General features: G+C 41.2%; 4 protein-coding genes and 1 non-coding gene across 8 annotated transcripts in view; 1 reads left to right on the top strand and 4 right to left on the bottom strand.

Annotated features, from left to right (window-relative positions):
• shoc2 (SHOC2 leucine rich repeat scaffold protein) overlaps window positions 1-43,525 on the bottom strand; it is an 80,383-nt gene extending 36,858 nt beyond the window's left edge. The window contains exons 1-3 of one of the 4 annotated variants that reach the window (XM_052027562.1): window positions 43,448-43,487; window positions 42,708-42,854; window positions 10,693-11,644 (exon numbers count right to left, since the gene is read on the bottom strand). In XM_052027562.1, coding sequence (XP_051883522.1) covers window positions 10,693-11,392 — 700 coding nt within the window. In that variant the 5' untranslated portion in view covers window positions 11,393-11,644; window positions 42,708-42,854; window positions 43,448-43,487. Of the gene's footprint in view, window positions 1-10,692; window positions 11,645-42,707; window positions 42,993-43,091 lie in introns of those variants that run through there. The other 3 variants (XM_052027561.1, XM_052027559.1, XM_052027560.1) reach the window with 3 other exon arrangements.
• Window positions 43,526-63,592: 20,067 nt separating this feature from the next.
• Window positions 63,593-64,339, top strand: bbip1 (BBSome interacting protein 1). The gene is made up of 2 exons (XM_052027720.1): window positions 63,593-63,598; window positions 64,086-64,339. Exons 1-2 carry the CDS (start codon window positions 63,593-63,595, stop codon window positions 64,239-64,241), a joined length of 162 nt encoding a protein of 53 aa, XP_051883680.1. The 3' UTR covers window positions 64,242-64,339.
• A 951-nt stretch (window positions 64,340-65,290) lies between these two features.
• pdcd4b (programmed cell death 4b) lies at window positions 65,291-92,466 on the bottom strand. Its single transcript, XM_052027430.1, has 11 exons — window positions 91,980-92,466; window positions 86,643-86,939; window positions 82,695-82,789; window positions 80,089-80,202; window positions 75,609-75,830; window positions 72,567-72,664; window positions 72,241-72,355; window positions 69,479-69,586; window positions 67,643-67,750; window positions 66,380-66,519; window positions 65,291-65,904 (listed from the first exon to the last, which is right to left on the bottom strand). Exons 1-11 carry the CDS (start codon window positions 92,017-92,019, stop codon window positions 65,856-65,858), a joined length of 1,386 nt encoding a protein of 461 aa, XP_051883390.1. The 5' UTR covers window positions 92,020-92,466; the 3' UTR covers window positions 65,291-65,855.
• A 16,335-nt stretch (window positions 92,467-108,801) lies between these two features.
• rbm20 (RNA binding motif protein 20) lies at window positions 108,802-278,509 on the bottom strand. The gene is made up of 12 exons (XM_052027719.1): window positions 278,379-278,509; window positions 155,580-156,780; window positions 151,137-151,198; window positions 145,800-145,806; window positions 142,527-142,673; window positions 141,919-142,050; window positions 137,026-137,105; window positions 133,939-134,617; window positions 121,671-122,316; window positions 118,142-118,261; window positions 116,968-117,089; window positions 108,802-108,924 (listed from the first exon to the last, which is right to left on the bottom strand). Exons 1-12 carry the CDS (start codon window positions 278,507-278,509, stop codon window positions 108,802-108,804), a joined length of 3,450 nt encoding a protein of 1,149 aa, XP_051883679.1.
• Window positions 205,855-205,927, bottom strand: trnaa-ugc (transfer RNA alanine (anticodon UGC)). Its single transcript has one exon. It is a non-coding gene; the product is annotated as a tRNA-Ala (tRNA).
• Window positions 278,510-288,358: the final 9,849 nt, after the last annotated feature.

Below are 288,358 nucleotides of genomic sequence, written 5' to 3'. Positions count from 1 at the left end.
TGTACGCATTTGGACAGACGCGATGGGTTTGGTTATGTGGAGATAACAAGTGGGTCAAGGGTGCCAGCAGTTCGTACTTGTATTGGGTTTATAGCATGACATTATTGCAATTCAGTAACAGATACAGATCTCTACAAGTAGGAAATTAAGGCAAGTGATTAGAGGCGTTGCTGTAGGGATAATTATAGACCGACCCGATGCAGCAGATGGGTTATGAACCCCCAAATATAAGGGGCCATTAACAAGATTAAGAAATTAATTTGCTCTTTATTTTATGTTGCACTTACAATAGCATGTTGAATTTTAGTTAATAGATAAATGCAGAAAAATCCATGCCCTCTTCAAAGAGGCTTTTGCTTCCCTGGCCTTAATCCAGAAGCCCTCCACCAAGTCCCAGCTCAAAAACATCATTCTAAATTAACAAATTAATAATCTTGAAAATTTCAAGATTTAGTTGGAGACTTTTCTATTCTGAAACCTTGCATTTCTTCAACTTGTGCCAGTGGTTATACTGCCAAAGTTAGAACATTAAGTTGAGATGTGATAATGCAGCTGGAATATGGTGTATATTTTTAAATGACATTTCAAATTTGTAGGTCAAAACTAGTCAAGACAGAAGGTACATTGTAAATTCACCATAAATCTGTTATAAAGAAATAAAAATAAGGATTTTTAAAGCTAGCAATTAAGGCGACCTCAAATCAAGCTGCTCAAAAAGTAAGATTAGGAACAGAGTGAACTGAAGGCAATGTTTCAAGTGATTTTCTAAATGATGGGATGTGCAACTGGAAGAGATTTTCAACAGAAAACAAGATAAATATTTTTTATCTTCATGTACAGAACAGAACAAACAGAACCTAAAGGTTGAGAGACAGTGAACTGTGCATCCAAAGATAGTTCCTGATGCAGACATCATATTTAGGATCTGGACAGTAAAAACACCTACGTTAGACTATTGTTTATTGACTACAGCCCCATCTTCAATACTATAATTCCAAGCAAACTCATCTCTAAACTCACTGACCTTGGACTCAACACCTCCCTTTGCAAATAGATCCTTGACTTACTGACCAACAGACCACAATCAGCAAGGATAGGCACAACACCTCCGCCACGATTATTCTCAGCACTGGTGTCCCACAAGGCTGCATCCTCAGCCCCTTACTCTACTCCCTTTACATTGATAACCGTGTGGCCAGATTCTGCTCTAACTCCATCTACAAGTTTGCAGATGACACCACAGTAGTGGGTCAAATCTCATATAACAATGTTGGAGTACAGGAAGGAGGTAGAGAGCCTAATGACATTGTGTCATGACAACCTTTCCCCTCAGTGTCAGAACAAAAGTGCTGGTCATTGACTTCAGGAGTGGGGGCAGTGCACATGCTCCTGTTTACATCAACAGTGCTGAGGTTAAGAGGGTTGAAAGCTTCAAGTTCCTAGGAGTGAACATCAACAGCCTGTCGTGATCCAACCACGGAGATGTCACGGCCAAGAAAGCTCACCAGCTCCTCTACTCCCTCAGGAGGTTAAAAAAAAATTTGGTATGCCCCCTTTGACCCTCACCAAATGTTATTGATACAGCATAGAAAGTATCCTATCCAGATGCATCGCGGCTTGGTACAGCAACTGTTCTGCCCGTGACTGCAAGAAACAGCAGAGAATTATAGATACAGCTCAGCACATCACAGAAATCAACCTCCCCTCGATGGACTATCTACACTTCTCACCGTCTCAGTAAAGCAGCCAACGATAAAGACCCCGCCCACCCTGGACATTCTCCTCTTCTTCTGCCCGATTGGGGGTGGGGTGGTGGTGGTGGGAGAGATTAAAAAAAGCCTGAAAGCATATACCACCAGGCTCATGGACAACTTCTGTACTACTGTTATAAGGCTATTGAATGACCCTCTAATACGGTAAGATGGACTCTTAACTTCACAATCTACCTTGTTAAGGCCTTGCACCTTACCGTCTGCCTGCACTTTCTCTGTAACTGTAACATTATTCTACATTCTGCTATTGTATTCCCTTGTACTACCTCAATGCACTGTTGTAATAAAATGATCTGTATGGATGGCATGCGAAACAAAGTTTTTCCACTGTACCTTGGTACATGTGACAATAATAAACCAATTTACCAATACTGAAGTTTTAGGATGACAAGAAATGGAAGAGGCAACTGAACATTACGACATTAGGTCTATTCTTCACGAGAATAATTATAATCACACATTGATGTTACTGTTCTTATAGTGCTTAAGGCCACTTTTTTTTAAGTGAATCTCTTTGAAAAGACAAAATTGCTGCCCCATTTCCCAGCCTCACTGCCAGTTGCACACCTACTTACATCAGTATGGTTAGAGAGAGTTATTTTGAATCTAATCAATAAGGTAATCATTTACAGAATGATTGGACATTGGAAGTGGGGAAATTGAAACATTAATCCTCAAGGTATTGTCATTTAAAATTGTGATAAAACAATTATTAAAATGCAAGTGAATGTTATCATCAACAAAAATGATACTACAGGCGATGTTATGGGGGCGGGGGGGGGGGGGGGTTGAGTTCCTAGAAAACTGTCTGTATCACGAATTTTCATAAAGCCATACCATTTACGCATGCATCAAGAGACAAAAAGAATTATATTTACCCCCCCCCCAACACAACAAATTTCGCAAGTGCAACTAGTATTCAGAATCTCAAATTTGGAGGACACAAGAAACTGCAGATGCTGGAATCTGGAGCAACGATCTGCTGGAGGAATTCAGTGGGTCGAGCTGCATCTGTGGGAGGAACCCTGCATCAGGACAGTGTAGAGGTGAGATGGCCAGTACAAAGAGAAGGGGAGTGGTGAGACAGGAATCTGAGGTGATGGGTGGACTGAGGAGGTGGGGGATGCAGAAGTTGACAGGCAGGTAGCACCAGGTAAGGGAGGATTCAAATTTCTGGGTAGTGATTCTGAATTCTGCAACAGCGAATTTCGCTCGGCCAAACTACCAGAACGCAGGCGTCACTGTATTACAGAAGACCTTTTTAATCTAGCTGATGATAGACTTTGAAAGCATAATATTTTTTCAAGAATTCAAATATGCTTTCACCTTGCACAACATTCCTACTGATCTCTTACATAATCAATTGTCAAGTGACATGGGGTGCTTGTCATATGTTCCCCTTCTACCTTAATGTTTTTGGGATCCAAATCTTTAACAAACATCATCACATCTACAGCACTATTTGAAATAATCAAGATGCTGTACTTTAATCCTGCTCAATATTCTGAAAGTACATTTTGATGCTGTATATTTTCAGGCAGAATTTAAATCAGACTAAAACTGAGGAATACAACTAAGCTTTGTGCATGAACAACTGTGTTTAAGACCTGAGGAGTGGTACCGTTGATCCTTCGCCTAAATTTGAGGAAGTTTGGAGTCCATTTATTCAATATTTTCACATGATATAGATCCCTTTGTAATATCCTTTTAACTTAGAGGAATGGAGTTGACGACATAATATTGCTCTGCTTCTACTGAGAAATTTTAGTCCAGTTTTTTTTTCCTGTTTGTTTTTTTTGAATTTTTTTTCCCCTTAGCTTAGTTTGATATACTGTTTATAAATTTTCTTATTGTTTTGTGGATTTTTTTTATATTTTATAATAAATTTCTTTCCTTTCTTTTATATTATATTCATTCACTAAGAAATCATTGGATCCACAGATTTTTTTTATATACTTTGTTTTTTATGATTATCCATGCCACGATTGTTCTCCCGATCTCTTTGTATTACATGTACAAACATTGATGTTATATTAATCTGTATTAATTTGAAAACTAATAAAAAGATTGAAGAAAGAAAGAACTAATAATCTAAAAATTATGCAATTTGCTCCATTTCAGTAGAGTAATAGAAAAAAAAGCAAATAGATTGTCAGTACTTAATCTGTAATCACTTAATTCACCTATCAGTTAATAGGTATGGTCCTATATATATTAGACAGAATTTGAGATTATTTCATACAAAAGACTAAGTATCCCTGTTGCTTAAGGATACAAAAAAAAAGTCAGACCAGTTGCATATAGTCTGACAATAATACAGTTCTTTCTTTTAAAGAAGAAATGAAAATTACTTTGCCCAGGATTTATAATGCTAAATCTTCCAGTTTCTGCAACTCAAATGAGGACAATTGTAGCAAGGAAATATTAGGATAAATGATAGGTGATGAGAAAAGTACAATGTACATTTGTATAGGAGAGGGCAAAACTGCTATTCCTCACCAGTTTCTGGAGCTTACTCATCTAAAATATCAGCACCTCAATGTGTCATTTTCACATGAGATCTCACCATCTTCCAAAAGCAAATCTCAATGCATTAAAACTTTTTCCCACTTTCATTAATGCCCCCAGTACTACATGCCAGTTCACACTTTACCCCCTACTTCATATTCAATGGGATAATCTTCACACAACTTGGCAGCATACTGTAGAACTCCATGGGCAGATCATACTTGACCTGATCTGCTGCTCATACTCTCATCCTGTGCCAATGACTGCAGTTACCTGCAGATGTATCATGGTTCAATTGTACAACAGGCCTCCATAAGCCAAAAATAGACAGCAAGTGGTGAATAGGTCTCAGGTAGCAGATCCCAAGACCAGATAACGAGGGAGGACCTGACCATCTTTATCAGCTCATTGCTGGTGAAAACACATCCCACTATCTTTTTTTTCAAAAAAACGTCTCCAATTCAGTGAAAATCTGAGAAAATAACAAATTTGATGAAACATGGGTCTTTCTGTCCACCAAGTCTGCTCCACTATTCAATTCAATCATGGCTGATTCTCTGTCTCAATACCATACAGCTTGATACTTTGTGTGTCCAGATATTGCTTAAACATATTGAATACGTTAGTCTCCACAGCCTTCTGTGGTAGAGAATTCCACAAACTGACTACCTCCAAAGTAAAAAAACAATTTTCATCTTGGCCCTTAACACCTTGCCCCAGAGCATGGCCTGGTTCTAAACTACACAGCTGAAGCAAACATCCTCCCTACATCCTGCTTGTCGATCCTGTCAAAATTTAATATATTCCTCTGATGCAATGGGCTGCTATACAAATTTATAGAAAAACAAAATTAAATAAAACTGAACTTGAACTTGCCCTTCTAATGAAGGCAAGCCATGGTGCACCAAAATGAATGAGGCACCCATCTGTATACCAGCCATGGATGGCATAAAGTTGATGCAAATATGAACCACTGGAGCCGAATCCAGCCCAATCTTCTCCACTTCAGTTGCAAGGAGAGATTGATAGGCTGGGATTATTCTCACTGGAGCACAGGAGCTGAGGAAGCAACCTTATGGGAGACTTACAAACAACTTTTGCAACTCCACACAACTTTTTCCAAGGGTAGAGGAGTCTAGAACTAGAGGACATGGGTCTAAGGTCTGAAAATAAATACTGACTGACAGGAGATCTGAGAGGCAAGATTTTCCACAGAGAGGATGGTGGGTATATGGAACAGGCTGTCAGAGGTGGTTGGAGAGGCAGCATTTAAAAAGCATTTGGACAGGTACAGTATATGGATAGGAGAAGAATAGAGGAATATGGGCCAAATGCAGGAAGATGAATTAGTGCAGATTAGCATCTCGGTCAATGTGGAAGAGTAGGACTGAAGGGCTTGTTTCTATCTGTACAATTCTTTGACCTCTTTCAGCCCATCTTCAAACCCTCCCCATGTACATCTTACGAGCCATGCCTTCTGCCACCTGTTATTTATGCTTGCTGTTCATTTTCTCTTCCGCCTTTGAGAATTCTAAACAACTCAATCTTGGAAACGTTGCTGAAGTTCAGCAGTTAAACTCTACACTGTATACCAGTATAATAAGCCTGCTGCTAGTTAATTTAAATCCTTATACACTAAACAGTCATTGTTTTCCTGTATTAACAGTCAGATGCTTAACTTTGAATTATTTCCGCAGTCCTCACAGTTAAATAATGTCTATAAAGGCAGTTCTACTTATTGGATCATGTCACCTAACTGCCTTTGTCAGTTATTGCGGGCAGCAAAAGTGTTAATTGGTAACACCTGTCTGGGTATATCTAACTAACATCAGCATAGTAGCACCAAAGTATCAATGAACAAATGAATTGTCCACATTTACTTGAATGAGGAAAATGTGAAATATACCAAAATTCTATTCTTATAATTAACACAAATTTCATTCTAAACTGTAAGCTCAGATTTCCACCAAAACAAATCTTCCCAAATGGTTGATATCAAGTTAAAAAAATTCACAAACACAATATGCTCTCTTTTGCCTAAACCACACGTATGCTGAAATACTAAAGTCTCAGAAGGAAATAAAAGGGTGAAATGCTTAAATTCTATTGGCTCACATGTTTCTAGACCAAGACAAATTTCTTGCATAATCACAGCAATGATCAGCAAACTGAGTAGTGATAATGGCAACCAACTATTCCAAGGAAGGAATCATTGCTCGATCTGGTTCAGAGAACCAGATGTCATTCAGGTAACATTTCAGGACCAGTTTTCACAGTAATATAATGATTAGATTGGATAATTAAAAAGGAAGCAGCAATCTGGAGTGGAAGTTGATTGAACAAGCACCTTATTTCAGTGGTATGAGGGGTTAATTGGAACCTATGAGTGGTAGTCAAAACTGTAATAGAACAAAAAGGAACATTTCAAGAGAAGACTGTTGGGAAACAATCTAGGCATGTTCCCATTAAGGTCAAGACTGCGCATCCCAAGATGTAGGGTGACTCGATGCCAAATTTGGTCAAATGTTACCATGATGTTAAGGCAGTACCTCTCCCCTCAACCTTGGAGGTCAGCTCAGGACTGCAGTGGACATTTCAGAAATGATCCTCTGATGATTAGGTAGGTAACAAGGTGGTATTGGTGAGAGAACTGCAACCACAGGTTGGGCCGGGGGAGGGGGGGGGGGGTGGAGGGCAGCAAGACATGATTGGGTAAGAAAAAAGTCCCTATGGATGGAAAGTTAACAGGGCACCCATCCGTATGAACCTCAGAGCTTTGTAAGTGCCCCAGGTAAGGGAAGGTTCTTTAAAATCAAAGCAGGCATTAATCCTGTGATTGACAAGCTTCACATGTGCAGTAATTTTGTCTGAAAGTTCAAATTAGCATTGTGTGATGTTTAACATCACTCCAATGTGCCCAGCTGCATGAATGCACTAGCACATCATGTGCAGAATTTCATCTGGCAAAATGCTCCTATATGAAATTGGGCCTGCAATCACAAAAGCAGAGGACACCCATTCTAAACTGGGGACAATACAAACCAAGATTCTACAATGTAATCTTTTAGACACTAGTATCTGGTTTGAGGTTACCTATTCAGAATGAGGTGAAGACCAATCAAAATTTCTTTTAATGACTTGGAGTCCAAGTCTGTAGTGAAATGGTTTAATAGTCCATACGCACAAATCAACATTTTGGACAAGTCCATAGTGGCAATAGAATGTTGGCCTTTTTCTTAAAGTGTTGAGAAAGCAAAAATACTTCAGTTGTATAAAAAGGCACCAGACTACAACTAGAATTCAAAATTAGTTTTAGCAATGGGCATCAAATTTCTAGAATGATGTTCTGGCCTTAAAGGAGGTACAGCAGATTCAGATAGGAACACAAAATTAACAACCTACTATTGTTCTCTCTCCAACTGCCCACAATATTTACAAAGGAAAGTTTGAGCTAAAGAGTGCTTAATACAATGTGTGAAATACAATGTGTGTTTGAACTTAGAGCACATATTGAAAGATTGGAGACACAAGAAGCTGCAAGTGCTGAAAACCTGGAGCAACACACAAAGGCACTGGAGGAACTCAGCAGGTCAGGCATCATCTATGAAGGGAAGTGGACAGTTGACGTTTCAGGTCGAGATGAAGAGTCTTGACCCGAAATGTCGACTGCCCATTTCCCTCCACAGATGATGCCTGACCCACTGAGTTCCTCCAGTGCTTTGTGTTTGCTCATTGAAAGACTGGAGTGGGTTTTGAACCAGATGAATGAGCAGCAACCAGTAGTAAAATTTCTGCGAAGATGTAAAGTTTATTTATGTACAAAATTCTATACACCGTGTCTGCTTACAGATAAAAAAATCATTAAGGCCCTCTCTTCTGTACCCCAAATAAATGTAAATATGCCCCATAATGTTCTAAAAGCATTAATACATATTAAAGAACACATTAAATTGTTAACTACCTTAAAAGGAATCAATACCAGCTAACAAACAACTTCCAGTGAAACTCACAAGCAGCGATTGGGTTTTGAAATTACAAGGTACAGCTGGTTTAACAAACACTGCCCTTTTAGAGCAACACACAGCAGGGAGCCACTTGACACAAGTGGTCTAGAAACTGATCATTTCATTCATGCAACCAATGAGTGGTTCCTCAATAAGTGTATAGGTATATTTGCTCAAGAAAAAAAATTGAGATGGGACCTGGAACCAATCTTGCAACAACTGTGTACTCACCATCAGGTTAAACTTGATAAATAGTTCACTGCTCTTGGCATCTGCATTCTTGCAGACACAGATCAAGTCTTCATTCTTACATGCAATCCTCAAGCTCTGTAAATCTTTCTTCCAATTGCTTAATCTCCCAACCCAGATAAAGGTCACTCAATCAATATATTTGGTCTTTAACATAGTGCACTAGCTCGTGGTCAGAAATGGCATGTCCTTTTAAAATCCCAGTGACCTCTGAGCTCCACCCAAGTCAGCACCACATGGTAATTCAGACATTGTTTAGCATCATCTTCCTCAGATCATTCGCATCCAACACTATCCCATTCTTCATGCATACTGTACCTCTGACCTTGCAAACAATTCCTTGTAAATCTTTGTTTCAACTAACTTAATGACCATACAGATCTGATTTCATAAAACACATCACTGCATAGAAAAGTCACTTTCACTTTGAGGTAGGTATATATCACTCAGTTCTGTAGCACCTCCTTAGGTATAAAAACACAATCCTTTTAAGTTAGCAAGCACCAGCAAATGTATGATTTACATATCAGTTATACAATTCTAATCATAAAGCCTGATGGCAAAGTTCGTTGAGGGGTAATCAACTTAGACAAGCTTCCCATCATTATACAGCGACTCACAAAAATTCAAGATGGTTTGCTCACTAATGTAACATGCACACTTAACACAACCCTCCCAGAAGGTATATAGTCAATTAAGCATCATCTGAAACTCCCAGTGCTGAATGAAATATGGCTCTTTTGAAAGGTCATGGACCTCAAATATTAACTTTGTCACAGATGCTACTTGACCTGCTGAATACTTCCAGCATCCTTTTTTTTAAATTTGGAGTTCAGCAAATTATTGTAAACCACCATAACTTTTAAGTATTCAATAACAACTGATAAGTGGCAACTTGTGATGCAATAACAGATTAGAAAATAAAGCACCTTTCAAGAGGCTAAAATACATAAAAATGACATTTCCTTGAATTATTAACAGAGGTTTAATACCCTAACATTGACAATTTTTGCTCATGTACACAAGGTGAGAGTGGGAAAGTTCAAAGGAGATGTGCAGGGCAAGCTTCCCCACCACACACACACACACACACACACACACACACAGAGTGGTGGGTGCCTGGAATATTCTGCTAGGGATGATGATGAAGGCAGATACAATAGAGGTGTTTCAGAGGTTCTTGGATAGGCACAAGAATATGCAGATAATGGAGGAATATGGACCATGTGCAGGCGGAAGGTTTTAGTTTAATTAGATGTCATTAGTTTGGCAAAATACTGTGGGCTGAAGGGCCTATTCCTGTGCTGTACTGTTGAATGCCCTAAGTAATCACCTTAACATGCTGTGCAGTAATCAAATAAATCCCACTACAAAGATTCAAGAAAGATATCACAACCTGATAATCACAAATAAAATTGGTCATTCTACTATGTGGGCATGGTAGGGTTAAAGTGGGGATTAACTGTTCTACAAATCCCATTTCCCCATTGTCTGTGAATCTATTAAAATTCCCCAGCCTGTTTTCAATGCAATGGGTAAAATTAAAGAATCTTGCTGGTGTTACTCTTTCCTTTCTCACAACAATTTTGAAAATGCATATGCCTACAGCACTGAATGAATGGGACATTAAGTAACCCCATCACAAAATTTCAGTGGTCTCAAAAGCTTTAGTTTCATTACAGAAGCAAAGGCAAAATAATATTGGACATCTGGCATGGATTTACAAGTATTTATCTATTGTTGGGATCCAGGTGATGAATGACTCAGACTTTATTCTTACATTTAGGATGTCATCTAAAGATTTACTACCTTGTGGTCAACTACCAGCCTTACAGCATTCTTTGTAGTCAGAGAATTGTACTAGAGTTTGTACAATTTTGCAGAATTTGGTACATTTGAAATCAGAAGTTCATTGCGATATTGCTACACCATATCTCTTTGAACATGATGGCAAGTGAAAATATGAAACTGCATATAGTTTGAGATATTTCTCTAAAATGTAAAGCTACAGTAAGTGCAATCTACACATAAGATAAATAAACAATGAAGTAGACAAACCACTGCTGCAATCAGTTATGTCACCGATATTTTCAGTGAACCTTCAAGGAAAGGGATGCTCAATGGTACTGAATGTGCATTAAGACATTGAATATGCTTACCTATTTCTGCAGGGAGCTGTTTAATTTTGTTCTCACGGATACTCAGCATTGTAAGTTTGGATAAATTTTTGATATCCTTCTCCACAGTAGTTATACGATTAAACCGTAAGTAAAGAGTGGTAAGGGAGATCAGCTTGTACACTACTGCAGGGATTTCTCGAAGTTTGTTATGCCGTAAATCAAGCATTCGCAGTTTCTTCAAGTTATCAAGAGAGTCAGGCAAACTTGTAAGCGAATTTTCACTCAGTGCCAGGGTGACCAAGTTCACAAGGCATCCCAGTTCTACTGGCAAACACTGCAATTTGTTACTATACAAATAAAGCTCAGTTAATTGGGTCAATTCTTTGACTGACGTTGGAAGAACATGAATCGATCTTTTAGCCAAGTCCAAACGCATTGCATTCTCCTCACGGCACTTGTTTAACTCTTTAACCACTTCAGCATTACTAGATTTTTTACGTCCCGGTGCAGGATTTGGCCGTTTTATTGTATTGTCCACTTGGAATTGCACACCTGGTTGTACCCCACTGGATTCCTTTTTTCCTTCTTTGGCATCTTTCCCTTTGGTTTTGGATTCTCTCTCTTTACCATCTTTTCCAAAGCCACCAGAAGCTTTTGCATCCCTTTCCCTGTCCTTTCCCAAAGAAACTTTAGGGTCCTTTTCTTTGCAGTCCTTTTCTTTTCCTAATGTACTACTCATAATGGCTGCAAAATCAGTAGCCAAGTCGATTATGTTTTAGAAAGCACACAATAGAACAATTTCTTTTTGTCGAAGGTTGAAAGGGTTCTTATTTAAAATGTTCCAGGATACAATGTAAAATGAAGTCTGATATGGCACCAAACTGCACATCTGTCATTAAAAGACATATCCAGTTTTAATCTGGAATAGAGCTGCAGTCCCCTTGTTGAACATCCTCACTCTGCTGTATCACTTATATCAGCAGAAATATTCCTGCAACAAAAAAGAAAATATTGTTAAAGTAACTTGCACTAAAGCAACTGCTTATCAAGCAATTTCTTAAATCCAATTAGGAATACCCAAATTTAAAATAAGAATATTTTCATGCTAGTTACAAATCAGGATTCAAAGACAACAATTGCTCAATAACCAACTAAAGGCCTAATGTTTTATGTTTAATAAAGCAACCACCTGCAATGAACTAGCTCAAGTTACTGTGAATGAATAGGTGAAAGTGAGTAGAGAAGGTGGGATGGGGGTTGGAGGTGCAAGGAAAAAAAAACTTGAGGTAGCTGCAGCACAATTTTTCCCTACTTACTGTGTTATGAAATAAAACTACCTTTAAATGAGACCTTGGATCAAGAGCAAAGTTAATACAATCACCTAAATGTAGTGGGGAGGAATAAGTTTGATGGATTGGTCACCCAAGGTTGAATTTAATAGTGTTTGACATTGTTGCAGAAACAAAAAGAAAATCAAGATCTTTGTCACTGTAGACCTAAACAATCCAACTTTGCTTTAGTGCAAGACTAATTTTTAAAAAGTGCTAGAAATGTATAGTCAGAATATAGTTAGAAATGAAAAGTCAGAATGGTTTAGCAGGTAATCATATACAGGAATGATAAAGATGACAACTGAAGTATTGATTCCTCAAACACCAGAAAAAGGCTCACAAATTTACATTCAAAACATATTTTGGGTACCAAAAAGATTTCCCGATTTCAACCAGCCAATACCAGAACCAAACTGAGCAGCTGGATTAAAACAGTATTTCATTAGTTTCTTTAAAAGCAACCACTAGTTCTTAGAGTTTTCATATAAAAGGTCAAAAATAGCCAAGGCTGGAAAATAATATCTGGGCGGAAGGGCTTGGGCTTTATATTGGAATAGTAAGGCGGTGTGCGACTGTTGTAATGGAAACTAATTGACTTTTCGATCAGTACAACCAGTTGTTTAATCAACAAATGCAGAGTCAAATCTGTTTACAGCACAATATTATGGGCACACATTTTTGCTATGAACTTCCTCCATATTTGCAAGAGGAGTAATTATCCTTGAGCTGGGTTAGAGGTTTGCTTTCTGAGATGTTTTTCTGATTCCTAGCTAGAAGTGATGCATTAAAAAAAAAATGACATCTATTTTTGGCAACTGAAACAGTAGTGGTGTGCAACATCACTTTTTGTTTTACAATTCAAAACTTCACCATGGTAATAATCATGGGTGATCCTATTGCATCAATCTATATTACAGTACACATTCCAAAAAGACGAAAAACACAGCTTACCACATTCTGATTTGGTATAAAAAGATAGAAAAGCATTGCTAACATACCCATTTCAAAAGCAAAAATAAATGCACTTAAACTGCTGAGTATAATAGTTTAATACAGCATTGGCCTTTTCCTTCTCAGGATTCATTAATCTTAATATTTTAAGAGATGGTTGATTTTACCTCACACAAATCCAACCTGTACAAGTTATTTCATGCACAAAGCAGCTTACCTTTTCTAACTTCCAGCTCTAGCAGAAACCAGCCTGACCATATGCACATACAGGATCCGCAACTACAATTTTTAACACTGCAAATTTTGATTTCTTTACAGATTATGATTAGTTCCACCACTTAGCCGTGTATTGCTGTGGACAAAGTTTGCCATTTCGAGAGGCATTCCTTCCCCCACTTCCCTCCCCCAGCTTTGGGGATAATTACATCATATACAAAAAGAGAAAATGAACACTTGGGATGTCATTGAAGTAATGAACACCCAACGGAATTTACAAATACTACAAAAATAAAAATCCAAATCCTGCAGATTTTGCTTGCCATCATTAAAAAAGCAAATCAGGATCCACTGAAACAAATTTATAATATGTACCCATCTTGGTGAAGATGCTTACTTTATGAGAAAGAGCAGCAGTTTTATCTTCTGAATGGTAAAGCTGTTGGCCACTTAATCCATGTCCCTACCATAGGTTCAGTTACACAATATTAAATCAACTGAATGCACTGCCCTCGTCAAATCAAATGCATGACGATTTCACACTTCCAGCACAAAGGAAAAATCATTTGTCACTCAGTTGCCTGGAGAATGAAATGTCAGCAGCAGCTAACTCCAGCTGTTAGTCTTTCATATCTGTCAGGTAGATTAGGAGAGTGCAACTGTGGACACCAATATAAATTTTGCTCAGTGCAAAATAGTTTAAAGTTTCTGCTTAAAAGCACCACAGCCACTTTTGTATAGCTGTGTCCCCCAGCAAATCCTGTATTAAAAATACTGCCATGTCATTTTATTTTTGAAACTAAGATTGAAAGCAAGGGGGTGGGTGACAGAAACAAAGACTAGACAAGACGGAGCAAGTTTTGGGGATGAAGGGGAAATTGGGAGAAGGGGGAAGAAGGTGACAAGAAGAGAAGGGAAAAGAATGCACCCTCCCCATTAGGTCACAAGGTTGGGGTTCCCAGGGATTGCAGGCAGGGATGGAGGAAGAGAGAGAAGAAACTAAGTGCTTTCACAACTGCACTGCCAACTCACTTTTTGAAGGGCAGTGTTCTTACCAAATCTCATTTCAGGTAAAACAAAACAGCAGTAATGACTTAAAAAGTAGATTCATTGAAAATTATTGAAGGTTGAGCATATCTAATGGAAGATTTAAGATACCAGCTAGCTACTTACAATTAAAACATGAAAATAAAATGTACTACATTGCTTCCTTTATTAAGTTATAATTTATCTGCATAGACAATTACATTACAAGATTATTCTATGTGCATTATTTGCTGGTGAACAATGGGAGCATGCACAGTAAAAAAAAATCAGGTTCTTTAATAATAATATTCAGTGGAATCACTAGGATTTTAATAAAGCACGAATATGTCCATAAACTCAAAAATAGCTAACAAGCTATAAACATTTTCCATCCAACCAAGATTACTCCTGGGCAGCATGGATATGGCAGATCAGCTGACCAAAAAGTTTGTTTCCAATAAACAAATCAATTGCATTAAATTTTATTTCTAATGTTTTAAATTTGAGGTACACTAACTTCAGAATTATACTTATTTTAACATGCAAAAATGCTCCTTTGATGCTAGTTTTCATTATAGTACCTTACTAGTGATTGGATAGTACAATAAATTAGCATGTTGCACTTTTACTTCTGGAAAATGGGTTGATGTTCTGATACAAACTGGAATGTGTGGTCATCTGATATCACTGAATTCAATGTTGAGTCTAGATAGAAATGAGATCCCATTTCCTTGTGCTTCCATTGGGATCAGATGGAACAGTAAGAGGCTAAAAACAAGAGAGGTCAGTGGGATGAAGAAATAAAAAGTGACAGGCAAGCAAAGTTCAGGTACACTCTTGCAGACTGAACAGGTATTCTGCAACATAACTTCTGCAGCGTAAAGCAGATCACATTGAGAGTATCAAATGCAATGCACTAAACTGAAAGTAGGACTTATACTATGAATAGTAGGGCACTAGGGAGCGTAATGGAATAGAGGGAGCTAGGAGTACAAGTGCATAGTTCATTGAAAGCAGTGTCACAGGTGGACAGGGTGGTGAAAAAGATGTTTAGCAAACTGGCCTTCATCAGCCAGGGTATCAAGTGTAGGAGTTCGGACATTATGCCACAGTTGTACAAGTCATTGGTGAGGCTGCATTTGGAGTACTGTTTGGAGTTTTGGTCACTCTGTTCTCGGAAAGATGTGATTAAATTGGAAAGAGTGCAGAAAAGATTTATGAGGATGTTGCCAGGACTAGAGGGCTTGAGTTACAGGGACAAGTTGGCCAGGCTACCTCTTTATTCCTTGGAGGATGGGAGAATGACAGGCAACCGTAGAGAAATATTTAAAATTATAAGGTGGATGGTAACAGTCTTTTCCCCAAGGTAGGGAGTCCAAAACTAAGCAGCATAGATTTAGGGTGGGGGGGGAGATTTCATGCAGAAGGTGGTGAGTATATGGAAACAACTGCCAGAGGAAGTAGTTGAGGCAGGTATAACTGTATCATTCAAACACTTGGATAGGTACATGGAGGGACAGGGCTGAGAGGGATAATGGGCTGAACACAGGAAATTGGGACTAGCTGGATGGGCACCATGGTCTGCATGGACTCATTGGGCCAAAGGGCCTGTATCCATACTGTATTGCTCTGACTCTATGACATCCATCTGCACCTGAATTTGAGAAACTTGCCACAATTTCATTCATGACGTCTGATATAGAAACTAGAACAAAACGCAATAGACCAGCAAGGCTGTAATAATGATTTTTAGAACACTTCAAGACTTTATGCAATGAATTTTTATTGGACTCCCAAAATTGAACCACCAATTAATGTTTCCTTTGCATGGTACAAGTTGAGGGAGGACATCAAGAGGTCCCTGTGCTGAAGTAGTTTGGAATCAATAATATTCTCCTGGGTCAGTATTCCTTGAAATTTAGAAATATGACCTTATTCAAACACATACAGTATGGTCCTAAGGAGGCTTGACAGGGTAGATGTTGAGATGCTTTCACTAGCGAGAGTGTCACAAATAAGGGGATATAGTTACAAAACAAGGGGCCAGTCATTTAAAACCAAGGGTAGATTTTTTTTCTGAGCTAGTGAATCTCTGGAATTCTCTGCCCCTAAGGGTGGGAGACACCAGATCATTAGATGTATTTAAGGTAGAAATAGATAAATTTGAAAGATTGAGGATTTGAAGGCTATGGGGAACTGGCACAGAAGAGGAGATGAGATGAGGCCAGCATAGATCAGCCGTGATCATATTGAATGATGGGGCAGGCTTGAGGGGCCTGGAAGCCTACTCCTGCCCCCATTTTTTTGTGTTCTTGCGTTCCGAACTATCAAAGCCAACATAGCAACTGCTCTCCTCCTCTTCAGAGGAATGGCCTCCTGCCCAAAAATCCAACACTTGAAATGTCGAACAAAATTATGGTCAAATATGGGTCTCAAAATTTGACCAGCTGAGACCAGCTATACTCCATCTTTTATGCATATGCTTAATGCAAAGGCAAGGTTCATATTTAATACTCATCCCCAATTTCACCTAATGTGGTGTGAGCCATCTTGCTAAATTGCTGTAGTCCTTGAGATGAAGACCTGGTAGAAAATCCCTAACCTAAGCATTAACAGTTAACCTTAATCATTCCTAAACTAACAGGTAAATCATAGCTATTGTTAAACACAAAACCTCTACAAGCAGTAAAACACCAGAAACAAATATTCAATGACCCAAACAGACTTCCATGTTCCCTTTTAAGTTATCCATTCACTTCCCCCCCCCATTCAAAATGAAACCTAGTTTTAAATAGAATGCAGAGTCATTCTCTCAAAATCATACGACTTTTTTTAAACATATCTTAGGCATAATCCAAAGCTTATGAAAGATTTGAAACAAGTTTTAAAAGAGAATTAACAATGTGTTTTAAGTAAAATGCAATATTTAACAAAAAATGCCTCAAATAAAGTTACACTACAATAGGAATCTGATAGGTCTTCAGGTACCAGAGCTTTAAACGGTATTCTATTTTCTGATAGCCAGAAGGGAAAACCATAATTAAAAATGCTCCAGCTATTTAATATCAAAAATGGCAAAATCCCTTATAGTACTTGCTATGCTTTGCTGGGTGTTTCAGTTATTTATAAGCCTATGGCCGGGTTTAAGAGTATTCAGTTATTGAAAAACAATATGCTTGACACCACATCAGAACAGTTAAAGGTTATTACCACAGAGCTCCACTTTCCCAGCATTCTTCAAAGCTTTGAATGCCCAGAGGCATTCAGAAGCCACCAGCTAGACAGGTTATATCAATACAATCACAGCAGTCACTGTGTTATACTTTTTAATTAAGTACAATATTTTAATTTACATTTTAAGCTTCTAAAATACACCAACTACTTAAAATACATTCTTCACAAAAAAAAGCTCCTTCAAACTATTAATGCTTTGACAGATCAGAAGTAGGTTTGATGTTACAATCTTTAAAGGCGATATTTCCATTTAAGCCTGGGTCCATTTTTAGGATTACCTTGTTTGTCGAGGCAGCAATTAGCAATTCTCTATTACTTAAAATATTTACATAACCACTACCATAAACCAAAGTAGTAAAAGCAATAAATGGCTCCTGAATAACGTGGTGAAAAAACATTGCATTGGGGGAGTAAAACCTTTTGAATTGATGCAGTCATTCAAATACCAAAAACAAGCACTTACAGTAATATGGCTCAAGATAACATTAGATTTCATAATCCTGTCTGTCTGCAAAGTCAAGATGCAAATGCATGAGCTTTTATCTGGAAATGTTTACTTAAGTAAATCCCAAGTGCGAAACTAGAACAGAAATTTAACAATAATGCTATTTTTCTGCAAAACAATTAGGATTTTCTCTAGATTTGAGCAAACTAAAATGCATTAGCACAACAGAAAGACATTGAAGTGCTATGACATTTTTATTTGTGCATGAAAGACTGGAACCAGCACTGGTCAAGATACAAAGAGGAAAATTTCTTGATCATTTTGATCAGAGGCTTTCAAAGCACAGCATGCTGCTTGAGTTTGGTGATGGCCCCCAACTGAAAACTTAAGGTCTCAGCCTCTGAGCAACTCTGCATGTGCAGCTGTTTGTATTGCCACTGGTATTCTAAATTACATCCCCCAACATAAAACGAGGAAATCAAGAGCACTGGACAACATTTTAATCTCAGACCTTATTGTTCTTTCTGCACACAAGCTTACAAGATTGACACCACCATTAATCAGATCCAAGACCCATCTAGTTATCACAGGTTATGCAAGGAATTGTTTCCATGCGATGCAATGCTCTAAAGAGCAAATTAAATACACGTAAACAAAGAGCTGAATTTTACAGTCAGTTTCTATGTTGCACATTCAATTTGATTCCATGCACGGCTTTCCTCCTGCAAAGTTCAGCAAATTTACTGCATACAGACCGGATGAGCAAAAGTTGGTATCTCCAGTCAAAAAAAAAGTTCACCTGCTCACAAAATGTCAATGAACATACACAGATCTATTGTTTTTAAAAAAAGGTTCAAGTCCACAAACACTGATTTACAAGCTGCAAGATCCTTTCCTTCTATCACTGAATCTCAAGATTTTCCATGTTTAAAGAATATGTTCAAAATCCATATAGTTATATTGAGCATCAGGCATAATGCAGACAGGATTATTTTCTCCCCCATTTACTTTCCAATTCAAGCCAAGAAACAGTTGAAAGTTTGAAGTCATGGAAAATTATAAACACCTGAAGGCATTAACGTGCCCAATCATTGGAAAAGACCAGAGCTTGAACACAGTACAAACCTTTAGGAATGTCTTTTTCCACACAATTACTTCTACCTTTGACAACTGAATCCAATAGATTGGGCACATTAGTGATTGAGACAAGTACCTAGTAAGACACCAAGGTATCTTTTAAAGTATGACAAAGCTGGCATGTAAACAATGAAAATATTTTCTATATAGGGCAAAGATGCAAGGTTGTTTGACCTTACAAAAACAAGCATTAAAAACTTTAAAACCTGCAAGATACTCAAGTGCATGTATTAAAAATTTGTCATAAATGACCTTCTAGTAGAGATTAGGAAGAAAGTTTGAAGAACAGGACTAAATGTGAATGAGCATACCAGGCACAGAAGATTTGTCACAATTCCCCTTCATTTCCAAGTACACTACTTTATACTCAATTGATTTCAATAACATTGTGTCTCACTCCATGGAAAATTGTGGATACTAGGTAACATCCGGCAGAAGCCCCATTTGATTAGTTATTCAGCTTAGTGGAAGGACCGATGTAGGGCAGCAAGTAATGTAACAGCTTTCAATGCACCAATGCCACATTCCAGCATCACTCGCCAGAGGTTAATTTGCCACAATCGGGCTACAAGGAGGAGCCAACGAGTGCCAGGGTGCCAGAAAGCTAATGTGTTAGCCACAAATCTCCCTATAGTTCCCCCTTTTTGCTAATATATTTTCTCAAGGCTCTCAAGCAAAAATAAACTCTCCTGTCAAGTACCTTGAGTACAGTACCATATAAATTTAATGGACTTTCATATCATAAATTTCTGAAATGGCACTTTGAATCAAATCTTCTCAGCAAGCAGCAAAAAAGCTCAATGTGGTGTTACCATTTTGTCATGTGTTCACATACATGGCAAGTTATTTCTAAGAGGTATCCACAGTTTGATCACAATTGTCAAAGTTGCTGACAATCCAAAGCAGCACATTCTCTGCCACACAAGCTGCGATGGTTCACACCACCATTTTTTTTAAAAAAGGATTCAGCATTTTCTTAAGACAACAGAAAACGAACAGAAAGGAGGGAGCTCAAGACATTTACACCTGCCAAATATAACCAACATAAACTTCCCCTCTCTTCTCCCCCCCCCCACCCCAAATAAAAGTGAAAATGGAGTATGTGTTAAGAGATGAGGGTGGGTGAGATGAGTAGAGGGTGTGGTATTTACAAAAATCACACCAAGTTCAGTGTAGTTGTGGAAAAAGGACACAAAATGTGAAAATACTCTATTAAGAGAGGATGAATTTCAGTGCAGGAAGAAGATGTGACACAGGAATCAAAAGCTAACACAGTAAACAAGTTAGTACAGAAACAGATGCTCTGGCCTACCACAAAGCTAACCAAATATCTATCCATACTAATTCCATTTACCAGCACTTGGTCTGTAGCCTTTTGTGCCTTGACAATTTAAATGCTTGTCTAGATTGTTGAGAGCAAGGGAAGGCCTCAAAAGACCGTTCTGATGCAGATTTCTGCAAAAGCGGGGCTCCTCAAATGGCAAAACATTGACAAAATGAAACAGGAAAAGCCAGCTTATGATAACTGTTAGAGAAGCATTAGAAGACTTAGAGGATAAAGTCAGACAAGTACAGCAGCAAACTGAAAAAAGGAATAACAAAAATAATAATAAATCAAGTTAAAAGTGCCAAAGTGTCCCTTAAGCATCTTACAAATAGGGAAAGGTTAAAGGAAGGGTGGGAATTTTTTTTTTAGTAGCAAAAAAATGATATGGAGGCAGATGCCATGGCTGAGATACTATCTTTAATAAAATGATGCTGCTAATGTGATAATAAAAGATGATAGCAGAGAAACTGGATAGAATAAGGAGATAAATAGAAACTATATAAAGATTCACAGCACTTGAAGTTACCCATTCACACTTGGTGCATCCAGTTAGAGAACGAGATGGCACAGATAACTGACTTTCTGGCCACAGTGTTCCAATCCCCCTCAGATGTCAGAGGCTGGAACGGGGACACAACTGCTCAAAACAGAGGAAAGAGGGCAAACCCAGCAACCACAAACCAGACAGCTTAAAGTTTGCGTTAAATAAAAGACAGCGTTGAATTTGCCAACGGGAAAAATATGGACTAATGATAGTCACCATGGTTTTATTAAAGGGAAAACATGTTTGATTAATGAGAGTTCTATTTAGTATGAAAGCAGGCTGACAAATGTACCAGTGGTGTGTGTGTGCACTTAAAAACATTTAAAGAGCCACATATTACACTTAATAGCAAAATTGAAGCACATGGTACTAACAGAGTAGGAGTAGCATGGACCTGAAATTGGCCAAGAAACAGTTCAGGTGAGAACTGTTACTTTCCAGACTACAAGTATATCCTGGTGCTCCTGAGATGTTGGTATTGGCATCACCACTCTTGGATGTGTGTAACACAGGGAATAATTTCAAGGTTTACAATACATTAAACTCAAACAAAAATGGACAGTAATAATCAGTAATAGACAGTAATAAGATGGTATAATGGAGATATACAAGGCAGATCCAGTTTAATGTAGAGAAGTGAGATGCGATCCATTCACGTTAAGAATGAAAACAAGCAATCTTATTAGGCAGCCTCCCAGGTTCAAGAATGATTGATTTTCACTACAACTGTATGCATTCTGAGGTGACTGATACGTCCTTTGTAGAACTCACAGACTGCCACATGTGGGTCAGATGGCAGAAATACTTCTGAATGGCTCAATATTACAGTAGGTACAGGAGGGAAGAGAGTCAAGAGTGAAAACACACAAATTTATGAAGTTGGCAGCACAGTTCGAAAAACAAAAGCACCAAGGGAACATTGTCTCATTTACAAAGCCATGTAGCACAAAAGCAAGGAAGTTAAGCTAAAGTTTTTTTAAAATAAATACAACAGTAAAGCTGCAGCTGGATTATTGTGTCCATTTCTGGGCACCACACTATAGGAAGGATGTCAAGGCCTTTACAAGGTGTAGAGAAAGTTTTCTAGCATAGTACCACGGAAGCATGATTTCAGTTCCATGGAGCCCCCAGAGAAGATGAAAATGTCAGCACAGTTCAGTAAAATATTACAGGAAGATTTGATATCTGTACATTTTAAAGGACTAATAATGGATATATTAAAGCAGTTCCTCAATAATCTACATTTGGATTTTAACATGCCTTAAATCCATCATTCAAAATGTATTTCCAATTGAATTGGTGTAGCTTCCCAGTGCCTACATTAGGAATTCCCACGGTTCCAATAGCAATTAGTACTAAGTTCTAAATAAATTGTCAACTCAAAACCCAAATCATTAATTTCTAGAAAAGCACCTGGCCCACCAGTGAAGTTCCAAGAATGTTACTCACCCAGCTTGTACAGGCAAGGTCCTTTCACATGCTCAGTGCTAGAATACCATATGGCAACAATTTACTGTTCTTCCCGACTGTCAGCATGTGAAGTGACTCATTGAAAAACAGTGTGAAATAATTCGGACTGCAGGAGCAACTTACCCCATACATCATTGTAACAAAAAGGTTACAAGAAAATTGACAAGACAGATTTTGGCTTTTTTTTAATTCATTTTTCGGATCTGGATGTCAAGCCAAAGCCAGCATTTATTGCACATTCTTATTTGTCTTTGGAGGTCTTGAACCACTTCTACCCTTCTGATTAAGACTTTTCCATTGCTTTTGGGCAAGTAGTTCCAGGACAAAGACTCTGTTACAATGAAGGACCGGCAAAATAGTTCCAAGTCAGATTGACATGTGTATTGGAGGGGATGTGCAGGTGGGCAGTGTTCCCACATGCTTGCTGCCCTTAAACTTCTTGGTGGTAGAGATCACAGGTTTGAGAGGTATATGCATAAGAACCTACATGAATAACTGCAGTGCATTTGTAGAAGGTAAACACTGCAACCACTGTGCATCAATAGAGGAGGAAATGGATGTTTAGGGTTGTATACAAATCCTGCAGGCTGCTTTGTTCTGGAATTTCAACCTTTGAGTGTTGATCGAGCTGCACTTGGTAAGAGAAGCAGAGAGTATTCCATCACACTGATGCCTTGTAAATAGTGGAAAGCTTCGGTCAGCAGATTAAGTTACTCACTGCAGCATACCTAGCCTCTGATGTGCCCTTGTTGTCACAATATTTACGTGGCTCGTCCAGTCCGAGTGCTTTAAAGCATCGGGTAGAGAAGAAAGGGCATCAATTAACTGAAAAATTATGATGGTGAAATAAGCAGTTTAAGGAATGTTGAAATCTCTGATTGCATCACTCAATTCTTTACCCAATCTAATGGCATAATTGCATTCAGTTATGCTTTATCACAATGTGATTCCATACAACTGGTCTCCTTAGTTCAAGGATGCAATCACATTGGAGAGAGTGCACAGGAGATTTACCAGGATGTTGCCTAGATTGAAGGACTTCAGTAATAAGGAGATATAGACTTGGTTTGTTTTCCACGGAGCAAGGAAGGCTGAGGGTAACTTAACAGAGGTATATAAAAATGACAGTCATACATAGTTTAGTCAGTCAGGATCTCTTCCCCCCCCCCCCCCCCCCCGCCTCCCGGTAAGGGTAACAAAAACAAGAGGGCATAGGTTTATGAGGGGAAGGAATTTAAACAAATTCAAGGGGAATTTTTTTTTGTAAGACAGTGATTGATATCTCAAACACAGTGCCAAAAGAAAGGGCGGTACTAAATACAATGTGTTTAAGAGGCAATTAGACAGACATTTGAATAATGAATAGAAGGATACATACTTCATATAGGCAAATGGGATTAGTATAGATGTGCAGAGCTGCCAGTATTGACGTGGTGAGCCAAAGTACAACTATAACTCTCTCTCTCTCTCTATATATATATATATAAATAAAAACAATTAACATACAAAATCCATTACGAGGGGTGTACATGATGTCAAATAAAATAGCAGAACCCAAATGTCAAAGCCAGCTGACTACAAGAGTCGAGTTAAAAGCTGAGCTAGCCTGATCCCTCACAACCACTCACCTTAGCTGTCCCTGTGCAACTGCAGAATTAGATTTACTAGGTTTTGTTTGTAATTAATGTATTGTGGAAAACTCCTTTGCTCAATACCAACAGAAATAACATGCATAGCAAATTGCAACTAACTGTGACATTATGCACTTATGCAAATCTTTGGAAGCTGAGCAAAGTTACTGTAAGGCAAAATTGTAGGGAATACTACAAATTGGCCAAAGTAAAATTCATTTTTTTTTAGGCTTCCAAAAGAAGGCCATAATTTAAAATAATGAAGCAGCAAATATACTCTCAAAATCAAATATTTATGAAGCCAGGGCAAATGCTTTGTATTAGGAATCCTAAATAAACTGGATGCCACTTCCATCCTGAACTAGAGGGTTTGCACTTATTTGGTGCAGAAAATAGCATACCAGTAGGACCAACAACTTACTGGCAATATTTCAACTATTTAAAACCTATTTATAATTTAATGTTAACATGGCAAAATCCCCAGGAATTACAAAAATGCAAACTTTACAGACTATCTCCAGGTAACAAATGGATTCAGTTTTTACAAATGTCGATAAATAGAAAAATACACAAAAATCACTCGTTATGGTAACCACACTGCCAGTATTGTAATGAATGACATCAAAAACACATTAAACTGATAAGAAATGTTACTAAAACTGGAGAAAGGAAACTAGTTCTACCATTGATAGGAACGAACGCATGTCAGACTTTTGAATTTGATAATATTATGGGAGCTCGTTTGTATTAGTCGAGTAGTCATAACTCGAGACGGCCTGCGCTTGCGATTCTTGGCTTTTACAAAACTACGTCACCTAAGTTTCTACCAACCTTATAGAAAATTTAGATATTAAACTAAACAAAATGTCTCAACTAACATCATGCACAGAATATTCATTAAATAAAATCACCCTCCTTCAGAGTTAATCAATTTGATATTCTGATGGCAGGCCCTCTTTAATTTTCTTATTATTAGGCACAAGCATCACGAACCTGGCCAGCTATCTGAACTCTAACAACAGTCCCCATTTAGTTACGTTTATTTTTTCTGGATGACATGGCTGAAAAAGTTGACCTGCCCCACACAAAAAAAAGTGTTCACAGGCTGTCAGAAGCTACAAAGGGCTTTTTAGCGGTTTTTGAAAACACCTCTGCAGTCAGATACAGTAAAAAATAAAAATAATTAAAACAAAGCCCATTAAAAACAACAAAAATTCTAAACATTAAGGTAGTTTCAAATAAGTCTGCAACACCATTCAAATGAATAGGGTCGCTGTCCCTACACCAGTCTACCCAGGTGTAAAGCTGAAGCCAAACCCTCTGTTCAATAGGTCACTGCTCAGCCATTGGGCTCATCAGCAAGTCTAGCAATGAAGCACAGACAACTCTGATGCAATTGATCTTCACAATCTCTCAACTTTGCACATTTGTAAATCAGCATCCTCTGGCAAATGAACACATCAAGCATTGAAGTTATCATTCAACTCCTTGAACTGGTCATATCTTTTGGATGCTTAACTCCAGATTCCCAAAAGAAGCCTTTTTCTCCAAGCTTTGTTACAGGGAATCCAAAATTTGGAGGTGCAAGGGGCTACCAGCTTACTATTGCAATAACATTGGTTCCAGTATCACATAAAATGCATTGTTCAAGATTTCAATGCTGCCTACAACATAATGTCAGGATCAACATTTAAAATCACAGCTGTGTTGGCTACATATCAAATCAGCATTTGCTGGTACTTTGCCATGTATGTAGCAAAATCTGAAATTTACATAAACAAGGATCAACCCTACTTATATCAATGAAAACATAATAAAATCTACTTTAACAATTTGACTTTCTTGAGCAAACATTCACTGAAGCCACGCAAATTAGGACACCAGACTTAGATATACATTTTGTTCTTGATCTAAGTAAATTCAATAAATTTGATATCTACTTAGCTCTATATCATGACCCCAATTGAACATTTAAGTCATCCAGGGTCAGAGGTAAAGTTATCTAATATGTAATTCACTGCAATCAATCACGACAAATTCAACTGCTTCTGGACTGGAAAAATCTGCCATTATTGATGTGCAGCAGTGGCAAGATATGGTGGTCAGCAAGAATTTGAAATTGAAGTTGACATTCTTTATCGAACCACAGCAAATGATCAGGCTTTTCACTAATGGATCGAGATTTATTTTAACATTTTGAATGAAAAAGATGGAAATCGCCTTTAACCACGTCTTGCCTTATGGATTAATACTTTTTTTTAAAAAATCACATTTCCCATCAAAATAGTAATTTTCCAAGTTTTTTTTAAGAACAGATTTTTTTAAAAAGTGAACAGTTACCAATTTATGTTTTTACAACAACCTTAATATTATACAAATTTATAAATATTTTTTCTGAAATGTAAAATGGATATGCTGTGCTTCAAGCTGAAACAATTTGCATCATCAAAAGTTGTTTTGCCTACTGAAGCACAATGTAGAACAAATTTTAAATACTCTTTTCTTAAACCTGTTTTGCTAATTAAGGCCCAACCCAAAATGTGATTTTGCAGAAATTGCAGATTTTACAACATCAGGTTTCTAACACACTTTTTGGCCCAGGCCATCAGCGGTGGGGCCCACCCTGATTGTTTCATCACACACTAAATCTCACTGTTCCAGCAGCTGGGTGCAGAAGGGTGAGCAAAAGAATAGAAAATACAGCAGTGGTGGCAGCAGCAGCTATACGCACCATGAACGTGGGACCAGGTCAGGGGTCAGTAACCATCAGATATGGGGAAAACTATGGATCCAATGGTTTGCCTGCAGTGGTTGAGATGTTGGCCCACCCTCCAGTCAGTGAGATATTCATTGCATCGATAGGACCTGCACTTAGAACCTGAATGTTAGGGCTACACTTTGCCCAGACAGGAAGAGGAAGAAATGCAACCCACACGTCTCCAAGCCTAATGCAAAATGCCAACCAACTCACTCCATCCTGGAAGATGGACGACTGAAAGATGAGGGAGGACTGAAGCTCTCTCTCAGAAGCCACAAGACATCATTCTTAGAAAGTATAAAACTATTTTAAAATATAAAAGTACTGATGTAGTTTAAACTGCTTACCGCCCCCCCCAAAGCAAATACCTGATGACTATTAACGTCAATATTATTTTTCCGCAATTTCGTCTCCTCCACAATAAAATTCAGCCTACAATTTATGTACGGCCTTGTTAATTATGCTATTAATATCCAATGTCCTAAATTTAGTGCTCACCTTAAGACAAACTGCTTTAGATTTGCACTTAGAACAGAGCCATTGATTAACTGGGCCCAAAAATTTTGTTGGGATACCTTGACAAGCTTGTGCTACTTTCAACAATGGGAGGGGGGAAAAAAAAACTCAGGTATTTATGAACAAACAGTAGGTAAACAGTATGCAAAAAAACTCTTATAGACTACCATGAATATATTATCTAGACAACAAAGTAACACAGCAATTTATTTTATCAAAATAAGCATGCAGCCTCTCTATAAGCAAGTACTTAAAGTTAACAGCTTATCTGTAAGAGTTGCTTTTTTTAAAATAATTTATTTTTATCATTCACAGGATATGGGTGTCAGTGGCTAAGCCAGCATTTATTGCCTATCTCTAAATGCCCCTGAATAATGTGCCCTGCTAAGCCACATCAGAATCAATCACATTGCTGCGGTTCCACGTCACAAATAGGTTCGACTGGTAACAGACAGGCAATCCCCTTCCCTCAATAATATTAGGAATGAGATGGACTTAGTGATTTTTGGGTTCCTCTCCCCGCCCCCCCCCCCCCCCCCAGCTTCAAGATTTAATTAACCAAATTTAAATTCCCAGCTACTGCACTGGGATTTGAACTCTGGCCTCTAGATCATTTACTACTCTCAGTTCTTACTGTAACTCCTCATTGCTGACAATGATTGCCTCCCAAAGAATTTTACCTGTAGATCTGAAGAAGGCTAATGAAATTGATCAGGGTTTGTAGACTTCACTAAGCTTGGGCACACATTCCCAAATGGAATATTCATCTAGTCTACAACCTGCTGTTTTGCCGTCACTGCTTTGCCTCTTCCTGTTGCCATTGTTTGGTTTCAGTGTGCCTAGACCCTTACAGTAGGCTTTCAGTCTATTTTGCACAACAGGCACCCACAAGGTGGCTTCAATGTTGACGTTTTAGTTATGTTCTGAGGAAGTCCTTGAAATGCTTTCTTTGCCTTCCTGGAACACTTGCTTTCACAAAGCTTGGAGGAAAAGGCTCGCCTTGGGAATCTGGGAGTTAGGTAGAAGACATAACCAATTCAAAGTTGTTGAATGATCACTTCTTCAATGCTCATTGTGTTTACTGGCAGAGGATGCTGATGTTGGTTCATTCTGTTGCGCTCCATGATTTTTTCACGCAGCATTACTGATACTATCCAGTGTCTTGAGGTGCTTCTTATATGTCACCCACATCACAGGCCCATGGCTTGGGCCTCCCTCCAGAATTCTGGATTACCAATTTAGGAACATCAGCTTACTGAACTGCTAATGACATCTTGAGTTGTAAACAAGGCTAAAAAAATCAAAAAGTTTATTTAATTTATTTTTTTTATTAATGGAGACATTATTGGAAACAACATTTTTGCTGCATTGTAAATCTAATAACCACTAATGCCTGAAACGTCTTCCTCCACATTTAATCCAGTTACACAAATTGCATTCTAAGTCAATCTCAGTGAAAGACATTCAAATCAAATGAGTTCCTAGATTTTTTAAAAATAAATTCATTCAAGACCAGCTTTGAAAATACAAGTCTACTGAGTTTACTTTTTGAACCGCAGCAGTCCTTGTGGGAAAAGTACTCCCAAATGGTGTCAGAAAGATGGAGTTCCAGGAATTTACAACAGCAACAATTTAGCAGCAATAATGTTCCAACCTAGGATGGTCTGAGATTATGCAAGAAATTTGGAATAGCACTCCCATGAAACTGCCTCCCTTGTACATCTAGGTAACAGAAAATGTAGCTTTAGAAAGTACAGCTGAAGCAGCTTTGTCAAGTTGCTTCAATGTTTCTTGCCAGGGCACATCAGCGAATAGTTAAAGGTGCTGGCTGGGATTCCAAAATATCAGGCTGCTTTGTCTTACTTAGTGACAAGTTTCTTGTTGGAGCTGCACTCAGAGGTAACTGGAGTTATGGAAAGGTTTTTTGAAGATTTACTTGCTGCAGAAGACCCAGTCTCTGATCTGCTCTTACTGCTTCAATATGTGGTTCTTCCATTTTTTTAAAAAACTAAAAATCACCTTCTTCCTCCCCCACCCCATCCAAACATCTCCAGGGTTTTAAGGTACTGGGTTAGACAGTGATAATGTCACTGAACATTAAGGTAATAGGATTCCATTAAAAATTATTGCAGAGGGATTTGTGAATTACTTACCTTTCTTTTATCACCCCACTCCTACTTGTTACCTAGATTATGCTGCACAAAGGCTCCATGTACTGAAGAATTTCATTAGGTACTACGCACCATTTCTAACTTCTTGATGAGCTTAGTTGGGTTTAGGACGTTGACCAATGCCTGAAGCAATACCCTGGGACCGAGATGATTGGCTTCCAACAACCAATTGAACCATATCCCCTTGAGCAAGACATGACAGCCTGTAATGCTGTTTTGTCCATTTTAAAAGACAATATATCCCATAAAAGTATAAACAAGTTGGTTGCAAAATGCAGAATACAAGGACACAAATTACATGCCCATGCCAGAAATTCCAGTATATAAAAAAATGAAAATGGAATGGACTAGATGACATTTAAAGTGAAAACTGCAACTAATATCAAAGGAACTATCATGCCTTCAAACAGAAAACTACCCTTTTAAGCACATGGATGCAAGCTTAAGTGCACTGTCATATTTTACAGTGACACTAGTTTAACTATTCCAGCTAATCTGGAAGGGCAGCAATTTTCAGAATTGTGAATAGAGGAGCTTGACAAAAATACTGGCACTCCAGGAATAACAGTTCTTTCATTGGTATATCATGAATATAAAGATTAATGGGCATCTGATGGGAATCAGCCAGTGCTCTTGCGCATTTCTTTAAATAATCAACTTGCTTTATTCACATCCACACAAAAGTGTTCAAGTGGATTAAAGGTAGTAGTCTAGATTCATGGCTCAATCCAAACTAAACTGTCTAATACAGCAGGTATGTACCACCGTAAAACAGAAAAACCAAAAGGTTGGAGATGGTGGGGGGGGGGGGGTGGAGGGGGGGGTGAGAGGAGTGGAAAAAAGGTGAAACTTTTCTGGCTTCTGATCATCATACAACAACAACTACATGTGCTTGGTGCATTTTACTTTAGAAACACTTAACATTCTGTTGAAGCAACTTGGGATATTTTAAATTAAATTTGATACAGAACCACGCCATGGATGTTCTAACAGGTATTCAAAAACTTGGTCAAAAAGGCAGTTATAAGAAACATCTTAAAAGGAGGGAAGGGAAATACAGAGTAAAGAGGTTTAGGGAAGGAATTCCAAATCACAGGATATTTTTAGAGGCAAAGCTGCTTGTGATAGAAAAATTAAATTTGGTGTTGATCAAAAAGCCAGAAATGAAGCACGGATACTCAGGAAGGCTACATAGGTGCAGGAGCATAAAGAGTGAGGGACCACAGACATGAATAAGGGTCAAAATTTTAAAGTCAAGACGTTTCTCAAGCAGGAACAAAATATAGGTCTCCAAATACAGGCATGATGGGTGAATGGGAAAGTGCAAGTTAGGGCATGAGCCACATAGTTTTGCACAACCTCAAGCACAAGGATGGGAGTGGAGGCCAGCCAAGGGTGCATCAGAATACAAGTGCATTAAAATGAAGGTAAAATGTAGGAGGAGCATTTTTGTAAATGTGCTGAGCCAGAGGAGAGTAAGGAGACATTAGGAAGGCACGTCTTGTATCTTACAAGGATGTGTAGTCTGAAGCTCTCCTCATAAGATACTTTCATCTGACAACACCTTAAAATCAAATGTTTCATTATTTGTATCCTTGCCATGCTTAAATTGGCTGCCAAGCATGCTGCATCACACCAATATGCAAACTAAGTTGTTGACAATAAAATACTTCTGAAACGTTGAAGGCTATCAACACAAAATTCCTTTCAGTATGCATATATGCTACACTTCTGTAGCAAGTAGCAAACATCTCCAAGTGTGAAAGGAGGAAGATACTGCCAGTAGTTCACAAAAAAAATCTATGCCAAGGCATAACTGAGGTCAAGGAAGAAAGAGTTGTCTCCAAATACAACTTAATTTCCACTTTACTTATGTTTCAACAATTGCAGAGAGATTTCCATGATCATACATATATACTGATTTCCTGCCAGGCTGACAAAAAACAGCTGCAAATCAACAGTTCTGGGCAAATTCATGATACAATCTTTTTAGGCCTTCCCAGTTAAAGCATTTGAGGTCAAATGCAAAATTATCTAGCATAACTCTACTGCTAAATAGGTGTTGAGACTAACATCAGCATGTCAGCAGATAACATTTCATAAAGAACGGTTTTAGCTGCACAGTGCAAGGCATTCATCATTAAACTGAAGCCCCAAGGTTAAAGCAGCAAAAGGATAGTTAGCAATTATTAGCAGGACCAGGTATTACAAATACTAGCATCCAGCGATACAAATGTTTTTAAATTGTAGTGTGAGGATTGTTTCTCTGGCACATGCCATTTACCCCAATTACAGCAGCTTTATCTGAGAAATTAGGCTTACACATCACAAGACAAAGGAGCAGAAGTAGGCCATTCCGCCCATCGAGTCTACTCCATGAGCTAAACTAATACTATTCCTATCTAGCCCCAATTTCCAGCCTTATCCCCATATCCCTTGATACCTTGACTAATTAGATACACGTTAATCTCCTCCTTAAATGCCCCCAATGATTGGGCCTCCACAGCTGTACGTGGCAAAGAATTCCATAGTTTCACTACCCTCTGGCTAAAGAAATTTCTCCTCATTTCTGCTTTAAACCTGTACCCTTTAATTCTAAGATTGTGCCCTCTAGTCCCGGACTCACCCACTAGGGAAAACAGCTTACTCACATCTACTCTGTCCAGTCCTTGCAACATTCTAAATGTTTCTATGAGGCCCCCTCTCATTATTCATTGGAGTTCAGAAGACAGTCCAAGAGCCGACAAACACTCATCATAAATAAGCCCTTTCATTCCGGGAATCATCCTCGTAAATCTTTTCTGAACCCTCTCCAACATCAGTATGTCCTTCCTAAGATAAGGGGCCCAAAACTGTGCACAGTACTCCAAATGAGGCCTCACTAGTGCCCCATAGATCCTCATCAACACTTCCTTACTTTTATACTTTATATCTCTTGAAATGAATGCTAACATAGCATTCACTTTCTTTACCGCCAATCCGACCTGGTGGTTAACCTTTAGGGTATCCTGCACAAGTACCCCCCAAGTTCCTTTGTACTTCTGTACTTTGAATTTTCTCCCCTTCTAGATAATAATCTGCCATTTATTTCTTTTTCCAAAGTGTAAAACAACACATTTCTCAACATTGAATCTCAGCTGCCATTTCTTTGCCCATTCTCCTAAACTATCCAAGTCTTTCTGCAACCTTCCTGCATCTTCAACACTCCCTACTCCTCCACATATCTTGGCGTTGTCTGCAAACTTAGCCACAAAACCACTTACTCCATAGCCCAAATCATTAATGTACAAAGTAAAAAGAAGCGGCCCCAACACTGACCCCTGTGGAACACTACTCGTAACCGGTAGCCAACCAGAACAGGATCCCTTTATTCCCACCCTTTGCTTTCTGCCTACCAGCCAATGCTCCAACCATTCCAATATCCTACCTGTAATTCCATGGGCTCTCATCTTAATCAGCCTCTTGTGCAGCACCTTGTCAAAGGCCTTTTGAAAGTCCAAATACACAACATCCACAGCCTCTCCCTTATCTACCCTACCTGAGATTTCCTCAAAAAACTCCAATAGGTTGGTCAGGCAGGATCTTCCCTTCACGAAACCATGCTGGCTTGGGCCTATCTTGCCTTGCACCTCTTGGTATTCCATAGCCTCATCCTTGAAGATCGATTCCAATAATTTTCCCACCACCGATGTCAGACTAAGAGGTCTATAATTTCCTTTATGCTGCCTCCCACCCTTCTTATACAACGGAATTACATTTGCAACTTTCCAGTCCTCTGGAACCATGCCAGTCTATAAATTCCTGGAAAATTATCACCAATGCCTCCGTAATCTCTGAAGCCACCTCCTTCAGAACCTGGGGGGGGGGGGGGGGGGGGGGGGGGGGGGGGGGGGGGGGCGCCTCATCCAGTCCGGGAGACTTATCTGTCTTTAGTCCATTTAGCTTCCCGAGCACCTTCTCTATAGTAATCTTAACTGAATTCAGTTCTATCCCGAGACCCCTGACTATCCGGTATATTGATGCAAAATACTCATTTAGTTCCTCTGCCATCTCTTTACCGTCCATTATAATCTCTCCCACACCGTTTTCAATTGGTCCTATATCAACCCGTGTCTCTTTTACTCTTCATATTTAAAGAAACTCTTGGTATCTTTCTGAATGTTATCTGCCAACTTCCTTTCATAATTCATCTTTTCTTTCCTAATGACCTTCTTAGTTTCTTCCTGTAAGTTTTTAAAAGTTTCCCAGTCTTCTGTTTTCTCATTAATTTTTGCTTCCTTGTATGCCCTCCAAATATCTTTTGCATTATCTAAAATAGGGAGGTAGGTCAAATGGCAGCACAGCCAAAATCAGCCAACTCAAAAACAACCAGACATAGCAGTGGGGTTTGAGACCACAATTAAGACAGCATTATACATTTGTCTTCAGTCAACAAAAAAAGTGAACTTGCACTTACAACCATAGTCCCTAATGCTTCACTACCAATTTACACAGTAAGATCACTGCAAAACAGATAATTTTTACGTCTGTCCAATACACATTGAGGAACAAATGATAATCAAAATACCAGAACTCCGTTTTTCATGATGACCATCTGAGTTTAAAATTAAGATGACACACGTGACAGTGCATCCACTGGCATCAGTTTTGAAAATGGGCTGAAGTCTTCAGAGTAAAGCTTTAAACACGTGATCCAATTCAAAGAGCACCTAACACTAACCAATGATATGCCTGTACTCTTAAAATAAATAAGATAAAAAGTTAATCACCTATTGATTCTCTGAAAAGAATTTTTCCTTGTGGACTTTGTATATGAACCAAATATTGCTGGACTTTTGTACTAACATGCTCTGAGAAAAGTGCATCCAAACCAATAAATTTTAGTGTTGTGCCAATACACTTACTGGATGATCCTCAACTCTGCACCTGATTATTCCTACCATAAACAATAGATCTGCACTTCATCCCAGTGCAAGTAATGCAACTCAAGACAATGCAGCTGTTCAGATATAGCAGAATAGAAAATTGTACTGCTGGGTGGTTTTCACATTTCAAATGGACAGGATAAACATTTCACACACCTACCATTACAGTTCACTGAAATCCTAACATGGAAAAGCACTTTCAACCTGCAATTATGTTTTAAATGTTTAGAGCATTAGCACATTACTGAAAACTCAATCTGTGCAATACATTAAGCTGCAGCTTGCAGCTCAAAAGCTTTAAGTTGAAAATGATTAAGTTAAATCAGCACACCTCCAGTATACCACATTTTCCATCAAGGTACAATCAGATAATGAACTGCATTTTACTTTTGAACCATTTTAAAACATCCCCTGCTACATGCTAAATTTCTACCAACGTGGTGTTGAAGTAGAAAATGTAGTTTTGTATACCGTCTTTTCACCTCAGATCAGAAATATGAACAGCCCAAACCGCCAAGACTACTGGACTTCTTTAAAAACCTCACTGTTCCAACCCAATTCTTACACAACCTGAGAATGCAATACTCTAATTTATTTCAAGTAGCAATCTCAACCGACCAAGGGCAGTGTAACAGATGGTGCGAGCAGAGAGAAAAAGATCAGAGACGGATCTTCTGCATTTGATATGAACATACCAATGCATGGCAACAAAAAGAAAAGTAGACTTTGCTCTGAAATCAGTTATGTTGAACACAATCTACATGTAATTGACTGCTGGCACTAAACTGAAAAAGTGCTCCACTCCTCAAGGCTGATAACACTCAATTAAAAAAAAAGCACCCAATGTTTTTTTTAAAATGAGGTAGACAAAATGTTTTGATGAACATCTCAGGAGCATACTATATTGGAGGGAAAAGACAGTAGGTCCTGATTTATTGCAGTCAATTCCTTTTAAACTTCTGTGCTGACAAACAATTCATTAATATCATGCAATAAATGCACCTGCTTACAACAACAATCCTTGCATTACATGCATATTAACCATGTTTTTGTTAATAAGCCCAAACACACAATAGGTATTTCAGTTATAGAACTGAGTTTGTAGAGATGCTGTTTAATATTGCAGAAAAAAGCAAACAGACCCTTAACTTGATTGACAATGTATTTAAAAGTGCTTGGCCTAAATTTCCAGAAGATGTTCAGAACCAACATCTTTTGTACTAAAAACTGAACCAAACAAGTTGAATTAATCCAACACAATGAAGTGGAGGGGAAAAAAGCCAAAAATCTGAATTGGCAATTTTAAAATAGTTTACATATTCAACACCAAAATTTCCAGAGTTACTTCTTATAATCTGATTAAATTCTAAAATACCAACTAGCCTCAGGTTTATACATAGATCTTGCTCCAAACTGTTCTATTTAAGATAATTATGCTAATTATGGAAACAGCAAGTTTGCTAGTACTTATCTGCACCAAATAACAACTTGATAATGTAAACGATACGGAGCAAAAAGTCAGATTATTCAGTTCATGCAAATTTTGCTCACAAAATGGCCCAAAGTAACTCAAAGCTGAACCCAATTGCGAATAAGTTATGCAAGAACTGACAAAGGAAGTCAAACGAATGGTTTAAAAAAATGAAGAATGTTTCAACTCTTTTTTTTCAGCATATAAGCATGTCATTTATTTAAGCAAGATTCGCATCCTATGGATTGACAGATCAGACTGAAATTTTGCAGTGCTACCACATCTAGTCATGAATGATGGACAATTAACCAGTCACTAGGAGGGAGCTCCAAGAATATCCCCATCCTCGATGTTGGAACCGAGCATCTGACTGCTAAAGACACAGCTGAAGCACTTACAACCACATTCAGACAGCGGAACAGGTGACAAGTGTTGGCTTCCTCCTTAGAATCATACCACCACAAAGAAGCTCTTCTCCAGCCAATACAATTCACTTTGCCTGAAGTTAACAAACAGCTGAGTGCACTGCATGCAGCAAAGACTATGGATCCATACACCATCCCAGATGTAGCACTGAATACCTGTGCTCCAGAAGTAGCTGTACCTCCAGTCTAGCTGTTACAGCAGAGTTTCGGCATGGGTATCTGTCTAACAATGTGGAAAATTACCCAGGTATGTCCTATTCATAACTACTGCCCAATCATCAAAGTGATAGAAACACTACTGACAACAGCTGCCAAGTGACACTTAACAATAACCTAATGACCAATGTCCAGTTTAGGTTTCACCAGGACCACTTCAATCAAAACCTCACCACAGCTTTGTTCCAAACCTGGATCAAACCGCTGAACTCTTAAGGCAAGGAGAGAGGGACTGCCCTGAACATCAGGGCAACATTTGACCAAGTGAACATCAAGGCACCCTGGTAAAACCACAGTTAATGGGCAGCAAAAGAGAAAACACTTCCGTGGTTGGAGTCATATGTAATACTAAGGAAGATGGCTGTAGCTACTGGAAGTCAACTGCCCCAGCTTAAGGCCATCAATGCAGAAGCTCCTCAGGGCAGTGTCTTCCTTCCATCAAGGTAAGAAGTGGGGTCATTCACTGCTGATTGCACAACGTTCAACCGCATTTGTAACTCCTTAGCCTATACCTGCATGAAGCAAGATCTAAACAGCATCCAGGCTGATAAATGACAAGTAAAATGTATGCCAAAGAAGTGCCAATGACCATCAACAACATAGAGTCTATCCACCCGTCCTTGACATTCGATGTCCCACACCATCAGCATCCTTGGAGTTAACACTGGCTCGGAGCTTAAATAAAGCAGATACATAAATATCTTGGCTAAATAAGGTCAGAAGCAGATATCCTACAGCAAGTGACTTATCACCCGAATCCCAAGATCTATCTACCATCATCGAGGGAGGAGATGGAATATTCTCCTTTTGCCTGGATGAGTGCAGCTCTAACAAGTCTCAAGAAGCTCGATATCATCTAGGACAAAGCAGCCTACTTCATTCATGCCTCATCCACCTTAATAAAGACTAGTTTTTCCCACCATTGACACACAGTGACTGTAAAACATATCATCCACATAATGTATGGCAGTTACATGCCTAGCTACACTTACAGCATCTCACAAACCTACAGTCTCCATCACAAAGGACAAGGGCATGGCAACATCACCACCTGCAGGTTCACCTCCAGGTCACACACCATTAGGCTTTCTTCAGCATTTGGTCCAAATCCTGGAATCATCAACCCAACATGGAGTACTTATACCAGAAGGAATGCAATGATTCAAGATAGTGGCTCATCACCTTCAAGGACAACGAGGGACGAGTAATAAATACTAGCCTTACCACCCAAATCCTAGCAATGAATAATTAAAAACTTCTGATTAAAAACTTCTTTTTTGTAAGTCAAAGCCAGAGATCCCTAATTATTGCAAATCAACACATTTACCTCCAATTAATTCTCAAATACATCTTGCCATGAAAAGTTGGTGACATAACAAAGAGGATCAAAGTAAACCGTTTAACATTCCGCTGTAGACATGAAATATTTCTTCTTTAACTCAACTGAGCAATTCCCTAAAACAATATCAGCCATCTAGTTATCCCTCTCCATCTGCATCTTTAAGGAGGACCAGTGTAGATTCTTAATTGACTGCAAATTCAAGTAACAGTGGTGATATTCTGAATAGGGCGTTTGATGTCCTTTTGTATCATTTTGGCTACCAAACAGATATTGAGCTTTCAAGCATCAACCACAGGGGGAAAGCAATTTCAGAGTTACTTAAATACAAGACTTCACATACATATATTTGGAACATTTTACATCATGAACAGCTGACATTTCAGAGGAATGAACAGACAAGTGGTCACTGGAGAGGTACCCAAATATTGGTTAAAGTGCTGGCTTTTAAGCAGTGTCTTAAAGAAAAGGAATGCAAGAGGTGCTTGGTTTAGGAAAGGAATTCCAAAGTATTACATCAGGTTGCCTGATGGAATTACCATCAACAGCCAGCAGAGTACAAAGACTGAAGGAAGTTACAGGGACAGGAAGGGGCAAGTTATGGAACAAGTCAAACAGATGAGAATTTCAATTCTTGAGTGTGCTGAATTATCTGCCTAAAGAGATCAGCAAGAACAGATGCAATGGGTGATAAGCTAGTTTGAAGGCAGAGGCTTAAAAATCAGAGGATGGGAAATTTATCAATAGAACAATAGAAACCAACCAGATCTGAAGGCAACAATGCATGGGTCTCAATTTTAGCAGCACTGTTGCAATGTGGAAGTGAGTGTTCTTTACATGGGTTTGGAATCCCCCAGGTCCTGGTCACAATGGAGACCACAAACCCAAAATTTGGTTCAGCAAAACTAGTCGGGGAAGGTGGGGGAGGAGGGGTTGCGGAACAAAAATTATACCCAAGTCAACCACTTAACATGCTGGAAAGAAACTGCAGCCCTTCTATGACAGGGTAATGAACAGTTAGGCATTGTAGAGATACTGATCAGATCAAGAGGACAACAGAACTGAAAGTCAACAGCATACATGCACAAGTTCCAAAGACAAGAGAAGCCCCAGATCATCTGGCAAAACTAACAGGAATGGAATCAAGGACAATCCCATTCAGCTGGCCAGCACAAGTGGTGGAAAACAATAGTTTGGTCAATCATGATAAAGCCCTTTTTCAGTTCCCTTATACAATGAGATGGACTATGACCTCACGATCTACCTTGCTGTGACCTCGCACCTTATTGCGCTGCACTCTCTGTAGCTGACACACCTTACTCTGTACTGTTATTGTTTTTACCTGTACTACATCAATGCACTCTGTACTGACTCAATGTAACTGCACTGTGTAATGAATTGACCTGTACGATCAGTTTGTAAGACAAGCTTTTCACTGTACCTCGGTACAAGTGACAATAATAAACCAATACCCAAAAAATCAGAAATATCTAGCACAATATTATGCCCTGACAGCCCACCTCATCCATGCCAACACTGATGTCAATCTACACTAATCCCTTTTGCCTGCATTAGACCCATATCCCTCTATACCTTTCCTATCCAAGTACCTGTCGAAATGCCTTTTACGTATTGCAAATGCATCTGCCTCCACTATTCACCACCAAATATTCACCACCCTCTGAAAAACTTACTCCTCAGGTCTCCTTTAAATTTCTCCCTTCCCACCTTAAAACCAGTAACCTCTAGTTCTAGACTCCCCTACCCTAGGAAAACCAATTCTGACCCCTCAGTTTTGTAAACCTCAACCTACTATATTCCAGTGATAAAAACAAAACAGCCTATCCACTCTCCATACAACTACAGCCCTCCATTCCAGGCAAAGTCCTGGTGAATCTCTGCTGCACTCTATTACTACAACTAACTTGTGGTGTGGCAACTAGAACTGTGCACAATACAGTCTAACCAACGTTCTGTACAACTGCAATATGACATGCCAACTCAATGCCTCAGCCTATGAAGGTAAGCATATCAAATGCCTTTTTCACTACTATATCCACCTGTGTCATCACTTTCAGGGAACTATGGACTTACACCCCCAGATCCCTCTGTACATCAACACTCCTAAGGTCACTGCCATTTACTCTATGTCCTAATAGAATCTGACCTCCCAAAGTGCACTGCCTCACACTTGTCTGGATTAAATTCCATCTGCCACCATTCCATCCAATTTTCTAGCTGATCTACGTTCCACTGTATCTTTAAACAACCTTCTTTATCTAATGTTTGTGTAACCTGAAACTTACTAATCACATCCCCTATATTCTCATCCAAGTCATTTATATACAGTATATTATAAACAAAGGTCCCAGCACCAAACTCTGCAATACACTGTTTGTTACAGATTACCAGTCAGGAAAAACACCCAACCACCACTACACTCTGCCTTTCACCCAGCCAATTTTGGATGCCTCAGATACCTTGTGCCTTCTGCACCAACTTAGCTTGTCAAAAGCCTTTCTACAGTCCATATGGGCCACATCTACATCCCTGCCTTCATCAATCTCCTTAGTTACCTCCTCAAAACAACTCATGGTCATCGAGCTACAACCACGGATACATAGATCCTGTTTAAGACTTTGGACAGGGCCATTTGCGTGCTGTGGCAGAAACAGAAATCTAATTGGACTGGCTCAAACATGCAGTTGTAGGGGAAAAAAAACAATTTGAGATACCACTTGTTCAAGGACTGCTGGCAACAACTTTAAGAGATGCGTTGAGAAAGACCCTGAAATCAAGGAGAGTTTTGGCAAGAGTGCAAGACTTGATGAGTTTGATGTAGACCAGACAGATCTGGTGACAGATGGTTAAACCTGCTGTGCACCGGATATGCTTGAAGCTTCACTACATTCAATAAGAGGGAAGATGGGGATAATGCCAGGGGAATTAACAGGACAGAAAAGTAAAAATCTCATTGAAGATATCAAAGGCAAGGCAATGGAGATCAACGGCTGTAGAAATAACACGGCAAATGGAAGGTGAAGGACAAAGTAGGTTGCACGTTTTAAAAAAATGCAATCATAATTGATTTCAGGATGAGTTATTTTCCAGTACATGTTACACAAGTTAAGATTTGAAGGAGGACCGGCAGAGGTGAGAGATGAGGGATACAAGGAAGAAATGAAAGGTGTAATTGAGACCATGGGAGTGTAAAGACTGTCGTTTGACAAAACTGAGAATTGTTTCTGAGTATGAATACTGGAGTTTATAGGAAAGTAGTTCAAAGGTAACAGCAGCAGTGAAACCAGAGGGAAGAGGGCAAGGCAAATTGAGACTGAAATTACAATGGATAAGAAATGAAAAAGTTGAAAGACTCGGATATAGCAGACAGAAGAAATAGAGCAGGGCAGAAGTCTGCAAAAACAAAAACAGGAGATGAGTGGAAAAAGGCAGGTTGCTTGAAACAGAACATGTAAAAGCAGTAAATGCTGGAGAAGATTGTTGGGAGAAGGGTGGGTAGGAATACTAATGGTGTAATTTGGCAATATGCGGACTAAATTTCTTTCTCAGTGATGATGTCAATCCAATCATCCAGAATAAGGCTATAGATGACAAGGGTATTGTTTGCCATGGCTTTCTGTAGGGAAATGCAATAAGTGGCCGTCAATCTACTGCAGAGCCCATGGAAGAGTCATGGATGGACTGAATGAAGGATGGAAAAATTGGGAGATTGGATTACTATTTCCCAACCTATTACAGTTTTCAACAAGTGACATGAAGTATTCTGATGGCAAAAGTCCGCAATGACCAGCCACAGCACAAACAAAACTAAACTGCATGACCCCAAAATTTTATGTCCGAGGGCACACACTTTCAAAGTTTCACTCAACGTTCAAATAATTAAAATGGAATTTTGTGCTCTTCCAGTTTATAATATCAAATTGAAATTTTTGTAAGCTTACCAAATATCTGATATAAATAAACTATAGCATACCTTTCCTAATCTCTAAAATTTCATATAAAGCACATTGCAATTTGTAAGTAAAATTAATTCTGGCACATTACAAACCCTGAACCCTGCAGGTATTTTTTTTTCTGTCCTTGAATGCACCAAGATCATGTGAAGTCAGTTAGAACCACTTGGATTCCTACAATCAGTCCCTGAACTGAAAACACTCACCAGGTCAGACAACATCTCTGCAGAAAGGAACAGAGTTATTGCCTCTTCAAAATCATTCTGATGAAAGATCATACAGGAGAACTGTTAACACTGTTTCTCTCTCCACAGATGCTGTGCTGGCTTACCCAAGTATATCCTGTATTTACTGTTATTTCAAGCTTAATTTGCTAATGTAGATCTTAAAACAATTGTTTTTGAAAAACAGCACCAGTTCAATATCAGGATATTCCACCCCCCCCCCACCGCAATATTGCCATGATGTGCTAAGCAACAAGGACAGATTAAGTTACAACATTATGGCACTTTCCAAATACAAAACATCTTAAAACATAAATGCTTTGGTGTTACAAACTGCATTTCAATCTGCCTTATTATTACATACCATTAAAATAATTTTACATTATTAGTGCCATTTTATTAAAAAAATGCAATTCTACCAGCCTGCAAGAGCTTGACAACTGTATAGAAATAAACATATTTCCCTTGCAAACACTTCTCATGGTATGACAAAACATTCAACATTTCTATCCATCCAAGTCTGCAGCTATAGCAAGACATTAGTCACATATTTAAATGGTTTAGGGTTGTAAGAAGTGTGGCACAATTTGCAGTGCCATCGGTACGTTCAGGTTAACAAAGTGAATCAAGTTTGCTGTCTAGTATTTTGGAAAAAAAACTAAAATCCTAACCCCCTCCACAACCAAATGCAACTCGCAGACGCCACTCTTAAACAATACTTACACATTAATATTAAAGAGTCTTATTCTTTACAAAAACGGTTATCAGACTCTTAAAAATAAGTCTTCAAAAATAGTCTCACTTCTTTCGTCGTCCAGGGTTGGGAAGGAGTCTTATTTCTTCTTTCTCCCCCGCCCCCTTTTCCTTTTGCTGCTGAATAAACACATTAAAAAGCCCTGCCAAACGAGTCACCTCAGTGTATGCAGAATCCGACACGAAAAGGGAAATCAGTCGCATTTTTTAAAAATAAATGTATATTACAACAATGTGCATTTCCGCTTTTATCGGTTCCCACAACAGAAACTCGCCCTCACACCAAACAACGCCCATCCAAGCCAGCCAGCCAGCTGGCCGGCCAGCCGCAGTGGGTGCACTCGCTGCCTTTACCTGTGCTCCAGTGTGTGAGCGGCGAGCCTCTCCCGGGCAGCTCGCCGGCCAGAGCAACGCGCTTCTTGCCTCTTCCCCCCCCCCCCCCCAAACCGCCGTCCCTCTCGGCCGCTCAGTCCGCGTCCTCTCGTCTCCCCCGAAGGCCCAGGCCCCACTGACAGCCCGGTCAGCCGTAGGGCAGCAACGGCCCGATCAGCCTCCCACCGCTGCCACCCCAGCTCCCTTCTCGCCTGCCACTGCCCGGCCCCGCCTGCCCTGCCCGCCGCAAGAGCCTCGGGTTCGGCGGCCGCCTGGAAGCAGGAGACTTATTTATTTATTTTTAACCCGAGGCCTGGCGAAGGTAATGCCCTACCTACCGCCAGCCCTCCGCTGCCTCTCGCACTGACTGAGCTCAGGGCGACGCTGCGCCTCCCAGGCACCAGCCCTTCTCCCCCGGACCGACGTGACTGCGTCACCGCCCCGATTAGCTCATCGCGTACCCAAGCTTGAGTTCGCTCCCGTCTCCCAGAGCGCGCCTGCCGGGGCCGCGCGTTAGCTGGCTTTCCTGTGCTGGCGTGCACCACGTCCTAAAGTGGTGCATGGCCGATGAAGTGGTTTTAATTGCTTTCAGGTTCATTTAGTGAATGTGGAAAGGGCAGCATTTAGCAAGGGCAGGAGCCTGAATGCACATACACCAGGATTACGGACAGCTTCTATCCCACTGTGATAAAACTATTGAACGGTTCCCTTGTATTATGAGACGGACTCTGACCTCACGATCTACCTTGTTGTGACCTTGCACCTTATTGCACGGCACTTTCTCTGTAGCTGTGACACTTTACTCTGTACTGTTGTTGTTTTTACCTGTACTACCTCAATGCACTCTGTACTAACTCAATGTAACTGCACTGTGTAATGAATTGACCCGTACGATCGGTATGCAAGACAAGTTTTTCACTGTACCTCAGTTACAATAATAAACCAATACCAATTTATTACCCATCCATAATTGTCCTTGAGAAAGTATTGCTGAGCTGACTTTCTGAACTGTTATAGATTCAAAGTGTTATACTATAAAACTTTGATCCAACTCATCTATGCCAACTAAGATGCCCATCTAAGCTAATCCCATTTGCCGATGTGTGGTCCATATCCCTCTAAGCCTTTCCTATCCATGTACCTGCCCAAACGTCTTTTACACATTGTAATTGTAGCTGCCTCTACCACTTTCTCTGGCAGCTTGTTCCATATATTCACCACCCTGTGAAAAGCATGTCCATCAGCTTCCCTTCCCTTCTCTTAAACTTGTGCCCTCTAGTTTTAGAATCCCTACCCCAAGAAAAAGACTATCTGCCCTATCTATGTGCCAATAATTTTATGAACCTGAAAAACACGATGATGCTGGAGGAACTCAGCAGGCCAGGCAGCATCCGTGGAGAAAAGTAGGTGGTCAATGTTTTGGGTCAGGACCCTTCCTCAGGTCTGAAGATAGGAAAAGGGGAAGCCCAATATATAGGAGAGAAAAGCATGCTTCCTGCTGAGTTCCTCCGGCATCATTGGGTTTTTCATCTAGATTCCAGCATCTGCAATCCTTTGTTTCTCTAATTTTATAAACCTCTAAAAGTTCACGACCTCAGCCTCCTTCGCTCTAGAGAAAACAATCCCAGATTCCACATGATGTTGTAAGAGAGGATGTTTCAGGATTTAGATAAGAGATCAGGCAAGGCTACCGCTCCAGCAACCCAGGTTCAATCCTGACCTCCAGCACTGACTCTATGAAGTATGTATGTTCTACCTATGGCTTCAGCCAGGTGCTCGAATTTCCTCCCATATGCCTAAGGTGTGCTGGTTGGTAGGTTAATTGGCCACTGTAAATTGATTAGTTCTTAGTTTTCATGGGCATACCAATTTATTCAAAGTATTGTAAATGTTTAGAATTCTCAAAATGGACAGTTGTGAATGATCAGTCAAAAAGTATATTTAATGCTGTGGGGATCAGACAGGAAAGTGGACTTGAGATAAACAGCTATGATCTTATTAAATGGTGGAGAAGATGGCAGAATATTGTCTACTCCTATTTCTTTAGTTCTTTGTTCTTAGAGGTTGTTGCTGGTGAATTTTTGACATTACGGTCTGCCACCTGGGCAAGTCTCCATTCAAAAGACAAAAAGAAAGCTGCAGGAAGTCCTATAAGCCTTGTGATACGGACAACTGAATAGTTTCAATTTCAAATCCAGAATTTCAAATCTAGAAAATACATTATTGTAGCTCTTATGATTTTATTAAATCTAAAGGTTGCTATGCTGGAAAGGATATTAGAAATATTTCTGAGCAAACAAGTTGTCAAATAAGAATATTTGCACTCTTATTTACTACTTACCTATTGGTAGTTTGCCGTTTCTTTAATTTTAGCTATTTGTAATAGCTTTTGAGTAGCTGTTTTTATCTCTTCCTCTACCATTCCTATCCATACATGATATGTTTCTGGATCTGAAATTTGACCTAACTGGATTTAAGTGTGGCACAATAATTTGCTTTTTTGAAGTGTAATTGTCAGAGGTCTCTGGTAAGTGCTGAACTGTGACATATATTGACCAATTAATGCTGTAATATTCTCAAAGTCAACCAGATATTAAGCTTTTTCAAATGAATACAGCATTCTTTCATTATACTGTCAAGTATATCCCTATAAAGTGCAATGTTTGGTAACTGCAAAACTTAGCATGTTGAATTTCATTGATTTTGGAGAATGAAGTTTGCAAATTGTCAGTTATTTATAAATTTCAGTCTTCAACATTCTGTCAACCATGGAAATTAATCTGTAATTGCAAAATTCTCACCACTCTTCTTTGTTTTTGTCTTGCTTTTACTGCTTTCAAAAGTGTTAACATTATAGACAAATTACAAAAACAAAGCTCATAGCTGCATCGTAGGAAGTATTGGACACTAAAGCAAGTTTTTCTCTAAAAATGGGAAGTTTCATGTGAACTGTTATCCTAACGAAAGTTGTCATGGAAATGTATTCTCCACCCATCATTCTGTGAACTCAGTGGAGTCGGAAAGAGGAAGATGGAATGCTGCCTCACCTACTGAGTATCTCCAGTTTTACTGTTTTTATCTCAGTGTCTGCACTTTTTGCTTTTAAATAGTTTGGATTAGATTTGCTCTCATTCATCCTCAATAATCTGTTCAGTGATATTTAAATATTCCTCTGATTTGCAGAGTGACTGAAGAACATTCGCCAGGGACCTTTAAAACTGTGATTACAAGGTATAAATCACAGGTTTTCCTCTCGCCCAAACCTCTCACTGAATTTTCTACCTCGAAGAGGTGTGAATTCTCAGCTGTTAACTGTATTCAAGGTGGAGATGGATGAATCGTTGGACTGTAAAGGAATCATGTGATGCAGCGATCAAGATGGGAAGTGGACTTAGAGAGATACAGGACGGAAACAGGTTCTTCAGTCCACTGAGTCCGTGCCAACCATCAACCACCACCTTGCGTTAATCCTATTTTGTTCTCTGCAGATTCTCATCAACTCCTCCCAGGACTCTATCACCCACCTACACAATAGCGGCAATTAACCTACCAACCTTCTCCCCTTCGGAACATGGGAGGAAATTGGAACACCCAGAGGAAACCCACGTGGTCACAGGAAGAATGTACAAATCCCACATAGACAGGACCTGAGGTCAGGATTGAACTTGTGTCTCTGGCACTGTGAGGCAGTGGCAGGATCAGCTGTGACCTTATCGAGTGACAGAGCAGGTTCAAAGGACTGGATGGTCTATTTCTTTCCCTTATGTTTATACGTTCTTATAAAAAGAGGAAGGGTTGAGACAATGGAATGATTTAAATGTAAACATGAAAATGTTAAACTTAAGAATTTAGGAGAGTGGTGTTGGGACAAAAGAAACTGATGAGCATAGTTTTAGATAATCTATTATTTGCAATAAATGGTGACAGAGGGTCAAGCAAGACACCTCTAAAATAAAAGCAGAAAATGCTGGAAACACTCAGTAGGTCAGGCAGAATCTGTGGAAAGAGAAACCGAGTTGAGCCTCCATTTAAATCGTTCTCTGCTCTTGGCCTCAAATATGCTTTGAGGCAGTAAATTCAACATTCTACTTACTCTTTTGTTTAATTCCTTTCAAATTATTAGTGACCATCTCATATTTGTGACCCTAATTGGAAACAACTTCTCTACACTACCCTGTCAATTCTTTACTAATCTTAAAGACCATTATATGGTCACCCCTTAGTCTGCCCTTTTCTTCAGAAATGAACCCCTGTCTGTTTGACATTTCTTGAGAGATACAACCTCTCAGCTTTGGTATATCTCAGTTGCAGATTCTTCAGGGTGTTTCTTTCCTAACTAGCAAAGTACAGAGAGGACAGTTTTCTACTACAGTCTCACAATCCACAAGTAATAGTTAAAACTTTTGTTAAAATGCCTCCTGTTTAGTTTTCTTATTCGTCATGCATATTGTGTGTCAATGTAGAAATTTAAAATTAACATTGCATAGAAATAGGGAAGGAACAGTGACTACAATTTATTTGGACTAGTTCTTCAATCTTTTCTAACCAGTATAATCTGCTAACAAGGGTAAATATGTCATCAGTAAAACAATGCCCTGATAAATGAAATTTCAAACATGCCATGGAAGTAAGGCAGACATTAATATTAGCAATCCTCCAGTTGCTGTTTGACAAAAATATCCAACTTTCATGGTTTTTACTAGAAGCTTGAAGGCATGTGTGAAATGATGGACATCTTCAGCAACCCTTTGGCTAAGCTACTTAGTTGGAATTCTCTTTATGCTTGTCAAGGTCTTGTGAGATTGACTTGCCCATGCGTGCAGTGACCAAGGGTACATCAGAGAAAGGAAAATATACTGCTTAGTATTCTTTCTGTTGGTAGGAACATTAGAAGCTCTGAGCATTAGAAACTCAAGAAACTATTTGTAAATACCTTTCTTCTTCTCCTCCTCCTTTCTCTTCAGCAGTCCCTTGGGATCAAAGACAATTTTCTTTCACTCAAGTTATGTGGTACTAAGGTGGTTAATGAGGCCAATGTGGGAACTGAAGACTCTTCCAAAGGTAGGGCAGGTAGTGGCTAATGGGGTGGGCAGGGGTTAGTTTGTGAGGTGACCTGCTTCTTCTGCTGCCTACACAGACCCTCTGCATGTTCCTGATGCACACCTTCAAGGTTCTCAATACCATCCTGAATGCTTTCTTCCCCACTTTGAGTGGTCGTGGGCCAGAGATTCCCAGAAATCAGTGAGAATGTTGTATTTCTTCAAAGAGACTTTGAGCACACTCCTGAATTTTTTCCTCTGTCCACTTGGTAATTCTTCCCATTCCAGAGTTTGGAAGACAGTGCCTGTTTCAGGAATCTGGTGTCGGGCTTGTCAACAGCAAGGCCTGGCCAACTTAGCTGACTGGATGTAAGTAGGGCCTCGATACTGGGGGGAGATTGACCTGGGAGAGGACACTGACCTTGGTTCACTTGTCCTCCCAGTGAATTTAGAGAACTTTGTAGAGGCAATATTGGTGGTTTTCTTCCAGTGCCTTGAGATGCCTCTAGGTAAGCCAGGTCTCAGAAGCAAATAGTAGAGAAGGATCACTGCTGCCCAGTCTACCCAGAATGGCAAATTTCCTCTTTGATGTCTGCTTTCGCCAAGAGGTTACTCCCTAGATACCGGAAGTCCACATGTTCCGGGATCTCGCCATTACCTCTTATTGTCAGAGGACTGTGTAGTGCAGTAGGGGCAGGTTGGTAGAGGACATTTGTTCTGCATCTGTTGAGTGTAAAGCCCATTCCTGTCATTTGCTTCAGTAAAGGTGTCAACAGTAGCTTAGAGTGCGGCCTCTGAGCATTTGCAAATGCACGCATCATCTGCATATTGCAGCTTGACTATTGAGGTTTGGATAATCTTGGTTCTGTAATGTAGTTGCTGTAGGTTGAATGGTTTCCTGTTAGTTTTGAAGATCAGCTTCCACTCCCATGGAAGGTTTGTTTGAGGTGAAGTGCAACAGCAGTGAGAAAGATAGAGAAGAGTATTGGGGCATGACACAGCTTTATATGACATCATATAAATGCTCACTAAATAATCACTGAGAATGGTTCTTTTGTAGACCCATTGGTTAATATCACAGTTTGCAATACTGCACTTTAAAATGTCTACATTCTAAAGAAATATTGAAGAAAAAACAAGATGCTGGAGGAACTCAGCAGGCCAGGCAGCATCCGTGGAGAAAAGCAGGCGGTCAACATTTCGGGTCAGGACCCTTCTTTCAGGACTGAAGATAGGAAAAGGGGAAGCCCAATATATAGTGGGGGAAAGCCGGGAGAAGTCCAAACGCAGACCGGAGGAACAACACCTCGTTTTCCGTCTTGGAACCTTACGGCCTAATGGCGTGAACATCGAATTCGCCCACTTTAAGTAAACCAAACCACTCCCCCCACCCACCTTGCCTCTTTTCTTCCCTTTCCTAGCCTCTCCCTCTTTTTTCTCCTTGTCATTTTTTTTCTTCTCTCCTTTTTCTCTCTTCCCCTCCCCCCTTGCCGCCTGCCTCCACACCTTTGGCCCATCCCCCGGAGTATCTGCTCTCCCCTCCTCCCCCGCACCTGCCTATCACTATCTCTTACCTGCATCTACCTACCACCACCTTGTGCCACCCCACCTCCCCTCTTTTGTCCACCTATCACTGCTCTGTTCTTCCCCCCTATACATTGGGCTTCCCCTTTTCCTATCTTCGGTCCTGAAAGAAGGGTCCTGACCCGAAACGTTGACCGTCCGCTTTTCTCCACGGATGCTGCCTGACCTGCTGAGTTCCTCCAGCATCTTGTTGTTTTTTTCATCTAGGTTCCAGTATCTGCAGTCCTTTGTTTCTCTGAAGTAATATTGAACACTTATTTGGAGAATGCATGCATTTCGGTAAGCACTTCTGAATGTAACTGCTTCCTTTGTGAGTTCTGACATTAAGCACTTACAATAGGTTCATGGGAAGATGTGTTGTATGCATTGGTACCAAATCTTACAAACCAAAAAGGTATCATAGTCTGTCTCATGTATGCCAACCTAGTAAAAGGTGATCAACTGCTTTAGAAAAAAAGGGCTGGCAATGATCCATACAAGCCAATAATTCAAGGACTTCCCTGACTGTAAACCTGTCCATGTAAAAACAAGTAGTGATTGGATTTTGTAGGTTAAGCTGCAAGTGGAAGGTCACTGGTGAAAACAACATTCGTACACAAAGGTCCACAGGAGGAAATCCAAACCATGAAAGCACAAAGTTCCAGTAGAATCTGGGGATATTTCCAAAAAGGATCTTTTTTAATGTTAAAAATGATGTATTCTCATGAACTTTATGCATTTGTGCTCCTCATGATGGTTTCTTGTTAAGATTAAAAAAACAAAGTAAATTTTGGATTTTCAGAAGGCCATCATTTCACAGAAAAATGCCTCAACGGTCGAAGTCTCACCCAAAGCTGCTCCCCTTCTCCATTTCCAAGAGACGTCTGACATGCACAGTGGTGCAGCAGCTAGCGTTGCTGCCTCACTGCCCCAGGGTCCTGGGTCCAACCTTGACCTTGGGCGCTCTTATCTGTGGAGTTTGCATGTTCTGTCCGTGACAGTGTGGGTTTCTGCTGGGTGCTCTGGTTTCATCTCTCGTCCTAAAGACGTGCTGGAAGGTTAATTGGCTACCATAAATTACCCTATAGCCTAGGTGAGTGGTAAAAGAATAAAAAGGTGAGTTGATGGGCATATGGGAGGGAATGAGAAGTGGAGCAGTGGGATTGTTCTGCTGGAAGCCAGAATGCACCCAATGTGCCAGACGTCATATTAAGTAAGTAACACATAGGGTGGTGAATATCTGGAGCTCCCAGAAGAGGCGGTCGAGGCAGATTCAGTTATAATGTTTGAAAGGTGTTGGACCGGTACTTAGGTAGAAAAGGTGTAGAGGGAAACAGGCCTAATGTAGACAAATGGGATTAGCGTGGATAGGCATCATGGTCAGCATGGACAAGATGGGCCAAAAGGGCCCATTTCTGTGCTGTACGATTTTACGTTGCTATGATAAAAACCCCATGACTTCAAGACATTTTATTTTCTCCCAGCAACCCCTGCTCCTACACACCCCACCCCCCCTCCACCCCCCACCACACATCCCCTCAGATTGGAATGCTTCCCCCTCCTCCAATCTCTCCTTCCAATATCCATCCGCATCCTACAACTACCCACTGCCACCAGCCAGTGTCCCCACCCTCACCTTTAATTCAACCTGGCACCCATTCCTTTAATGTGGCATTCTTCCTGCCGTAATTCAGGCGGGAACACTTTCCACCCCCACGTCCACCCTCCTTTGAGATTCAAGAAGATACTGCAACTCCCCCCCCCCACCCCGGTGTCATTCTCAGAATTTTAACCCCCATTGCGTTCAGATGCCGCCAACTATATTTGCACATTGTGTCACATCAACAATAACGATCTCCCTTCTCAGGCACAAACCAGGGTGTGGACAGACATGCTCAGGTGATGCAAATGAGTTAAATCTGCAGACAGAGAGCAAATAATAGCCCATTTCTATTTGAGTCTGGTTTACACCCACCACTAACCATTTAGGTTTAAACTACACCAAGAAGGAAAACTCTCTGACTGTCTGGGTTCACAAGTAAACAAAGTCATTCTGACAGAGTGCCAGAGCGGTGCTTTACGTGGAACTCCAAATGAAAAGAAACTCGGAAAGGAAAAAGCAAACAAGGTTGGAGAAAAAGACATGCAATGTTCAACTCAGCTAATGACTCCCAAATAAATCCAATTTTAAAAATTACTTCTATTATAATTTAAACTTAACCTCACTTTGTCAACTAAGTTTCTTTTTGTAGTTACCTATCTGTAGTGAACAAATACAATAAACTTTACTATTGGATGCAATCATATGTGTAACAGGTATTCTCTTTTCTGCTTGGAATATATACATAACTGATAGCCCACTATTCCATTGCAGTGAGGGTTGACAACAGTCCCATATGATAAGGGATACCCCTTAAGTTTGGTTGTGTGCTTTCGGCAGCCTTTATCTCTTACAGAGAGAAAGGAAGGCAGAAGGGCCACTGTTCCCAATGCCAGTAGTTTGAAACAATTGAATAACAGAGAGAAGGAGAATTTTGAAATCCCCTGAAATTTTACACTGTAATTGAGTGGAGAGCAGACATAATTAGATGAGAAACAGAATGGAGTTATACAATAAATGGGAAAAGAGCAAAGGTGGGCCGGAAGAGTTGGACAGTCAGAGACTTTTTCCCAGGGCGACAATGGCTAACACGAGGGGACATAATTTTAAGGTGATTGGAGGAAGGTATAAGGGGGATGTCAGGGGTAAGTTTTCTTTTACACAGAGAGTGGCGGGTGCGTGGAACGCACTGCCGGCAGAGGGTGTGGGGGCAGATACATTAGGGACATTTAAGAGACTCTTAGGTAGACACATGAATGATAGAGAAATGGAGGGCTATGTGGGAGCGAAGGATTAGATAGACCTTAGAGCAGGATAAAATGTCGGCACAACATTGTGGGCCGAAGGGCCTGTACTGTGCTGTAGTGTTCTATGTTCTATGTTCTAATATATGTACAAATGACAGCCACTGCCTGTTAAATGTCACCCCGCTCCATTACATTCCCAAAAATATTCAACACAAGTTTTCTTGTTTGTAACATCCACCTCACTTTAGATAACATCAATACTACAGTTTGCTACTTTCAATAATAATGCAAAAGAAAACCAATAACATCAGGAGGAAGGGCGGGGTGTACGCTGAGAAAAAATGTCCTTTATCTTTGAGTTACAGTGTTGATATCACTTTTAGTTGTCTTATTCTCTCTCCAAAATCCCCATGTTGGCAACCATTGGCAAGGAGTTAAGAACTTCTCATTTAAGAAAAATAAGTTAAGAAAAATATTCTCATTTATGATTTTTTTTAAACATACCATTCCTCTTGTTCCTATTTTGAAATGACTTAGTGACAGGTACACAACCTATATGCCATCAACTAGAGGATAAGGACAACATATGTAGCTATGGCTCAGCTCAGCTCAGCTCAGTTATCTGCAGCATTGTGGAGCTAATAGCAGCTGGAACGATTCTGTTTGAAATTCCGATGTTAAAATATTTCATTTATAAAGTGCTTCTTGTATTAATTGTTTGTAATATGATAATATTAACTGCTAACTGCCAATTATGCCAAAACCTATATGTACTTTCATAAAGATAGAAAATGCTGAAGAAAATAATTAGCATTAATGTTTCAAGTTAATAAACTTTTTACTAGAAGAGGAAATAAATAATGCTGCAATAGTTATCAGACAAGTACAGGAGGAGGGAAAAGTTGAATGGAGACAGAAAACTAAAGGTTTACAACTGAGTGGAAGGCGGGAATGATTAAATACCAAAGTGGAGGGAGATGAGAAAGGGTGATTGATAGGTCAAGCAAAGAAACAAAGTAAGGGTCTGCAATAGCTGTAAATGCCACCACAAGAAACATTACCAAGTTCAAGTTCAAATTCACTTACCACTGCTGTCCCAAAGGCTTCTATAAAATCCATTCCTCAGCAATTGGGCGGCACGGTAGCGTAGCGGTTAGCGCGATGCTATTACAGCGCCAGCGATCGGGGTTCAATTCCCGTTGCTGTCTGTAAGGAGTTTGTACATTCTCCCCGTGTCTGTGTGGGTTTCCTCCGGGTGCTCCGGTTTCCTCCCACATTGCAAAGACGTACGGGTAGGTTAATTTGGGTTTAAAATGGGCGGCGCAGACTCGTTGGGACGGATGGGCCTGTTACCACGCTGTAAATAAAATTTAAAATTTAATTTAATTTAAATAGCATCATTTTGTGGGCCCAGGAGAGTTTCTTCAGAAGTTTACAAAACTGAGATACTTTTGCACTGAAAGGAGGTCAGGAGCTCCCCCTGCAGGTAGGTATCCTGCTTGGCAATGACACTTTGCAGCATTATGCTCTGGGAGGAATAGTTTCGATATTGTTAAAGTTGAGTTTCATTTCAATGCTGAGAATGTGCAAGCACAACCTTCTGCCAATATTTTAAAAATGAGTGCCAAAAATGGGTCAAATGGACAAAACTAAGCAGCACTTGGTAGATTATCTAAATATTATTTTAGAACTGTGTATCTTCATTGCAGCTAAGCTAAAGAGTTTGTAGGTTACGATAAACAACAAAAATGCCACGACAAAGCTTAAGTCTTCCTCACTTCCATCAGATGTTTTTTTTACATGCTTATGCAATTATTAATATAATAAAACATCTAAAAGAGAAACTTAACCTTAATATGTTTATTAAGCATTCCAATTCTTCATTCTTCACAGCTGACAAATTACTTCTGACCTGCAGTCACTTTTTAGGGGCAAACAACTTGCACACAAGGTCCCTGTGATAGCAAAGAAATATCTGACCAAATAATCCTTTATTATTTGAGGTATTGCCTGAGAATAAATGTTGACAAAGAAAATCATTCTGTTCTTATTTACATATTTCCATGGAGTCTTGTAATGGCAAGACAGCTGGGAGCTTTGTTTAATGTCTCTTCTGAAAGAAAACATTTTTGACAATTTAGAGCCCCTTCAGTACCTTACTGAAATTACTCAATACTCTACTTTCAAAGCCTGAAACAAAGGTTGAATATTAGCCAGTGAAGGCAGGATTTAGTTACCTGAAAGCTCAGTTTCAACATAGTCAGTGAGATGTGCGCAGTGAATCAGACAAGGCAAAGATGGTCTTGTTAAGGGACATGGCTGTGACAAGGCAATACTTGAAGCAGAATTCAGACAATTTATATGCAGCACCAGTTGAAGCTTTATAGGAAACTGAAGATGTCAACAACTTGATGAGGTCAGGGTGGTGGTGGACAATTAGTGTTGAAAACCAGAAGCCAGCTTATCCATTCTGCTGAGTTCTCTCAGGTTGGAAGATCTGGAAAGTAACATCTATAAACAGGTAAGTCTCTTATGCAAGGAGAATTGCATGGTGGCTATAACAGCTGCTGGAGTTAAACAGTGATGCATTCAGCAATTCAGCAAAGCTAAGGCTGAGTGGAGTGAGCTGCAGTGTGGAGTAATATTGATCCCATTGCTTCTCTAGTTAAGAAATCAAAGGGTTAATGCCGCACAATTCTAGTAGTAAAAAAAAAGTTGTTGATGGAACAGCCAAACTGGCAACAAGACTGATAAAATAAACAGTGATTATGGGAACCTATGTGGTTGAACAGGTCCTCCTATTCATGGACTGGACTGGCTCTGGCTTGTACTTTTAAAATAGCTGTCTTTAAAAACACATTGACATAGTCACACAGGATTCCAACGCAGGATGCTCCTGTGGGACCATGCCAGAACGTGCCTGAAAGCTCGGTTTCAGCATAGACAGGGACAGGCTGTGGGAGAGAGGGTGGGAAGGAGGGAGTGGGGAGAAACAGTGAAGATGGGAGAGGCTCTGGGAGGGATGAGGAGGATGGAGGGGGAGGAAGGAGTGGCGAAGGGCATTAAAGTTTAATGTGCACCTTATCAGTGTGTAAATTGTCCAAAAATTTGTGACGAGAAAAAGATATACCGTCATTTGCAAAACACCACTGCCTATACTATCTCAAGAGGAACAGCTCCTACTCAACCTCCCTGTGCATTCCAAGAACATGCTGTACGTGCATTCTCTATTACACTCTTGCCAAAAATTAGACTTGGTAACTAACAGTGTAAGGAGACTTTAAATGAAGAGACATATGTTCCCAGAGTACTATCAGCTTCTCTGACCCAGGAATTGATGTGTGGAATTTCATCTCCAAAGATAATAAACTAATTTTAGAGTGTCTAAAAAGATAACACTTCAGTGTTTTCATTTTTTCTTCTTTCTCATAGTAATACAACACAGGAGGCCATTCAGCCCATCAAATCCCAGCAGAGAAATCCCATCCTTTCCTTATTTCCCTGTAAACTACTCTCTCCCACGTGCTCATCAACCCTTCCCTGCTTCTCCTGCCGCCCACCTGCTCTAGGGTAGTTTACTGTAGCCAATCAATCCGCCAGCACGTCATTGGGATGTGGAAGGAAACCGGAGCACCCGGGGGAAGCCCACATGGTCATTGGGAAAACATATAAATTACACACACACACACACACACACACACACAGGATCAAACCCATCACTGGAACTGTGGTGCGTCACCATTAACTGCTGTGTCACTGTGTCGCTCTGCATTTCCTTTGTTTATTCTTTCGGCTCAGTTCAGCTTTTCTTTCCCTGCTTTTATTTCTTTCTATTCGTGGATTTACTCTAATTCAGCTCATTCCCTTACTTATCAATCCTCTTTCTTTCTCAGTCCTTAAATCCCATTGGTCGAGGAGATAAACATCTGTTGTTGACCAAGATCCCAGAAACCTCACTGACCTCAGCAAGCTATTAATATCTGGACCCATCTTCTGCAATTTGCAGCAGAAATATTTTTGGTGTGGGAGCTTAAATAATGGGACAAGGCACAAACTCCAGCAGAGTCTGGACCATTGCGGCAGCCGGTTCATCTGTAGGGATATTTCTCACATTCGGTTAAAGGTTATGTGCTTCTCAAACTGCAACACACCAATCCTCAGGGCTATCGAAGATATTTCTGAGGGAATATGCAGAATAAATTGTGCATTGACAGATTTATTTTTCATTGTAGATTCATAGAAATTTAGGTGCAGAAGGAAGCTATTTGGTTATCTTATCCTTGTTGGACAAAAGTGGGCTTCTATAGTACAGTTACATCCACTTCCCAACTTTTGGTCCAAAGGTTTATTCAGGCACTTTTTAAATCCTGCCTCCACCGCACCTTCAGGAAGCAAGTTCAAGATCCCCTTTACTCCCATTGAGTAAAACAAATCTCTCCTCTACAACCAACTTAAATTTGTAGTCCCTGGTTAGTGTCCTATGTTAGAGAACATAGTTTTCTTCTTGTTCATTCTTAAAAGACTGCTTATAACAGTTGGATATCCCTGCATTCTCCATTATTCTAAAGAGAACAAACCGTGGCCGAGCCAGCCTTTCCTCACGACTATTATTCTTAAGGCTTGGCAATGTTCTCTGCATTCTCTTCATTGCTATTACATATTTCCTATAGGATAGTGACTAGAACCATACACTGTAGTCCAGGAGTGACCTAAAAAGTAATACAGTTCCAGCGTGACCTCCCTGCTCTTTATTCCATGCCCCCACCAATAAGGGCAAGCATTACATTTGCGTTCTTAACTACCTAACCTACCACTTACTTCAAGTGAGATGATTAATACAGGCAATAAACACCCAGGCAACACACTGTACTCTGAGGCAGAAGATAAGAACAACATTTATACCAGAGAGCAGGCTTCATGCCCTGCTCTTCTCTCAACCCTGTTCTTATTGGTATGGAATGGACAGTTCGGCTACTTTGTAGTTACGAATTTGAAATCCGAAACTGCACAATGAATATAAAACAGCCATTGTAAAGATAAAGCAATGATAAAGTCGCTCAAAGGAAAGTGTGCATTAAAACTAAACTAGTAAATGATTAGCCTATGCTTGTGGGTCCAGTGTTTCACCATTCTGCACTGAGGTTTATTTGTTTTTTATGAATTAATTTAGGGATTGCAGGTGCTAGGTATGGTTCCCCAGACTGTGCCCCCGCGGAGCTGCCACTGGCGCAGACGCCAGGACCAGCCCGCAGGCTGCAGCCCCGGATCACCTCGCCGACCTGGGAACAGGGGCGGAGCCCGGAGCACCGGCCCCGGCTGACGTCAGGGCCCGCCCGTGACGTCATTTATGACGCGTCCTTTGACGTTACGCAAGGCAGAGCGCCTGCGCGCTAGGGTCTCGGTCTACGCAGCGCTGGGGGTCTGGGCCGGTTGACGTTGGGGGTCAGTGCGGGATTCACTCCGGGGGACCGGGGGACCGGGGGAGGAGGGGAGGAGGGGGAGGAGGGGGAGGAAGGAGGGGGAGGGAAGGGGGGAGGGAGGAGGGGGAGGGAAGGGGGGAGGGAGGAGGGGGAGGGAAGGGGGGAGGGAAGGGAGGAGGGGAGGGGGTGGGGGGAAGGGGAGGTGGAGGGAGAGGGGAGGGGGGGTGGGGGGGAAGGGGAAGGGAAGGATAGGGAGGAGGGGGTGGGGGGAAGGGGAGGTGGAGGGAGGGGGGAGGGGGTGGGGGGAAGGGGAGGTGGAGGGAGAGGGGAGGGGGTGGAGGGAGAGGGGAGGGGGTGGGGGGAAGGGGAGGTGGAGGGAAAGGGGAGAGGGGAGGGGGTGGGGGAAGGGGAAGGGAAGGATAGGGAGGAGGGGAGGGGGTGGGGGGAAGGGGAGGTGGAGGGAGGGGGGAGGTGGGGGGGAGGGGGTGGGGGGAAGGGGAGGTGGGGGGAGGGGGTGGGGGGAAGGGGAGGTGGGGGGAGGGGGGTGGGGGGAAGGGGAGGTGGAGGGAAAGGGGAGAGGGGAGGGGGGTGGGGGGAAGGGGAAGAGAGAGGGAAGGGAGAGAGGGGAATAGGGAGAACAGGGAGAGAGCTGGAGGGAGGAGGGGGAATGGGGAGGGACAGAGGGGTGGATGGGTTAGGAGGGGAAGGGGATGGATAGGGGAGGGGGAGGCGAGGAGGACGGGGAAGGGGATGGATGGGGAGGAGGGGAAGGGGATGGATGGGGAGGAGGGGAAGGGGATGGATAGGGGAGGAGAGGAGGGACAGGGGAAGGGGTGGATGGGGGGTGGGGAGGGATTACCTGCAGAGACCGCCCATACTTGGGGCAGTTTGAGATGCCACACATCCCTCCTGTGCTCCCAGAGCCTACCCAGCACTTGTGGGTAGAACAGTGGAGGCAACCCTGTGATTGCTGTTGTGTGGTGTTGTACCTCTTTTTGTACTATTTATTTATTTTTGTAACTTATAGTAATTTTTATGTCTTGCGCTCTACTGCTGCCGCAAAACAACAAATTTCATGACATATGTCAGTGATAATAAACCTGATTCTGATTCTGGCGATCACTTGCAGTCTCACCGGAGACACTGGAGTGATCCTGTGAGGAACAAACAGGGTGCTGGAGGAACTTGCTGCCCGTCCACTGACTTCCTCCAGCACCTTGTTTGTTGCTCCATTTCTGGACCCTCCATGGCCACACCTTCCATCCCCACAGCTTCTTCCCTACCCACATCATGTCTCCCCTCATTCTTCTCTCCCCTCCCCACATCATAGAGTCATACAGCATGGAAACAGGTCCTTCAGCCCAACTGGTCCATGCTGACCAAGATTCTCATCTAAGCTAGTCCTTTGACTGCAGATGCTGGAATCTCAATGAAAAACACTGATGCTGGAGGAACTCAGCAGGCCAGGCAGCATCTGTGGAGAAAAGCAGATGGTCAATGTTTTGGGTCAGGACCCTTCAGGACCAAAGATAGGGAAAAGGGAAGCCCAATATATAGGGGGGAGGAAGCTGAGCAGTGATAGGTGGACAGAAGAGGGGAGGTGGGGTGGGCATAAGGTAGTGATAGATAGATGCAGATAAGAGATAGTGATAGGTGTGGGGGAGGAGGGGAGAGCAGATCCACCAGCGGATGGATCAAAGGTAAGGAGGAAAAAAGGGGGGTAGAAAAAAAGAGAGGTAGGCTAGGAAAGGGAAAAGAAAAGGCATGGTCGTGGGGGGGGGGGGCGGGGTGGTTTGGGGATTACTTAAAAGTGGGAGAATTCAATGTTCATGCAGTTAGGCTGCAAGGTTCCAAGATGGAAAATGAGGTGCTGTTCCTCCAGTTTGCACTTGGAATTCTCCCTGCAGTGGAGGAGGCCGAGGACTGACATATCAGTGTGGGAGGGGGAGTTGAAATGACTGGCAACGGGGAGATGCAGATCGCAGTTACGGACGGAGCGCAGGTGTTCTGTGAAACGGTCACCTAGTCTGCGTTTGATGTCGTCAATGTAGAGGAGGCCACACTTGGAGCACCGAATGCAGTAGATATTAAGGGAGGTGCAGGTGAATCTCTGTCTCACCTGAAAGGACTGTTTGGGTCCCTGGATGGAGGTGATGGAAGTGGTGTAGGGGCAGGTGTTACACCTATGGTGGGGGCATTGGAAAGTTCCCGGGGTGGGAGTGGGATGGGTTGGGGGGGGGGGGGGCGGGGAGGAGTGAACTAGGGAGTCGCGGAGAGAGTGGTCCCTGAGAAAGGCAGAAAGGGGTGTGGAGGGGAAGATGTGCTTGGTGGTGGGGTCCCATTGGAGGTGGCGGAGAATGATGTGTTGGATGCGTAGGCTGGTAGGATGAAATGTAAGGACAAGGGGGACCCTCTCCCTGTTGGGTCTGGAAGGGTAGGGGTGAGAGCAGAGGTATGGGAAATGGCAGAGATACGGGTGCAAGTTCTCTCAATCACAGTAGGGGCAAGCCACAGTTAGTAAGAAGTTGGACATCTCAGATGTCCTGGCATGGAAAGCCTCATCATGGGAGCAGATGTGGTGAAAGAGGAGAAATTGAGAAAAAGGGATCGTGTCCTTGCAAGAGATGGTGGGAGGAGCTGTAATCGAGGTAGCTGTGTGCATCTGTGGGTTTGTAGATGCCAGTGGATAAGGAATCTCCTAAGATGGAGATGGAAAGATCAAGGAAGGAAAGAGAGATGTCAGAGAGAGTCCAAGTGAATTGGAGAGCAGGGTGAAAATTTGTGGCGAAATTTATGAAACTGTCGAGTTCCTCACGGGTTCAAGAGTTGGCACCAATGCAGTCATCGATATAGCGGAGAAAGAGTTGAGGAATGGGGCCAGAGTAGGCTTGGAACAGAGACTGTTCAACATGGCCAACAAAGAGGCAGGCATAGCTGGGGCCCATGCGAGTGCCCATGACTACACCCTTGGTCTGTAGAAAGTGAGAGGAATTGAAAGTGAAGTTGTTTAGGGTGAGGACAGGTTCAGCCAGGCGGAGGAGAGTGTTAGTGGAAGGGGACTGGTTCTGTCTCTGGTCAAGAAAGAAGCGGAGGGCGGTGAGGCTGTCGTGATGGGGAATAGAGGTATATACGGACTGGACATCCATGGTGAAGATGAGGTTGTGCGTGCTGGAGAACTTAAAGCTATGGAAGAGTTGAAGAGTGTGTGATGTGTCACGGACGTAGGTGGGAAGGGATTGTACCAGGGAGGACAGGATAGTGTCCACGTACGAGGATACAAGCTCCATGGGGCAAGAGCATGCGGAGACAATAGGTCTGCTGGAACAGTCTTTCCTGTGGATGTTGTGGAGAATGTGGAAGTGGACAGTCCTAGGTTGCAGAACTATGATGTTGGTAGCTGCGGGGGCAGGGGGAAATCTCCTGAGGTATGAGGTCAGTGATAGTGCAGGAGATAATGTCCTAGTGGTGCTTGGTGGGGTCATGGTTCAGGGGTAGGTAGGAGGAAGTGTCCGAGAGTTGGTGTCCCATTTGCCAGCTTTTGGCCCACATCCCTCTAAACCTTTCCTATCCATGTACCTGTCCAAGTAACTTATGAAATGTTGTTAATGTACCTGTCACAACCATTTCCTCTGGCAGCTCATTCCATAAACTGACCACCCTTTGGGTAAAAAGTTGCCCCTCAGGTTCCTATTAAATCTCTCCCGCCTCACCTTAAACATATGCCCTCTCGTTCTTGATTCCCCAACCCTGTGGAAAAGGTGCACATTGACCCCATCTATGCCCTTCCATGATTTTATACACCTCACCCTTCATTCTCCTATGCTCCGATGAAGAAAGTCCCAACCTGCCTCAATTTTCTTTCCATAACTCAGTTGCTCAAGTCCAAGCAACACCCTCGTAAATCTCCTCTGCACTCTTTCCAGCTTTCATGTCTTCCCTCCCCATATTGTCTCCCCGTTCTCCTCTGCCCTCCCACATCATGTCTTCTCACAGCCTCTCCCCTCTCTACCTTCCACAGCCCCACATTCTCTGCATCTCCGTGCACTCACATTCTTCATGTTCCAGAGGCAATTTAAGCTGGACAGTAAACAGGACTTCAATAATATAAGTATTTTTTCTTTCATTTTATAAAATTGATTTAAACATTGTTTGTTTCAAATCCATGATTATAGAAATTATTTTTCAGGAAATTAAACATATTGTAAATAAATTGTGAACGTGGTTAAAAATGCCAGAAGTAAAGTCCATGTTTCGAGAAGTCCTTCCTAAGCAAGGTATGTTTTGTTTAGCCTTACTGTGCACTGGTTTTGAATTGATACTTTGTTATTTGAAAATCCACAGAACTACAACTCCCATCTTAAGATCAAAAGCTTCAGGGATCATAATAGATCTGATGTTTTTTTAAATGCAAAATTTGAGTCGTAAATTAACTTGGAAAAAAATCCTAAATATGTTTTAACAGACAGGGTAATCACTTAAGCCTGGATCTTAAATATGTCTACCAGTTGGAACTAACTTTAGTGTTGCAGTGATTCAGTTTATAATAATGTTGGGAATTGCTGGCTTGGATGGTGTATAGAACATCAAAATATCTTTTCTAAATGGTCTGTTTGTATTGATAATTTTTCTAGGACTTATAACATGATGCTTCATCCCTGATTTTTCATGAAGGGATGTACTGGGTTGCATGTGGAATCAGGAATCCTTGTGTGAGGGAATAGAATTCTGCTTGTCTAGTGGCTCTGTAGATTGTGTAGAGTGAGTTTAAGCAATGTGGATTCAATTCTGTACTAGGTTCTCCAGAACACTAAATTATCAATCATTTGTATGATATAGTTGTCCAGGGATAGGGAAGGGCAAGATATTTTCTGACATGGAAATTATAGGGCAAATGTAAAGGAAACCATATGACCTGGAAGTTGGAAGCAATCTTGGCTTTTAATATCAGGTTCTGCCCAATTATCAACTTACTATAATCCAAGCTAAATTATATAATATCCTATTATGAAATTTGTGTAATAACCTCAAATCAGTTTGGATTATCTATTGCATTACTGTCGTTCTCATCATAAGGGAGCAGTCTCCATTTGTAGATTCTTGTGATTCTTGAAGTTCACATTTCACTTCAAGATCAGCTTCTGACATCGTTTGTTTGTACAAGAAACAACCAGCAGGAAATTGTGGTCAAAGCACAGACCACAAAATGGGCTGAATTTTGAATTGAGAGTTGTAAAACTATTACTGACGATAAATCATCTTTTTAAAAGCTCTTGTTAAAGTTTAATGAATGTGCCCATCTCAAACCAAATGGATATCACCAAGCTCAAATAATCTGTTAAACCTTTAGAAGCTGCAAATCTTAAGAAAATCTACAAGTATGATTGCAAGCATTCTTAATTCCTTTGGTAGATATCTGTTCTGTAGCTGAAAAACACTGATGCTGGAGGAACTCAGCAGGCCAGGCAGCATCCGTGGAGAAAAGCAGGCAGTCAATGTTTCGGGTCAGGACTGAAGATAGGAAAAGGGAAAGCCTAATATATAGGTGGGGAAAGCAGAGCAGTGATAGGTGGACAGAAGAGGGGAGGTGGGGTGGGCACAAGGTGGTGATAGGTAGATGCAGGTAAGAGGTATCTGGAATGAAACACTCAAACTAGCATAACAGGTGTAAGCAACAAGGCAGTATTTTCAGACAAGTTCACAATATGGATTTACTAATGACCTAGTAACATACGCAATAACAACTTATTTTACCCTGCTGTAGATGCAGGAAGGTCTTCAGGTAGTGCTGAGTTTATTATTCCCAGCCAGATCAGAGCTGGGCATAGGGAATGCACTGATATGGCACAAAATAATTGGTACAATAGGCCCAAGTGTAAAGGACCCAATTTATAATAATAGTGAAGAAACTGGGATTGTTCTCCTCAGGAGGTGATTCCCATTGGTGGAGAATCGGAAAACAGATTTAATGTGATTGCAAAATGAACTGAGGTGACATCTGGAAAAGTTTAAAACTCAGCAAATAGCAAAAGATCGCAGGTTGCTGATTCAGTTGAATGTAAAGTGACAGGAATTTCCCAGTTTTGTAATCCCTGATTCATTCATATCAGGTCAAACTCTCCTTCGAGGATGTTCCCACAATGGTACTCTGCAAACCAAAACTACTGCCACTTAAATCAGTAACACTCGAAAAGATGGAGAAAATGCAAAGGGAAGCAGAGGCAACCATACGGCAACAGGAATTGGCACAAAGAGAACAACAGTAAGATCACTTTACACATAGCACTGGATTGTATCTGTAAAACCAACCTCAAGACATTCCAAATAAAGCTGCAGCAATATTGTAATGTTTCTTAAAATCAAATGAATTCCTCTTTTTAAAAAAACTTTGGTATTGGGATCAATTGTACTTTTAAAAAAAATGTCAAGGGTCTTTGTTATTCACAACCAATTTTAAAACTGGCCTGCTGTAAGGCCTTGGGTGATGCACATGGCAAAGCAGATTGTGAGCTCTGGAATTAGATTGTGTATCATAATGGCACAAGCTAAATAGTTCAAAGGTATATGGGAAAAATTTACCTGAGCTACAAACTCAAGCCAAAAGCAGTATAGTGTAGTCCTGTAATTTGGATTAATGCTGACGTACAGGATAAAGAACCTCCATATTGCTTATGCAGATAACAATAGAATTGAAGTATTAAAAAGAAAATGACTGAGTAAAATAGTGTGCTTACTATTATTTAGATAAAATTAAAAAAGGTACTTTTAGCTCACAGAATGATATCAGGGTTTAACTCCTACATTTGTTCAAATGGTGTACCTGGCGTTCTCAGTTGAGTCAGTAGGTTATGGATTAGAGTTTCAGTTCAGGACTGCGGCATGAATTCAATATTTAGAGGACATGCTGCATTGCCCACAAAGCTTTTCCTTTTGTGATAGTTCAGATTGACATTTAGTTTTGCCAATAAATAGCCAAACAATCCTGGCATTCGTCACAACAGATGAACTGGTCATTTATCTAAATGATACTGTTGGGATGATTCTATGTAGATTTGTCATAATTTGCCCACATTACATCTTCACATTCAACAGGGCTTTGAGGTTATTACTGTTCTTTAAATCCAAGCCCCTTGTTAGAAATATCTTAGAACTATGGTGCCTTCAATTTTCAAATTATTTCCAAATTTGTAAATAAACTCAAAAGCACTTTATTGGGGAAAAAATAGTGCTGGCAGGGGAAGATGGAAAATTGCATTCAAAAAAAACTTATTGATTTTTATATTCTGCAAAGAAGAAAACTACATCCACTGCCATATTCCATCTTCAGAATCAATTTTTAATGCAAGTCAAAGGGACATTTTATACATTCTGCTGGAACTTGTACAGAAATAAGGTAGAGTCCAGCTTTGAAACCGCTTGAAGCACATACTTTTAGCATTAGCAGCCAAGAAGAGATCTATTACACACAGCATGTGTAACCCATTCATACAGATTTCAGTACTTAAACCAGTCCTTTTGAAGACCATAGTATTCGAAAAGGTGTGGCAGTGATGTTTGTACAAGACTATGGAATGATCAGATTACTTCAACCCTTAAGTAGCTTATTTTCAATTACCACAAGCACGTGGCACTTGTTAATTCAATTCCAATGCCACCCCCATTCCTGGAAATAGAAAATCTATACCCTACATATTAAGTGCTTTTTGGTTCAATTTTCGCAGTGAATGCACTCGAAAATATTTAATGAGGTTTAACCCATCCCCAAAGCTCACATGTAATGTGAACTATGTGGACTGAAAAGCTATAATCAAAAATATGACTGCACAAAAACAAAAATAAAAAAAATGCAGGAACATGTGCCCATTCATTTGACAACTGTTTCACTTGAAGCGTCCACCATCTCCTTCACTTACAAAGCGTTTGCGTCCCCTGAGAAAAAAAATTAAATAAAATTAATATGTTACCTAGTTCTGGTAATGTAAAGAGAATTGTGACATTAGCGCACAAATGGGCTTGAATTAGATTTGTGGCAGAGTGTGATATGTATCAAAACGGGTGTGGGAAAAAGTAGTACGACTTAGATTACCATTAAGAGCAAAAGCATGCATTTTATGCAAATTTACAGTTTTATAATAAATGGGAGAGAAGAAATCACTAAAATCTTGCCTGAGGCATAGAAGACATGTAATAAATACTATACTTTCAGGAGGTTGCATGTTTAGCTGCTGAAAGGGTTTTAAAAATTACAGTTTTTCTGCACACAACCATCTTTTCAAAATCTTTTTGCTGCAGTTCTGATGCTAGTGTACCATCCTAGTACACTCACTAACTCAAGAGATATGAAATGCCATTTACATTTACTCGGTGACCTGGGTGATGAGCGATCCACTACAATGTTACTCACCTAGACGGACAAAGATCTCTCAGTTCTTTCACTATGATCCCCATTTGATGGCACTGTTCCACAAACTGTTCCATTACTGTGTAAGCCTGTGGCACATCTAAATGGATATCTGGAATTTCCTTGTATACTCGCTCAAAACCCTACAATTTGAGAAGCCAAGTTTTAAAATTAAATTGTACCTTTTCCTTTCAAAGCAAGAGAATCTCTTTCACCATGTTTTCTACTAAAAATGCCATTAGACAGGCTTCACTATCCATGCCAAGGATGGAAAATGCATTTAGAAAACAATTAGACAATCCAAAACCAAAGAAAGATGACCATAAAACTTAACTGAGCAATATTTCATTTCTCCCCAACATTCCAATTTTTACTCAATATTGCTGTGCTACAACTCTTTCCTCATCCAACCCCTGCTAAAGTATACTTGGTTCAAAATAAACACACCAATAGCTTTATCAAAGTGCAGGATAAATAGTGGAGAGGATTAAAAACATCTCCTCCAGCCAGATCAGTTACCATCTAAGATCTGGGACAAACTGAAGCAGTGGGTATCACGCACACATTATGGACCACTTATTAATAAATAGGTAACCATGATGAAAAAAGGGCAAATATTCTAATAATTTAGGGAATGAAAAGCCAAAAGTAACTGCAGATTCAGAAAATATGAAATAAAAAGAGTGATCAAAATACTCAGCAGGTCAGTCTGAAACAAACTTTCTCTCTCTACAAATGCCACCTGATCTATGTATTTACAGGATTTCCTACTTTTATAAAAAAGGTCTAAAGAACTGTACAGCATAGAATTAAGCCATGTCATTGTTCATATTCTGTACAAGTCTCCTCCCACTGGTCCTCATCTAGCCCTCTTTTCGAAAAATCAAAATACTGCAGATGCCAAAAATCTGAAATAAAAACAGAAAACACTCAGCAGACCACATATCATCCATGGAAAGAGAAAGTTTCAGATCAAAGACCCATTCATGAGTATATTCCCCTCAAAGCATTGGCTCTGTTCATGTTTCTCTTTCCGAAGATGTGTTTTCTGTTTCTATTAACTCTCTATTCTCCCTCACATGCTACTTTGCCTTTCCTATATCGAATATTTAGAAAAGGGGTTGCAAAATTCATTTTCTGACATCCTGTGTTCAGCCAGTCTTATGAAACTTGAAGCACAATAATTAATCTGAGTGAGCGAGAATGGTGAGGGTTTCAGCATCAAAGCATACAATAATAGTCTTGCCCAGTAGATGGCACACTTACTCTGTTCATTTGGTCCACAGTGATGATAGATTCCCACAAGGATTTCAGCAGCTTTAGTAGCATTTGGAAAGTAGTTTCCCCAGTTGATTCCAGAACCATCACTATAGCCTAAACAGGTTGAAAACCAAATCAGCAATGAACAAGCACCAAGAGTAAATTACTTAACCATTACAATATCACCTAATAGTTATTTCTTTCCAACCCAAAATGCAAACAGCTGCTGTGAATGTCATTAATTGTGAAAATGTTTATATAATAGCAGGCCTAGCTTTCAGTACTCCTGAAAGAGGCTGATTATTCACAGTTGAAAACTTTGAAGTATGCAATGTAAAAGTGAATTTTTGGCACCGTTTATTCAGGAGGACTGTGGAGACTCAGTCAATTGACAGATATTACTTTGGATATTAGGGAAGTCAAAGGGCAAGAGGTTAACAGGAAAGTGATAGGCAAGCTTCAAGATCAGCCTTGATCTTATTCGAATGGCTGAGCAGGCACAAGGGCCTGAATAGCCTATTCTTGTTTCTACTTATGTTCTTAAGCAACAAAATATGTTCAGGTATCCTCAAAACATAGACTTACTGATGATCCCAAATAATTTTGTGTTTGAAACACATTTAAATTATGAATTAATTAATTTACAGCTTACAACTAGACGTGCAGCTGAGTGAAAAGCAGCAGCAAGTGATTAAAAGCCTCAGGTGATGGCAACTGCTTTACTCAGTAGCGGATAAATAGAACTATCTTGGGAAAGCTGGTGCTCTGCTGCTAAGGACTCGTGTAATGGAGAAATCATTACCCAAAGTTGGGAACTGGTAGTAGGTAGATGGTGGGCTGAGGGGACTCTAGAATTCTGGAAGGGCAGGTTGGGGTAAAGAGCTGAAAGGAAGGCTTTCCCCCTTTCCCTGTTTCCAGTTTCACCTCATTGCTAACGTGGTGTTTGGAATTCATCAAATAATTGTTGTCGGTGCAAAACCATCCACAGGAGACCCAAATGTTAAAAAGGTAAATAAATCCATTAGTAATTGGGGATGGAAATTGGTTAGAACATGTGATCAAGACTTCGAGAAAGCAACCACAAGAGCTGACAACATGACATCAGCCCCGCAGAGTAACAGCTTGCAGTTGGTATGTTCATGAATGCAATCTGCACAGGCACCTAGACTGCAACTTGCTTTGAATGATTACTGCTTGTTTGATTAAGAATTGTACAACTTGTCAAGACCACTAAAGCCATTTATGTAAAATGTGTCTTCTTCCATCAATTGTGCTGGAATCCCTATTGTTAAGCAGATGAGTAATGGCCGTCACTGCTAAACACAAGCACCATATTGCCCATACTCTTCTTAAAAGCATTCAGAATCTAAATGCTCTCAAAATGTATTCCCTTTTGTTTCATTGAAGTGCATCTTCAAATCAGCATATACCCTCACACTGAAATATAATTATTTCATCTTAATTGTTTTCCCCCTCTCCCAGCTCATTCATGCTGTTCACATACTTAGTAAATGTGCCTTTCCTTGCCCTCAATTTCTCCCGTATAACTTAACCCATCCATCGTGTCGCATTAGTGTTCTTTTTCTGAGTAACTATTTTCCCCAGGCTCAGTTGTGCTGTTAAATGTTTCCCTCTGCTCTTCTAGATCATTTATCAGTATTACTGTCAACTTTATTTTCTCCCAGTTCTACTTTCATCTCCTTAAAAAAAAAATCAGCTTTTCTTTATTACCCTGACCTTTGTTATGCTCATGTCCATCTCAATCCTTAGCCTAAACCCTCTTATGTTGTGATCACTGCTGCCCTATTTGTATAATGTTTGGAGGACTTCATTTATTGTTACCCTGTACACAAGCTCATGGTGAAAGTGTGGCACTTCAAGTTCCCGCAGGCAACGTTCAGCTTCTCCTACGTCTCCAGACACTTGGTATTCCTTCAGCAACATGTCAATCTGTCAAAGGAAATAGCTACTGTAAAACACACTACTGCAACAAATGCAATTGGTTAATCAGTGCAATCAGCTCTCAAATACTATCTATTTGGTCAATGCTACTAAATTTACAGATTAACAACTAGATTTTCAGTCATTAGATTTGACTTTCTAATCTGTGAACAACCCCAGTTATCCACCCAATAGTAACTGATCATTCTAAAAGCATTTTAATAAATTTCATCTGTACCTATCCGAACTTCTCACATGCTCCGTAAAGTCTGGTGTCCAAAACTGGAAACAATATTCTGTCATTTTCTAATGTTTTGACTTTCCTGTCCATTGCCTCTAGTTATAAAGTCCTGTTTCCCTTTATTTTAGTAATGGCTTAGTTAGCTGCCCACTTTAAAAAAAAACACTATGCATGAACATCTCAGACATTTGTTCTTCCATCCACGCGAGAAGTAAACATGAGAATGTATTTGGTGCGTTATAACTGGAGGAAAAAAAACTGCGTGTTTTTTTATATTCCGGCTGGATAGTCTACAACCCAATGGAATGAACATTTAACTTTTCTATTTCAGGTAATCTGCATCCCCCTGCTCCTTTCTCTCTCCTCCTTATCTACTCGCACCCCCTTTTTCCCCCGACCCCCATCATCAAGTTTCATTCCCCTCCCCCATCTGGTTCCATCTGCCAATCACCCACACATTTAACCTACTGGGTCTCCCATCCCCTTCCCCCATCTGCCCATTATCCTCCCTTATCTGGTTCCACTTATCACCTTTCCTACTCATCAGATTCCAGCATTGGCAGACTCCTGCATCTCCACTTATCACCCTTTGTCTCCATCTCTACCCTCTCCTCCCCCACCTGGCTCCTTCTGCCCCTCATTTTTTTCTCTCCTTATCTACCTCTATTTATCACTTACCAGCCACTCTCTCCCAACTTTACTCCCTATTCTCCCACCTGGCTCTATCTGCCCATCAGCTACCTCCGCAACTGGTTCCACCTATTGCCTGCCAGCTCCTGCCTCAACCCTTCTTTTCACCTCTTTATATCTACCCTCTACACTTTTGGTCCTGATGCAGGGTCTTGACCCAAAACATCAACCATCCCTGTGCCACCACAGATGTTGCTCGACCTGCTGAGTTCCTCCAGCAGTCTGCCTTTTGCTCCAGATTACAGCATCAGCAGTTTCTTCTGTCTTCATTTATCAAAGAGAGTAATTCAACTGAGGATCACATAAACAAAAGCCAGGAGTCATTCTTAGTGGTACAGATCTGATTATCTCTATCCATTTCTTTGATGTATTTTATTTGGGATAGTGCCAAGAGAGATCAACCTTTACTTGGCTCCTCCATGACACAGGAAACAGCTAACCAAATATCTACTTGAAGTATAGGCACTAAAAATCATATTTTACAATAGAGTTCTCCAAGCCAGAAATAGGTCATACCATTCAACAGAATACTAACAACAATCTAAAAGCATTAACAACCTGTATTTTTATTGTGCTTTTAATGTAGTAAAGCACCCAAGGAGCTCACCAGTAGGTCACCAAACAAAATTCAACACTGAGAAGATATTTGGGCAGATGACTAAGAGTTTGGTGTAGAGTTAGATTTCAAGGCACAGGCTTAAAGTAGGAAATAGAAAATGAGGTGGACAGGGTTAGTTTGGGAATTGCAAAGCACAGAGCCATAGCAGCTAAAGGCACTGTCCACAATGCTAAAGAGATTAAAATTGGGGATTTTTAAAAGACCAAGTAGGTGGGGCACAGCCACTTGGAAGACTGTAGGACTGGAAGAGATTACAGAAAAAGGGAATGCTACTGCCTTAGAGAGATTTGAAAACAAAGTGAAAATTTTAATCACTCCAGGTGTCACATAACTAGGTATCAATGAGCAGGGGGGCAATGGGTGAATGGGATCTGGTGCGAGTTGCACATAGTCGGCAGGTTTTGTCAATAAATGGTGCGAGGCCAGCTAGGACCAAGATAAACTAAATGGAATCTAACGGCAAAGATGGAAGTTGCAACAAAAAAAACCTGCTTAATATTGGGTTTATATTTAAATTCCACATTGATCTCATCATAAATCACACAAGCTTCCTCCAGACTGTCCTGTTTCTTCCCACATCCCAGAGACACATGGAGCGGTAGGCTAACTGACCACTGTAAATTGCCTCTCGTGTAGGTGGGTGCTAGAACTGATGGGAATGTGGGAGAATAGGTTACAGGGAAAATTAGTGGGGGGAATATGATTGGTCTGATCTGGCATAGACTCTAAGGGCGGAATAGTTTCCTTCTAATGATGCGAGGAAATACAGAAAAATCTTATACAGAAAACTTTGTTGAAAGAGTCACAGAAAACTTACTTGTTTAACAAATCCACTGTATACATTGTGTTTTCCAAAATACCTAGCTTCAAGAGCTTAGACAATGACTCAAGTGGCACACAGTACCCTTTCTCCTTAAATCTCAAGAGAGCAACATTGAGGAAGTAGTTTTTAAAAAAACAATTTTTTTTTACTATTTGAATTGACCACGATCTACTTTAGGGTGTAAAAAAAAACTAATCACAGTTTTGTAAATGTCATTACAAAGGCAATCACACTTTTATCTGAATTACACACTGTATCCACCAAAACAAAAAAAAGACACCCTAATATACCTCTTGGACAAGTTGTTCAACAGGCCTTTGTCCACCTCCTGTTCCCCATACGTTGTCCAAACGCAGACCGCCCCTCTTCATACTGAGCAGCACAGCTGCTCTACCCAAAGCAGCTCTGTAGAAAGGGAATAAAAGGTGCTGTTAAACTCAATCAATTCTGGCCAATTATCAGATAGATTACCTTTAAATCACAGTACAAGTAAAACTATTGTCAGAGATTTTAATTATTATTATTGAGCTCAATTATGCATTTTATATTAAAAACATGCATCTCTGTATTCTGATGATGGATCCCAAGTGCACACTTTGTCTTCTGTGATACCTACCTTGCATTCTCACAGTCCACCTTCCCTTTATAACTTTCAATATAACTTTTTGACAGGATTTCATCTGCCACAGCTCTTGCGATGAACTGGCCTACCAGCTGGAAAAACAAAAAAACAAATTGCATTACTTTATTATTTAACTGCAAGGCACACAAAAACAAGTTTAAAAAAATTAAATGTTGATTTCAGTACAATGGAGATGGAGAGAATAAGTAAAGCAGCAACAAAATTCCTAAAGTTCCTACAGTGTACTTTGGCTTGAAGTCAGGATCAACCTACAGAACAAACATTTGAAATAAAGACTGTTTTTCTAATGCTAAGTTGCAAGACAATTGAGATAAAATTGGATCACAAAATCAATTTTATAGCATACATAACAATTCTTCATCCATCACAAAGGATATTCAACTGAAGTGAATAATTAACCCAGGTATTTGACCTACTGAAAGGGGACGTTCAATTCAATAGGGGAAATAGCAACATATCAAAATCTTTGTGGTCATTTTCTTTTCATTTGACTATATCATTGAAAAGCAATGACAAGTGAAAATAGAATTGCAGCCTGCTAGACATCAAGTCTTCATAATAGCATTGTAAAGTGTCCCATCTCCCCCTGCCATTCTAGATAGTCTCTGGGAATACTTGATAACAGGTGACAAAGAAGCCAAGGTGACAAAGAACCAAGAAGACAAGAAGCCAGTTGACAAAGCCAAGCCATTCCACGCAGCAAGTTTTACAACAGGGAATAAACAAAGGAAATTGCAAGAGTAGTATTTGACTCCTCGTGTCTTCTTCCCCCATCCAATGAGATCTTGGTTGACCTTTTGCCCAAATACTACTTTCCTCCAATAATGCCATGTCCCTCAATCCCCTTAATAACCAAAAATCCATTGATCTTCATTACATTCAGCAATCTGCATTCACAGCCCTCTTGGATAGAAAAATTTCGAAGACTTGCTACCGTCTGGGTGAACAAATTTTTTCGTATCTCTGAGATGACAGGTCAATCCATTACTATGAACTATGATCCTTGGTTCTTGACACCACAGTCAGAGGAATTATCCCTGCATCTACTCTTCAAACCCTATAAGGATATTGTAAACTTCAAGGAGATCACCACTTCTTCTAAACTCAAGTGCAAAACCCAGACCGGTTAACCTCTCCTTACACAACAAATTTACTAACCCAGGAATCATTCTGATAAATGCTCACTCTGTGAGTATTTCTGCTGCAAGCACGTCCTCCCTTAGGAAGATTAGACCTGGATACAATAATCCAGATACTGTCTTCTCGTGAATCATGTCTAGGACTGTTATTTTTCACCTCCCCAAAAGGCTACAATTGCAATAAATGTGCTTTATTTAGTATCAGAGGCAAATCTCACCTTAATTATCCCCCATACAATTATGCATTTTATTAGTCTTGCTGGCAGTTGCCATGTTAAGGTGTGAGACATTGCTGCAGAAGCAAAGAGGTTCAAAAAAAAATATTGGCTTTACTACCTTTAACTTACTATATTAAAGGTTGGATTCAGTTTTCTTTACCTTGCTTTCTAGTTAGTGGGATGGGGGTGGGGGTAAAGAGACAAAGTGACTTGGTGTAGGGAGCAAAATCATTGAGCTCTAGTCCACCCCACAACAAACTATAACATAAACACAAATGGGCTGCAAATGATGAGTTGGTTCATCCAAATGCTCCTTCCTAATGATGCTCCTGAACAATAGAATAGATTCTTTGACAGGAACTATCAAAAATGGTTATATTACAACGGATCCATTAAATCAAATCAAGATAGCACAGGTTTCTGTTAGAACCTCCAAATGAAAGAAGAAAAGGAAAAAAAAATACAGGTTGTGCTTGTAGTTCCTTTAGCACCATAAAATGTTAGCAAATAAAAGAAAACGTGACACAGAGCCAAGAAACCAACACACAAGACTGATTGTAAAGGACATTTTACAAGAGAGGGGTGTGGTGAGGTTTTAGGAGGGAATTCCAAAGTTCATCCACTTCTTTTAATCTCTTCCTACAATGCAATACAATGAAGACAAATTCTTCTCCGACAATGCAACATAGAATCAAAATAACTGCTTCTGAATTTCCGCCTTCATCCACTGATACATGGAAATGACAGAATTGACAGTGCTTTTTTAGTCACCTTTATTCTGTGGCAAGGTTTATCCAATCTGACTGCATAAAAGGGAATGCTAATCAGATTCAATTGAAATATAGCCTTACTGCTGCAGAAGCATAGAGACAGGGTGGGGCAAGGGTGCAGAAAGCAAATCATCGTATTGAGACCAGATATTAGTAAATAAAGCTAAGGTCCAAGGGAAAAAAAAACAAGTCAGACAAAGTCTGAATGTGGGAAGGTTTTATAATAAACAAACAAACTGAGAACCAGTATTCATGGAGCACAGACACGGAAGAAAACAAAATAAATACTGCAGTGCGAGTTATTTTGCAAGTTCAACAGTTCTGAAGAACTTCAATTCAGAAATCACAGGAAAATAGATACCATTTACTATTAAAGATGTTAACTTTGTAGCTCGGCTTTTTTTTAAACCAACTGTTTAACATCCACACCAAAAAAAATCAAAATACAATGCAGATGGGACAACTTTCTTTGAAATGAACAAATATTTTTGAATTAAGGTGCAGAGAAACCTACTGACTTAAAGTTAGTACATTAATCCCAGGTTTTGGAGATGAAATCCATGACACTCTGGGAAACCCTATGAGCAGCCATCATTAATATTTCAATCGATTACAGCAAAGACTAGCTCTAATACACCAATTGCTAAAATGTCACTCAGGCCTGAAGATGACTAGTGTACGAAATCAAAAATAAAATGTTATACTGGTGCAGCTGTAAATACTCTGCAACTTGAAGCCGAGGAATATTGCTGCAATGAAGTAGGGAGCTTTACTTTGCTGCACCTATTTTCCACGTGCATGAAGTGCTTGCAAAGGAAAATGATGCATTCCCAGCAGTAAATGTAAAGAGAAACACAAACAAGCTCGTTTAGTATTTCATGCACTAACGTGTGGTGCTCCAGGAGTGTCTAAGGCTAGTTCTGGCAACTCCTTCAGCAGCATATCGAACGATTTTTCCACATCATTTGTGGTAAGCACTTTCCCACACAATTCAGACAAAAGTCTGGAGGTGAGCTCTCGGTGGCTGGCCTTCCCCTCCAAAGCCAACGATACTGCTAACACTGGCACTGTACATTTCATTTCTCCAAGATTCAAGTTCTTCAGCAGTTCCTACAAAAAAAATAAAGCAGTAAGTTTTAATCAGAAAAGTAGTTCCAATTTGAGACAAAGTAAACTTTAGATCACTGCAAAGGTAAGTGAACAAATAAATAATCTGAAGTTGCTGGGGGGCTGTGGTTGGTCATGAATGTATCGATAATATCTCAGTTGTCAAATTCACACAGAACTAGACATGAAAGAGTCAATTTTGCAGAATACCAGAGTTCTCCAGGCATCTGGTGCTATGTTGCTATGATCAGGGAGCTAAAAGTTGTTCTATATTCCTGACCCTTCCAACCAGAGCTAATAAGGAATGCTGGTGGAACCAGCCTCAAAACAGAAAGGGGCAAAGAAAACAACTAACTAGAGTAGAGTTTGTAAAAGGGTTAAGCTTTACTTTTAATACTGCTAACAATTTTGAAACAGAAATATTGCTCTGATAGCAATGTGCCGATTGTTTTGCAACAAGCAGCATGCTTGTCACAGGTTTAACAGGCACAAGATCACAACTTAAAATTTACCTTGCTCAGCTATATGAAGGGCAGAATTTGATGAAATGGGTCCAATAAGTATGGTCAAATAAGATTCCACAAAGGCAAGGAATGGCTATGCCGAATTTGTTTTGCTTTGTCTCTTTAATGTTGCTTTGGTTTTACCCAATTCCCTTTAGGTTGTATTCAAACATTTTGTTTTTCTCTCTGGTTGACATTAGATCTGCTGGGAAATGAGGAAAAGAGCCCAAAGAATTTCTGCCACATCAGGATAATCTCACTTGACTCTGCCTCAAGTATTATTATTAATGCTGTAAAGTAGGATTTATGAAAGGGATTACATGTGCACAAATGAACGTTCTGAGTTGGCTTCACTGAATTCAACCCAAAGGCTGGAATGACATGCATCCATACTTGAGAGATCATAATGGACTTAACCTCAAACAATTAAATTTACATGAACGGTTTATTTTACAAAGCAAAATTTTCAGAGAAGCAGGGAGCAGCATCTGTTCCTTAACCAATCCCAAAACAATTAAAAGATTTTTTCTTGTTTCTGTCTATAAGACATTGCTATGTACTAATTAGCTATTTTGCATGTTTACATAGTGACTTTGGCTGTAAATTTCAAATTCATTGGTTGTGAAATGCTGAGGGATTGAGGATGTGGAATATTTCTATATTGCAGTTACATATTCCATAGTGTTTTATAGGAGTGCTTCTATAAAAAATTGAAACAAGGAGATTTTGGGGTATGTCTCATAGTCAAGGAAGCTGCGTTAAGGAGCATATTAAGAATATTAAGTAGTAGAAGTTCAGGAGGGAATTACAAAACTCAGGATAGAGACAGCTGAGGAATCGTCACCAACAGTAAGATAACAAAAATCTTGGATGTACCAGACGTCAGAGATAGAGAGATGTAAAGCTGGAGGAAGCAGCAGGAGATAGGAAAGGAGGAATTTATGGGGAGCTTTGAACACTAGACTCACAATTTTGAATACAAGGCTTTACCAAGCTGAAGAATCAATGCAAGCTGAAAAACACAATGAGCAAAAGGGACTTGATAAAAGTTAGAAAATGGGCTGTAGAGTTTTGGCTGATCTGAAGTTTACAGATGACAGAAGGCAAGCGATTGGTCAAATGTGCATCAATAGCTATGGGCTGATTCATGCCACAGCGTAAGAAATATCTACAGTACAACAAATAAGTTATCAGTAAAGGTAAAGACAATGAAAATGTGAAATTCAAAAGATAAATAACCTTTAATATTTTGTCTTGTTCTCCTAACTCCCATTTGATAGAAAATTTAAAAGTTTAATAATACTTCTGATCTGTACAGAATTGAACTGAAGTAAAATTTCATGTAGTGACTCATGAACAGTTTGAGTGTTTTACTCTTCAAAGCAGTCAACTGAAGAAAACCATAAATTCCTACTTAAACTTCAGAAGATTGAAAATTTATTAAAATCCCATTTGATGCAAGATGTGTAGCAACAAAGTCAAATATTATTGTCTTCTGTGAACAATCCTTAAAAGATACAAGCCACCAAATACTGCTAGTGGGTTGGGGGGAGGGGGAGGAAGAGATGGGATATATCCTATACATCTCTGAGACTAATAGTTTGGTCATGAAGGACATCTTCAACCTCTCACTGCTGAGTCGGAGGTTCCCACCTGCTTCAAAAGGGCATCAATCATACCAGTGCCCAACAGTAGGGCGAGCTGCCTCAACAACTATCGCCCAGTAGCACTCACATCTACTGTGAAGTGCTTTGAGAGGTTGGTCATGGCTAGAATTAACTCCTGCCTGAGCAAGGACCTGGACCCACTGCAATTTGCCTACTGCCACAACAGGTCTACAGCGTACGCAATGTCACCGGCTTTCCATTCGGCTTTGGAGCACCTAGACAACAGCAAAACATACGTCAGGATGTTGTTTATCGATTACAGCTCAGCATTCAACACCATCATCCCCTCAGTTCTAATCAACAAGCATCAAAACCTGGGCCTCTGTACTTCCCTCTGCAGCTGGATTCTCAACTTCCTTATTGGCAGACCACAGTCGGTGCGAATCAGTAGTAACATCTTCTCACTGACAACCAACACAGGTGCTCCTCAAGGATGCGTGCTTAAGCCCACTGCTCTACTCTCTCTACACTCATGACTGTGTAGCTAGGCACAGCTCAAACACCATCTATAAATTCGCCAATGACACCACTGTTGTTGGCAGAATCTCAGATGGCAATGAAGAGGCGTACAGGAGTGAGATAGTTTGGCTGGTTGAGTGGTGTCACAACAACTTCGCACTCAACATCAGCAAGACCAAGGAACTGATTGTGGACTTCAGGAAGAGGAGGTCGGGAAAACACACACCACTATTCATTGAGGGGTCAGCGGTGGAAAGAGTGAGCAACTTCAAGATCCCAAGCATCAACATCTCAGGAAATCTATTTTGGGCCCAACACATTGATGCAATCAAGAAGGCGGCACGCATTAGGAGTCTGAGGAGATTTGGTATGTCACCAAGGACTCTTGCAAATTTCTACAGATGTACGTGGAGAGCATTCTGACTGGTTGTATTACCGCCTGGTATGAAAGCTCCAATGCACAGGATCAAAAGAGGCTACAGAGGGTTGTAGAATCAGCCAGCTCCACCACGGGCACAACCCTCTCCTCCATTGAGGACATCTTCGAGAGGCAGTGCCTCAAGAAGGCGGCATCCATCATTAAAGAACCTCACCATCCAGGACATGCCCCCTTCATGTTACTACTGTCAGGGAGAAGGTACAGGAGCCTGAAGACCCACACTCAACATTTCAGGAACAGCTTCTTTCACTCCGCCATCAGAACATTCCATGAACACTACCTCATTATTCCTCTTTTGCACTATTTATTTTTGTAACGTAGTAATTTTTAATGTCTTGCACTGTACTGCTACCACAAAACAAAAATTTCATGACATATGTCAGTGATAATAAACCTGATCCTGCACCTACAATTGTCATCTTCAGTTTATGAGAGATAATGGTTACTTGTAAGATTTTGAAATCTACATGTGACTTATGTATTAATGTATCCTATTTAGAATACAAAATTAAAAGTTAGTTAGGTATGAACAAGCTAATTTTATCAATCAAAAAGATCACTGCATACTTTTCAGTTTTTGAAAGCAAATATGGACTGAGGCAAATGCTTTAAGTGAGGAAGTATAATGAAAGACATAGCAAATTCATTAAGCAGAGAGTCAATCTCTTGTGCTCCCACCCTAAAAATTTACTACGCAAACCTCTGTGGAAGTCAGTCCGCGCCGTAATAAAGTAGACAACAGCAGAACCAAGGAGCGTACAATAAGTGCTTTACTATTTAACACTAGCGGGAGTGAGAGATACAGAGAAAGAGTAAACAGTGTAACCCGAGCTCTGTACTGATCCCCACTCAAAGATTTACATGTTTGTGTCCCTCCTTTTATACTTAATCTAAAGATGCCTATGTGTGGAGTTGCACATACTTGGGCAGTTGCTTACAGCAAACTTTTAGCAAAACATGATATTCCTTAGGCACTCCCAAGCACCTGCACATCTTGCAGTCATAACTATTGTCACACCATGGTTGAAGCAATAACAGCTGTACATTATTAACCCTTACATATCCAGTTACTTTTACACTTCTTTCAAAAAAGATAAAATATATTAATCCATCATTAAAAAAATCTTTTTAAATAAATCTTAACAATTACAAATAGCCACACATTTTAGATTAAATAATACTTTAATACATACCATAACCTCATTAGTGTCACCATGTTCAAAGTATTCTTGTACAATTGGAGTCACAGTTTTCTGAAAAACCCCTTCATCTAAAGGTAGAACCACTGTTTCATATACACAGTTCTCCTGTTGGGACACACAAAAACATTAAGTTCTTACTTTGCACTTGTATTGTAAACTGAAACATGCTTACTAAATCAAAATGTTTCTGTGTAATGTGTTGAATATAGAGGGACTAAGTGACCTGCTGATTAAAGAAGCATGAACAGGCATTAGTCACAGAACTAAACGGGTTGCTTTTAATTGATGGTACCTCTTTGAATGTTTAGGTTGTTCCTCCTCATCTCTTGAAGGAAGTGACATGTAGAAATAGTTCTCCCAGAAATTTGTCTCCATTCTACACGATGGCATGCAAGCCATGATTTTTAAAGGGTTGACCATAGACCCAATCCCAGTGCAAAATAGGATCAAGGCAGTGTCATCATTCCCACAGTTTTCTCAATCTTCTCACTGCAATATTTGACCTCATCTCCACCAAACTTCCCTTTAGAGTGGAGATGATTTACAGGCACAAAAGTCACTCCATCTTCAGGCACCAAGCTGCAGTACACAGACAGCACTTGTGTACGCACATATTCAGAGGCCAAGCTTCAAGATACTAATATGTTCAACAAAAAGAACACTGGAAGAACTCAACAAGTCAAGCAGCATCTGTGGAGGCAAAAGGTGCAAGTCGACTTTTTGGGTCAAGACCCTGCATTGGGACCTTTAGCCTCCACTGATGCCGCTTGACCCATTGAGTTCTTCAAGCATGTTATTTATTGTTCCAGATTCCAGCATCTGCAGTCTCTTTGGCTACCATCAACAGATTTACAGAAGTGCATGAGAGATGGACCTTACAGCAAACACCAAAAACAAAGATACTCTACCAACTTATCCCACTGCATATCACCACACACCTCCTCCCAACAATAAAGGTCCACAATGAAACCCTGGTAATCATGGAGCTATCTCGCAGTGAAAGACGAGACGGTGATGATTTTCACCATCCATCTATACTGCACAAACAGAGCCTTTTGTCATATCGGGAAAAGTGTGTTCAAAGATGAGGAGCTCAAACCCAGTACAAAGCTCAGAGTATGGGATGCCAGTGGCCTCAAAGCAGTGCTGAGCTTCCACCAGCACCATCTTTACAAAATCCTCTAAACCTAATGGCAGATAAGCAAACCACTGTTGGTGTTTTCTCCCAGGTCAACATCTCGAGCACAGCGACTCTAATTTTATTCAACCACTTCAATGGCTGGGGTGGGGGTTGGGGGTGGAAATAGAGAGAGGAGTACATCGTTCACAAGCCCATCACGAAACTCCCAAAACAGGAATGCCACTCCAAGCTCGGTCATGGGAAGAACCTACCAGGAGCTCAGCAGAAACAATTCAAGAACATCCTCAAAGCCTCCTTAAAAGAAATTAATATCCTCACCAACTTGTGGGAATCCCTGGTTCATGAACACTCAACTTGAAAGGTGCACTCAAGATGGCACAAAAAAATCTCAAATTTCTTCATCAGGAGTACAGAGAAAGAACCCACCACACCCCAAACTACCCACCTGTCTTTATGTCTGTAGGTCATACATTGATCTCATCAGCCATCTCAGAACACACAGAACTGGAGTGAAAACAAGTCATCCTCAACCCTAAGGGAATGCCCAAGACAACAGTTTCATGTACATTGAAACCCTTTAAATTTTTTGTCCATATGAGTATTTCTCATTCATGTGACCTACTTTATAAGAAAGAGAGAGAGAGAATAAAAGTCACAATTGATGCCATCTTGTGGATTTTGAATTCAAAGATTTTGTGAGCACTGTTCTAGAAGTAGGAAATCTTCCTTTAGTCCTGACCACGAGTCTTTACTCCACCAATACCTCTGGGGGGGAAAAAAAAATGGACATGCAAGTTCCAGCTTTTTGGGAGAGTGCATAGACTGCATGACTTTTGCACAGAAATTGTGACAACACTATAATGCAATTCACTGCATGCAAAAAAAAAATTTCTGGGGACATTAAAACTTATAACTGCAAGTCTTTTCGCTCCTGCAAGAATCAGTCAAAAATAATACCTGGGGCACCAAGACCTATTAAAGTGACCCACCACTGTTAACTTCTGCAAATTGCTTTGACACAGAGTAGGGAACTGCATAGCTCAGTAATGTTCGCTTTCACTTAAGTTATTGGAGAGGTCAAAAGAAGTGAGTTAAAGACAGATTAAACAAAGCAATGACATTTAGTATCCTAATAAATAAGTTAAATATAAACCGCCACAGTTTTTGAAGAGTCACACATTAACCATCATTTGAATAGATACAGAAAAAATATTTTGTTATGGGAAAAGTACTGATATTAACACATTTTCTGAGAAAGATGTGTTTTTAAAGATCTACTTCAATCCGACCAATCACAGTAAGCTCTATTCATTGCTGTACAAAATACATTATTTCTTTTGTTCACCATTAAAAAATAAAAAAAGGCTGTAAACAAGATGAAGCAATATAATTTTTTAAAAACCATTCTACAATCAAAAAAGCTTAAGTTAAAATCTGATGCGCATCACTCACTCACCTGATCTTCATCATAATTGGGATCTCGGACATCCACTTCTTCCAGATCATACACCTCACCAGGTGTCCCCCAGACACCTTTACCGCCTGCTCCACCTACCAATGGAATTGTATAATTTAAAATAAGAACAAATTTATTAATTTCTTAAAACCATATCGCAACTTTATTCAAATCTTCTGGGGGAAAAAATAGAGAAAATGACCACTTTTCAGAATGCAAAGTAGTTTTAAAAAATTCTGATCCAAGAAACTATAGAGTGCAAAGTCAAATTACATTTAATATCTAACAGTTCTTAGTAGCTGCCAGCCAATCTGAACATACTACCCTAACCCTTAACTCTACACAACTACAAAAATTGGAAAATAACCATTTTTTTTATTCCAAATTGCACTTTTTTTATTAAAAAAAAATCAAGACAATGTGACAATATCACTACTCAAGTGTTTATAAATGTATTTCTGTTCATGTTCACTTCACACGAAATCATAATCAACATGATTCCTTTCGCACTGTGTTAAATCTCCTCATTGATTGGTACTGCCCTGACAAATCACTTTTACCAATTTGTTATCTTCCTGATATTTTCTGGACACCTGTAGTAAGGATGTACTTTTTTTTAAAAAGCATCAATTCTTTGTCCATTCAATTTCTCACCATAATTAAAACCAATCCAATACTTGCTCAACAACAAATTCTAGAATGCATCAATTCATCTCCTGTTCAAACTTTTATTTCACCTTTACAAACAACTAATTTCTACTCATTCCCTCAAATGAAAAACTGATGCAAATCAAGTAAATGATTCCACATACTTTTTCTTTCATCATAGCCCCTGCCCCCCTCAACATGTCAAGTGGACTGTCAGTGGAAAATTATTGCCACCCATAATCCTAACAAAATACACGAGCTACATCAAAGTTCTGAATGGGTTTAAAAACAATACATTTTGATTTATTAATTTATTAAGTAGTAAATTACAAAAATGACAAATGTAATCTAGACAGGACTCACTGGTGTGAAAAACAACATTCTAGGGTTAAAATTAAGAACATCACAGTTTAGTCAGAGTAAATAACTAATAGCACACTATAGATAACCAGAGTACAAGATGGGTAGTCCATCAGAAAACACTGGAAATACAACAGGTCAGGGACCATTTGTAGAGAAGGAGAAAAAAGTCAGATTTTGATGAAAGGTCATTGACCAAGAGGCTTTAACTCTGTTCCTCAATCCACAGTATTTCCAGCATTTCTGTTATTTCAGTGACAAATTTACAGTATAACCAATTTAGATTAAAATAACTGTCCAAGGGAGAAGCACCATGATGTAATTGAGGTGGTGCAAATACTTTCAGAAACAGAACACCATGTCCAGCATTGCTAAAAGTGAACCTTATCTGGATGGGTAAGCCACTAATCTTACCAGAAGCAGGGCAAATTCATAGCTGCCTGTATTAGCTAAGAATAACAGTTCTCTAGATCTGGGGAATGAGAATAGTAAAATTACAACTTTGGCTCAATCCACTATGCACCATAAAATGAATCCAATAAAATTCAATGGGAGGTTTCTACAGTGGGGCAACATTGATTACCAGATACCCTTAATGCCATAAAGCTGTGATATTAATCTTTTATCCAACTGTTCCAGTACAACCAAAATCTGAAAGACATTAAAAAACATGGGATGATTTGTTTTTTTTAAACCAAAGCTATTTCCAAAGCAAACTGTTCCCCAATGCTTTAACAAAAAGTATTACAAAATTTCACAATTTCCTGTAGATACAATCCCTGCCAGATTCCAACAATGACATCAGTTCTAGCCAGCCATATTATAGCAGGCCAAGGAAAGCCATTGATCACAGCATGTAATCAGCTGGGAATTCCTCCAAGATAAGCTGAATTAAAAGTCATCTTTATAAAGTGTTCTGTAATTGGTTGCAGTATTGAATCCTTAAATGATGAAGGTCACATCCAGGGTCAGTTAATGCAGTGCTTTCCTTCCCTTGTCCACATATTAACTCACTCTCCCTTACCATCTCAAGCTTTGCCAACTTTCATTTGTCTCCTATTCCCCATGCTTTGATTTCAAAGTCTCTTTGCTCTGTGGCCATATTCATCCTACACAGATGTCTCACAATCACAATTACTCTATGGTTTCCTACGAAAGAGGTTAAGTAGTGCTCTGCGTACCTAGATTTAAAACACAGCTATGAAAGAAACTAGGACAGTTCCAATTTATTTAATGATTTAAGAACACACTAAGCAAGGCCAACATTTATTGCCAGCATCATTTTAGAAGGTGGACTTGAAAATTGGTTGTGCCATTGATGAGAGAAGGGTAGTCTTAGGCTACGGGGTGATTTTGATCATTTTGTATGTTGGAGAGCAATGGCAGGTGACATTTAATCATTATAAGTATAATAATAAGTATAAGGACCAATAAGGCTATGACATAATAAATGGTATCCCACAGAGATTATTGAGGAACAAGGGACCTTGCTGTGCAGGTCCAAGGATCTTTGAAGGTGGCAGCACTGGTTAAAAAAAAAGGTGATTAAGGTGGCATTCAGGATGCTTACCTTCATTAGCTGGGACACAGAATACAAGAGGAGGAGGTTATGGTATGACTACATAAAACATTGATTAGGTCATAGCCTGAATATTGTGTGTAGCTCTGGTCACCATACTACAAGGAAGGATGTGATTGCATTGGCGAGGGTGCAGAGGAGATCGACCAGGATGTTGCCTAACTGGAGCATTTCGGTACTGAGGAGAGCCTGTAAAGGCTGGGCTTGTTTTCCTTGGAGTGGAAAAGGCTGAGAGGGAAACTGAGGTGTATAAAATTATGGGGTGCACAGCTGGGTGCATAGCGCAAAACACTTTTCCTTAGCAGAGATTCCCAATTCTGGAGAATGTAGGAGCAAGAGGCTTAAAAGGAATCAGAGGAAGAATTCCCCCCAATGCCCAGAGGGTGGTTGGAATCTGAAATGGACTGCCTTAGGGAGTGGTTGGAGAAAGAGACTCTCACAATATGCAAGAGGTATCCAGATGAGCATCTGAATCACAAAGGTATCTGAGACCATGGTGCAAATGCATGAAAGTGGGATTAATACTTGATCACCATGGACAAGGTGAGCAAAAGTGCCCGTTTCTGTGCAATATGACTATGACTGTTAGAGACACACTTTCTCCATCAAGCAAGTACTGCAAAAGCTAAAGAAAAACATTTCTGAACACTATATCCCATTAATCAAGAGATAATTTCTATGAATGAAGCTGTATTTTGACTCAAATACGTCATAGAATTAAAGAAGCCAATACTAATCTAAACATTGGAGAAACATGCCTTGTTCTACAATCATCACCCCACTACTTGAATTTTATAAAATAGTAAATAGCAAAGGAATAGAATACAGCATTACAGAGTTTATATTTTCAGTGTATGAAATGCTACATGAGACATTTACCTAACATATAGGATGTAATCTATCCACTGAGAAGATATTTTGCCTTCAACATGCTTCAAACATGTCATCAAGACAATAGTTAAAGATATCTTTCAAAAAGCTGAAGGTAATGAAATTTTCAAGGTAATGATTGTTCAAAATAGCTGGCCCACACAAGTTATTCACTGTAATGTTAGTCTTAAATAGCAAGTTAAAACAAGTTAGAGAAGAAGTCATGCAAAACTAAGGTAACAGAATCTTGGTTACCAATGAAATGCATTGAACAAATAACAAATAAAGGAGTGCAGACTGCAAGATATCATGGTATCAAAAGACACCACTAGGCTTAACAGCCTGTTAAGCTCCTTAAAATTATTGTTCCTCAGAAATATATTGCAAGACTTTACCTGCTTTCCCCTCACATGTTCCTCCTCAAAATGTTCTCTACAGAAAGTACATCCATGAAAGTTATTTAGTTCCACAGAAAAACCTCAAGTACTTACCTTTCTTAGGCAGTCCTCTTCCTTTCCCCATCCGTGACTTTCTGTCCAACATTTTTCCCTTCGGGCTAGTGGGAACAACATTTCGACTACTCTCCCCATTATCACTGAGAGAATCTCCTCGGCCAGAATCCCGAGACGAGTTCTTCCTCAAACGTCTCTTGGCTTTGGCTTTGAGCCGAGCTTCATGAATGGACGTCTCTCGTGATATCCAGTTCCCATTGATTTCATTTGGCAGCATAATGGCTTCAGTTTGATCTTCATCTCCAGACAACATGTTACTAGTACTGTTGTCAAGTTCTGAAAGAGCAAGTTGAGCCATTAAGTCAACAATGGTGTTCAACAATTCGTAAAAGTACAATATAGAGTGTACTTTTTAAGGTGGAAACTAGCAACAGAAAGACAATTAACATCAGTATCGGCTGACAATTTCACCTGCAACATCTGTGACAACAGTGGTGAATCTCAACATGGAAAAATAACACACCCTACTTTTACTGGCCTGCATATACAGATCTCTTTAAAGCTACATCATAAATACATAGCTACTCTCTACAAAGTGTACAAGCTGGTCACCTTCTCTCAGTCTAAAGAAGAAATTACAAAGCAGCTAGAAGGGAAAAACGTACCCAAAAACAATGTGCAGGCTGCTTAAACTGCACAATATTATTCTTAGTTAAAAAATTTATCAATGTCTGTGAATGTGCATTATCTACAAATAGTACTTAGAACCACACTAAGTACTAGATTATAATTTTGGCCCCCCCGAAAGATCTTGAATCATTCATCCTTTCATTTTAAGCAGGAATATGCACCAGTGTTTTATAAACTTTGCTGATCTTCAGCACGCTTGACCTCTCCTCAGCTCTCAGACAGCTTGTAACTTACCTCCAACTAGTTTACTCGCCCTCTTTTGTACAACACTTCTCCAAAGGGCCATGTGATATATTCCTATATCAAAGAAACTAAATACAGGTTTTCTTTTTGGTACATACCTTTCCTCTTAAAGAAGAACTGTTAATAATGATGAGGTAGCTTAATACTGAAGGCAAGTACAGCAATCTATCATAAGCCCTCTCTGTATCTCACTGCTAATGGAGCTACTTTTTTAAAATATATAATTCAGTGTTTTTTTTCCCCCCCATAGTCTGTATGCACAATCTTTTACCATAAAAATCCATTTTCTGATAGGCAACTCTTGCACTTACAACCACTCCATCAGGACTTTTCATAATGTTGTTACTACACTCAACTCTTGTCACTCTTCTCTCATTATTTTTATAATTCAATTTAGCTACCCTTACTTCATCTCCATGCATGCTTACTCTGTTAAAAAGAAACTCATCACACAATCTATCCTTTCATTCACCATAGAAAAGCCTTAAAGTAAAACTTACCTCTGTCATTCCTCCTTCCAACAACATTGTATTCTATTAACTTAGGACCTACTCACTCCAGTCTTGGTGGCATTCCAAAGTGCTTTTAACCTTTTACTTTGGTTTTTCTAATGAAAACACACCAGCAATAGCCAATGCAAGATGGAAATATAAGTAAATATTTCATCTATAATTTGGTTCCAACGGATAACTTGGTATACATACAGGTTTATCTGCTCCAGATACATTACAGTTAAACCAACAGTATGAATACATTCAATAGAGATATTTTCAACTAGTTTAATGTTGTACCTTTCAAAAAACATATGAAGCTTTGCTCAATGACTTTTGATGATATTCCTAATGGCAGAAACAATCCTGTACTCTGTTAAACATTTTACTTCAAAATTTCCAGTATTAAGAGAATAAACTGCATAACATTGCTATGACAAACACCAAGTGTGTGTTCCAACTACACCAGTAAAGCTTTGGCAAGTTTTAAACTGGCTAAATGAGATCTGAGCCACCACAACTAATAAAAGGTAGAAGAAACAAAGGTCAACAAGCACCATCATAATAACTGAAAAGATAGGAAGTCAGCATAATACTATTGTTTTAATAATTTAAGAAAATGGTGGTGTACACAATTGCTTCAGGGAAGGGATAAAGAAGAAGCAAAAGGTGAAAGGCTAAGGAGCCAACACAATGACAAGAAAGCTAACTTAAAAATAAGACACATGCAGTGAATGAGAAGGCACCACAGAGATTTGCTAACGATTTATAGCTCCATTCAATTTCTTATTCAAAACAGTAAGATACATCCACACATTAGCACAACTTTGCTCCATTTTAAAAGAAAACATTTTATATACATTAAAACTGCTCGACTTGAATATTCATTAACATATTTATGGAGAACTTGATCCTGGAATTAGGTCTGCTGCCAATCACCAAGGCATTGGAACAGCAAGACAGAATTGGAAAAGACCATGTTAACCAAAACTCTGAAATCAACTTATTTGAAAAATGACAGAAGTGAGAGTCTTCGATTGAATGCTGTTACCAACTGAGCAATGAATCACAAATCATGAAGGTCAGGTCACAATAAGCCCATTTTTGTTCATGAATGTCAGTGCTAAGCACCATGCAAATTGACTTCAATAAAACTCCATATCATGATCTCAGCTTGCAGCACAATTACAGAATGACCCTTTCTATTGCTATGAGGAGGGGGCGAGGTGGAAAGGTGGAAAGGATGAGAGCGAGTGGGTGGATAACTGGTTTCACACTTCTGTGATCTCCATAGGAGGAAATGAAACAAAAAGGCTGCGTTGTTTCTCCCACTACAGTAGACGTTCTGGAATGCAACATGACGATATGTTAACTGATGATCTAGCTCAATGTACAGAAAAAAATGGAACTACCTCAGAATTCAGTCTTAAAGTAGTGAGAAAAAGATCCACTATTTTAGAAATAAAACTGAAGTTTAAAACACTCCCATGATTGACTTAAATCACTTTTAAACTATTTCAGTAATATTTAGAATCACACCATAAAAAGACCTATTCCTTAATAAACTAAATAAAACACAATTCCTCAAATTTAATTTAATTAAAACCAAAGGTTTTTTTTAAAACCAAGTCATTAGATCGATTCATTACTATTTTATGGTGGAATTGTAATAACTGCCAATTGGGAACCAAGCCGAGTTCTTATTTGAACAAGTCAGGATACTGGTAAATTATGCAGTATGACTCATGTGTAACAGCCAATCGGAATATAGAAAATACCAAAAAGAATTAGTAAAATTTTGGATGTTATTTTAATCTGAACATCAACACCACCAAGTTCTCAATAAAAGGCTACTGAAAATTCAAAGTCAAGTGAGGACAGGAATCAACTGCATTTTAGATGATCTTCCAACACAATTATATAATCAAAATAATGTGTTTCTTGAACAGATGTCAATGAAACCCTTGGGAATGGCAGTGATCGAGTGAAAGCTCATGTTTGTTGCTCCACTGAAGTTTGAAACTGGAGGAAAATAGTGGCCTATTTGGATAAGAAAATTTTCTTGTTAATTAATAGTTTTTCAAGCTTTGACATGTCACAGGCTAAGTGCTTATTTGAAATCTCTAGATCAATCATGAGAGATCTGGCCAACAACTGGGAGGTGATGAAGTAGCTTGATTCACTGGCTACGACAAGAAAGCCACATGTCTATTTTTATTACAAAAATATTTAATGGTGCTTCAAATATAAATGTTCACTTAGATTGGGTGAATCATGAATTATGCTGCTGATTGGCAGAAAAGTCTTCATTAACAAAGTTATAAAATTGAAAGCGAGAAGAAATTAAACAAGTGAAACATAAAAGGCTACACAATGATTGCCTCCAATTTCTTGAGACACCCACAGAAACTCATGTCCCCAGGAGGATTTCAGGATCACAACAGATAAGGAAAACTTTCACATGACGAAAAAAATACAACCTGGCAGTGATAAGTGAAAGGCATGTTTACTTCCCCCACAGGATGACTTCTAACATTTACTTTTGACCTATCATGAGGTTTGAGAAATATGGTTTGATTGGAATAAACCGACATGGAAGTTACTAAGTTAGGAAGTTGCGAAATCGTGGGCTCCAACTGCATCTGTATCTCTGCTGGAGCTTGTGAGAAAGCAGGAACAGTCAAGAGGAATGCCTTCAAAATTATTTGCTAGAATAAGAATCAAATGACCTTTAAAGCTTTGGTCTGTCCTACATTTAAAAAAAATGGCTGTAAGTTCAACCCTCAACCCCTGTTAGTCCCAGTTTTTCTTCAGTAATGTCACTATCATATGATTGCTGAAAACAAGGACTGCAGGTACACATCATAGATACGGTCATGCACACCTAACCACATCAAAAATGTTACAACACCAGGCATTTTACTTTTCTTCTAGAGAATTCTACTTAATAGAATCACAGTTCAATTATACCACCAGTAGTCTGGTTTAGACAGGTTCTTGAGCTCAGTTCCAAGGCGTAGTCTAACAATTGCTGCACCCTTGGAAGCAAGTCACAGGGATGTTTAGTTTATTCAGTCAAGGTTCAGTTTACCTTTTTCCATAGTTCAGATGTGTAAAAGCTCCCATGGGTTTATCTGAAAAATATCCCATGGCCGAGAGAGCAATCTTCTCTCAAGCAACACCAAACACTATTTTAAAAAAATCTGGTTTACCCATTACTGTTTGTACAAAGTAGTTATTGCATTCATTTAATTAATAATCAAAGACTAAAGTAATAAATTGTTAACATCTTACTGACAGATGTAAGATAATACTGCTGGATGCAAATACAAAATGTTTACAACCCCAGACAGTAAATGAACAGTTTCTTAGGATACATAAAATTCCGAGATTACCTGGAGAGAATAATTAAGGTGTCTTTATTTTTAAAAAAAAGCTTTTAAAAAAAGCTTAAAATAAAGCTGAGTGAGTGATTGTGGTAAGAAACCACTAGCTTGTTATAATTTAAATCATTCCCACTAGTTTAACTAAAAACAGAAGGCATTGGAAAGGAAGCACATCAACACAGATCATTAAATGTCAGAGCAAATCCCAGCAAATTTAGAAAACAAAACATTCTTCATAGCATGCTTGGTGAAGGAAGAAAGTCAAATTAGCCCAATGGTTCTCCCGCAGCACGTGGTGTTGCAAACTGCTGCCTTTAAAACTTCTTCAACTGAAAGTACTTTACTTTTGAAGACAGCAACATGTCAAAAATCTTTTAATTAACGGAAGATGCATGTAGAAAAGGGAATACAGGATAAAGATCCTGCACCAGGAGTTTACCTTGCACGTACTGAACATTATTCCACATTTTATATGTAGTTTATGTAATCAAACTCTTGCACACAAACCACTGAGGGAGTCACCACTGGCACATTTTCACACACACACACACACACACACACAGTACCTGTTGGAGGGTTGATTTTCGACTCTGCCTCTGTTGCCATGTTTGCGAAGATACCGGGACTGGCTGGCAGGGCTGCTTACTCTGCCCTGGGGTAATTTGCTGCCGCCTCTCTCCCCGTGTTCTCCTGCCTCCTGCCCCCCTGCCCCTCCACCCCCGGCGCCTCGAACTTAAATGAAAACAAATCCGTTCCTCTCAGACCCAGCTCTGGGAGCAGGGGGTCTCCAGGAATCAGCACGGCGGCCTTCCCGTGTATTTAGAGGGGAGAGTTATTAGAGGTTGTGGGTGCCCCCCCCCCCTATTCCTTGCTGTAAGGGGCTTTGATTTCATTCACGGCGCTCCCTCTCCCTCAGTCACTCCGAACCCCCTCTCGCCGCCTTAACGCCTTCCAGTCGCTTCTGTTTGTTTTCCTCCCGCGACCTCGTGTCACGTGGGTAGCAACAGCATTGTTCATTCGTCACCTCCACCACGAACCGGACCAATGGCAGCCGGCGGGCTGGACCGAAGTTGAGCCTTCACCCACCAACATCCCCCGCCCCGCCCTCCCGACCAATCAGCGCCCGTCGCCGTCAATCAAAAGCGAAGACGTCTCTCATTTGCCTCGACTGCAAGGCGGGAGACGGGGGGCGGGGTTTCCAGGCCCGGGCCGCTCACTGCTGCCACCTAGGCTGGAGGAGTGGCCAACCACGTCCCACATGAAGGTGGGAGGACAAATTGATGGTGACGTTACTGGGCTTTAAATGTCGAGCATAGTCATACTAAAACTTTGATGGCTTCCTTCCAGCTTTTATTGGTTCCTCTGCTCTTTTTTTTAAATACCTCATATCGAGTTTATTGTCATGTGCAGGTACAATGAAAAACAACAGCATCACAGGCACTTAGGTTAAGACAACGCACAGGACATAAATATACATGAAGTATACCAGACAGTGGAAAAAAAGTCTCTGCAAAACAAGCAATTAGTGTAAAAAAGCACAATCCATGGTAGTGCAAGAGGCGGTCGGTAGTGTTCCGTTGCTGAGATGGGATTAGGATCATGCAGATCGGTTCAAGAACAACAAACCATTTTGTTGGAGGAATTCAGCAGGTCGTGCAGCATCCGAGGGATGAAAGGGACTGTCGATGATTTGGGGCTTCACCTCAACATTTCCTTTCCTCCCACAGATGCTGCCCAACCCTCTGAGTTCCTCAAGCAGATTGTTTGTTGCTCCAGATTCCAGCATCTGCATTCTTGTGTCTCGGTTCAAGAACCTGATGGTTGTAGGAAAGTAGTTCCTGAACTTTGTGGTGTGAGACCTCAGGCTTCTGTACTTCTGGTAGCAGCAAAAAGAGGACATGACCTGGATGGTGGGGATCCTTGATGATTGATGTACTTTCTTGAGACAGCGCCTTCTGTAGATGCTTTCAGGGGTGGGAGGGATGTGCCCATGATGGACCAGGCTGTGTCCACTACCCTCTGCAGCCTCTTGCATTCCTGTGCATTGGAATTGCCATCCTAGGCCAGGATATTTTCAAGTTCATTAGAGTACTTGGTGACATGCCAAACCTCCTTAAGCTTCTAAGAAAGTAGAGGCACTGGTGCACCTTCTTCATGATTGCATCCATCTGCTGGGCCCAGGACAGGTCATCTGCGATGTTAATTTTTTTTTAGATTTTTCTTTATTTACAGCGTGGTAACAGGCCCTTCCGGCCCAACAAGTCCGCGCCGCCCATTTTAAACCCAAATTAACCTGCCCGTATGTCTTTTGGAATGTGGGAGGAAACTGGAGCACCCAGAGGAAACCCATGCAGACACGAGAGAACGTACAAACTCCTTACAGACAGCAACGGGAATCGAACCCCGATCGCTGGCACTGTAATAGTGTCGTTCTAACTGCTACGCTACTGTGCCGCCCCTATTTAATGCCCAGGAATTTGAAGCTGAATCTGAAGTAAAACTACAGAGCTTTGAGGAAAGTGAAAATATGGGATAAATTGAATAACTCTACCTAAGAGCTGGCACTAGAATGATGGGCTCAATGGTCTCTTTCTGTAGTGCATTATTCCATGACACATTCTGGCTTATACTGTATATATCATTTGTTGTTTTAAAAATGTGCGATATTGAAAATAAGTGTTCCATTTCGAGGCAATACTTCAAACTGTATTGAGGTGGATACTTGGGACAATGGGATCAAACAACATTCTTCATTGGAATGTATCTTGTAAAATTATTCTTCAAAATAATTGGATGGGTCACAACTAATGAGGCTGATTTCGGAACCACAGACTCTTCCATACATGAGGAGAAGATGCTTGTCAGGGGCAGGCAGGTGTCTAGTTTGCAAGGCGGTGTGTATCTTCTGCTGTTTGCTTTACGCTCTTGATGCTCAAGGTGCTCAATGTCATCTGGAATTCTTTCCACTTTGAGCAGTCATGGTCTAGGGGTCAGTTGTGCTTTTTCAGAAAGGATTTGACCACATCCTTGAACATTTTCCTCTGTCCTTCTGATAATCTCTTTCGGTGATAGCTCAGAATAGAATGTCTGTTTTGGGAGTCTGGAGCTATGTGGCCAGTAATGAATTTGAAGGCTGTAGTGAATTTGGAGGTTTCTGTGAAGATAGTGTCGTTGTATCTTTGCAGTATCTTGAGGTTTCTGCTACAGGTGATCCAGGTCTCAGAAGCATACAGGAGGCAGGTATCTCTTTTTCCTATAGAATCAGGGGTTTTGTGCCAGGTATGAGGGGACAGTATTCAATATTCAGCTTCTCACAGAGGCTGGTAATTCTCTGGCATTCTCTATTCCAAGTGGTCATGGAGGCTAGATTATTGGCAGTATTTAAAGATAAATCTTTGAAAGATCATGGAAATGAGGGCTATGGGGAACTGGCACAGATGAGGAAATGAGACCTGGGTAGATCGGCCGTGATTAATTTGAGGGGCCCAGTAGCCTACTCTTTGGGAAGAATGTTAAGTGGGTTCAAGAGAGATGCCACCAGGCTTGAGAGATTTCAGATGTGTGAAGAAGCCAAGTATGTTAGGTGAAGAAGTTATTAGGAGATTTAAAGGACATTTTCAAAATTCTGAATAACTTTGATGGTGTAAACAAGGCTGAACTGTTTCTAGTGGCGGAAGGGTTAATAATCACAGATTTAAGTTCCTCGGCAATAGAGCTGGAGGCAGAATGAGGAAACACAGTGAGTCATTGATATTTGGAATGCACTACTCGAAAGTGTGATTAGAGCAGATTCAACAGAAAAATTCAACAGCAGATTGGTTAAATAGAAAGAAAGACTAGCATTTATATAGTGGCCTTCATATCCCTTTCAGAATGTCCCAAAATGAACTAGTTTTGGAGCATTATCACGGTTGTAATTCAGAAAATATACAGCCAGAATTGGCTCCCACATGCAACAACAACCAGACAATTTCTTTCCCGTGTTGGTGGAGAAAATATTGTCCAGGGTACGGAATATTTCATCTGCTTTTTTTTGAAATACTGAAGTAAATCTACAGGGCTTAGAGAAAAATGAAGAGGTGGGATAAATTGAATAACTCCACTAAAGTGCTAGTACTGTAATGGTGGACAGCTGTCTCTCTCTTTGGTGCATCATTCCATAACACACTATAGCTTGTATAAAATAGTAATTTGTTGTTTTAGAGATGACTCCACCATAGTGGGCCAAATATCAGATAACAATGAGTTGGAGTACAGGAAGAAGATAGAGAACCTAGTGCACTGGTTTCACAACAACCACCTTTCCCTCAGTGTCAGCAAAATAAAAAGAGATGGTCATTGACTTCAGGAAGGGGATGCTGCACATGCTTCTGTTTACATCAATAGTGCTGTGGTCGAGAGGGTTGAGAGCTTCAAGTTCCTAGGCTGTCCTGGTCCAACCATATGGACGCCATGGCCAAGAGAGTGCACCTGCGCCTCTACTTCCTCAGGAGGCTAAAGAAATTTGGCATTCCCCCATTGGCCTTCACCAATTTTTATAAATGCACCATAGAAAGCATCCTATCCAGATGCATCACAGCTTGGTATGGCAACTACTCTGCCCGAGACTGCAAGAAACTGCAGAGAGTTGTGGGCACAGCTCAGCACATCACAAAAACCAGCCTCCCCTCCTTGGACTCTGTCTTTACCTCTCGTTGTCTTGGTGTAGCAGCCAGCATAATCAAAGATCCCACCCACCCGGGACACTCTCTCTTCTCTCCTCTTCTATCGGGTAGAAGATACAGGAGCCTGAGGGCATGTACCACCAGGCTTAAGGACAGCTTCTATACTACTGTGATAAGACTATTGAACGGTTCCCTTATACGATGAGATGGACTCTGACCTCACGATCTACCTTGTTGTGACCTTGCACCTTATTGCACTGCACTTTCTCTGTAGCTGTGACACTTTACTCTGTACTGTTATTGTTTTTACCTGTACTACTTCAATGCACTCTGTACTAACTCAATGTAACTGCACTGTGTAATGAATTGACCTGTACGATCAGTTTGTAAGACAAGCTTTTCACTGTACCTCAGTACAAGTGACAATAATAAACCAATGCCAATACCACTGTCTCCGTAAAGCAGCCAACATAATAAAAGATCCCACCCACACCAAACAGTCTCTCTTCCCCATCCCATTGGACAGAAGATACAAAAGCCTTAAGACACATAACACCAGGCTCAAGGACAGCTTCTATTCAGCTGGTAGAAGACTATTGATGTATGGTCAGATGGACTCTTGACCTCACAATCTACCTTGTCATGGCCTTGCACCTTATTGTCTGCCTGCACTGCACTTTCTCTGTAACTGTAACACTATATTCTGCATTCTATCATTGCTTTTCCATTGTACTACCTCAGTGTACTGATGTGATGAAATGATCTGTGTGGATGGCATGCAAAACAAAGTTTTTCACTGTGCCTCGGTACATGTGACAGTAATAAACCAATTTACCAATTTAATTATTTTGCCAATAACTGTTGCACTTTGAGTCGGTACTTCAAAGTGTAATGGGGAGGTAGATATATGGAAAATGGGATCAAGCAGCATTTTTCATTGGATTGTATCTTGTGAAATGTCTTCTTCAAAGTAATTGGTCATAAAATAGATTTTAACAAATGCCTGTACTAATTTACTTCCATGTAGAGAATATAAATTCTCCTGTTAAGATGACATTTGAAGACTTGTTGGTGAAAACGTCACAGTCCCAAACAATGAAGAGAAGTCATCCTTCAAAGCTAGATTGAGGAGGGCTAGGTAAATCCTGAAATGCAACCCCAATTCATTTCCAATATACCCATGTCTTATTATGATAAAATTATGTTGGAGGCAATGACTAACCCACTTTCCAAATACAGGTCCACTTAAATATTTTATTCATGTTCCCCACTGGAGATTGGAGAGAATTGAAGCTTCAAATTTAATCATAGTTTTACTTTTAACCCCTGTAAGCTTGGATTCCCAGGGCTCAGGCAACCCAAACCAAAAGAAGTGCAGTAAATGCTTTTACAGTGCTGATGGTGAGCCAGGAGGAGTAAGAGTGCTACTCCAACTCCCAATTGTCTGGTCTCCCAAACTAATTTGCTTGCATCCCTGTGATCTACTGATCCAAGTTTCCCCATCGCATCTCTGCTGCATTGCACTCTAATCTCCTCAGCTCACATGATGGCTTTCAGCTTTATCCCAGCTCAGCTCCTCACACTGCCTTGGAAATATAGGGATCATTAATACTGTTTCCTTCTCAAGAGACCTACTGATTGTTTCCAGCCTGTTCTATTTATATTTCAGATTTCCTGCCTCTATAGTATTTTACTTTAGTTTTTATGTAGTGCCTGAATCCAGGCTGGGGTTGCATACCTTGGGTGGTTATTATTAGTCCTCTCTCATTAGAGAGATCCACATGGTCTTCAGTGTCAAGTTTGTTTCAGGCTTTCCCATGTCTACAAGGAATTCTCATTTAGCAGAAAATCTTACAGGCTGCAAAGACAACACATTTTTACCCAATCATTTAGATTCAATTCAAATCCAAGGTCCAAAGAGAAATGACTTTACTGATCAAAATCATCTTCCAAACCATTGCAAAATAGGTTCTATAGAATACTGGGTGTGTATATACATTTAAGAACAATGTGTACCATGTACTATGACTTATGACGCGTTGTTTTGTAAGATACTGCAGTCAGTTGGGTGTTGTTAGTGATCAATAAATTATGTTTGGCTGGCAGGTCAATCTTGCTTACTTGCCTTTGTAAACAGCAATGTAGAGAAGAACCTTTAGACACTAAAGTTCCCATATTAGTGCACGTTATTATGGCTATAAAGAGATACTACAAGGATTTCCAAGTGCCAGTAAATTGTTTTCAAAAACTCCAAAGATAGGTCCCATCCAAATTACTATCTATGAGGCTATTACTAAAAGACGTTCAAAGATGCTCAAACTTGTAAGATTTTGTCCAATCCAAAAAGCAGGAATGTTTCTTAGTTCCAAAAATCATTGCAAGTCACTTTTGGCCCATCCTCATGTTTCCCTTGATTGCACAAATGTTCACCCATCACTCCTCCTTCTCACCCCCTCAGACTTCTCTCAGAGCTTCAACATAGGCTGAAATTCATTAGGCCCTGCCAAACAAGTTGTATCCAAACAAGTTGTATCCAAATAACTTAGTGCTCACATCTCATCTAAATTATTCAGATGACATCCAAGAATGAACTTATTTTGGTTCTTAGGCCTCTGTTTCTTTATAAATACTCACAGAATTGTGCTCTGTTTGGGGAGCTAAGGTATCCATTGCTGTAATTTACTTGAGGTTTATTCATTCAAATTGAGAAGTATTTACTTTAATGCTTGGGACCAAATGTGATCATGATTTTTACTGCTCTTTCCTATCTTTAGTTAGTGGAAGGTACTCTAGGTCATGCCCTGGCACGGATCATTAAAAGCCACTGTTGTATTTTGCCAAGTTTCTACATCAGGGTTGGCATCTTCAGAGGAACCACTGTATATCCTCAACCTTTAAATTCATTGGAGGTAAAAAATGAAAACTGTCAAAGGTGGAGAAATTGAAACAAAACACAATGGGTCTACTGGCATTCATAAACTAATAAAAGTGAAAGAGAGAGGAACTTTTATCCAGCATAACTTTTACTTTCCTTGTTAATCAGCAATCCTCGTTCCCAGATTTCAGTTATGATTTATTTAAATATGCAGGAAATCATATACCTGAATTAAGACCAAAGTCTTTTAATCTGCCATCAGTCTGTGCAGTGAGAAAATGGTGACATTAAGTCTCGGCCAATATCCATTGCTCATTTAATATTGCTGAAAAAGATTATCTGTTTTATCATTGTTTGTTAGGCCTTGCTGTGTGCTAATTGGCAGCCATGTTTAATATATCAACACTTCCAAACTTTATTGACACTAAGGCATTTGGTGCATCTTGAAGCCTTGAGAAACATCAAATAAATTCAAGTTCTATCTTCCTTTAGTCTTCATTAGAGGAACATTAGTACAATTTGAGAGTTTTCAGATGTTAAAGGCTGAATTTTAACTGCTTGTGGGAAGTCTTGCTCATGAGTTAATCTCCTGTCTGGTCATATCAGAATAAAATCCATCTGATGTTAATGCCTCCATCTGATTTAAATTCCTTCCAAATGGCTAGGTTCAACTAAAACTCGTCCATCTGATTTTAATGCCCATGTACGATTTGAATTGCAACAAAATTGTTTTTTTAGTGGGTTAAAATAACCTCTTAAGATTTTGTAAACATCTGGTCTTCAACCTAAAGTGAAACTCGACTATTAAAGAATTCCATAAATTGTTCACTATTTCATTGCTGATTCCAAACCAAATACAAGAGTGTTGTTTGTGGGTTTTGAAAGTGAATACCCACACAATTAGCAATACAATCCTTCACAATTAACTTGCATTTCATAATAGCTTTTCTGTCATTGGTGTACAAGGCTGTACTTGAACATTGTTAGGGAGTTATATATTACATGTTCAGACTAGTTTTGGTCCTGCCCAGCCATTTGAAAGTAGTTACTATTCTCTTGCCTCCCTACTAACTAAATATATTATAAAGTGAAGGAATTCAAACCAATTCTATATTATCTCAATGGAACCATGGAGAAATAATTGTAGGAAAAGGTGGTTTTCACCTATTAACACAAGATGGAAGGTAGGAGATGCCAAATGTGGAGAGTATATGCCTGACTTATTTAATTGGTGTATTACATAAAGTGTTACAAAAACATAGTCTAAAGCACTGTTCATACTGAAATTCAGCATTCTTTCTACATGACATAAATTATTGAGTTGAATTCCATCTCAATTACAAAATGGGCAGCATCACACTTTCATAAGGACAGTGACCACAAAGTTAGCCTGTCAGTCTCAGGGTTTGCTGAATCTTGGTGGCCAGTGGTGATATTTCCTTCTTGTTTAAAACTTTATTGGCAACCCTGGTGGTTTTTGCAGCAATTTAGTTCTTAGTAACTGTCTTTATAATAGCCCTGATTGAATTGATTCCAGTGTTTTTTTTAAAGGATTGAAGCAGCATGCACATAGCTTGTGTGTACCATAAGTACATTAAATAGATTGATTGTGATGTCAATCCCTGTGCAATGTTGATCTTACCCCCTCCTGCTGTGAAATTGGACATAATGAAGTATCTAACACCATTTGTCAATCATGCACTCCAAATTTATTGTTGACTACAAGGAATCCACAATGAATTTTGGATTTCTTGATGTAAATTTGAAGAAGAATTAGTTGAACACATTTAATTTATTTCATTGATGGATATCATTGGAATTTCAGTAGTCATAAAAGAAATGCTAAGTGTTAAGGTATAGTTTAACTGGAGATAAGATATCTTTATTAGTCACGTGTACATCGAAACACATAGTGAAATACATCTTTTGCGTAGAGTGTTCTGGGGGCAGCCTGCAAGTGTCACCATGCTTCTGGCGCCAACATAGCATGCCCACAACTCCTAACCCGTACGTCTTTGGAACGTGGGAGGAAACCGGAGCACCCTGAGGAAACCCATGCAGACACAGGGAGAATCTACAAACTCCTTACAGACAGCGGTGGGAATTGAACCCAGGTCACTGGTGCTGTAATAGTGTTACGCTAACTGCTACATTACCGTGCCGTACATGTTAGCACTATGCTGTACATGCATCAATGGACAAAGCAGCAGTTTCTCTGCTGTTAGCCCAGAATGCCAGATCGAGTTAATACATGCCTTCCTTGTTGCTGTCTTGTGTCAACCATCATAACCTGGCCAAATGGGATTTCTGAAAGGAGAAAGGCACAAGGTTATGTTTATGGGTATTGGCATTTGTATCGGTCTATTATTGTCACATGTACCGAGAAACAGTGAAAAATTGTCGTTTGTGTGCCATTCAGACAGTTCATTCCATACAAAAGTACATCAAGATAGTAAAAAGGAAAATAGAATAGTATTACATTTAGAGAAAAAGTGCAGTACAGGTAGACAAATAAAGTGCAAGGGTCACCACAAGGTGGATCGGGAGACCAAGGGTTCATCTTTTAGAGTATGAGAGGTCCATCCAAGAGTCTGATAACAGCAGGTTAGAAACTGTCCTTGAGCTTGGTGGAATGTGCTCTCAAGCTTTTGTATCATTTGCCTGACAGGAGGGGGGAGAAGGGAGAATGACCAGGGGAAAGGTGATAAATTATAGGTGCATGCTTACACAACCTGCAGCTTCTAAATTGGAAAAGATTGCGAGAGAAGGTCAAAGTTGAATATGAAAAGAAGGATTAACTGTGAAACATCTGTTGTTGAGATATGCCTGCCATGATTGAATAATCCTCTGTAGGTTGAAACTGCGAGATGCATTTCTGTGGCTTGTATAGTGTACGAAGGTATGGTGGATTGAATGATATTTGGGTACGAGTTGTGATCGGTACAGATTGTTCATGGGTGAGCAATAGGACATGTCATTAATCTGTGATAGAAGAAGTAACTTGATGACCTTTCGAGGCACTGTGACTACCCTGGTATTCATCTCAGTCGTGACAGAAGAGATTCTGCAGATGCTGGAATCTAGAGCAATACACACAAAATGCTGGAGGAACTCAGCAGGTCAGGCAGCATCTATGGCTCTGCAGAATCTCTTGTGTCTCCACATCTGCAGAATCTCTTGTGTCTCCACATCTGCAGAATCTCTTGTGTCTTCAAACATCAACTGTTTATTTCCCCCCATAGATGCTGCTGACCTCCAGCATTTTGTGTGTTACTTCATCTTAATTGTGTTTGCCTCCTGCTGACACTTGACAATGAACACAGACCGGGTCATTTACCATGTTGGTAAATGACCCGGCTCCTCTCTTCATCTCATCAACCAAGGCCACCAGAGCTGTGTCTGTAAATTGCTCTTGCATGTCATCAGCCATGGCTTCTAACACATTCCCAAAATCAATGCAGCTTTTTGTTAATTCATTTTCAGAATCTTGACAATGCTGGTAAGCTGCCTTCTTAAATCTTGGCAGCCCTTCTGCTGCAGGTACTCTTACACTGTTGTCGGATTGGGAGTTCCAGGATTTAGACCCAGTGATGATGAAGGAATGGTGATATATTTCCAGATCAGGATGAGGGTGACTTGGAGTGGATCCTGCAAATGATGATGTTCCCAGGCACTTGCTGCCCATGCCTGCCTTGTGATCGAGGTCTCAGATCTGGAGGTACTGCTAGTGTAGCTTGGGTGAGAAACTGCAATACATTTTTAGGTGGTACACACTGCATCCACTGTGCACCGATGATGGAGGGAATGAATGTTTAGGGCGCTGATGGGGTGCCAATCAAGTAGGTTGCTTTGTCCTGGATAGTGTTAGATGCCTTGAGAGTTGTTGGCTCTGCAGTCATCAAGGCAAGTAGGGAAGATTCCATTACACTCCTGACTTGTGCCTTATAGATGGTGGAAAAGTCCGGCGGTGTCACTCACCATAGGATACACAGCTTATAGCCATGACATTTATGTGGCTGCTCCAGCTGAGCTTTTAGTCAATGGTGAGTGGCTTGGCAATGTTAATATCAATGATAATGTCAAGAACATCATTGGCTGCAAATACAAAGTAGCTTCCCTTTACAAGTTGCAGACATGTCTTCAACCTGTATTAGCCAGCTTCAACGATGCTAACCACTTGTGAGATTGGGCCCATGTATTAGCCAGCTTCAACTGGTGCTAACCATTTGTGAGATTGGGCCCATGTATTAGCCAGCTTCAACTGGTGCTAACCACTTGTGAGATTGGGCCCATGTATTAGCCAGCTTCAACTGATGCTAACCACTTGTGAGGTTGGGTCCATGAATGTGGGCCCATGCTAACCCCTACAACAGGATGAAATCAAGATAATGTGGGACCTTGATTTTCTTAAAGGTCAAATAGTCTTATCTCAATGTTAGCTAATTTAGATTCTAAGACCTCCTTATCTATCTAATTATCTGGAACCACGGGGTAACATTAATGACTAGGAAAGGCATAATTCTCTCAGTCTTCACCATATTTCAAGTTCAACTTTCACACTTTTCACCATCCTGCCAGAAACTCATCTCGAAATCTGGGTGTGCTCTGTACTTGGTGTTCTGGCTTTTTAGATATTGGAAATTAACGCCCAGTTTGTAACTGAATTTTTGATGGACACTTCTGCAAGAAAGCTCCTACTCAACACCCAAAGGATAATTTTCCGCTATCATCACACTTTCACAAACAATGTCATGTGAAACAATGTCATGTGAGAGAAGATGTGTGATGCTATGATAATGAACAAGGTGAAATTATGAAGAAAGAAATTGATCACATTTGTCTCTGCTCAAGTGCTTGGAAAACATTACAAGAGCCCACTAGGGCTCCTCCTCCAACAGACAGTTGCTTTAATTATACAGTTGGATGAATATGCACATTCTCTGGAGCTCTTAGCAGCCTGATAGCAGCCTGTATCTGTCCAAATGTCATGTCTGAGTGATAAGGAATGAAGTAATCTCTCATTAGTGTTTTCTGTGAATGTACCTCAATGTAATACTGAGTGACTATACTTAGCTGTGAAAGATAGAAGCAGTGCAAGTGTAGTGGTTAATGGCTCAACATGCTGAAAGGATGAAAAATATACGTGTGAGTGGTTTGGATCATTTGGTGCATAACTTGTGTCTTGACTTATTGCTTGTCAATGTATAATTTGAGCTTCTGGCCAATTGAGAGAGCTGGTTCTTAACCTCCTGCTTTACTCTGTCAGTGAGGGAATGGTACTAAATGGCTTTTTGGAGGCATATGTAATAATAAATGGGGCTGATAAAAATATTAAAGCTCCTTATTTCCACTGCTTCCTGATATCACCCAATATAAAGCTATAACTTTAAGGACACCCCGTTCCTCCACCCTCTCGCCCCTCCAACTTGTTGTGAAGCCCATACCAGAGGAAATAATTTCCCTTTATCTACTCTATCCACTCATTCGGTGGTACTGAATGTAGGGCTTACACAGAAAAAAAGCCCTGAATCAAGACACTGTTAAGGATAGTGGCTTTCTAATAAAAAGGTAACAATACTTATAAAGGGTAGTCTGGATTATAGACAAAGCCTCAGTGGTCAGCAGTGGGAAAAAATGTAGATGAAAATCTGCATCTCTCCATTTCATGGCAGAATCACAGATCTACATGCTTCCGACATATTGCACTGACAATGTTTAAGCCTAGTTATTTTTCTGTTGAAGTACTGCTTGACAGAAAAAATTGTCACTGACATGCAGTTGACTTGAAACATCAAAGAAGGTGGTTTGTGGTTTGACCTTTCATATTTATCACCCGTCAGTGTTCTTGTGCACTGCCACGTTTTTCTCTTATCTTTTCATGTTGCTGTATTATTGAAAATCTATTAAAAAGGAGTTGCTGTTTAAAGCTCTCTGACTTTAACCACATTCTTCAAAGAATATTTCAAAATAGTTCAAAAAACACAAGATATTTGCATACAATTAGGATAACAATTCTTCAAGTGTAGAAACTAATTTAGAATATGAGAAGATAAGAAATAAGAGCAAGAATAGGTCATATGACCCTTCAAGTATGCTCTGTCTTTCAATAAGATCATGGCTGATCTGATCTTGACCTCAACTACACCTTCCTGCCTGTTCTCCATAAACCTCGATTCCCCCGAAGTTAATTTATCTCAGCACTGACTATGTTAAATAATTCAGCCTCCACAATTCTTTGATGTAGAGAATTCCAAAGATTCATGAACCTCTGAAAGAAGGAATTCCTCACTGCTGTCCTAAGTAGACAATACCCCATTCTGAAACTATGCCCCATTGCTCTAGATTCCCCCACAAGCAGAAACAGCCTCTCAGCACTACCTGTCAAACTGTCTCAGAGTCTTAAATCTTTCATTAATATCACCTTTCATTCTTCTGAACTCCAAGGAGCAGAGGCCTAACCTTGTTCCTCAGAAAAGAAGCACTTCATCCCAGGAGTAAACCTAATGAACCTTTTCCAAATTGAGTCCAGTCCCTCCTTAAATAATTTCCAATGTGATTTTCATATTAAAGTTGCCACGCTGTTACTCAATTTGTGCCCTGTCTCTTCACCACTAACATCAAAACATAATATACAGTATTTACTAATAGAGTCATGAAGTAACACACCATGGAAACAAGCCCTTCAGCCCAACTCGTCCATGCCGAACATAGTGCCCACCAAGCTAGTCCCATTTGCCCTGGCCCATATCCCACTTAACCCCTCCTATCCATGTACTTATCCAAATGTCTTTTAAATGCTATTATTGTACCTGCCTCAACCACTTCCTCTGGCAGCTCGTTCCACATACGCACCAGTGTGACGAAGTTGCCCCTCAGGCCCCTTTTAAATCTTTCACCTCTCACCTTAAACCCATGCCCCCTAAGTTCTTCCAGCACTTTTTGTTTTGTGCGTTACTCCAGATTTCCAGCATCTGAGGTCTTTCTTGTGTCTCCCTTTAGTTTTTAGTTCCCTTTCCCTGGGAAAAAGACCATATGCTTTCACCACTAATGTTTAATGATTTTCTTGCTTGCTGTACAATTACAACATTCTACAGAATGGAAGGAGATCATAGGTACTCATGTTGACGGGGACCAAGAATGAGTTCTCCAGCCTAATCTCACTTCCTACTTCTTGGTCCATGACCCTGTAGATTAGGTCACATCAAGGTCTCATCCGAGTCCTTTTTGAGGTCCTTCATCTTCATCCTCTCTGGGCCTCCCACAGTTTTATATACCTCCAATAAATTTCCAGTCTGGCACCTTTGTCTAAAAGAAAATAAACCCAGCCTATTCACTCTACTCATAGCAATAATTCACTAGCACTGGCAGAATCTTCATAGATTTTCTTTGCACTGTATTACAATCACATACTTCCTGTAAGTATGATGGCTAGAACTGCATGCTGTAGCTGTGGCCTAACTCAGGTTCTATTGTTGTGCATGTTCTCTCTGTCATTTCATTTTAAGGCCCAGCCAATAAAGGCAAGCATCTCCCATAATAAGGAAATGCTGGAAACGTTCAGCATCTCTGGAGATGCACTCCATAACTTCCCTTTTTAATCTACCAACCTGATGCCTCCATGTATAGTGGGATTATCTCAGCAATCTTGATTCTACTGTATCAGAGACATTGCCCTTGTCCTACCCATCCCTCCCCAAGACTTTGAGAATTAAAACTAATTTATTTTCTTACTTTCCCAGTTCTGATGAAAGGTGTTTAACCTGAAACATTAATTCTGTTTCTCTTTCCACATGCTGCCTGACTGCTCAATGCTTCTAGTATTTTCTGCTTTTATTTCAGATTTCCAGCATCCACAGTTTTTTTGCTCCCGAGGATTTGAGCTGTTCCAACTGTCCAATTAGACTGCTTTATATTTTCCATTATCTGTTCAACTAATAGCCACAATCTGTTCATCTCAAGGAATAATTCCAATAAATGTGAAGTGTGTGACTTGCCTCTTAAAGACAACAATCAATACATATCACATTAGAACCCAAGATATCTATAAAGGCAGCAGTGTGGCGCAGCTAATGGAGCCACTGCCTCACAGTGCCAGAGACCCGTGTTCAATCTTGACCTCAAGGAGTTTGCACCTTCTCGCTGTGACCGTGTGGGTTTCGTCCAGAGGGTCTGCTTTCTTCCCACATCCCAAAGACATGCATGTTGGTGGGTTACTTGACCACTATAAATTTCCCCTAGTGTGTATGTGATTGGTAGACATGGACTTGATGGGCTGAAGGGCCTGTTTCCCTGCTGTATCTCTCTATGACTCTAAAGTGAACCACAAAAGTCTGCATCATCACAGTGTTATACTGGCAGCCCTATGGTGATAAGCATTTAATAGCTGTGATTAAAAAAGATCACAAGGTGTTCGATGACAAAGGGTGATCCAGAGAGATGAAAGGAAAGATTTACCTTCCACAGCTTCACGTCAATCCAGGGTGTCTCACAGGCAGTGGATGAGCTTTGAAATGTTATGCATTTGAATGTTCATTAAAATGTCTTAAGATGCTTTCACAAATAAAATTTGACACCGAGCTGTCAAAGAAGATGTTTGCACAGGTGAACAAAAGCTTGGTCAAAGTGGAAAAATTAAGAAACATCTTAAAGAGAGAGAGGTGGAGTAGGAGAAAGGTTACAGAGAAACCTCCACAGCTTAAAGCATGGGCAGCGAATTCTGTGGATACTAGTTGTGAAGCAATGAAAATCAGGGACATTCAGGTTTGGAGAACTGGAGAATACCATCTGCTCAGTGTTGTGGGCTGGCAGAAGGTTATAGAGATGGAGAGGGATACGGCTATTAAGGGATTTGAAGACGGACATTAATTTTAAATCTAAGCTTTTCTGCAATGGACTTAACACAGGCCAGGAGCACATGGGTGATTGCTGAATGTCTTGGTTTAAATGACTAGATCTGATGAGCCTGTGATACTTCAAATGGTTAACTGAATTAACACTGCAAGGAGAAAGTTTTAGTGCAGAACAAAGCAGGGCATTTTCACTTTAGAAATTAAACTTAATAGATATTTTAAGGATTTCAAAAAAGAAACACTTGCACTTATACGATGGAAGTCATTGAGCTGGAATGTTATCTCTGATTTTCTCTCCACAGATGCTGCCTGAACTTCAGTTAGTACACGTAGTTGAGTCCTAGAAGTAAAGGAAGACCCCTGAACTAGGTAACACGGGGTTCCTGACACTTTCAGATAAAGAAGGGAAGGAAAAAAATGGCGAAATAATTTTCTGAGCCTCGTGGTAAAACAATTGGTATTTATCTTTACATCAGTGTAATCATTAAGTCATTAAATAAAATGTTTATTAAATTCATATCTGTTCGCCTGATACAATTTCCTAAATTATAATTTTGTCATGTGTTTACAGTGTTTTTAAAGAGTTTCTGTTGCTTCTAATAAATTATACAGAAATGTAAAATCAAACTAATCAATAATCTGATCTTAAATCCAACAATATGTTACCCAGACATAAATTAATTACCCATATGAAATGGTCCAAATAAAATTTCTTCATCAAACCAATACATTTAATCATAATCACAGTTATTAGAAACTAGAAATTCCCTGAATATGATTGGCCTGATCAATGAAGATTAAGGACAAAGGCATCTTTCCAAAGTATCACAATAAATGGGAGGATCCATCTTCTCTCTCTCGCTCTCCTTTCTCTGTTTTTTTAACCCCTTCCTTGGCCTGGTGTGTTATTTCCAGCTCCACATCCTGAAGCAATCCTTAAGAATTAGGCCTTGGTTCCACTGATATTGGAGACTCTAGAGCTTAATCTTAATTGGCTGTTTCAGGAAGGATTGAGCTTTTTAGTTTCAAACTGCGGCATGATCCCAACTTCCTCCTCCATTCCGGGATTTCCATCTCTTTCACCTTCCTTCAGGCTTTCTTCAGCCAACTGTGATAAGTATTTCTGTGATGAAAAGAAACTCTCTTTATAAATGTGAATAAATCCTTGTTCAGAAGATCCATAATTATTAAAATGTTGAATAACCAATTTTTATAATTTAAACTTTTCCAACTATGGTAGAAACGGCAAAAATAGGTCACATAGGAATTCAACATTCTTACATTCTTCTATATTTTACATTCTTCTATAGTCCTTCACTGAAAGATAATATTTAAACATTTTAAAATATGTATCTTATGAGTTTTATATTCCCTCGAGATGCTGTGATTTGAACATAATTTCAATCTATATTTGAACCTGTCAAAATTAACACTGCAAAGTGGAAGATTTCATGCAGAACAAAGCAGAGCATTTTCACATTGGAAATTAAACTTAAAATATATCTTAAGGATTTCAAAAAAGAAATATTTGCACTTATTGACCTGGAATGTTAACTCTAAATTTTCTCTCCACAGATGCTGCCTGAACTTCAGTTCCAGAATTTTCTAGTTTTTTGTTAGATTTCCAGCACTTGCAGTATTTTGTTTCAGATTTGCATTCATATAGCACCTTCTCGATGTCCTGAAGAGTTTTACAGTAATTGATATTGCTGTTTTGGATTTCCATAAAGGGCTTCTCAGTTTAGTAGGACAGTGTCAATGCTAATTCTACAATAGAAATTATAGGAATACGTCACAAATCTCATGGGTGAGGGTGGGGTTGGGAAAATGTTACATGGGCCTTATAGAAGTTTTCTACTGCTATGTTGATGACAGCAGTCCAGTACTATAAAATGTCCTCATCTAGAACAGCTATACAACAGAAAGACTCTATAATCCTATTCACCCATAGAAGACAACATTCTAGAGCAAGTACCATGATTAATAGAACATGAAACAAAAATAATTTTGAATAAAATAAATGTAATCAAAAACATACCGTTAGTACTCAGCATTATTATTGTACATTAGAGGTCTGCACAAAGTACTGCAATGCTGAAACTGAGTTCACAATGTTGTGACCAGCAGGGAAGAGGTAACTACTGTTGATGTGCCATTCATGGGTTATCTGTGAGCTCTTGGAATGTTACTTATAACTTTAGTATTTTCAGTATGTTCCCATTAACATTCTATGGGTCATATTTAACCAGCCCAACAGGCAGAAATGTATTGTGGGTTAAAATCAGGATTTGTAACCACCCATAATACTTCTGCTCCCCACCATTTTAAGATGCTGTAGCTGGACATCAGGTGTCTTGACCAAGCAAGTTGAGTTTTGTTTAACAACCAATTGCTTGGAAATACTGTACCAAGGAACCTAGGACAAGAATACAGGATGAAGGATTTTAATTTAAAAAATCTTTTGTTCACAGGGAGAAGGCCTTTAATAAGTTTGCATTTTAAATTGGTAAATTTTAGTGGTTCACTAATGACGTGTGAAAGGATTGACCTAAGTCACCTTCTCTTGTTATATTTTAACATGACTTAATCAAGAAGGAATGAATAGACTGGATCTTTTTTTCTCTCTTGAGAAAAGGCAGTTGGGAGGTGACCTAATAGAGGTCTTTAAAATTTTGGAAGGTTTTGATACAGAGGGAACATTTCCATGTGTGGGGAAGAGGCCACTAATATTGGACAGTCACCAAGAAATCCATCAGGGTTTTCAAAAGAAAATCTTACCCAAAGAGTGGTGAGAATCTGCACCATATTACTACAGTGAGTGGTTAAAACAAATAGTATGAGTGCATTTAAGGAGAGGTTGGGAATGCATTTAAAGGAGAAGAGATGGCCATGTTGACAGATTCAGACAATGAAAGAAGAGGAACCTTAAGCAGAGAATCGAGAACACTGGCATGAACTTGGGCCTCTTCCTGTGCTGCATCTCTTGCTTAATCCTTAAAAAAAATGTTACATGGATTTTTTTCCTTCTGAGATGAAAATGACAACTTCTACAAAGCGCTGCATCTATTACACACTGTTGATTAAATGAACCTAGCCAGGGCAGCAGTGGCACAGCAGGTGGTGGTGCTGCCTCACAACTCCATACACAGATGAGAATGATGGGATTGCTCCAAGAATTGGCTTGGACTCGATGGGCCAAATTACCTCCTGTCATGCCGTAAAGAAACACGAGAATGATGCTCACCCACTGATTTCTGATTAGGCGATCAATGTGAGTCACCCTTCCAAACGTGGAGATTGTCCAGGACTATTAACTATCTATTTATATTTTAACACATATTGCGTGGCTAACTGTGTGCCTGCAGATGTGCAAGTAGAGGGCATGCTAAAGTCACCAGTCTTTCAACTGCTGAAGTGTTGATTTTGGTCCCTGTTGACATCCTCAGGGGACTCAAGCCCTTAATTAGACCTTCTATTAATTTCAATATCATACCTTTGAGGGCTAATCAGTGAATATATTAGAGAACCAATTGGTCTTGTACTTCCTGTATTGGACTTTCCCCAAATAACTCATCTCGATACTCTCCTCCACGGCATTTGGATTTGTCCCAGCCTTTTTGTGCTCTGGCTATAGAACTAACACATTCCAAACTTAACCAGTAATTAAATAACTTTCAGGCTGTACTGTTGTTTCATCTGAAGTCTGGATGCACTAACTCGTTAGGGACTTCCAGTCCTGCTGAAGTGCCACAGGCATTATGAAAGCAGCTAAAAGTTCCTAATCTTTTTTAAAGCACAGCTGAGTGCCAACCACACAAATAGCAGAATGTATTCTTAATTCATTTCACCTAATAAACGTATAGCCCTTCTAATAACTGTCCATTAGCACCATTTCAGTGGATTGTGTTAACTTGTTTTTCTTAGATGCATTTGTCCACAATTATCACCAATAAGAGCACACAGCCTTATATGTTTTAATGTTTTTAAAACAGAAAATGTTTGAAATGCAACACCAGTTGACTGATATCATTGTGGAACAAAACTCCTGCATGAACAGGTTTGACTGAATTCCCCGTTATTTTGAGGCATATTTAAAAGCAGTAAAATCAAGTTAAAATTTAGTTGTAGTTCTTCTCCAGAGCTTAATTCTAATTTTTGATGTCAACTATTTGATTTCAATCTCACTTGAACTGATTCAAAAATTTATACTTCTTTTAAAATATAATTTTGTGTAATCACTCAGGAAGCAGCCTGCTAAATTCTGGCCTGTGAAAAGGCCCAGGATAGGGCCACATTTTATGTATGCAATGGGACCGGTGGTTGGGTTGATGCCATTTATAGAAGATTTTAGTTGAAAAATCCCTTAAAATGCAGCAATCATATGTTTCCAAAGATAATATAAATCTGCTGGGGAATGGATAGGAGTGGTAAGGTGTCTTGGTAAGGGTGGCCTATGGGCCTAAGTCTCCTTGGAAAAATGAAGCAAATATCTTCAGTGCTTGTAATTCTTTTGTAATTACTGAAAGCCCCAGTTCCATAAATTGGACTTCTTTATCCCTGAAATAAAGTCAATCGAATTTTGAGTCCATTTGCACTGTACCTTATCACAACCTACATCTAATCATATTCTGAGTCTTCCTCCTGCTCACCACACACCACAAGGCTTATTTGCAAGGCTGATTTCCAGCTGCATATGCTGCTTTTTTCCAAAGCAGTTGGTCAGTGTTTGCCAGTTTAGCATGTAGATCTGAAGGATTAATCCAACACAAGTAAATTGTTTGTCACTAGAACATACTAACTTGTTTTCTGGTGGAAGATTCACTTGAGGGGTATAAGAAATTAACAACAGAATGGGATGTTTTTGTGTTTTGAACATTGCTACCAAAGCAGCTAGATTTCAACAGCCTTTTCTGGTATACCTACCTCATTTCCCTGTTCTTACGACTAAAGGCTAGATCATTAAATCAAACCAATGCTGCCAAAAGCAACAAATATTTGCAACTTTCAGCATGAATTTTTCTTTCCCTCCTCTGGTCAGCCTGAACTTCAGAAGTCGAACAGTCACATCTTTTGAATTTTCTCATATTTTAACTTTAATTTTGTCACAATTATTTATTGTTCTTGTAAATCTACTTTTCCAATTTCCAATTTCTAATCTCTCTATTTATCCACAGCAGCCTAAAATTACTGGGAAAATCCCCCACCCACCCCCTCACCGTGTGTAAATTCTATTTGAATATTTATGGCATTTGTTCTAAACCACTGCAGTCTCATCTGTCAAGACACTCCACTGTTATTCTCCAACCTCGTGCTCTAGTTTCTTCCCACTTTTCATTTTTTCTAAAATCTGCCCTTGCCTGATTTTGTGGCTTATTTCATTCCTTCAGAATAAAAAATCTCTTTTAAATAAATCTGGTAGTCAACAAGACAATTATTCACTCTTTAAGAAATGGCAGGTTTTTAGCCAAACTTTTATTTGCAATTTATTTGCAAGTGGGCTTTTAAGATCTGAAACATAAAATTGTCAGATCAAAGCATTTAGATAGATGTAACTAGTATTTATACCAAGAATACATTTGCTTTGGAATATATCCATATAAGTATAGAACTGATACGATCCAAAGAACTTGTATAGTAGCACATGTTTTTGTTTAGTTTAATTACTAAATTACTAAAGTTTTGAAATGAAACCCTTCACTAATCTTATCAAGCTTTCTTTGATCTTTGATCTTAGATTCCATTTCATGTTGCTGTAAATCCAAGAATCCAAAATAAGGAATATAATTCTGTAAGATTTTTTTTACTATGCCTGGTATATCCCAACAATTTAAATGATTATTAGGTGGGGTACTCCAGATTAAAAACACTTGCAAAATTGCAGGCATCTAAATGGGATTCCTAAATATGGGGCGTGTGTGCTGGAGGCTAAAATATTATCAAGGACTCATTACAATGCTTATTAGATAGCAGCTTTAACCTATGTACTTTGAATAAAATGATGGAGTATCCTTGTGCGGAGATATTGTGAGGTTTAAGAAGTTATAAAATGATCATGTTTGTTGTATTTTCTGGAAGTTCAAAGAATAATTGAATAGCCCAATTGGAAAGCACCTTAAAAGATGCAGTGAAGTGAGTTAAACAGTTACAGTATACATGAAACATATTGTGAGCCATTGGTAAATTGGTTGATTATTGTCATGTACAGAGGTACAGTGAAAAAGTTGTCTTGCATGCCATCCATTCAGATGATTTCATTACAACAGTGCATTGAGGTAGTACAAGGGGAAACAATAATAGAATGCAGAATATAGTGTTACAGTTACAGAGAAAGTGCAGTGTAGGCAGACAATAAGGTGCAAGGCCATAACAAAGTAGATTGTGAGGTCAAGAGTCCATTTTATCGTACTCTCCTTGAGCCTGGTGGTACGTGCTTTCAGGCTTTTGTATCTTCTGACCGATGGTGGGGGGGGGGGGGGAAACGAGAGAATGTCCGGGATGGGTGGGGTCTCTGATTATGTTGGCTGCTTTACTGAGGCAGCGTGAACAGCCATGGAGTATGAAAGTAATTTATAGTAAATATTGTCCATTATTTAGATTAGATGAAAAGTGCAAGGAGGTACACACCTATCTTTCCAACTGGTTCTTCTGGTGAGGACAGAATTACATAATTTACCCTAAGGTTTGAGGCAAGAACTTTGTTCAAGGATTGCAAATCACATTAGTCAGTGTAACTGCTCTCTCTGGAGGGAAGGGTCACTCCAAAGCTGAAATAGATATGGCAGATCAACATGGGGTTACATACCCACCACATCCAGAGGATATCTGGTATTTCATGAGTTCCATGTTACAGAATAAGATTAAATATGAACAATTATGAACCTGTAATACATATTGTCGATATTAACTGACAACAAAGTAAGCAACAGGTGACAGGGTTTGACTGAGTGACTGAATACAGCTAACCCTATTCGATCTGATTTGCAAACAAAACATAGAATTAACGTTTCTGGTGAATGACATTTCATCAGCGCTGGGAAGAGACTTGAAGCAAGTTTTAAGTTGCAGAAAAACTCACTTGCGTTAGGATGGAGAGATTAAATGACAAAAAGGCTGATGGTGCAGCGTGAAAGAAGCTGGTAACAGAGAATAAAGGGTAATCTGGAAAAGGTGTATATACAGAATAACTCTCTGGAGTTAGCAGAGCAATTGAGTGACTATAGGAAACATGATGCCTCCAACAGACACATACTACATTCAGAAGGGACCATTCATTTTGGTTGCTTTGATTCACTCTGCTGTCTCCATAACACCTTCTCCCCATTTCCCAAGGCACCTTTCCCAGCAGGTGCAAGACAATCCACAGCTATCTACCTCTTCCCATCACATCATCCAGGGACCTTGAATCTCATTCCAGGTGAACCAATGTACTTCCTTGTACATTGTAATCACTTGTACCTCCTCCACTTGTATCTTGCCCTTGGTGCTCACAATGTGGTCCCCTCCCTACGGGGGAAGCCAAGTGCAGAAACTTCTGTTCAGTGAAAATTTCAGATAATCCACATTTCTGGCATGTTTATTTCAGTTTTCCAGCAGTCATTTCATATTCCTCTTTTGTTCTCTCCCTTACTCACCCCTTTCTCTGCATCTTGTTTATGAGACCATAAGACAAAGGAGCAGAATTAGGCCATTCGGCCCATCGAGTCTGCTCTGCCATTCGATAATGGCCGATTTATTTTTCCCTCTCGAGCCCATTTTCATGCCTTCTCCCTGTAACCTTTGATGCTCTTACTAATCAAGAACCTATCAACCTCCACTTTAAATAAACCCAGTGACCTGGCCTCCACAACCGTCTGTGGCAGTGAATTCCACAGATTCACCACCTTCTGGATAAAGAAATTCCTTCTCATTTCTGTTCTAAAGGGACGTCCTTCTATTCTGAGGCTGTGCCCTCTGGTCCTAGACTCTCCCACTACTGGAAACATCCTCTCCACATCCACTCTATCCTGGCCTTTCAATATTTGGTAGGTTTCAATGAGATCCCCCTTCATCCTTCTAAACTCCAGCGAATATAGGCCCAGAGCCATCAAATGCTCCTCATACATTAACCCTTTCAGTCCTGGGATCATTCATGTAAACCTCCTCAGGATCCTCTCCAATGCCAGCACATCCTTCCTTAGATATGGGGCCCAAAACTGTTCACACTACTCCAAATGTAATCTGACAATGCCTCAGCATTACATCCTTGCTTTTATATTCTAGTCCTCTCAAAATGAATGCTAACATTGCATTTGCCTTTCTTACCACCAACTCAACCTGCAAGTTAACCTTTGGGGAATCCTGCACTGGGACTCCCAAGTCCCTTTGCACCTCCGATTTCTGAATTCTCTCCCCATTTTGAAGATAGTCTACGCCTTTATTCCTTCTACCAAGGTGCATGACCACACACTTCCCTACACTGTATTCCATCTGCCACTTCTTTGCCCATTCTCCCAACCTGTCCAAGTCCTTCTGCAGACTCCCTGCTTCCTCAGCACTACCTGCCCCTCCACCTATCTTTGTATCATCTGCATAATTGGCCACAAAGCCATCAATTCCATCATCTAGATCATTAACATATAAAGTAGCGGACCCAATACTGACCCCTGGGGAACACCACTAGTCACCTGCAGCAACCAGAAAAGGCCCCCTTTACTCCCACTCTTTGCCTCCTGCAGATCAGTTTGGCCGTTCCGGTTTTGTTGTAAGTCAGCAACCTGAAATCTCAACTATATTTCTCTCTTGACAAAAGCTTAATGACTCTTTGTGCATTTCCAGCATTTTAATTTCAGATTTCCAGTATTTGGGAAAAATTACTTTGTTAAATCTGAGCAAACCTGTGCTGCTCCATACATTGAGTTTCATCATCAACCACTTTCTCATTGGAACACCTGCCCTTTTATCTCTTTCCTTTTATCCGGGACTCAATCATCTCCAATCGGTTGAAGCATCCATCCAATTGCACTTCTTCCATTTTAGTACACTGACAGGGATTGTGGAAATCCCGAGTTACCAGTAGCATAACAATGGGGATCCACAACAACTTTCGCAGCAAAAAGCAGGGTTGAGCAAAATAATATGACTTCCTTACCGTACATAAATAACGTCAGGCAGCTCTTGTCTCACTTACCTGCAGGTTCTTATAATGGACAGAACTCCGGCAATGACTGGTTTTTGCAGCTTCCTCCGTAATGTAAAACAGGCCACAGAGCTTGCAGTAAAATCCAGTTCTAGGTTCTACAAATTCAACACCTGAAAAATGAGAGCCCACTGGTTATCAAGCTTTCAGTTAAGGGCACACAGATTCCAGGAATTTGGATTACAATATTCCCCACTTTATCTAACTTTGAAGGATTGGAGGGAATTTGGCTTTACTTAACTCATTCCATTCAAGTAATTTTTTGCAGGAAAAATACTTTAAATGTATCTTTCTTCAACATTCTGTCAAGTAATGAGTCCTTCACACAGAGTGTTGATTTATTTCTAGTTTTATGGTTGATCTCAACCAAGGTACAGCAGGCCTTTCACACTCCTGATCTACGGAGAGGAAACTTCCAAGATAATGGAGATGCACGAAGTTCTGGTGGACAGGGTCTGGACTCTGCTTTGATGTAACCAAGTAAACTTGGATTCCACATAAAGAATGGATACTTGGGTGGGGCACCCATTAGAACCCATCACACTCAAAGAAAGGGTGGATAGTAAACTGGAGTCAAATAACTTCAGATAGAACCTGGTGATCCAGGGATGTAACACATCCATTAGTGGTGACCTGCATGAATTAAGGTCATTTCAATCTAATTTCTAGTGGTGAGTAGAATACAATGCATGTTTGTTCCATAATTTAGCACAAAGAATTGGCTGAGGCAAGTAGATGCTTTCAGAAGGAAATGACAAATACGAGGGAATACTAAGAAATGCTGAAAAGCTGAGATGAGGCAGATGGAATGGGAGGAGACTCGTTAAGTCTAAACACCAGCGCAGATTAACTGGGTTGAATGGCTTATTTCTGCACAGTTTACATTCAATGTAATTTTATGTAAATTGAGATAATTTTGATGGACGTGTTTACAAAGCCTGAAAGATTAGCTGGGTTAGGAAAATATTAAAATATATACAATGACTGGTCACACAACATCTGCATTATTCTACCCTGACATGCAACTTACTTGGATTTCGATTTATCAAATATCAACAGTTCTACTAAATTACAGGTAACAGTTGGCAGCTCCTAAAATATATATTAGTCAAACAAACCTGCTATAGAACAAGAGTTATCTTGACAGCCCTATATTAGTACTTACCTAGAGGAATACTAAGGTTAGAGAAGACATTGTTGCGCTCCCATGGCAACTGAGGTTGTTGTATGTGAGGGACTTGTTGACTGCTTCCAGCTGATTCTTGCATTGGTTGGCTTGTGTTTTCTGCATTAAAAAATATTAAGTATCAGCACAGACATTCCTCAAGGATTCTGTTCTTTCACTGAATCATTACAAGGCAGTAAGTGGTGCTATATAAAAAGAACTGTTTGAAACAAATGAACATGTATTTTAATTACTTTTTGTTAATGAATTTTAACACCACTATAAATGATATTACTCAAAAAAATTGGCAAGGTAAAATGATTAGTCAATATATGCTGAAAATAATAGGATTCTCCTCAATATGATGGTTCAGTTGGCATTGTGTCAGTATTCTTTCAGATCACACACTGGTATCCAAGTCAATCATTTGAATATCATTGCTGAAGATTTAATCTCCTGTGTTAAAATCTCGGCTCAGGACCATTATGTAATTTCCACAAAAGTATTTTGGAAATGTTGCAGGATAAACCAAGCACAGTGGATCTCAAATGTGAGATTAAATGGATGAAGAAGTCAGGAGAACACACACCATTCCTCTTTGAGGGGTCAGCAGTGGAAAGGGTGAACAGCTTCAAGTTCCTGGGCGTCAACATCTCAGAGGATCTATCCTGGGCCCAACACTTTGATGCAATCATGATGAAGGTTCGACAGCAGCTCTACTTCATTAGGAGTTTGAGGAGATTTGGTACGTCACCAAAGACTGTTGCATTAAATTTCTACAGATGTACAGTGGAGAGCATCCTGATCAGTTGCATCACAGCCTGGTGTGGAGGCTCCAATGCACAGGATCGCAAGAGGCTGCAGAGGGTTACAGACTCAGCCAGCTCCATCACAGGCACAACCCTCCCCACCATTGAGGACACCTTCAAGAGGTGGTGCCTCAAGAAGGTGGCATCCATTATTATGGACCCTCACCATCTGGGACATGCCCTCTTTGCATTACTACCATTGGGAGGAGGTACAGGAGCCTGAAAACTCACACTCAGTGATTTAGGAACAGCTTCTTCCCCTCCACCATCAGATTCCTGAACGGTCCATGAACCCATGAACACTACCTCATTACTCCTTTGTTTTGCACTATTTATTTATTTTGTAATTTTTATGTCTTTTCACTGTACTGCTGCTGCAAAACAACAAATTTCATGTCATATACGTCAGTGATAATAAACCTGATTCTGATTCTGGAAGGTGTCAAATGTGCTAAATTGCATCAATACCTCAAAGGCCCATCAAATAGAGAGAAAACCAGTCTCCTGAGGAGTTATTTATTTTGAGGGTGCATGTTCTTATGCTGAACCAGACTTAGAGTTGATTAAAATCATAACAATTTAAAATGCTGTAACATATTTAATGGCATATATAAATAACATTTCTTTTAGTTTTCAAACTTCTTACATGTTTGATTTGATTCCAGTTTACCTGGTTCTGCACAGTAATTACTACATTGATATTATTAACAACTTTGCTTTTGTACGGCACTTTTATTGTTTAAAAAGGCTCCAATGACCTCAAAGAAAATTAGATGTAAATGAATCGCAGAAAACTGAAGAAGAAAATCATAAAAGGTCTAAATTAAAAGAAACTGTTTCCAATCAACATACGGCACAGATGTAAGATGACTGCAATAAAACCAGAGGCAGCACAAAGGAAAAATTTTAAGTAATGAGTTGTTAGGAGTTTGTATACACTGATAGAATGGTGAATATAGATTGCAGGAAGATCACTAACCAGGTGAAGGGAGCACTTTCTGACCCAAACTTGTTGGTCTTCCAGTGTAAGGAGATGTCCATGAGTGAATGCTACCAACTGGCACATTCCAGGGTACAGGACTACATGCTGAGGGATGTAGTGAAGCTCAGTGCAGCCACCACAAAAACTTTCTGGGATAGGACTACAGTCTAGGGTCCTGCGAAGGACTGGGTCCTGTGTAGCAGTCTCCCAAATGCTTAACAGGTGCACTATTTCAGGAGGAAACATTAACATGTTGTAATTGAATTATGAATTGATAGTACAATGAATGTACAGAAATGTGCTGATTGTATTTCCTGTATATATTATTTTGCAATAGAAAATGGTGGATGTAGATTTAATGGTAGCCCTCTAAACAGAATTGGATAAATTATAGGGATATGGGGAAGAAGGTGGAGGAAGGGACAAACTAACTTGCTCTTCAAAAGAGCCAACCCAGTTAGAATGGGCTGAGTAACCTTGCACTGTGCTCTGCTGCTTTATGATTCTATGATATAAGGAAGGGACTAAAAGTTTTATCAGTGAGATTAAATTTAAGACAAGTTTTAAAGCGGTTGATGGAGCTGATGATATACAAGGAAGATATTTCTAACACACAGGAAATAGATAGTAAATGTGCACTCACTAGTTGTAGAGTGTGCTTATGTGAGGGTGGGTGCATGCAAGGGATTTGAGGGAAGCAGAGTTTATCAGAGGTCTGAGGAGTAACTGAGATAAGGAAGGAAGAATACATGCAGGAATTTTATAAGACTTTTACATTTGGGGAAAGAGGGACCGAAACAGGTCAAGGATAGAAGTGAACTGGACTTGGTGCAGGGTAGCTGAGCATCAGTGGACTTAACTTTATGGCAAGTTGGTGAGGATCTAGAATTATATTAGTCGAGTTTGGAGCTGAGGATCAAGATTTCAGCTGAAAACATGAATTGGAAGAAAGGCATGCAAAGCCACAAAGGGAGAAGAATTGATCACAAAGAGGAAATTGTTTCGAGGTTCATTTCCAGGTGCTTTAGACTGCTGAGATTGTGAATAGCCTGGGTTAGCCTGAGAACATAAAAGGGATGGTGATAATGGAATTCAACATAATGGCTTAAGATTCCTGTGTGTTTACCTGGAGGAAACCACAATTAATTCAAAATTATAACCCAGAAATTGCCTTTCATTGATGTTGAAATTGCATTGTATTTCACCCTGATGCTGTTTGTGAAAGTTTCAAGATTAAGAACTCAGTTTGCAGAGAACTCAGTTTTCTGCAAGAACATGCAGAAGATTGATAAAAAATACAATGTTGAAACTGACGCAGTTGGGTGCACTGTGTCAGTTTCAACATTGTATTTTTCATTGATCTTCTGCATGTTCCTGCAGCTGCCAGTTTTTAGCCTCATGGGTGTGATCATTAGAGGTACGTGCTCTGAAAGGTATATGCAACTATATAAATGGTGCTCATCTGACTACTGGGGAGTGTTGCTACTGAATGAATGGACAATGATGAGAAATGGATAGCGAGTGCTCCCAGGGGTTCAGAAGGGTCTGAATAGATGAGGCAGAATAGTGCCTGAAGGATGCATGTGCTTTGTGCAAGAAGGAAACAAAGAACTTCTCAGTGCTCCTGGCAGGTGTTTGCTACGTAGGTTTCTCTAAGGAAAATGCTTTTGAGTGGTTTAGAATGGAATAATCAAAAGTTATATCCAAAATTTTAAGAGAAACAATTAGCATCATGTACCTCTACTGATTCCTTCTGGATAGTCTTCCTTGCTTTCAGCTGTTTCTGCACTTCCTATATTAGTGCTTGCCACTGATTGATCTGTTCTTGGAAGTTCTGCCACTTCCTTTGAAAAATGTTCATGTTGTTGCTTCTCATCACTTACACAAGACTCATCAGGTCTGCACAGATCTTCTGTATCCAGCCGACCAACGGATTCATTTTCAGTCAACACTTTGCTCATTTCACAGCTTTGACAATCCACAGGACTCTGCAGCGCTTTAACAGCAGTCTGTTCCATTTCATTCACTGAATTGGACGTTAATTGAGAATGGTTCTCCGATTCCATGCTGAGTCGGTCACTCCCTAGAGAAGGGGTTGGACTCATTAACCTTGGATCTCGAGGTGAAGAGCTATGAAGATTGTCACTGGGATGTCCGCAGTCAATGACTGTCTCTTTTGCTATTAGGTCATTGTTACTTGTTTCCATTTTCCCATCCTGTTCGGTTTGAATACAGTCACTGTCCTGGATCTCAGCAACCTCCACTTGTACCTCCATCAAATGTTCTTCCTCTCCTCCCACCTCATCCACAGTCACAAACTCCTCCAAGCTGCCGGAATACCACACTTCACCTTCAGTCTCACTTCCACTTTCGGAAGATGTGCTCTGTATGCAAATTTTGACAAAGATATCATTAAAGGTCAGGCCACAAGTAGCATGCTGTGTAGGAGCGCAGAGAGACAGTGGGCTGAGAACAACTTTCATTGCTTCTACATTGAGTTCCTGACCCTGGCTTTACTCAGCAGTCCGTGGGGGTCAGTGCTCCCTGAGTAATCATTCCCATGTGGGCATTCTCATTCCATTGGAGATCTACATCTGAATGGCCTGGGTGGGGGTCTGGCAGAAGATTACCTGCAAATCTATTTAGCCATTTATGTCAAACGCATGAATCACAGAAAACAATAAGAGAATGGAACAGATCAGGAGATGGCCCTTTGCTCCCTTACATCTTGTCCAGCTCCAATTAATCCCACACCCTCTAAATGTCTCTTTTCACATATCCATTTTCAAGAAACAAGGGATCAAAATAAATCACACCTTCAATGTTATCCCAGAAGTATGTCTCCATTGGCCATTAAATAGCAGCTAACAATAAATCCATATTTAAGTATTTGGGATATTGTTGTTCATTGGAAATGTGGTTGAGGGAAAGACAGGCCTGGCAACTTAATGTTCCAGGGTATAGAAGTTTTAGATGTGACAGAGGGGAATGCAAAAAAGGAGGGTGAGTCACACTACTGATTAAGAAGAACATAATGGTAGTACTTAAATAGAATATCCTGGAGGGATTGTCCAATGAGCCCATATGGATAGAATTTAGGAATAAGAATTGGGCAATCACTTTGCTGGGGGTCCTACTATCGACTTCCCAGTAGTCAGTGGGAATTAGAGGAACAAATGTGTAAGCAAATCACAGCAATAACAACAGGGTTAAAGTGGTGGGAGATTTTAACTTTCCCAATATTGACCAGGTTTATTTTAGTGGAAGTGATTAGATGAGGTAGAATTTGTTAAGTGCATCCAAGAAAGTTTTTTGAGACGATATGTAGAGAGTCGAACTGTGGACAGGGCAGTACTCGACCTTGTCTCAGGAAGTGGAACTGGTGTTAGAAGTGTTGGTGGGGGAACACTTTAGAAACAGTGACCATAATTCTGTAAGTTTCAGAATAGTTGTGAAAAGGGATAAGTTTGGTTCTCAAGATAAGGTTTTGAATTGGGGGATTTCAATAGCATAAGAGCAAACCCGGAAAAAGTAGAGAGGGAGCAGATGTTTAGGGGTAAAACAACTGATGGCTGGGAGTCTTTTAAAAGAGAGTTAGTAAGAGTTCAGAGCCAACATGTTCCAGTCAGGGTGAAGGGAAAAGCTGGCAATATTAAAGAACCTTGGATGACAAAGGATATTTAAGGTTGAATCAGAAAACAAAAAGAAACACGTGGCACGTATAGGCAAATGAGATTGAGGGATTCCCTTTACAAATACAGAGTGTGTAGGAGAAAATTTAAGAAAGAAATAAGGTAGGCAAAAAGGGGCCATGAAATATCCTTGGCAAGTAAGATTATGAGGAATCCCAGACATTCTATAAGTATGTCAAGAGGAAGAGGGTAGTCAGGGAAAGAATGGGTTCCCTATATGACCATAGGGGTAATCTGTGTGTGTAGCCAGGGGATGTGGGCAAGGCCACCCTAAATGAATTATTCACCAAGCAGAAGGACCTGGAAGATGGTGAATTCAGGGAAGTGTACCTGGATAATCTGAAGCAGGTCAGTATTAAGAAGGAGGAGGTATTAGATGTTATGGGGCACATAAGGATTGGTAAATCACCAGGGTTGGATGAGATCTATCCCAGGTTGCTATGGGAAGCAATGGCTGAGGCCATAACAGAGATTTTTGCACCTTTGTTAGCCACAGGTGTGCTGCCAGAAGACTGGAGGATAGCTAATATTATTCTTAACATTAAGAAGGGCAGCAGGGATAAGCCAAGTAACTATAGGCCAATGAGCCTTACATCAGTGGTAAGGAAATTATTGGAGAAAGTCTGCAGGGTTGGGATTTATGTACATTTGGAAAGGCAGTGGCTGATCAGGGATAATCAGCATAACTTTGTGTGAGGGAATCCCTGTCTCAATAATTTGATTGACTTTTTGAGGAGTTAACTGAGAAGATGGATAGAGATAGGATAGTACATGTTATCAATGTGGACTTTAGTAAGGTATTTGACAAACTTTTCCTGATAGGCTGATCCAGAAGTTAAGGCACATGGGATCCAAGGCGAGCTGGATATTTGGATCCAAAATCGGAGTGGTCATAGGAGGCAGAGGGTAGTGGTGGAAGGATGCTTTTCTGATTGGAAGCCTGTGACCAGTGGTGTACCACAGGGACTGATGCTGGGACCCTTGTTGTTTGTGATATACCAGGATGGTGAAGAAGGTATGTGACATGCTTGCCTTCATAGTCAGGGTATAGAATATAAAAGTTGGGAGATTATATTGCAACTTTGTAAAACACTGGTTAGACCGCAATTGCAGTAATGCGTGCAATTCTAGTTGCCACACTATAGAGAGGATGTGATTGCACAGGAGAGAGTGCAGTGGAGATTCTCCAGGATGTGGCCTGGATTGGAGGACTTTAATTATGGGGAGAGATTGGAGAGGCTCAGCTTGTTTTCCCTGGAGTGAAGGAGGCTGAAGGGTGACCTGATAGAGGTGCATAAAATTACAAGAGGCATAGATAGAGTAGATAGTCAGAATCTTTTTCCCATGGTGCAGGTATCAAAAACAAGAAGGCATAGGTTTAAGATGAGAGGAAGGAGTTTTATAGGGGATTTGACACAGACAGTGGTTGATATCTGGAACTCACTGTCAGAGGAAGTGGTGGAATCAGATACAATCAATATGTCTAGGAGACATTTAGACAGACACCTAAACTGGCGAGGAATAGAAGGATGCAGACCTAACGTGGGTAAATGGAATTAGTGTAGAATGGCAAAAAGGTTGGCATGGACATGGTGGGAAGAAGGGCCTGTTTCTGGCTGTATGACTCTTTAGATCATTTCTATAAAATATGATGTAATAAAAGCAAATGTCATATTTTTATACTTATTTGACTGATATTTTTACTTTAATTAGACAGTAAACAGAATCTGCATCTACTCCTATGTATGCTGATCTTACAATGAGGTGTTCCCCAGAGCTGGACACCTTCCCTAGGGGTAAATATAACCAATAGCATGCTTATATACAACTCTGTGATCGTAAATATTTTGTATTTAACAAGTGTGGCTTGTACAACACAGCACATCCTGGAGCAATAAGTGATACCATTCATGAGGGTAATCGAAGATTTAATCACGGCATTGCCTTGCAGTAGTAATTTGAACATCTCCATCAAAGCAGAAAAAAACTTTGCTCCATTTTATATTCCCTCCCTTTTAACGTTCTACTCCACATCTGTTTCTTGAGCTAGGAGGTAAAGAAACCAGCAGTTTCCCACATCTGTTTAAGCTGCTCTTGCACCACAACACAAGTCTCATCTGCTTGGTCTCTAATTTCCTCAAATGTGGACAAGCCTTGGGCACTTGCCATTTCTTCCCAATTAAGATAAGAAATATCACATGGGGAATCAAAGGTTCATGCCCAATGACATCTTGTGTTAGAGTTCCAATAAACTACTTCAGCATGCTACATCTTTCAACTTTAGGTACTTTTGTCATGAGGCTAAATATTGAAGTTATCACCGGATTGTACCTGTCCTTTTGTGCTTCTTTCTGGCTCTGGTTCTGGTAACCTTCTGCTCCTGGGGGACGAACCTTTTTTTGTAGAACATTGACTGTCTTCTTCACCAACCTGCAATCACAGCAAGAAAGAGTTTGCAATATCAAGACTGTCCTGAACAGGAATAAACTATAAGGTAAAAGTAGCTGGGGCTCAGAGTTAGACCTCTCGCCTTAGTCAGAAGGTTGCCGGTTCAAATTTCACTCCAGACTCTTGTGCAGACATTCAAGTGCAGTGCTGAAGGAGATGTTGTTCTTTTGGAGGAGATGTTTACTCAAGCCCTGGCCTCTTGGTGAGTGTAAGGGTTCCATGGCATGATTTTGAAGAAGAGCTCTGGAGTTCTGGCTAATAATTATCTCTCAGACATCACTAACATAAATGATTATCTGGTCATTATCACATTATTCTTGTGGGAGTTTTGTTATGTACTTATTGGCTGCTGAGTTTTGTACATTACCCTTCAAAAGTAATTATTTCAGTCTAAGGTGCTTTGGAAAATCACGAAGTTCTATGTAAATGCAAATACTGGTATTGGTTTATTATTGTCACGTACTGAGGTACAGTGAAAAACATGTCTTGCATACAGTTCGTACAGATCAATTCATTACACAGTGGAGATATATTGAGTTAGTACAGAGTGCATTGAGGTACTACAGGTAAAAGCAATAACAGAATGCAGAGTAAAGTGTCACAGCTACAGGGAAGTGCATTGCAGGTAGACAATAAGGTGCAAGGTCATAAGAAGGTAGATTGTGAGGTCAAGAGTCCATCTCATCGTATAAGAGAACCGTTCAATAGTCTTATCACAGTGGAATAGAAGCTGTCCTTGAGCCTGGTGGTACGTGCCCTCGGGCTCCTGTATCTTTTGCCTGATGGAAGAGGAGAGAAGAGAGAATGACCCAGGTGGGTGGGGTCTTTGATTATGCTGGCTGCTTCACCAAGGCAGCGAGAGGTATAGACAGAGTCCATGGAGGGGAGGATGGTTTCCGTGACACGCCGGGCTGTGTCCACAAATCTGCAGTTTCTTGCAGTCCTGGGCAGAGCAGTTGCCATACCAAGCCATGATGCATCCAGATAGGATGCTTTCTATGGTGTATCAATAAAAGTTGGTGAGTATCAAAGGGGACATGCCAAATTTCTTTAGCCTCCTGAGGAAGCAGAGGCGCTGGTGAGCTTTCTTGGCCGGGGCATCAATGTGGTCGTATTTCATTCATTGACTAGTCTCCACTGCATAAAAAGAGTTTGGAGCATCTTGGCTTTGATTCCAATAGCATAAAATGGCTCAGAATGACTGATGATTCTGTGGAAATGGAAAAAAAACACACCACTGAAGCTGGGTCCACAGGGCATTATTGGGGAACTGAAAGATGAGTTTTGTTCTGCATCTAATTACACTATTTTTGATATGAATGCCTGAAAGAACAACTGTTTCCATTTCCCCTGTTGCCACCCATCAATCCAATGGGCACATGACTAGAAATATAGAAATGCTTTATATAATAATGTGTTTTTGGAAAACATTAAACAAAACACTGTGCACAGAATTGCTGAATACTGTAATTACAAAATATGGAAGGAATTCTGCTAGTCTTGTTTTTCAAACTTCTAGGTATATGAGGCTAAGAAAAATATTCAAAGCATTTAAAAAGTATTATATTCATGTGGGTTTTGCACTTCACTCACTTACCAGATGAGCAGAAATGGAGATCCATTGAAGATGATACATTAAGCAATGCAATAAATATAATTTCTAACATTTTTTTGCGACGTCTGGTGTTCCAACTATGGTATCCAGTGATTATCACCACATTCCCTACTGAGCAAAGAATATAAACTCATCTATCTCAGAGGCTGAGAATGCCCTCAAAGGCTTAACCAGTGATGTGTGTGGCCCTGAGTTTGCAGAGATTGTTGTAAATATACTACATCTTCTATTTTTCATTAAATACCCAAATTACAAATCCATTGTAATTGGGACTTTACGAGAAAATGACAGGCAATGGTGACTGATTTTTTTTAAATTCCCTGGTGACATTGCCAGGAGGCGCATTTATTGCCTGTCTGTAATTGTACTTAAGAGTCATAGTCATGGAGTCATAAACTAATACAGCATGGAAACAGGACCTTCAGCCCAACTCATGCATGCCGACCATGGTGCCCACCAAGGTAATCCCATTTGCCAGTGTTTGGCCCATATCACTCTAAACCCCTCCTATCCATGTACTTATCCAAATGTCTTTTAAAAGTTGTTATTGTACCTGCCTCAACCATTTCCTCTAGCAGCTCATTCCATATATACACACCACTCTCTGCATGAAGTTGCCTTCCAGGTCCCTTTTAAATCTTCCACCTCTCACCTTAAACCTATGCCCTACAGTTTTTAGTTCCCTTTCCCTGGGAAAAAAACTTTGTGCATTCACCCTGTCTATACCCCTCATGATTTTATACACCTCTATAAGATCACCCCTCAATCTCCTACATTCCGAGGAATGAAGATCTAGCTTTCACAACCTCTCCCTATAATTCAGGCCCTCAAGTCCTGGCAGCATCCTCGTAAATCTTCTCTGCGCTCTTTCCAGTTTAATTATGTCTCTTGTATTACCGGGAGACTGAAAGTCTACACAATACTCCAAGTGCAACCTCAACAATGTCTTGTACATCTTTAACATAACGTCCCAACTCCTGAACTCAATGTGCTGATTGACGAAGGCCAGCATACCAAATGCCTTCTTCATCACCCTGTCTGTCTCTGACGCCGCTTTCAGCAAACTATGTACTTGCACTCCAAGATCCCTCTGTTCCACAACACTCCCCAGGGCCCGGCCATTCACTGTATAAGTCCTACCCTGGTTTGACTTCCCAAAATGCAACACTTCACACTATTTCGAATTGAAAGCTATTTGCCAATCCTTGGCCCACTTATCTAGCCGATCAAGATCAATCTGTAATTTTATATAAGCTTCTTCACTATCTTGAACCAAGTGACTTGCTAGGCCATGTCAATTAAAAGTCGAGCACATCACTGTGGGTGTGGAGTCACATATAGGCCAGAGCAGGTGGCAGTTCCCCACATGTCGAAATGCTAAGAATGCACTCTAGTCAAAACCCACACACTAGAAGTACAAAGCCTCATGGCCACACACTCGGCTCTTCCACTGACATCAGTTGTCTGAGCATGGGGCAGCAAGGACGTCCACATCACGCATGCTACGACAGCAGCCAGTGACTTCTGGACCAGCCACCACCTAATCCTTCTTGTCATCACCACCGATCTTGTCCCTAAACAACAACAGAAACTCTGCAAACACCAAACAACTGAAAGTGTTGGCAAACTGAAACTAAAAGAGAAAATAATGGAGATACACAGCAGATTAGGCAGTCTACGGACAGAGAAAGAGAGGTAGTGTTTTTGGTCATTATCCTTTCAGCTGAATCAGTTGCAAAAGGAGTGTGTTTTAAGTTGCAGGGAGAGGGAGGGATGGAAAGAACAAAGGGGATGTCTGTGATAAGGTGGAGACTAAGATTGTCCACATGACACAAAACATTGGTACTGTCTAACAGAGGATGATGAACGCTTGCTAATCACACTTGACTTTTCTGGAGGAGTGTAGGTAGATATATGAGGGCAGTATAGTAGGAGGTAAATGAGGCAGTATAGATGGAGGTAAATGAGGGCAGTATAGATGGAGGTAAATGAGGGCAGTATAGTAGGAGGTAAATGAGGGCAGTATAGATGGAGGTAAATGAGGGCAGTATGGGGGAGGTAAATGAGGGCAGTATAGGGGAGGTAAATGAGGGCAGTGTAGGGGAGGTAAATGAGGGCAGTATAGGGGGAGGTAAATGAGGGCAGTGTAGGGGAGGTAAATGAGGGCAGTGTAGGGGGAGGTAAATGAGGGCAGTATAGGGGAGGTAAATGAGGGCAGTGTAGGGGAGGTAAATGAGGGCAGTATAGGGGGAGGTAAATGAGGGCAGTGTAGGGGAGGTAAATGAGGGCAGTGTAGGGGAGGTAAATGAGGGCAGTGTAGGGGGAGGTAAATGAGGGTAGTATAGGGGGGGTAAATGAGGGCAGTGTAGGGAGGTAAATGAGGGCAGTGTAGGGGAGGTAAATGAGGGCAGTGTAGGGGAGGTAAATGAGGGCAGTATAGGGGGAGGTAAATGAGGGCAGTGTAGGGGAGGTAAATGAGGGCAGTGTAGGGGAGGTAAATGAGGGCAGTATAGACATGACAGTCACTGCATTTCTGGAAATGCGGAATGTGGAAACTACTCAGCAGATCAGGGAACTCTTTGGGGAGAGAATATCTGAATTATGGCTTACATTAGAGCTGGCCAGTTTGGCCACAAACAAGGCTGGTTACCTAAACCTGCTGATGGCTGCAATGTATCTGGACAGAAGATCAGGTGCTGGTCCTCAAGTTTTGTTGGAATTATGCAGGACGCCAAAGAGCATCAGAGGTCAGAGGTCAGAGAGTGGGTGGGATAAAGAATGGGCAGGAAATTCAGGCCTCGTTGCCTCAGGAAAATCAGTAACAAACAGGCAAAGGCTCCGATAAGAGAGCTCCATTTCAGCAACACTTCACAGCCAATCTGACAACTCCCAATCCACAGGAGCTGCCGAGTGTTCATTATGTCTGGACACTGTGAACTCTGCAGCTCCTGTGCTTTCTGGCAGAAAAACAAGAGTCCCTTATAGTTGCATTGAAGTCCACCATGAGAATCTCGTTTTCTCTTCCAGAATTTGATTTTTTTTGAGAGCAACCAGGAGATCCTGGAGCTAACTTACTGTAGACACAAGGCATTCTTCAATAATTCCAGAAAACAAAAAAAAAACAGAATTACAGGCATCCAATGGCTGAGGGCCAACAAAAAGTTCATGAACTACAGAATAATGTTGAGTGGAAAAAGAGCAGGAGACCTACAATTCACTGATAACCACAACATCTGTGGATTCTTCAGCACTGTCAAGATCTTTCACGGCCCAGACTCCCAAGAACCCACCTTACTAAGAGCCAAATACAGAAGAGAGATTGTTAAGGATAACGAGATAGTGGTTGCTAGAAGGAGCAGTTTAAAGATCTTCTCAACTGAGATTCGGTCTTTGACATGAGATGCCCTTAACTACATTCCATAGCACACTGCCAGAACCTTAGTGTGATTCTAGCCCAGCAAGAGAATTAAAAGTTCATTCAACAGCTCAAATACAACAAGGCCTCTAAAGCAAATGGAATCCTTGCTTAAGTATTAAAATACGGTGGAGAAGCACACAGAAGAATTCAGGACCTCATTTCCATCTTCTGGGAAAAGGAGAGCTTGCTGGAGGAGTACAGACAATTCATAATAATGACCATTTTCAAGAAAGGAGCCAATCTGATTCTAGTAATTACAGATCTCCCTTGCAGTCTGATACAGGAAAAGTTGTTGCCCTCCTCTCATTGGCCAAAGAGCTGCTCCCAGAGTTGTAATGCAAAGTCCTTCCAAAAAACGTACATGACCTTCAGTGCGTGAAAATTCAAATAAACTACAGAGAACAGCATCAACCAATGTACAAGGCTTTCTTTGATCTCAAAAGAAGAGAGGCATTATGGAGGATCCATTTCAAATTTGGCTGTGCTTACTAAGATGCTATCTTCCTTCTGCTTCCCATTTATACGCAACCTGTGATCCCCACCAATGTATCCACCACAAACCCAATCCCACAGCTGAATGAAGTCATGCAAGTCCATCTCATCACACCAACCCTCCTAAGATAAGACCATAAGATACAGGAGGAGAATTAGGCCATTCAGCCCACTGAGTCTGCTCTGCCATTTAATCATGGCTGATTTTTTTTCAATCCCATTCTCCTGCCTTCTCCCCGTAATCTTTAACCCCCTTACCAATCAAGAACCTATCAATCTCTGCCTTAACTACACCGATGACTTGGCCTCCACAGCCCTCTGTGGCAACAAATTCCACAGATTCACCACCCTCTGGCTGAAGAAATTCCTCCTCAGCTCAGTTTTAAAGTGACATCCCTGAGTCTGTGCCCTCAGATCCCAGACTCTCCTACTAATGGAAACATCCTCTCCATGTCCACTCTATCCAGGCCCTTCAGTATCCGGTAGGTTTTAAGGAGATCTCCCCTCATCCTCTGAACTCCATCGAGTGCAGGCCCAGAACATCAAACGTTCCTCGTAGGTTAAGCCTTTCATTGCCGAGATCATTCTTGTGAACCTCCTCTGGACCCTCTCTAGAGTCAGCACATCCTTCCTCAATACGGAGCCCAAAACTGCTCACAATATTCCAAATGCAGTCTGACCAATGCCTTATAAAGCCTCAGCCTTGTTTTTATATTCTAGTCCTCTTGAAATGAATGAACTCCTCTCAGTCTTCCTCACTGCAATGCTTCACCCTGCATCCAACAAACTCCTTACTAGAACGTAGCCAATATACAGATGCATGGATAACTGTTCATCCCGGAGCCACAATCACACCAACTTCATTCGCTGAGTTGCAGCGTAAGACGATGCATATTTGTGCACCTCAGAGGCCAAATTCCAAACCATTGTCAATTCTGTACAAAAGGACAGACTACCATAGATTATGGAGAAGATTAAGGTCCTTCACCAAACTACACATGGAGCAGAATACCATCCCTGGCAATCAAGATCTATGCTAATCACTTCCACTATCTCTCACCAAGGACATGTGTGGAGGATGACATCCACATACAAGGTATTCAAAAGCCAAAACCTCAAATCTGGCTTCAAGCTCATCATCTATCAATCAGTCAGCAGTGATCACTAGTCTCCTGTATGTGGTAGAGACACTGGTAACCTGTGGGCATCTCAAAGTACGTTAGAAGTATTAACAGTGCTGCCTCTGTAAAGTCCTCCAAATCCACCAGCAGGGTAGGTGAACCAATGTCAGTATCCTCTCCCAGGCCAACGCCCCCATTATCAAGGCTCTGATATATCCATATTTCCACGGACCATATCTTCCATATGCCTGATATCAGACTCCCCAATCAAGCACCCTATTCTTATTTCCATCACAGTAAGTGATTTCTCGGAGACAGGAGTAAACATTTCAAGGATAAACTCCAAACCTCCTCAAAGAAATGTAACATCCTCACCCAGTCACGGAAATCACTGACCCATGACCGTTTTAAGTGGAGTTGGATCCTCCCGAAAGGCACCCAGCTCTTTGAGTTACTCCAACAGGAATGTGTGGGCACCAGGCACAAGCAGCAGAAGCAGTGTGTGCGAAAGCCCCAACAACCCACTGCATCAAACAAAGCTGCCCCACACGTGACAAATTCTGCAGATCCCCCAAAGGACTCATCTGTCAACTGAAAAGCCACAGAACTGAAACAGAAGCAGTCACGCTTAACCCCGAGGGATTACCTAAGCAGAGAGAAAAGACAAACAGATGGGCTTGGAGTCACAATGAGGCTAGACTGGCTAAACGTAGCACATTTCCTTCCCTAAAGAACATAAATAGATTTTTATAACAATGCAGTAGTTCCATGCTCACCGTTACTGAAAGTAACTTTTTTATTCCAGATTTATTTAACTGACTGAAATGTAAATTCCCCCTTTGCTGTAACATATCGAAAGCTGGAGGAACTCAGCGAGCCGGGCAGCATCTATGGAGGGGAATGGACAGTTGACATCTCGGGTTGAGACCCTTCATCTGGACCCACATCGACCCAAAATGTTGACTGTCCATTCCCCTCGGTCAGTGCTGCCTGACCTGCTGAGTTCCTCCAGCTTTTTGTGTGCTGCTCCAGAGTCTGCAGTCTCTTGTATCCCCCCCCCCTTTTGCTTTGCTGAGATTCAGGCTTGCACCTCCGGAACATTTGTCCACCCTCTGTATTACGGGACTTGTAACACAACCACTGTCCTCCCTCTTCCCCCCATGTTACTCAATATTCATTGGGGACTTGCCTGCTTTGGCCAGTAGTGATTATGTTCTCACCTCACTATCAGATGTTTCATCTTGTTCACTCCTTCCCACCTCCTCTTGAGCTGTTTGGATGCCATCCGTCTGAGCAGGAGATGTCTCACCCTCAAATTCACCTTTGTGCTCAGTGTGATCTTGACTAATTGAACATGTTCTCTTTCCTGACCGCTGGTGAACATCTCTACCTTTCCTTTTAGTCCGTGGTGAATGGTGATGTCTTACTGATTTAACCTTATGTTCTTTCTTATAATCCTCTTCATTTCGCATTTTGTATTTAGAGTGGGGTGGAATCAGGTTTTGAAGGCCAGATTTTGCATATTTATCTTTGTGTCCTTGGTAACCATCTCCACTGTCCTCCAATAACTGTGGACTGGATCGTCCACTTGATTTTAAATATTGTTTTCTGTCATAACTCCACCTATCAGATTCATCTCCAGAACAATTCTTCGGTATAGATTCACTTTTCTCCTCCTCTCTTCTTTTGTGAAAATGGTAATCCCGTGATCCTCTTCTTTCTATCCCATTACTCCGTTCTCCCCTAGAGATTGCCATTGGACTCATGTTGCCCTTCCGGGGACTCAAGGAGGAATGCTGGGAGGAACAACAGGATGTCAGGCTTGGGCTGTGAGATTCCATCCTTGGGCTGAGTGACTGCGTAAGGGGACTGCGAGACCGGGGTCTTTCTGCTGCAAATCTGTAAGAAAGAAGGGTCCAGTTGTAAGGAACAATATAGAGCAACATCCACAACATTGGGAAAATGTGGAAACTCAGACTAGAGACCAAGTTAGAGGGAAGGGTGTAAGCATGGGAAATGAAAAACTGTGACAGAAAGGGATGGAGAGAACAAATCTAAGAGTAAACCAGTGGATACGGCAGGTGGTTAGAAATATAATTAAAGGACTAAACCAAAGGCTCTGTATCTGAATACATGAAGCATTCAAAACAAAACCAATGAACTAACAGTTGATAAACGACATAGATCGGGACCTGAATACTGAAGAGGACATAACATTTAGGGAAAGGCAGGAAGACAGAGGAGTAGCCCCGTTAATTAGCAATGGTTTTAGTGTAATAGAACATTTAGAACATAGAACAGTACAACACAGGAACAGGTCCTTCGGCCCACAAATCTGTACTGACCATTATGCAGAACTGCCTGCACATGGTCTATATCCCTCCATTCCCTGCCTGCTCATGTGTCTGCCTAAATACCTCTTAAACTTTGCTGTCGTATCTGCTTCTGCCATTTTTCCTGGCAGCACATTCTGGGCACCCACCACCCACTGTATAAAAAACTTGTCTCGTAAATCTCCTTTAAACTTTCCCCCTCTCACCTTAAACCTACGCCCTCTAGTATTTGACATTTCCATGAATGAAAAATATCTGACTATCTATCTCAGCTATGCCTCTCATAATTTTATATATGTGCCTCCCCCCCCACCCCAGCCTCTGCGAAAACAATCTAAAAGGGAGGGATGGCTTAAATTCAGTTATCCAGTAGGTAGAAGCACATTCTGGAGCCCTTTTCAGTCACCCTGTTACAGGAAAGACATGGTTAAACTGGAAGGAGTGCAGAGAAGGTTTACGCGGATGTTGCCAGGACTAGAGGGCCTGAGTTATAGGGAGAAGTTGGCCAGGTTAGGTCTTTATTCCTTGGATCATAGGAGAATGAGGGGCGACCTTATAGAAGTGTTTAAGATTATGAGAAGCATAGATAAGGTGGATGGTAACAGACTTTTCCCCAGGGTAGGGGAGTCCAAAACTAGGGGGCATAATTTTAGGGTGAGAGAAGAAAGATTTAAAAGGGACCTGAGGGGCAACTTTTTCACGCAGAGGGTGGTGAGTATATAGAATGAGCTGCCAGAGGAAGTGGTTGAGGCAGGTACAATGGTATCATTTAAGAAGCACTTGGATAGGTACATGCAGGGGCGGGGCTTAAAGAGATATGGGCTGAACGCAGGAAATTGGGACTAACTGGGTGGACACTGTGGTCGGCATGGACTGGTTGGGCTGAAGGGCCTGTATCTGTGCTGTATTGCTCTGTGACTCTCTGACAATCAGCGAGCAGGCTTTAGTAGACCTGATATTACTGACCTCATTGAGAAGGTGCCCTCAACGGCAGTGATCATAACATGATTGAATTTTACATTCAGTTTGAGACAGAAAAGAATGGGTCCAGGACTACTGTATTAAACTTTCATAAGGGCAAGTATGAAGGCATGAAATCAGAACTAGCTAAAGGGAACTGGCAAATTAGGTTTGGGGATCGGTCAGTTAGGATGCAGTGGTAAACATTTAAGGGGATCTTCCAGAATACACAGAATATATACATTCCACTGAGAAAGAAACATTCCAATTGGTGGCCCACTATAACTAAAAATGTTAAAGCTAATATGAAACTTAAAGAAAATTATGTGAAGACTGGGGACAAGCCAGAAGATTAGACAGAATATAACAAAAAAAAATGCAAAGAATCACGAAAAGAATTAAATTCTGAAAAAAAATTACCAAAAAAAATCTTATTGAAGAAAATAAGGATTTTTATGGGTACAGACCATGCTGAATGATAACCTGAAGTAATTAATTCCACTTGTAATGTAAAGGGAACCTACAACTAAATTTATCACTGACCATCTTATCAACATTTTGCCCTCTGGTGCCATGCATTGAGCAATCCATCCAGCAGCCTTAACAAGGACCATGCAGGAAAGATAAATTCTCCACCTGCCCCGACAAAAGTCCTGCTGCTCACTGATGGCCTCTGCACATTTTACAGTCTGATTGCTTTCCCCATCCTTTAATCTATTAATTCCAGTTGAACTCTGTGGGGCAGCTGCCAAATTTTTCTATTCCTACCCATTTAGGATCATCACTCACAGTTCACTGATCAAATGAACATCAGGGTCCTGCCAAAGAAATCAGACAGGCAGCATAATCACATTGTCTGCCCCCATTCATACACAGTGTAAATAACTTCCATGTATTAGTTTTGTTTTAATTTGCACTTACGTTGCCAGCATCTCTCTATTTTAGAGCAACTATATGAACAATAAAATTGATCATTGTTATTACTCTGTAAAGACATTAATCAAAATATATTACCTGTCCAAATTTTTCTGCATCTCTCTTTCTTTTTGAGAATTAATATCATTGATGATTGAATCGACATTCTTCCCTGGTTTCTGAAGAGAATTCAAAGAACAAAAATTCAATTGTTCTGCCTTTATATACTGGATCAAGCTCTAATTTCCCCTGAGATTCCAAGCTGATTAAGTGGACAATAAGGCAATAGGTTTATACATCAACATTCTCTTTAGTTCTGAAGGCACATTCACTGCAAGGGAAGCTAAAGAAATAATTATTTTCCTTGGAAGTGTGAAATCCTAATTGATAACCTTTTTAAATCTATCACATAGATGGTCAGCAGGCTCAAGGCTCAGTAGCTGTTGCAGTCAAACATATAAGTATAATTAGTTTATTTTGCTACCATTAACAAATCACCACTGGTGTAATATTATATCTGTGGTTATCAGATCCATCTTAGCAGAAGGGGCCTCACAGATAACAGGTTCGTGGCAGGAGTACATAGGGACAGGAACAGGCTATTCAGGCACTCGAATGTACTCTGATATATAATTAAATCATGGATTTATACTTCATCTGCATTTATCCACCTTTAGGTCCAATTTCCCCTACTACCCTTGCTCAAGAAAAATCTAATGTTAGCTCTCACTCTCTCTCTCCACAGCTGAGTACTTCCAACATTTTCTGTTTTATTTTAGATCTACAGATTTTTTGAAAAATCCAACATTAACATTTTTTAAAAATTCTCAGCAGCTTTTTGTGAGACAGAGTTCAAGTTTTTTTAGACAATGCGATCCTAGTCTAAACAACTGACTGGATTAAGATAACCCCTTTTAGTCCAGTATCACTTCAAAGAATCTCGTTGTACCGAGATATCTTGCTTTGCAGACATTCATATTCAGCCACAGTTTTACAGAAGAGATTGACATCACTGCTTGAGAAAGTGTACCGGAATAATTTTGCCTATTGCAAAGGTGCTTTCTTATTTACCACGTCATCAGGTCAAAACTTAAAAAGTCAGATGTACTGCCAGTGCATCACACAAAATTAATCCATCAAGACCAATATACTGGATGCACTGCAAATCTTAAATAACAATAGAAAAAGATGCATATAATCAGCAGATCAAATGGCATTATAACAACCAAAATTTAAATGGTAACATGACCAGAGAGAACCTCTCTACTTCTAGGTTTACTTGCCCCTCCTCAGAACTACTCTGCCCCAGACCTCATCACAGCCTAGTGTCAAAGAACTGAATTCCAGAGGTGAGAGTGACCACCCTTGACATTGAGGTAGCATTTGACAGAATGTGGCGACAAAGAGTTCTGGTAAAATTGAAGGCAATGGCATTAGGGGGAAAACACACCAATGGCTGGAATTATACCTCACACAAAAGAAGATGGTTGTATGTGCTGGAGGTTAATCATTCAAGCCTGGTTTTAATGTACTGACACCTCTGAAATAGGTTCCTTCTAGAAGCAGCTGCAATGGTATATTGGAGCGGAATAACTGATGCACTGGCAAAACATTTGACTTTTATTGGCCTCATTACATGGTAAATAAAAGAACAGCTTTGTAATAGATAAAAATTAGTGCACAGTCCACACCCTTGTAGAGTTAATCTTTGATTGTGTGAGTATCTTCTGCAGATTTCATTTCATGGAGTCATGGGTGGATTTGAGATAAAGCAGTCCTGCCATCTGCCAGAGCTCTCACTTCAACTTTCCACTCCACATGATAATTACCAGTAATTCTGTACAATCTGACAGAGGCCACGGTTCCATTGGTGTTCCTGAACCTGCCAAATGCCTTCCAGCTCAGATAGCTGCTTGGACTAGGTTAATGGAAAATTTCAAAACTGAGATTGACAATTTTTTATTACACAAGGATCAATTGAGGTAAGGTAGTGGGCAACCAAGGCATATCATGGAGTGAATATATACTTAAGCATGGTTTAGTTCATTGGTGGAATAGATTTGGTGTGCTGAATGGCTGACTGATCTTTGTCCTTAAGGCATTCTGTTGTAACATTGCAATACACAAAGTTCTGCAAAACACCAGTTCATAAACTTTAACTTAAAAAATGATCCAGGAGGAAATGATGTGGTTAAGCAGCTAACACTGAATTATTCTACCCTCCACTTTGCTCAAACAGTTGTTTGTGCTGAAATTAACAAAGCAATTACATTGGGTACCAGGACAACCAGGGAAAAGTCAACAGGATGCCTTTATTTATTCTGGTGAATGCACTGGCAGTCTTTGAATAGGAAGGGTGGTGCTTTAACTGGGTGAATAACATTGAAAAATGTTAGCACTGCTGCCTTGGTTTCTTACTTGAGAAGCCCAGGTTATGAAGAGGATGGCAGAATCAGCCTTCTAGTTGCCAGATTTCTCCACAACCTAGATTAGCCATTAATGCAAAATGTGATTTAGCCAGGGAATGGCATAGCTGCTGGTTACCCAATTAATCTTACAATTGAACTGGTGGAAATGTAACGAGTGAAAAAGCATTCTTGTCCTCACTAGAAGGCAGGGAATTCAAACTTGAATTGGTCTGAGGCAACATGATCCACCCTACAGGAGTGGGCTGGAAGAGGAGAGCAGAAGCTGATGAGACCCTTCTATCAGCTAATTCTAGGACACTGTTGGCAACAGCTCACCAAAATTCCAAGGCACTGATCCACATGCATTTCCTCCACTTTGTGTTGAGATCATTGGCCTAGTTGTCCTACTTTGGAAATGAGAGACAGGGGAGGGGTGTTGCAGGAAACTGGTCAGGCAGCACTGGGACTCCCAGTGAGGTTCCCAACGTGCCACAGGTTCTTGTAGCTTTGGGTCATTTCAATTTGGTGAGGGAGATTGGATTTTTATATGAAGTCCCAATGAGTGGAAGTTTGAGGGCTGTTGTAGGGTGCAGACCCTCCTTTTCAACTGTATAATAAACAATTTATCACTTAAGTATTTACATCCCATCATTCAAAAAGCTACTCTGCAAACTCCAAAGTAAATGGTTTGTGGCTAATTTTGTTTCCATTACGGCACAAGCTAAATGGTACCAATATCCAATGCCTTGAGATGTAAGTTGTGTGAACTATGCCAAGGGATGTTATTTTCTTGATGTGTACCTAGTTTCCTGACTGATGAAGTTAGACCTCTTGAGCAGGAAGCACAAAGTTGGCCATTAGTGGAGACAGAGCTCACCACATCATGGGAGAGTGGTGGGGAATGATTCCAAGCTAATTTTTACCCTGGACCTCCTATAGTACACCAAAAAAAAGCAAAGGCAGCTTCTGAGCTATTGGAATTCCTGATGTTCCTCAGCTTTACTCTCTCTCTGCAATTCATTAGATTTTAGAACATAGAACACCACAGCACAGTACAGGCCCTTCGGCCCACAATGTTGTGCCGACCTTCTAACCTGCTCTAAAATCTATCTAACCCTTCCCTCCCACTGAGCCCTCTATTTTTCTATCATTCATGTGTCTAAGAGCCTCTTAAGTGTCCCTAATGTATCTGTCCCCACAACCTCTGCCAACTGTGTGTTCCACCACCCACCACCCCCTGTGTAAAAAACTTACCCCTGACATCCCCCTTATACCTTCCTCCAATCATCTTAAAATTATGTCCCCTCATGTTAGGCATTGTCGCCCTAGGAAAACGTCTCTGACTGTCCACTCGATCTATGCCTCTTATCATCTTGTACACCTTGATCAAGTCACTTCTCATCCTCCTTCTCTCCAAAGAGAAAAGCCCGAGCTCACTCAACCTATCCTATTTTAAACCATCCTATTCTAAAAGTCATTCTTAACGTCACCTTTTCATTACACCTTCAATAATTTCACCTTCTGCTACAGTAACTACACTTGCTGGTGCCCTTCAATATGAACCTTAACATTCTACTTAAGATTTGCAAGAAAGAATGAAAACAGAGCAATCTATACCTCATCTTTCTCCCTACCAGGGATTTGAAAAGGAAGAAACTGCTTCGTTCCACAAACCAAGAAGTATCAATTGGTATTTCAATTGGGAAATATCAGAGGAAGGTTTTTTACCCAGAGAGTGGTTGGGGCATGGAATGCGCTGCCTGGGGCGGTGATGGAGGCAGGTACATTGGTCAAATTCAAGAGATTACTAGATAAGCATATGAAGGAATTTAAAATAGAGGGATATGTGGGAGGAAGGGGTTAGATAGTCTTAGGCGAGGTTTAAAAGTCGGCAAAACATTGTGGGCCAAAGGGCCTGTATTGTGCTGTAGTGTTCTATGTATTTCCCTTGGGCAGTACAGTGGCCCAGCTAGAAGAACTACTGCCTCGCAGGGCTAGAGACCTGGCTTCAATCCTGAACTCAGGTGCTGTCTGCATGGAGCAGGCATGTTCTCTCTGTGTCTGTATAAATTGCCCCTAGTGTGTAGGTGAATGGTACAGGGGAGAGAGCTGATGTGACTGTGGGGAGAATAAAAAGGGAGAAATGTCGTATTAGTGTAAATGATTGGTTGATAAGCTATCTTTATAGTCACATGTACATTGAAAAACACAATGACGTACATCTTTTGCGTAGAGTGTTCTGGGGGCAGCCCGCAGGTGTCACCACGCTTCCGGCGCCAACACAGCATGCCCACAACTTCCTAACCCGTACGCCTTTGGAATGTGGGAGGAAACCGGAGCACCCGGAGGAAACCACAGACAGCGGCCGGCATTGAACCCGGGTTATTGGCGCTGTAATAGCATTACACTAACCACTACACTAGTGTGATAACCGGTCGGACGAAAGGTTTGTTTCCATGCTTTATGTTTCTATGACTCTATGACCTTGCATTGGTCTTCATTGTGTGTTAAGCTGGTCACATTGCATTTGTATCCTCTTTATACCTGAGTTCTAGATCCTTCACACATTTCATTGTAACCTTACCTTCAGCTTGAGCTCCTTGTATTGTTTGGACATGCGAACAAGTAGCTGCTGTTCATCAATGGCAGGGGGTTTCTGTTGATAGAACTGTACCATGGCCTGGGCTGCCTCAGGATACGCCATTTCCAGAAAGGCCTGCAAATAAAAAGATAAATTAGTTTAGCTGGTGTGCTGTTATACTCATACTACTGACTCAATGTAACTGCACTGTGTAATGAATTGACCTGTACGATCGGTTTGTAAGACAAGCTTTTCATTGTACCTCAGTACAAGTGACAATAATAAACCAATACCAATATGAGTTTTTATGTCACATAGAATGCTTAAGGTGAAGAGCATTGCTCTGTTAGCAAAAAGCTTGAAAAGGGCATGAGGGAGAAAGGAATAAAAGAATCTGCTATTGGGGTTAGATGTAGATGTTTGTGTGGAGCACAGCCACAGGCATAGACCAGTTCCTAACTATAAAATCCGCATTCCTTATTTCTAAATTAAAAAGTGGGCCTCTTGTAACTCTAGAAGGAATTCTTGAAGATTTTGGTAGGATCTTTTAATGAGTGTTATGTTATTAGAGTTTGCAAAGACAGGTTTGGAATTGATATTAATAGTTATACCTGGTTTGTGGCTCTCATGAGAATGTAGTTTGTAACTTTCCCAAATGGAAGTCCAAGATTAATGACGTCACTCTCAGTGCAGCTTCCTTCAGGAAGATTACAGATATGAACGACTCGGCTGGGTCCAGGCTTCCTCTGTGGAAACAGCTGCAAACAAAGAGTATTAGCTTCAAAACAATCAGAAGTTGACTTCTTTTTTTGCTAGAAAACTCACCTACAGTCAAAAATATGCAACAGACCTAATGTGTTTGTTTCTTCATGGAATTTACGTACCTAATTTTCCATTCGTTTTTGGAGTTTTTCACACTGCAAACCTGGCTGGAATCACAATTCGTTAGCCAATGGTGTTCTACCTTGCACCAATATCCCTTTTGTCACTTGATCTCTCTGATTTCCACCTCTATTTCAATATATCAGCAGGACTCAAATGTTATAGAAGTATACTAACAGTAAAGGAAAAATAGCCATAGGCTGGGCATCAAGTTTTAAAAAATTATACAATCTTTTGTCTTGCAAATATTGGCTCACCTGCTATACACCTCAAGCATAATTTATTTTGGAAAATACTGTTTTTTTAAGCAAGTTAGGAGCTTAAAGTATATTCTCCTTGGCAGCTGCATGCCACAGTGTGCAATGGCACAGCAGCAGCAAGTTCAACAATAATAAGTGTACAGAAGCTGATTTAATACAGTATCAATTTTGTAACTGAAGCCATGTTATTGAAATTTAAACTGTCAAATGCAAACAGGAGATATGTTACTGTGGAACCCAAATGCATAACAAGGATAATATATAACAGGAACTATATTGCTCCAATGCAATGTATATGATAGAAGCTGTATTGCTGGAATAATTACTGAATAATTAGTTATAGTAATTATCATCATAATAGGAGCTCTGTTATTACAATCCCAACTATAAAACAGGGTGTGCTACTAGAAGGATAACTGTACAACAAGGACGTGATTAATTGAAATGACGTACAATAGGAACTGAATTATTGCAAAACATAACTGGAGTTGCATTACTGCAAATGAAATATAATAAGAGCTACATTACTGCAAAAGTGGCCACAAAACAAGACCTGTTTTACTGGAATACCATGGTGTAAAAGGAGCTGAATTACTGCTATACTAACTGCATAATAGGAGCCTCACTGCCAGAAAACAAATGTTATTATAAGTGCTGCATTACTGCAATACTCTGCATAAAAGCTCTACATTTCTGCAGTAAGTAGAAGCAGCTAAGCATCCAACTGGAACTTTGTTATGACATGGTCATGTAGTGGGAGTACAGCAGTGTTATAGTATGTCTTTAAATCTCCCTTGTGATTGTATTTTAGGAGCTTAATTGCTACAGTATTAACTTTAATTTTTTGTACTGTTGCATACAAAAGAATGGATTTACATAAAATTTAGAGCACACAACAAATCGTTTTCCCTAAACGATTTATACGACACTAATAATGTCAATATGTTCAGAGTCCAAGGAAATTCTTTACATCCCTTCTTCTCCATCTGCAGCTACACAGCTTGGAAATCAAATGGTCCAAACACCTTTGAATACTGTCACTACTCATTAACTGATCACATAGCAGCAAGTTTTCTAAAATTACTAGATTTATAAGTAGCAGTGGCATCAAGGAACTCAGAACAAATCCTTGCAAAACTACCACAGTCAGAACTTTATCTATTTTCATCACTTAGCTCTCTCTCTATCACTGAGTCAGTTTTCAATTCTATCATTCTTAATATTCACGTCAGTCTATTCAATTGGACAACTGTGCAAACAGAAAATGGCTATAATTAACCAGATACACACAATTGCGTGGGTTTCCTCCGGGTGCTCCGGTTTCCTCCCACATTCCAAAAGACATACGGGCAGGTTAATTTGGATTTAAGATGGACAGCGCGGACTCGTTGGGCTGGAAGGGCCTGTTACCACGCTGTAAGTAAAATTTAAAAAAAATTTTTTTTTTAAATTGTGTCCTATTAGACTCAGTCTGGAAAAGCATGAGTTCTTAGGAAGGTTGAAGTCAGTGTTAGACATTCCAAACCATTTGGGGCTTCTAACTACATCTTTTGTCTTGGCTTCAGTGTTATTAAGGAGGAGAGGGATGATGGTGGTGGCTGGGACAGGCAAATGTTTACATAGCGTAGAGTTGTGATGATTAACCTGAATGTTAAGATAAAAGAGTCAGAGTTGCTTCAGCGAGAAGCCCATCCAGCATGCAGCAGTGGCCTTCTGTAGTTTTGTGAGAGGATAAAATGGAATTAATGTCAGATTAGTGTAAATGGGTGGTTGGTGGTCAGCACAGACTAGGAGGGCCAAACAGCCTGTTTCTGTGCTGTATGTCTCTGTGACTCTACCAATGCTCTACAAGGGATGTTCCAAGCCATTGTGACAAGATTCCAACACTCTTTAACCAGTGTTGAGTGAGGCTGATCAGCACTTGACCCAAAAGTGGTTTCTTGTAAAGGAGTGTGTTTAATCACATTCCTTATATTGGACAGATTTTGTTTTCTCTTAGAAGGGTAGAACCACCTATCTTTGTTACCTTCAGCCCCATTAATGGGTTTGAAATGCATTAACATGGTTATGTTTGATGAGAAGGAAAAGTTGTGCTGTGCAGAAGAGACCACGTGGTGTATGCTTAGTCTATTGGTACCTGAATTTTGCACTTCAGGTCTCACAACCATTGTTGGACCTTGATTTATGTATCAAAGCAGCTTCCTGGCTAGAAGGGCAGAATCTGTGCCATCTACAGTCGCACTGCAACACTGGCAGCTCTTCACTGGAAATTACCCCTTTGGTCAGTTTAGGTCACAACACATTTAGATATTTTAGCTATTTATTTGTTAGTCACATGTATATCAAAACACACAGTGAAATGCATCTTTTTTGCATTACTAAGAATGTGCTGGGGGGCAGCCCGCAAGTGTCACCACTCTTCTGGTGCCAACATAGCATGCCCACAGCTCCTAACCCGTATGTCTTTGGAATGTGGGAGGAAACCAGAGCACCCGGAGGAAACCCATGGAGGAAACACATTTAAACAGGGTGCATTACCATTTTGGGGTGAGAATTTAATACTTAAATAGCACAGTTCAATTTCCAGTACAATATTAATAAGAGAAATGATAAAAGCTTAAACCTAAAATGATAACCTTGCTTTACAGAAGTAGCAAAGGGCAGATATACACTAAACATAATGAATATTTAGGCAGGTATAGAACTGCAAAAGGTCCAGACATCAGTTTCTCTGGGTCTCACCTCATACCTGGAAACAATAAGTAAAAGTAACATATGAGACGAGTGTGAGAGGACATGTAGGGAATCAAACTCATTCTGTCTAGTCTGTCTTATCATGGCCCTCCCTTCCAAACAAAATGTTGATCCTGCTTTGAGGAAGGTTTAGTTTTTTTTCCACTGAAAAATGATCAAGCATGATTCCTACTGACTACCACCCTCAATTCCCCTGACCAATGGAATCTCAATGAAATGTAGCCAGAAGATCAATAGTTGCAGTGACACCCTGCTGTTCCTATTTGAACACTTCCAACTCTTCCAGAATTCATGATGGATGCTCCCTGCCTCCGATGCCGAGGGAGAAAACATTCACTTGGCTGGTACTCATTCTCACCTTTACTTTGAGCAGTTGTGATCCCACTGACAGCAACAGAATTAAATGATTACCTGAGTTTTAAAGCTTACAAGCTAAAAAATCTTAATGCACACTCCTGTTCATTGTCAAAAGGACCATGTATGAAGGTTATTACTTGTTGTTTATTAAGCACCCAAGAGATCATGGCCCTTATAAAAGAGACGCATTGTAAATAGCACCTGCCCTTTGTTTATGACTGTAATAAAAAATGATACGGTTATAAGAAGACACTTTATCCCTTCATATAACTGTAAGCATAAATAACAGGTTGCACAATGAAAACCTATATAAATAGAATAATGATACAGTTCCTAATTATGTCAGCCCCTTTTGTCCTTGATAGATAAATTGTTATATTTTCACTAAACAATGCTAATATAACATGAAGTGTTGAAGATGGCAAAAATTAGATTCTAAGTAAATGAATTAATTTGGGGATATACTATATTTTTCACTCTTTAAGATTGCAGGTCATATTTCAGAAAGTGCATACCAGAATGGGATGTGACACTATTGAGAGGTTTGGAAACAAGGGTGATCATTTTAAAACAAAGAACTCCTTCACTGTGAATCAGTGAAGGTCAGCAAGCAGGGGGTGATGGAGGGATGGCAGTCAGTGTTGTTTAGTCTGATGAGCTGAAGTTTATCTGCAGTACTAAGATAAAATATCTCTATTAGTCACATGTACATTGAAACACACAGTGAAATGCATCTTTTGTGTAGAGTATTCTGGGGGCAGCCTGCAAGTGTCGCCACGCTTCCAGCGCCAACATAGCATGCCCACAACATCCTGACCCGTACGTCTTTGGAATGTGGGAGGAAACCAGAGCACCTGGAGGAAACCCACGCAGACACGGGGAGAACGTACAAACTCCTAGGTGGGAGTCAAGCCAGTGAAAAATTGGAAATATGTAATCACAAAGTAACAAAAACATAAAAGAGATTTTAGGCAAAAGAAAAGCCAGGGTTGGGGAAGTTTCATCCAGGGTACTCATCTTCCATCAATTAATGATTTGAAAGGAAACGATGTTTGCAGATAATTGGAAGCATTGATAATTGAGGAACAGATTATTAATATCCCACTGTCTATGAATGACACAATATGCCTACTTAAAGATGTTTCCATCTCTTGGAATTTGATAACGTCCTCTAAGATGGTAACTGCTTTTGGAAAGAAAAGCTTGACTCTGAAGAATTGAAATTCCCTTTAGGAAGATCAGTAAAGTTAACAAACAGATCAGGAATGGCTTCCATCAAGAGCCAGGAAATGAAAACATCCTAAGACATTCAACATGGTGTAAACAGTCTACCAGTACACTGGAGAGTTTGCAAAGGAATGTTATGTTGGCTGTCTATAGTGACAAAGCTACAGCCAAAAGAAGTGGAGATACTTGGAAAATGTCTTTGTCAATCATGCTTGCTTCTTTGTCAATCATGCTTGCTGACCAGATTACTGTACACGGCTGAAATTGCTGTTATGCATATGATATATATGTGACTGTTCTCCATTCTCAACATTTATTGGGAGAAGTTACTGCAGGTTTTGTTTCCTCTGCTGTTTAAATCAACTAGTTTTCTGAGTAAATTGTCTTTCTTTGGTGACTTTGAGTCATATACCCATCCAATTCCAATCATTGGCTGATGTGAGGGATGAGAGATGGGTTTCAATGAAGCAGCAATAAATCTTCTAGTGGAAGGACCATGTTGCAGAACACTGAGAGGGGTAGTGAATAAAAATTTGCCTTTGATCTCTAACTCTAAACATATGCTAGTGTATCCACTGCCAATTATGCTCCCTCTCTGCCAATCAGTTCAACTGAAGCCTCTTGTAAGATGAAACTAAGTTGGTTAGTTTGACAAACTTCTAAATACCACAGAAATTAACTAAAAAGAGAAAATGCTGAATAATCGGCAATTATCATTTCAGGCTGATCCAAAACTGAAAACATGCGCCATTGCTAACTTCTTAATGTCCACTGGCAGAGAAAGGGAGGAGATGACAAAAGCAAATATCAGTGATGGGTGGAAGGCAGAAGATTTTAAACAAAACAAAAGGGATGATCGTGCACGGCAAAAGAAGATGGCAATGGAAGCAGTAAAGAAACAAAGGATGGTCAAGAGGAGACGTAAATGATGACAGCATGATCACTACCAACATCTCATACCTCGAAACTGGAGCTTTAGTTTATTAATAGAAATTGTTGAGCTCAGTGTTGAGTCTGGAAACCTATAAAGTGCCGAAGTGAAAGTTGAGGTGCTGTTCCCTGAGCTTTCGTTGTGCCAACTTCCAGAATAACTGATGTCACAGCAGTGCATTTCTAAAAGTGTTACCAGCCTGAAGAGTCATTTTTCTCCCCTTTAAGCTTCTGTGACATTTTTCTACATTAAATGTGAGCACTAGTGGTATTAGTAATAGATGTAGCAGTAGTCTCTTCACAAATGCGATATGGCTCTCAGTTGGTAACTTTGAGGTCATGAGTTCGAATCCCACCAAGGCAAGTTGGGACACAGAATTCACAAAAAGGAGCTGGCACTATAAAAGCGAGCAAAAAATGAGCTGCTGGAGGAACTCAGCAGGTCAGGCAGCATCTGTAGAGGGAAATGGTCAGTCGATATTTTGGATTTTGACCCATCATCTGGAACATTTCCCTTCACGGATACTGCCTGACCTGTTGAGATCTTCCAGCACCTTGTTTGTTGCTCCAGATTCCAGTGTCGCCATAAAAATGAAAATCAATGCTGTCATAATGTCAGAGGTACACTAATGATTCTCAGGGAAGGGAAATCGTCATTTCATACCCACCCAACGAGCCACTCAGTTGTGAATAAATATCTCCACTAAGGTCATCAGCCTTTGTTTAGGACAAAAAACACATTCCAACCTGCACCACTCACATACCCGGAGCAATTTTCTTACAAATAAAAGTGAGCAAGAGGTGCTAAGGTGAAATGGTACAACTGTTGAGAAACCAAGAATGCAATTACCTTTGACCCAGGAGGTGTTGAAGAGAATCCATGACTTGGTGGGGGATATGTCCTCAAGTGAGATTGACTGTTATCCACTGGGAGGTCTGAAAGATAAAGGACGCAAAGGAAATTAGGTCTGAGCATCAAGGTACAGCTCAGGAGTACGCAACTATTCTGCATCTTCTAACTGTGTGGCAGTAAGCTTATGAACAATAAGGTACCATTTTTCACCCCATGGGTTAATAGGACCACGGCCGTGACATTAAATCACATTGCCTGATATCCCACACTACTAGATCCCAACACCCCCATCCTCTCCCAGGGCAGTGCCCAGCAGAACCTAATCCCTACTCTACGGGTAGGTAGGGAGGAAAAATGATTGGAGCCATACTGATATATTCAAATGAACTCCAGGTAGGTTTAAAACGTGTCTAAGAAACCCATCCAACATTACATTCAAACAAAGTAGGTCTACCTGTTCCTGAATTTTACACTGTAAATCTATTAAACTTCGATGGTTATTATACTCTCTCTCCTCACATCTGCAAAACATCCATTTTGTTTGTATGTGATTTATTGGCTTAATGGTTAACTCAATGAAGATGATCTTGCTTCACTGAAATATTTAATAATTTCACCCAATCCATTTACAGTTAATAAAAAAGTTTTTCCACAACTTTTTCCCCAGTAAAAATGCTATTATTAAGTACTTGTTACTAAATCCACATTTAGTACAAGCCAACAAGGTGCACATAATGTAACTTGCACTGTAAACACTGTTTAACTTGATGACACACCACTTATTTTTTTCAGCACCCAAGGAGACCACATACATATAAAAATTTCAGATTAGTTACCAGAAGGAGTCAAAATTGTACCGGCTCCACATGAGTTGACACCTCCATTTGTTGTTCTTGTAAAGTCATTTGACCCAATGCCTGAACTAGGAATAAAATCAGAATGTACAATAAAAAGGTTGGAGGCATAAGGTCAATAAAGCATGAAAGCACTGATATCCTCACCACTGACCTAGCTATCCTGAAAACTAAAAACTCCACTTATGTCCCATACTATAACTACAATTACAGTTGTTTGCTAATTCAATAGTATTTCAAAGCTGCTTCATTGGCTCTAGATTGCTTTGGGCCATTTGAAAGGGACAGAAAGATGTTATCTAAATGCAAGCCTTTTAACAGCATGTGATTAATTTTGATTTTCAAGAACTATTGTCACTTATAGAACAGATGTGGTTTACGTCAATTCATTTGGAGTGATACTTCTGTGTAACACTAGTGCAATAATTGAAAGGATGATCTACTAGTGCAATGTGACTTACTGACCATGCCTCAGTGAGATTTTGGCAGTGATGAATAGTGATCATAAAAGCTTTCGTAAAGTAACTTTGAAACTTGCTGATGGGCATAGTTTCCAGTGCTTTTCTCAAGAAAACATCACTGGTAAAACTTAACATTTAGAAATGGAATTCCCTCGCCACTTGTGTGTTTTGGGCACTCAGTAATGATTTAACTCTTAAGCCAGAAATTCCTAAAGCATAGCTCTTCTGCTAAGGAAAGGGAAGGATAATCAGAAGTAAATTAACCGATAATTAATATTGTATTAGAGTGAGACAGGCCCTGGGCAAGGAACAGCTGTCTAAAGTAAAGAATAAATGATGAAAATATGAAGAAAACTTATGTTTTGCAGCAAGACAGGAATAAAAAGGCCCCGAAGAAAAAAATGCAACTGAACTGCACCTCAAAGACAGTGTGCAAAGAATTAAAGTACTTCATTCTCTGTTAGCTCAGTGTGTCATCAGTGCAGAACGTTTAACAAAAGCATATTATTAAAATAAAGAAGAATCAAATAATTACACCATGCGGTCTGGAGGAGAATCCAAACCCCCAAAGTGTCTTATCAAGGATTACGTAAAAGCAATTATTTAACACCCATATATGAAGCTAATTTGGGTGGTTGCTTACTTTTCAGAGAAGACTGTGCAGTTCTGGATGTGATGCTTTCCATTCACATGATGTTCCCAATCCTGCCAATGTAAAAGAGAAGCAAGCCCATCAGATCAAACACAGGATGAGTTTTCTACCCCTAATACCGTCTGGGACCTTTGAGTGGAGCTTGCCAAGAGCTGGTCTTGGACACGGTTTACCTAGTTCAGTTGTACAGATAGGTGCAGGTCCATAGAGCAAAGAGAAAACCCAGGCGCATATCCCATTCTGCTGTTTTTTCACTTGTCACTGTAGTTATTGTTGTATTTATTCTTTACCACAATGAATACAGTTTACTCTGTGAGGTCCACGGGAGCAAGGAATTTCATTGCACCCTGGTGTATATGACAACAAACTTATCTGAATCTTAACCTGAATGTGAATCTGAACACCAGAAGTAAATGCAGGCTACTTGTACTGCTATGGTAAAGTTAATGATTCGAACACCAGGCATTCCCTGTAAGAGTTAAAAGTTCCCAGCTGCAACACAGGCAATGGCTGCAACAATAACATTGAAGGATCGGGAGACACAAGAGACTGCAGACGCTGGAATCTGGAGCAACTCCAGCAGATTGTTTGTTGCTACTGAAGGATCTGTTTCTGGAGAAGACTCAGGTCAGGAGCTGCTCTGGGAATTCTGGAGTTCTGCTGATCTGGAAACGGGAGAGAAGTCACAACTCTCACTGTGGTTTTGGGAGAGTCAGGTAACAAGACATGAGGGGTCTCAGGGAAGTAAGGAGTGAGGAAGGAATACAAGCAGATAACATTTCAGAGGTGGAAGCAAGCACACTTCATAAAACAAAATACCGCACATGTTGGAAGCTGAAATAAAACATAAAGTGCTGGAAATACTTAACAGGTATTATGATATTAGAAAGTAACTGAAGCAGGACAATGCATACCAATAGATATGGAGCTCTGCTCCCAAAGAAATGGAAGGTTCATAAGAAGGAAAGTAACCAATAATAAGTAGTGTATTCGACTAATCAGAGACCTTACCTGCCGAGTGCTTCTGTTTTTGTAGTGTCATTCAGGCCACATGGGGCAGACAAAAGGACATTTTCATTCTCTATCCTTTTTGAAAACTCTTTTTGCCTTTGTTGTGTCTCTTACTTTTTTATGGAAATGGGAAAGGATTTCTCCTACTGATTTTTCACCTCTTTTGCAAAACAAGGTGACCTATTCCGAGTGACGATAAACCTAGGGTGACAACGCCACACCTCTGCTCTTGATTCCAACTCCCTTTCCTGACATCCAAATCTAAACCAAATAATTTTATCATGGTCCTACTAGTTTGGAGGGACATAGGGATGTCAGGAGGTTTTCTGGAGAGGAGTACGAGAGTTCTGATGGTGGCTTTACTGCAAAATTTAACAGCTTTTGGTAAATAAAAGTACATTTTAACATAAATCACACTCTAGAGGTTCCTTCTTCATTGCTAAAATGGTTAAAAATCTTAACATGCAATGGCCAGTCATCTTAAACTGTGCACAAAATTTATATTATATAAGATTTGGTTTTCCATGTATGTGAAGTACTTTTGAGATACTTTAGAGAACAGAAACACCAAATTATAGAAACACAATTCTGCTTTCCACTTTAGTTAATTATTATGAGAAAATGAATATTATTTGAACCAAAGATCTTGCTTATGTAAGAATAACACATTTCAATTGATTTCATTATATATATGTCTTCTTAAATATATCTGTGATCTTTCCAATTGCTGTACATAATTTGCAATTAAGATATAGTTCCAACTTCACAACAACCTGAACATTCTTTATAAAACACCAGAGGACAAATGACTGAAGGTCAGAGTTAGACAATAGACAATAGATAATAGGAGCAGAAGTAGACTATTCGGCCCTTCGAGTTTGCACCACCATTTTGAGATCATGGCTGATCCTCAACAATCAATATCCTGTTCCTGCCTTGTCCCCATATCCCTTGATTCCCCTATCTATAAGAAACCTATCTAGCTCCTTCTTGAAAGTGCCCTGAGAATTGGCCTCCACTGCCCTCTGAGGCAGTGCATTCCACAAATTCACAACCCTCTGGGAGAAGAAGTTTTTCCTCACCTCTGTCCTAAATGGCCTAGCCCTTATTCTTAAATCATGCCCCCTGGTCCTGGACTTCCCCAACATCTGGAACATATTTCCTGTCTCTATCTTGTCCAATCCCTTAATAATCCTGTATATTTCAATCAGATCCCCTCTCAATCTTCTCAATTCCAGCGTGTACAATCCCAGTCTCTCCAACCTCTCAGCATAAGACAGTCCCGACATCCCCGGAATTAACCTCGTAAACCTACGCTGCACGCCCTCTATAGCCAGGATATCCTTCCTTAACCCTGGAGACCAAAACTGTACACAATACTCCAGGAGTGGTCTCACCAGGGCCCTGTACAAATGCAAAAGAATCTCTTTGCTTTTGTACTCAATTCCCCTTGTAATACAGGCCAACATTCCATTAGCCTTCATCACTGCCTGCTGCACTTGTTCATTCACTTTCAGTGACTGATGAACAAGGACTCCTAGATCCCTTTGTATTTCCCCCTCACCTAACTCCACACCATTCAGATAATAATCCGCCTTCCTGTTCCTGCTCCCAAAGTGGATAACCTCACACTTATCCACATTAAACTTCATCTGCCAAGTATCTGCCCACTTACCCAACCTATCCAAATCACCTTGAATTCTCCTAACTTCCTCTACACATGTCGCACTGCCACCCAACTTTGTATCATCAGCAAACTTGCTAATGTTATTCACAATGCCTTCATCTAAATCATCAACATAGATCGTAAACAGCTGCAATCCCAGCACCGAGCCCTGTGGCACCCCACTAGTCACGGCCTGCCATTCTGAGAAACATCCATTCACCCCTACCCTTTGTTTCCTATCCGCCAACCAGTTTTCTATCCATGTTAATACCCGCCCCCCAATTCCATGAGCCCTAATTTTACCCACCAATCTCCTGTGCGGCACTTTATCAAATGCCTTCTGAAAGTCGAGGTATACAACATCCACTGAATCTCCGTCGTCTATTTTCCTGGTTACATCCTCAAAAAACTCCAGTAGATTAGTCAAGCATGATTTGCCCTTGGTAAATCCATGTTGACTCGACCCAATCCTACCATTGCTATCCAAATGTGCCGCTATTTCATCCTTTATTGACTCTAGCATCTTCAGCTGTCCATCTTCATATGTCCAGCACATATAATAAAATCAAATAAAAAGTCAAAGTAGAACAAAAAGGAACTAAATCAATTGTTCACTCTCAGAGCCACATTTGCACAAATTCATTCCCAGTCACAGGGCTCCTCCAGATGTTTGAATCTCTTTCTTGTCTAAGAAATAAACTTAAGAAGACAACACTCTCTTTAGAATGATCGTTATAACACTACAGCAATCATATCACATTGTTACCCAGTGTTATTACTTAGAATTGTATCAGTTCATGATGAACCGATTCAGATCAAATTATTGACTGCAGAATCTTGCCTCTGAGCACCTTGCATCAGGGTTCACGGATACTTCCCACTGGTGTCACAATGCTTCCCTTACTCTCTTATCTATCTTGAGGTTAAGGCTTTCTTGCCACATACTGAGCCAAAAAGGGGCATCTCTGAGGATAGCAAACCATGTTGCCAAGGCTATATTTGTCTTTCTGGGGGGTGGGAAAGGGAGTGGGGTAACCTATTGCAGAAAATTGCTTTGAGCAAATGAGGTCTGGTCAGACATAGAACATAGAACAGTACAGCACAGTACAGGCCCTTCGGCCCACAGTGTTGTGCCGACATTTTATCCTGCTCTAAGATCTATCTAACCCTTCCCCCCCCACCTCACATAGCACCCCATTTCTCTATCATTCATGTGTCTATCTAAGAGTCTCTTAAATGTCCCTAATGTATCTGCCCCCACAACCTCTGCCGGCAGTGCGTTCCATGCACCTACCACTCTCTGTGTAAAAAATTTACCCCTGACATCCCCCTTATACCTTCTTCCAATCACCTTAAAATTATGTCCCCTCATGTTAGCCATTGTCGCACTGGGAAAAAGTCTCTGACTGTCCAGATATTCATCTGACATATTCATCAACCTGAAAAGTTAGCTCTGTTTCTCTCTGTTTGCCTCTGTGTTATTCAGAGAGAGAGAGAAAAATGTTCGAGTGGTAACAGTCACACAATGCTAATAATTTTTGGGGTGCCAGAGAATATTTAAGCAATATTTTGTCTGCAGTAGCAAGAATTTAATCCAAGGCAAGATAAAATATACACAAATTAGTTCAGAACTGTAAGGAGATCTTCAGAGAATGAAATAGATGGTATTCAGAGCTGCTCGTTTTAAGCACCATGCATGTTCAGGACCACCTTAACCAGGTACCATGGCGATCACCCCGCCTATGCTTCATACCCACCTTGAGGTTAAAGACTTTCTTGTCACATATTGAGCAAATGTGGGGCAGCTGGGAAGGCACCAAGCCATGGAAGTCGTTGAGTTCCCGAGGCTGCATTTGTCTTTCTGGGAGCTGGGAGTGAAGGGATCCTGGGGGCGGCCTGTCACGGGGACTGAACTGGGGGCCAGGGAAGTTCTGGCTATCGTTGTTGGGTCTGTTGCTGTGAGGCGGCCTTCCGACCATGGACTTCCCTTCAGATGTTGGCTCCTCGGGGTTGTACAGCTCATTCCTCGAATGCAACTGTTTACCCTTGGAGGACCACATGTCCTGGGGCTGAGCTACAAATTCAGGTCTGTTGGGGTGCAGGCTCTGCCACTGATCAGGTGTCCAGTTTCCCTGGTTCTGTGAACTGGCAGTCAGGTGGACCTGCTGAAAGCTCTCGGGCTTCTGGGGGAAGCCACAGGCGCTCATTTCTCCCGGATAACTGAGCGCCTGCATTCTGGACGCCTGGGAATTCTGGAAATCCAGCTGGAATCCGGGATGGGGCTGATTCAAAAGTTGCTGCCCTTTAACCGGGCCAGGATTAACAGGAAGGATGTTGGACATGTCTCCTCTGAAACCAAACGGATGAAAGCCCTGGGTAGACAGCACCTCGTCGTGAACGTAGGTGTGGTTGCTGGCGCCACTGGTCTTACAGGAGAAGTCGGCCGGATATTCAGAAAAGCCACCGGGAGGTTGTGACGAGGCAGGTTTGTTCAGATTCATAACTGGTGCTGCTGAATGGGCAGATGATTGCGAAGCCATGCCCACAAAAGGATTCATTCTGAGAGGGCTTGGGTTCTGTGCCTGCAGGCTGCCACCTTGGCCCATGCCTCCCGCCACCAGAGGAGGTAACCCTGGAGTTTGGGCAGAATAAGCCAAGCCAGCTGGCGGCATAGCCGGGCCCGACATACAGCCCCCAGCTTGTCCGGACGTGGCACCAATCAGCGTGTTAAACAGAGGTTGGGACATGGCAACCTTGGTGAGAACCTGACTGAGGACACTGGCGGCTGCCGTGTTGCTGTTCACCGCCGACTGAGCGAACTTCAGCCGCTGAAGGGTGAGCTGAGCTTGGAGCTGAGCGAGCTGGACACTGGCAGCAGACGGCAGAATGGGGCTGGGAGTCCCTCCACTCAGTTGGGTGCTGATGGAAAATGGATTCTTCTCCAATGTCTTGGCAACACTGCAATCAAAAGACAATTTGATCAGTGACAAAGGAAATAAGGTAACTCAGTCCAGTTCAGAGCAGTGAATGTCTCTGGCTAAGCTAATGTCTGTGAGTGTCGATACCATGTGAAATCTAGAGACACCAAGTATCACATATATCAAAGACCTAGTGAAGGGCTGTCAAACCAATTTATCACAGACAGTGAAGCCTTTAGGCACATGAAAAGTTCTGTCAGACACCTGAATTTCCTCTGTAACCTAACTCTGACATAACTCAACTTTTGCTATTCCCGACCTCTTGGGTCTGATCTTGACAGTCAGGGCACCAAGGCACAGGAATATCAACTGTTTCTTTTCCCACAGATGCTGTCTGACCTGCTGAGCATTTCCAGCATTTTCTGTTTTCATATATATTTCTAGCACCTGCAATTTTTTTGATTTTCATTCCTTTTTGCCCTCATTTGATAATCTACCTCACCCTTAAATACATTAGCTAGTCCTTGTGGTAACCAGTCGCTGGATGAGGATGTTCCTCCTGAATTCCCTGCTGGATTTACCACTGACTTTTAAGGCCTTTAGCTTCAGTTCCACGCAAGTAGAAAACCCTCTTTGTACTCAGTCAACTACATCTTCTCAGACAGTCCATTGGGGCTGACGATGACTTGTTTCCACTCCAGTTCTGTCAGCTGAAGAGTCATAGAGTTGTACAGCATGGAACCAGACCCTTCGGCCCATCTCAGCCAGGCTGATCTAGGTGCCTTCCTGAGCTAGTCCCATTTGCCTGCATTTAGCCACATCCCTCTAAACCTTTCCTATCCATGAACCTGTCCAAATGTCTTTTAAACTTAGCGGTTAGTGTAACACTATTACAGCACTAGCGATCTGGGTTCAATTCCGGCCACTGTCTCTAAGGAGTTCGTACGTTCTCCTTGTGTCTATGTGGGTTTCCTCCGGGTGCTCCGGTTTCCTGCCACATTCCAAAGACATATGGGTTAGGAGGTTGTGGGCATGCTATGTTGGCGCCGGAAGCGTGGCGACACTTGCGGGCTGCCCCCAGAACACTCTATGCAAAAGGTGCCTTTCACTGTGTGTTTCGATGTACATGTGACTAATAAAGATATCTTATGTCACTAATAAAGAAATCTTATCTTGATTGTAACCACCTCTACCACTTCCTCTGGCAGCTCGTTCCATATATCTACCACCCTCTGTGTGAAAAATGCTTCCTTCGGATCCCCTGTAAATCTTTCCCCTCTCACCTTAAGCCTATGCCCTAGTTTTAAACTCATCTACTCTGGGAAAAAGACTGTGGCCATCCACCTCATCGATGACCCTCATGGTTTTACATACTTCTATAAGGTCACCCCTCAGCCTCCTACGCTCCAGGGAAAAAAACTCAGCCTATCCAATGTCTCCTTGTAACTCAAGCCCCCCTGTTCTGGAAACATCCTTGTGAAACATTTCTGCACCCTCTCTAGCTTAATCACATCCTTCCTACATACGGTGGCCAGAACTGTACACAATATTCCAGATGCAATCTCACCAGTATCTTGTACATATGCAACATGACTCCTAACTCCTGTACTCTGTCCCATCCAATGAAAAAAAGTGTGTCGTATGTCATCTTCACTACCTTGTCTACCTGTGGCACCACTTTCAGGGAACTATGTACTTGTACCCCTAGGTCTCTCTGTTCTACAACACTCCCCAGGGCCCTGTCATTCATTGTGTAAATCTGCCCTGGTTTAACTTCCAAAACTCTGATGCGTTTCAGTGGAAAGAATGAGGAGAGGCAATAGAGAATAAAGGATACTGATCTCAAAGAGTTTCAGAAGCAGTGGGACCTGGGGGAACACATGCACAAACCATTGAGTAAAGCAGGTCCAGTTGAGAAAGTGGTTAATAAGGATACAGAGCTTTGGGCTTTATCGATGATAGTATGAAGTCCTGTTAACTCTTTATAATACATTGACCTGGCCTCAAATGGAGTACTGTGTTCAATCCTGGACAACTCTGAAAGGATATGAGGGTATTAGAGAGTGTCCAGAAAATACTTAAAAGGTTGGTTCATAGGATGAGGCATTACGGCACGATAGTGTAGCTGTTACAGCACCAGTGACCCAGGTTCAATTCCCGCCACTGTCTGTAAGGAGCTTGTACGTTCTCCCCGTGTATGGGTGGGTTTCCTCCGGGTGCTCCAGTTTCCTCCCACATTCCAAAGACGTAGTGGTTAGGAAATTGTGGGCATGCTACGTTGGTGCCGGAAGCGTGGCAACACTTGCGAGCTGCTCCCAGGACATTCTACGCAAAAGATGCATTTCACTGTGTGTTTCGATGTACATGTGACTAATAAAGATATCTTAATTAATCCCACTCACCCATATTAGGTCCTTCTATGCCTAAACTGTTCAAGTACTAGTCATTCTTCATGTCTTTGTACCATTTTTCACTGACGATAATTGAATGTCCACCCTTTTGCTTGTATGCCTGGCAGATTAGGGTTTTCATTACCCATTTTGCCATCACATGCTATTGCTTTGTCCTTTCTCTTTAACTTTCTATTCCTACCAGCCCCTCCCTGCACCCCACCCCCCACACACAGACTCAAACACACATACAGACTCAAACACACACACACACACACACACACACACACACACACACACACATTTAACTTGCCTACCCACAGGCGTAGCTATTCGATTTGCAAGGACACTAGTCCCATCCGTTCACTCCTACAGGACAACTCCCTCATTGGGCCATGAAGTGAAACCCATTTCTCCCACACCAATCTTTGATCTGCACATTAAGATTGCTGATCTCTGCCAATATGCACATGCCTCAGCCGGTAATACAGAGATAATTGCCCTCTGTGGATCTGCTTTTAAATTTGGACCCTATCTGCTTATATTTTCTTCTTTGTGACATCTTTGACATTGGTTCCCAAACTGCCCATGATAACTGGATCTTTCCCTCTGTTCTCCTCTACCCCTGATGAAATATCTTTATCCTGGCAGTTCAGCCTTTGGGACTCATGCCTGTGGCTGTAGAGGGCAGTATCCGTTATCTAACTGTACTGTTCTCCATTACCACTATATTCCTTTTTACTCCCCCAGCTTGAATGACTCCTTCACACAGTCATCATGCAATCCCTGATCTCATCTGTACAAGCTACAAGAACCTCATACCTCCAATGTACTTATGGATGCATGCACCTGCCTCACTTGTAGTCACACCTTCCTGTCCCTCTTAGCTGAGCAATCCTGTTATACCTAATGTAAACAGTCTGAAGGAAGTATCCAGGTAACTTTCCCCTCCTAGATCTAATGCAGTCTCCAAATTTCGGACTCCAGGTCATCAACTCACACTTACTGCAGATACGGTTGCTATGGATCCCAATATTTTCTGTCAGCTCCCACATACTGCAGGTGCGACCCACTGCCTGCCTACTCTGTCCTGCTAAAGGAAACAATCCCAGCCTCTCTAATTGAACTAGTTAACCTACAGCCCTAGAACCCTTTGCCATTCCATCCCATCCAAAGTCATGTTTTCTAAGGGTTATGTCTCCCCCCCCCCCCACTTTACAATTACTAAAGAGGTATTAGGACTCTGGCCCTCCCTGGTCCTGCCTGTTTCTTGCACTCCAACACCCCTTCACTGTATCCTCACTTCAGAAAACTGATGAGAATTATCTCCCTGGACAATAAAGCAACTTATAAAATATTACATGGTCATTTAGTGTCATTGGTGAACTCTCTGCACTATGTTGTTGAAATCTATTCTATTCCTGTTCTTGACTGGATTATGTCAATGCCATTTGCCTGTTACATAACTCAAAATGTCATGCAAATTCCAACTCAAGGAGGCAAAGGTCACATTATCACAAATGAGTCAACTTAGTGAGGCAAAGATTGGGGCTGATATTCAGCTGTCATCAAAATGCATAAGAAATGTATCTGTTTCACAAAACAATTTTATTATTTATCTGAAGTGACATTCCTGTCTTCATATCCATCTCCCTCTGCTAGTAGGGAAGCCAGATCTGGCCTACAGCCCAATGGTGAACAGGAAGGCTTTGTAAGAGGAAGGTTTGTTTCCCTGGTGATCTTCTGTTTCAACACCTCACACCAAAAGACGCTGAGACAAAACACCCTGCTGCCACTAAGCTCCTCAGTGGTTGGTCTCAGTCTGATGGCTGCCTGTGTTCAGATACAGAGTCATACGGCATAGAGTCATGAGGGCCATAGATAGGGTGAATGCACACAGTCTTTTTCCCAAGGAAAGGGAACCAAAAACTAGAGGGCAAAGGTTTAAGAAAGTGGAGAAAGATCTAAAAGGGACCTGAGGGGCAACTTCTTCACGCAGATGGTGGTGCGTAAGTGGGACATACTGCCAGAGGAAGTGGTTGAGGCAGGTACAATAACAACATTTAAAAGACATTTGAATAAGTACATGGACCGGAAAGGTTTAGAGGGATATAAGCCAAATGTAGGCAAATGGGACTAGTTTAGGTGAGCACCTTGGGCAGCATGGATGATCTGGGCCAAAGGGCCATTGAGTCCACACTGACCATCATGTACCCATTTACAACAATCCCACACTAGTCCCAGTTTTTTATTCTCCCCACATTCCCATCAACTCCCTCCAGCCTCTACCACTCTCCTGCACATTGCGGCAGCACGGTAGTGTAGCGGTTAGCATAACGCTATTACAGCGCCAGCGACCAGGGTTCAATTCCTGCCGCTGTCTGTAAGGAGTTTGTACGTTCTTCCCATGTCTGCGTGGGTTTCCTCCGGGTGCTCCAGTTTCCTCCCACATTCCAAAGACGTACAGGTTAGGAGCTGTGGGGATGCTACATTGGCACCGGAAGCGTGGCGACACTTGCGGGCTGCCCCACAGCACATTCTCAGTAACGCAAAAAGACATATTTCACTGTGTGTTTTGATGATGCGTGACTAATAAATATCTATATCTATAATATCTATTACCAATTTACAGTGGTCAATTAATCTACCAATGCCTTTGGGATGTGGGAAGAAACCTACATGGTCACAGGAAGAACATGCAAACTCCACACAGACAGCACTGGGAGTCAGGACTGAACTTGGATCACTCGACCTGTGAGGTAGCAGCTCTACTAGATGTGCCACAGTGCTGCCCATCAGCTCCATTGAACTAAAAAGAGCTGCCATCCAGCACTGGATTTTCCTGTGCTTCTCAGAGAAGATGGCTGGGGGAGATTCTACCTCCACACAGGAACCAGCTGGTGGTGGACCTTGGGTGTGTGGGAGACGGGTGGGGAAGGGAGCACTGCTGGGGTTAGTGTTGTTAGCTCACTTATTATAAAAGGCAGCTTTGGAATGGGGTTCTCATTTCCGATGGAACTTGTCTGTCAAAGACACTGAGACTGAAACGATGTCAAAAGTGGATGGGAAACCAGGAGGAGAGAGGAAGAGAGCGAGTGTGTGAAAGCCAGAGATAGGATGAAAACAAATTCACAATGGCAGAGAAAACCAAGCTGTTTAACTTGCAGGGAACAACGCCAGCAAGTAAAGGGCTCATCAGTCCTCACTCTGGAAGGCAAATTCTTCTTGTGAAAACTGACTAGAGTGGACCACAACAATTGTGGATGTGCCTAGAGCCACCAAAGCAATGCAATTGCGTCAAGTCTATAAAATCACACTAACTCATACTGCAGATGATACACAATATCTGCTATCCACTCTGCAAGGATTGGACAGTGTTAGCAGAATCAATAGATGGTCACTGCAGTGGACCTCTTCCATACCCTTGCAAAATACAGACACACAGAAAGAGCTCTAATCATACATAAGGTTAACTATGGAGTCAATTCTTTACCCAAGATTTTCCAGGCCGTAAAATCCTGTAATGGATGGATCACTACACATGTCACTAGATGATCCATTGATAGCTGCGAGCATGGAAGGAGAAAATCTTCTTACATTGGATGAAGCGTTCAGGAGATTACATGAGCACATTGTGAAGCTGGAGTACAGCAAATGATGGTGTGGGTGCAGTGAAAAGTCACGTGACAAAGGGTCGTCCAGACATGGTGTTGCTGGCACCGTCATGAGTACAGATGTGTACAGATCAAGAAGGAAGCTCTTGAAATAGTGCTAGAAGTTAAGAAATTCTAGTTTTTACTAGTCAAATCCTTTTCCCAGCAACAGATCACAAGCCACCACTGGCAATATTAGGTCCCAAATCAACAATACCAATTATAGCAGCATCAAGAATGCAAACAACAATGAGCGATCTTCCTATCACAGTGTAACTACGCCATCGAGTGCAGAATTTCCAAACAGAACAACCCAGCAAATGCTCTGTCAAGGCTACCACATGGAAACTCTGATGTGGAAGTGAAAATATGATCCACAAATCAAATGCAATTTACAAGGACTGAAATTGCAAATAAGACCGAGCTGAAAACTGTCTGGACCAGACCTTGAAAGGACGGCCAGAGTGTGACCACTGCACAAATGAAGAACTATTCCACCATTGTTACAATGAGTCTCTGAGCAGATTTGGGGGCCGAAGAATGATGATATCTGTTACTTTGAGAATAAAGCTTTCAAACAATACTGAATACACAGGAATAGTGAGCTGGAAAGCAAATATAGGAAAGCTTTATTTACTGCCCCCTTGTTGGACAATGATCACGAATCAGTGAAATAATCCAGTATTTGCCAAATTTGTACCAATAAAGCACCAAAAACTCCATTGTAATTATGGGCATGGAGTACTAGAACTTTTCAGCGAATAAAAGTACTAGGAAATTACAGTTTCCTGGTACTGCTTAATAGCCATTTAAAATTAAACCCATTGGTTTAATTAGTGTATCTGATGTTATGTGCCTGTGATGCTGCTGCAAGTAAGTTTCTCATTGCACCTGTTCATACGTGTACTTGTGCATATGACAATAAACTCAATTTTAACTTTGAGTTTGATCCACCACTAATAAATATTGCATGTCATAGCTTATCTGAAGAGTTTGTTTCTGACAATGGTCTTCTGTTTTTATCTTTATGAAACAGAATGGAATAAAACATATTCTCCTTCCTTCATATCATCCATCTTCAGATGGGGCAAGTGCGAGATCAATTGGAATAGTTAAAGAAGGTCTCAAAAAGTATTGCAGCAATATTCAAAACTCAGCATGAGACCTCACTTGGCCAATTTTTTGTTGAAGTACAGGACAACTCAAAGGCAACCACAAGATTTAGACCTGCTGAATTCTTGATGAAGAGAAGGTTGAGAACACACTTGAGCTTTTTCCATCCACTTGGCCTCTAGAGTGGAAATGAAATACTGAGCCAAGAATGCCCCAGTGACATGAGTCAGAAAGAACACAGTTTCAGGCAAAACCTCAGGATTTGTGTTCTTGGTCCATCCTGCAAGTTGAGCCAAACAAGAGACACAAGAATTCCCTCTCAGTTCCACAAAGCTCTATTATATTTGGTTGAGTTCCTCAGGTATTATCTTATGAGGATAAATTAAAGAGACCAGACTTATACTCCCTAGAATTTAGAAGAATGTGAGGTATCCCATTGTAAAAATGAATAATATCCCTTGGTCTGTTGGTATCTAAAAGCTATCACTGTCTTGATTATATTAGGTGACTAAGGTTCCATAATTCTCTTGGGGAAAAAAATTCTGAATATTCACTTTATGATGGGTGAAGCAATGTCTTTACCTCTCAGTCCTGAATGGCCAACCACTTATTTTGAGAATGTGACCTCTGGTTCGAGACACTTTAGCCAAGGAAAATATCAACTCAGCATCTACTCTGTCAAGCCCTGCACAAACCTTCATTTTTACAATGGAATACCTTTCATTCTCTTGCCTGAAACTGTATTCTTTCTGATTCATGTCAGCAGGGCCTTAGTGCAGGAAAGTGGCACTGAGGTAAAAAGATCAGGCATAATTTTCTTGAACGGCCATCTCGGTCTGAGGAGGTAAATGGCCTACTCCTGTTTCCACTTCATAAATTCTTATGAAGCTGGTGAAAAAATTCCAAAATGTTGAGGTGGATCAAATGACCTCTGCTGGAGATGAAACAAGTCTGAATGTTGAATCATTCAATTATAAGGTGTTTGAGTTGGATCAGGAAATAAAGCACCGAATCCAAGCAAGTATGATAAACATGCAGAAGATTCATTGGGTTCAAATCCATACCCAAACACTCAAGTTGATTACTAGATTAGATTTATATTTGTTCTTCCTTAAACAGTTATGTATCTCATTGTTACTTTTAAAAAAGGAAGCAGTGTAATGTATCCTTAATCATGGATGTGCTGTCCTCTCTGTATCCACGTGGTCATGTTGCACTGGAGAGTCATGGTAGTGTCAATGTCAATGTCACTGTCATTGTCAATGATACTGTGGAACAGGCAGTGTAAAGCAGCAGCTTAAGGATGTAAACATTTTAAGGATGTGGCTTTGTGAAAAAAAAACCTCTATATTTCTCATGCACCTTATTTGTGAAGACATTACATCTGCCAACCTTCCTCAGCCCAGAGGTGGATTGTCTCTGAGGATCGCAATGTTACTTGGTTGGTCATGAAAATATATAAGTGCATCAAAGGCAATTGAACTGGTTCATAATTGTATAACACCTGAAGAATTAAAAACAGTTCCAGTTAGTTTATAAAGACTTATGCATCAGTAAGGAAAACTCAGCTAAATTATTTCCAACCGCACTCCTAGAAAGACAGGCCAACAGCAGCAAGGAATAAAGTAGATGCCAGGGTCCTTGCTCATTTACTTTGTGTGAGAGACATTACATTGACAATTCATCAGTTAATTCTCAACAGTGGAAAGATACAGAGCAAACGTTGTGGTGACTGTGAAGCAGCTTAATGCTGAGTGGATTCAACCACACCACACTGATGATCCAGCGCATTTTCAAGTTGTCCTTCTGAGACATTGCCATTGTATCTATTCCGTTCATAGACGGCGTGGCAGGTGGCACTGTCAATCACCAGACAGATCACAAAGTGCTAATTCGGCAATGGTGCTGCAGTCACAAGCCTTGTCATCACTTAGGTCTTGGCCAATATTTTTCAGAGTCTGCAGCTGTTAGCATTTTAGTATCACAGGGCATTTGATCACACACTCAACTCCCCAGCCCTGATTTACCCTGATTCAGGCAGCACGCAACTGTGCACTCCTCTTAGGTATACAAATAAGGGTCAATGCAATCAAAACTCAGCGGCACTGCTTGACATCAGGGCAATAAATGCAATTCACGTAATAGGATCCTTCCCACAGCCGGGTGTTATGTCCACTGAGACATTTCTCATTCTTTGTGTTTATCTTATCTTTTTGGGGATCGAGGATGACTTGCCTCCACTACAGTTCTGTGCGTTCTGAGGTGACAGATGAATCCTGTACAGGATCCCTAGACACTGTCATGGTTCGGAAAGGTACAGCTTGACAGGGAGGATAAGGCTGGTGGGGGACACTCCAACCACTGCTTGCACTTGGCTTCCACATGCCCCTGTGGACTTGAAACTCTTGGTGCCCTCCCGATTGCTTCTTTGCCTGTTTGGGTGGTCTTGAGCCAGGGAGTGCCGGAAAGTGGTGAGGATGCTGCACTTTCTCAAAGAGGTTTTGAAATCTTTTCTCAGTCAATCTGGAAAGAAAAATCACTTGCCATGGTGGAGCTTGAAGCAGAACATTTGCTTTGAGTGTCTGGTGTAGGTACGTGGATGATGTGACCCAGCCACTGAAGCTGGATACACATGATCAGAGCCTTGATGAAGAACCAATTACAGACATATGAAATAATACAATTACCTACAGATATACTGAGAAATGTACTGCATACATATATACACATATATTTAACATCAATGCTTATTCTTTTAGTGAAGAGTTTGGTAGTCAAAGTGACTGTGTGTTATACTTAACATGTCTTTAAGGATTCCAGTAAATCACCTTTTCAGTAGATCATATGCATTTGGTATGGCCTTCTATTCTATAGTTGCATTAACAAACATAGCTCCTTAACTTTGTATACCTACTCTGGATCACCATTTTCTTAATGCAAAATGTCTAACAACTACAATTAATGACTTCAGCAAATGCAATCATACATTAGACTTGGCACACTACTGAAATCATGAGTTCAATAGTAAATGTATTTATTAATTAAATGTTATTTACAGCGTGGTAACAGGCCCTTCTGGCCCATCGAGTCCATGCCGCCCATTTTAAACCCAAATTAACCTACCCGTACGTCTCTGCAATGTGGGAGGAAACCGGAGCACCCGGAGGAAACCCACACAGACACAGGAGAACGTACAAACTCCTTACAGACAGCAATGGGAATTGAACCCCGATCGCTGGCGCTGTAATAGCATTGCGCTAACCGCTATGCTACCGTGCCGCCCCTTTTTTGGGTGTCTTTTTTACTTTGGGTGTCCTTTAGCACTCTTTGTCTCCTTGCATCTGTTCCCACATTGTCATATACCCTGACTTGGAAATATATCACCGTTCCTTCACCGTCACTGGGTCAAAGCCCTGGAACTCTCTCCCTAGCAGCATTGTGGGTACACCCATACCTCAAGGACTGCAGTGGTTCAAGAGGGCAGCTCACCATCACCTTCTCAAGGGCAACTAGAGATGGGAATTAAATGCTGGCTCAGCCTGTGAGGCCCACATCCCTTAAAGGAATATATGTAAAAAAAGGTTCCATCTTTTCTTCCAGTTCTTAAACCACACTTCTCCCCTCTTCTTCTTCCCTTTCAAAGTCTGCTGTGGATCCATCCATTGCTTTCCATTTTGAATCATGCCTTGGACTCTGTCTCCACCAGAAACACTCTACCTACAGTCTTGCAACCAGAAACCAGCCTCCCCTCTACGGACCGTATACTTCTCGCTGCCTCAGTAAAGCAGCCAGCATAATTAAAGACCCCACCCACCCCGGACACTCTCTCTTCTCCCTTCTCCCATTGGGCAGAAGATACAAAAGCCTGAAAGTATGTACCACCAGGATCAAGGACAGTTTCTATCCTGCTGTTATAAGACTAATGAACGCTTCCCTAGTACGAAATGATGGATTCTTGGCAATCTACCTCGTTATGACCTTGCACCTTATTGTCTGCCTGCACTGCACTTTCTCTGTAACTGTAACACTTTATTCTGTATTCTGTTATTGATTTCCCTTGTTCTACCTCAATGCACTGTTGTAATGAATGGTGTGAATGGTAAGCAAGACAAGTTTTTCATTGTACCTTGGTACATTTGACAATAATAAACCAATTGTCCAACACTGGGTCTACAACACATTGAAGAAACCCATTGCCCACACATTGCCTTGGGATAGATCTTCTATTGCCCAGGTTATGAATAAAGCTGATAGGCCTTAAATTTCATTTGTATTTATGGACCAAGTATACCCAATATGAAGTTCACTGAATAATACTGATCAGACATGTGTGACAGGGCATGCTCCCCAACAAATCTAACACTTCCATTTCCTCACCATTCTCCAACATTACGTTGGGTGTCCAAATGTTATTCTCCCAAGCAGCAACATTCCCAACTCAATGCCAAATTTCTGTGGGTTTCTTTGGAGCTGCTGCAAGGACTAACACTTAGATTGAGCTCACAACAAACATCCTTTACTGAAGCAAACCATTTTGATCTGAACAGCAGTCTCCAGTACACAAATGGATTAAGATCACATTTAAGGTTGCATCCAGTTTTCAAAGGTACACTCACACTCATAGCTGAAGCCAAGATCAAATCAGCCGTGACCTTATTAAATGGCTTGAGCAGCCATATAACTACCCTTCCTCGTATTGCACATATATGCTGCTACTGAGACCCTCCATCTCTTTTTCAGTTTAAACTGCAAGTTGTTAACACAGTCGAGTGAAGTAATTTTTGTTACCAATTGTCAGTGAACCACTCGTTAACCAATGTTTTGAAAGGCATCACTTGTGAAATTGAAGGCTTGTGTTGGTGCCTAGTTTATTCTTAATCCTTTTCAAATGGCCATTTAGCCGTTTAGAATCTAATTAAAGCTCTATAAACAGGAAACAATTAAACAAAAATAGATGGGGGTATTACATTGAAGAGTAAAAGTGTAGTTAATAGTCGAGGTTGTACGAGACTTATTGAAATCAATACTTGGATTAAAAATAAAACTCTAGCCATTACATGGATTTATTTGACCTCTAAATCTGTGCAGTTAATATTACACTGCTTAATGCCAACTTTTGATCTACCAGTCCAGCTGTGCAGTCATTGTTCAATGCTCTTCGTCCTCAAAGATATAATTCAATCCAATTACACAATTTGGGTTGGATGGAAATCTTCACAGATAGTAATGGTTACAGAAATGGGAAGCAAATGCGTTCTTGTACCTATGCATTCACAGTTCGATGTACAATTGGGCTTGATAAGGTTTTAGCAAGGTTTGAAATACCTCATTAGTTTCTACCTTTCTAGCAGCAAACCCCCTAAACCTTTCTTTTCTGAATCCACTTCTCTTCAGCCTTCATTAAGACATTCCCAACTGCAGCTTCTCATATCCATGCACTGATCCACATGCACATATGTGTAGACTGACAAGGTTAGGAGTTCTGGACAACTGATGCTTCACCTTAACTGGTCATGTATCAAGTGTGCACGAGTTGCCTGTGCATTTTCTACATCATAGAAGTAACCACACTTTAAAAGCAATACATTGGCCATACATTCTTGTGAAAGTGTAAATAATTACAAGGTTTATAGAGTTATAGAACAATGCAGCATGGATACAGACCCTTCGGCCCAAGGAGTCCATGCTGACCGCAGTGCTCACCCAGCTAGTCCCAATTTCCTGCGTTCATTCCATATCCCTCCAAGCCCCGCCCCTCCATGTACCTATCCAAGTGCTTCTTAAATGATATTATTGTACTTGCCTCAACCACATCCTCTGGCAGCTCGTTCCATACACTCACCACCCTCTGCGTGAAAAAGTTGCCCCTCAGGTCTCTTTTAAATCTTTCCCCTCTCACCCTAAACCTGTGCTCCCTAGTTTTGGACTTCCCTGTCTTTATTTCATCACCCAAATATAGCTCCTCAACCCAACCTTCTGATAGTGGAATGTACAGTATCTGACCAAACCAATGCTCTGAAAACAATAGTTTTCCAATAACATCTTCAACTGGGGCTTCCCTGTGGAAAATAACCCAATGATGAAACCAGATTGTGAGATAGGTATTTAACACAAAATTAATTTACATCTGAATTATGTGGACACACTGGATAAGGATGACCACTAGTTTAGAGGATATGTACCAAAACAAACCGGCTGGGACAGACAGTGTTATAATTTTTATGTCAATTCAATGTAATTCTATCTGTGTTCACGCTCCAAAGCCTGCTTGTTGCATTGCACATGAACAACAGTTGCCCAAGAGCAATGCCATTGCTCCTTTATTTAACTGTTGACATTTACAAAACAACATAAGCCATGAAACTTGATCCTGTGTACTTTCTGTAACAGCTCACCACGTTGGCAATGCTGGGGGTGGGGGGGGGGGTGGGTCAATTATGCTGCATCCATTATAACTGTCTGTTTGGCAGGACAAGAAGCTAACAAATGAATCTGTATGCTCCTCTAGTTTTATGGCTTCCTCTTGCTTCCACTATTCTGGCTTGTTCAGTAATGTTATAATGAACAGCGAGAGATCGAGAAATATATTGGGCCTTAAATGGTAAGCAAAAATAAAAACTTCAGATGCTGAAAATCTAAAATAAAAAAAAGAATTCTTAACTGGTCAGGCAGCAACTATGGAGAAAGAAACAAGAGTTAGTGTTTCAAATCAATGACCCTTCATAAGAACTGGAAAATGAGAAAATAAGAGTGTTTTAAATTGCACAGAGGAGGAAAGATGGAGACATGTCTGTGATAGGCTCGAGAGCAAGGCTATTCATGCAACACAATGCTTCTGATGCCGGGTAAATGATGAATAAGGGAAGTTGAAGAGGAAGGAAACAAAAAAGTATGTTGGAACCAAGAGATGAAGAACACAGAGGTTGCTGGAAATCTGAAACAAAAGCGAATGTTGGAGATACCCACCAGGTCCTGCAGCATCTGTGGAGGGAGTAAAACCAAGTTATTGTGACAGTTGGACCTTGCATCAGAACTGGCCAAACCAAGAACAAAAAATGCCGGAAACCCTCAGCAGGTCAGGCAGCATCTGTGGAAAGAGATACAGAGTTAACATTTCAGCTCAGAAATACTCAGACCACAATTAAATACTCCAATCTGATTTCTACCCCGGCCACGCTCCCAAAACAGCTCTGATCTAATGTCATTAATGATAGCCTCATTGATTATACTGAAGCTCATTCAACCCTCCCATCCTTCTCCTATGACTGATACACTTGAAAACATCATCCTCTCCCTCACCTTGCCACCATCGTCCAACTGGATAAAACTGCCCTCTCCTGGTTCCATTGGGATCCACTTAGTCACAGCCAGGTTACTAGCACTGGTTTCACTTTCCCTGACCACACATGACGTTCCCACTGGAGGTATATTTGACCCCTCCGATTTATTTGAATGGTGTCCTTTGGTAACAGCATCCAAGAACATGGCATCAGTTTCCAAAAGCAGACGTTGGTATACCTCTCCACCATCTCCCTTAACCTCTCCATTATAAGTTGTCAGACATCCAACAATGTATCAGCACATGTATCAGTTGATGTGCCCCATTGTTATATGTCTTTATCATCCATTCACTGCACTTTTCTTGAGAAATTACCCTGCTTTGATTACAAGCTGCTGTTTACAAGCAGCCTTCTTACTCTGCTTTCTGAATAAGTTTGCGGTACAATATACTGTTAGTCCGACAGACTTATATCAACGTGGATTACCACTGATCTTTAACTTCTATAAAGGGACAACTAGCAAATGAATGAAAAGGCTGGAAGAGAGCTAATAACCTGCATCAGATATGGTTTATCATGTGTCTGCATACAAGTTGCTTTTAGGAAACCCCATCATACACTGGCAGGTTCGCTGGCTTATACAGCTGCATACTATTTCCTCATGCTCCCAGGCTTCCCTGTCGCAATTTTGGGATAAAGAATAGTTCTTCAGCCACCCAAGAAGAAGGTTGTTCCAGTTAAGTTGAAGCATTTTTTCATCACATACCTTCATGGTTCTTCTCGAGTCTTTAGGTAAGATTACTGAAAACACTTTGTGGTGACAAAGTTCATTTGAAAAGTAAAGTTATGTAGGATTACACTGTGCAATGATAAATTAGGAGGCTATGAGATGCTTCCTCAAATCATGCTCTTCCTCCTCCAGCAGGTGAAGAGATTCTCTTTGGTTCCACTTGGACAGGCCTCAGTCACCCAACAACCACAGACAGAAAGTGCAGTGTAGTTGTGTAAGTTGGCTTTATATAGAGACATGTCTGCTCCTGGCCAGAATGGAGATGATTGGTCAACATCCAAACCCACTGCGAGCGATGGAGATTGATTTCATGTGCACGACATGTATTATGTAACCACCTCCATTCACTAGAGTTTGTCCTGTACAATTTTTCTCCATTTACAGCACTCTGCTGTTCACAAGTTCTGTTTGCTGATGTTTCTGGAGACTCTGAAACAGATTCTGTAGACTGTTTGCCATAATAGATACATTGCTGCGAGATCGTCAATTATTCCACAATACTTTCGACTATGTGCCAAATGTTGTGGTTTAAGTGGACACACTGGTAAGAACTCATTGCCAATACAGAATACTTTATGCACCAATCAAGATTATCTGTGTCTCAGCACTAAACTGGTCCTATTCAAGTGCTGAGATTAAGTTGGAGAGCAAGTATTATAATTAACAAGATAAATTTTTACAATATTATGCTCAACAGGGGTCGGTATCTAGTAATAGCAGTCACCTGAGCCCAATATGCTAACACCTCAGGCAACAAGTATTGCATTATTTGGTTGAGCTTTGTTGGTCCATAGTTTGTAGTGTGTAGCAAAAGGATAGTACACCTGCATAACCCTTCTATGGGGAGAGGAATAGAATGACTGGGTAACAGTACACCACCTTATTAGTGTCGGCAACTTAACACCGTAAAAGATGCAGGCACAGTAGTGTGGCGGTTAGCGTAATGCTATTACAGCGTCAGCGCCCTGGGTTCAATTCCAGCCGCTGCTTGTAAGGAGTTTGTACGTTCACCCCGTGTCTGCGTGGGTTTCCTCCGGGTGCTCCGGCTTCCTCCCACATTCCAAAGACGTACGGGTTAGGAAGTTGTGGGCGTGCTATGTTGGTGCCAGAAGCATGGCGACACTTGCGGGCTGCCCCCAGAACATTCTACGCAAAAGGTGCATTTCACTGTGTGTTTCGATGTACATGTGACTAATAAAGAAATCTTATATCTTATATATCTTATGCGTTAAATCCCTGTAAGATTTGAGCTTGCATTATTTATGACAATATCAGAATTCAATAGATGCTGTAAATCTGAAATATAAACAGAAAAGAAATGCCGAATTTATTCAACAGGTCAGAGGATTAGAAACAGAGTTAATGTTTCAGGTCTGACGATGGATCGCAGACCTGAAACTTCGACTCAGTTTCTCTCTCCACAGATGCTGCTTGGCCTGCTGAGTGTTTCTGGCATTTTCTGTTTTCATTTCAGATTTCCAGCACCTGCAATTAGTTTTAGATTGAGTTAATGTTTCAAGTAATCATTAATTATGGCAACAGTTTTGTCAATGGAAATAAAGAAAAGTGATACATTGAGATACAGAAAAGGCTTTTTAGCCAGTCAATCTGTGTTAGTGTTTACACTTCACAGGAACAGTTTTATGATCATTTATCCACCCTGTCCCATTCGCAACTCCTTTTCCGTCCTCCACCTATCCAACCCATGCTTCAGTGTGGGCAAAATTTCAGCTACATTTAACCAACTGTAGATATTCATTACATAGCATCACCAGTCACACCTCATTGAAACACAAGCACCATCCACCTGTACATGGTGAATGCAGGTCTGCCCTCTGCTTTACCTCTCACACTATTTGTTCATGAGCTTTGATAGTGAGCTTTTGGTGCTGAGCTGTGACCCACTGTCAAGGTATCCCTTGTCACAAAAATCTGGAGCTTTAACTCTGCCATAACACACCGGAAGGAATGCGCCTGCCGCTCAAGGTGGGCACTGCCATGAGCTGACACTTAGAAGAATCTTGTAAATTTAAGAGCCTCCACAACAACAGTTTAAGCCAGCAGAAGGCTCGAGCTTCAGAATGCACAGAAAAATATTAGGAGAAGGGCCCACTCTTACTTCAAACTATTTTCAATCCTATTGTCCACCACAAACACACACACATATATATGTTCATCATGTGCACATGCGTGCACACACACACACACACACACAACCTCTCCTGTTGTTCTTGAGGTGTTTCCAAGTACAATGTGTGAATGATTATTAAAATGTGTTTTGGCTTCTTTCTCTTCTTTCTCATTGAAATAAGTACAAATGTGCAAGTTTCATTGAGACCATTGCTGCAGTTGGCCCTTTTACCCTCACAGATTTATCCTAACATATTGAAGGGTACAAGGCTGAAAAGTATGGATATTAGTCTGGGATTGTAATGCAAATTAGTTAAAACTACAGAATTTTGCTCCCACAATTATATTCCTATGGCTCATTATAATCCATCAGGTTTTGAATGCATTCAATACTGGTAATAATTCAGTCTAAATAAAAATTTTTGCATGGAACCTTTGGAAAAAAATTGATTTTTCTTGCCAATTGTTAACACAAAGTTTTCAGTACTGTAAAGGGTTTTGTAATCATAGTAGGTTACTGAATTAAACCTGGGGTTCAACCAGTCAAAATCCCATCCTGGAGCAAAAAAAACAAACTGCTGGAAGAACTCAGCAGGTGAAGCAGCAGGTTGTGCAGGAAAAGGAATGGTCGACACTTGAAATCAACACCCTTCATCAGCACTGAGAGTGCAGAGGGAAGATAGTCAGTACACAGAAGCGTGATGGAGAGGTGAGGCAGGGGCCGGTAGGTGATAGGTGGAACCAGAGAGGGGATGGAGGATAGGCAGGTGGAACCAGGTGGAGGAGGGTAATGTCTAGGTAACTGGTTGGGGAGGGGGGGGGGGACGAGGGGAAGGGATGGATAAGCTGAACAAAGAGAGAGAGGACCTGGGTGGACTGGAGCACATTCCTTTCCTTCTCCACTCTCCCCAATCCAGCCGGATGCCCTCTCCCCTTGTTCAGCTTTTCCATCCTTTCTTGCCTCCCCCGTTACCTCATTACCCTCCCCTTCCCGAACTTACCAATATAATTATTGATAGAACACAATGGAGAACTATTCCTTTGAATCCAGGTAATTCAAATTAAGCAACTTTGGATAAAAATCTACAAAGACTTGCTACTCTTCTTTCCCAAAATGTGGCTTGTACATATTAGTAAATGAACGAAGAATTTTTTTTCCTACACGGATAATATTGCACCAATTATGATCAATTCTTAGTTACAGCATAGTTGGGAAAGCAAAACAGATCATTGTGATACTTGTTATCTCCAGAAAATTGCGTTGAAAGTTACCAGTCATGCATGGAAAATTGTTTAAATAGCTGGGGGCCTGGAATATAGGAGTGGTGCATGTATCTGTGATTCTTCATGTAGGACGTTCCTTATCAGACGTCCATTTACTGGCATTTGTTAAGTTTAGATTCCAACAGACTGACACATCAGATGCCAGCCATCAGTGCTTCAAGAGTGCGAGAAATGAATCCTCTCCTCGATGCCAGAACCGTCGACACTGTTTATTGTGGTGTCATGATAAGTGCGCCGCATTTAGAAATGTAGAAGTGAGACGTTTCGCTGTTGTCAGTTCTCTGAAGCTCACAATAAAGTTGATGTTTCCACTAGCTGGGTTGTCAAGAACTAGGGGTTACAGTTTCAAAATCAAGGGTTGGTCATTCAGGACAGAGATGAGAAGAAATGTATTCACACAGTGGGTGGTGAACCTTTGGAATTCTCTACCCAGGAGGTCTGTGGAAGCTCAGTTGCTCAGTGAATTCATACAATGATCAACATGGATCAGTACAACACAGGAACAGGCCCTTCGGCCCACAATGTCTGTGCTGAGCATGATGTCAAATTAAACTAAATCTCTTCTGTATGAGTGAAGAACCTGAAAAATAACTTAGAATTGAAAACCTATTGGATCAAGTCCCAGCGCAACATTTTTAATTCATTCCCAGGATCTGAACATCACAACAGGTTATTAGATATTAAGCAAATCAAAGGATATGGATTAGTGTGGGAAGGTGCTGGAGTAAAAGATCAGCCATAATGTTATTGAATAGTAGGGCCAGCATAAGGGGGGAGCAAATGGTCTGTTTTATTCTTACATTCTAATGTCCTCATTAAGTCTGACAATAGAGGCATGCATAAGTAAACAAAAAGAGTGAGGGCAACTCAGTCTGTTCACAACAGACGAAGCTGCAAAATACCTTAGGGTTGAAAACCCATCGGATCAGATCTGAGGGCAACACTTCTAATTCATTCCCAGGATCAGAACATCATTAGTAAAACCAGCTTTTATTTTGCATCTTTAATTACCTTGAACTGAATGGCTTGCCAGGTCATTTCAGAGGGTAGTTAATAGTCAACTATATTGGTTGGTCTGAAGTAGGTCAGTCCACGTAAACGATGGACCATATCCTTCCCTGAAGCACAGCAGCCAGATAGATTTTTAACAACCATAAAATCTTTATTCCAGCTTTATTTAATTGCTTGAATTTAAATTCCCCCTTCCTCTGAGATTTGAACTCGTGTCTTTTCATCAATTGTCCAAGCCTCTAGATACTAGTCCAGTAACATAACCACTAAGCTACCGTACCCCAGGGCTGATCTGATGCTGACCCCATTAGAATTTGCATGCAATCACTCTATCTGTGGTGGTTATCTACATCATTCACACAATGTCAAAGCTGTCTCCCTGGAGTTGCAAATAAGAGAAATAACCCCATTCTGGGAAGGGAGGACATTACATGGAGGGAACTAATGTGGAAAAAAAACTCCTGCCAAAGCCAAAATTCAGCTCCAAAAATCTCTTCTAGTTTCAGGGATTCAAGACACAATCCCAACAAAGTTCAGGGGCTTCGAAACTGAAGCCACAGCCACCAGTTATGGAGCAATTAAATCCAGGAATTGGCAAGACACCAGAATTAAAGGAAGCTGCCAAAGGAAGTTTAGAGGAAATGTTGGAGGTAGGTTTTTTACACAGAGAGTGGTGGGTGCCTGGAATGCGCTGCCGGGGTTGGTGGTAGAGGCTGTTACAATGGTAACATTTAATGGACTCTTAGATAGGCACATGGATGTAAGAAAAGTGGAGGGTTATGGGCTGTGTAGGAGGGGAGGGTTAGATTGATCGTGGGGTGGGTTTATATAGGTCGGCACAACATTGTGGGCAAAAGAGCCTGCGCTGTGCTGTACTGTTAGTTTTCTTCCTAAGTTCCAACAGGGCTTTTTAATGACAATTCATCCTGTTTTATCTTTATTAAATCTTGTTTTATTTGTGTAAGATTGTCTGAATCTTGGCATTCACAAACCTGGGACCTGACCTTGGGTGCTGTGTGTGTGGAGTGGGCACACTTTCCTTGAGACTGTGTGGGTTTCCTTCAGGTGCTTGGGTTCTGAAAGATGTGCAGGTTGGTAGGTTAATTGCCTACCAACCTTTGGGACCTGATGGAAAGTGAAAACCAATACGCAATAACCGGTGATAGGATCAAGCAGCAGTTGTGAAACAGGTGAAATACTCAGACCCCAACAGTTACTGGGAGGGGATAAGATGGGGGAACCAACAGAAAACCTGGAAAAGCCCAGCCAATATTAACTGGAGGGCCTCTTCCTTGCTTTATGGATCTGTTTCCAGGACTGGCTAATTTGACAGCCCGGCTACAAGGGAACACCAGTGTTTGGACACCTCATCAGTACCTTTGGGGGGGGGGGGGTGGGGGGGTTAGTCCCTCACAACTGGGAAGGGCGGAGGCAAGAGAGGATGTTGGGACAGGAGCAATGGAATGGAGTTCAATGTTCAGGAAGGGTCGATGGAAAGTCAAAGGACTGGGGACGATGTAAATGTGGAAACTCTCAGGGAAGTGAACCCTTGAAAGTATAAAGTTAGTTTTGTGTTAGAGTCTCAAAGTAGGCAAGGAAGAGGTGTTGATCCTGATGATACAGAGAGGGAGTAGAGGGATACCAGGTAGTAAAATCAGCTTATAGAAAACACACAACATAGAGAGAGGTGCAAGAGACTGCAGATGCCGGAATCTGGAGCAAAACCCGAGATGCTGGAGGAACTTAAGTGGGTCAGGCAGCATCTGTGGAGGGAAATGGATAGTCAGCATTTTGGGTTGAGACCCTGCATCCGGAAAGAGGCCATTCAGTCCATTTTGTTTGCGCCAGTCACAACAGCTCTGCCCAGCTAAATCCTCCCTTGATCTGTAAATTCAAGGACTTTTTAAAGAGATGAGGATTTATGCCTCTAACACCTTCCAGGAAGCGAGTGATGGACTTGTACCACCCTCTGGATGAAAATATTTCCACACCTGCCTTCTAATACTTCTACCATTAACTTTGAAAATATGCTCCCTGTCTTTTGCCCCCCTCTGCTTAAAGAAAGGAGTAGTATCATTTCTTTAAAGAGACTTGAAGACACAAAATGTGATATGACAGGGAGAAAGAAAAAAATCTCAGGAACCTGATGACACACAGACAAATGCAAAGCACTGAATGCTCAAATTATAGAGAGAGAGGAGTCAGCCCTGGAGACATGAGAAAGGTGACGTCATGCAGACTGGAGAAAATAAGGGAGTCTCAAAGCTTCACAGGCAAATGCTACCATCTGGACCAACACTTGAAGTAGTTCTGGATTACCACTCAGCATGATATTTAATACTGGAAATGTACAGTGCATTCACTGCAAAAAGTGATGAGTTAAATGACATAAGAATGTACAGACAAGGGCCTAATCTGCAACACTGAAGATACAAAAGCCTGAAAGCACATACCACCAGGTTTAAGGACAGCTTCTAGCCCACTGCTATAAGACTATTGAATGGCTCCCTAATACAATAAGATGGACTTTTGACCTCACAATCTACCTCATTATGACTTTGCACCTTATTGTCTGCCTGCACTGCATTTTCTCTGTAACTATTACACTTTATTCTGCATTCTGTTATTGTTTTTACTTTGTACTACCTCAATGCACTGTTGTAATGAACTGATCTGTATGAACGGTATGCAAAACAACTTTTTCATTGTATCTCAGTACATGTGACAATAATAAACCAATTTACCAATAATGTGAATTTACCAATTTACATTGTTTTCTGCATCATAGGTCTCAAGAGAAGTAGTCAGGATTTTTGATAATGAGACCGGATGTAACAATGTTACAGGGTCCAAAACTGGAATGTCATGTCAGGAGCAAATAAGACAGCTTGGTGGTACAGGATTTTGGTAGTAGTTCATTTTACAAACAAAACTATGCCCATAGATGTCCATAAAAAGCCACATTGAACACCCCAGGGGCTAGAGGTTCCACTGTGCATGGTGCATGGTGTCAAAACACCCAGGGTCTGGGGTGTTTCCCAAAGGACACTGAACAAATTCGGGAATAAAAGTGCATCACCCAGAATCAAAGTGGGATCCAGACAGGCAGGCTTGGGGGTGGGGGGGGGGGCGTGGTTTGGGGGGGTGGGTTTGTGGTGGTGCAGGAGAGAAGGCCGAGAGTCTTGGGTTCAATCAGTCTTGAACCCAATTGGCGAGGTGGCCAAGTGGGGGGTGGGGTGAAAAGGAGATGGAGCCTTCCAATGAGGGCCTCAGGAGAGTGCTAGATTGGGAACTGGGCTGATCAGAGAGTCAGGGGATAATTGTCAGAGGTGTGAGTCAGGGACAACTGATGGGAGGTGTTGATTAGTGTGTTGGTACGGTCAGTATGTTGCTTGATGACAGGAGTGGGGGACGGTGGGATGCTAAAGGGATAAACGTTGAGTATGTGTCTTACCTTGGTGCCTTACTAGTCCAGCACTGTGCTGTCAAAACATCATTGTCTGGTGATGGTGGCTCCTGGCATGAAGTGGATTCATTTCATTTGCAATTCTCCAAAAGGAGCAACGTATGGGGAATAACGTAATATGCTGAGCAATCATGACTCACACCTGGAGATGCCCAAAAAATGTGTGATGTGACCCAGGAATGGTAATAGGTGCATCTCACTCTGTGGTAAGTACTTTCTCCAACCACACATAGTTAAAGCAGACAGCACCACTTGATCAAATTTACTTTGACTGAATCATTATAATTTTTATTAGTTGAGAATGAAGTAGATACCTTCTGCAGCACTGTCACCATGTCCTTTAAACAGGTTGGCTTATTTGCCACCAATATTACATCACTCTCATTTGGTAGACCAGCAACGTAGGGTATTATTTGAAGCCCCTCTTCAGCTGTACGCATCCACGTTTTTATTTAGAATAGCCAAGGTTCACTGGCCCTTTGATCATTCATGTGATAATGCAAGCTGCCTCGATCAGATCAGCAATGTTTGCATTGTAGAGATTTCTCACACAATCTGTCACGCACCAAGATGACAGGAGTTGGGAGGAGGGTGGGATGCTACAAGCAACAGCACGGTAGCGTAACAGTTTGCGTAACGCTATTACGGTGCCAGCAACCCGGGTTCAATTCCCGCCACTGTCTGTAAGGATTTTGTACGTTCTCCCCGTGTCTGCATGGTTTTCCTCCGGGTGCTCCGGTTTCCTCCCACATTCCAAAGACGTACGGGTTAGGAAGTTGTGGGCGTGCTATGTTGGCGCCGGAAGCGTGGCGACACTTGCGGGCTGCCCCCAGAACACTACACAAAAAGATGTATTTCACTGTGTGTTTCGATGTACATGTAACTAATAAAGATATCTAAAAAATCTTTTTTTGATTTTCACAGCAAAGGAAACGTGTGTTTGTGTGTGTGTGTATTATATATATTATAGTTTGTGTCCGATCATCTTGGACCTCTTCAGTCTAACAAGACCACGTGGTAGCTAGTAGTCTACAGTCAGCACACATTAAAAGAATTAATACATAGACAACTTTCACTCCTTAGAACTGAAGCGGAAACAAGTCATCCTCAATCCTGAGGAGCTGCCTAAGAAGTACAAGATTTTACTGATAGGTGCATTATACTGGGAGATTTTGTGCAGATGTTGAAAGTCTGAAACAAAAATGGAAAATGGTGCAAACACTCAGAAGGTCAGGCAACAATTGTTGAGAAAGTTGGGACTATGTTTGTCCGTTGGCATATGTGGTAAATGCACATATAGTAACATAAGCATGTTGTACTTTGCTTCTGAAATTCGAACCCATTGAAGTCTATGGAACCAAGGTTTGGAAGGGGAGCAAACACATTTAGCGAGTGACCAAAGACATCAGTCCAGATGAAGGGTTTCGACCTGAAACGTCGACTGTCCATTTCTCTCCATAGATGCTGCCTGACCCAACTAGTTGCTCCAGCTTTTTGTGTGTTGCTCCAGATTCCAGCATCTACAGAATCTTGCGTCGACCAAGGACATACAGTATGTCTACCCTTTAATGTTTTTAGTATGGAAAATCCTTTCTCAGGAATTCAGCACTGAGGAAAGACTTCACACGGCTGTCTCCAACATGACGTGTCAGCAGTGGCTCACATCCTGGTCAGAAGGTTACGGATTGAAATCCTACTGAAACTTCGGAACATAGGCTAACTGAGGGAGCTCTGCACCATGATGTAAATGAGTCCGGGACCTCATCGAATGTCACGGGTCGTTGCAAAGTGTACTTTGAGCATGTGTATTTTTCTATATTTACTATATTAAAATACTGTCCATGCTTCGAAAGTATGTTACTGGCTGTACAGCATTTTGGGACTGAAAAGTTGTATAGAAAGGCCAGCCTTGCGTTTACACTGCACACGAGATTGGGAACTCATCTGCTCTCACAGATGAAGGTACATAATCCACTGGCACTATTCTTAAAAGGAGGCTGGAAATCCTGTCCAGTATTGATCCCTCCTCGCTAAAAGAAAATTATCTGGTCGTTATCACGTTGCTATTTATGGGAGATTCCTGGGACTCGATTGGCTGTCCGGTTCCTAACTGTGGAACAGTGGCCACACGAAAGTATTTAACTAGTTGTAAAGCATTCGGACGTTGTGAAAGGTGCTAGATAAATATGCAATCTTTTCTGCTTCTGTGTCTTGTATTATAACAGTGACCAGACTTTAAAAGCAGTTGATTGGGTGTAAACTCCTTCGGGGCGTGTTCTAAGACACTTGCACTATTACACACTCTTTGTATTTGATGGCCATTATTTCAAAAGGAAGCCTAACACTTCGCCTAATCGGTACCTAATCCGCGTGGAGCTACCATGTGTGCATTCCCTTCCATATAATCTCACGTGAAAATTCATACAAAGCAGCAATTAGTTTCTTTTAATGGCAGAATCTTAATGTTTGCTTGGTACCCCTCGATCCTGTCAATGTGTACGATAATGTGACAACAAAATGAAGTTTTAAAGGCAATTGATTGAGTTTCTCCAATACTAAACTCGGCACTGAATCCCTACTCAATAAAAATCGCCGAGCCGCGAATAAAAGCGCCCTTTGACAACGTTAAGAACCATGCCAGATTTAACTGGGCAGTCATTACATCCAATTCCCCGCGAATCGACCCAATCGGCACACTAGTTACCGCAGTAAACTAGAAAAAATGTTACAACCCCAATTAGGAATAAATACAGACTATTTCGTTGGATTAGCAACCAAAGTGGGGTTTTAAGTGAAAGGGGATCCATGCTTTCATTGACTGAAGGGCAGTCTTACCGTTTTGGGGTGTTTACGGACTTGATGTCACCTTTGCAGACGCGGTTCAATGTTTAAATCCATTCCGAATTTTGCAAAGCGCCCAAATCCAATCCCACGCCCCACCCGCAACCTCAATCAATTTAGGATTCGCGGCAATAAATCTGACGCAGAAGACTAAAGATCCTCGACACACACTGTTGTGTTTGCAATTGCAAAACACTCCACAGATCGGTACGGGGGGACAGGAAACGGGAGAGGTTGAGGGGGGCGGGGGGGGGGCACGCTTTAAAACCGATCACATGCCTTCAGGAATCCGAAGCAATGCTTGTAGCATTACACAGCCTGTACTTAAATGTCATTAAGTGCCAGCTGAATGCTTTCGCCGTCTGTTCGCAGCATTCCCGTGGCGACATGAGGTCAGAGCCATGCCACAACACTGGCAACCTCACTTCATCAACTGGATCTCAGATTTGCTCGCCATCTTCAACTGAGGCGCTGCCTCAAGAAGGCAACATCGAGAACATAGAACATTAGAGCACAGTACAGGCCCTTCGGCCCACAGTGTTGTGCCAACATTTTATCCTGCCCTAAGATCTATCTAACCCTTCCCTCCCACATAGCCCTCCATTTGTCTATCATTCATGTGGCTATCTCAGAGTCTCTTAAATGTCCCTAATGTATCTGCCCCCACAACCTCTGCCGGCAGTGCGTTCCATGCACCCACCACTCTCTGTGTAAAAAACTTACCTCTGACATCCCCCTTATACCTTCCTCCACTCACCTTAAAATTATGCCCCCTTGTGTTAGCCATTTTTGCCCCGGGAAAAAGTCTCTGACTTTCCACTCGATTTATGCCTCTTATCATCTTGTACACCTCTATCAAGTCACCTCTCATCCTCCTTCTCTCCAAAGAGAAAAGCCCTAGCTCACTCAACCTGTCCTCATAGGACATGCTCTCCAATCCAGGCAGCATCCTGGTAAATCTCCTCTGCACCCTCCCTAAGGCTTCCACATCCTTCCTATAATGAGGTGACCAGAACAGAACACAATTCTAGATCAAAGATCCCAACCATCTGGGCCATGCCACCTTCTCGCAGCTACCATCGGGCAGGAGGTACAGAAGCCTGAAGTCCCACACCACCAGGTTCAAGAACAGCTACTTCCCTTCAACCATTCAGTTCTTGAACCAACCTACACAACCCTAATCACGACCTCAGTATAGCAACATGATGACCACTTTGCACTACAATGGGACTTTGTTTCTTATTGTTCTAGTTGTGTTCTTTCTTGTATAATTTATTTTTATGTTTTTCTTGTGAATGTTGTGCCTTTAATGCTCTGTGCCTGTGATGCTGCTGCAAGGAAGTTTTTCATTGCACCTGTGCAGACGTGTACTTGTGAGTATGACAATAAACTCAACTTTGACTTTCGACTTTGACTTCCTTGTCCATGTAGCTGTCGAATATCCAGGAGCGAATGGGATTCTTCCTCAACTTTTTGACCGCGTGCTTTACGTTCTTGGGGGCAGCTCTGGGGTGAGTGGGAGGCAGGTGCTGAAGAACATCGGCCACCATTTAATTGGGCGGTATAGTTGATGGGGAGTTGAATGGCCCCTGACCGTCCTTCCCACTCTAAACATGCCTCGGATGGGACAGGAATCCATGGCACCACCTTCACGGTGCGTTGGATCAGGAAGGGTAACGGCATCGTTAAGGATGCCTGCCACCCTGACCACTCCCTTCTAGGAGAAGATACAGGAGCTTGAAAGCCCAGACGTTCAGACTCACGAACAGCTTCTTCCCCACTGCGGTCAGACTCCTGAACCCGTCCCCTCTTTCACACCCCCATCCCGGTGGTGCTGCCACGTTCTCCAACCCTAAATTCTGCCTCTTCCGTTATTGTCACTTTAGCATTTGTTTTTGCACTACCTCAGGTTGTACTACTATACTTTCCACCTTTCCATTGCTTTTGCACTCGTTGCTGTAGTTATTGTTGCATTTATTATCACCATGGACACCGTTTATTCCGTGAGCTTCACGTGAGCAAGGAATTTCATTGCACCCTGGTCTATACGACAATAAATTAATATGAATGAATATGAAATCCACCACTAATAGGAAAGAAGACCTCTTATCTCCACCAAGGACAGGAAAATAGGTCACCAACCAGCAGGATGTTGCCCCATTGAATCCTGACCCTTTTATTAAATATTTGAACAGCAACTGGATGATTGTAATGAAACCAAGTGAAAATCATGCATTTGGAAAAACCTCCATTTATACCCATGGTGCTGACTCCCTGTCATATTAAACTATGGGGGGGGGGGGTGGGGGGATTGTTGAAGAAAAGACATGTTTAAGTGGCACCTTTCAAAACAACAACGACGACTTCCATTTACATAGTACTTTTAATGGTCCAAAACATCCCAAGTCTTTTCAGCAGCATGTATTAGAACAACCAATGAATAAGGAGGAGGGGTAGATCACATGGTCCCTCAAGTTTGCTCTATTATTTAATAAGGTGACGGCTAACTTGATTCTAACTCCAAATTACCATCTATCCATGGTAACCTTTCACCCCCCATGCTTATCAAGTATCTATCAGCTTTTGCCTTAAAAATATTCAAAGACTGTTTCTAATGCCCTTTGAGGAAGAGAGTTCCAAAAACTCACAAACCTTAGAGCAAAGATGTTGCCTCATTTAAGTGAGTGACCCTTTATGTTTAAGCACATCAGAAGACATCAGGACAGATAAAGTTAGGCTTGGTCATAAAGGCAGGTTTTAAAGAGCATCTTAAAGGAGGAAAAGGAATTAGTGAGGCTGATGTGTTTTGAGAGATCATCTCAGAATTTAGCCACGAAATGCAAAAGCAATTAAATCCGGCATCATGGTCGGCACAGACATTGTGGGCCAACTGGTCTGTTCCAGCGCAGTCCTGTTCTATGTTCTATGCTGGAGTCTAGAATTGGAAGAGCAGAAATATCATGGAGGCTACCACAGGAAATCTGGAGATAATAAGGGTTTGATCAAGGGCTTCGCCAGACGATGCAAGGTTTAACCTGAGCAATGTCATGGAGATGGAAATAAGCAGCTTTAGAGGTAGAATGAATTAAAGGTCTGAAGCTCAACTCAGCGTCAAAATACAATAGCAAGGTTGCCATCTCCAACGGGACAACACATCATTCTCTGCCACTTCTGCCACCTCCAACAGGACCCCACCTCCAAGCATATTTTCCCCTCCCCACCCTTTTCTGCCTTTCGCAGGGACCGCTCTCTCTGTGACTCCCTCGTTCCCTCCTCCCCACGCCCCCCCCCCCAACCTATCCCACTCCCACCCTGGGAACTCTCCACAGCTCCCACCATAGGTGCAACACCTGCCCCTAAACCACCTCCATCACCTCCATCCAGGGACCCAAACAGTCCTTTTCAGGTGAGACAGAGATTCACCTGAACCTCCCTTAACATCATCTACTGCTTTCGGTACTCCAAGTGTGGCCTCTTCTACATTGGTGAGACCAAATGCAGACTAGGTGACCGTTTCGCAGTACACCTGCGCTCTGTCCGTAATTGTGATCTGCATCTCCCCGTTGCCAGTCACTTCAACTCCCCCTCCCACACTATCACTGATATGTCAGTCCTCGGCTTCCTCCACTGCCAGGAGAATTCCAAGTGCAAACTAGAGGAACAGCACCTCATTTTCCGTCTTGGGACCTTGCAGCCTAATGGCATGAACATTGAATTCTCCCACATTACGTAATCCCCATCCCCCTTCCCCACAACCCCCCCACCCCCCCACCACCACCCCACCCCCCTCACCCCCCCCCCACCATGCTTCTTCTCTTCTTCCCTTTCTGAGCCTCTTTTTTTCTACTTTTTTTCCCTCTCTCTCCTTACCTTTGACCCATCCCTCGGTGGATCTGCTCTCCCCTCCTCCCCCGCACCTGCCTATCACTGTCTCTTACCTGCATCTACCTATCACCACCTTGTGCCCACCCCGCCTCCCCTCTTTTGTCCACCTATCACTGCTCTGCTTTTCCCTCCTATAGATTGGGCTTCCCCTTTTCCTATCTTCAGTCCTGAAGAAGGGTCCTGACCTGAAACGTCGACCGCCTGCTTTTCTCAACGGATGCTGCCTGGCCTGATGAGTTCCTCCAGCGTCATACTATTTTTCATTCAGATTCCAGCATCTGCAGTCCTTTGCTTCTCTGCAAACAGTCTGGTGGTGCCAGGGAGATGAATGGGATTGATGGCCAGTAAAATAGTTTGTGATGGGGTCTGAAGACATCGGTGTTAAATTTGGAATTATAGAATTGGAGCAACTTTCTGTTCATCCAATCCTGCATGTTGGACAAACACTCTGACAATTTGGAGACAGAGAGTGGGCTAAGAATCATAGTGTTATGATTGTGGATGAGTTGGCCTTTCAGCCCAACTCATCCACACTGACCAAGGTGCCTTCCTGAGCTAGTCCTATTTGCCTGTATTTAGCCCAGACCCTCTAAACCTTTCCTATCCATGAACACGTCTAAATATCTCTTAAACACTGAAATTGTATCCACCTCTACCACTTCCTCTGGCAGTTCATTCCATTTACCCACCACCCTCTGTGTGAAAACCTGCCCCTCAGGTCCCCTTTAAAACTTTCCCGTCTCACCTTAAACCTATGTCCTCTAGTTTTAGACTCCACTACCCTTGAAAAAAGAATGTGACCATCTCCCCTTATCTATGCTCCTCATGATTTTATAAACCTCTATAAGATCGCCCCTCAGCCTCCTTCTCTCCGGGGAAAACAGTCCCAGCCTATCCAGTCTCTTATAACTCAAGCCTTCCAGTCCTGGCTATATTCTTGTGAACCCTTTCTGCACCTTCCCTAGCTTCGTTATATCCTTCCCATAGTATATTTACCAGAACTATACACAATATTCCAGATGCAGTCTCACTAATGTCTTGTATAGCTGTAACATAACTCTTGTACTCAGTGCCCTGTCTGATGAAGGCGAGCATGCCATACACCACCTTCATCACCCTGTCAACTAAATCTGGCATCATGGTTGGCACTTTAAGGAAACTACGTACTTGTACTCCTAGGTCTCTCTGTTCAACAACGCTCCACAGGGCCCTGTATCTCCTGCCCTGCTTTAATTTCTCTAATCACCTGCCTTTCCAAGTGCAGATAGATCCTGTTTCTCAGAATCTCCTCCAGTAACCTTCCCGCCACTGATGTTAGGCTCAATAGCCTATTATTACCCGGCTTGTCCTTGCAGCCCTTCTTAAATAAAGGCACAACATTAGCCATTTCCAGTCTTCCAGTGCCTCACCCTTGGCTAGGGGAGATACAAAAATCCCTGCCAGGGCCCCAGCAATTTCTTCCCTTGCTTCACATTACATCCTAGGATACACTTGTTCAGGCCCCAGGGATTTATCCACCTTTATGCTCCTGAAAATTGCCAACACTTCCTCATTCATAATATCGATATGTTTAAGATATCGCTGTTCTCTTCCCTGAATTCCTTAGTGAGTGGTGATAATAGTGTCATCAGAATACAGGTGGAGACTAGATGTGCTTTCTAATGACATTGCTGAGAGCAGCATGTGGATAAGTGGGAAGGGACCAAGGAGATAATGATAAAAAGCAGGAAGAAAACTTTACTGTCAATTCTTTGGCTACAGCTGAATAGATGGGAATGAATCCAGCTGAGTACTGTCACACCCAATCTTGGATAGATGCTGGTAGAGAGGCATTAGAGCACATCCCAAAGCCAGTGAAATACTGTTGAAGTACAGAAACCACACAATAGCACCTTATAGATAAGAACTAGAAGGGTCAGCAGAGATCCAGGGAGGGAAACACTCTATACAGCAATATTGTGTTCAGTTCTGGCCGCCTCATTATAAGAAGGATGTGGAAGCTTTAGAGAGGGTGCAGAGGAGATTTACCAGGATGTTGCCTGGATTGGAGAGCATGTCCTATGAGGATAGGTTGAGTGAGCTCGGGCTTTTCTCTTTGGAGAGAAGGAGGATGAGAGGTGACTTGATAGAGGTGAACAAGATGATAAGAGGAATTGATCGAGTGGACAGTCAGAGACTTTTTCCCAGGGCGACAATGGCTAACACAAGGGGACATAATTTTAAGGTGAGTGGAGGAAGGTATAAGGGGGATGTCAGGGGTAAGTTTTTTACACAGAGAGTGGTGGGTGCGTGGAACGCACTGCCTGCAGAGGTTGTGGGGGCAGATACATTAGGGACATTTAAGAGCCCCTTAGATGACACATGAATGATAGAAACATAGGGGGCTCAGTGGGAGGGAAGGGTTAGATAGATCTCAGAGCAGGACTAAGTGTCGGCACAACATTGTGGGCTGAAGGGCCTGTACTGTGCTGTAGTGTTCTGTGTTCTATGTATCTCAGAATCACCTCAGCAATACCTTTAAAATGAGAAATTGGAACCTTAATTCAAATTAATTCCAGTTACAAATTTGCCATCGTGGATATAATGAATAACGTGAACGTATTCTGCTAACCTTCCATTAATAACCTATTAGAGCTATTATTAATGTAAATATTGAAAACCCCATGGAAACTAATACCTCTGATATATGGGTAGCTCTTGTTGCAATAAATGTTATCTCTAATAAAGATGAATTGCTGATTGGCTTTTATTCTTTACAATAGGTATCACGGATAACTGCCCTTTCTTGTACTGACTGACTTACTGCTGTACATAAAGTGATATAACTGAAATCCCCTCTCTGGTTTCAGCGCCACTTTCTGGCACCTTTGTGGTTTTATTTTAGGAGCTCTAACCACAGTGCTACATTCACAGTGGGCATGTGCTGCGGGAAGATTTACTACTGTACATCTGTTAGTGGCCCTGTACATAATGTAGCACTACCTTAGACTGAAACCTCCCCTTATTTAGTCAATGAATCTGTGATAGAGACAGCAGTCTTTCACATATTAAAATGTCTAATCAAATGTCCTTGGAACTAATCATTCCAGAAATCTCAGACTGATCTACAACTGTTCCCCACCTTTTTCTTCTCATCAGGATATTAGCTTCTTGCTGCAATATGTTTCTGCGAGATGAGAAAAAGATCAAACCTGTCATTCCCAAACGAATATTGAAAGCATCACCATATGAGGTGCCAGTTTTCTGATGAGACTTTAAACATTTTTCCACCTCAGGTGCCCTCTGAAGTAGGAATAAAAGACCCTGAAACACTTTTTCAAAGAACAGCAGAAAGTTCTCCCCAGGAAGTCCCAATCAATATCTCTCAACCGGTATCACTATCAAGAACAGATTGAAAGTAGGCAGCTTTTCCAGTTTGGGTGCAGTCAGAAACCTGGGCCACAAAATGAGTTGAAAATTGCACTAGTTTTCTGAATGAATTGTCAGTCAAGTTTTTGCTCAAAAACAATTGCAGATCATTGAACAATGAACCTCACTTGTACTGGAGCAATTTGGCAACAGTTTAGAACATAATTGCGCTTCCATTCCAAAATTTTCCTTCATATTTTTAGGAGTGCAACCTGGTACAGGTTTATCACAAAAAAATGCATTTCTACTTTGATGTCTAATTCACCACTTTTGAGTATTCCAAACTAAATCAATAGAAATGAATTAAGTGCCTCCAAGAAATTCTTTGCAGAACTATTTCTATCTTCATTAGTGCATAGTAATGGGTTTCTTAGTTCAATAAATATTTGATAATATTTAAAAGCTTTTATTAGTGTCTTTGTGCCTATAAAAAGTACAACTCTTAAGGCCTCTTTAAAGGACCACAAAATGGTGGTTAGTGGAAAGTTGCCACTGTGATTTATTTGCTTAGACGTGGTCATTGTGAGCAGTTGTGTGAGTGGAACTGGACACCAGTGCAATGCTTTATAAACTAACCCAAAAGATTGACGAAAGCTTGAGAAAGAGGGAAGAATTAAAATACTGGGTTAATGTAGGATCAGTGTAAATGGGCGGTTCATGTTCAGCACAGACTCAATGAGCGAAAGGGTCTGTTACTGTGTTGTATGGTTCTGGATTTAATATGCACCTGAAATTTCACGCTCAGTTAGCCTGGTTTATGGATGAGTTGATGCAGAAATATCACCCCTAAGATTATTTAATCATCGTCCCATGCCTGTCCACAGGATGCTGCCATGTGCAAACCGGCAGCAGGGTTTCCTGCATTACAACAGTGACATCACTTCACAAGGACTTCTTTGACTGTAGTGCTCTCTTGGACAACCCGTACTAGTTAAAGGAAATCAGCCTCCCCTCCCTGGACTCTGTCTTTACCTCTCGCTGCCTTGGTGAAGCAGCAAGCATAATCAAAGACCACACCCACCCGGGTCATTCTCTCTTCTCCCCTCTTCCATCGGGTAGAAGATACAGGAGCCTGAGGGCATGTACCACCAGGCTTAAGGACAGCTTCTATACTACTGTGATAAGACTATTGAACGGTTCCCTTATACGATGAGATGGACTCTGACAGCACGATCTACCTTGTTGTGACCTTGCACCTTATTGCACTGCACTTTCTCTGTAGCTGTGACACTTTACTCTGTACTGTTATTGTTTTTACTTGTACTACCTCAATGCACTCTGTACTAACTCAATGTAACTGTACTGTGTAATGAATTGACCTGAACGATCAGTATGCAAGACAAGTTTTTCACTGTACCTCAGTACAAGTGACAATAATAAACCAATACCAATACCAATACCAATGTACAAGTATAACTGTTACTTCCGTTTCCTTCTGTGGGAAGTGGAAGCTTCCCAATATCCCACCAAGCACTTATTCTCCACACTCAAGTTCAGACGAGGAGTGCCATGCCAAGTTATCAGTCCTGGGGTTTGCATGAAGCTGAATTCTATTCTCACCAGATATCGATGTACACTCACATACGCTATGGGCTGCTAAATTGTGATTAAGAATTGGTATACAGGCTAATTTCAACCTCAGCTCAGGCACAAGGCCAGCTTCAGTGTCCTATAATGGACCTTGACCGACATCAGTAAATTCAGGAGCAACAAACAATCTGCTGGAGGAACTCAACGGGTCGAGCAGCTTCTGTTTTTACCTGCCTCAATCAATCATCCTCCTGCCTCTGCCTCCCAACTCCACCCCTCCCACTCTGCTATCTGGCTTGATCTGCCTGTCATCCTTCATCACCTCCCCCCCACCCTCCAATCCACCAATCACCTCTGGTCCCTGTCACACCACTTCCCCTTTCTTCTTTATTCTGGTTATCTCCCCTCTCCACCCTTGGTCCTGGTGCAGGGTTTTGACCTGAACTGTCCCTCCAGCAGATTGTTTGTTACTCCAGGTTCCAGCAGCTGCAGTCTCTTGGTCTCTTGTGTCTCCATCAGAAAATTCAGCCCTCTAGCTCTTGATTCCCCAACCCTGGGAAACAGACTGTGTGCATTCACCCTACTTATGTCCTTCATGATATTATACATCTCTATAAGATCACCCCTCATTCTCCTACTCTCCAATGAATAGAGTCCTAGCCTGCTCAACCTCTCTCCATAACTCAATCTCTTGAGTCCTGGCAACATCCCCACAAACCACACCAACCGCCCCCCCCCCCCAATGCTTCTTCTCTTCTTCCTGTTCCTAGCCTCTCTCTCTTTTCTCTACCCCTTTTTTTTCTCTCTCTCCTTACCTTTGACCCATCTCCCGGTGGATCTGCTCTCCCCTCCTCCCCAGCACCTGCCTATCACTATCTCTTACCTGCATCTACCTATCACCACCTTGTGCCCATCCCGCCTCCCCTCTTTTGTCCACCTATCACTGCTCTGCTTTTCCCTCCTATATGTCGGGCTTCCCCTTTTCCTATCTTCAGTCCTGAAGAAGGGTCCTGACCTGAAACGTTGACCGCCTGCTTTTCCCCACGGATGCTGCCTGGCCTGCTGAGTTCCTCCAGCACTGTAGTGTTTTTCATCCAGATTCCAGCATCTGCAGTCCTTTATTTCTCTTGTAAGTCTGGTCCAACCACGTAGACACCACGGCCAAGAAAGCTCACCAGCGCCTCTACTTCCTCAGGAGGCTAAGGAAATTTGGCATGTCCCCTTTGACACTCACCAACTTTTATCGATGCACCACAGAAAGCATCCTATCTGGATGTATCACGGCTTGGTACGGCAACTGCTCTGCCCATGACCGCAAGAAACTGCAGAGAGTTGTGGACACAACCCAGCACATCACGGAGATCAGACTCGCCTCCATGGACTCTGTCTTTACCTCTCGCTGCCTTGGTGAAGCAGCCAGCATAATCAAAGACCCCACCCACACGGGTTATTCTTTCTTCTCCCCTCTCCCATCAGGCAGAAGATACGGGAGCCTGAGGGCACATACCACCAGACTCAAGGACAGCTTCTATCCCACTGTGATAAGACTATTGAACGATTCCCTTATACGATGAGGTGGACTCTTGACCTCACAATCCACCTTGTTTGACCTTGCACCTTATTGTCTACCTGCAATGCACTTCCCTGTAGCTGTGACACTTTACTCTGTATTCTGTTATTGTTTTACCCTGTACTACCTCAATGCACTGTGTAATGAATTGATCTGTACAATCGGTATGCAAGACAAGTTTTTCACTGTACCTCGGTACAAGTGACAATAATAAACCAATACCAATAGCAATGTTGCATTTTCTGTTTTTATTTAATAGGAAATTTGGCTTCAGCTTGGGTGTCCACCCCATTCTTGGATTGAGCATCAGGCAGCTCAGTCAGTATCCCCCAATCAAACTTTTACCCAATCACTTTCAACTGAAGAGTTTCCTCAATGCATGATCTGTTACCAGAACTCTTCCCATCCTCTACACAAGGAATCAGCACGCCAAATGAACTGTAATGAACTTGCAGTCTGTTAGAAATTAATTTGGATGGATTTGTCCTGGGATTCATTCACAATTTTATAAGTTTTTTTCTACTTATGACCATCTATATAAAAGCCCTCAACAGTAAGCATCCTTTGGTTTCCTATTAATCCTACCGAGAAACCCATGAATCAAACTCCCAATCAAAGCTATTGCATCACTCTGAGTAAAGATCTTCATCACAATAGCTATAGCTTCTTGCAACTCATCAGCTCTCTAATTTGTTGAAGTAAAGAAAAGACCATAAGACAAAGGAGCAGAAGTCGGCCATTCGGCCCATCGAGTCTGCTCCACCATTCTATCATGAGCTGATCCATTCTCCCATTTAGCCCCACTCCCCCGCCTTCTCACCACAACCTTTGATGCCCTGGCTACACAGATACCTATCAATCTCTGCCTTAAATACACCCAATGACTTTGCCTCCACAGCCGCCCGTGGCAACAAATTCCACAAACTCACCACTTTCTGGCTAAAGAAATTTCTCTGCATCTCTGTTCTGAATGGGCGCCCTACAATTCTGAAGTTGTGCCCTTTTGTACTAGACTCCCCTACCATGGGAAATAACTTTGCCACATCTACTCTGTCCAGGCCTTTTAACATTCAAAATGTTTCTATGAGGTCCCCCCTCATTCTTCTGAACTCCAAGGAGTACAGCCCAAGAGCCGTCAAACATTCCTCATATGTTAACCACCTCATTCCTGGAATCATTCTAGTGAATCTTCTCTGAACCCTCTCCAATGTCAGCACATCCTTTCTTAAATAAGGAGCCCAAAACTGCACACAGTACTCCAAGTGAGGTCTTACCAATACCTTATATAGCCACAACATCACATCCCTGCTCTTATATTCTATTCCTCTAGAAATGAATGCCAACATTGCATTCGCGTTCTTCACCACCGACTCAACCTGGAGGTTAACTTTCAGGGTATCCTGCACGAGGACTCCCAAGTCCCTTTGCGTCTCTGAATTTTGAATTTTCTCCCCACTTAAATAATAATCTGCCCGTTTATTTCTTCTACCAAAGTGCATGACCATACACTTTCCAATGTGGCAAGACTTTAAATAATTTAGATATGTTTTTCCAGATTTGTCTTGCCCTCAGCTCACGCAGACCTTGGAAGAAGCCAATAACAGGAGTTGGAGAGGATATAAAGGGGCACACTGGCTGACGGCTGGAACAGGCTGACCTGAGACTGGCACATGCATTAATTTCTACCTGGGCTACGACTGATATCCATCACCACTGTAATCCTGAGGTCTGTTACTTGATCCTGGTTAAAAGGTTAGGAAATGATCCTTTCTTTCCTTTATATTTATAAATAAAATTCAAACCAGAATGGTGTAATGGTCTGTGTTTTCCACTAGATGTAAGAGTGCTGACTAAACCTGCATGAAGCTGTCTAATCAGTGAGTGAGTTAGCAGCACTATGCTCATTGCTAAGAAGATTGTCATCTCTACAGAACTACAAGATGTGTTACCATGGCAAACGGAAATTTCAAACTGGCAGAGGGATTTTGCTTCAGTGCGGATGAAGTTTTGATACTTTTTTCAGGTAGTGTCTGTGGAGTTTTACTCATTTACTAAACTGCCAATGTAGCGGTTAGCGTAACGTTATTACAGCGCCAGCGACCCGGGTTCAATTCCAGCTGCTGTCTGTAAGGAGTTTGTACGTTCTCCCCGTGACTGCATGGGTTTCCTCCGGGTGCTCCGGTTTCCTCCCACATTCCAAAGACGTACGGGTTAGGAAGCTGTGGGCATGCTATGCTGGCATCGGAAGCATGGCGACACTTCCGGGCTGCCCCCAGAACACTCTACACAAAAGATGCATTTCACTGTGTGTTTTGATGTACATGTGACTAATAAAGAAATCTTATCTTATCTTATTTTCTATTCCTGACCAGACAGTAGCTGAGATATTAGGTAATATATCGTTTCATATATTTTATAGGACATAAAAGGACACCATTCATCCCTTCGAATCTATGCCAGCTCTCAGATCATTGCCACCAGTCCCATTCTCCCACTCATTTCCCATGAACTCTCTCACATGCCCCTCAGCTCACATTTGCCCCCCCACCCCTCCCCCATAGAACATAGAACAGTACAGCATGGAAACAGACCCTTCAGCCCACAATGTCTGTGCCAAACACAATGTCAAATTAAACTAAATCTCTTCTGCCTGCACATGATCCACATCCGTCCATTCCCTGCATATTCATGTGTCTATCTAAAAGCCACTTAAACGCCATTATTGTTAAACCACCACCCCTGGCAGCTCATTCTGGGCACCCACCACTCTGTGTAAAAAAAACTTGCCCCACACATCTCCTTTAAACTTTCCCCCTCTCACCTTAAATGCATGTCATCTAGTGTTAGATATTTCTACCCTGGTCTAAAGATTCTGACTGTCTACCCCATCTATGCCTCTCATAACGTTATAAACTTCTATCAGGTCTCCCATCAAACTCTGATGCTCCAGAGAAAACAACCCAAGTTTGTACGACCTCTCCTCTAATCCAGGCAGCCTCCTGGTAAACTTCTTCCGCACCCTTTCCAAAGCCTCCACATCCCTCGTGTAATGGGGAGACCAGAATTGCACACAATACTCCAATTGTGGCCTCACCAAAGTTTTACAAAGACACAATTACTGGTTGGAATGTGGATTTTTAAATCCATAAACAAGTGGATCTTCACAGGTAGTTTATGAGGGTGATCTGAAGTGTGAGCTCTGGCACCATCCTTTCCTGTAGGCTTCACTGTGACCCCGACTGGTGATGATCCTCTGAGTTCTTCCAATTCTAAAATTTAAACTTTATTTATACAGCATGGTAAACAGGCTCCTCTGGCCCAACGAGCCCATGCCGTCCAATTACACCCATGTTAACCTACTAACCCGCACACCTTTGGAATGTGGGAGGAAACCGGAGCACCTGAAGGAAACCCATACAGTCACGGGGAGAACGTACAAACTCCTTACAGACAGCAGCAGGAATTGAACCCCGATCACTGGCGCTGTAATAGCAATACGCTATCGTGCCGCCCAATTCTCTTGCTACCCATCCAAACTGGGGGAAAATTACAGTAGCCAATCAACCTATCAAAACGTCTTTGGGATATGAAAAGACACCAGAACATCTGGGGGAGAAACAGTTGCAGGGAAACTTGCAAACTCCCCAAAGGCAGCAACCGAGGACAGGATCGAACCGGGGTCACTCTACTATCTGCGCTGTTGTGTCACCCTAAACACCTCATTCCTTAATGTTGGCATCCTCCCCATTCTCACCCCTCATCCATATGAACATTAAAAAAAAATGCTTAAGGTTATCTGAATAGCGATCAAGAAAGATTGCTGTTCACTGTACAATTCACGAGGCCAAACCTGAAGAAATCTTAGAGAAAGGTCTAAGGTGTGGGAATATGAATTGAGGAAGAACAACTTCTGTAACACAGGGAACTTTGGCTTTGGGATCCATGAACACATTGATCTGGGCATTAAATATGATCCTAGTATTGGAATTTATGGTCTGGATTTCTACGTGGTCATGGGGCGACCTGGTTTCAGTATTTCTAACAAAAAGATCACAAGGGGACATAATGTTAAGGTGATTGGAGGAAGGTATAAGGGGGATGTCAGGGGTAAATTTTTTACACAGAGAGTGGTGGGTGCGTGGAACGCACTGCCTGCAGAGGTTGTGGGGGCAGATACATTAGGGACATTTAAGAGACTCTTAGATAGACACATGAATGATAGAAAAATAGGGGGCTATCTTGGAGGGGAGGGTTAGATGGATCTTAGAGCAGGATAAAATGTCGGCACAACATTGTGGGCCGAAGGGCCTGTACTGTGCTGTAGTGTTCTATGTTCTAAGAGAGGACGCATTGGTGCAAAGCATAAAATTTCCAAGGAAAAATCGATGAGGTGGTTTCAGCAGAAATACTATGGTATCCTGCTGCCTGGAAAATAATTTGAAGAGTGTGTGAAACATATAATAAAGATAAACTGTTAAAGAAAATAGCAATCAAGATAGCGAGACCCTTTTAGCAAATCTAAAGATAGTGGGCTTAATCAGAACCAGATGATCACCTGTCAGTCTAAGCACCTTCAATGTAAATCTGAGCACCATTAATGAGCTGCCTCTGATCAGTGCAAGACTTTCACAGTGGGAGAAAACATTAGCATATAGCAAATGGCCAGGCCATTAATTTTCAATCCAATAACTCGAATGATCAAAAAATTAAGGCAATTGAGACTGGTCCCATGCATGCTGCTGAACAAAATCTTTACCCAGATTTTGTTCTTGTTTCTTGATTGATGTAAAAGATAGCTTCTGTTGGATCAGCTTCCCCAAATTGAGCTTGGAGCTGTCTTCCTGCCTCAGTGGTCAAGCATTGTCAGTGTTGTTCCTTCATCACAGGGGCTGGCACTCCTGGAAGAACTCAGAGGAGCATCGCCAGTTGGGATCACGGTGAAGCCTACAGGAAAGGTCCATCCCAGGACCAAAGCAGAAATCAGAGCTCACACCCCAGATCACCCTTATAAAGTACCTCTAAATATCTACATTCCCAGCAGTGTCTGTGTCTGGACTTTCTTGATAGTCACTTATATGACCTGAGCATCACTGACAACACACTGGGAAGTTTCTCCATAGAGAGCTATAAGAACATATGAAAGAGGAGCAGGAGCAGACCAGCTGGCTTCTCCAGCCTGCTCCACCACTCAGTGAGATCATGGCCTATCCAATCTTGGCCTCTACACCATGTGGAGACCAAAATTGTACACTGTGGTCTCAGCAGCACCCTGTAAAGCTTCCCAACTTAATACTCTGTACCCTTGCATGAAGCCTTTCTGATTACTTGCTGAACATGCATGCTTTATTTTTGTTTTTCAGATACTCGGACCCTCTGGCACCATTTTTCTTATGCACATCAACAGGGCCTACCCTGACTCAAGGGACATCACTAGCAGCCAATGCAGGCCCTGCCCACACACTCAATGTAAAAACTTTGATATCCCTCTGCATCACGGTCCTAGACTTAGCCGGGACAGTCAAAACCACTCTGAATATTTTTGAGATGTTCGGAAACATTCAAGACTATTCAAAAACACTTAAAAACTCTTAGAAATATAACAAACCTAAACATTTTTTTAAAAAAACTTTAAAATACTAATAATGCCTTTAAAATCTTTTGAACATTACAAACACTTGTAAATATTTTAGAAATACGTATATGTTAAACCAATTAGAGATTTTTTAAGATGTTCTTGGGAATACTTAAAAGAAAACTTTTAAGCTAAAGTCATGATCATTTTTAAATTAGTGAGCTCATACCTGAGGCTCTCACAACTGTTCCCATATACTGGTATTGGTATTGGTTTATTATTGTCACTTGCACCGAGGTACAGTGAAAAACTTGTCTTGAGTACTGATCGCACAGGTCAATTCATTACATATATTTAATTATGGAGAGAAGACCCTCCGTTGCACCTCTTTGGTCCTGGTGCAGAAAGAAACACTGGGATTCCCACAATCACATCCACATGTGTGGAAATCTCAACGTTACTGTCAGTTATATAGGGTGAAGGCAGCAAGCTGTAACATCCTCACTGTCATGACCTCATGAAATTTTGGCCGTAGTTTCATGTTGTACTACCTTTGCTTAAAGGTTTCAAGTCAAAATGTGGAGAATTGTGTGTTTACTGGATAGCCTAAATACACTGGAGGATGACAGCCTCACACTCTACCCACAAGCTCTGCACTCATATCACCCAGTGGGCTTGGATCACCCATCTGGACTCAACTGTTTGAAATGCTCTTGAGGTCATTTTCCTCTTCGGGTAATTCACAGTGTAAGCATTATTTGAGACAGGGTTAACTGTTGTGATGGGAGGAAAAGAAAGATCCACTTCATACAAAGATCTTAAAAGACGTTCATTATTGAGACACAAGAGATGCAGATGTAGATGCTGAGGTTCATTACTGATAAGGAAATACAAAGATGGAGAACGAGAAATGTGGAGATGGAGGAAGAGAAATACAGAGATTTAGGCCAGTTGTGATGCTCCTCAATGCTGCTCTAAGTGTGGCCTTAGTTTGAATGTAGATTGAATGTGGAATCTTCCAGGTCTACATGCCTTAGCAACATACAATTTGCAACATGACCCCTGGGTGTAGACAGTCTATACAGGGGTGCCATTTAAGTTATAATTGAATGATTAAGTGACAGTATGAGTTGCAATGCTATTTATGTGTATCTCCCATTGACCTGTTGTGGGTAGCAGATTCCTGGGAGGGGGAAAGAGGAGGAAAAAAGTAAAGGAGGAAGAAGGGAACAGAGAAAGAAAACATTGCTTCTAACTGGTAATCCTTATGGAGATAAGTGGGATTGGGCAGATCTCAATTATCCCTCTCATTCCTACCAATGATAGCCAGTAGATGGCAGTCATGTGATTAGTTAAAGACCAGCTGACTTTTACAGTATGGTTGAAGCAAGTGTTGTGCACCAGGGCAGATGGGTCAGGGACTTTTGTTTTGTATATGTTGAGCGTAAGGCTCATCCTCCCGTATGTACTGAATGAGTCGACAGTGGCTTGGAGAACAGCCTCCAAGCACACATGAACATGAGTACTGTCTGCATACTGCAGCTCAGCTACTGAGGTTCAGGTGACCTTGGCTCTGCACTGTAGTTGCTTAATGTAGAGAATTAGCTCCACTCCTTTGTTGTTGGAGGTGACATGCAGCAAGAAATATTAATAAAAGACGAAGATCAAGGCAATGTTTGACACCAGTCTTCACTGAGATTGGTGCTGTTGTAGACCCCTTGGTTAGGATCATTTGCTTGCATACCATCATGAAACAAGTGTAAGATGGAGATGATTTTGCATGAGCAGCTGACTTTGAGACGACAACATTTCATGGTGACACCCTGGAAAACTGGGACTGCTTCTCATACCCGGGGATCCACCTCTCAGCGAAAGCAAATGTTGCTGATGAAATCCACCATCGTCTTCAATGCACCAGCACAACAGGCCGAGGAAAAGGATATTTGAAGATCATGGCTTTAAACCTGGTACAAAAGCTACGGTCTCCTGGGCTGCAGTAATCCCTGCCCTCCTAGATGTTTCTGAGACTTCGACTACCTACAGCAGGCGTCTTAAAGCACTAGAAAAATGCTACCAACAATCTCTGCAAAATTTAGTGGATAGATAAGCAAGACAGTGTCTGCATCCTTTCCCAGGCCAACATTCCCTGCTTTGAAACTTCAGTTACACTTCATCAGCTTCTGTAGGTCAGTAGGCACAGGGATGGAGTGGGAAGGGAACATTGCGAGTTAGAACGTAGGCAGCAGACTCAGTACCATGCTACATCCAGTACTCAATGTAGAAAGGACTGCTACTGTACCGTACATCCATCATGAGTAGAAAAGCCAATTCAGCAACATAAACTTGATGAAGGAGATAGAATTCACGGTCATTTGCCTCACAAACACCACAAGCCTATCATTTTGCAAAATTTAGCAGAGGCAGCTCTAAGGAGGAATCACAGACCCAAACCGTCGACTGCTTCTCTTTCGACAAGTGCTGCCTGACTTGCTGAGTTTTCCAGCCTTTACTGTTTCAGATTTCCGGCATTTTCAGATTATTCTTTTTTATTTTCATTAACAAAGATTGTGATGTCTTTGGCTTTCAGTTCTGTCATTCCACTGAAAATGCACTTCCCTGTAGCTGTGACACCTTACTCTGTACTCTGTTATTGTTTTTACCCTGTCCTACCTCAATGCACTGTGTAATGAATTGACCCGTACGATCGGTATGCAAGACAAGTTTTTCACTGTACCTCGGTACAAGTGACAATAATAAACCAATACCAATACCAATACCAAAATGTGAATTTTTGGAAAGAATGAACAAAATGGAACTGAAGACTGGAGCGTTTTGAATTAAAAATGCTAGGACATTATTTTAATTTCCAGCACTCTGGTTAACTGTGATATATCCTCCAGAAATTCAGTTTATGCAAATGTTTATTTGTAAACTATTGGTTTTCTACCTCATTGTTTGCGATTCTGCATCAGTAATATCTAAGATTGGAGGCTGTAGTAGTGGGGTGACATTGCAGACCACGTGAGTTTATCTGTTCCTATCCCATGTAAGTAGAGTTGCATTGCAATGTCTACATAACTAATGGCTTCAATGGAAAATCAACCCTCTTGTTTGTGCCCTGTTGTAAAATCTACTGCTGCCTGTTAACCCTGTTTCCCCCGAACACCATGACACGGACTCTGATTGGATATAATCCTGGATGTGTGACACACGATCTCTTGTCTCCATTGAACCTCTCCATATCCTCATTCCTACAGTGGGTCACTCAACATGTCCATTTTGATGTTGCCCTACTTTCCCATGACCAGTGAGGAAGCAAACAGACCGTATATAATGCAACTGGGTGATTGATGCCCAATGGTCACGTAGTTCTTTAAGCCATGTTGAAACCTTTTTATACTTTCCAGGATATTATCTTTGTTAAATACATTAATGCTTCTGTGATTCTTCTCCTGGGCTCCTTGCTGCAGTGGCCTGGAGATTAACCTTAAGATTCTGGAGACAGTCCTTGAGGCTTGGAAACCCTATGTTGATGTGATATGTAACATCATAAGAGGCCGATTCATGTACACACAATGTACATAAAATCCCACTGCATTGGTTAACGGCTGGGTCTCAAGCCATCAATTGAGATCAAATACATAAAGATGATATTCTTTGTGCCTTTTTTGTACATGTTGAGTTTTTTACTTCTCCCTGAACTGACAAATCAATGAAAAGTTCTGCCTCAAGTATTTGATAAAATTGGTCCAGAAATTGGGATTGAACAACTAGCCATGGTTCTGTCTGAGATACAAGGAGATAAACTAACAGATCCCAGAGAGCCATGACTCTGATAGGATACATTCCTGGAGGTGTGATTTAATAGGCTCTTACCTCCAATCAACCACCCCATCCGTGCATAGTGACAACGTTATAATATAAGTGCCCCCGAAGGAACCTTATAGACGCATAATTGGATTAGAGAAAGTGGACATCGTTAGAGAAAGAAGATTCAGAATAATCCTATCATATTTCTAGGGTAGAAAGGAAGGCCTCACACTAGTGAAGACCAAATTTAAGACAAAGATCAGGAAATAATGTTTGCGGTCAAAGGTTACAATAGATTGGCAGGAAGAGTGATTAATCGCAAAAAACTGCTGCAGTCCATACAATCTTCACAAGCGTTGGACCAGGCATTTAATCACTGGATGCGTAACCCAACGAAACACCCACAATGGAGGATGTGTGTATGTGACAGAGTAAAAAGCATCCACAAGGCTCTTCCACCAGTCAGATGAAGGAATTATCACTGAGTTGTGTGGTGACTAAACTAAGAAACAAAACCCCAGAAGTATAAATTAGATTAAAATTATTTACAAAAGTTGAATAAAATTGATAAAGATCTGGAATTGATACTGAGCAGTAAACAGACAAACAGAAAATGTAAAGAAAACTCCCAATTTTTATTTTGCATTAATCTTCAACACCATTTACAACTAAATTTTAAATATAATTAAATTATATTTTACAATTTGTAAATTACATTTCTAAGGTCAACTTGAGGTTGTTTGGCAGTATTTAAGATTTATCACATGACTATAAATTTGCAACCCTGAAAAGATAAGATAAGATAAGCTAAAATAAGATATTTATTTACTAGTCACATGTACATCAAAACACACAGTGAAATGCATCTTTTTGCGTTACTGAGAACGTGCTGGGGGCAGCCCGCAAGTGTCGCCACTCTTCCGGCGCCGACATAGCATGCCCACAACTTCCTAACCCGTACGTCTTTGGAATGTGGGAGGAAACCCATGCAGACACATAGAACGTATAGAACATAGAACACTACAGCACAGTACAGGCCCTTCGGCCCACAATGTTGTGCCGACATTTTATCCTGCTCTAAGATCTATCTAACCCTTCCCTCCCACATAGCCCCCTATTTTTCTATCATTCATGTGTCTATCTAAGAGTCTCTTAAATGTCCATAATGCATCTGCCCCCACAACCTCTGCAGGCAGTGCGTTCCATGCACCCACCAGTCTCTGTGTAAAAAAACTTACCCCTGACATCCCCCTTATGCCTTCCTCCAATCACCTTAAAATTATGTCCCCTCATGTTAGCCATTGTTGCACTGGGAAAAAGTCTCTGACTGTCCACTTGATCTATGCCTCTTATCATCTTGCACACCTCTATCAAGTCACCCTTCATTCTCCTTCTCTCCAAAGAGAAAAGTCCTAGCTCACTCAACCTATCCTCATAAGACATGCTCTCCAATCCAGGCAGCATCCTGGTAAATCTCCTCTGCACACTCGGGGAGAACATACAAACTCCTTACAGACAGCAGCGGGAATTGAACCTGGGTCGCTGGCGCTGTAATAGCGTTACACTAACCGCTACACTACCGTGCCGCCCAAAGCAGCAAGTGGCCAACAGCCTCACATCCAGGCCCTTATTCTGTTCTCAGTGCTGATTCTATCACCAATGAACTATTACTTCACAATCAATGAAGGTGCACACTGTTCAGATGCAACCTCCCGAATTCCATGTAAATCTCCACAAAGACAAACTCCAGAGTCCCCATCTGGTGACTGGTGTTAGCTTCACCAGCACTCTCGATCTAAGTTCCATGCCCTTAGGTTAACTTTGTTAAATTTTATTTTATTATCCCCCTCCACCCCTCCACACCAATCGACTTTTTTTTAGTAAGCTGATCACTATTTCTTATTTTGTTTAAAGTGCCCTTGGTTGACATGAAACATGACACCTCATCAACATATCAAAATGTAATCATCTGATGGTGATCTTTGCAGGCGAGGAAACTAAATAGCAAGAGATTAATTTTGGGCCCACATGTTGCAGAATAAGCTTCTGGTGAGAAAAAAGATGCTGAGGTTAATCACTGGTATCGGTGTCATGTTGTGTCACAACTGACACTTGAGTAAAGTCCTGCCCACTGGAGTGGGAATAAGAACCTTTGAGATAATCCTGCCTGTACATTGCATGAAGAAACATTACAAGTTCATGAATGTCACCATCCCCCTGGTTACCAACATCCTGCCGCTGGGAAAAGAGTACAAGTTATTATTTTTGGCAAAACTTGTACAATAATTACTTAAGATAAGATTTCTTTATTAGACACATGTACATCAAAACACACAGTGAAATACATCCTTTGCGTCGAGTGTTCTGAGGGCAGCCTGCAAGTGTCGCCACGCTTCCGGCGCCAATGTAGCATGCCCACATCTTCCTAACCCGTACGTCTTTGGAATGTGGGAGGAAACCAGAGCACCCGGAGGAAACCCACGCAGACACGGGGAGAATGTACAAACTCCTTACAGGCAGTGGACGGAATTGAACCCGGGTCACTGACGCTGTAATATCATCACACTAACCGCTATACTACCGTGCCTGCCATGACCAGATGAGATTACATTGGAGCTTTCAACAATGCTGAATTATAAAAAGCTCCAACAATAAACATTCATGCTTCTATCCGCTTATTACTGTATAGTACCAGCCGTCACCTTTCATACTTTATTCAATTGCAACAGCAAAGGAAAACATTATTGTCCCATCAATTGTCTCATAAAGAAATCCGCTGTGCAATTTTTTCCAAATTCTTTCAATGGATACACCCTTCCTTCTACCGCTTCATACAGTGATCATCACTGCTTCACAAGAGGCAACACTTCAGGGCATCTGCTTAATCCTTTCCCTCCAGAGACCAATTGCTCAAAGGTATATTTTACACAGCAGTGGAATGGGAGTGACCTCCACTGTGCAGCCCTGTGAACGACAGGAATCCACAGCAGAAAATCAAAGATCAGCTGCTTATGTTTTCCAAATCCAGATGAAGGGTCCTGACTCGAAACGTCAACTATCCATTTCCCTCCATAGATAAGATATCTTTATTTGTCACATGTACATCAAAACACACAGTGAAATGCATCTTTTGCGTAGAGTGTTCTGGGGGCAGCCCGCAAGTGTCGCCGCGCTTCCGGCACCAACATAGCATGCCCACAACTTCCTAACCCGTACATCTTTGGAATGTGGGAGGAAACCGGAGCACCCAGAGGAAACCCACGCAGACACGGGGAGAACGTACAAACTCCTTACAGACAGTGGCCGGAATTGAACCTGGGTTGCTGGCGCTGTAATGGCGTCATCCTAACTGCTACACTACCCGTGCCTGCCCTAAACCTCTAGAGATGCCAGGGATTGAACCCGGGACCTCATACATGCAAAGCATGAGCTCTACCACTGAGCTACATGCTCCCTGACCAGCTGAATTCCTCCAGCAGCTTGTTTTTTTTTTGCCTCAGATTCCAGCATATGCAGTCTCTTGTGTCTCCTGTGTTTTTGAAGTTCATCAATCCAGTGATATCTTCACAACAAATGGTGCAAACTAAGTTCTGTAAAAAGATTTCCTGCCCAGGTTGCAGATCCTGGCAATAGCACGATAACGCAGCCCAATACCACATCAGAGCAACTGCCGAAACTACTGAAAAACTATCTCCAGTACCTTATTTCCTCAAAATTACTTTCAACCTTCTGTCTGAGGCCTACCTTTAATAGTGTATTATCCCAGTTGCTCTTTGAATTTCTATAATTGCTGTTTCTTAGCAAGTAAGCAAATGCTTTGCTATAGAGCCCAAAAAGATTGCTTTGGTCCTTTTCTGCACACTTGGAATTTCAAGTCCTGTTGTCACATTCTGGGATAAAGCAAGTCTTTAGCACACTTTCACACACGGAGGCACAGCGACTGATGAAGTGACCTGTTCATGCTGATGGTGATTGAGTGAAAAATCTCAGCTGAGATACCAAGAAAACATCCCCCAGTTGTGCTGTGGGATCCTTAATTTCGACGTTAGGAACTCATATGAGAGACAGCATAGAGAGAGTGAATGCACACAGTCTTTTTCCCAGGGTTGGGGAATCAAGAACTAGAGGGCATAGGTTTAAAGTGAGAGGGGAAAGAGATTTAATAGGAACGTGAGGCACAACTTTTTCACCCAGAGGGTGGTCACTATATGGAATGAGCTGCCAGAGGAAGTGGTTGAGGCAGGTACATTAACAATATTTAAAAGGAACTTGGGCAGGTACAAGGAAAGGAAAGGTTTAAAAGGATATGGGCCAAATGCAGGCAAATGGGATGAGCTTAGATGGGAGTCTTGGTTGGCATGGACCAGTTGGGCTGAAGGGCCTATTTCTGTGCTGTATGACTGTATGACAGCACATCTCACAGTACCTCAGAACAACACTGGAAGTGCTTCATATCCATGTATTTTATGGTGTAAACCATACATCTTTCCAGCTCTGGAATGATGAAAGTAGGCACGGCAGTGTAGTGGTTAGCGTAACGCTATTACAGCGACAGAGACTCGGGTTCAATTCCAGCCGCTGTCTGTAAGGAGTTTGTACGTTCTCCCCGCGTCTGCGTGGGTTTCCTCCGGGTGCTGCGGTTTCCTCCCACATTCCAAAGACGTATGGATTAGGAAGTTGTGGGCATGCTATGCTGGCTCTGGAAGCGTGGCGACACTTGCGGGCTGCCCCCAGAACACTCTACGCCAAAGGTGTATTTCACTGTGTGTTTCAATGTACACGTGACTAATGAAGATATCTTATATCTAATTTGAGCTTTGATTCTCTAGCCTTTTTACTTCTTAGGCGTGGCCTGCCATGATTTTTGATCTTGTTCATCAAACCTGTCACTCCAGCTCTTGGACAAGGTGATACCTTTTGCTTACTGCATTTCTCGTTTGCAATTGGAACCTTGCTTGTGTTTCTAGGAGCCTTTCCCAATTAGTGTCAGCTGTGGCACAGTGGGTAGCTGCTTCCCTCTGAATAAGGAGGTCCTGGGTTCAGGTCTCACGCTGGAGACTAGAACACAAGATTACAGGCTCTGCGATACTGAGTAAGTGATGTGTTGCTTTTCAGCTGGTTTGTTAAACCCAGGGTCTATCTGTCCTTTCAGCGAGAAATATATGATCTCGTGGCACTATCACAAAGAAGAGCAAGGTTCAAACCTTGGTATCTTGGGCAATATTTATCCTTCCATTAAGACTGAAATAAAAATTTTCTAATCTTAATCACATTACTGTTGGTGTGAGCTTGCTGTTTGTGCAAATTATCTCCTGTGTTTCCTGAAATATACCAGCGATTATATTTAGAATCATAGTATCACTATCATTGAGAAGGAGGTCATTTGGGCCATTGAGTCTCTGTGTGAGGAATACATTTGGTCTAGGACATCAAGGGTAATGCACTTGCCTTTGTCAAGACAACAACCTCTCCCTCAATGTCAGCAAAACTAAAGAGCTGGTCATTTACTTCAGGAGTATATGCCCCCATCTCTTTCAATGGTGCTGAGGTGGAGATAGTTGAGAACTTCGAATTCCCAGGTGGAAATATCACCCGCAATTTGTCCTAGTCCAGACATGTAGATGCTATGGCCAAGAAAGCAGACCAGCTGTTCTGCTTCCTCAGAAGGCTAAGTAAATTTGGCATGTCCCCGATGACCCTCACCAATTTTTACAGATGCACCACAGAGAGCATCCTACCTGGATGCATCACAACTTGGTATGGCAACTGTTCTGCCCAAGACCACAGAAATTGCAGAGAGTTGTGAATGCAGCCCAGTCTATCATGAAAACCAGCCTTCCCTTCATTGACTCTGACTACACTCCCTGCTGCCTCGGGAAAGTAGCCAACATAATCAAGGACTCCTCCCACACTGATCATTCTCTCTTCTCCCCCCTTCCACTGGGTAGAAGATACAAAAACTTCAAAACACGTATCTCCAGGATCAAGGACAGCTTCTATCCTACTGTTATAAAGACCCTTGAATGGACCTCTTGTACGATAAAGATGAACTCATGATCTCTCAATCCAACTCATCATGGCCCTTACACCTTATTTGTCTACCTGCACTGCGCTTTCTCTGTAAGTGTAACACTATATTCTGCATTCTGTTTCTTTTTCCTTTTGTACTACCTCAAAGTACTTATTAATAGAATGGTCTGTCTGGATAGCATGCAAACAATAGCTTTTTACCGTATCTCGGTACATGTGGCAATAGTAAACCAATGACCAATTAATGCAAGGCATCATTTATTTGGTCCTGAAAGGACAAGCTGAGAAACCACACATTATTATCTCAGTACTGCACAGGAACATCAGCCGGGGTTTTGCTGCTCAAGTTTCCAGAGTGAGATTTAAACCCGGGACCTCCTTATTCTTTCTCAAAGACACTCTATTTTTTTCCCCTGTGTAGCCTTTGAAGTTATTTTCCCTGAAGCACCCATTCAATTCCTTTTTTAAAAAGCTCTGAGTATCTCTTTTTCAATATATAAACCACACTGGGTAAAGCTGATAGATTTTCTTCACAAAAGGACTTCAGTGAACCAAATGGGTTTTTATGATAATCCAATGATTTCATTGTCGCAATTACTAATTCCAAGATAAAATTTGTCTTATTAGGCCCTTCAGTCATTGGTGCATGTCAATGTAAGAGGTGATTCTGTGGGGGATTGAACAAGGTAGATGTTGAGAGGCTATTGGTATTGGTATTGGTATTGGTTTATTATTGTCACTTGTACTGAAGTACAGTGAAAAACTTGTCTTGCATACCGATTGTACAGGCCAATTCATTACACAGTGCAGTTACATTGAGTTAGTACAGAGTGCATTGATGTAGTACAGGTAAAAACAATAACAGTACAGAGTAAAGTGTCACAGCTACAGAGAAAGTGCAGTGCAATAAGGTGCAAGTTCACAACAAGGTAGATCGTGAGCTCAGACTCCATCTCATTGTGTAAGGGAACCATTCAATAGTCTTATCACAGTGGGGTAGAAGCTGTCCTTAAGTCTGGTGGTACGTGCCTTCAGGCTTCTGTACCTTCTACCCGATGGAAGAGGAGAGAAGAGAGAATGACCCGGGTGGGTGGGATTTTTGATTATGCTGGATGCTTCACCAGGACAGCGAGAGGTAAAGGTAGAGTCCAAGGAGGGGAGGCTGGTGTCCGTGATGTGCTGGGCTGTGTCCACAACTCTCTGCAGGATATGTCCCATCACAGGGGAATCTAGACCTAAGGGGCATAGTTTCAGAATAAGGGATGCCCATTTAAGTCAAAGCTGATAAGGAATATCTTCAACAGAAGGATTGTAAATCTTTGGAATGCTTTGCCCCAGGATGCTGTGAAGGTGGAGTCATTAGATGTATTCAAGGTTGAGATTGATGGATTATTGGTCTATAGTGGAATAAGGGTTATGGGGGATAGACAGGAGAATGGAGCTGAGGTTAAGATTAGATCAGCCGTGATCTCATTGAATGCAGAGTAGGCTTCAGAGGCCTACTCCTGCTCCCAGTTCTTATGTTTTAGAAGGTTGAATTTAAATTCCCTAGTTGCACTGGTAAGATTCAGACTTATATCTCCAGGTAACTAATGTGTTCAAAGAAAATGAAAAAGAAACAACTATTCATACCTCTATGCCTACACCAATGAACGCAAGGTTGATCTGTAAATCCTGGAGATTTCAGGACAACCTTGGAGTGGCCTTCGTGTGATCTTTCTTGAGTCACACACTAGGGGGACGTTAGAGTGACTAAACATTTATTTTACCTTCTTTCCCCATGGACAATCTTGACCTCAGTTTCACTCTGTACTGTAATGGAAGGAAAGTTAGGTAACATGATGACATCAACTTCAAAGCCTAGAGTGGCAGTTTGCCCTGTGTTAATGGATTTAATTAACTCCCATACAAACTCTTAACATATGAGCTCTGTAAAACCAAAGGAAACATTTCCTGTACTGATATATCAGTGACACTGGGAATTTCCATGGAGATTCTCCTGCTCCTTCACCATTGCACTGGAACTGCAGAGCATTCCCTGTTCATGCACATAAGGGGATTGACTACTGCCTAATGCTACCTCTCTGATGAATCAGTGGGAGCACTTTGGAGGAAATTCCCATCAAGCCTTCAATTAAAATTATATAAACAGGATCTCTGCAGATGGTTCAGAGGGTAAATCCAAAACTACTAAATATTTAGGCCCCAATTTCAATCTCCACTATGTGTTGACTCAGCTAATATCAGCCATGCGATAGCTGGAAGGCTAATCAGTCTCAGCACTAAAGTATTGAGGGTGGAAGACCCCCACAGGATTGCCAAACTGATCTGTAAATTACACGTGGTCATCAGGTCAGGATTGACAAACTTCCTTTAATGACATGAAGATCGTCAAATGCCATTTGGCCCAAATTAAGTTACTGCTTTCAGATGTAGCAGTAGAAAACATGAGGAAAATAATTAAATGAGGGCAGGAGAGAACTGGAGAGTATTTCAAGAGGATAGAAGTACACACAGGAGTGTCTTCTCTCTGAGAACTGCATGGGAGAATTTCAGCTGGTCAACAGTATACCACCTGCGCTGTGTGACAGAAGGATTCCATCTATCACCTAAGGCATGCTGTGCCTGTCACTCAGCAGACTGCCATGAAGTCTTGGTGTTGATTGTGAACTCCAGTATGTGCCATGGCTGCAGCTTTCACAACTGCTGAGAGAGCTTTTCCTATCGAAAGCAATTGGATTCTAACATGGGCAACAACTGGGTAAGTCTGCAGACTGCTTGGCTTGTTGTGACAGATCCCTGAACTCCTGTTGACCTTGTAGTTTAAAGCAGGCAGTCACACAAGGTGGAGCATTTTAGTAAGAGGCAAAAGAGAGGGCTCATTCATGTCCTGCACAGGGAAACAAGCAGACCTTCACAGTGTGAACGACCTATATTTAGCCAACGTAATCAGTCTGGTCGGGGGCAGGAAGTTTGAACAGGCATTGTCTTCAAGAAAAAGGTCAGCCCATCAGAAGAGCTGTGTTTCATATTAGCTTCAAAGCCCAGAGTTTCCTTTCACCATAATGATGAGGTTAGAAGTACTTTATATCATTTATATAGAAATAGTATAACAACTTCAGTCAAGGTACAGATGTGCCATTAAATAAGAAAATCCAAACGTTGCTGACCAGGTTTCACTGCTTCACTGTTAGCTTTATGAAAATGTCCTTCCTGTCTGTAAAAAGGTGCAAAGTTGCTTTATTTGCATGGGAGGTACAAATCAAACTCGCCACAGAAGCCAAACTCCGGATATTTCAAGTCTAAGTGTACGTCTAGCAACATGGATGTATTAATTGTAACCATCAACCTTTCTGGTTCTGAAATGTAACATTTTCATTCCTTGTGTCACACTACTTTGTTATTCTTTTTTTTTGCACTAGTTATTTATTTTGTAAATAGTAATTTTATGTCTTTGCATTGTGCTGCTGCTACAAAACAACAAATTTCACGACATATAAGTCAGTGATAATAAACCTGATTCTGATTCTAATTGTCATGAGTTTTTTTAACTGTAAAATTTATTTTTTCTGTAATTTTCCTTTCTGTCTCTTTTTCCCTACCTCTCTTTTAATCCATTTTTTCTTTCCCTTTCTTGAATGGCCTTTCTGTACCTGACATGGTATTTTGTTCTCAGTCCTTGGGCTGTTGATAACACGATCCTTCAATCTGATTTGTGGAGGAGATATACAGCTGCTTATCCTGCTCACTCACTTTGGCGGTACGCTGGCACAGCTGGTAGAGCCGCTGGCTCACGGCGACAGTGACCTGAGTTCGATCCTGACCTCAGCTGCTGTCTGTGTGAAGTTTGATGTTCTCCAGGTGTTATAGAGAGTTATACAGTGTCATAGAGTCATACAGCATGGAATCTACGCCAACCAAAATTCCCATCTAAGCTAGTCCCATTTGCCCACATTTGGCCCATTTCCCGCTAAACCTTTCCTATCCATGTACCTGTCCAAGTACCCTTTAAACGTTGTTAAATGTACCTGCCTCAACCACTTCATCTGGCAGCTCATTCCATATACACACCACCCTCTGGGTGAAAAAGTTGCCTCTCAAGTTCCTATTAAATCCCTCCCCTCTCACCCTAAACCTATGTCCTCTAGTTCTTGATTCCCCAACCACAGAGCATCAAATAGATATTCTACAAATAGTTGTTCATCAAATAGGGTGCTCTTGTTTCCTCTCACATCCAGCCTGTTGGTTGGTTAATTGGACATTGTAAATTGCCCCCAGTGTGTAGGTGAGTGGTAGAATCTGGGGAGAGTTGATGAGAATGTAGGGAGAATAATAATAAAAAAAAGATGGGATTAATGTAGGACTAGTGTAATTGGGTGGTTAGTGGTTGGTACGGACTCAGTGGTCTGAAGGGCCTGTTTCCTTCCTGTATCTTTCTATGACTCTATGACTATGATTCAGGTTCCAAGCACTTAGTTTCTTCCTGTTCTACATTTAACAATTTTTACTTTCAGCAACATGACACACAATTGACCTAAAAAATTGGCCCAGATCTTTGACATAAAGTCCAGCAGTCCCCCTCACATCTGGGAGCTTTTACTGATGAGGGAAGGCTGAAGTCTCAAAGTGACTGGTACTCTCAGGACAACTGATTCCGTCACTGGCACAAATCTCCACATGTTTCCTGGCCTGATGAGCTTGTTCCAAGAAAAATCCGCTCATTCATCCAAAGCGGAAGAGACTAGTGTGGAGACAAGGCTTTGTACAAAGTAATCTCTGATTTTCTTGATTTAATTCAGTCAATTAATTGTTTTAATAACTTTCTAGCATTTTAAGTGATTTGGGCTTTTTCATGTTTAATAATGCTTGTAATTTTTAATTTTTTGAATGTTTGAAGCATTCCAGAAATTTGGCAGGGTTTAAATGCCAAGTAGACTTGCATTTTTGACAGTTATGTACAGATAATGTACTTTTACAGATGCACCATAGAAAGCATCCTATCTGGATGCATCATGGCTTGATACGGCAACTGCTCTGCCCAGGACCACAAGAAGCTGCAGAGAGTTGTGGGCACAGCCCAGTGCATCACAGAAACCAGCCTCCCCTCCTTGGACTCTGTCTTTACCTCTCGCTGTCTTGGTGAAGCAGCCAGCATAATCAAAGACCCCACCCACCCAAGACATTCTCTCTTCTCTCCTCTTCCATCGGGTAGAAGATACAGGAGCCTGAGGGCACGTACCACCGGGCTTAAGGACAGCTTCTACCCCACTGTGATAAGACTATTGAACAGTTCCCTTATATGATGAGATGGACAATGACCTCACGATCTACCTTGTTGTGACCTCGCACCTTATTGCACTGCACTTTCTCTGTAGCTGTGACACTTTACTCTATACTGTTATTGTTTTACCTGTACTACCTCAATGCACTCTGTACTAACTCAATGCAACTGCACTGTGTAATGAATTGACCTGTACGATCGGTATGCAAGACATGTTTTTCACTGTACCTTAGTACAAGTGACAATAATAAACCAATACCAATACCAATAGATAGAGATATTGGGTATCTTTACTGAAACTGCTTTTCCCCTGTTTTACCACAGGTACCAGGACAGCCAGTTACAAGATAAACCCCTGTGTCAATCAAATCATTTTTAATTTGTAAACCAGTGGCAGAGTTTGCTCCTGTGTGGCTTGTGGAGTTAAGCCAAGCTGTTTGCAATCTCTTCAAAGTTTGGTCCCATTTAGATAGTCATTGCTGGAGTCTTATATGGTATTGGACCTGAAAACGAGTGTGATTCTTGGAATCGTGGTCTGATGACATAGCTGATAATCTCAACTTTGCAAACTCGGCAATACAGCCATTCACAGAACAATATTACTAAGAAGCTATGCCCTTTGGAAATTGTTCCCTCAGAACAGAAATTTCCTTCCATATGTTCACTATTTGATGCTGGTATTTTGGGTGAAATTGTGCTGACAGTGAGGGCAGATCCTCATTGAATAAAAGCAACAATCTGCTGGAGGAGCTCAGTGGTTGAGCAGCATCTGTGAGGGAAAAGGACTGCAGTCTCTGTGTCTCCGTCGAATAAAAGCAAAACACCTTTTGACTCTGTCACGGTTTTTTACATCAACAAATGTGCGCGGCACCTCTCTATTTTATTTTTTCCTTGCTTGTGCATTATTCATGGTATCCCCTTCAAATAACACCTACATCCACCTCAAGACAGCTCCAATTTTTGATCTGGCTTCCCAAGTTGCATGGTAATGTAGTGGTTAGTGTGACGCTATTACAGCACCAGCAACCAGGGTTCAATTCCCGCCGCTGTCTGTAAGGAGTTTGCAAGTTCTCCCTGTGTTTACGTGGGTTTCCTCCGGGTGCTCCAGTTTCCTCCCACATTCCAAAGATGTACAGGTTAGAAAGTTGTGGGTATGGTATGTTGGCTCTGGAAGTGTGGCGACGCTTGCGGGCTGCCCCCAGAACACTCTAAGCAAAAGAAGCATTTCACTGTGTGTTTCGATGTACATGTGACTAATAAAGATATCTTATCTTATCTTAAATTGTGCACGGAACTCACAGATAAAAGATTTATTTCTCCCCCGATATGTTCGCCACTTCAGGGTACCGAGGGATGTGGAAATTATGGTGGGGTCCAGTAGTTACATGGGGGCCTCTCCCAGAATAGTTAATGTCATATTAAAGACATATGTGTATGCACATATGTGTATAATATGTGCATGTTTATTTCACCTCTCCAACATAATGAGCCCTTCCAAAAGCAGTCAAATTTAAATTCCAAATGTACAGCCTTGCAAAGATAGTGAGCTGCATTTGACTGGCCACCCAAACTCGCCACCCACCACATGAACTGATTTTCCATCCCTGGGCATCAGGCAATGAGGGCTTGGAAGCAATTAGTCCTCAGGCAGCTTTCTACTGAGGGGCTGCCCCTAAAATACCCTGATAGCCTTTGACAGTAGCTGTGACTGGGACTGAGGGTGGGGCTGGGGAGGAAGATCCCCAACTCCCATGAAAATCTTTTGAGGCTTTTTAAGAGTTTTAAAACATAATGATGAAATATTAAATTGCTTTAAATAATTAAAAAGTATAATACCAATGATAAATGTGGAAAATAAAATTATTAAAAATACATTAAAGCACTAAAAATTAACTAAAACATTACAGTAAATTAATAAAGCAGATTGTACTTTATTTCTCTTAATCTCCCGGTCAGGGATCACATTTAAGTGAGCAGGAATTCCAATCTCATACCGGGTGAGACTGTTATAGGATCACTGAGGTGGACGTCCCAAGTACCATGGTCCACATGTCAGTCAGTGATGGAGCACAAGTCACTCAGCTCATACTGGTATTATAGCTAATCCTGGCACTCCCTTACATGGGAGCATCTGAATGGCAGTGGTTGTGTTCAGAACAGCTGAATACAGCAGCACAATTTGGCCCACCTGAGTTCTTGATGGGTGGTACAGTGGTGAGGGAGCAATTTTTGCTGCCTCATAGTTCCAGGGACCTGGGTCCAATCCTGATCTTGCATGCTATCTGTGCGGAGTTTGCCCAGACTCCCAGTGACCGTCTGGATTTCCACTGGGTGCTCTGCTTTCCTCCACGTCTCAAAGTCCTGTCTGTAGATTAATTGGCCACTGTAAATTACCCCTTAGAGTCATAGACTCAAACAACATGGAAACAGGCCCTTCAGCCCAACTGGTCCATGCCAACCAAGATGCCCATCTAAAGCTAGTGCCATTTCCTCAAGTTTGGCCCAAATCCATCTGAACCTTTCCTATCCACGTACCTGCCCAAATTCCTTTTAAATGTTGTTAATGTACCTGCCTCAACCACTTCATCTGGCAGCTCCTTCCATATGCAGATCACTCTCAGAGTGCAAAAGTTGCCTCTTGGATTCCTATTAAATCTCACCCCTCTCACCTTAAACCTCTCACCTTAAACCTCTGCCCTCTAGTTCTTGATTCACCAACCCTGGGAAAAAAACTGTGTGCATTCACCGTCTCTGCCCATCATGATTTTATACACCTCTATAAGATCACCTTTCATTCTACTACGCTCCAATGAATAAAGTCCGAGACCGCTCAACCTCTCTCCATAACTCAATCTCTTGAGACCAGGCAACATCCTCATAAATCTCCTCTGCACTCTTTCCAGCTTAATGGCATCTTTCCCAAAGCAGCGTGACCAAAACTGAATACAATATTCCAAATGAGACCTCGCCAATGTCTTGTACAATGTCTTCTACAACTGCAACTTAACCAATGTCTTACACAACTGTGATGGCCTTAGTCTAGATAAGTAGCAGAAGTATTAAAGGGTAATTGATGGGTGTGTGAGGGAAAAAATAAGTTGCAGGTTTTGAGGGAAATAAGGAAGGGGCAATGGGACTGATGGGATTGCTCTGCTGGAACTGATGGGTTGAATGGCCTCCTTCTGTGTCATAGGAAGTGCATTTCTTCAAAATTATTAACATAGATAAAGAAAGCGATAGAATTCTGTTATGACTCCACCCGGTCCCCTGCCGTACTTGATAAAAACAAAGCCGAGAAATGCTATTCATACGGCATTTTACATGCCCTCAAGATAACTTTAAAACATGACATAGCAGAGGAGGAACAGTTTTACTTGAAGTTTAGTTATAATTGAAATGTTAGCTCAGCTGGGCCACACAGACAGGAATAAGGTCACATAATCTGTTTTTAGTAATGTTGATTGAGTGGTAAACCCCAGGCAGCTTGCTGGGACAATTCCTCTGACCTCCTTGAAAAGCAGAGGAACAGAAGGGACTTCCCTCAAAATCGCTTCCAAAAGATGCACCTCCAGAAAGTGCAGCACTGCCTTGGTACTGCACTGGAGCAAGAGCCAAGAGTTCTGTGCTCATGTCTCTGGAACGGGACTTGAATCAACAGCCTTCTAATTTGGATGAAATAGGAGCCAGATTCACAGGTTTAATGATAGGGCGAGAGGCAATGAGGCAAAGTCAGTTCCAGAAGTTTACTCATTGTTAAGGGAGTCAGATCCACGGTTTAATGAAAGACCTTAGGCAGTGAGATCAGTCATATCTAGAGGTTTATTGATAGACCACAGACAAAGAGACTGGAATCAGAACCACAGATTTAATGATAGGGAGTGAGACTGGAGTCAGATTCCAGAGGTTTAATGGTAGACCATAGGCTGTAAGATGGGAATCAGATCCCACAGTTAATGAAAGGCCCTGTGCATTGTGACCAGGATAACTGGTGCTTCAGATCCAATGCATTTACTCTGGTATTCTGCCTAACAGTAACCAGACAGAATAATTCATTCTGTATTTTAGAAACCCTTTTTATAAACACAACCAATTCAGATACAAGGTCATTCTCCCACTTGCTGATAAAACAAACTCTTCAATTACAATCCTTGAGTGGTAATGAAGTACTATTTCTCCAACATAACATCATAATAAGATCCTTCCATTGTAAGTTGTCATCTTTTAGTTTTGTTTAAAAAACTTGCAATGAAGATTTAAGCAAATATTTGTCATCCTAACCATTTATGTAAATTGGTAAATTGGTTATTATTGTCACATGTACCAAGGTACAGTGAAAAAACTTTGTTTCTAAGAAAAGATAAGATATCTTTATTAGTCACGTACATCGAAACACACGGTGAAATATATCTTTGTGTAGAGTGTTCTGGGGGCAGCCCACAAGTGTCGCCATGCTTCCGACACCAACATAGCATGCCCACAACTTCCTAACCTGTACATCTTTGGAATATGGGAGGAAACCGGAGCACACGGAGGAAACCCACACAGACACGGGGAGAACATACAAACTCCTTACAGACAGCAGCGGGAATTGAGCCCGGGTCGCCTGCGCTGTAATAGCATTACGCTAACTGCTACACTACTGTGCCTGCCATCCATACAGATCATTTCATCACATCAGTGCATTGAAATATGTATTCTCAGAACTTGATCTCCTGGGGATCGATATGCTTAATGTGCTCCTCAGTTTAAAAAATAAGTTTTAAAATAGTTCTAATACAATCCTGGATAATTCATTCCCAGATCAAAATCCCAGCCTTGCTGATTTAAGCAAAAAAAAAGGAGTGAAGATCCCAAATTTGACCTGTATCACTGATAAATCCAGGTAATGGATTCAGTCATTGGGAATTATTAATCTTAGGATTTTCATTCCCTGTTTAAAATTAAGAAAGGCAGAAAAATTCAGCTCGTAGTTAAAATGAAGAAAACATTGAATGGGTTTGCATCACATAATCATTCAGCATCATCTCCTACAGAGGGCACTGTCTGCTGCTTAATGATAATCGCTAGACTTGCTGGCAATAGCAAGCAGTTCTACTGCCTTTTATTAGAAATAAGTTAGCCAAGCCCAGCTCCTCTGGAACTAAACCATACACGGCAAAATTCTTAAGCTCTGCCAGGATCATAGAGACTAGAGTAGGCCATTCAGCCCCTCATGATGGGTCTGCTATTCATTTAAACATGGCTGATCTAAATTCTACCTGTCCCAGAATCTACAACCTTCTTGAGTTACAGATCCCTACTGGATTTTCTGTGATGGATTCTTCCTGATTTTCTCATCTAAATAGCTGCTCTTAATTTATTATGGCCCTTTCTTCTCCCTTGTTTGGCACCTCCAGAAGAAATAGCTTTGTCCATTCTACTGAATCCCTTCAAGATCTTTGGCAATCGATCAGATCACCCCCTCAAGGAATGTTTCTCTATAGTTTGATATGTATGGTAAATTGGTAAATTGGTTTATTATTGTTACACGTACAAAGGTACAGAGAAAAACTTTGCTTTGCATGCCATCCATAAAAATCTATAGCACATATCATTCTGTGCAGAGGAAAGGTTTGGGGTGGAGAAGAATCAGCCAGCATCCCAACACTCTATCCCTGTCTTGTGAGTGTGATTGGAAAGTGTGTTTGTGTGAATGTTGGCAAGGTGGGGAGTCTGGATGTGACAATGATGCCCCACAATCACAGGGATGTGTTATTGTTTCTTTGTTCTCAATGGGTGGATGTCACTAGCAGGGCTGGCATTTATAGCTCTTGAATCCTTGTGATGGGTCTAATGTCACTTATGGGCTAGAATGGGCAGAGATAGCAGATTCTCTTTCCTGTAGGACATTAACAAACCAAGGTTTTCACAATAATCCATTAGCTTCATCATTATTGGTATGAACATTTTATTCCAACTTCACTTTAAACTCCCCTCACAAAAGTATCTAGTCCTCAGATTATTCAGTGGCAGTTTCTGTAAGTATGTATGTCAATAAACCTTCATCAAAGTTGCACTTCCAAAGAGTTATGTCTTAGGCAATGCAGCAGATGGTGCCTGTTGAATAACTTGTCATTCTCTGACAGGTTTAGCCATGCACAGGGGCCATGGCTCGGTAAAACCTTTATAAAAGTTGCATGACAAAAGACCAATTATTTCAAATTATGATGTAGAGTCAGCACTGAACTTTGAGAAACCACATTTGTATAACTTGAGATCTGCCCTGTGAGAGGTGTACAGCACCTTGAAAGGAAAAGTTGACTTTCAACCTGTGATTCTTAAAGCTGGGGGTTTTCTTATGTTATATCAGGGCTCTTGGAACTATCTGATACTAACCATAATGTAAGTCAACTATTATTGTACCACACACATGGCTGGATGATACAAGGCCTAGTTGGTCTTTTTTTTAGTTTAGCAATTCCTTTGTTCCTAACAAGCAAAGGGATACACCCATTCTGATGGAGTCTATCCTGATTTTCTTTCCTTTTTCTCACTCTGATCACTTTCTAATTTTCTTGCTCCTTTCTGTTTTGCAGTGCTTTGCTTCAACAGTACAGATTTTGTCGGGTTAATTACCATTACTCCCCTCATTAGTGGCTCCCTGCTTTACTTGAAGGCTCCAGTAACTTGTCAGTCATTGGAATGGGTCCCATTTTGAGGATTCGCTGGAAATCCTGGCACACTTGATGGAACACAATCTCCAAATCCAGACCAAAAATGGACAAAACCAAACTTTTGCTTAATGTTTCACATTAAAAATGGACATTTCATTCATATTAAAAAACAAAATCAAAAAATGAACTGGTAGCAGACCAAAGAACCACATTGAGGAATCAGCAGAGGAAGTAAAAGTGTTGCATTTATATAGCACCTTTAACATTCCTTTTCATTATGTCACAATTTGCTTTACAGCTGACTTGGAGTGTAGTTTTGGAGTGTAGTAATGATTATAATGTGGGAATTCTGAAAGCCAATTTGCACTCAGCAAGAGCACAATGAGCAATGATTACAATGATTAGCAATGATAATGATTACATGATTTGATTTAAAAGTGTTGACGGAGGGTTAAACATTGACCAAGACTTGAGAGGGAACATCATTGCCCTTCATCCACTGAGAAAGCAGACAGGGCTTGATTTTAACACCTCATCCAAAACACGGCACCTCTAACAGTGCAGCATTTTCTCCTCACTGCACTGCATCTCAGCCTAGATGTTGTGTTCAGTGGGATTTGAACCCACAAACTTTTGACTCAGAAGAAAATTAACAATTGTATGGTGCTTATAGCTCAAAGAGTGAGCATTTGTAAATTGAAGAAATTGCTTTTCCTGAACTATATTTTTTGATGTGAAATAAATATCACAAATGAAACCAGTATCTTTTGAAATATTCAATTTGTGCTGAACTTTCCTTCTTTTCTTCCTTCCTGGAAAAGCAAATTGTGCAGAGGATGCAGAGAGTCTTCAAAGAGATATAGATAGGTTAAGTGAGTGGGCAAGGGTCTGGCAGATGGAGTACAATGTTGGTAAGTGTGAGGTCATCCACTTTGGAAGGGAAAATGGAAGATCAGATTATTATTTAAATGGTGAAAGATTGCAGCATGCTATTGTGCAGAGGGACTTGGGAGTGCTTGTGCATGAATCGCAAAAGGTTGGTTTGCAGGTGCAACAGGTTATCAAGAAAGCAAATGGAATGTTGGCCTTCATTGCTAGAGGGATTGAATTTAGGGGCAGGGAGGTTATGCTGCAACTTTACAGGGTACTGGTGAGGCTGCACCTAGAGTACTGTGTGCAGTTCTAGCCTCCTTACTTGAGGAAGGATATACTGGCTTTGGAGGCGGTGCATAGGAGGTTCACCAGGTTGATTGCGGAGATGAAGGGGTTAGCCTATGAGGAGAGATTGAGTCATCTGGGACTATACTCACTGGAATTCAGAAGAATGAGAGGGGATCTTATAGAAACATATAAAATTATGAAAGGTATAGATAAGATAGAGGCAGGAAGGTTGTTTCCACTGGTAGGTGAGACTAGAACTAATGGACATAGCCTCAAGATCCGGGGGAGTAGATTTAGGACGGAGATGAGGAGAAACTGCTTTTCCCAGAGAATAGTGAATCTGTGGAATTCTCTGGCCAGGGAAGCAGTAGAGGCTACCTCATTAAATATACTTAAGACACAGATAGATTTTTGCATAGTAGGGGAATTAAGGGTTATGGGGAAAAGGCAGATAGGTGGATCTGAGTCCACGGCCAGATCAGCCCCGATCTTATTGAATGGCAGAGCAGGCTCAATAGGCCAGATGGCCTCTTCCTGCTCCTATTTCTTATGTTCTTATGTTTACATGCCTTTAGAGACTAATGATATTTAGTTGTTTTTCAGGAAATATTTGCCAGTACCTCATGAACTCGTTTCACACACAGGTGCACTTTTTCTACCAGGACACTTTAATATAGACTCCCCTGCTTAAGCATGGAATGGGAGATCCAATTCAAATCTGCATCCAAAAACAGGTGAGAAATATAGACCAATTGTTGTTTAGAACATTGTGGATCCTGGTCCATGGGAAGTGTTTTGATCTCAGTTTAGATAGTTTTTTTCCATTCTCTCTGAAACAAAGAGAAACTTTCATCCTGATTGCACATGTTGGAATGGAGTGTACACAATCTATTCCATTAATGCAAAAGATTGTGGCCACAGCTTCAAGATACAGGGCATGCCACTTATAACCAAGATTGAGAGAAATGTCTTCACCCAGAGAGTGGTGAACCTTTGGAATTCTTGCAGGAGGCAGTGGAGGCCAAATCACTGAATATGTTCAAGAAAGAGATATTTGGGGCAATTGGTTTATTATTGTCACATGTACCAAGGTACAGTGAAAAACTTAGTTTTGCATGCCACCCATGCAGATCATTTCATCACATCAGTACGTCAAGGTAGTACAAGGGAAAAGGAATAAAAGAATGCAGAATCAAGTATTACAGTTGCAGAGAAAGTGTAGTGCAGGCAGACAATAAGGTGCAAGGCCATGACAAGGTAAATAGCGAGGTCAAGAGCCTATCTTATTGTACAAGATGTCTGTTCAATAGTCTTATTACAGTGGGATGGAAGCTGCCCTTGAGCCTGGTGGTACATGCTTTCTGGCTATTGTATCTTCTGCCCTATGGAAGGAGGGAGAAGAGAGAATGTCTGGGGTGGGTGGGGTCTTTGATTATGCTTGTTGCTTTTCTGAGGCAGTAAGAGTGTAGACAGAGTCCCTGGAAGGGAGACTGGTTTCTGTGATGTGCTGAGCTGTGTCCAGAACTCTCTGCAGTTTCTTGCAGTCCCACGCAGAGCAGTTGCCATACCAAGCCTTGATGCATCTGAATAGGATGTTTTCCATGGTGCATCAATAAAAATTGGTGAGGGTTAATGGGGACATGCCAAATTTCCTTAGCCTCCTGAGGAAGTAGAGGCACTGGTGTACTTTCTTAGCTGTGGTGTCTATGTGGTTGGTCCAGGACAAGCTATCGGTGATGTTCCCACCTAGGAACTTGAAGCTCTTGAAGGAGAAAACAGGAACAGCACACTAAAGTGGATAATCGGCCATGATCATGTTGATTAGTGGAGCTGAATTGCCTACTCCTGCTCCTATTTTCAATGTTTCAATGATAGGCCAAAACTCTTTGCATGCTTGTACTTACATGTATATGTTACATAACTTACTGTATGTATCATTTTAAATAGGTTGGATAGAAAATTAGCATGGTCTGCACACAGAATGATGAAGTTAGCAAAGAAGATGATGTAATATAAATGGAAACCAAAGTGTTGAAAGTCCACCAGTGCACAGATATTGATTTTTTTCCCCCACAGACCAAGAAGTAATGCATGGGAAATGGTGTGCAAACATCTTGAATGCCAAATTGGCATCCTTTTCCTATAATTGAAGCAGGTTAGTCTAAACTTGCAATAGAGTAAATCAAAGGTCCATCAGATTGACACCTGGGATGGCAGGTTTGTTGCCTGTGGAGTATTTCAGCAAACTAGGTACTTACTTTTTGAGTTTAAAAGAATGAGAAGTAATTTCATTGAGACTATCATAATTATTACTGGGTTTGATCGGGTAGAAGTGGAGTTAATGTTTCTCTCACTGAGTATCTACAACCAGAGTTCTCAAAATAATAAGGGTCATTAACCTTTGGAATTCCCGACCCAAGAGAACTGTGGAGGCTCAGTCACTGAGTGTATTCAATACATTGCTGGATTTCTAGATACTAAGGGAAACAAGGAATAAGGTACAAGTGCAGCAAAGTGTTGCTGAGGGAAAAGATTAGCATGATCAAATTGAAGACAGAGAAAGCATCGAGGGCCAAAGGGCCTACTCTATTTCTAACGTTACCTTATTCTTATGAGCTGGTTCTTGCTGCAACTTTGGTTTGTTCAGGGCCAGGAGTGCTGGTGTTAATTATCACCAAATACACTGGTATTGAAAGACATGCAAGTCAAAACAAAAATGATAGCTTGTCATGGTCACTGCTGCTCCCGATCACAAGATTCCTGACCTCTCTATGAATTCCCAACTGCTGCATATTGTCACCACCTCCAAATTCTCCCCTGATCTTGTCACTGACCTCCTAGTACCCTTCTTACAACACTCCCAAACACTACCAGCCTGCCAAACCCAACAATACTCAAGGACTGGCATATACCTACCTGATCCCACCAAACTATTCATGAAAACCATGCTCTACATACCCAATCCCCCATCATTCATCAATCATGGTTTCCAAGGCCCACAAGGCTTCCGTAAGTCAATATGGTCAGTTGATGGGCTATGTGGTCACTGCACTTCAGTCCGATCTACATTATGATGTGAATTGAGGTACAAAACATCCTTGTTTGAACACCATCTGTGCAGGCCACATCACTTCTCTGGAACTGATATGCTTCATGTTATCTACAGTTAATCAGCCAGCCATAAATGTCATGGCCTATGTTTAAGCTCCACAAGACAGAGCTTGTGCTTTACATGACACCTGCTAGTATTAGAAGATATATTTAATTTTATTACCAAAAGAACAAAAGGAAAAATTAGGAGACTATATTCCTGATGCATTGGGTTACTGGGATTTGGAACTCATTGAGGAAAGCAAATCCCATAAATTACAATGAGAAATTACAATGATAGAGGGGAGAAACTGAACTAATCAGAAAGCCAACACATTCTGCACTGTGAAATATTATGGGGATAATTTTAGCCAAACCAACACAGCAGGAAACTGACAGACTCAGATGGGATTTACAGCGGCCTGTTATCACTTTCTTTTTTTTAAGAAGATTTTCACACTCTTTCCTCAGAGGTGGTGGATGGATTCATTTAACAGGCTGATAAACTATAACAGAGACACTCCTTCTTGGGTGCCTATTTATCATCCCATGGAGTGGTCATCTTATATGGCAGAACACTGGAGACATAGTGGACAGTAAGGAAGGCTATCAAAACTTCAAATGTGATCTTGACCAGCTAGGAAAATGGGCTGAAAAATGGCTGATGGAATTTAATGCAGACAAGTGTGAGGTGTTGCACTTTGGGAGGACAAACCAGGGTAGGATCTACACAGTGAATGGTAGGGCTCTAAGGTGTGCGGTAGAACAAAGAGACAGGGGAATACAGGTCCATTGTTCCTTGAAAGTGGCATCACAGGTAGGTAGGGTTGTAAAGAGAGCTTTTGGCACTTTGGCCTTCATTAAATCAGGGCACTGAGTATAGGAGTTGGAATGTTATGTTGAAGTTGTACAAGACGTTGGTGAGGCCGAATTTAGAGTATTGTGTGCAGTTCTGGTCACCTACCTACAGGAAAGATATCAATAAGCTTAAAGAGTACAGAGAAAATTTACAAGGATGTTGTCAGGGCTTGAGGACCTGAGTTATAGGGAAAGGTTGAATAGGTTAGGACTTCATTCCCTGGAGCACAGAAGAATGAGGGGAGTTTTGCAGAGATATACAAAATTATGAGGGATACAGAGAGGATGAATGCATGCAGGCTTTTTCCCCTAAGGTTGGGTGAGACTAGAGCTAGGGGACATAGGTTTAGGGTGAAAGGTGAAATATTTAAGAGGAATATGAAGGGGAACTTCTTCACTCAGAAGGTTGTGCGAATGTGGAATGAGCTGCCCGTGGAAGTGGTAAATGCAGGTTCAATTGTAACATTTAAGAGAAGTTTGGATAGCTACATGGATGGGAGGGGTTTGGAGGGATATCTTCCAGGTGCAGGTAGATCGGACTGAACAGATCAGGCCGGCATGGACTAGATGGGCCGAAGGGCCTGTTTCTGTGCTGTAGTACTCTATGACTCTAACAAGAATTTCCTCATGGATATTCCTTGAGAACTCAGTGTTGGAGCTCCAGTCTCCATTCACCTGGAATGTCCTGGGTGGATTTGAACCAGACAGCATGAAGCTGGGTATCTTTGGAATACATTGGAAGGATAGTTAACTACTAAGCCACCGTTTTGGTTCTACTTCCCACTGACTGACTACAATGGAAAGAAAAATGATGCAAAATATAAAATGGGCATGTGATGTATGTGGATTATGTAAATGGATAATGTAACATTTAAGAATGTTACCTTGTGACCTACTGTTATCTGTGCATGTACTGGGTAGAACATTTCGGAGACATCACTGATTTGTTAAGAGGCACACAGTGGAGAAATGCTGCTTTGCACACTGAACTTCTTTTATACATCAAGTATTTTAGTTACTTTAAATAACCAACAATCCACCAGGAGTGAATAAGAGAAGATACTGAGACAGGAAACTGTCAGATTAGTGATTAACTACTCTTGCAGTGTTGAGTAGACTATGTCAAATTAACCATTTATAAGAAATAACAGCGAGCCATTTTTAAGCCCGTTCATTAAGATAATAGCTGATCATCCACCTTAAGTTCAGAAAACAACCCAATCACCTTGGTGTCCACAAATCTATCAGTCACAGTTTTGAATATACCAAATGACAGAAGTCCATAGCCTTTTAGTCATAGAGTCATACATCACAGAAAAAGGCCCTTCAGCCCAACCAATCCATGCCAACCAAGATGCCCATCTAAGTCAGTCCTATTTGTCTGTGTTTAACCCATGTCCCTCTAAACCTTTCCTGTCCATGTACCCGTCCAAGTACCTTTTAAATGTTGTTAATGTACCTGCCTCAACCACTTCCTTTGGCAGCTCATCCCATATACTGACCACCCACTGGATGAAAAAGTTGTAAAGAATAAAGAATTTTTTTATAATTTTATCTCAAATTTCATGAGCTCTAATCCTGACACCATGCCTTGTAGTTCTGGACTCTCCTGCCAGACTCTCAGCATCTAGCCTGTCGAGCCCCTCCATCTCTTATAAGTTTCAATGATATGATGTCTTATTCTGCAGAAGTCTAGCAAATTCAGGTTTAAAGTCCTCAATCCAGCTATCAGTTCAATAACCTAAGCTGCACTGCTGCCAAGGCAAGTACTTCCTTCCTTAAGAATGGAGACCACAACTGCACGCGGTACTCCAGATGTGGTTACAGCAAAGCTCTAAACAAAATGTTCTCACTTCTGCACCCCAAGCTTGCAATAAAGGCACACATGCTGTTTACTTCCTAATTGCTTGAGTTATGAATCTAAAACTGTAGTTTAATACTTAAGAATGTGAAAGCATAGAATGAAGGTCGATATGGGCCTGAATCATTTCCTTTGCTGTGTTTCAGTGGAAACCCACTGGCGAGATGCTCTTCATGGGTGAGCTCATCTCAGACTTCCAGCTGCATATTGCAAGAGATGAGCTGGTGGTTGGGTGCTGGTGCACCTGGCCTCCTGCTCCACCACTGGACACAATGCTGAGTCCACAGGCACAGTATAAATGTGCTGAGTTCAGAAGCTGCGTACAGGTACCGGACCTTGAAGTCCGACACCACCAGGTTGGGCAGGCACGGTAGTGTAGCGGTTAGCATGACGCTATTACAGTGCCAGCGACCCGGGTTCAATTCCAGCCGCTGTCTGTAAGGAGTTTGTATGTTCTCCCCGTGTCTGCGTGGGTTTCCTCCGGGTGCTCTGGTTTCCTCCCACATTCCAAAGATGTACGGGTTAAGAAGTTGTGGGCATGCTATGTTGGCACCGGAAGTGTGGCGACAATTGCAGGCTGCCCCCAGAACATTCTATGCAAAAAGATGTATTTCACTGTGTGTTTCGATGCACATGTGACTAATAAAGATATCTTACATTGGATATGTTACATTTTCAGGAACTGCTACTTTCCTACAACCATCAAGTTCTTGAACCTGCCTGCACAACCCTAACCCTACCTCAGCAACGGAACACTATGGACCACCTCTCGCACTACTATAGACATGTCTCTGATTGTCCTGATGAAGGTTCTCGACCCCAAATCTCGACTGTTTATCTCCCTCCATAGATGCTGCTGGCCTGCTGAGTTCCTCCAGCATTTTGTGTGTGTTGCTCCAGATTCCAGCATCTGCAGAATCTCTTGTGTCTTTGTCTCTGATTGTGTTTTCTTTGCACTATTGTATTGTTTTGCGCTGTCCTTTTTTTTCTCTTCACTCTTATATAATTCATGTATATTTTATGTGCAACTTGTGCTGTGGGTTGTCTGAACCTATGTGCCTGTGATACTGCTGCAAGCAAGTTTTTCGTTGTAACTGTACCTCACCCTACTTGTGCACATGACAATAAACTCGACTTGACACTTTATTGTCAATATCATTCAATCCCACAGCTAAGTGTTATGGTCCCATTCATTCAAATGGAGTCACCCATCCTGATTGGAAAGGTAAGTGCAGGTAAAGATATGCAGCATTTTGTTTTATACTAACATTAGACCACACTTGGAGTGTTGTTTAATGATCTGGTCAGCACACTACAGTTTATTATCCCCAGGGAAGGGGAGTCTAGGACTAGAGGGCACCGGGAGAAATTTAAAGGAGATGCAGGGAATAAGTTTTTCACACACAGGGTGGTGGTTATCTGAAGTGAGCTGCCAGAGGAGGTGGTAGAGGTAGCCACAATTACGCTGTTTAAAGTGTATTTGGACAGGTGCTTAGATAGGAAAGGCAGAGAGGGATATGGGCCCAATGCAGGCAAATGGGTTTAGCATAGGTAGGCAACATGGACGTCAACAATGTGGTAGGCCAAAGGGCCTGTTTCTGTGCTGTAACGTTCTATAATTTTAATTAATTCTGGCATTTACATCTATTTCTAATTATGTGCTTCAACGGTTTGTACTTTGAATTGTGTTTACATTTCTAAAAATTATTTAAATCCCTCTGAACGATTTTTAAATGTCAGAAACATCAGAAACATTTTAAAACAATAGAAGATATGATTAAACCTAAGGAAAGTCAAAGGATTCTGCACAGTATGAGACAATGTATTTTTACCAGAGACCAAGAAGGTTACAAAAGGGAAGATGAAACATTAATGTCATGGTCTACAAACGAACAAGATGAGTGGATGGATCTGCCTGTATTTTATTGCATTCCCATAGAACTCACCACAAAATGTGTGAATGCTTAAAGAAAAAGGATTTTCATGATGGCCAATCTTCATCAATAATCTTCAAAGTCAATCCTTGCTCATCAAAGGAAACCAGTGCCCTCTGCCCTGCCTCAGTCCCTTTGGTTTTCAATAACTGTTCTCTGTCAGGAGGTCTGAGAAGAACTGAAGACATCCAACAGCGATGATTCCTCAGCTGGTTGTATTTGCATTCAATCATTTTGAAGCCAAAGTCAATTTCCTCAATCAAACATATCTAAGATGCAGGGAGGCCATTTGGCCCATTGTGTCCATGGCAGCAAAAGGAAGACCTGTTGAAGTTAATCTCACTTGCCAGCTCTTGATGCATAGCCCTGCAGGTTACGGCACACCAACTACTGCACTGGTGGACGGGTGCCCTATCAAATGGATGCAAAAGACTGAAGGGACTGGTTTGACGAAAAGCAGGAACGCTCTCTTCAGTGTTCTGGACAATATTTACCTCTCCATCAACATCCCTAAAATCTGAGTATCTGATCATGATTGCACTTGGCTGAACCACACAGGATCTGGCCAGTTCCACCTCCTGCAGTTGCATTTACCATTGGCAGCTCCATGGCTCCCAGTCGCTCACAACGTTGTAGCTGCGGCCATTCAGTAAGGAGACTGGGTATCAGGGTGCCAAGTAAGCAACAACTTGAGGAACTAAGGGGCAGGCGGTGGGAACTAAGGGGCAGGCAGTGGGAACTAAGGAACAGTCCATGGATGCTCTCTGAAGGCTGTGTGACAGCACTATTTCCAAATGACTCTGATAATCAGACACATTTGGAAACAGTTGCAATTTATTTAAATAATTTTTAAAAAATAAAACCATTTAAAAGCCATATTTAACTAATGTAAGATAACTAAAAAGCATTAATGGTGATTAAAATATATTTTTGAAAAAAGCACTCGCCTTAGTTATTTTGTTTTAGTGAGTTTCAGTGACCCATTTCAAATGAACAGGCCAGATTAAATCCACTTTCTATGCCTGGTGTAAGGTTGAGGGGCCAGGTAGGAAGTGTATCTGATCCCTCTGCTTGGTACATTACAGGACCACTGCTGGACTCCATGGTGAGTCTAAGGGCATGTCAGGAGCTCAGATGAACTGGCACCTGACCTCTAATAGGCAGACATGGAAGTCTGGAATGTGTTAACATACTCACTGTAGCTGCCAGTGTTCCTCTACTAGAGATTGGTGAAATTCAACCCATTCTTGTTCATGCAAGCTTGCCACATGCAGTTTGGCTGCTGCTTTTCCTGCAACACAACTGTGATTATAACTTCAAAAACCACTTAATTGTCTGCGCAGTTCATTGAGATACCCATCACTAGGAAGGGCACTTTAGAAGACCTAGTCTTTCTTTAAGATAACTCTGCCATGATCCTGGTAAAGCAGAAAGATTTACTTTCCACAGACTCATCTTCTGTCTGGGTACATTGAAGCCTTCAGGACTCAATATCAAATTCTCCAACATTAAGTAACTCATTCTTTCTTTCTATCTGTATTAGAAATGGCCACTTCTGCCTGTTATTATTTTGGCTCAGTTTTTCTTTGTTTATATAATCCTGAGCATGTCCCACAACCTTACTATTAGTTACATATTACACAGACATAGAAGCTTAGTTTGATCTTAACTGCTACTTATCTGTCACTAAGTCATTTGGTCTCACCCTATCAGAGATATTTACTTTGTTGTACCCATTTTACCTCTTGCCACAGATGCTGTTATGTTTCCAGCATTTTCTGTTTTTGTTTCAGATTTTCAGCATCTGCAACTTTTTAATTTTATTTATAAAAATTTTATGTTTGAATCAGCTATGTGCTAATTTCTGACAAAGGTTCTCTGACTTAAAGCGTTAACTTTGTCTCTCTTTCCACAGATGCAGCCTGACCTGCTATGTGGTTCCAACATTTTTATTTCAGATTTCCAGCATCGGCAGGTTTTTATCTTTAGGTTCATGTGCTAATTATACTTCTCTACATTAAAGTAAACTTAAGGAAGTGCTTCCCTACTCTTTTGTCCAGAACTCCCTGGCAGATGGCATTAGGTTTCCACCTCCCCCAAGCAAATCTTCCTCCCTTCTGCTCTACTGTGGATGGTATCACATAGCAGGGTCAGAACAAGCACTGCCACAGAAATACTTTGACAACAAGTTAAGCCGCCCGCTCCCCTCTCTCCTACCCCCAGGTTTAAATGGTGGAGACAGCTGACAAACAGTTTGTGGCTGTCTCAATCTCTGAAAAAGAATACTGAAACTGGTCAAAATTAGTCACACTATCAAATAAAACATTATAAAAATATTTAAAATTAAACTGTTTCAAAGCACTTAAAACCAAGTTAAAACAATTATATGCATTTAGTTCAACTAATCAAAAGTATGTTAATTACCTGAAACTTACTTTTCTGCCCCACAACTGTTCTTTTCCATTCAAATGAATGGAGACACTGAACGTGTGCCATGTTTAATCTAACCCAGGTTCAGTGGACAGATTTTCTAGCCTAATTGCTGGACTGAACACTGTTATGGGAGTGCAGCCAGGAAACTGCCTGTAAGCATCTGTCAGGAAGTTCAAGACATCCTCATTCTCACACACTTGTGCACAAGTTCCAAAAAGCTGCTCGAAAGTTGTGAAGGAAAACACTGATATTCTTTCAGAGTTTCGAAGAATGAGAGGACATCTCATTGTAACTCTGAATTCTTATAGGGCTCGACAAGCTGGATGCAGAGAGGATCTTTCTCCAGGCTAGAACCAGGAGTCACAGTCTCAGAGTGTGGGCCAATTAGGACTGAGTTGGAGAAATTCCTTCATGGAGAGGGTGATGAATCTTTGGAATTCTCTATTCTGGAGGGCTGTGTAGGCTCATTCATTGGGTTTATTCAAAACAGAGATTAAAGGACTTCTGGATATTAAGAGCAGCACAGTTCCAGTGACCCAAGTTCAATTTTGACTTCTGGTGCCATGTGTGTGGAGTTTGTACGTTCTCCCTGTGACCATGTGGGTTTCCTCTGAGTGCTCTGGTTTCCTCCCACATCCTAAAAACATGCAGGTTGCTAGGTTAATTGGCCAATGTAAAATGCCCCTACTGTGTAAATGATTCAGATTCAGATTAGTTTACTGTCATATACACCAGGGTGCAATGAAATTCCTTGCTCCCATGAAGCACACAGGGGTAAGCAGTGTACATGGTACAAATAAATACAAGTGGTTAAATCTGAGGGAAATTGATGGAAATGTGGGGAAAATAAAATGGGTTAGTGAAGGATTAGGGTAAAAATGGGTATTTGATGTTCGGTGCAGACTCAATGGGCCAAAGGGGCTGTATCTCTCTATGACTCTATATTAAGGGAAACAAGAGAAATGAGGGTTGTGCAGGGAAATGGCACTGAAGTAGATCAGCAATGATCCTGATGAAAGGTCGAGGAGATTTAAGTGCAAGTTCTAGTTGGAAGGAATGCCATGGTTCACATAATATGTGTGCTTTTAAAGAATGAGAATATCTTTCTGTAACTTGCACATCTAAAACATATATAAAATATTTTAATTCTTTTTAAAGTCAACACAAATGTTTAACGGCTCTCCATGGAATTACAGGCCATACATGTGTTTATACAGCACTGAATTAAGGCAATGTTAAGTACAAAAGCTGCTCCTCTTTCTCATGTTCTTCTATTCTATTCTATTCAAGAGAGGCGGTGCCTCAAGAAGGTGGCATCCATCATTAAGGACCCTAACCACCCAGGACATGCCCTGTTCACGTTACTACCATCGGGGAGTAAGTACAGGAGCCTGAAGACCCACACTCAGCGTTTCAAGAACAGCTTCTTCCCCTCCGCCATCAGATTTCTGAACAGTCCATGAACCTATGAACACTACCTCGTTATTTCTCTTTTGCAGTATTTATTTATTTTTGTAACTTATAGTAATTTTTATATCTTTAAGTCTTGCGCTGTACTGCTGCCACAAAACAACAAACTTCATGACATATGTCAGTGATAATAAACCTGATTCTGATTCTGATTCATCCAAGCTACTGAGATTAAACGTGGCTCGAAATTATTATTTAATGTTATTAGCTGTGAATACAAATATACCCATTAGGTGAATGTCTGTCCAGTGTTTTAACATTAATCTAGCTGTAAATGTATACCATATAATATCACCACAGAAACTTGCCAATGGCAGCAAATTGCAGACATGCAATATGAGTCCATTTTATATAACTAGTAATCCAGGATTAAATATCTGCATGGGAATTCAAATATATTTCTACATTAAAAAATACTGTGACATGAAGTAGAAACGCAGTAGAGACCAGCTCAGAGAAGTCTGAATTACCTACGTTAACAGGAGCAGTTCCACGCAAACTTTGAATCTATGGCAGGTGGAGCTGAAAAGCCCTGATTAGGATGTCTAAATTGAGTGCCCCCTGACTTTGCTCAACACCAGTTTGTATAGATACACCTAGCAGAAGGGGAGAATCTAGATACAGATTTATGGTTCAGATCCCCATGACAACAAGTAAATAAGTTGCTGTTCCAGCCACAGCTTTTGCACTAAATACAGCCTTCACTCAGTACTATATATACACCTGCATCACCTGTAACTTCATGAATGGTAGACAAACATTTGTTTTGAGTTAAGTAGTTAGGGAAGAAATGAAATATTTTAAGGAGACAGTCATAGTTGTTTCAGATGTATAAGTTACTGAAGGATATTTTTAGTCATTAAAAGTAGGCACATTATATGGACTGGATGGTATTTCTTCCAGCTGGACCTTACCTTCAAATCAGCTCATACTGATGTTTAAAATAAAAACAAAAAATGCTGGAAATACTCAGCAGGTCAGACGACATCTGCGGGAAGAGAAACAGAGTCCATGTTTCAGACCATAGGCACTTCGTCAGAGAAAAGAAGTTTGTTGAGCTGCAAGGAGGGTGTCTCTGATCGGGTCAAAGCGAGGTGGCCATGGGGATAAGCTGCCAGCAAGGTGTTCTGACCAATCAGTGAATGGGAGCAGTCAGAGAGGGAGAACGTAGACAAAATGCAGAGCAAGAAGACATGTCCAGCAGGTCAGGCTGGGACTGCCCTCCACTGAGAGTGTGTGTGAGAGAGAGAGAGGGAGAGAGGGAGAGAGAAAGGGAGGGAAAGAAAGAAAAGAAAGGAGGGAGGGAAGGAAGGAGGGAGGGAGGGAAGGAGGGAGGGAAGGAAGGAAGGAAGGAAGGAAGGAAGGAAGGAGGGAAGGAGGGAAGGAAGGATGGAGGGAAGGAAGGAAGGAAGGGAGGGAAGGAAGGAAGGAAGGAGGGAAGGAGGGAGGGAAGGAAGGAAGGAAGGGAGGGAGGGAGGGAAGGAAGGAAGGAGGGAAGGAGGGAAGGAAGGAAGGAAGGAAGGAGGGAAGGAGGGAAGGAGGGAAGGAAGGAAGGAAGGAAGGAAGGGAGGGAGGGAAGGAAGGAAGGAAGGAGGAGGGAAGGAGGGAAGGAGGGAAGGAAGGAAGGAAGGGAAGGAAGGAAGGAGGGAAGGAGGGAAGGAAGGAAGGAAGGAAGGAGGGAAGAAGGGAAGGAAGGAAGGAAGGAAGGAGGGAAGGAGGGAAGGAAGGAAGGAAGGAAGGAGGGAAGGAAGGAAGGAGAGGGAAGGAAGGAAGGAGAGGGAGGGAGGAAGGAGGGAAGGAGGGAAGGAAGGAAGGAAGGAAGGAGGGAAGGAGGGAAAGAAGGAAGGAGGGAAGGAGGGAAGGAAGGAGGGAAGGAGGGAAGGAGGGAAGGAAGGAAGGAAGGAAGGAAGGAGGGAAGGAGGGAAGGAAGGGAGGAAGGAAGGAAGGAGGGAAGGAAGGAAGGAGGGAAGGAGGGAAGGAAGGAGGGAAGGAAGGAGGGAAGGAGGAAAGGAGGGAAGGAAGGAAGGAGGGAAGGATGGAAGGAAGGAAGGAGGGAAGGAAGGAAGGAAGGGAGGGAGGGAAGGAGGGAAGGAGGGAAGGAGGGAGGGAAGGAAGGAAGGAAGGAGGGAAGGAGGGAAGGAGGGAAGGAAGGAAGGAGGGAAGGATGGAAGGAGGGAAGGAAAGGAGGGAAGGAGGGAAGGAGGGAGGAAGGAAGGAAGGAGGGAAGGAGGAAGGAAGGAAGGAAGGAGGAAGGGAAGGAAGGAAGGAAGGAAGGGAGGAGGGAAGGAGGGAAGGAGGAAGGAAGGGGAAGGGGGGGAGGGGGGGAAGGAAGGAAGGAAGGAGGGAAGGAAGGAAGGAAGGAGGAAGGAGGAGTAGGAAGGAAGGAAGGAGGAAGGAGGGAGGGAAGGAGGGAAGGAAGGAAGGAAGGAGGGAAGGAAGAAGGAAGGAAGGAGGAAGGAAGGAGGGAAGGAAGGGAGGAAGGAAGGAGGGAAGGAGGGAAGGAGGGAAGGAGGGAAGGAAGGAAGGAGGGAAGGAGGGAAGGAAGGACAGACAAACAAGCTGAGCCAATGTCACAGATGGACGGGTGATATAGAATGAAAAATTAAGTCCCTGAAGTTGTGGAGTTCAACGCTGAGTCCAGAAGGTCACAATGCACCCAGAGGGAACATGAGGTGCTGTTCCTCAAGCTTGCATTGGGGCTCATTGTAACACCCCGACCTGCCAGGCATGTCTTCCTGGTCTCCAGTTTTGCAGCTCCTACATCCTTTTGTCTGTGTTCTCACTCTCTAGCTGCTCCCATTCACTCAGTGGCCAGACAACTTTGTTTACAGCATATCCCCATTGTCACCCCAGTCCTGTCCTAACAGAGACACCCTCCCTCTCCCATCCTCCCTGCGGTTTACAAGTCTCCTTCCAAATTCTGATCAAGGGTCTTTGACCTGATACGTTAGCTCTGTTTCTCTTCCCGCAGATGTGGCCTGACCTACTGAGCATTTCCGGCACTTTCTGTTTATATTTTAGATTTCCAGCATCTGCAGGGTTTTTTATCATATTGAATTTTGTCTGGGCAATGAGCTCCTGCCAGAAGGAGTGGAGCCTTCTTAATCCAATCACCATGGCTGCCAGTCAACAGCTAAAACTCCCTACAATCTGACACTGAATTTCATTCAGGCAATCAGATTGTTCCCAAATCCACAATGACACAGCTGGATGCTGTGGGGGAGGGGGATAGAATAGAGTGAAATGGACTACAATAGACTAGAATAATTTAATAGTATATATTGAGTCTTTAAAATAAACTTATTTAAATTAAGTCAAAATAAATCTTTAACTGGCTTGATCTATTTCAATTCTGTAAGAAAGAAAATACAACTCTACTGTTGTCTTTATATATAGCAATACATTTCTTGTCCTCTACATATATAGCATCACTTCGCTTCTTCTCTCATGTATGTACATTCATAACTTGCACCCTTCTTATACAAAAGTAACTAGCTATACCCTTCATATTTTGCAAGGTATGACTTGCCTCCACATATAATAACACACAATCTGTACCTTTCACAAGTAACAAAACGTAGGTTATACCCTCCATTTATAACAACAGTTTGTACCCTTCATATATTAAAACACATAGCTTATGTTCTTTATATATAACAAAATATAATTGGTACCCCTCATATCTAACAAAAAATAACTTGTAGTCTTAGAATCATAGAATCATAGAACAATACAGCACAATACAGGCCCTTCGGCCCACAATGTTGTGCCCACTTTTAAACCTCACCTAAGACTATCTAACCCCTTCCTACCACATATCCCTCTATTTTAAATTCCTCCATATGCTTATCTAGCAATCTCTTGAATTTGACCAATGTACCTGCCTCCACCACCACCCCAGGCAGCGCATTCCATGCACCAACCACTCTCTGGGTAAAAAACCTTCCTCTGATATCTCCTTTGAACTTCCCACCCATTACTTTAGAGCCATGCCCTCTTGTATTGAGCATTGGTGCCCTGGGAAAGAGGCGCTGGCTGTCCACTCTATCTATTCCTCTTAATATTTTGTACACATATAACACATGAATATTAAGCCTTCATTTACAATACACAGTTAGTAACCTTATCATACTTTGCAAGTAATAGTTTATCCCTTTCACATAAAGCACTACCTACTTATCCCTTTAATATCTTGCTCCAGATACTCAGTATCTTTCATTGATACTTGTGGAAAATGCATTAGATGTCCCATGTCGTCATGGTAACAACTTAACACACAGTTAAGAGAAATATGTTTCCGCTCCACTGAATATGAATAAAGACAGCACAATTTAAACCAGCTTTTTTCCTAGTTAGTAACAAACAATCTGCTGGAGGAACTCAGCAGGTCAAGCAGTATTTGTAGGAGGAAAGGAATTGTCGACGTTTCAGGTCGAAACCCTGCATCCAGCATCCGCAGTCTCTTGTCTCCCCGAGATAGTTTCCACTGTCCTTACGGTTGATAATGTGCCACCATTGTGTATCTACTTAATGACTTTACACATTAAGTGGAGTATTATTTGAATTATAAATTGTAACAGCACTCCAATATCGATGATCCAGACCCCAGTTCAAAAAGAATAATGTTAAGTGGACATCATAGATGTGGTTAATTGAACAATGAATAGTTAACATTAGTACAAGTGGAACTAGGGATAGTCACTATCCATGTATCATGTTCACCTATCTCATGGAGCCCTAGAGTCATACAGGACAGAAACAGGCCCTTTGGTCCACCATGTTCAAGACCACCATCAAGAAACGTAATCCCATTTACCAGCACTTGGTCTGTAGCCTACTGTGCCTTGGTGATTTAAGTGTTTGTCCAGATGCTTCTTAAATGTTGTGAGGGTACCCTGCCTCCACCACCTCCTCAGGCACTGCGTCCTAATTAGAACCACTTTCTAGGTGAAACAATCTCCCTCAGATCCCCTCTAGACCTTTTACTCCTGACCGTAAACCTATTCCCACTGGTTTTAGATACTTCTGCCATGGGGAAACTTTTTTTTAACTATCTACCCCTGTCTATGGCTCTCATAATTCTGTACACCTCTATCAGGTACCCCCAGCCTCCTCTCCTCCAAGGAAAACAGAGCCAGCCTATCCAGTGTCTCCTCATAACTAAACCATCTGTCGAACTATCTGACCCTCTCCCATTTCAGCTGTTGGATTCTTGCCGAGATCCCAAGTCCCATTTCAAAAGTTTGACGTGTGTAATAGTATTGACAGACCATTATACTGCACTCCAATCAAAAAGTCAACAGAGGCAAATGTCGATACAATATTGTTTAATTGTCAATATTGTTGCACATGAAAAATGCCAGCAGTCAAAGTCAGTCTACTGAAGAAAAGAATGCTGTTGATGTCACAATGCAGAGAAATTTGATAGGAAAAAAGGGAAAGTATTACAAAGTCCCAGTGGTACAGTTGTCTGAAGGAAGGTAAGTGTGGAACTTGTGAAGGCTTTGGCTACTATCTTCTGGACCTCCTTGAACATTATGTAACATCACATCGTATTGACAGTTCTTGACCCAAAAGGCCCACATGGGAGAGAAACCAGAGGGCTGGAGGATTACAAATACTATACTTCTGCTGAAAAAGTTGGAGAGAGATGAACCTTGCAAGGACAAGCCAGTCAACTGAGCAACGGTAGTCATAAAACTCCAGGGACAATAACTCAGCACAATACTTGATTTAAAACAGAATATTATTTATTCAAGAACATGATGTGGCATCACTAACAAGGCCAGCATTTACTGTCATATTAACTGGAACAGAAAACAGCAGCTGCTGGAAACCCAAGATAAAACATAAGATGCTGGAAGCATTGAGCAAGTCAGGCAGCATTATTGCGGACTTCTGATGAAGGGTTCATGACTTGAAAAGCCCTCTCTGTTCTTCTTCCCATTGATGCTTCTTGGCCTGAGAGATTCCAATGTTTGCTCAGCACTTAATATCTATCCCTAACTATCCTTGAGAGATTCATGGTAAACAATCTTCTTGAACTGCCACAGTCTGTGGTGAACCTACTTCCACCACAGTGATAAAGAGGGAGCTCCAGGATCTTGAGTCAATTTTGGTGAAAGATCTGTGATCTCTCTTTTCATGCCAGTGTGCCGTATGAATTGAAGGGAAATTAGGAATCAAATCTATTCCCACATCTTCCTTGTTGATAGAGATCATGGATGTAGAAGAAGCCTTGGTGAGTTGGTATTGGTATTGGTTTATTATTGTCACTTGTACCAAGGTAGAGTGAAAAACTTGTCTTGCATACCGATCGTACAGATCAATTCATTACACAGTGCAGTTACATTGAGTTAGTACAGAGTGCATTGATGTAGTACAGGTAAAAACAATAACAGTACAGAGTAAAGTATCACAGCTACAGAGAAAGTGCAGTGCAATAAGGTGCAAGGTTGCTGCAGGGATTCTTGTAGATGTTCCCTTATACAATGAGATGGACTATGACCTCACGATCTACCTTGTTGTGACCTTGCACCTTATTGCACTGCACTTTCTCTGTAGCTGTGACACCTTACTCTGTACTGTTATTGTTTTTACCTGTACTACATCAATGCACTCTGTACTAACTCAATGTAACTGCACTGTGTAATGAATTGACCTGTATGATCGATTTGTAAGACAAGCTTTTCATTGTACCTCGGTACAAGTGACAATAATAAACCAATACCAATACCAATGTACACATTGCAGTTCATGTGAGCCACTGTGGGACAGTAAATGTTTAAGGTGATAGATAAGGTTCCCATAACCATCTTCCTTCATCCTAAATATGACTCCAACCAGTGAAGAGTTTGTCCTCTAATCCCCACTGACTTCAGTTTTGAAAGGATCCTAGATACCATGACACCTCATTGTGAAAGACAACCAATCACACCTCACGACAACAGTTATAATGTCAGGAGTGGAGTGGTCTAGGCAGACCCAAGATAAACGTCAGTGAGAGGTTATTGGCATATAGATGAAGATAGGTCAATAAATAATGGTCATTGTGAACCTATTGAAGGAAACTTGATTAAGTTCCTTGATGAGGCTGATGAACGTGGTGTGGTTGGTGTTGTGTATATGGACTTTCAAAAAGCATTTGGTAAAATGCCACATAATAGATTAGTTAGGAAAATCGGTGCTAATGGAATCAAGCATTAATGCCAGCATACTGAATGGCTGCATCTCAAAGTGAGAAGAAGTATGCAGTGTTGTCCTCCAGGTATCAACGTTATGATCACTGTCCTTTCTGTGGTAATGCCCTGGACATGAATGCACAAAGTCTGCAGACAACATGAAATTTGGAAAAGTAACAAGTGATGAAGAGGATGGTCACAGATATGGGGAGGATATGAATGGGCAGAACAGGCATGTGAACTTTAATACAGAGGAGACTAGTGATTTGTTTTGGTTGGAAAAATGAAGAGAGGTAATATAAACTAAATGGTACAGTTTTAAATGGGGAGCATGAATAGAAGGATATATGTGTGTGCCAGGCTGTTATGTAGGAATTTTAGTCTGATAAGTAGAATTACAAAGGATGGAATGCTAAATGTTCAAGGAGTACTGAGTATTACGGCCAGTTCCAGCTCTAGCCTTTAGGCATTGGACAGAGTGTAGACGAGGTTAACCTGACTGTGGGACATCAGTTACGTTCAGAGGCTGGAGAAGCTGGGATTGTTCACGGAGCAGAGCGGGTTAATGGAAGATTTGATGGAGGCATCTAATTTATGAAGGATACTGCTAGAATAAGTCTATCTAAACAGGGCAGTAGGCTTGGTAACAAGAGGACCCAGATTCAGAGCAATTTTAAAACAGAGACATGAAAGGAAGAGAATAACTTACGAAGCAAGTTTTGATCTGGAACACACTGCCTGAAAAGATCGTGGGAACAGATTCACCAGGAACTCTCAAGGTGGATAAATGGTTGAAGGGAACAATTTACCACATTCTGGAAAAAGTGTAGGGCAGAGGGACTGATTTGATAGCTCTTTAAAGAAGGGGGATCTAGCACAATGGACTGAATGGCTCCTCTCTGTACTTTATCATTCTATCATTGAGTCTATCGAGTACATGCCCAGACGAAATTGTAGAAGGTTGATCACATCTAGTACTTTAGATGCCACATAGCTCTTCAGCTTTGCTCTTATGAGTAATGACATTATCAGAACCCTTTGGTAAGCCCCCTACCTTGTAACCATGCATGCCTGCCAACAACCTGTTCCATTTATTTTAATCAGCTCTTTCAACAGTGTAATGAAGTTTTCACTTTAATTGGACTGTATAAACTGATACTACTTGCACATGTTGCAACTTTCCTGAACACGAGACCATTTTGTTCTAGAATTTTCAAGAGGCTGGGACTCCTGCACAAGATACCTGATAGGTCAATATGATACACAGCTTTTTAAAGACTTGGGATGAGATCATCATATTGCACCATTCTTAGGACTCGCATGTTAAATGACAGCAAGTCGATCCTACTTGTCAACAACGTAAGACAGTTTGCCTGTACGACTTGCCAAAACCAATGTCTGCACTGACCAAAGGCCATAAAATTTCAGATTTAATCACTGAAACTTTTCTAGTCAAGGACTGCAGAACTAATACCACTTCTCTTCACTCTCCCCACTGCCCTCTCTCTTTACACCTGCAAAACGATGCAAATATCCCTGCAACCATGATTGCCCAATGGTAAAGCACTCTGGCATAGATCAATTCTCAGACCTTTTCTCCACTCTCTTCCTAAGAATTTAAAAAGGAAGCTGTCTCATCACTGACTCTTCAACCAAAGGAAATAAACTTCCTCCGTTTACGTTACTAACGTGCTGCACTTTTTAAAATCATCTTTGAAATCTCCTGCCTTTCCCTGTTTTAATAGAAGTTGGCCTAGCATGATAAGTTTCCCCTCATAAAGAAAGCCAACTTCCCTATTTTTGATTAAACCATGCCGAATGTTATGGCATTAACGTCCCTTCAAAATCTGTCGAGTTAGCAAAATAGCCATTGCCTTGCATTGTTTATCACTAACTCACAACTGTTACATTCTTGCCTCCTTACTGAAAACTAAAAATACTATTATCTGCTTTAGGTTTATCTACTTGCACTCAGAGAATTATTTATTGGCATCCTGCCATCTCTTAGTTCCTCTGTACTCTTCAGCATCTTTCCACTGACTGTGTACTTTCACCCTTTGCTTTACTCCTAAAAAGCAATAGTTCACTCTTCCCCACATTCAGTTACAACTGCCACCTGACTGCCCATTCTGTAATAGAACACAAAATGCTGGAAATACTCATCAGGTCCGTCAGCATCTGTGGAGGGAGGAACTGAACTAATGTTTCAGTCATGCACAGATGCAACCTGACCTGCGTGCTTTTTCCAGCATTCTCTATTTTCCATCATTTGGAATATTTTGCTTTTGCACATTCTGTAAACCAGTTTGTATTCTTCTGAACTCTTGTACATCATCCTTCTTATTGGTCATATGCAAATTTTTCATCCAGGTTTGATCCCATTCAACCTCTTTCTGATGTCCATTAACTCCCAACACTTTACTTCCTATCTGCTTATCCACTTTTAGATCTACATTTCCCTTGTAGTTCTTAAACGTCTGACTTTTGTTATCGCAAATCTCTTTATCAAACATCATCTGAAACTCGAAATAAATTACTGTCTTACATCTACTGAATCAGTCACATTCTTCAAAGGTAAATCAAGTTTGTCAAACAGGACTTGACTTTATTGATCAAAAGCACAGAATTTATCCAGGACCAGACCTGACATCTACATCACTTAACAGTCTCATAATTGACTGAATTTGTCAGTCAAATATAACTTAACATATGTAACGTGACTGCTTTGCCCCTAGTGGCCAGCATTATGGTCACTGTCGGCTATCTAGCCTCAAGATCAGTCCTGGCTACTGCTGCTGATCTCTGCAATATCTCACAGCTCGCAGCTCACTGCTGATGTCATCCAAACTCCATTCTCAAAGAGAGGAGACTTCAGTTACTGTCCCTTCAGAGGAGCAAGTAGAGTGGGCATGAACAGTTTTCTGCACTGCAGTCCTTCCCCAAGTGTGTTCGGTTATTGCACTCATGTTAATGCAGAGACTCCTTAGCAACTTCCTGCAGGAGCAACTGGCTGCAGCTCTGGAGGGTCTCCGTGGCCACCATGCACAAAGAACATGCCTCTTGTAGATACTGTCCTTCACCAGCTTGTACAGGTCCACCTGGCCCCTGGGAGCACACTCCCATCATTGTGGCATCCATTCATTCATTAGCAACACTCTAGTGTAGTTGAAAGGATGCTGTTTGTATAGTAGCAATCCCCTCTAAGGGCTGTCTTGCAAATATTGCACCTGCTGTAGAACATTGTGACAACTGCAAAGATTTGCAAGCATCAATAGAGAAGTGTGCTGAAACCAACAAGATCAGTTTCAGAGTGGCATCACACAGTGAAACTCAACAATTCCAACCTATTAATTATGCAATTGAAGATCTCCCTCTTTATGCAAATTTCACCAAGAGTGTTAGTGTGACTCATAATGCTGTTTTAATGGTGAGAAACAGCAGAGAGCAATTTCTAAGCCTTACATAACTACACAACACAATGACAACCTATCAGGCAATGATGGATGGGGCAAAGAGGATAGAAGGAGGAAGTTACAGAAGTAGGAAATTAATTCACTGGCTTAAAAGCCTGCTACTTCCCTGCATCCATATTCAAGACTGAATAGACATTCAGTAAGAATATCCTATTACAAGTACAGTTGTCTCTTTCTTGGCAGTCTTCACATTAAAGAGAAATACTTACACAGCACTATCCCCTCTTTCACAAATTTCTCAAAGTGATGTCTAACTAGTACACACAAGATCTCAAAAATACTGGAGAACCAAAGATTGTTAAAACTGTGGGCAGGATGAGATGGTAGGGCTAGAATACAATGGAGTCTGTCTGCTTACAGATGAAGGTGTTAGATTTTGGTAAAACAGAATTAGGAGATGATACTTATTGTAGGCAGAAATAAATTATTCTGGAAAATAATTAGTTGGTTTAGAAATTTTGGTTGCTTGCCTGAAATGGCATGAATGATCAGAAATGAATCTTCAATACAAGACCCTGAAGTTCCTTTGTTCCTCAGGGTGAAAGGCACCAGGAGTGGGTGTGAAGATGGTAGAGTGGTGGGGAGGGGTAAGTGGGAATGGTTCACGATACCAACCAAACAATGGGACACGCTGTTATTTTTTAATTCCAGATACAAAAACTGGAGCTTAAATCTCCTAATGTTTTTCAATTCACTAACATCCATCTGTACTGCTGGAGGCAGCAGATGAGATCCTGTTTCAACTTCACATCTGAAGGAAAGGCAGCTCTGATGATGTGGCAGCACCTCAGCTCTGTAAAGGAATCCTAACCAAGCTTATGTGCTTAAATTACCCAATTTTCTGATTCAAAAATGGGAGAGCTATTGACCGAAAAATCAGAAATACTTATTCACTCGTATTGGAAAAATCATATTTTACCATTCCCTACTTTTATAAAGCTCAGATACAATGGAAATCAAATTTTATATCTAATTCTGCCACCAAATTAGTCTTTTCTATTGGGAAAAATTCTAGTGATAGACCAGAGTTTCAGAATATGGATAAATTATCTGCCATGGTTTTAGAATATAGGTTTCCAATCTGCCATTGTCTACTTACAATTATTATCAAAACAATGGAAAAAGCTTTGAACTGGACCATGAGCAGAAACGTTTCTACTTGATGACAGCATGCAATTCTGGCAGCTAAAAGACATTTTCTTCAGAGATGCAATGATTATCATATTTCACAATGTGCTTGCATTGCCACGGACGCGTAGGATTAATGAAGTTTGATTTATCACCTCCCTTGTGAGATAGGGCAATGAATAGCAGGTGCTATGGCAGCATAAAGATTTTTGCGTTAATCACAATAACTCAAGTCCTTCAAATCCCATCACTATGAACATTGGGGAACACCAGGCCAGTGCTTGTCAGATGTAAACTCACTTCCACAATACCAATCACGTGTCTCACAATGACTGAATGAGCTCTATAGGTCCCATTCCACGTGGAATGAGTATCCAACTCAACAGAGAATGGTAATATTGGAGGATGTGGAAGAGAGAAGATCCTTGACAGGATTTACTTGCATTTGAAAAAGCATGGACCTATTAGGGATAGTCAGCATGCCTTTGTGCAGAGGAGGTCATGTCTCACAAACTTAAGTGTTTTAAGGAGGTAACAAAAATGATTGATGAGGGTTGGGCAGTAGATTTTGTCGACATGAACTTTACTAAAGCATTTGACAAGGTCCCTTGGTCTGTCCGCTTTGACTCTCAACAACTTTTACAGATGCACCATAGAAAGCATTCTATCTAGATGTATCATAGCTTGGTATGGCAACTGCTCTGCCCAGGACCGCAAGAAACCGCAGGGAGTTGTGGATGCAGCCCAGCACATCACGGACACCAGCCTCCCCTCCTTGGACTCTGTCTTTACCTCTCGTTGTCTTGGTGAAGCAGACAGCATAATCAAGGACCCCACCCACCCGGGTCATTCTCTCTTCTCTCCTCTTCCATCGGGTAGAAGATACAGGAGCCTGAGGGCACGTACCACCAGACTTAAGGACAGCTTCTACCCCACTGTGATAGGACTATTGAATCGTTCCCTTATACAATGAGATGGACTATGACTTCACTATCTACCTCGTTGTGACCTTGCACCTTATTGCACTGCACTTTCTCTGTAGCTGTGACACTTTACTCTGTACTGTTATTGTTTTTACCTGTACTACATCAATGCACTCTGTACTAACCCAATGTAACTGCACTGTGTAATGAATTGACCTGTACGATTGGTATGCAAGACAAGTTTTTCACTGTACCTCGGTACAAGTGACAATAATAAACCAATACCAATACCAATACTCATGGTAGGTAGACCCAGAAAATTAAGTCACATGGAATCCACGGTGACTTGATTGGCTGGATTCAAAATTGGCTTGGCCATAGAAGACAGAGGGCTGTGGTGGAGGAGTGTTATTCTGATTGGGGGTCTGTGACCAGTGGTCACAAAGATCAATGCTAGGACCTCTATTGTTTGTAATTTAAATAATTTGGATGAAAATATAGGTGGTCTGACAACACAAAAATTGGTGGAATTATGGATAGTGAGGAGGGTTAGGATATAGCAGGATACAGATCAGCAAAGAATTAGCAAAGAAATAGCAGATAGAGTTAAATCCGGGCAGGTGTGAAGAGATGCATTTGGGAGGTCAAATGCAACAGAAACCTATACAGTAAATGGCAGGACCCTTCAGAGCATTAATGTACAGAGGGTTCTTGGGGTGCAAGTCCATAGCTCCCTGAAAGTGGTAAGACAAGTGGATAGGGTAATAAAGAAGGCATAAAGAGGGCACTGAGTATAAAAGTTGGCAAGTCATGTTGCAGCTTTATAAAACTTTACTTTGGCCACATTTGGAATATCGTGTGCAGTTCTGATCGCTACATCATAGGAAGGATGTGGAGGCTTTGTAGACAGTGCAAAAGAGGTTCACTAGGATGTTGCCTGGATTGGAGAGTATTAGCTATAAGGAGAGGTTGGACAAACTGGGATTGTTTTTGCTGGAGCGTCAGAGGCTGACAGGCGACCAGATAAAAGCAGAGGGAAGGCTGTTTCTTGGAATGGAGGCCGGTGATGAGTGGTGCACCATAGGGGTCGGTGTTGGGACCCTTGTTATTCATTATTTATAGAAATGATTTGGATGCAAATGCACAAGGCTTAGTCAGTAAGTTTACAGATGACACAAAATTAAGAGGTGTTGATAGTGAAGAAGGTTACTGTAGATTACAGGGGGATCTTGATCAGTTAGGGAAGTGGGCCGAAGAGTGGTGAATGGATTTCAGTACAGATAAGTGTGAGGTGATGCATTTTGGAAAGTCAACAGGGCACTAAGGGAGTTTAATGGGACAGGGGGATCTAGGGATCTCGGAGTACAAGTGCAGAGTTCATTGAAAATGGCATCACAGGTAGACGGGTGGTGAAAAAGGCATTCAGCACACTGGCCTTCGTCAGTCGGGGCATTGAGTATAGGAGTTGGGACGCTATGTTGCAATTGTATAAGTCGTTGGCGAGACCGCACTTAGAGTACTGTGTAAAATTTTGGTCACCCTGTTATAGGAAAGACGTGGTTAAACTTCAAGGAGTGCAGAAAAGATTTACGAGGATGTTGCCAGGACTAGAGGGCCTGAGTTATAGGGAGAGGTTGGCCAGGCTAGGTCTTCATTCCTTGGAACGTAGGAGAATGAGGGGCAACCTCATAGGAATGTTTAAAATTATGAGAGGCATAGATAAGGTGGACAGTAACAGTCTTTTCCCCAGGATAGGGAATTCAAAACTTGGGGGCATAGGTTTGGAGTGAGAGGGGAAAGATTTAAAAGGGACCTGAGGGGCAACTTTTTCACACAGAGGGTGGTGCGTATATGGAACGAGCTGCCAAAGGAAGTGGCTGAGGCAGGTACAATAGGATCATTTAAGAAGCACTTGTATCGGTACATGGAGGGGTGGGGCTTAGAGGGACATGGGCCAAATGCAGGAAATTGTGATTAGCTGGGTGGGCACCATGGTCAGCATGGACTGGTTGGGCCAAAGGGCCTGTATCTGTGCTGTATTACTCCCTGACTCTAAGATGCTGTGATTCATATAAAATTATGAGAGGCATAGATAGGCTAGATGGTCAGAGTCTTTTTCTCAGTGTCAAATACTGGAAGGCCTAAGTTTAAGATGAGAGGGGGAAAGTTTAAAGGAGATTTACGAGACAAGTTTTTTACACAGAAGGTGGTAGGTGCCTGGAACACACTTCCAGGGGAGGTGGTAGGAACAGATGTGATAGCAATGTTTAAAAACCATTTAGACAGACACATGAACAGGCAGGGAATGAAGGGATGTAGACCATGTGTAGGCGGTTGGGATTAGTTTAGATTGGCATCATGGTCAGTGCAGACCTGGTGTACTGTTCTGGCTAAAAAATTAATGTTCATGAAAGCATTACAAATTTTACAGCTGCCCAGTTGGTCTCCTAAGAACTCTAATCCAATTTGCTTCATCTCAACCTAGCACCATTATCTTGCCACAGGTATCAGACTTCCCCTAAAGGTTCCTGAGCTAAATACCTTAACTGTTCCATATGGCAGTGAGTTCCTCATTCTAGTATGGAAGGCTCTCTTAAATGCTTTAATGGATTCACTTGTGATAATCTTACACTTATTGTCCCTGGTTTCGGGCTCTTGCACAGGGAAATATCTTCTCAATGCTTATCCTGTTGAACCCCTACGTAATTTAAAGGCCTCTATAGAGACCAGAACTGAGTACAGCATTCTAAGTGAGATATAACCAAGATGCTGTATACAGTTAACTTAATATATCTGTGTTTGCTTTTGATAGGCTGCATTTAGTAATCTATTCCATTTTTACCAGCAATTCATAATAAAAACTCATAACATTCTGTCTCAACTGCACCTCAATTAGATCAAAGTAAAAATTGCAGCATAATTTAAGTTTGACAATGCACCAAATTCTACTGTGCTGGATAACATCACCGAATACATATTTTGACTTCAGTTTGGTCTTGAGTGAGCTGTGGTAAGCAGGATCCCCCAGGAAAATTATTGAAACTATTCTATTATCTCCTCAATACAAGCAAGGAATCCCTTGTCTTTTGAGATCTTGCCCAACATTCAAAGGGCATCCACCCTCCAAATGCTAAAATCCCAGTGCATCCCCGAGATGGTAAAATATTGGACGCATAGTGACTTACTTCACTGATAGCCAACATTGTGGTCCAATGTCAGTGCGAGGCAGCTGCATCAACCTTGATAGAAGATGGCACTATATCTTCCTTTTACATGCAATGACCCTCAAGAGTTCGACTGCCTGCCCACTAAACTGAACCACATCACATTGCCAGGCTGTCATGTTGGCATGACACAGTTTCTAAAAAAAAATCATTAACCAATTTGCTATTTAGAGACAGAAGCCATAAATACCAGGCCTTATTCTAATGAGTGCTCCGTAGGCAAAAGGAGATATGAGTGTCCCAAGAATTTAGACCTCATTTAAAAGGAAACCTTCTGATTAGAAAGTTGGATGATCTGCTTAAGGTCTACGTTAGGTTGTCACAGCCTAGTTTATATTTGGCTGTCAGCACTGATAATCTGAGCTGTGGCTACCAGTCGGCACAGCATGCAGCCTGCTTCAGATAAGTCCGTTTAATTGTTTTCACAAAGCCAAATTCCTGATAAGCTGTTATTTCTGGTGAGTGGTCACAAACTCAAAAAAGAAAACATTTTAGCAGTTGCTATTAATAACTGTTACTCATTAGCTGAAATGAAATGGAGATTACGCACTGAAGATATTTTGACCTTTTAGTGCTGGTCCACTGATGTAAACTAAATTACATTGAGTAGAGATCTGAAGTGTAATTTAATGAGCTGCTTCTCTCTATGTACAAGCTGGTTAGATGAGATGATCTGAAAATTTGTCATTACAGCCACACTGGCCAAAATCCAACACAACCGCTATTGTCTACAAGGCCAAGGGCAGTAGGTACATGGGAACACCACCAACTTTAAGTTCCTCTGTAGGTCTCATTTCATCCTGACAAAGAAACACATCTCCATTGCTAAATCATCATTGGGTCTAAATCCTGTTATTTATATAAAATGATGAGAGGAATAAATAGGGTAGATAGTAAAAATCTTTTTCTCATGTTGGGGGTGTCTAGGAGGTAAGAGGTTCCATGGGGATCTGAGGGGGAATTTTTTCACATAGAGTGTTGTCGGAGTCTGGAATACACTGCCTGAGGAAGTGATGGAGGTGGATAGTCTCACAACATACTAGAAACATCTAGACTAGTACTTGAACAGTTTAGGCATAGAAGGACCTAATATGGGTAAGTGGGATTAATGTAAGATAAGATATCTTTACTAGTCACACGTACATCAAAACACACAGTGAGATGCATCTTTTGCGTAGAGTGTTCTGGGGCAGCCCGCAAGTGTCGCCACGCTTCCAGCGCCAACATAGCGTGCCCACAACTTCCTAACCTGTACGTCTTTTGGAATGTGGGAGGAAACCGGAGCACCCGGAGGAAACCCACGCAGACACGGGGAGAACATACAAACTCCTTACAGACAGTGCCCAGAATTGAACCTGGGTCACTGGCACTGTAATAACATTACGCTAACCGCTACACTACGGTGCCTGCCTGTAGATAGGTACAATGGGCAGCAGGGGCATGCTGGGCCTGAAGAGCCTGTTTCTGTGCTATATCACTCTATGACTTGCTGCCTAATATTACTAAGAGTATACTTTCACAATAAGGACTGCAATAGTTCAGGAAGGTGGCTTACTGTCACCATCTCAAAGACACTTAGGGATGGGTACTTGTATTTAATCTTGCAGCAACAAAACATATGAAAGGGTAGAATTCTCTATCGTTCCCCCATTTCCTTTAAGGTCCATTTAAAACCTACCCTGTGACTGTTTTGATTTATTTGCCTTGGCATTGATTTTACGATTATCAAGCATCAAGGGACATTTTAACACATCAAAGGCATGAGTACACATGCAAGTTGTTGAAGAGCAGACAACCTAAAGACAAATACAAGTAAAAATTATGTAAATACTCAAATAAAAAAACTGAAAGATATAAATTCTTATCTGTTTAACAAATAAAATCAGAAAATGTTCTGATGATACAGAATATTGATCAGAAAAATTTCTTATACGTGTAAAGACACTGAAGGAGGCCATTCAATTGATCAAGTCCACGCCAGCTCCGGGGGAAACTATCCCATTAGTCCAACTGACCCTTTCCTTTTTTTCCTTATGGTCCCACAACCTTTTTATTCTCTTACGCCCATCAATACCCCTTGGATTATTTTTTTACCATTAACTACATAAAGAAGTAATTTACAGAGATATTTTACTTCAGGTGTTATTGTGTAGTCCCAGCATTAATTTCAGATTTGCAGAAATCTCCAATAACCAATGTACACATAGTAATGGCCAAAACTCTGATGCATGTTTCTCTCAGTTTAGCCTATTCCGAAGGACACCTATTGACAAGCTTAGCAGCACTTACAGATCAACAGAACTACACATATATCATATAACCTCTGCAGATACAGTAAATAATGTGTTTGTAGTCAAATATATCTGTATTTCTATGTAGTGTTACAATGTGAAGTGAAAGAAATTTAAGGGTTTTACCAGCTGTGCTCCACTTTAGGATACACTGGACTGAAACACATGAGGTAATTCCAGCCTATTTAGGTAATTAGACAGAAATATGTATGCAATTTCTCATTTAAAGTGAACTGTGTTCCCCTCTGCTCCTTTTTACACTAATTACTATCCCACCAACCTTTATGTCATTGGCATACTTTGATACAATGCACTTTATTGTGTTATCTGTGTCAGTAAAACAAATATAGTGAATAGCTAACGCCCCAGCACAGATCCTTCCAGGACACCACTAGACACCTCTTTTCAACATGAGTTACAAGAGCAGATCAGATCTAAGTACCCCGTGGCAAGTGATACTCCAAAGCCTTTCCATTAATTAATAGACGCAGATCAGGAATGCGATGCAATACTCTCCATTTGCCTGGTGGAATACTCTCTAATCGCCTGGATGAATGGAGTTCCAATAGCATCATGGATCATGGATCATAGATGCATCACAGCTTGGTATGGCAACTGCTCTGCCTGTGACCATAAGAAACTGCGGAGAGTTGTGGACTCAGCTTATCACATCACGGAAACCAGCCTCCCTTCCATGGACTCTGTCTACACTTCTCGCTGCCTCGGTAGAGCAGCCAACATAATCAAAGACCCCACCCCCCTGGACGTTCTCTCTTCTCCCCCCTCCCATTGGGCAGAAGATACAAAAGCCTGAAAGCACGTACCACCAGGCTCAAGGACAGCTTCTATCCCGGTATTATAAGACTATTGAATGGTTCCCTAGTACGATAAGATGGACTCTTGACCTCACAATTGACCTCATTATGACCTTGCACCTTATTGTCTGCCTGCACTGCACTTTCTCTGTAACTGTAACAATTATTCTGCACTCTGTTATTGTTTTCCCTTGTACTACCTCAATGCACTGTGTAGTGAATTGATCTGTATGAATGGTATGCAAGACAAGTTTTTCACTGTACCTCAGTACACGTGACAATAATAAACCAATTTTGCCAATAACTCTCAAGAAACTCGTCAAAGCAATCCACTTGATTGACACCTCATCAACCACTCTAAACGTCCTTTTTCTCCATCCCCAGAACACTGTGACAGCAGTGTGTACCATTTACAACATACTCTGTGCTCACTTACCTAGGCTACCCCAATAGAACCTCCCATATCTATGACCTCCACCACCAAGAAGGACGAGGGCCACAGGCACAGAGGAATTTCATGATCTGTAGGATCCTCTCCAAGTCACACACTAACCTCTTGGAAATATATTGCTTTTCCTTCATCATCACTGAGTCCTCACTCAACAACACCAGAAAGTCTGCACCAGTTCAGGAAACAATGGCTCCCCATTACCTTCCCATGACCAGTTAGGTATGGACAATAAATGCTGGCCCAGGTTCTGAAAAATTGATTAAAAAATATCCCTTATCTTTACACAAGAGAGACTGTAGATGCTGGAAATCTGGAGCAACACACACATAAAATGCTGGAGGAACTCAGCAGGTCAGGCAGCATCTATTGGAGGGAAGTGAAGAGTTGACGTTTCGGGCCAAGACCCTTCACCGTGTCCTGGACATGAAGAAGGGTCTCAGCCCGAAACATCCACTGTTCATTCCACTCCAATAGATACCGCCTGACCTGCTGAGTTCATCCAACACTTTATGTGTGTTGCTCCCTTAGCCTTACTCTGTCTTCTGTCACCTAGCCAGGTGAATAGTTTCCTCTCATTTCAAAATCCTTCATAAGTTTGAACATATCTCTTCAATATCCACTTGGCCATCTCAACTCTATGGACAATTATCAGGTTTCACTGGTCACTCCACAGAACTGAAGTCCCTCATCCTTTCTACCTTCTCCCAATGCTCTTCTATCCCCTCTATTATGCCTTGCCATTATTAGGATATGGACAGTTGACATTTGGCTCAGGTCATGTTAATTGAGGCCAGGAGCTTTAGAATATTGGAGGTTGGAGAATAAAGTTGAAATTATAGCTAGGAACAAATACTGAACAAAATGTTTATTTCAAGGGAAATTATCAGCCTTACCCAACAGGTCAGGCAGCATCTATGGAGAGAGAAACAGTGTTAACATTTCAGGGCAATAATATCAGCTGATGTTAGTGACGCCTCACAGTTTAAAATTAGCTTGTTGCTTATGAGTGAGAAATTTGATTCAGACGTGAAGAAAAGCAACATGATTATAATTGATAAAGTTCCTTTGCATAGCAAAGAATCAGAGATTGACAGCAGTCTGTGACTGAAACAATCTTCCTCACATAGGGAAAGATTTGCACATGGGCATGCTATGTTGGCGCCGGAAGCGTGGCAACACTTGCAGGCTGCCCCCAGAACACTCTACGCAAAAGATGTATTTCACTATGTGTTTTGATGTACGTGACACGAATAAAGATATCTTATCTTACTGACAATGTTCCAATTAACCAACAGTTTGAAGAAGTCCATTCCAGTCAGAAGGCCGGTGCAAGACCTTCCCTGGCAAGGGCTGAGGTGTTGGGTGCTGCTTTGTGAATTTGAAAGAACAAGAACTTGTATTCCAAACCACTTTTCACAAATCTATTGTGTCCCCTTTGAGATACTTTAGAGTTCCATCATCGTTATAGTTAAGGGAAACACAGTCTTTCGTCAAGGTTTTTCATCAGTCTCGAAACTAACTAGCCATGGGTCATCTCTCAAACATTATGGGAATGAAGAAGATAGGAAGATGGGCAGATGGGCACTGCTTTCCCAACAGCACCTTCACCAAAAGGACAACAGCAGTCCAAGGAGGCAGTTCACCAAGACCTTCTCAAAGGCCACTAGGGATCCCCCAAAAAATAAACAGGATAAAAGATAACAGTCATAGAGTCATACAGCACAGAAGGAGGCCCTTCAGCCCACCATGTTAATGCTGACCATCAAGCACACTATCTACACTTCTACACCAATCGACACATCTGCACTAATCCCATTTACCAGCACTTGGTCGGTAGCCTACTAGACCTTGGGGATTCAAGTGCTCGTCTAGATACTTAAATGTTTGGAAAGTCTTTGCCTGAATCCAGTGCGTTCCAGATTCCAATCATTCCTCTTGGTGAAAAAGTTCCTGCCCTGATCCCTGCGAAATCTCTTGCCCTTTACCCTATCTTAAGTCCATGGATGAAACAACGTACTGCGGAAAGGTTGCCTTTGATATAATAACTGCATATTTCTGCAGCAAATCAGGCTATGGCCGTCAAAAGGGGAAGAAAGAAACAAAACAGTTGTTGCCACAAGTTTCCACTTACCAACCAGGGTCTCTGGTTTACCATTTCAGTGGCAAAGTGCTGCCCTAACAAGACTAGCTGAATGGTTGGTCACATGAGCATCATAAATTACAGGCAGTGACTTCTCGCCCTTTTCTGTGCTAATGTCATGGTCCGGCTCAGCTCCCAAGTGCTGAACAACATTCCTCACTGACAGTGGCTTCTCCATCATGCATGGGTCAGCACTTGTACATTGCTTTGAATTTCAAAAGCCCTGTGAGCGTCTATAATATCTCTGAGGAAGCACCCAGAAATGTAAGATAATCCCGTCTGTACTGAGAAGAGTTTTTGTGAAAACATTGCTGATTAAAGAAAGAGAAAACTTGCCCCTTGGACAACTGCTTCACACAGGAATTTTACTTCACTCTGGCTTGTTCTGGCTGGCAATAAGACATAATGGAATCATCGTGTGAAACAAGCCAGATAACTTACCTAGGCCAGATTCATAAATGACAACAACCTTGAGCAAGGAAGATTGATTGTGCCTCAGTACAAAGTCGTCATATCCATATTCTAATTGTGATGCCCATGAGAGATGATACCCAGAAACCTCATTAATTCTCCAGAAGGTTTTTAAGGACTTGAACTAAAGAATAGAGAAACAGAAATTTTTACACAGTGTAGAGCCCTAATGGAAAGAAAGATATACTGTGAAACTATATTTCCTGCTTAAACTATTACTTACATGTAAGGTATATCCATGTTATTATTTTGAAGATTTTAAAGAAGTGTTTAAAATTATGAGAGGCATAGATAACGTGGATGGTAACAGTCTTTCTCCAGGGTAGGGGAGTCCAAAACTAGGGGGTATAGATTTAGGGTGAGAGGGGAAAGATTTAAAAGGGACCTGAGGGGCAACTTTTTCACACAGAGGGTGGTGAGTAGATGGAACGAGCTGCCAGAGGAAGTGGCGGAGGCAGGTACAAGAGAATCATTTAAGAAGCACTTGTATTGGTACATGGAGGGGCGAGGTTTAGGGGGATATGGGCCGAACGCAGAAAATTGGGACTAACTGGGTGGGCACTGTGGTTGGCATGGACTGGTTGGGCCAAAGGGCCTGCATCTGTGCTGTATTGCTCCATGACTCGATGGCTCTATTTTCTCACATCCCAAGATTTTATTAGCTTGTGAGGCAATTGCTTAGACCTGCAGCAGTTGCTGCTGTACCTTCTTGCTTTGGAAACCTCCACAGCCTGAGTAACACCCTTCCAGTTCTGTGTAACACTTGCCTCCGAGACCAGAAGCCATGGGCACACACTCGACTCGAGAAAGGCAGCATGCTAATCTAAACCGGCATCTCAGTGAAGCTCTGAGGCAGTGCAGGCTGTCCCTTTTATGTGGTGTTAAACTGTCTGTTCAACTGGCCTTAAATAAAACCGATGGAACTATTCTCAGGCAAGCAAGGGAGTTCTCCCGACGATGAGGCCAACATTTTTTTTCTCAATCCACATCAGCAAAATAGATTGGCTTATCTATCTCATTAACATCTGTGGAATTTTACTGTGCTAAGGCTGTTTTCTTACATTGGTAAAAATGACTCATTTTCTGGGAAAAACTTTGCACTGTCTTGAAGCCTTGAAGAGAATAAAACTAGGGGATATAGATTTATAGTAAGGGGTAAGAGATCTTAAGGGGGGGTAAGGGATTTTAAGGGGATCCGAGGGAGGCCTTTTTCACCTAGAAAGCAGTGAGTACCTGGAATACACTGCCTGAGAGAGTGGTGGATGCAGATTTGCTGACAACATTCAGGAAGTGTCTAGACGAGCATTGCCTGGGCATAGAAGGCTGCAGGCCAAGTGCTGGAAGACAGGATTAATAAGGGTCAACACTACTAGTCCCCATTGACATGGTTGGCCAAATGGCCTGTTTCCATGCTGTATGGCTTTATTAACACAAGCTGTTTGTCTTTTTATTAATAAACTCACGGTCCAGTGGAGGCTCCAACGCTCCAGCTATCTTCATGATGTGAATCATTAAACATATTGTGAAATATTCATAGAAATTGTGTAATCTGAACCAAATGATGACCATTGCTTTTAATGTTACTGTTCTTCGACGTTTCAAATGTCTGACCTCAAACAGCAATATTTGCCACATATTTCATCAGAAAGTGGAAAATCAATGAGTAATCAAGTGATACAGGATAGAAACTGGCCCTTCAGCCCATCGTGTCCATGCCAAACATCGAGGAACCACCTGTACTAATCTCAGCACTTGCTCCATAGCCTTCTACACCTTGGAGATTCGAGCATTCCTCTCGATACTTCTTAAGTGTTGTGGGAGTACCTGCCTCAACCTCCTCCTGAGGCAGTGCATTCCAGATTCCAACCATGGTGAAATAAATTCTCCTCAGAACACCTCTAAACGTGTTAATCTTACCTGAGACCTCTGCCCTCTATTTTTAGACACCTTTGTTATGTGGAAAAACTTCATACTATCAACCCTATCCATATCCATAATCTTGAATATCTCTGTCAGGTGCCCCCTGAGCGTCTTCTGTTCCAAGGAAAACAAACCCAGCCTATCCAATCTTTCCTCAGAGATGCATAATACATATATATCTGTCCAGTTAATAACATAAGCAAGACTATTAATGCAATAACAAAGTATATCTCCCATTTTTAACTGTTTTAAATTCCTTTGCTCCTTCTAAAATGTGAAGCTGTGAGTTAGTTCCTTTATAAAAAATAGCTGAGGAGAGAATTTCCTGTAAATTTACCATGGTTAAATATTAATTTTCATACAGCATCTCAAGGATAAACACCTCTCTACAGAAATCTTGCAGTATCTGGTAATACCCCTGTAGGAACTAAGCTGAATATAACAATACAACAAATGCACAACTGCTTGAGTCAACAGTCTGAGATCTGGAGAAAACATTTCTTTTTTTAATGTTTTTTTGAATTTTGGATCATTGAAAGAGCTGAAGTAACAAAGCAGCCAAAAGTGTCCCTATAATATCAATATTGTTGTAGGTTTTATAAACAAAGCATGGTAATATATAAAGGATCTGAAAGCCCACATTTCAGAATTAGGAAAGGACTCAAGTGAGGGCTTTGTGGCCAAGTTTGTGGATGATACAAAGATAGGTGGAGGGGCAGGTAGTGCTGAGGAAGCAGGGAGTCTGCAGAAGGACTCGGACAGGTTGGGAGAATGGGCAAAGAAGTGGCAGATGGAATACAGTGTAGGGAAGTGTGTGGTCATGCATTTTGGTAGAAGGAATAAAGGCGTAGACTATTTTCAAAATGGGGAGAGAATTCAGAAATCAGAGGTGCAAGGGGACTTGGGAGTCCTAGTGCAGGATTCCTTAAATGTTAACTTGCAAGTTGAGTCAGTAGTAAGGAAGCCAAATGCAATGTTAGCATTCATTTCAAGGGGACTAGAATATAAAAGCAAGGATGTAATGCTGAGGCTTTATAAGGCTTTGGTCAGGACCACATTGGGAGTATTGTGAGCAGTTTTTGGGCCCCATATCTAAGCAAGGATGTACTGGCATTGGAGAGGGTCCAGAAGAGTTTTACAAGACTGATCCTGGGAATGAAAGGGTTAACATATGAGGATCATTTGATGGCTCTGGGCCTGTACTTGCTGGAGTTTAGAAGGATGAAGGGGGATCTCATTGAACTTACCAAATATTGAAAGGCCTGGATAGAGTGGATGTGGAGAAGATGTTTCCAGTAGTGGGAGAGTCTAGGACCAGAGGGCACAGCCTCAGAATAGAAGGACGTCGCTTTAGAACAGAGATGAGGAAGAATTTCTTTAGCCAGAGGATAGTGAATCTGTGGAATTCATTTGCCACAGAGACCTGTGGAGTCCAAGTCATTGGGTATAATTAAAGTGGAGGTTGATAGGTTCCTGATTAGTAAGTCATCAAAGGTTACAGGGAGAAGGCAGGAGAATGGGGTGAGAGGGAATAATAAATCAGCCACGATCGAATGGTGGAGCAGACTCGAAGGGCGGAATGGCTAATTCTGCTCCTGTGTCTTATGGTCTTATGATCTAAACGACAAACAAAAAACTGATGCATGAATCCTGATGCAGGATCTTGACCCAAAACGTCAACCATCCTTCTGCCTCCACAGATGCTGCCTGACCCTTTAGTTCCTCCAGCAGTTTGTTTTTGCTCCAGGTTCCAGCATCTGCATCCTCTTGCGTCTCCAAAGACTCAAAATAGCCTGACCAACGTTCATTAACTCAGGGTCCATCACATCATGTCCCTCTATCATTCTACCATCAGAAAAACATCCTATTGTTCTTTGAATCCATTTTCCTCACTACCTCAATCACCTTTCTGTAATGTATCCAACATATCCATTCCTTTTACTGACACCATGATCAGTGGGATAAATTGTGTAGAGAATAAGGTCTTCCTGGACAAGAATGAAGAACAAAATGAAAATTGACAAAATAACCAAATAAACTGTATGCATTTTAAATGAGCCATCAGGCCCCAGATGACAGATGTTTCCTTCTGTGTGTTTTAACAGAAGACCAAACTTAAGTATTTTCTCTATATCTGTGATTCAGTACTGATTTATGGAGAATAGAACAAAGACCAGATTGCTGTTAGAGACCAGTCGACATCTACTGTGATGATTTGTATTTCGGTTGAATGAATGGGCCATTGATAGTTCTTATCCCTTACACATCATTATTCATGAAACTCGACGTCTGGCCTGAAATCTACAGGTTCAGCCGGCTCAGCAGACTTGTCTTCTTTCTGATTAATGATCTCTATTTTCCCTCTGATTTATAAGCGAGTTCCTCTGGATATTATGTTAAACCTTATATTTTTCCACATTTCTAAAAATATATAATTGGTAAAATTCAGGAGAATGTGGGAACAGCTCCCAACAGCTTTATAATTTTAGACACACATTTTATAGTGTGAATTCCTGGCATATTTAATGTCGAAGACAACAAAACATTTCTTTTGCATTAATCTTCTAGTTTTCTTCCTCTTCTCTAAAGTGCCCACTACAAGTCTCACGGCTGTCCTCAGCTACCTCCTCCAAATGGCCTTGCATTGAGTCAGGGCATTAACTGATCACAAGTTATTGGGCTACACCACTGTGCATGCACAGAGGCCTACCTCTCTTCAATGGGGAGGCTCTGAAACACTGAGGCTATGATCATTGCAACAGAACAGATGAATGGCTGACTTAATAAGGGTTTGCAGAAGCATAAAGTGACGAGATGGAGCGTATTGATGGGTCACCTTCTTCTCTTTCATTGTGTTTCGTAAGCAGACCCATTGTGGAAACCCTTTGATCTTCACTTTCATAGATCTTATTGATTCTGTTGATTTTATTTTGTCAATTCAATTGATTTTTTTGATTGATTTATTGATTTGGTTGGGTCCATTGATATGCAGCTACCCAACCCCATCACCCCATCACTACTTGTTCATGACCACCTAATGAAGCCCCAGACTGCTTCCAATAACTGTGCCAGCTAAAACAAGGGGCATAGGATTAAATGTGAGAAGACAGACCAAGAGAAACCTTTGTTATAAACAGGTTGGAAGGCAATGGACTGTGTTAACTGAGTTAGTGTCTAAAGCAGAGAAGACAGAGGGGGATAGATGAGCGACTGAACAAATGAAGTGTAAAAGGATATGGGAACCGAAATTGGACTACTTTCATCAGGAGATTAAAAACCAGTGTTGACTGGTTGTGCTGAAAGATTTGTTCTTGAGTCCTATTTTCAAATGGATCAAATTTATTTCAGCTGTCTCTCTGCAGCACTATACAGGAAACAGCAAAAATAACATAGTTACACAGGGACATTTTGGAGCCAAAATCTCCCAAGAGTCAGTTTTTTTTTCAAACTATAATTCATGCATTATCTCAGAAGTCCACATCTATGAAAAATGATAAAGCCTTGACTGATGTGCTCTTTCAGGCAGCCTATTGTGATGTCTCAAAAGTGACCTGGAATTATCAACATCTCCACAAAAAATGAATGTCAAACATTCAGCCCTGTCAACAATCATGGCAGAAAAGCTCCTGGCTAATTTATATAATTTAAATATTTGTGCATTGTGCAATTAAACATTTCTTTCATTATCGAGCATTTGAAACTGATGCTACCAAATGTTTCAATGTGCTCCATCCAAGACAAAAGCACAGGAAATCTGAATTTGTTACAACATCGAAATCAATACTTAAAGGAAACAACATCTTTATTTTTCATAGAACATAGAACAGTACAGCACAGAACAGGTCCTTTGGCCCACAATGTTGTGCCGACATAGCTAATTCCTCCTACCTACAGAATGCCCATATCTCTCCATTTTCCTGTCATTCATATACCCATCCAAGCCCCTCTTAAAAGCCCCCAATGAATTTGCCTCCACCACCCTATCAGGCAACACATTCCAGGCATCCACCACTCTCTGAGTAAAAAACTTACCCCTCACGTCTCTTCTGAACCTAACCCCTCTCACCTTAAATGCACGCCCTCTGGTATTGGGTCACTCAATAATGGGTGAAGAGATATTGCTTGTCCACCCTATCTATGCCCCTCACCGTTTTACACACCTCCGACAGATTGCCCCTTCGCCTCTGCCGCTCCAGAGAAAAGACCCCAAGTTTGTCCAGCCTCTCCTGATAGCACATGCTCTTTAATCCACTTAGAGATTTTTCAACAGGAAGGAATGACCTGGTGATTCTTTGATTGTGACTTGCTGAATGTTCTGAATGTTATTGTGGGAATGAATCTACCAGTGTGCTCACTGCCAATATTGGAGGCAGAAGACTTATTACAATTCCAGAAGCCATCTCTGCCACTTCTCGTCTAGTTATTTCACACACCAACACTTCCGTCATTCAGATGAAACGTTGAAACTAAAATATCCCATAGCACTGGTTCAGGAAAGTGCAGTGGAATTTGTCCCAGATGTTTTGGCAACATTTTTGTGCTCAAACAATGTCACTAAGACAGATTATCTTGTTATTATCACGTTACTGCTTGAAAGAGCTTGCTGTGCATGTTGAAGGTTACATTTCTTATGTCACAACAATGACTAAATTTTAAAAGAATTTAACTGCTCATAAAACACATTGGAAGCATCCTGAGATCAAGAGATGCATTATTTCTCTTGTGGAATGGAAAAGATTTTACTGGTCAGAAAATCACAGAACACTGGTTTTGATTTTAAATGCATTGCATTGGTGCACTGGGTAAAACAAGCATTGCAGACCAACAGCATCATGTCCAAAGTTCCTTGTAATTGCTGCACTGGGATTGTCTTTCCATGCAATGGGATATTTACTTTGATCATTAGATTGGGGGCTGAGACTTTCACCATATATTAATTATCTCAGCAAATATGAACAGCAGGATCCGCAAAACTAATGCATGCAGAATTCGGAGATGCATTTATTTTAAATTGATTCTTCCAAGGTTCATTGGTAGGCTTTGCCTAAAACCTAGAAATAAAATTGGAGTAACTTTCTGCCAAATAAACTGCTGTAATTAGCAGAATTAATTAGCAGAATATGAAAATTTTATGTTTCTATAATGTTTCTTTTTCTATCATTGCTTATTTACAGCATTACATACACATGTTCTTCTATATACTGTCACTTTAGCATTTCTTTTTGCACTACCTCAGATTGCACTACCACCTTTGCACCACTCTGCTGTTTTTGCGTATGTCACTGTATTTATTGTTACCATGTACACTGTTTACTGTGAGCTTCATGCAAGCAAGGAATTTTATTGCACCCTGGTGTATATAACAATAAACCAATCTGAATCCGGATATGAATCTGAAACTCAGGCACATTCCTCTTTCCAGTAAATTTAATTTCCATGTTATATGGTGCAACCGCCCATGTTTGTTAAAGTCTCCTTCTGGAGCTTTTAAATATTGGTCGCTTCAATTGTTATTTACTCCAATTTCACAAACTCCTATCTCACCTTCACTTCAGTGCTGTAATGTAGATTGCCCTGCTGACTGGCAGTAAGTCCCTTCAGTGGCACGGTAGTGTAGCAGTTAGCGTAACACTTTACAGCACCAGTGACCCAGGTTCAATTCCAGCCACTGTCTGTAAGGAGTTTGTACGATCTCCCCGTGTCTGCGTGGGTTTCCTCCGGGTGCTCCGGTTTCCTCCCACATTCCAAAGACATATGGGTTAGGAAGTTGCGGGCATGCTATGTTGGCGCCGGAAGCGTGGCGACACTTGTGGGCTGCCCCCAGAACGCAAAAGGTGCATTTCACTGTGTGCTGTATTCAGATTTTATCCATTACCATCAAATGGACCAACAGAGATTATTGGAAGACAAGGGTGGGATATGTGAAGAAGCATATTGAGCACCAGCCATGAAATATCCAAAACCTACAAAAAGATCTTATGCTTATTGCAATCTTGTTAATTGCCCACCGTAATTTACAGTTAAATTTACAACCTTCCATACACATTTGCTTTGATCCCACTCCCTGACCCCCATTTATTCTTTTCAACCCCAAGGAGATTGGTTTGGATGATGTCTCACCCCCACCCCCACCCCCCCAAACTGAAAGAGAGGCTATGAAATGTCCCATTCATTCTGGTCTATCTGGGTCAGTCACTGCAGGTTAGTTACAAGTTCATCCAACATATGGATGTGGTGTTAATTTAAGGTAAGATAAGATATCTTTATTAGTTACATGTACATCAAAACACACAGTGAAATGCACCTTTTGCGTTCTGGGGGTAGCCCACAAGTGTCGCCACACTTCCGGCGCCAACATAGCATGCCCGCAACTTCCTAACCCATATGTCTTTGGAATGTGGGAGGAAACCGGAGCACCAGGAGGAAACCCACACAGACACGGGGAGAACATACAAACTCCTTACAGACAGCAGCCGGAATTGAACCTGGGTCACTGGTGCTGTAAAGTGTTACGCTAACTGCTACACTACCGTGCCACTGAAGGGACTTACTGCCAGTCAGCAGGGCAATCTACATTACAGCACTGAAGTGAAGGTGAGATAGGAGTTTGTGAAATTGGAGTAAATAACAATTGAAGCAGGTAGGAATATTTTGGATTGAGTATGACAGAAGTATCCAGGGGTGAGGGCAAAAGGACTGGTTGAATCCTTAAATATTTTAAAATAAAATTTAAAACTAAAAATAATTTAGTGGCTTAAAAAGAAGTATCACTTTCATAAACATTCATGGTGCATTAGAAATTAAAATAATTAGCACTTTATAGCTCTTTAATGTAAATTAAGAAGTTATGATTTTATCATCGTGTTTTCAGAAAGTTAAAATTAGATCCAAGAAGGCATTTTTAAAAATTTGGAAGTCATAAGTTTTAATTTGATATTGAAAAATGGTATTTGAACCTTGCAGAAACTATTAACGGGCCTTAGTGAACTGACCAAACTTAGGAAGTATTAAAATATCCAGTTTGCTCTGTCAGCTTTACCAAACATCCAGCTGTCTCAGGAAGTTGCACAATGTCCCACAGAAATTCATTTCAAAAAGTACAATCTCGGTTTGTCTACTTAGAGCAGCTGAGACCTGTAGTCATCCAAAACAGTCACTTCAACCAATCCAATGTCTCGTTTACACAAGTTTCGAGAACTAAGGGACAACAGTTAAATAGTTACTTCCAACTAACAGTCTCTGAAGCCAACATGGTTTTGCAAGAGCATACAATGTTGTTGTTGAAAGGGTGCAGTGACTGATCGATAAGAAAGATTCTTCCTTGTGAAATTTAAACTGAACTGCAAAATATTAAATTGCACTGCACCCACACAGTGACTGGAGAGCTGTAACACTAGATTGACTGAATTCATGATACGTCTGGCCCTTGGTTAACATGATCTAAGCAAGTCTTTTTGAAAAAGTTAATCCAATTATATCTATCTGAAAGTAACCAGTCAACATGATCTAAGCAAGTCTTTTTGAAAAAGTTAATCCAATTATATCTATCTGAAAGTAACCAGTCAAACATAATTCGGTTTTAATCCAGGGACGTTTAAGAAGAAATTTGTACACATTCAAAAGTGAAGAAAAATTCCTCTCTCAGCCAAACTATAGAAAAAATGTAGACATATGAGACTGCAGCTGCTGAAATCTGGAGCAAAAAACAAACTGCTGGAGGAACTCAGCGAGCCAAGCAGCATCTGTGGAGGAAAATGGACAGTCGACATTTCGGGGTCAAGACCCTGGATCTGGACTGAAAGATAGAGGGGAGATAGCCAGTTGAAGAGGTGAGGTGAAGGGGTAGAGCAAGAGCTGGCAAGGGATAGGTAGATCAAGGTGAGGAGGGGTGGTAGGCAGATAGAGGAGGGAATGGTGGATGCAGCGATAAGAGGCTGGAAGGTGATGTGGAGGCAACAAAGGGCTGCAGGTGATCGAATCTGATAGGAAGGGAAGGCGGAGCATGGAACCAAATAAGGGAGATAGGGTAGGCAGATGGTATCAGTAGGGGGAGGAGACCCAGTGGGTGGAGTGATGCACAAAGGCATTGGAGGAACTCAGTGGGTCAGGCAGCATCTATGTAGGGAAATGGACAGTCGGCGTTTGGGTCGAGACCCTTCCGTTTGTGTGTCACTCCAGGTTTCCAGCATCTGCAGTCTCGTGTCTTGAGTGGGAATATTGATTAAGTGACGGGCAGATGGGGAGGATGGAGAAGGGGAAAGGGACTAGGTGACAGGGAGCTGGGGTGTGTGGAGGAGGAACTGAGTAGATCAGGAGGAGAGAGAAAAGGACAAGAGGGGAAGCTTGTTACCTGAAATTGGAGAAATCAATATTCATGCCATTGGGTTGTAGACAACCCAGGTGGAATACGAGGTGCTGTTCCTCTAGTTTGCATTTAGCCTCACCCTGACAGCGGAGGACGAGGACAGTGTGGGAATGGGCAATGGAAATGGCCAGCAATCAGGAGCTCTGAATGGCCATGGCAGGAGCACAGGTTCTCAGCTGTAGAAAGAAGTGTTTAACTGGCAGTTCCAATAGCTGTGAGATTTAGCAGCAAGTTAAATGGCTGGAGTGTTTTCCTTCCCTTTAATACAGGGGACAGAAATATGTCACTTAGACACTCCAAGCAGCTCAACTATTGACCGCAACATCAACAAGTCCTTCCCCCACAGATGCTGCTCAACCTGCTGAGTTCCTCCAGCAGATTGTTTTCAGCTCAACTATTTAATTAGATTATGGTTACTTTGTATTTTAGCCTAATCTACACACATCAAGACTGTTGCCTAACAAAGCTCTATCCTGTTCTGATGAAGCATTGTTGACCTGACACATTAATTTTCTTACTTGTTCCACAAATGTTGCCTGCCCTCTACTGTTTACAGTACTTTCTGTTTTTATTTCAGATTTCCAGCATCTGCAGTTGTTTTGAATTTCAAAACCCCTCTAAAATCGATAGCTGATTTGGTTGGATTAGGTTATTATTGTCACATGTACTGAGATACAGCGAAAAGCTTTGTTTGCGTGCCCTCCAGGCAGATCATGCCGTACATAAGTACACTGAGGTAGTAAAGAGAAAATAGAATGCAGAATATAGTGTTGCAGCTACAGAGAATCAGAATCAGAATTATTATCTCTGACATACATGACATGAAATTTGTGGCAGCACTACAGCGCAAAGACATAAGATCTACAAATTACAAAAATAAATAAATAGTGGAAAAGAGGAATAACAAGGTCGTGTTCATGGGTTCATGGACCATTCAGAAATCTGATGGCGGAGGGGAAGAAGCTGCTTCTCAGTCATTGAGTGTGGGTCTTCAGGTTCCTGTACCTCCTCCCCGATGGTAAGTGTAGTCCAGGTAAGCAAATAAAATGCAAAGGCTGCCATGAGTTAGATTGGGAAATCAAGAGTTCACCTTTAGCGTCTAGACATGACTTTCAGTTCATCTGCAATCAGCTTTCAATTTTCAAATCAGAGAAATTGTCTGGTGCCATTGCTCACCCTCAGTCTGAACATTTAGTCAGGATTTCCCAGTAAAAATCAATCTACCTCTGCTGGGAAGACTTTACTGACTGCCAACCTCAGCAGCGTTTTGGGGAATGGAGATTGGAGTTTCCACTATCACTCATATGATGAGCTGCTTCCTGATGTCATCCCTAAATGACCGGGATTTAATTTTATGATTTAAAACCTTCGTTTTGCCTTCCCCTGCCAGAAGATAAAGGAATGGTTGCTGAGGTTCATACCGAATGTATGAGTAAATGAGCATTTTTGAAAGGCAAAGAGAAACAAGTCTCCCTGAACTAGATTTTTTATAAACAGATGTATTTTAGAGTTATATTTTGTGGGATTTTTTTTAGATCAAAATATTGTAGCAAGACATGAAAGAGAAATGCCTTCTCACCCTGTTAACTTAACGGAAAACAAAAAAAAAGGCAATTCCTTAGAAACTACAAAAAGAATCACACTTTGACAGCAACGGATTATAAACAAGAGCATGAGGCCTAAAATCCATCTTGTTCACTTCATGCAAGAAATTCTGCAGATGCTGGAATCTAGAGCAATACACAAAAAGTGCTGGGGGAACTCAGCAGGTCAGGTAGCATCTATGGAGGGAAATAAACAGTCGATGTCTCAGGCCGAGACCCTTCATCAGGACTGGAAAGGAAGGAAGCAGAAGCCAGAATAAGAAGGTGGGGGAGGGGGAGGAGCACACGCAGGCAGGGGATAGGTGAGTCCAGGTGAGAGGGGAAGGTGGGTGGGTGGGGGAGGGGGAGAAGATGTAAGAAGCTGACAGGTGATAGGTAGAAGAGGCCAAGGGCTGTAGAAGAAGGAATCCAGTAGGAGAGGATAGTGGACCATGGAATAAAGGATGGGATCTTGTTCACTTACCATCCTGGTAGTAATATGTTGCAGCCGTAATGAGATTGTTAACCAATCAAGACATTGATTCACCGCCAGTTAATCCATAATAAACCCACCCCTCAGTGGGCAAAGGTTTTGGGAACCTTATATCCAAAGTAACCTGCTCCTCCCAGGTACACCACATTTACATATCTTGTCTCAGATTACTCACATACTGTATTCCAAAACAATATTTACTGGAAAGAAAATCTAACATTGAATAAATCAACCAAGACTTTTGTGTGCCTATTCCATTGAGAAGGGCACTGGTCGCTTTCCCCTTCTCTAATGTAGGGAGGTGGCAGGCACCTATGGTGTAAACACCTAAACCAACACAGACTGAGCCAATAACACATATCTCTGTGAAACAACATTGTGATGTTAGCTATGGCTTAATGCATAAACTTCACTTCCTAAGTGGCAAATTGTGTGTTTAAGTCCCACACCCTGAAACGTGAGCACAAAATCTAGCCTGACTCTCTGAGAAGATGCTGCATAATCAGAAGATCTGCCTTTCAGGTGAGAGCTTAAACCAAGGATATATCGGCCCTCTCATATGGATGCAAAAGATCCCATGCCACACTCTGATTAAGAACAAGAGAGTTCTCCTGTAGTCCTGGCCAGTATACCCTTATCACATCTATCAGTGATTCATAGCTGGTTATGGGGAAAATGCTGTGTGACCTTTGGTATCATGTTTTCCTACATTATACATTAAAATATACTTCATTGACTGCAAAGGCACTTTGTAGAGGTTAGTATATAAATGTGGCCACCTGTTAATTTTAACACCGAGGTTTATATGGTCATCATGACTTTATAACTCAGTCCTTTTATGACTGTCATCTTTGCAAGTGGAAAACTTCAGCTACAATTTCTATAATCTTTCAGGCTGACAATCTCTACCCACTTATGATTGACAGGTGCACAGTATTTTAATGCTTGTACAGTTTGTAACATTTATTACAATATTCACTTAAACGTTAAACCAAAATTGCATTACTAGTTTAAATTATTTGTCCCTGGGGATCGATTGAAACAAAAACAGTAATTATACAGTAAAACTGCCACTGGAAAACAAATAGATGATCTGGCTTCACTTGGACATTTGGCTTTTCAAACTGAAACTGGGGAGGGGAGGACAAGAGGAGAATGGAAGCATTGAAATAGTATGTTGCTTGGACAGCCAAGTGTCTGGAACACCTCGTTCAGATCGAATTTAAAAAGGAAACCACACTATTTGCTTTATAAGGAGTGCATGACACAACCAACTAAGCGGGAGGGTGTCAGAAAGTGGGTGGGGGCAGTGGGAGGCAGGAGGGAAAGGGATAATTCGATACTGGAGACGCACTGCAAAGACTTTAGCTCAGCAGTTTGCAGATGTAGCGTTTCTTTAGCGACACTTGTGCTGCCAGCGACACTCTGCACCGTTCTAAACAAACCCTGAACAAATCCGGCAAGGAACGTTTACTTATTAAACTAAGTGCGCAACAGAATTTACAACATAGTTGAATGTTCAAGGATGACACTGCCACTTGTCAAAAAAGGACATTTCTGCCAAATCTACGCTGTGTGCCGAAATGCAAATTTGCTGAACCTTGGTGGTCAAGCACGCATGTCTTAAATGCTATGTGGTGAACATGTGTGTGTATCCATTATTTATGTCATAGATATTTTTAAGCTGATAATTGGCTGGGGCAGTCCGCTGTTGGCAACCCTTTCTACTCTCCCCTCCACCACCCCCAACCCCACCCTCCCATTGTGTGCATGGCCCTGACACAAATCATTTTCACCTACCTCATCCATAAGTCATTCCTTTGTAAAGCAGAGAAACACAAGTATATGTGGTTCATATTTGTTTGAAAATTTCTAGTGTAAGAGCTGTAAGCTGGTAAGTTGAGGAAAGATCAAGGACAAGGGAGCTCCTATTTTTCCTGGGGAAGTCAGCCAGTATTTTCCACTTCAATAGTTTAATGACAAGTATAAACATTATGTATATTCTGTCAGGAGAGTTTCTGCCTTATTGCCTTTAGGGCAAAGAGAGTGTGATTTACTACATATAGTTCTCAATGTATGAAAAGAAATGAGCCTCTCATCTGCCCACAGGTATTCAAGAAAGATCACACACAATGCAAAAAATGCACACACATTCGTAAAATATGTACACAATGGATTACGCAAGTGCACTCCCAATTACTCTTGGATTATACTCAGAATTACCAACCCAAACTGCAATCTTCAACTATCACAACAGTATGCCAAAAAAACAAATGGTCGATTTCCATTTAATTCTGCAACAATTTTAAATGCTGACAGGTATGGATTTGCATTTTATATATCACAATTAATTCATACATTTTTACGGATATTATTTTTGGTGTAAGTGGTATAGTACTGCAGCCCAGTACTATTATAATTAGTGTCTGCAATTTGCTTTTATTCTACCTCCTTTTCTCCACCAGTGGAATCTTAATTAAGGTGATCTAAATGGAGAGCCTCACATCAAAAATACCCACATGTTCTCTACCCAGAATTATTTCTGATGAGATTCCCAGCAAAGATCTGTCAAATTGTTTATATAGCAGCCCATCTTAAAGATTAATTAGTTACTGTCATCTTAACTAAAATTCCACTCTATGGTCGAAAAAAGGAACTATTATTTCAGGCTGGGGAGGGAGGAATGGTTTGTGTTTCTGGTCTCCTGAAGTAAGTTTTTTTTTGCAAAGGGGCCTTATTTTATTCTCAGAGGAACACGCTGAACACGCATGTTTAGAATACCTCCAGAACGTTTCTCACTCTAACAGGGCCGTTTGTGGCCTCGTTTTAATTGTGTGAAAATCAGATCCTGGAATAAAATTGTAAATATCGCACGGTATTATTTTGGATTCTGGAGATTTTCACGTTAAGCAAGAAGTAGAAGATTGCTCCTTGCAATTTGCTCCCTCGTGACATTTGTGATGTATTTATAAATAGACATTTAAATTTATAGCCCATATTTTATTTGAGAAAACACAAAAATGCTGTTTCCTTTCCGCGCAGAACGGTCCATAGGTACTTCTAAAATAATCTGATGTTAAAAATGTACAATTAGTTTTAACTGTAATCCTAACACATGCGGGGATGTTTTGGGAATGAGTTTGTTTCTAAAATTAATAGCCAGCACGAGGTATCTTTGTACAGGACCCTCGGCGACCTGAGGTAGAGAGTACAGATTAAGAAAACCTCTATATTTTGGATTCGGGAGAGGGGAGGGGGGAAGTAGACAGGAAGGTCGGAGAATGAAAGATTTTCTCAAGGACCATGTTGCTAATTTGGCCAGAAAGAAATCCGGGCACCGAAGACCTGAAGTTTAAGGCAACGGTAAATCGGCTGCAAAGAATTTCATTAACAAATCATGACTGTGAGGCACTCAACGACAAAGAATAACATATTTCATTAGTTTATAAAATAACATCACAGCAGTACCTTAGTGATAATGATAAATGTCCGGTATAAGCTGATAATATTTCCAGCTCCGTGTTCACTGACTACAGATCAAAATGTGATATTTCCAAAAGTGATTAAATATTATGCGGTATATAAGAAAAACAGGAATATTTGAGTGGCATTATGACACTCGCGGAGTTAAAAGTTCAGTTCGTTAAGGATATTACACTAGAAGTTGAAGACCAGACACTAAGAACATTGATGGTATTGTAGGGTTTTTTGTTTCACATCCAAGTATTAGTTTATATGCACGTTTCCAACTTAATTCTCAGCGCGGTGAGAACAGAACTTTATTCACGGAGTCCTCAATGTATAAATGTCTCACCACACGGACATCCAGACCCACAATAAGCTACACTCCAATCGAGTAGAAGCGCACACTCGAGAACCGATATCCAAATCATCAGAAACTGAACACGGTACAGACTGCCAGCAATTGTATTCAGAATACATTCAGCTTCCATGGAACCCAAAAGTTTACAGTATGCAAACAAAAAAACATTTTGGAAAGAGTTTGAAAGCAGTCCGAAGTATTAAATTAAATTTTCGGAATAAAATTGTTCCTCACAGGCACATACATATAAAAACAAATAAATAAAACCGCTCGCAGCCCAACCCAGCCACAAATATCAGCAACTAAACATGAACATAGTCAAACATACAGTACAAACACCGACACAACCATACAGTCAAACGTACAAACATCGACACAGCCATTCAATCACATACACACACGTGTAACCACAAATAATTGCAAACATCAGTTCAGTCACAGAAACGCTCACACAAGTACGTATTTTTAAAAATCCTGAAAAGGAAGAAAACTAATTATCAGCAACATATGGATGTGTTGCCTGCTTAAACGTGCGTACACACACACACACACACACACACACACACACACACACACACACACACAATCTATATAAACTTTACACGACTATTTTCTTGTATACACAGATTCCCAATGCGTTGAATAAGCCTCGGGATTTACAAGTCTAATCGGTTATAATAGTTTGCGTACTGAGTATCAAGTAATGAGCTACAGGTCACGCTGTAATAGGGCTGTTTTTAGAACAACATTTGACAGAGAACAAGTCTAACGGCTGATTCCTTTTTTAATGTATATTTTGCCCAATTGTCTAAAGTATGTCGTAAACATAACCTTTATTGTGGAGCTCTGTCCAAAACCGGCAAAAAATTCTCATTGAAGGATTTTTTTTATGGTCTAGAATGTACCAGCAGTGGGAACGAGCACATTTTGGTACATTGTAATTTGCAACAGTTCCCTCCTGAGAGGAATAAATATCCCGCTACACACTTATCAAATGTTGCAACAAGGCAAATCGTAACAAACTGAACACGGTACAGACTGCCAGCAATTGTGTTCAGAATACATTCGGCTTCCATGGAACACAAAAGTTTACAGTATGCAAACAAAAACATTTTGGAAAGCAGTCAGAAGTATTAAATTAAATTTTCGGAAGAAAAGTGTCCCTGTTTCCACTCTCACTTGCAACTCTGCTAGATTGAACGGAGGAGTCATAAATGATTTAAACTGGATCGGAGACTGAGATTATAATTGTTAATTCTTTCAGTCAAGGCCAAGACCGACACATGGGAACGGTTCGATCATTCGCTAGGCATACATTCTGTAATTGGTTAACTTTGGTAAACATATATTTTGATGTACATATCCCATTGGCTTTAAAAACAATGAACAAGTGTCCGTAGTTATTGTTGATAATAGTGCGAGCGGTTTCAGAGAAACTTGTACAGGATTTTAAATGTTTAAACAGGCACATTTTACACATATGTGGACACGCCCTTAGGGAGCATAATGATTACTGGCCGTGGCGGGAGCCCGTGTACTGCGTGCGCCCTTGTCAATATTACTTATAATCTGCGGGTTTGATGTGTTGACTTTAAACCCTAACATGAAAATGGAAACAAATGGGTAAAAAAAAATAACATCTGGTTCAGCAATGATATTCCAGGGAAGGGTGTTTTTAGGATGGGTGTCCATCCTTACCCAGAATGGTCTATATCTGACTCTAAACAGACGGTGATGTTGTTAACTCTTAACGACCCCCTGAAATAGCTCAGTAAATCGCTTAGTTCGGGGGGAATACTAACAATTACCGCCGAGCCAATCAGCCTCACAGCCCGCGAGAAAATAAATCTCGTGACGGTTCCTTCAGTATTTTTCGGTTGCTGAATCCCAAATGATGGTTCAAGTTTGAGCTGAGAGACTTGGCCAAAATTTCAGGCTGACACTTCAATGCAGTACTGAGAGAGTGATCTTACAACACCTCAAAAAGTACCCCCATTGAGCGAGACGTTATGGGTGCCTCTGAAAGCGATGTGAAAGATAGTATACGAATTGAAGTCTGTCTTTTAAATAACTGAATGCTAGATAGGCACTGTGATGTTGATGAACTTGATAGGAAGATCCTTTTTACGCTAAACAGCCATTAATAATTCTGTATTTTCTCTGCAAATCGTAAGGGTTTTGCATTGTGTTCTATTTTTCTTTTGTAAATATATTTTATTGTGAATAATGTTTATTTCTGGAATAATATGACATTAAACAGGGCATTTCAACCAACACCAAGAAGGCATGAATACTCAATAAGGCGGTGTGCTGAAGGGATATATTACTTAACCCGGCATTGTATAGATTTTCGAAAAATCAGAAAAAAAGCTGCGGATGCTGCAGACCTGAAATCAAATGCCGCCCGATGTGCTGAGTATTTGCCGCATTCCCTGAGTTACAGATTTTGGTTCGTGTGTATTTGAACATTATTAGAAGAGTGCCGACCAAAGTTCGAACAAAAGGAATCAAAATTGAACAATATGAATGTCTTGAATTTATAACTCCTGATGTAGAATTAACCGAGATTCGAACTGCTAGTTTGCCGCCTCGTTCCTTGTTGCTTCCCTCTGTTTATAAACCAATGGGACCTTGGAAGAGAAGCTATTTCAAATACTTCAAAAACACCCTTAAACGAGGACAACTTTGGCTGTGTAAAAGTGCGTTATCACAATGCCGCATTCAAGGTGATAGTGCAAGGAAACACTACAGAGCTGGAATCTAAAATAAAAAACAGAAAGGCAATCTTTAGCAGATCCGGCCACATCTGCGGGAAAAGAAAGAAGAGTTTCGGGTCGGAGACCCTTCGTCAGACAGAAGGGGGAAGGGAGGGTGCTTCTGATAGATTAAAACTGGGATGACCGTACGGATAGACTGTAAACGAGGTTGTCTGGCCAATGAGTGAGTGGGAGAACATAGACTAAAGAATGTGTCGTCACACTAGGGAGATCTCAGCCGGGCTCATGTCCTGGGTCGTTACTGGAATGATTAGATACTGGAATACAAGAAAACACAAGGAGGAGGACACTCGGCCCCTTAAACCTGCCCTGCTATTCAATATGGTTCTGGCTGATCTGCCCCAGATCTCATTTCTTCTTCTGTGCCAGTTCCCCACTGACCTCAATTTCAATATCTTTCAAAAAATATCTACCTCCCGTGTAAATACCCCCAGAGATCTAGTCTCTACAACCCTCAGGGGAAGAGAATTCCAGAGATTCACCATCCTCTGCAAGAACTTCCTACACACATCAGTCGTCAGTGACCACCCCCTTCTGTTCCTTCGTTGGTGTCTCCCACCAGTCTCCACATCTACCCTGTCACATCCCTTCAGGATCTTATACATTTCAACAAGATCGCCTCTCATTCATCTGAACCCCAAAGAATGCAGACCCAACCTGTTTAACCTCCCTTGACAGAACAATCCTCTGATTCCAGGAATTTACCCAATAAATCTCTTCTGGGTTACCTCCAATCCTATGTCCTTTCTTAAATAAAGGGGACCAAGGAAACTCTCATGACAATTAGACACGATGAACTTTCAACATCGTGAAGGCTTCAGACCAGGCTCATTATTTCTTGCAGTGACACTGACCTTTTGAAGACTATATCAGGCCGGTTTTTGATTTGTTTTCACAATGCACTGGTTGCAAACATAGAAAGAATGTGCATGAGATTTAAAATAAGACATATATATTTACACAGAAAAGGAGCTGCTCATTTACTTGAAGACAAACGTGAACGTGTATCTCTCCTAAAGTGACACATTCGTCTGAAATGCAGTCTCGCGTGCATACTTTCAGTATTTTTTAAATATGTAAATTTGAAAATGACTTTAAATGGCAGCAAGACCACAATGGAATAAAAATTGTTGCAATAAATGCCGAGGTGATTGACTTTTTAAAAAATGCTTCATTTCCTCCCAAGTGCTTTAACTAACCTTACCTGCAAGGTGAATCTTTTACAATGGACGTTTCCTGGATTGTACAAGTGCCTCGCATTTTTACACCAGTTCTCAGAGACTCCTGATTCATCTTATTGTTAACAAGGTTACATTCTAAAGCGGGATCCCATTCTAAACTCCGCGTTGCCGGGAAAGATCCACTGTCTGAAGTGGGTTATTTCGATAAAGGAATGGATATTGTAAGGAAGAGTCATATGATGGCAAAACTCATTTCTATTACCGCGGATCTGGGCCTGGCTTGCAAATGCATTGCCCTTTTCTTACGATGCACAGATCGATTTTAGAAGCTAGTGCTTCAGATGTTCAAGCGCGTACTGAGAAGAAACTCTCGACTTTACCTGGAACTACTTTCCCCCCTTAGGTGGTAATAACTAGGGGGAGTCGGCAAACTTTATTTTTTAAGGGAACTAAAGTGTGGAACGAACTGCCTTGGGCTTAAGATGTGTGCTTCACAGTTGAATTATGGATATATCCATTGATTATGTTATATGGCTTTGTCCAATAAGCGCGTTTTTTTACGATAAATATTTGTGCTTTTACACGGCCCCGAAGAACACTTTACAGAAGGAAATGACTATGAAAAAACAAAGGGTAAAGTGTTAAGCTTTTGTCGAGATTTTTGAAAGGCTATCGCAAACTTTATTTGGAAGAAACTGACAGATTGAAATTACTGCCATTATAATCCACTTTCCAAACTGGGCTTTGAGACTGGTTAAAACGTCAAAAGAAAAATGCAGTATATAATTGTAAGTCTTTTTCCTACGTTTGCACGCCAATCTGCCACAAACTGGCAGCAAGAACGGTCAGGGTTGTAACACTGGTCTGTCATTATCGGTGTCAGTGATACGCATCTTGCGTACTGGACCCAGACACATCCTCGTACAATTTATCAAAACAAACCTTTGTACCATTAAGACTAAAAGTATGTTTTCTTCAGGATTTCTCCGTAACTTTCCTTGCTATCAACTCAAACCCAGAAAATCAAAATTTACGAGGCTTGCTTGGCGTTCAATTTTATAGATTTGTTCATCTATTATAGTTTGATTTGAAATAAGATTCTTAAAAATGCATCTCAACTGTTTACATTTCATTTTGCCGACTTAAAATATATCAATTTAGCTGCGATATTTTAGAAAACAATATCAGTATTATCTCCCTCATTTATCCTTTCAATTCCAATTTATTTTATCCTTAGGTTCTTTCTCTCCCCGAACATGTGTCTTCCCGTATTTTTTTTGGGAGGGGGGAGGTGGGTGGGGTGGGAAAGGTCTAGAGTTGTTTACAGGTCTCTTGTTAATACCTCAGGCAGCAAGGAGGTGACAGTCTAGCCACTGGCTCTTCTCTCTGGGGGGAGGGACCCGGGTTTTGCTCTATGTCTCCTTGTTTACTTGAGTGAAGCCACTAAAAGTCGAAGTAACCACTGTCCAAGTGCCCATTTTGTACTAACCTTGGACCTCCAACATGCTCCCTTATGCTATCCAGAAGATCTTACCATTTACACGCAATTTCTTATTTTCCCAGACCACCTGCTCAAAGCTTACCACAACATACAGCAATAACCTGAGCTAACTGAATTAGCTGCAACATTGCAAACTTAAAATAAACTATTAAAAATGTATTGCTTTACTAGTCATTAATAATTAAACTGAAAGCTAGTACCTTGAAGGAACTTCCATTTCCATACTTTCACATCCACAGAACATCCCACTAGTGCTTTGCAGCCAATGATTTATTTTAACAGAGCCAATACTTTTTTTTTAAGAAAGTAGGTGACTTACTTTATGTTTATTGTTCTTATTAAAAAAAATAAGCTACTTCCCAGCTTTTAGCTACAAAGAAATCTTTTTGCCAAAAGCAATGCAAGATTTGTATTTGGGAAGATATAAAGGATTTTTTGGCATTCAAGGAAGTTGGGTGACATTGTGCATTGCTATTGGAATGAAGATTTCCCTCAGTTACCAGCAATGTTTGAAACTTTCCCACTGTGCTCTGTAACTTTCCAGAAATTACCTTTTATTTTGTCCTAATGTATGAGTTAATTTGGAGAGAATCTCCACAGCATTAATCTAATTGTTGCTGAAACATTGATGCACAAAAATATATGTATATGTTATATCTGATAACAAGTAACAAGACACACTACTTTTTAAAATTTGCAACTTACAATTCCATTAACAGAATCACTTAGGCCAATTGAAAGAAAAACAGAAGGATATTTAGGTCTTTCTTTTTTCACTTGTACTGTATATTTCTAAGTAATATTTGCTTAATGAGAGTTCTTAGTAAATAATTAGCATCTTAATTGAAAAGATCCATTGCATATGATATGAGACTTTAAGCTTCCAGTACTAATGAGCTGTAGTGTAATAACCACCAATTATCTACTCTTAATGAATAAAGAATTACTGAGAATAACTGTGATAATTAACCAGTAAAATGCTCTCTCGGTCTCTCCCCCCACCATCCCAAGCATTGTAAGAGTGCCTCTGACACACAATTTTGTCTGCTCCCAATTAAGTATATATTGCTTAAGATCACAGCTGCACAAATTGGCTCAACTCATAAAAATTGACAGCCGTTTCTTTAATATCAGCAGGGACTCCAGATGGGCAGCTTGCGATGCTGACTTCCTCTCACTGATTTTTCGAACCGCTCTGACAGAAGCATTTCGAGATGATTTCTACTCTGTGGAGGAACCACTCGCCTGTGCATTAGTCATGGTACCAGATGCCCTCAACAGATATCTTTCGACATGCACATTCGTACTTTCATTCTCAGCTTTTGTCAGAAAGAGAAGTAGGGAATTTTATGTTTTACTGCAATGTGTAAAGCCTTGAGCTATGCTCTGATTACCTTGGTGCAGTCTGTGGAATCGGTGGCTCTCCTGATGTCGCTGGTTCAGAGCCCGGTGTATGGGCAGCCATGACACCAGTACTTTTATCGGCTTGTTTGTTAACGCCGCAGTCACCAGTTTGTTTCTTCATGCCAGCGACACCTGCTATTTATCTCCCTCTACTTTAATTGACAAGAGTCCAATCCCGCCAGCAGCACTATGGCGACTAAAATCCCCGTGGCTGTCGCTTTAAAGAGCGTACGGGACCCGGCTGATGTGCTCAAAGCCAATAAAAGCCTAGGTCAAGGTCCCGAATCCTCTGATTCTCCGATTTCCCCGCCAGGATTCTCTGACAACTTCATTCACTCACTTGAAGAGCGCCTTCAAAGGATGATGTGGGAAAACTGGTGAATTTACAGAAGAAACCAACAGAAAGCCAATGGGTCGCCCAGCTCCTGCTGATAGGCCGGGCTGTCTCTCAGTAAGTGCAATTGACGGAGACCAGACGAGGACATATACATGCCGTCTATAGTTGATGCGTCTGGAATGCTATTAGTCACCCAGTAGGTGCAGGATCAGCCTGCAAGCAGCTGCTATTCTGATACCTCACACAGCAGCTGGATCAGATTCCAGTGTGGCCAGTGTCAAGCTCTCCTGACCAACACAGGCACAACCTCCTCTGAATTCCCCGCTCGGTTTATGACATTAGAATCTCAGTGTCATAAATCATTATAGTAAACTAGAAGGAAAATTGTTGCTTAAAAATAAGCTAGACTTCACTGCAGAACCACAGGTTCACAACCAAAGAATAGGAGCAGTTATTGCTATGATTGTAAACACATGAATGACAGGTAAAATGGCAATGTCTTGCATTGACCATTTGCCTTATAAATATGCACCTTGGTTTCATTATCTCCAGTGATTAAGTCACTAAATTCTCTATCCTTCTGCATGAGTAGAACATTTTATGCTTTAGGAATCAGTTCCTGCATGGGTTAAGCTACACTGTCAACTCTGCATTACTGTTTAATCAGTCCCCTGTGCTTCTACATATGCCTTCCCAAACACAAAAGCATCACATAGTGTGGGACCACATGGGCATTTTGAACTATCCTCTCCCCACAGTGAGAATTGGTAATTGGTAATTGGTAATTGGTATTGGTATTGGTATTGGTATTGGTTTATTATTGTCACTTGTACTAAGGTACAGTGAAAAACTTGTCCTGCATACCGATCATACAGATATGCAAGACAAGTTTTTCACTGTACCTCGGTGCTAAGGGACAGGTATTACATTCCCCATAGCAGCTTTGTTTGTCATTATATGCTGTCCATATAATACTAAATACTGTACTAACTCAATGTAACTGCACTATGTAATGAATTGACCTGTACGAACGGTATACAAGTTTTTCACTGTACCTCGGTACAAGTGACAATAATAAACCAATACCAATACCATTACTTAGGGTCTGCAAGCTAGAATATCACTGCAGTACAGTGCAGAATATTGAGGGTCAGTTTCACCCCGGCATAGATGTAGTACAACCAATAAAATGTTGATGGTGTGAGATTACCTCCTTGAGCACCATTTATTTAAACAGAGATCAAAAACTTTTAACCAGGCTGTTAAGTGAATCTGTCTCCTTGATGAGGACAAAATTCACAAGAAAATGATTTGAAAAATTCTCTCCTGAGGTGTACCCCATCATATCTGCTGCATTGCTCTGAGGTAACAGTGCGCAGGGAGCAGGGGATGGAGACAGAAGGCATCTTCATCCAGTTCTGAGGAGTCATCTTCAGCTCAGGGAGATGCTTCTCTCCTAATGTAAGGGGGCAGCCAACAGGGGAAGGTCAGGGTCTGCAGGCAGGGGAACAATGCTCAATCGCCTCACGGACCCCCGCATTTTTCAGGCAGGGCTGGTAGGGGGGGATATGTTAAAGGTGCTCTAAAAAATGCAGGTTGTTTTTCAGATATTTGTAAGAAGAATGCACTCCCTCGTAGATAGAGGAGATCCTGCACTTTCACCTACGGAGTTATCTGCCCACACTGGCTCTGTCTTTGGCTGTAAAGACAACAACCACACACCAACCTGCTTGATTGGCACCCCATCCACCACTGAAAGAAAGCTACAAGCTGCACTGCAGAAACTTTATCATTGCTTTCACATACAAAACGCTGGAGGAACTCAGCAGGTCAGGCAGCATCTATGGAGGGAAATGAACTGGTGACATTTCGGGCCAAGACCATTCATCAGGACTAGAAAGGAAGAGGGCAGAGTAAAAGGTTACGGGGAGGGGGAGGAGCACAAGCTGGCAGGTGACAGGTGAGGGGGGGAAGGTGTGGGTGGGGGAGGGGGGATGAAAGGGAGTGATGTGAGAAGCTGGGAGGTGACGGGTGGAAGAGGCAAAGGGCTGAAGAAGAAGGAATCTGATGGGAGAGGACAGTAGACCGTGGAATAATGGGAAGGAGGTGGGGAGCCAGAGCGAGGTGATGAGCAGGTCATGAGGGCAGGGGAGGGGAAAGAGAAGGGGTGAGGGAAAACAAAAGGGGGGCAGGGGAACAGAAAGGAGTGGTTACCAGAAGTTAGAGAAATCGATGTTGATGGCGTCAGGTTGGAGACGTGGCTTCCGCCCTCTTCCTTTCCAGTCCTGTTGAAGAGTCCCTGACCTGAAACGTCGACTGTTTATTTCCCTCCACAGATGCTGCCTGACCTGCTGAGTTCCTCCAGCATTTTGTGTTGTTGCTCCAGATTTCCAGCATCTGCAGAATCGTTTTGTTGCTCATTGCTTTGTTGATGCCTGTTTATACTGTTAGAAACATATAAAATTAATTAAGGGACAGATAAGATAGAGGCAGGAAGGTTGTTTCCACTGGTGGGTGAGACTAGAACTAGGGGACATAGCCTCAAGATTCGGGGCAGTAGATTTAGGATGGAGATGAGGAGAAACTGCTTTTCCCAGAGAGCAGTGAATCTGTGGAATTCTCTGCCCAGGGAAGCAGTAGAGGCTACCTCATTAAATATATTCAAGACACAGTTAGATGGATTTTTGCATAGTAGGGAAATCTGAGTCCACGGCCAGATCAGCCATGACTTTATTGAATGGCGGAGCAGGCTCGACAGGCCAGATAGCTTCCTCCTGCTCCTATTTCTTATGTTCTAAATCCTCCACATCGCCACCAATCGTAGTTTTGCTCCATGTCGCACACCAGCTGAATTACTCTGATGTCACTTGGCAACATATCACCGTTGCTTCATTGATGTTGGGTCCAACTATTGGAACTCCCTACCTAAAAACACCATGGGAGCACCTCCACCAAATGGACTTCCAGCAGTCCAAGGAGGCAGCTCACCACCCTTTCAAGGGGCTGTAGGGGAACGGTATAACAGGCCGGCCCTGCTGAAACTCCCATACGTTAATTTAAAAAGTTATTGCACAGACTAGTTTGAGCAGCTCCTTTGTTCTACTTAATACCCATCAGACTGGACCAATCACCTGACTGATGAAGATTACAGGGAGCTGGGAAGTTCATAGATATGTTATCACAGCAAGACAGTGACAGAGTTCCTGGCTTTCATTAATTCCAGGGTAAACTCAATATCATCCATGTCCCATGCAAGCTTCTTTATAAAAACAAAATCCCTCAAGTACATCAATACGAAAGATTTATGATCTTATAGGGCAACAGAATCCAGCATGTCAGCACAAGATGTACTGAAAGCTGATTTGATTTATGTTACCTTCCCTGACCTCTTCAAGAAAAGAAAATCATGCAACAGATGACTTGGGTGTAAAATACTCACCCCTGCTCCCAAGACTTACTGATCTCAGGAAGATTGACAGTAATAGTAGGGAAGATCACCGCCAGTCCCCATCACTCAACATGATTAAACGTTGAATTGTACATCTCCTGAATGCAGTCTTCCAGTCCCTAGGCAAAGATAGGGGAGATGGCTCGAAGCCTGAAGGCTCTGAGACCAGTAACATGCAGTGTCCTGAGCTCTGTCATACACACGTCTGGTGCGAATGCAAATGAACTGACCTAGGAAGCTCCTATGGAAGTACTTCCCTAGTCATAACCCTGTTGTTTTCCATTGCTATAAAGATGGTGGAGGTCACCAGATTTTTTAATGTATTTTATGAAGATCATTCTGGACCTCCATAACAAAACTGAAACAGGAAAATGTATAAAACAATCAGAGTACAGTAACAATGTCAACACAGACCACCATAGTTATGATGGGCTGAAAACTTCTGTGATAATTCTATCACCAACATGTAGTCATATGGCATTTCTATAGCAAAAAAATGTACACAGAACATCATCAGACTGAATTTGCCTCCAAGAAACAAATGGAGAAAATAAAAGGGTGATCAAAAGGCCAGTTTTATGGATTGTCTAAAACAAAGGAGGGGAGGGGGGAAAATGAGGCAGAGAGGTTTATTCCACAGTCAATTCCACGAGCTTTGGGCTTGGCAGCTGAAGGCCTGGTCAACAGAGCTGATCAAAGTCAAGGAAGTCATAAGAGACCAGAACTGGAGGATCTTTTTTTTAAATTTTATTTACAGCGTGATAACAGGCCCTTCTGGCCCAACAAGTCCACACCGCCCATTTTAAACCCCCAAATTAACCTACCCGTACATCTTTAGAATGTGGGAGGAAACCCACGCAGACACGGGAGGACGCACAAACTCCTTACAGACAGCGACGGTAATCGAACCCCGATCGCTGGTGCTGTAATAGCGTTGCGCTAACCGCTACGCTACCGTGCCGTTCTATCAGAAATGTTTGGATGGTTGCAAGGTTGAGGGGGGTTACACAGGTAGGGAATGATAGATTTAAAACAAGGATGAGAGTTTAAAAACCGTGACATCGCTGGACTAGGAACAAATGCGGGATACTAAGAGAGTGTGTCCTTGGTACCAGTTAAAAAAGGAGCACCAGAATTTGGTTTAGATCAAGTTCATGACAGATGGAAGACAGGAGTTTGGCCAGGAGAGTCTTTTGTTCAAAATCCAGCTTGCTATGCAGCATAAAAACTATGGCACATATTTTATTAATGGTGCTCAGACTGTAGTAGAGAAACTTCCTTTTGGGATTGTGAGCAGTTATGCAAAAAATGTTGGCTTTGAGTTTGGATATTTTCAGTTGTATTTGCTGATAGATTTGGATCCACATCAGCCTATAATCAGACCCTAATGACAATCTCGATCAGAGAGGCCCAGGATGGCAAGGGTGAGAAATGAGAAATGCTACACGCTGTGACGTGGGAAATGTTTGCCGCGATTGCAAAGGAAGGTTAGAAAGAGCAAGGAAATGGGGTCGGAGGTCACAGCTCCAGTTGCCACAGTTAAAGCAGGAGGAGAAGCAACCATATCCTCTAAGGAACCTCACTACACCTGGCGCCGAGTGAAAAATAAGGATTCTATACCCACAACTCAGGGAGCCAGCCAAAGACAGACCTTTAGAGACAATAAAGAGTGGTATACCCTGGCAAAATCATGGTCATTTGAAAATATGTATAGAAAAAGTAAACATGGTAACATGTCATTTAAGGGCAGGCACGGTAGCGTAGCGGTTAGTGTAACGCCATTACAGCACCAGCGACCCGGGTTCAATTCCCGCTGCTGTCTGTAAGGAGTTTGTACATTCTCCCCGTGTCTGTGTGGGTTTCCTCCGGGTGCTCCAGTTTCCTCCCACATTCCAAAGACGTATGGGTTAGGAAGCTGTGGGCATGCTATGTTGGCGCCGGAAGCGTGGCGACACTTGTGGGCTGCCCCCAGAACACCACGCAAAAGACGTACATGTGACTAATAAAGATATCTTATCTTATCTTATGTGTCAACTGTCACTTGGTTTGTAACACTTTTGTATTTGAGTAAGAAAATTGGTTTCTGGATAAGATACTCTCTCATCCTGAATATCAAAGTTCCTGTTATTTAATTTCTTCAGTGTTCTTATCAATATATATTCTTAGTCAATGTCTCCAAGCAGATCATCTGGTCAATTTTACAGAGCTGTTGCTGGGAGCTTCCTGCAAGCCATTTAGTTGCTGTATTTCCTGTATGAGAATGGTGAGTAGATTTTAAAAGTACTCATTGCCTTTAAAAACTCTGAGACAATGTGAAAGGTGCTATTTAAATGCAAGTCTTTCTTTGAAGCTTTTTCTGCAAATTACTTCATGACTTGAAGTTCGAGATTATAAAGCCAAACCTATCCTAAGGGACTGAATTCCTCCAGCAGTGGGCAGGAGTTATCTGACATTACAGTGGCAAGCTGATTCTCCAGGGTTTTCGTCACTTCCATGAGTTGTGGAATTACTTCCATGAATTACTTCTCCCCACTCCCACCTCCCACCCCTACCCATCCCCATGACCCCCACAACATTGAATAAAAGCCCACTTTTTAAAATCCTAAGTAATTAAGGGTTTTAAACAAAGACAATTACATTTTACATCGCAGCATCAGGCAAGAGGTATAGAAATCTAATGAAAAAAGTTTGGAAAGGAGAAAAATTGAAGGTTACAACCCACAGACAATAAAGAAGAAGGATAGAAAGTCAGGAAAAGAAGCTGCAACACAACATAACTATAAAACCTGGCTTCCAACACAGTTTTAACAGGTTTCCAAGCAAACACAGATAATGTGCAAACACAGATAATGTGCAAACACAGATAATTCAATATGTAAATTTTAGCATGCTGTTTTGAGTTTTTAAAATACTTTAGAGTCATGGAGCATTAGAGAGATACAGCATGGAAACAGGCCCTTCAGCCCACTGAGTCCGTGCCGACCATTAACCACCCATCTACACTAATCCGACACGAATCACCAGTTTTTATTCTCCTCAAATTTTTACCAACTCCCCCCAGATTAGACACTAGGGTAATTGGACACTAGGGGTAATTGACAGCAGCCAGTTAACCTACCAACCTGCATGTCTTTGGGGTGTGAGAGGAAACTGGAGTGTTCAGAGGAATTCACAGGGTCACAGGAAGAACGTGCAAACTCCATGCAAACAGCACCAGAGGTTAGAATTGAACCTGGGTCACTAGAACCCTGTTAATTAACTGTTTTCTGTACAGGAAGCATTCTAAGTGATCAGATTGGCTATGTTTCCAAGCTAATAAATCGTTGTGAGTTAGCTATTATGGGTTATTGCCTTGATTTTTTTTTATTTTAATTCATCTGATCAACATCAGGGTGTGATGGAAGAGCTGCAATGCCAATGTTACAGAGAGGAACCACCTCCTTTTGTACAGTTGTTCATCATATATTAATAGACATGAATAGAACAGTGAGTGATCCTGGCCAGAGTACAGTGCAAGAAACTTAGGTAACTTTACACAGAATAGAATATCCCCAGTTGATAGAGTGACTGTTCAAATTGGAACAAGGTTTCTGGACAAATATTTGCAAACCAGCCAGCTGACTTCCAGGAAATACAGTAAAATTCATTCAATTTCAAGCAGCTTAAATTTTCAAGCATTTTTTAGCCACCAAACCCCAATTAAGCCTCTGCAGCTGCAACAGAGGTTTCAGCCATCCCCTTCCCTCTGCCAGTTAAATACAAACAACAAGGAGGCTTCTGTTTGGATCTTTGAGCTTAAAATAATCTCACTTCTCCCTGCCCAACCAAATAAAATGCAACAGGTTTGACTTCAGAGGTTCTTGTGAAAGAGGACAAGGGAGAGGTGTGATGGGTTAGGAGCAGACACATTAACATCAGAATCAGAATCAAAGTCAGATTTATTATCACTGACTTATGACATAAAATTTGTTGTTTTGCAGCAGCAGTACAGTGCAAGATGTAAAAATCTATAAATTACAGAAATAATTAAATATGCAATAAAAGGAATAATGAGGTAGTGTTCATGGGTTCATGATCGTTCAGAAACCTAATTGCAGAGGGTTAGAAGCTGTTCCTAAATCAATTGAATCATGCAACATAATTTCAAAAGGGCAGGAGTCTATCTCTACTTGCATGCTAAAGTTGTGCTACGCGAGTTTCTTTGGAGGTGAATTTACCACTATTCATATGCATAGTTGGAGAGGCCAGTATTTATTGACCTAATTGCCCTGAAGGGTCCAAGAAAGTGGGTCAGCCTCCATGATTCACTGCAATCCTTCTGGTGAAGGTACTTCCACAGTCTTGTTGAGTATGAGTTTCAGGACTTTGTGACCATGAAGTAGTGGCCTTATATACTTCCAGACTGGGGTGGTATATGATGACATGGAAGGAACACAGCTGGTGGTGGCTTTCTCATGCACCTGCTTTCAGCTGCTAAAGGGCACATGATCGCAAGGTGCTTTAGAGATTTGCTGCAATGCTTTTACCATTGAGATTCTTATCCATGTTTTGGATGGCACACACTCGTTGACTAGTTCCCAATTCACTCACAAACCAATAACAGGAAGAACAATTTCACAACAGGGAGTGAAATTCTACTCTCCACTGTATTTATACAGGTTTGAAAGTAATGTTGGCTATCTTATTGCATTAGTTAATTAACAAAATACTAATTCCTCCCTGCCCTCCCCACAAAATAACATCCTTCAATTTGATTCAAATAATTCATTGTTTGAAAGGGAAATACAGGCTGTCCCTGGGTTAAGAATGCCCAACTTATGGACACCCCTACATATGCATGAGCTCCTATAATATTATTAAATTCAAAAGTCAACCAACGTACATGCATTTGTTAAAACAACAAAACTTGTTTCCTCTCTCTCTCCACTTTTAGTAATTGTTCTTTCTTATCAGTCTTACCTGCTTTCGATGCTATTAATTACAGTACTGTGGAGGTATGGTTACCATATCAAGTGATTATGTGTACTTCCTGACCTACAGATGTCTATAAAAACGGAACCTGTTTGTTAAATGGGGACGACCTGTAGACAATTGTTAAATTGTGTTTAACTGGGTAGAGTGGGGGATAACATGTTTATGTACTACTTTGTGGAAGAATAAAATCTTTCCATGAGGGAGAATAAAATATTCACTAGCTGTAAAGCACTTTGGGACATTATGAAAATGATGTGAAGATCATTATATAAATGCAATTTCTTTTATATATCACTGCATAGGAGGATAAAATTTTTAACTATTATTGAGTTTACCTTGAAATTCAGAGTGCACTTATTATTGGGGGAGAAAAGTAGTTCAGTTTAAGCTTTAAATATATTCTGCTCAATTGTCCTTTACAGAATCCACTTCCAATTATTGTTACTTTGCAAAATGTTTTATTTGAAGCTTTCTTATTCAAATTGAAGAGAGCCAGCTTCCATAGTCAATGGGCATATGTGTAACAGGGTTACAATGAAAGCAATGTTCCAGCCATGAAATATTGCTTGGAGACAACATGGGTTCATGACCTCATATATCTACTGGTGACCGTTTGTAATTATGTGGATGATATAACTCTGACTCATTTATATTTATCTAAAAGATCAATTCAACAAAATCTGGGATATTGTCAACAGATCAGTGACCCATGAGGGCAATGCAACTCTCAGTAGTTTTCTCCTCTACCTCAGGATACTGAAGGTGATTGTTGCGCCCTATCCTGGTGACCAGATAACTCAGCACAGATTAGTTGAAACTTAAGACTTTCCTCATTAGTCTCACCTCTTCCAAAAATGGACTTCAACCCAAACTAAATGGTTATTATTCTCCATCTAACCTCTCTTGAGTATTTGAGGTGCTTGTCCTTTCTTTCTCATCTAAGTGGACACTCAAGAGTCATGTTGAATTGTCAGCCCCTGTACCATTGATATTCTTATTCATATTTTTCTCACCTCTGGATTCAATGTTCACCAATGCTCTCTCTCACATTGAATGAAACCTTGGCTTTATTTTCTACTCAGAACTATGTTCAAATTCCACATTCTCACCCTCTGTAACTTTCCTCACCTCTAGCCCATTCTCAACCCCTTTACCATTGGTATTCTTATCCATATTTTTCTCACCTCTGGATTCAGTGTTTACTGATGCTC

Source organism: Pristis pectinata, chromosome 12, assembly GCF_009764475.1.
Source record: "Pristis pectinata isolate sPriPec2 chromosome 12, sPriPec2.1.pri, whole genome shotgun sequence".
Taxonomy (NCBI): Eukaryota; Metazoa; Chordata; class Chondrichthyes; order Rhinopristiformes; family Pristidae; genus Pristis; species Pristis pectinata.
Note: the sequence above shows the minus strand (reverse complement) of the source record. Positions and strands in the feature narration are given on the sequence as shown.

Coding starts and splice junctions, on each gene's coding strand:
- pdcd4b (XM_052027430.1), bottom strand. CDS start 92,019: ATGGCAACAGAGGCAGAGTCGAAAATCAACCCTCCAACAG. Junction 80,203..82,694: donor CCAATTATGATGAAGATCAG/GTGAGTGAGTGA, acceptor GTGTCCCAACAG/GAGAACTGTGTATATGAAAC. Junction 72,356..72,566: donor GTGGACTGTGAGAATGCAAG/GTAGGTATCACA, acceptor CCCTTTCTACAG/AGCTGCTTTGGGTAGAGCAG.
- rbm20 (XM_052027719.1), bottom strand. CDS start 278,509: ATGAAGAAACAAACTGGTGACTGCGGCGTTAACAAACAAGCCGATAAA. Junction 151,199..155,579: donor AGAAAGTCTTTAACCTCAAG/GTGGGTATGAAG, acceptor TTACATTGGCAG/GATTGGGAACATCATGTGAA. Junction 118,262..121,670: donor TCCAGAAGGAATCAGTAGAG/GTACATGATGCT, acceptor TTTTTAATGCAG/AAAACACAAGCCAACCAATG.